The sequence below is a fragment of the Anolis sagrei genome, chromosome 2 (assembly GCF_037176765.1).
Source record: "Anolis sagrei isolate rAnoSag1 chromosome 2, rAnoSag1.mat, whole genome shotgun sequence".
Lineage (NCBI taxonomy): Eukaryota > Metazoa > Chordata > Lepidosauria > Squamata > Dactyloidae > Anolis > Anolis sagrei.
The window spans coordinates 8,353,635-8,583,127 of NC_090022.1; the positions used below are offsets into that span (position 1 = coordinate 8,353,635).

General features: G+C 45.4%; 8 protein-coding genes and 3 pseudogenes across 13 annotated transcripts; 10 read left to right on the forward strand and 1 right to left on the reverse strand.

The window, feature by feature from the left end:
• Window positions 1-1,184: 1,184 nt before the first annotated feature.
• LOC132766108 (zinc finger protein 502-like) lies at window positions 1,185-9,962 on the forward strand (annotated as a pseudogene).
• A 5,525-nt stretch (window positions 9,963-15,487) lies between these two features.
• LOC132765788 (zinc finger protein 721-like) lies at window positions 15,488-39,257 on the forward strand (annotated as a pseudogene).
• A 34-nt stretch (window positions 39,258-39,291) lies between these two features.
• On the forward strand, window positions 39,292-41,231 carry LOC137096320 (zinc finger protein ZFP2-like; annotated as a pseudogene).
• Window positions 41,232-42,661: 1,430 nt separating this feature from the next.
• On the forward strand, window positions 42,662-49,033 carry LOC132766072 (zinc finger and SCAN domain-containing protein 12-like). The gene is made up of 5 exons (XM_067465280.1): window positions 42,662-43,564; window positions 43,706-43,811; window positions 44,429-44,496; window positions 44,700-44,820; window positions 47,293-49,033. The coding sequence occupies exons 1-5, from the start codon at window positions 42,896-42,898 to the stop codon at window positions 48,315-48,317; spliced, it is 1,989 nt and encodes a 662-aa protein (XP_067321381.1). The 5' UTR covers window positions 42,662-42,895; the 3' UTR covers window positions 48,318-49,033.
• Window positions 49,034-58,544: 9,511 nt separating this feature from the next.
• Window positions 58,545-77,748, reverse strand: LOC132765996 (zinc finger protein 665-like). Its single transcript, XM_060760310.2, has 5 exons — window positions 76,101-77,748; window positions 74,736-74,814; window positions 70,637-70,719; window positions 67,573-67,693; window positions 58,545-63,726 (listed from the first exon to the last, which is right to left on the reverse strand). Exons 1-5 carry the CDS (start codon window positions 76,506-76,508, stop codon window positions 61,952-61,954), a joined length of 2,466 nt encoding a protein of 821 aa, XP_060616293.2. The 5' UTR covers window positions 76,509-77,748; the 3' UTR covers window positions 58,545-61,951.
• A 9,096-nt stretch (window positions 77,749-86,844) lies between these two features.
• Window positions 86,845-125,997, forward strand: LOC132765787 (zinc finger protein 160-like). Of its 2 annotated transcripts, XM_067465140.1 has the most exons (7): window positions 86,845-87,715; window positions 90,311-90,782; window positions 92,237-92,330; window positions 95,955-96,034; window positions 97,813-97,933; window positions 104,730-106,142; window positions 124,291-125,994. In XM_067465140.1, exons 2-7 carry the CDS (start codon window positions 90,369-90,371, stop codon window positions 125,424-125,426), a joined length of 3,258 nt encoding a protein of 1,085 aa, XP_067321241.1. In that variant the 5' UTR covers window positions 86,845-87,715; window positions 90,311-90,368; the 3' UTR covers window positions 125,427-125,994. The 2 variants fall into 2 exon arrangements, with proteins under 2 accessions (XP_067321241.1, XP_067321240.1); XM_067465139.1 differs by lacking the exons at window positions 86,845-87,715; window positions 90,311-90,782; window positions 92,237-92,330; ... (1 more) ...; window positions 97,813-97,933; window positions 104,730-106,142 and adding exons at window positions 117,687-117,716; window positions 118,797-118,862; window positions 120,028-120,154 and having other exon boundaries at window positions 123,760-125,997.
• Window positions 125,998-132,084: 6,087 nt separating this feature from the next.
• Window positions 132,085-189,196, forward strand: LOC132765972 (zinc finger protein 271-like). Its single transcript, XM_067465210.1, has 6 exons — window positions 132,085-132,245; window positions 135,593-136,091; window positions 138,635-138,728; window positions 142,305-142,384; window positions 183,640-183,760; window positions 186,952-189,196. The coding sequence occupies exons 2-6, from the start codon at window positions 135,696-135,698 to the stop codon at window positions 188,541-188,543; spliced, it is 2,283 nt and encodes a 760-aa protein (XP_067321311.1). The 5' UTR covers window positions 132,085-132,245; window positions 135,593-135,695; the 3' UTR covers window positions 188,544-189,196.
• On the forward strand, window positions 154,632-177,391 carry LOC132766003 (zinc finger protein 202-like). Of its 2 annotated transcripts, XM_067465466.1 has the most exons (6): window positions 154,677-154,775; window positions 157,328-157,844; window positions 158,982-159,075; window positions 159,530-159,609; window positions 159,720-159,840; window positions 177,348-177,391. In XM_067465466.1, exons 2-6 carry the CDS (start codon window positions 157,431-157,433, stop codon window positions 177,389-177,391), a joined length of 753 nt encoding a protein of 250 aa, XP_067321567.1. In that variant the 5' UTR covers window positions 154,677-154,775; window positions 157,328-157,430. The 2 variants fall into 2 exon arrangements, with proteins under 2 accessions (XP_067321568.1, XP_067321567.1); XM_067465467.1 differs by lacking the exons at window positions 159,720-159,840; window positions 177,348-177,391 and adding an exon at window positions 161,794-161,989 and having other exon boundaries at window positions 154,632-154,775.
• LOC132765791 (zinc finger and SCAN domain-containing protein 30-like) lies at window positions 177,437-180,190 on the forward strand. Its single transcript, XM_067465593.1, has 2 exons — window positions 177,437-177,864; window positions 180,083-180,190. Exons 1-2 carry the CDS (start codon window positions 177,451-177,453, stop codon window positions 180,188-180,190), a joined length of 522 nt encoding a protein of 173 aa, XP_067321694.1. The 5' UTR covers window positions 177,437-177,450.
• Window positions 189,197-200,673: 11,477 nt separating the features above from the next.
• On the forward strand, window positions 200,674-222,356 carry LOC132765786 (zinc finger protein 436-like). 4 transcript variants are annotated; one of them, XM_067465348.1, is made up of 6 exons: window positions 200,674-200,757; window positions 202,100-202,622; window positions 203,509-203,599; window positions 204,066-204,145; window positions 204,360-204,480; window positions 218,301-218,424. In XM_067465348.1, the coding sequence occupies exons 2-6, from the start codon at window positions 202,206-202,208 to the stop codon at window positions 218,354-218,356; spliced, it is 765 nt and encodes a 254-aa protein (XP_067321449.1). In that variant the 5' UTR covers window positions 200,674-200,757; window positions 202,100-202,205; the 3' UTR covers window positions 218,357-218,424. The 4 variants fall into 4 exon arrangements, with proteins under 4 accessions (XP_067321449.1, XP_067321448.1, XP_067321451.1 ...); XM_067465347.1 differs by lacking the exon at window positions 218,301-218,424 and adding an exon at window positions 206,277-209,089; XM_067465350.1 differs by lacking the exon at window positions 218,301-218,424 and adding an exon at window positions 208,383-209,089.
• A 229-nt stretch (window positions 222,357-222,585) lies between these two features.
• LOC137096281 (zinc finger protein 84-like) lies at window positions 222,586-225,831 on the forward strand. Its single transcript, XM_067465329.1, has one exon. It carries the CDS (start codon window positions 224,025-224,027, stop codon window positions 225,750-225,752), a length of 1,728 nt encoding a protein of 575 aa, XP_067321430.1. The 5' UTR covers window positions 222,586-224,024; the 3' UTR covers window positions 225,753-225,831.
• Window positions 225,832-229,493: the final 3,662 nt, after the last annotated feature.

Sequence of the window (229,493 nt, forward strand, 5' to 3'; positions counted from 1 at the left end):
ACAAGGACACCTCTATGCAGATAACCTTACTGACTTTGCAGACTTCATGGCTACTCAATACTAATCAAATTTACTAATTGCAACATTCACGCTTGCTTCCAACGGACAAGGGTTCTTTCTTCCACCCTGGACACTCCACACAGATGCACACATACAACACATGCCTAATTTCCAACCGACATCTGAACAAACCTCTGAGCATGACATTAGCCACAGATGCAGGCTAAACATCAGGAGAGAATGCGACTGGAACATGGCCATACAGCCAGGAAAACTCACAGCAACGCAAGATCAATGCTATTTGAGTGGGCCATTGCCCTTAGATGATATTTATCCTCACTGTGCAAAATTACAAGAAGTGAAAAGATCTCTCTCTGCTGTTCTCTTCCAAATCTGGCACCTTCTGTCTTTGCAAACTAAGGTTCTTCAAAAACAAACTCATCCACTTAGACTACCGCTTTGGTTCTACACCGGGGGGGGGGGGGGGGGGGCTCCCGAATGTCACCATGGTTTCTGTGGGGAACTTTATTTGTGGAATCCACAACCTATAATATGTCCAGAGAAAGGCTGCCAAAAAAGTCTATTCTAGTTGCCAAACTCGAATTGGTTTGCTTGTTGTTCCCTTTGGGGGCTCTAAGTACATTTAGGACTAAAGTCTAGGGGCCCAGCATAGCCCCCCAGGATGCATCTACACTGCAGAGTTAATGCAGTTTGGCAGCACTTTTAATTGCCGTGCCTAAGTATTATGCATGTAATTCTGGGAGTTGTAGTTTGGGGAAACACCAGCAATCTTTCGCAGAGAAGGCGAAAGATATTGCAAACTCCTGTGCCATAGCATTGAACCATAGCAGTAAAAGTGGGGTCAGGCTGCACTGATTCCAGTGTAGATTCACCCAAGAACTTTGGAATCACCTAGGACGCATCTAGAGGACCTCAGTTTGGGAACTGCTGCTTTGAGTTCTTTGAACCCTCTCCTGTTCCTGGGAAAATGCCTTGTAAGCAGCATCTCCCCATGTCTTTCAGAAGATTTTGCTTGTTGGATTCCAAAGGGTTAAAGCAAATGATGTGGAGTCCTAGAAGGGAAGTCAATGGCCAATCAGAAGCCTCCTGCAGGCCATGTGGAACTCTTCCTGGTGGAGGAGGAGTGACAGGGTGAGCCTTGGGAGGTTTCCTGACTTGGGGAGAGAGTGCCTTCTTTCTTTCCTTCCTTCCTTCCTTCCTTCCTTCCTTCCTTCCTTCCTTCCTTCCTTCCTTCCTTCCTTCCCAGGGGGGGCCATGGCTCTCCTGCTGCCCAGGTTGGAGCCTGGCTGCCAGGAGAGGCCGCAGGAGGGAAGCCACCCCGGTGGTGCATCTTCAGGCCCAGCAGAGCCAAGCCAGGACCCTCCGCCTGCCTTTCCTGCTGCTGCTGTTGGGAATGGAGGGCAGTGGTGGGGAGGAGGAGGAGGAGGAAGCCTTCTGGTGGGGAAGGAGGAGGGGGGGCTGCGAAGGGGAGAGCCCCCACCACCTTCAGGGGCAGAGCGCCAGAGCTTCAGGCAGTTCACCTACCAGGAGGCCTTGGGGCCCCGAGAGGCCTGCAGCCGCCTCCACTCTCTCTGCCGCCTGTGGCTGAAGCCCCAGCGACACTCCAAGGCGGAGATGCTGGACCTGGTGATCCTGGAGCAGTTCCTGGCCGTCCTTCCTGCCGAGATGGAGCGCTGGGTCAGGGAATGTGGGGCAGAGACCAGCTCCCAGGCCGTGGCCTTGGCGGAAGGCTTCCTCCTGAGTCAGGCCCAAGAGGAGAAGGAGGAGGAGACACCGGTGAGAAAGAGGAGCTCATCCCCACGCTTGCAAAGAACCAGGAACACTCATCATGAAGGGAGCCAAACTCCAGATCCCTCCCTCCCCTCTTTCCCTTGTTTTTCCTGATCATTTGTTTATGTTCCCTTTGGTGTTTTTTCAGATGGCGGACTTGTGTGCAGAAGTGGCCTCCCCCTTGGAAAGGCCTCCCTCCACCTCCAGCCGGATGCCGGATTGTGCAGGACAAAGGGAACCTCCCAGCTCCACAAGTACAGACCCAGCGACACTTGGGTGGCTTGACTCTTCTCCTTTGAAGTCTTTGTGGTTCGGTAAACATAAACATATATACGTATAAAAGGGATCCCGGTCCCTCTGGATACACAGGTTCTCCTGAATATGAGTAAACAGTACAATCAAGCAGCTTAAAAAAACAATGCATTTTTGCTTCATCTTTAGAGGAATGTAGTGTCTAGGGATGCGAGCTGCCTTGGATGGTGGCTGGCTTTACATGACGGCACCGCCTACTCACTGCAAACTGATCTTCAAGTTGTACTTAAATAGCTGTTTTTGCACATCAAAGGTGCTCAACATGCATTCAATCAGGCTTTCAAGGTAATTTCAGCTATGTGATAGTATGCAGTGAGTTTGAGGCCACAGACAGCTATTTAAGTACAACCTGAAGATCAGTTTGCAGTGAGTAGGCGGTGAGTGTGTTGTGGCTGTTCCTCCTCTCCACTGCTTTTGCCTACTCCCAGTCTGCTCCCATTACTACTACTCATATTTATTTATTTATAACTTTTATATCCCAGTCCTCTCGACCTCTGAAGAGGGACTCAGGCCGGTTCACAACAAAAGATTCATAAACAATAGTTTAAAACATCACACCCCATAATACACTAATACATAATATACAATCATATAATTACATAAGGCCAAGTTGTCAGAATGAAATCGCAATTCATCACCATCCGTCCGTGTGGTCAAGAGTTATTGATTCACTCATCAAATGCTAAATTCCAGAGCCAAGTTTTCACCAGTTTTCTAAAAGTCAGGAGAGAAGGGGGCAGTTCAAATCTCCAGTGGGAGAGAGTTCCAGAGCCGGGGGGCCACCACCGAGAAGGCCCTGTCCCCCGTCCCCACCAGACGCATTTGCGAAGGTGGTGGGACCGAGAGCAGGGCCCCTCCAGAAGATCTTAACAACCTTGATGGTTCAAAGGGGAGAATCCGTTCGGACAGGTAAACTGGGCCGGAGTCGTTTAGGGATTTATAGGTCAACACCAGCACTTTGAATTCTGCTCGGAAGCTAATTGGCAGCCAGTGGAGCTGGCGCAACAGAGTAGTAGTATGCTCCCTGTACCCTGCTCCTGTTAGTAATCTGGCTGCCGCTCGTTGGTCTAATTGCAGCTTCCGGGCAGTCTTCAGAGGCAACCCCACGTAGAGAGTGTTGCAGTAGTCTATACAGGATGTGATCAGAGCGTGGACTACCGTGGCCAAATCAGACTTCCCAAGGTACGGGCGCAGCTGGCGCACAAGTTTTAATTGTGCAAAAGCTCCCCTGACCACCGCCGAAACCTGGGGTTCCAGGCTCAGCGATGAGTCCAGGATCACTCCCAAACTGCGAACCTGCGCCTTCAGGGGGAGAGTAACTCCGTCAAGCACAGGCTGTAACCCTAGGCAGCCAGAGAAGCCAGAGAAGAAATAAGAAACTGAAATGTTCCTTATTTCTCCCAATGACTTCCTTTAAAAAACACAGTAAATAAAACAACAGCAGGGGTCTGTGGCTGAACCTGGCCAAAGGAGACCAAAATGGTCATCCACCTGGATATCATGAACCCCTACGAGGGGCAACTTAGTGAGCCGGGTATGGTCAACCTGGAGAAGAGCACGTTAAGGGGAATATGTTGAAAGGATGTCTGTCATATTGCTATACATATTGCTATGCCCCTCTCATGGTGAGAATAGCATAGCATACATATTGCTATTTTTGAGTGGTCGATGGGAGAGAAAGCACTGTCTGTTAGGAATTTGCACAGTTTACTCTCCCCAATATCTACTTAGAAAAGCAAAAGGGGGGTGGGAATAAATTCTGCAAAGAGCCCAGTGGGGGTCAGTGTATATAAAAGGGCTGAAGTCTCCATGCCAGAGGTTGTTGTTGATGTCAACTGCTCTCAACGTGCTTCGGCTACTTAATGAAAGGCCGCAAGGTACCCTTTTCTATGTATGACTGTGAAAGCTGCAGAGTGAAGAAATGTGCTGGAGGAGAGTTGTGTGAATGCCGTCAGCCAAATTCTATTGGGCAAGTGGGCTTAATAACAGAATACACTCCCCATGAATGCACAGCAGAGCAACTTAGCAGCAGCAGCAGCAGCAGGACCCAACACCAGTAGCCCGAAGTGACAAAATAATAATAATAATAATAATAATAATAATAATAATAATACTTTATTTATATTCCGCCCTTCTCACCCCGAAGGGGACTCACGGCGGATCACAGTACACATACACGGCAAACATTCAGTGCCACTTTGTATAGACAATACACAGACAGAACAGCACAGGAGGTGCCATGGAAGGTTGGGCTTGAGTCCAGGGGTTGCTGTTGCTCCGTCCTCTATGACAGTGGATCTCAACCTGTGGGTCCCCAGGTGTTTTGGCCTACAACTCCCAGAAATCCCAACCAGTTTACCAGCTGTTAGGATTTCTGGGAGTTGAAGGCCAAAAACATCTGGGGACCGCAGATTGAGAACCACTGCTCTATGACAAAAAGTCATCAGGATTTCCTCCTTCCTTTTGGTCTCCCAGCATTCTCTGATCTTCCTTTTTTATGGCATCGTAAAACACCTCCCCTAATTTCTCTAGTCACAGATAAAGCTGTTTTCGAATTGCTTAGGTAAACAATAAGCTAGGGCTGACAGTTGGCCGCTCACGCCAACCTGGGGCTTTGAACTTGCAACCTTATAATAGCTGATTTTTATTTATTTTTTTGTTGTGTCAGGAGCAACTGCTTCTGTTGTGAGAGAATTGGCCGTCTGCAAGGACGTTGCCTAGGGGATGCCTGGATGATTTTTGATGTTTTATCCTTGTGGGAGGCTTCTCTCATGTCCCCGCATGAGGAGCTGGAGCTAATAGAGGGAGCTCATCCGCCTCTCCCCGAATTCGAACCTGCAACCTGTTGGTCTTCAGTCCTGTCAGCACAGTGCTTTAACCCACTGCGCCACCGGGGGCTCCTATAATAGCTGATGATTTACCAGCTGTGCTAAACCTCCGGTCCTTGCTAAACCCCCGGCCCTATGGAAGACATAACAGACCAATGTTATCCCTTCCATAGGAGGCATTTCTTTGTAGTAAAATAATATAGTTGCACTCTTTACAATAACAAGGTTTCTATAACACCAATTAACAAATCCATGGTAGTTTTACATGCCGCAGTCTCTATACTGGAGTTCCCTCACAAGGCTTCTCTTACACTGAAGTTTACCTCACAGTGACTGAGGAGTTTCCTCACTGAGGCAAACCAACACTAACAGGCTTTGGCCTACCCACTCTCCTCAGGCGACGCTAGCTTTGACCCACTGACTGTAATAGGCTTTGGCCTACTCACTCTCCTCAGGTGATGCTAGCTTTGGCCCACTAATTTAACAGGCTTTGGCCTACTCACTCTTTCAGTGTTTGACTCACACTTTTGTAATCAAAAATAGCTAGTTAATATTTAATATTTCTGACAAATACATGGGTCCTGGAGAAAATCAAGCTTGAATTCCTCCTAGAAGCCAAGGTGACTGAACTGACATAGTTGTAATGAAGCCATATCACGATTACACAGGGCTGACTAGAAAATATAATAAGTCTTAGTAAGAGAGAAGGCAGCGGGAAAAGAGAGAGATTGAATTACAGGGGGATGGACTCCACCAAGGGAACCCTGGCTGTCCTGAATCTCCAAGGCCTGAGCAGACCTGGCTTGGAGGTCCCTCAGTCATGGAATCTCCATCAGTCAAAGTGGCCTGAAGGCACTTACCAACAACAACACCTCTTCATCCCCGGCCTTGCTCAGGTCTTGCCTTCCATGATTGAAAATATTATCATAATATAAATACAATCCTAGAGTTGGAAGAGCCCACAAGGGCCATCCTATCCCAGCTCCCTGCCATGCAGAAATACACATTGAAAGCACTCCTGATGGATGGCCATCCAGCCTCTGTTTAAAAACCTCCAGAGAAAGAGACTCTAGCACACTCTCAAGTCGCAGTGTATTGCATTGCTGAACAGTTCATTAGGAAGATGGTACCACCAGAAATGGAGACCATGGCCATTAAAATTACCCTTGCCTTTTCTCTTCCTACAGGAGGTGAATCTCAACCAACACATACTGGCTTACCTTTTCATTTTGATGTATGCAGCACACCAAATCAGGTAGGTGAGAGAATCCCTGGTGGGCCAAGAAGGGCTCAGGCTTCCGGTGTCCTCTTCGTATTGCCATTTCCCCCTCTTTCCACCCAAGATGCCTGCAGCAAAGTACCTGTGTCAAGATGGACATCTAACTTGGCCACCAGAAGCAATGGGTTTTTTGTCTGGGGTCAGCGTGTCAGCTTACCAATCATGTTTCTCTGTCCAGGTGACCTTCCAAGAGGTGGCCGTGTCCTTCAGTGAGGAGGAGTGGGCCCTGCTGAATCCGGACCAAAGGGCCTTGCATCAGGAGGTCATGGAGGAAAATCTGGATATGGTGTCCTCTTTAAGTAAGGTTCCCTTTTGTATAAGAAAGTATTAGTCACAACATGACATAGCCACATAATGCCGTTTAAAAAAAAGGGGGGGGGAGAACTCCCCAGGTTTGGCATAGGTTCACAGCAGACAAAATAACATTAAATTTACCATTCAACTATATACTTTATTTAAATTCTGCCCTATCTCCCCAAGAGGATTCAGGGCCAATCACAGAACACATACACACAAATATTCAGTGCAGTTGAAACAGGAAAAACAGATAGACAAAGGTGTGTTGTGTCCGCATCCAACTTGGGCACCCTGAAGTTGATCCGACATGATGGATGGCCATCTGTCAGGGGTGATTTGAATGCAATATTACTGCTTCTTGGCAGGGGGTTGGACTGGATGGCCCATGAGGTCTCTTCCAACTCTTTGATTCTATGATTCTATGATGTGGAGAGGGACAGAAACTCCCAGGTGTCATTTTTTGAAATAAACACAGTGTTGAAACAGGTTGAAAAACAAACTGGTTGTTTCTATCATTTTGTTTTTCCATTGTTCTTGTTGTCATAGTTGTGTACCTTGAAATCATTTCCATTTTATAGCACACCTTAGACAAACCTATCACAGAGTTTTCTGGGGCTGATATTGTGTGACTCGCCCAAGGTCACTCAATATAATTGGTAAGTTTGGTAGTTGCAAACTTGCAAATTTTGTGTTTTGTCTGTTTGTTTGTTTTGTTCTGTTAGAAATGTAATACAATTGACTGGTTGCCCTGACACGACAGCTAAATAAATAAACTCAGTATAATACTAATATTGTGCTATGCTAATAATTACAATATATTGTATGTACATATAATATTGGAACCCCTGGTGGTGCAGTGGGTTAAAACGCTGAGCTGCTGAACTAACTGACCGAATGGTCACAGGTTTGTATCCGGGGAGCAGGGTGAGCTCCCACTGTTAGCTCCAGCTTCTGCTGCTCCTAGTTAGCTCCAGCTTTGAACCTAACAGTTCGAAAACATTCAAATGGACAGGGTCTTCTCAGCAGTGCCACTCCCCCCCCCCCCGGTCTGTGGAATTCCCTCCCCAGGGACATCTGATTGGCCACCTCCCTCCTATTCTTTAGAAGGAAACTCAAGACTTGGTTGTGGGACCAAGCGTTTGATCATTGAATAGCAGCAAGGGAGAAGAAGACGTAAGCAATTCGAAGCGACAATGAACTGACCCAGACTTTGATTTTAACTGGTGTGTTTTTAACAATTGTTTATTTAATGCTTTTAATGAATTTGTTGAATGTTTTTATGATTGTGATGGCACCAAATGGTGCTTGCTGTGAGGCCGCCCTGAGTCCCCCCCTTAGAGGGGAGAAGGGTTGGGTACAAGTGTCATAAATAAATAAATAAATAAATAGATAGATCAATAGGTACCACTCCGGTGGGAAGGTAATGGCGCTCCATGCAGTCATGCCGGCCACATGACCTTGGAGGTGTCTATGAACAACGCTGGCTCTTTGGCTTAGAAATGGAGATGAGCACCAACCCCCAGAGTCGGACACTACTAGACTTAATGACAGGGGAAACCTTTACCTTACTATATATAATATTGATCATAATATTGTAATACAATATAATACTAATATTACAATATAATATAATAATTATATATTTTGTATTACATGTAATATTACTAATAATATTGCAGTATAGTGGTATAGTATAATATAGTACAATATAGTAATATATAATATTAATATAGTGCTATGCTAAAATATAATATATTGTATGTACATACAACTTGTAAGCCGCCCTGAGTCCCCTTCAGGGTGAGAAGGGCGGGATATAAATGTCATAAATAAATAAATAAATAAATAAAAGAAGTTCGGCAATGGGAATGATTGCCTAAATTGCTGATGAGCACTTTAATGATACCTATTAAGATTTCATTTTTTAAAAAATATGTGTTCTAATTTTCTTTGTTGTCAAACAGCTCACAGAGAAGGGGAATCATCTCAATACCAGGACTGTGGAGAGAGTAAGGAGCTGTGTCTCTCTAGTCAGCAAGCAGTGTCCACTAAGAGGAAGCCCTTCAAGTGCTTGGAGTGTGGAAAATGTTTCCGTGAGAAGAAAAGTATTGGTCATCATCAAGCAACTCACACCGGAGAGAAAGAGTTCAAATGCTTGGAGTGTGAAAAGGGCTTCATTCCGAAGTTACACCTGACTTATCATCAAGCAATCCATTCTGGGGAGAAGCCATTTAAATGCTTGATGTGTGGAAAGAGTTTCAAACAGAAGACAGGCCTTACCTATCACCAAGCAGTCCATTCTGGGGAGAAGCCATTTAAATGCTTGGAGTGTGGAAAGAGTTTCAAACAGAAGATAGGCCTCACCTATCACCAAGCAGTCCATTCTGGGAAGAAGCCATTTAAATGCTTAGAGTGTGGGAAGGGCTTCTTTCAGAAGATAAAACTCGCCTATCATCAAGCTATTCATACTGGGCAGAAACCATTTAAATGCTTGGAGTGTGGAAAGGGCTTCAATCAGAAGACAGGCCTTACCTATCATCAAGCTACTCATACTGGGGAGAAGCCATTTACATGCTTAGAATGTGGGAAGTCTTTTATTCTGAAGGGAACTCTCACTTCTCACCAAACAATTCACACGGAGGAGAAACTCTTTCAATGCTTCGAGTGCGAAAGCTCTTTTACAGGAAAAAGATGTCTCATTGCTCATCAAGCAACACACTCTGGGGAAAAGCCATTCAAATGCTTGGACTGCGGAAAGGGCTTCGCAAGGAAGCCACACCTCACAGAACATCAAAGAATCCACACTGGAGAAAAGCCATTTGAATGTTTGGAGTGTGGGAAGGGCTTTGCATCAAAGAGAAACCTCACACAACATCAAAGAATCCACACTGGGGGGAAACCATTCAAATGCCTGGAGTGTGGAAAGGGCTTTGCACAGAAGACAATCCTCACAGAACATCAAAGAATCCACACTGGAGAAAAAACATTTAAATGTCTGGAGTGTGGGAAAGGCTTCACATGGAAGACAAACCTCATACAACATCAAAGAATCCACACTGGGGGAAAACCATTCCAGTGTTTGGAGTGTGGGAAGGGTTTTGCACGGAAGGCACACCTCACAGAACATCAGAGAATCCACACTGGGGAAACACCATTTAAATGCTTGGAGTGTGGAAGAAGTTTCAAACAGAAGAGAACTCTCCATCTTCATCAAGTGAAACACACGGGGGGAAACAACCCTTTAAATGTCCTCCTTTTCCCTCATCCAAACCATGAGGAGACTGAACTGTCATTGAGAGGGATGACTTAAAAAAGGAGACTCAAAGCAGCTGTTCTCTTTTCTCTTCTTCAATGAGCATGGGACCATGTCTGCTGTGGGTTTGATGGATAGCTAGGCCCTGTTAACTTTCCTATCTAGTGATGTTCTTTGAATAAAGTCTTCTATAACTTGTTAAGCTTAAGCTCAATTGCTCTGTTGCTGTCACCAGAAGCTTCTCGTTTGCTGAACTGCTGTGACAGCTGTTGCTGCTGATTTACCTTTTATAAATGCTTTCTCCTTTTTGACAATTTCCCCAACCTTCTAAAGTGGGTTAAATTATATATATATCAAGCAAATTATTTAGTTTTTAATAAAAACATTTTCAGTTGGCTTTTAATATATATATATAATACAGAAATAACTAATTTAGCTTGAAGGATATATAAAGCAAATATGTTTGAATAGTTTTAACTGCAAAGTATTTAATACTGTTTACATTTAATTTTAATATTTGTATATTTTAATGGTGTGTTAATGTTTTTATGTTAAGTCACTTTGAGTCCCCCTTCTGGGAGATAAAGCAGGCTATAATTGTGGTCCAATTCTGGGCACTACAATTCAAGAGAGATATTGACAAGCTGGAATGTGTCCAGAGGAGGGCGACTAAAATGATCAAGGGTCTGGAGAACAAGCCCTATGAGGAGCGGCTTGGGAGCTGGGCATGTTTAGCCTGAAGAAGAGAAGGCTGAGAGGAGATATGATAGCCATGTATAAATATGTGAGAGGAAGCCACAGGGAGGAGGGAGCAAGCTTGTTTTCTGCTTCCCTGGAGACTAGGACGCAATGGAACAATGGCTTCAAACTACAAGAGAGGAGATTCCATCTGAACATTAGGAAGAACTTTCTGACTGTGAGAGCCGTTCAGCAGTGGAACTCTCTGCCCCGGAGTGTGGTGGAGGCTCCTTCTTTGGAAGCTTTTAAGCAGAGGCTGGATGGCCATTTGTCAGGGGTAATTTGAATGCAATATTCCTGCTTCTTGGCAGAATGGGGTTGGACTGGATGGCCCATGAGGTCTCTTCCAACTCTTTGATTCTATGATTCTATAAATAATAATAATAATATATAAATAAATAAATAAATAAATATTCCTTACTGATTGTTCCATTCCAATTTTCTCTTTTTCCCCCCTATCTGTCTTTATAGACCACACCTACCCTATTCTAACACAAACATTATACATGCCAAGAAAGGATCTGTGAGTATTCCAGCTGATCCTTCCTCAGTAGCCATTAAAATTAATACCAACCACCATTAAATAATCAGGTTGTTTGAAGAAGTAAATTTCTTTATTTATTTACAGCATTTCTATTCTGCCCTTGGAATATAAATACTGTAAATAATACAGATAGAGGTATATGTCGGCATTTTTCCCAACTTCAGCATTCTGGAGGTTGCGCTCTATTCTGACCCTTCCGCATTAGCCTTTAAAATTAATACCGACCACCATTAAATATCAGCTTCTTTGAAGAGCACGTTATTCCCATTTAATATGTAAATGTGAATTAATAATTTATCTATTAATTAATGATTAATTGATTAATCGCAATGCATCAAACCCTTGTACTTGTACCGGCTGAACAGCTGAAACCACGAGACAGGATGAGCTCCCATTTGTCAGCCTCAGCTTCCCATGCCTGGAACATGAGAAGCCTCCCAGCAGAATGGTAACACATCTGGGCATCCCCTGGGCAACATCTTTGTAGGCAGCTGATTCTCTCACACCAAAAGCGACTTGGTTTCTCAATTTGCTTCTGACACAATTCAAAAAAGGTTAAGTCACACTAGGAGAAAAGGTCACTACATTAATGATGAGAGGCAAACATATTCTTACCAAAATCTGGGTGATACTGCAATTCTTCACTATATCACTTGTTGAAATTTGGAGGGTGAGGAGGTTTGCCATTTAGGCTGATGTGCTCACTGGTTCGAAGTTAGATTTGTTTTGCTTCAAAGTAAATGCACACGGCTTTGGAGTTCTTTATCTATGTAGTTACTTTTTCCCCAGGGCATTCCTGTATCAATTAGGTTTTATGGTACTTCCATGAGGCTCTCTTCAGGCAGACATTCTTCAGGTGTAAAGAGTGATGAGATTTACTCCCCTCTCCAAATCACTTCACCAAAAGGAAAGAAATGGACACAATTCCAGCCATATGACATCCTTAGTGTGAAGTAATTGTTGGGCAAGTGGGCTTATTAACAAAAGATCCTCCCCATGAATGTACAGCAGAGTAACTTGTGAGGAGCAGTGTGACCCAGCACCAGTAGGCCAAATTGATAAAAAGAACAAAACCACACAGACTGCCCACTCTTCTCAGGACAACACTAGCTTTGGCCCGCTGACTCCAACATGCTTCGGCCTGCTCAGTCTCCTCAGGACGACACTAGCTTTGGCCCACTGACTCTAACAGGCTTCGGCCTGCTCAGTCTCCTCAGGACGACACTAGCTTTGGCCCGCTGACTCTAACAGGCTTCGGCCTGCGCACTCTCCTCAGGACGACACTAGCTTTGGCCCGCTGACTCTAACAGGCTTCGGCCTGCGCACTCTCCTCAGGACGACACTAGCTTTGGCCCGCTGACTCTAACAGGCTTCAGCCTGCGCACTCTCCTCAGGATGACACTAGCTTTGGCCCACTGACTCTAACAGGCTTCAGCCTGCTCACTCTCCTCAGGACGATACTAGCTTTGGCCCACTGACTCTAACGTGCTTCAGCCTGCTCACTCTCCTCAGGACGACACTAGCTTTGGCCCACTGACTCTAACAGGCTTTGGCCTGCTCACTCTCCTCAGGACGATACTAGCTTTGGCCCACTGACTCTAACAGGCTTCAGCCTGCTCACTCTCCTCAGGACGACACTAGCTTTGGCCCACTGACTCTAACAGGCTTCAGCCTGCTCACTCTCCTCAGGACGATACTAGCTTTGGCCCACTGACTCTAACAGGCTTCGGCCTACTCACTCTCCTCAGGACGACACTAGCTTTGGCCCACTGACTCTAACAGGCTTCAGCCTGCTCACTTAGGACGATACTAGCTTTGGCCCACTGACTCTAACGTGCTTCAGCCTGCTCACTCTCCTCAGGACGACACTAGCTTTGGCCCACTGACTCTAACAGGCTTCGGCCTGCTCACTCTCCTCAAGACGACACTAGCTTTGGCCCACTGACTCTAACAGGCTTTGGCCTGCTCACTCTCCTCAGGACGATACTAGCTTTGGCCCACTGACTCTAACAGGCTTCGGCCTACTCACTCTCCTCAGGACGACACTAGCTTTGGCCCACTGACTCTAACAGGCTTCGGCCTACTCACTCTCCTCAGGACGACACTAGCTTTGGCCCACTGACTCTAACAGGCTTCAGCCTGCTCACTCTCCTCAGGACGATACTAGCTTTGGCCCACTGACTCTAACGTGCTTCAGCCTGCTCACTCTCCTCAGGACGACACTAGCTTTGGCCCACTGACTCTAACAGGCTTCGGCCTGCTCACTCTCCTCAGGACGACACTAGCTTTGACCCACTGACTCTAACAGGCTTTGGCCTGCTCACTCTCCTCAGGACGATACTAGCTTTGGCCCACTGACTCTAACGTGCTTCAGCCTGCTCACTCTCCTCAGGACGACACTAGCTTTGGCCCACTGACTCTAACAGGCTTCGGCCTGCTCACTCTCCTCAAGACGATACTAGCTTTGGCCCACTGACTCTAACAGGCTTTGGCCTGCTCACTCTCCTCAGGACGATACTAGCTTTGGCCCACTGACTCTAACAGGCTTCGGCCCGCTCACTCTCCTCAGGACGATACTAGCTTTGGCCCACTGACTCTAACAGGCTTCAGCCTGCTCACTCTCCTCAGGACAACACTAGCTTTGGCCCACTGACTCTAACAGGCTTCAGCCTGCTCACTTAGGACGATACTAGCTTTGGCCCACTGACTCTAACGTGCTTCAGCCTGCTCACTCTCCTCAGGACGACACTAGCTTTGGCCCACTGACTCTAACAGGCTTCGGCCTGCTCACTCTCCTCAGGACGACACTAGCTTTGACCCACTGACTCTAACAGGCTTTGGCCTGCTCACTCTCCTCAGGACGACACTAGCTTTGGCCCACTGACTCTAACAGGCTTTGGCCTGCTCACTCTCCTCAGGACGATACTAGCTTTGGCCCACTGACTCTAACAGGCTTTGGCCTGCTCACTCTTCTCAGGACGATACTAGCTTTGGCCCACTGATTCTAACAGGCTTCGGCCTGCTCACTCTCCTCAGGATGACACTAGATTTGGCCCACTGACTCTTAACAGGCTTCGGCCTGCTCACTCTCCTCAGGACGATACTAGCTTTGGCCCACTGACTCTAACAGGCTTCGGCCTGCTCACTCTCCTCAGGACGATACTAGCTTTGGCCCACTGACTCTAACAGGCTTCGGCCTGCTCACTCTCCTCAGGACGATACTAGCTTTGGCCCACTGACTCTAACAGGCTTCGGCCTGCTCACTCTCCTCAGGACGACACTAGCTTTGGCCCACTGACTCTAACAGGCTTCAGCCTGCTCACTTAGGACGATACTAGCATTGGCCTAATGACTCTAACGTGCTTCATCCTGCTCACTCTCCTCAGGACGACACTAGCTTTGGCCCACTGACTCTAACAGGCTTTGGCCTGCTCACTCTCCTCAGGACGATACTAGCTTTGGCCCACTGACTCTAACAGGCTTCGGCCTGCTCACTCTCCTCAGGATGACACTAGCTTTGGCCCACTGACTCTAACAGGCTTTGGCCTGCTCACTCTTCTCAGGACGATACTAGCTTTGGCCCACTGACTCTAGAAGGCTTCGGCCTGCTCACTCTCCTCAGGATGACACTAAATTTGGCCTGCTGAATCTGACAGGCTTCGGCATACTCAATCTCAGGATGACACTAGCTTTGGCCCGTTGACTCTAACAGGCTTCGGCCTACTCACTGTCCTCAGGGCAACACTAGCTTTGGCCTACTGACTCAAATACGTTTCGGCCTACTCAATCTCCTCAGGACGACACTAGCTTTGGCCCGCTAACTCTAACAGGCTTCGGCCTATTCGCTCTCCTGAGGGTGACACTAGCTTTGGCCTATTGACTCTTAACAGGCTTCGACCTACTCACTGTCCTCAGGATGACAATAGCTTTGGCCCACTGACTCTTAACGGGTTTTGGCCTAATCACTGTCCTGAGGACCACAGTAGCTTTGGCCTACTGACTCTAACAGGCTTCGGCCTGCTCACTCTCCTCAGGACGACAATAGCTTTGGCCCACTGACACTAACAGGCTTCAGCCTTCTCGAACTCCTCAGGACAACACTAGCTTTGACCACTGACTCTTAACATGCTTCGGCCTACTCACTCTCCTCAGGACAACACTACCTTTTACCCGCTGACACTATCAAGCTTCAGCCTACTCAATCTCCTCATGACAACACTAGTTTTGACCCGCTAATTCCAACAGGCTTCGGCCTACTCACTCTCCTCAGGACAACACTAGCTTTGCCCAACTAAATCTTTCTGCCTTCAGCCTATTTACTCTTTTGGTGTTTGATTCACACTTTTATTTTGTTATATTAATTTTTAATATTTCTGGCATGATAGTCCAAACAGTTTAGGACCTCAGTTTAAGAGTAATTTAAACACTCTCCTGTCCCTGGGAAAATGCCTTGAAAGCAGCCTCTCCCCATGTCTTCCAGAGGGAAGTTTTGCTAGTTGACTTCCAAAGAGTTAAAGCAAAACATGTGGATTCCTAGAGAGTAAGTGAATGGCCAATCAGAAGCCTCCTGCAGGCCAGGCCCCTCCTCTTCTGGCCATGTGGAACTCTTCCTGGAGGAGGAGGAGGAGTGGCTGGGAGAGCCTTGGGAGAGAGAGAGAGCCTTCCTTCCTTCCTTCCTTCCTTCCTTCCTTCCTTCCTTCCTTCCTTCCTTCCTTCCTTCCTTCCTTCCCAGGGGGGTCCATGGCTCTCCTGCTGCCCAGGTTGGAGCCTGGCTGCCAGGAGAGGCCGCAGGAGGGAAGCCAGCCCGGTGGTGCATCTTCAGGCCCAGCAGAGCCAAGCCAGGACCCTCCGCCTGCCTTTCCTGCTGCTGCTGCTGCTGCTGCTGGGAATGGGGGGCAGTGGTGGGGAGGAGGAGGAGGAAGCCTTCTGGTGGGGAAGGAGGAGGAGGGGGGGCTGCGAAGGGGAGAGCCCCCACCACCTTCAGGGCCAGAGCGCCAGAGCTTCAGGCAGTTCACCTACCAGGAGGCCTTGGGACCCCGAGAGGCCTGCAGCCGCCTCCACTCTCTCTGCCGCCTGTGGCTGAAGCCCCAGCGACACTCCAAGGCGGAGATGCTGGACCTGGTCATCCTGGAGCAGTTCCTGGCCGTCCTTCCGGCCGAGATGGAGCGCTGGGTCAGGGAATGTGGGGCAGAGACCAGCTCCCAGGCCGTGGCCTTGGCGGAAGGATTCCTCCTGAGTCGGGACCAAGAGGAGAAGGAGAAGGAACAGCAGGTGACAGAGAGGAGCTCATCCCCACGCATGCAAAGGGTGCCAGGAACACTAATAACACTAATAACAGCAACAATAATAATAATTGGGCAGGGCATGGGCTTGTGCAACGCAATCTGTAGGGCCGGCCCGAAAGCAAAGTGCTGGGGAATCAAAACCATAAGCTAGAGTTGAACAGTCCTAATCAGGCGCTAAACCATTATTCAAGGCACGTAAACTAGTGGCCAGGAAAGGTGGGCATGTTCAGATTTGATAGGGCAAAGGCTTGTGCAAACACAAAAACTGTAGGGCTGGGCTAGAAGTGAAGTGCTAGGAAGTCAGCCATAATTTAGGGATTGGGCACTCTTAGACTGTTATTCAAAGGCACATTGGAACATCCAAGTTTTCAAGTCTTTCCTGAAGGTGGACAGAGTGGGGGCTCATCTGATCTCCCTGGGGAGAGAGTTCCAGAGCCGGGTGGCTACCACTGAGAAAGCCCTCTCCCTCGTCCTCACCAACCACGCTTGAAACAGAGATGGGAGCTAGAGAAGGGGCTCCCCGGCAGATCTTAGAGTCCATGCAGGTTCATAGATAAGAAGAGATACTACAACAGAAGATAAGCAAGACCCAAACTTTGAGTCTTTGTGGCTTCATTGAGCCACAAAGACTCAAAAAGAGGCTTTGTAGGTAATAACCTGCACCTTGAATTAGGACCCGAATCTTATCATGAAGGAAGCAAACTCCAGATCCCTCCCTCTCCTCTTTCACTCTTCAGTCTTCTGATAATTTCTATCTGTGTCCCTTTGGTGTTTTTTTGCAGGCGGTGGACTTGTGTGCAGAAGTAGCCACCTCATTGGAAAGGCTTCCCTCCACCTCCAGCCAGATGCCAGATTGTGCAGGACAAAGGGAATCGCCCAGCTCCAGAAGTAAATACCAAGGGACACTTAGATCACTTTCCTCCACTTCCTTTGGGTTTTTGTGGCTCAGTGAACACATACATGTTTGAAAAGGATCTAGGAGCCTTTGGATACACAGGTTCTACTGGAAGAGACCTTGTGGGCCATCCAGTCCAACCTCATTCTGCAAAGAAACAGCAAATACGCATTGAAAGCACCCCCGACAGATGGCCATTCATCCTCTGTTTAAAAGCCTCCAAAGAAGGAGCCTCCACCACGCTCTGGGGCAGAGAGAGAGTTCCACTGCTGAACAACTCTCACATTCAGGAAGTTCTTCCTCATGTTCAGGTGGAATCTCCTTTCCTGTAGTTTGAAGCCATTGTTCCATTGCATCCTAGACTCCAGAGCAGCAGAAAACAAGCTTGCTCCTTCCTCCCTATGACTTCCCCTCACATATTTTACATGGCCCTCATCATGTCTGCTTTCAGCCTTCTTTTCTGCAGTCTAAATATACCCAGCTCTTTTATCCACTCCTCATAGGGTTTGTTCTTGCCCTCCTCTGATTCCAGGTGTGGTCTGACCCAGGCAGAATAGAGGGGGAGCAAGGTACCCTTTTCTATGTATGACTGTGAAAGCTGCACAGTGAAGAAAGCTGATTTGAAATGTGCTTGGGGGGATTTTTGTGGATGCCGTTGACTCAAGAGGCAAATACGTGAATAAAAGAGAAATTAAGCTTTAATTCCTCCTAGAAGCCAAGATGTCTGAACTGACATAATTGCAGTGTGGCCATATCACAATTACACAAGGTTCACTAGAGAAGATAATAACTCTTGCCTTCCACGATTGAATCATAGAATCATAAAATAATAGAATAATAGAGTTGGAAGATGGTACCACTAGAAATGGAGACCATGGCCAATAAAATACCATTGCCTTTTCCTCTTTCTACAGGAGGTGAATCAGAACCAACACATACTGGCTTACCTTTTCCTTCTGAAGTACGCAGCACACCTTCTGTGACACCAGATCAGGTATGTGAGAGTATCCCCGATGGGCCAAGAAGAGCTCAGGCTTCCGGTGTCCTCTTCGCATTGCTATTTTCCCCTCTTTCCACCCAAGATGCCTGCAGCAAAGTCCCTGTGTAAAGATGGACATTTATATTCACCACCAGAAGCAATGGCTTTTCTGTCTAGGGTCAGCGTGGGCTGCTTACCAATCATGTTTCTCTATCTAGGTGACCTTCCAAGAGGTAGCCGTGTCTTTCAGTAAGGAGGAGTGGGCCCTGCTGAATCCAGACCAAAGGGCCATGCATCAAGAAGTCATGAAGGAAAATCTGGAGACAGTGTCCTCTTTAAGTAAGGCTCCCTCTTGTATAAGAAAGTATTATTCACAACATGATATAGCCACATAATGTAATTTAAAAGGGGGAGGGGCTCAAAGAATCCTCAGGTTTTGCATAGGTTCGCAGCAGGATAAACTAACATTAAGTTTACCATTCAACTATAGCACTTATCAGTAACTATAACATGTGCCTTTTATATTCATATCCATGATTAAACACACCTGAGCCTTGGGGAAAGTGGTATCTACATGATTTAATGGTCTTCTACCCCTGGAAGTCACCATTTAGTTTTGCTAAAGAGGGTACATCCAGGTCCAAATGTTGGAGGTTACAGAAAAGTAGATTTTCAGATAACTGAAAGAAATTCTTGAAGTGAGAGAAGTCCAGCAAAGGGATTGATTCCCTAAATTGCTGGTGAGCACTTTAATTATTAAGCTCAACAGGAACTCATTCATAGAGCACTTTAACTATACCTATTAAGATTTTGTTTTTTAAAATATGTGTTCTCATTTTTGTTGTCAAGCAACTCACAGAGAAGGGGAATCAGCTCAATACCGGGACTGTGGAGAGAATCAGGAGCTGTGTATCTCTCGTCACCAAGCAACGTCCACTAAGAGGAGGTCCTTCAAGTGCTTGGAGTGTGGAAAATGTTTCCGTCACAAGCAAAGCATGGCTTATCATCAAGCAACACACACTGGAGATAAAAAGTTCAAATGCATGAAGTGTGGAAAGAGTTTCATTCAGAAGATAAAGCTCACCTATCACCAAGCTACTCATACTGGAGAGAAGCCATTTAAATGCTTGGACTGTGGAAAGCGTTTCACTCAGAAGACAAGCCTCACCTATCATCAAGCTTCTCATACTGGGAAGAAGCCATTTAAATGCTTGGAATGTGGAAACAGTTTCACTCTTAGGAGTATCCTGACCCGTCATCAAGCTATCCATACTGGGGAAAAGCCATTGAAATGCTTGGAGTGTGGAAAGAGTTTCACTCATAAGATAAGCCTCACCTGTCATCAAGCTACTCATACTTGGGAGAATCAATTTAAATGCTTGGAGTCTATCGAGAGTTTCACTCAGAAGATACACCTGACTAAACATCAAGATATTCATACTGGGGAGAAGCCATTTAAATGTGTGGAGTGTGGGAAGAGTTTCACGCGAAAGATAGGCCTCACCAATCATCAAGCTACTCATACTGGGGAAAAGCCATTTAAATGCTTGGAGTGTGGGAAAAGTTTCATTCGGAAGACAAGCCTTAGCTCTCATCAAGCTACTCATACTGGGAAGAAGCCATTTAAATGCTTGGAGTGTGGAAAGAGTTTCATTCAGAAAACAAGTCTCGCCTATCATCAAGCTACTCATAGTGGGGAAAAGCCATTTAAATGCTTGGAGTGTGGGAAGAGTTTCATTCTGAAGACAAGCCTTAGCTCTCATCAAGCTACTCATACTGGAGAGAAGCCATTTAAATGTTTGGAGTGTGGGAAGAGTTTCACACGGAAGATAGGTCTCACCAATCATCAAGCTACTCATACTGGGGAACAGCCATTTAAATGCTTGGAGTGTGGAAAGGGCTTCATTCAGAAGAGATATCTGACTTGTCATCAATCAATTCATACTGGGGAGAAGCCATTTAAATGCTTGGATTGTGGGAAGGGCTTTGCTCGGAAGGCAGAACTCACACAACATCAAGGAATCCACACTGGGGGAAAACCCTTTAAATGCTTGGAGTGTGAAAGCTCTTTTACAGAAAAAAGATGCCTCATTGCTCATCAAGCAACACACTCTGGGGAGAAGCCATTTAAATGCTTGGATTGTGGGAAGGGCTTCGCTCAGAAGGCAGAACTCACACAACATCAAGGAATCCACATTGGGGGGAAACCCTTTCAGTGCTTGGAGTGTGGAAGAAGTTTCAAACTGAAGAGTAGCCTACAGCGTCATCAAGTGAAACACACGGGGGAGAGAACCCTTTAAATTCCTGTAGTGTGGAAAGAGCTTATACCAGTGGAGACACCTCCCTTCTTTTCCCTCATCCAAACCATGAGGAGACTGAACTTCTGCAATAGAGAGGGATGACTTTAAAATAGTTTTTCTTTGTTGTTGTTTCTTCATTCATTGCAGTAATTTTAAAAATATTTCTTTCTGAACAAACTGGCTTCTTTTGATGAGGTGTATGTGTGTGTAGTGAGAGAGAGAGATGCCGAAGATAAGACAGAAGACCAGAAGCTTCTGATTTGCTGAACTGCTACAGCTGTTGCTGCTGATTTAATGTATTGTCAAAGGCTTTCATAGCTGGAATCACTGGGTTGTTGTGTGTTTTCCAGGCTGTATGGCCATTTTCCAGAAGCATTCTCTCCTGATGTTTCACCTGCATCTATGGCAGGCATCCCCAGAGGTTGTGAGGTCTGTTGGAAACTAGGAGAATGGGGTTTGACCTACCTCCAACAGACAAGTGTTCTTTCTCCCACCCTGGAAATTCCACAGATATATAACCCCAATTTTCCTAGTTTCTTAGTTTCCTAGTGATGGACGTATTCTTACCCAAATCTGGATGATACTAGCATTATTCACCGTATGACTTGTTGAAATTTGGAGGGGGGGAGGGAGGTTTCTCATTTAGGCAAATGTGCTCATTGGGTGGAAGTTATCATTGTTCTGCTTCAAAGGAAATGCATACTGGGTTGCTGTAGGTTTTTTCAGGCTATATGGCCATGTTCTAGAGGCATTCTCTCCTAACATTTTCTCTGCATCTATGGCAAGCATCCTCAGAGGTAGTGAGGTACCTTTGGAGAAGTTTATCTGTGTATTTACATTTCCCTGTAACATCCCTGTATAAACTGTTAAGTTTTATGGCACCTCAATGAGGCTCTCTTCTTCAGGCCGTCATTCTTCAGGTGTAAAGAGCGATGACATTTGCCTCCCCCCCCCCCAGCTCACTTCCCCAAAAGGAAAGGAATTGACACAGTTCCAGCCATATGACATCCTTAGTGTGAAGTAATGTGGTCACCACTCTTTACACCTGAAGAATGACTGCCTGAAGACAAGAGCCTCATGGAAGTAGATTCCTTTTGATCAGGAGAGACCCCTCGTAACTATCAATGACTGAAGCCCTTACACGGTTTTGTGGGAAGATCAATATAGACCCACCAAGAAAATTCAACAAATTTCACGTTCAGCAAAGGATACGTTTGTTATTTATTCATTCATAGAATCATACAATCAAAGAGTTGGAAGAGACCTCCTGGGCCATCCAGTCCAACCCCATTCTGCCAAGAAGCAGGAATATTGCATTCAAATCACCCCTGACAGATGGCCATCCAGCCTCTGCTTAAAAGCTTCCAAAGAAGGAGCCTCCACCACACTCCGGAGCAGATAGTTCCACTGCTGAACAGCTCTCACAGTCAGGAAGTTCTTCCTCATGTTCAGATGGAATCTCCTCTCTTGTAGTTTGAAGCCATTGTTCCGCATCCTAATCTCCATGGAAGCAGTAAACAAGCTTGCTCCCTCCTCCCTGTGGCTTCCTCTCACATATTTATACATGGTTATCATGTCTCCTCTCAGCCATCTCTTCTTCAGACTAAACATGCCCAGCTCCTTAAACCGCTCCTCATGGGGCTTGTTTTCCAGATCCTTGATCATTTTAGTCGCCCTCCTCTGGACACATTCCAGCTTGTCAATATCTCTCTGGAATTGTGGTGCCCAGAATTGGACACAATATTCCAGGTGTGGTCTAACCAAAGCGGAATAGAGGGGTAGCATTACTTCCCTGGATCTAGACACTATGCTCCTATTGATGCAGGCCAAAATCCCATTGGCTTTTTTTGCCACCACATCACATTCCTGGCTCATGTTTAACTTGTTGTCCACGAGGACTCCAAGATCTTTTTTACACGTACTGCTCTCGAGCCAGGCCTTGTCCCCCATTCTGTATCTTTGCATTTCGTTTTTTTTCTGCCTAAGTGGAGTATCTTGTATATGTCACTGTTGAACTTCATTTTGTTAGTTTTAGTTGCTTCCAACTCTTCATGAGTCGGAAGCTCCTTTTTTGGAAGCTTTTAAACAGAGGCTGGCTGCCCATCTGCCAGGGGTGCTTTGATTGCAGTATTCCTGCTTCTTGGCATGGGGTTGGACTGGATGGCCCAGGAGGTCTCTTCCAGCTCTATGATTCTATGACCTCATGGACCAGCCCACGCCAGAGCTCCCTGTCAGCCGTGGCCACCCCCAGCCAGTCACTTCAAGGACTCTCTTCCTTTTTCCTTCCATTTTCCCCAGCATAATTGTCTTCTCCAAGCTTTCTTGTCTTCTCATGATGTGACCAAAGTAGTTCATTTTTGCCTCGAATATCCTTCCCTCCTGGCCTACAGTATCTATGATTAATTAGTATCTCCCATCCAAGCACTACCAGAGCTACTCCTTCTGAGCTTGCAAGGACAGAAAGTGTCCTGGTGCCTTTAAGGCAGTGTCCCAATGTTTTGGACTTCATCATCTCCCAGAAGCCTCATCTTCCTTGACCAAGGATTGTGTATTGTGGAGATTAAAGTCCAAACATCCAGAGGACCTCAGTTTGGGAACTGCTGCTTTAAGTTCTTCGAACCCTCTCCTGTTCCTGGGAAAATGCCTTGCAAGCAGCCTCTCCCCATGTCTTCCAGAGGGAGGTTTGGCTAGTTGGCTTCCAAAGAGTTAAATCAAAACATGTGGATTCCTAGAGAGAAAGTGAATGGCCAATCAGAATCCTCCTGCAGGCCAGGCCCCTCCTCTTCTGGCCATGTGGAACTCTTCCTGGAGGAGGAGGAGTGGCTGGGAGAGCCTTGGGAGAGAGAGAGTGCCTTCCTTCCTTCCTTCCTTCCTTCCTTCCTTCCTTCCTTCCTTCCTTCCTTCCCAGGAGGGGCCATGGCTCTTCCGCCCAGGTTGGACCCTCCGCCTGCCTCTCCTGCTGCTGCTGCTGGGAATGGGGGGCAGTGGTGGGGGGGAGGAGGAGGAGGAAGCCTTCTGGTGGGGAAGGAGGAGGAGGAGGGGGGGCTGCAAAGGGGAGAGCCCCCACCACCTTCAGGGGCAGAGCGCCAGAGCTTCAGGCAGTTCACCTACCAGGAGGCCTTGGGGCCCCGAGAGGCCTGCAGCCGCCTCCACTCTCTCTGCCGCCTGTGGCTGAAGCCCCAGCGACACTCCAAGGCGGAGATGCTGGACCTGGTCATCCTGGAGCAGTTCCTGGCCGTCCTTCCTGCCGAGATGGAGCGCTGGGTCAGGGAATGTGGGGCAGAGACCAGCTCCCAGGCCGTGGCCTTGGCTGAAGGCTTCCTCCTGAGTCGGGCCCAAGAGGAGAAGGAGGAGGAGACACCGGTGAGAAAGATAAGAATTTATCCCCACGCTTGCAAAGAGCCAGGAACGCTTATCATGAAGGGAGCCAAACTCCAGATCCCTCCCCTCCTTCCCTTATTTTCTGATCATTTGTTTATGTGTCCCTTTGGTGTTTTTTCAGGCGGCGGACTTGTGTGCAGAAGTGTCTTCCGCCTTGGAAAGGCCTCCCTCCATCTCCAGCCGGATGCCGGATTGTGCAGGACAAAGGGACCCTCCCAGCTCCACAAGTAAAGACCCAGCGACACTTGGGTGGCTCAACTCCACTCCTTTGAGGTCTTTGTGGCTCAATGAATATGTATGAAAGGGCTCCAGGTCCCTTTGGTTACACAGGTTCTCCTGAATTGGAGTAAACAGTACAATCTAGCAGCTTAAAAAGTAATGCAGTTTTGGCTGCATCATTGGAAGTGTCATGCCTAGGCGTGAGAGCTGCGTTGGATGGTGGCTGGCTTTACATGATACTAGACTCCTATTGATGTAGGCCAAAATCCCACTGGCTTTTAATGTGTCCATATTACTATGAAAAACTTACTGTAAAAGACAATAAATCTTAGGAAGAGACAGGCCCGTAGTCAGGATTTCATTTCGGGGGGGGGGGGGGGAATTTCAGGGGGAGGTTCGGGGGGGCTGAGTTTTGGGGGCGGCTGAGTCTGAGTGAAAGAGGGTCTAGCCTAGCAAACCTTTTGTATTGTTACCCCAGTACCCCCATGCATATGGGATATAGTGAATATGGTGATCAGATCATGATATGAATAAACATAACAGTTTAAATAACGCACCAGTAAGGCCTTTTCGCGAACTACCATGAAAATTTCGGGGGGGGGGGTCTGAAGCCCCTCAAGCCCCCCCCCCCTCCCGGCTACATGCCTGGGAAGGGAGAAGGCAGCAGGAAAAGAGAGAGATTGAATTGCTGGGGGATGGGCTCCACCAAGGGAGACCTGGCTGTCCTGAATCTCCAAGACCTGAGCAGATCTGGCTGGGAGGTCCCTCAGTCATGGAATCTCCATCACACACTTAGCAACAACAACAACACCTCTTCGTCCCCAGCTTTGCTCAGGTCTTGCCTTCCACAATTGAATCAAAGAATCATACAATAATAGAATCCTAGAGTTGGAAGAGCCCACAAGGGCCATCCAGTCCCAACTCCCTGCCAGGCAGGAATACACATTCAAAGCAGTCCTTATGGATGGCCATCAAGCCTCTGTTTAAAAACCTGCAGAGAAAGAGACTCCACCACACTCTTAGTTCGCAGCATACTCCATTGTTGAACAGCTCTTACCATTAGGAAGATTGTATCACCAGGAATGGAGACCATGGCCAGTAAAAACACCCTTGCCTTTTCTCTTCCTACAGGAGGTGAATCAGAACCAACACATACTGGCTTACCTTTTCATTTTGATGTACGCAGCACACCAAATCAGGTAGGTGAGAGAATCCCTGATGGGCCAAGAAGGGCTCAGGTTCCCGGCATCCTCTTTGCATTGCCATTTTCCCTCTTTCCACCCAAGATGCCTGCAGCAAAATCCCTGTGTAAAGATTGACATCTATCTTGGCCACCAGAGGCAATGGGTTTTCTGTCCTGGGGGTCAGCGTGTCCTGCTTACCAATCATGTTTCTCTGTCCAGGTGACCTTCCAAGAGGTGGCCGTGTCCTTCAGTGAGGAGGAGTGGGCCCTGCTGAGTCCAGACCAAAGGGCCTTGCATCAGGAGGTCATGAAGGAAAATCTGGAGACTGTGTCCTCTTTAAGTAAGGCCACGTCTTGTGTAAGAAAGTATATTCATATCCGTGGTTTCACCCACCTGAGCCTTGGGGAAAGTGGTCTCTTCTACATGATTTTATGACATGCTACCCTTGGAAGTTAGCATTTCGTCATACTAAAGAGGATACATCCATAATTATACCTATTAATGTTTTTTTATTATGTGTTCTCATTTTTTTTTGTTGTCAAGCAACTCACAGAGAAGTGGAATCATTTCAATGCGAGAACTGTGGAAGGAAGCAGGAGCTGTGCCTCTCTTGTCAGCAAGCAACATACACTGAGGACTTCATCACATTGAGGCAAGGAAATGTTTGGCTGAGAAGAACTCCCCTTTTCAATGAAACGGATGATTTCCCTACCTTCATCACACTGTTTAATGTATCCATGCAACTTAGTAGTACTTTGTATTGTTACTCATCATACTCCAAAGCAGTGTTTCTCAACCTGGGGTCAGGACCCATTGCTCCCTTGTGCCCTGTTCTCTAGAGCAGCAAAAAGTCAGCCCCCCCCCCCTCCTCAATGGGACACCCCTTAAATCTTGAGAAATAGTTCCCATGTTCCCTCTCTACCTTCTCTTCTCCAGGCTAAATATACATCCCTCAGGAGGAAAGGAGGAATGAAAAAGAGAAGGAAGAAAAGGATGGAAGGGAAGGGAGGGAGAGAAGGGAAGGGAAGGAGGGAGGGAAGAAAGAGAGAAGGAAGGAAGGATGAAAGAGGAAGGAAGGAAGGAAGGAAGGAAGAAGAGAGAGTGAAAGGAGGGAAGGGGAAAATAAAGAGGGAAGGGAGGAAGAGAAACATGGAAGGGAATGGAAGGTGGGAAGGGAGGGAGGAAAGAGAGAAGGAAGGAAGGACAAAAGGGAAAAGAAGAAAGGAAGGAGAAAATAAAGGGAAGAGAGGCATGGAAGGGAAGGGAGGAAGGAGGGAAAGAGAGAGGGAATGAAAGAGAAAAGGGAAGGAGGGAGGGAGGAAAGAAGTAAGGAAGAAAGGAAGGACAAAAGGGAGGGAAAAAGGAAGAAAAGAGAAGGGAGGAGGAGAAGGATGGAAGGGAAGGAGGGGGAGGGAGGAAAGAGAAGGAAGGGAAGACAAAAGGGAAGGAAGGAGAAAGGGAGGGAAGGAGGGAGGGAGGAAAAAGGGCAAAAAGGTGGAAAGGAGGAGGGAGAAAGAGGGAGTGAAGGGAGGGAAGTAGAAAGGAAAGAGAGGAGGAAGAGAAGGAGGAAGGCAAGGAAGAGGGAAGGAAGGAAAGACAAAAGGGAAGGAAGGATAAAGAGAGGGAGAGAAGGAGAGCGGGAGGAAAGAAGGAAGGACAAAAGGGTGGAAGGAGGGAGAAAGAGGGAGTGGGGGGAGGGAAGGAGGAAGGAAAGAAGGGAGGGAGGAAAGAGGGAAGGAAGGAAAGACAAAAAGGAAGGAAAGAGAAAGAAGGAGGGAAGATGGGATGGACGAAAGAAAGAAGGAAGGACAAAGGGGTGGAGGGAGGGAGAAAGGGAGAAAGGGAAGGTGGAAGGGACGAGAGGGGAGGAAGAGAAGGAGGGAGGGAGGGAGGGAGGGGAAGGAAGGAAAGGCAAAAGGGAAGGAAGGAGGGAGAAAGAGAAGGGAGGAAGAGAAGGAGGGAGGAAGGGAAGAGGGAAGGAAGGACAAAAGGGTGGAAGGAAGGAGGGAGAAAGGGAGTGGAGGGAGGGAGGGAAGGAGGAAGGAAAGAGAAGGGAGGAAGAGAAGGAGGGAGGGAGGAAAGGCAAAAGGGAAGGAAGGAGGGAGAAAGAGGGAAGGAAGGATGAAAGGAAGGAATGAGGGAGAAAGAGGGAGTGAAGACAGAAGAGAGGGAAGGAAGGAGGAAAGAAAGAGAAAAGGAAGGATAGGATGGAAAGAGAGTGGGGGGCCTGAAAAATGAGCCCAAGGGGCCGCATCCTGCCCCCAGGCTTGGGTTTACCCTTACCTGTGTTAGAGGGTGTCACATGCTTGCGTCACATTTCTTAAATACACAAAATGTCTGCTAGTTCTGGGAAATATTTAGAAGCACATTCAACGAAATCCTGCTTCTCCCCAATGCCCTGACATATGACTGGTTTCTATACCTTTTCACCTTCAGGAGATATAGAAGCCAGATCATGGTGCGTCCAATCCTCTGTTCTCTTTTCCTCCTTTTTCTTTATTTGATCTACAGGCGCTCAGACACCTCCCTCTGTAGCCATAGGGCTCCACTTCCTCACCTTCATTTGGTCACACTTGCAATCTCTCTTCTACTACAAATGGAGATAGAAAGGCTGCAAAGGAGGAATCGCTACCTGCTTCAAGTGCTGCTCTTCCTGAAAAGGATGCTTGAGAGGCCAGGCAAGAGTTTCGACCCTGTGGCCTCCCAATCGCCTGTTCTTTCCTGGTATGGCACGACTCCGGAGCCCAGGAGGTGGTGGGTGAGACCACGCACTCGCCGTCGTTGGTGGAAGGAAGAGGTTTTGTCCCTTTGGGATGAGGAGATGTGGGTGTCCAACTTCAGGATGTCCAGGGAAACCCTTTTTGAGCTTTCCAACTGCCTTCGACCGCATCTGGAGCGTCAGGTCACAACCCTGAGGCAACCCATCAGCGTGGAGGAAAGGGTCGCAATCGCGATATGGTGGCTTTCGTCACCTTTGCTCTACAGAAAGGTTGCTTCCCGTTTCGGGGTCGGAGAATCGACTGTCGCAGTTCTCGGGATAGAGGTCTGCCTTGCCATAGAAAAAGCACTTCTTGGAAAGACGGTCCAGCTCGGGGACTACAAGCAGGTATGTGATCCTTCCCTTTACTGATGCGTCCTCTTGTCTTGCTAAAGAGAGACAGCATAGAGTACTGAATACACGAAGGCTTTCATGGCTGGAATAACTGGGTTGTTGTGGGTTTTGCGGCCTGTCTGGCCATGTTCTAGAAGCATTCTCTCCTGACATTTTGTCTGCATCTATGGCAGGCATCCTCAGAGTTTGTGAGGTCTCTTGGAAACTAGGAAAATGGGGTTTATATATGTGTGGAATAATGTCCAGGGTGGGAGAAAGAACTCTTCTCTGTTGGACCTAGGTGTCAATGTTTCAATTGGCCATTTCCAACTTTGGCGCCTGGAGGTTATGCTCAATTCTGGCCACAGAGGGGTGCTGTTGCTTCATTCACTACGATGCTGAGTCATTTTGATTTTATTTCCTCCTTGTTCTTTGATCACCGGCGTTTTTCTGGTGTCGTAGAATACCTCCCTTCTTTAAAAGTCCCTAATTTCTCTACTCACAGCTCAGCTGTTTTCAAACTGCCTAAGTGAACAGTAAGCTAGGCTTAACAGTCAGGTGCTCAATTCAACTCGGGCTTCGAGTCGTAGGTGCAGGGTTTTTTGGGGGTTTTTTTTGTCGTGTCAGGAGTGACTCCTGGTGTGAGAGAATTGGTCGTCTGCAAGGACTTTGCCCAGGGGACACCCGGATGATTTGATGTTTTTATCATCCTTGTGGGAGGCTTCTCTCATGTCCCTGCATGAGGAGCTGGAGCTGATAGAGGGAGCTCATCCGCCTCTCCCCGGATTTGAACCTGCGACCTGTCGGTCTTCAGTCCTGTTGGCACAGGGGTTTAACCCACCGGGGGCTCATTGCTACTGGTGATTACCCAGCTGTGCTACAGCCCGGCCCTTTACTCCTTAGATTTGGGTTCACTTACCTCTACTCCCACAGTATAATGGCGAATCCTCCCCCAAAGCTCTCCATCACCAATGCCAAGATATGCCCCATGACTTGTCCCACAGATATTGCAAGCTTATTTATTTATTTATTTATTTTGGGTACTTCTACCCCACCCTTCTCAACTCCCTAAGGGGGACTCGGGGCGGCTTCCAACCGGCATATGTTTGATGCCTACAATAAAATACATAATAACAATAATAATAAACAGTTAAAACATTACATTAATACAATAAAAAGCCAGCCTGGTGGCCATCATTTCGCCAAGTCCGTAATTAATAAATTCATTCCGCTTATCATAGTCAGTTTCCAAAGCTTAAGTCGTCATTGTCCTTGTCAGTCTGGCAGATTACCCAAAGGCCTAGTCCCATATCCATGTTTTTAATTTCCTCCTGAAAGAGAGGAGGGATGACGATGATCTAATTTCCCCAGTGGTGGCGGGGGGCCGCCACCACCAAGAAGGCCCTGTCCCTTGTCCCTGCCAATCTCCTCTGTGACAAGGGCAGGGCCGAGAGCAGGGCCCCTCCATAGAATCATAGAATTGAAGAGTTGGAAGAGACCTCCTGGGCCATCCAGTCCAACCCCATTCTGCCAAGAAGCAGGAATATTGCATTCAAATCACCCCTGATAGATGGCCATCCAGCCTCTATTTAAAGCCTTCCAAAGAAGGAGCCTCCACCACACTCCAGGGCAGAGAGTTCCACTGCCGAACGGCTCTCACAGTCAGGAAGTTCTTCCTCATGTTCAGATGGAATCTCCTCTCTTGTAGTTTGAAGCCATTGTTCCACGTCCTAGTCTCCAAGGAAGCAGAAAACAAGCTTGCTCCCTCCTCCCTGTGGCTTCCTCTCACATATTTATACATGGCTATCATATCTCCTCTCAGCCTTCACTTCTTCAGGCTAAACATGCCCAGTTCCTTAAGCCGCTCCTCATAGGGCTTGTTCTCCAGACCCTTGATCATTTTAGTCGCCCTCTGGATACATTCCAGCTTGTCAATATCTCTCTTGAATTGTGGTGCCCAGAATTGGACACAATATTCCAGACGACCTAGGCGGGACGTAGAAGGAGATACGTCCGGACAGGTATGCTGGGCCGGTGGCTTGGAAGCTGAAACAATCTGAAACAAAGGCTGGTAATTGCTTCTGGTTTTTTTTACAAAAACATTTACCTCAACCAAACCTTTCTTCCAGATTATGGCAGGATTCGCCGACCTTGGGTTTCCCCACTGTATTGGGGCGATAGGTGGAATACACATCCCCGTCCGCCCCCCAGTGAGACGTGCTGACGACCAGAAAAACAGCGACTCCATTGTTCTCCAGGGAACGACAGACCACACGGGGAGATTCATCAACATTGAAGTTGGGTGTTCGGGAAGAAACCGTGACGCGCACCTTTTCCGTTCCTCGGCAATCTATCAAGCTATGGAGGAGGGAGCATTTGTGCCAGGGAACCCACACATGGAATGCAACGGAGTTCAAATACCACCCTTGATTTTGGGAGACGGAGTTTATCCCCTAAGGAAGTGGCTTATGAAACCCTACGGGGGAAATCTTGACAATAGAAAGCAAACATTTAATGTATCTCTGTGCAGAGCTAGAAGCGTCGTCGAAAGAGCATTTGGACGACTAAAATCTCGATGGGGGTGTTTGTCTTCCCGCTTGACCGTGGCAGAGGAAAAATATGTTCCAATTGTCTCTGCGTGTGTGGTGCTGCACAATATATGTGAAACAAAGGGACATGTTTTGTCACCTCAAGTCCTGGCACGTAGGGATCTCACTCTTCCAGTACAGGAGGAGTCTGAGTTGGGAAAATATGCTGGAGGAGCGAAGGAGGGTGAAAAAGTCCGTTCAGCAGTAGCAGGACTGCTTATGGGAGAATGTTAACTGCCGGTCTGAACAAGTGTCAGTACTTTTCCCCGACAATGACATTAAATATTAAAGTCCGTACTTTTCTACTACATTGAGTCTACTGACATACAGGAAAACCTTTTTTTTCCCTGTCTGGTCCGTTAAATAACTGCCTATGTGTCTGTTGCCTTTCTCTATAATTGAGATCTGTTTAAATGTATTGTATATGTGTGTATTGATATGCCGTTTTCCTTAGCCCTGTTGTGGGAGGGGCTGCAGACCATGTGATCTGATCTGGGACTGTTCAGGACGCAGACTCCATTTTAGAAGTCATAGAATCATAGAAGGAGCCCCCGGTGGCGCAATGGGTTAAAGCACTGAGCTGCTGAGCTTGTTGATCGAAAGGTCGCAGGTTCGATTCCGGGGAGCGGCGTGAGCTTCCGCTGTCAGCCCTGGCTTCTGCCAACCTAGCAGTTCGAAAACATGCAAATGTGAGTAGATCAATAGGTACCGCTCTGGCAGGAAGGTAACGGCGCTCCATGCAGTCATGCCGGCCACATGACCTTGGAGGTGTCTACGGACAACGCTGGCTCTTTGGCTTAGAAATGGAGATGAGCACCACACCCCAGAGTCAGACATGACTGGACTTAATGTCAGGGGACTACCTTTACCTACCTTTACTAGAATCATAGAATCAAAGAGTTGGAAGAGACCTCATGGGCCATCCAGTCCAACCCCCTGCCAGGAAGCAGGAATATTGCATTCAAATCACCCCTGACAGATGGCCATCCAGCCGCTATTTAAAAGATTCATAGAATCATAGAATCAAAGAGTTGGAAGAGACCTCATGGGCCATCCAGTCCAACCCCCTGCCAAGAAGCAGGAATATTGCATTCAAATCACCCCTGACAGATGGCCATCCAGCCGCTATTTAAAAGATTCATAGAATCATAGAATCAAAGAGTTGGAAGAGACCTCATGGGCCATCCAGTCCAACCCCATTCTGCCAAGAAGCAGGAATATTGCATTCGAATCACCCCTGACAGATGGCCACCCAGCCGCTATTTAAAAGCTTCCAAAGAAGGAGCCTCCACCACACTCCGGGGCAGAGAGTTCCACTGCCGAACGGCTCTTACAGTCAGGAAGTTCTTCCTCATGTTCAGATGGAATTTCCTTTCTTGTAGTTTGAAGCCATTGTTTCGCATCCTAGTGTCCAGGGAAGCAGAAAACAAGCTTGCTCCCTCCTCCCTGTGGCTTCCTCTCACATATTTATACATGGCTATCATATCTCCTCTCAGCCTTCTCTTCTTCAGGCTAAACATGCCCAGCTCCTTAAACCGCTCCTCATAGAGCTTGTTCTCCAGACCCTGGATCATTTTAGTCGCCCTCCTCTGGACACATTCCAGCTTGTCAATATCTCTCTTGAATTGTGGTGCCCAGAATTGGACACAATATTCCAGGTGTGGTCTAACCAAGGCAGAATAGAACATGGGGAGCATTACTTCCCTAGATCTAGACACTAGGCTCCTATTGATGCAGGCCAAAATCCCATTGGCTTTTTTTGCCGCCATATCACATTGTTGGCTCATGTTTAACTTGTTGTCCACGAGGACTCCAAGATCTTTTTCACACGTACTGCTCTGAAGCATTCTGTCAGTAGAAACAGAATGCTTCAGAGCAGTGTTTCTCAACCTTCCTAATGTTGTGACCCCTTAATACAGTTTCTCATGTTGTGGTGACCCCCAACCATAGCATTATTTTAGTTGCTACTTCATAACTGTAATTTTGCTATTATTATGAATCGTAATGTAAATATCTGATATGCGGGATGTATTTTCATTCACTGGACCAAATTTGGCACAAATACCCGATACACCCACATTTGAATACTGGCAGAGTTGCAGCGGGGGCGGGGGGATGATTTTGTCATTTAGGAGTTGTAATTGCTGGGATTTATAGTTCACCTACAATCAAAGAGCATTCTGAACTCCACCAATGATGGAATTGAACCAAACAATAATAGATCTGGACCAAACTTGGCAAATGCTCAATATGCTCAAATGTGAACACTGGTGGAGTGTGAGGAAAAAAAGACCTTGACATTTGGTAGTTGCTGGGATTTATGGTTCATCTACAATCAAAGAGCATTCTGAACTCCACAAATGTTTGAATTGAACCAAACTTGGCACACAGAACTCCCACAGCCAACATAAAATACTGGAAGGTTTTGGTGGGCATTGACCTTGAGTTTTGGAGTTGTAGTTCACCTACATCCAGAGATCACTGTGGACTCAAACAGTCATAGATCTGGACCAAACTTGGCACACATGCTCAATATGCCCAAATGTGAACACTGGTGGAGTATGAGGAAAAAAAGACCTTGACATTTGAGAGTTGTAGTTGCTGGGATTTATGGTTCATCTACAATCAGAGCATTCTGAACTTCACCAATGATGGAATTGAACCAAACTTGGCACACAGAACTCCCATGACCAACAAAAAATACTGGAAGGCTTTGGTGGGCACTGACCATAAGTTTTGGAGTTGTAGTTCACCTACATCCAGAGTTCTGTGTGCCAAGTTTGGTTCAATTCAAACATTTGTGGAGTTCAGAATGCTCTTTGATTGTAGGTGAACTATAAATCCCAGCAATTACAATTGTGGACTCAAAAAATCATAGATCTGGACCAAACTTGGCACAAATGCTCAATATGCCCAAATGTGAACATTGGTGCAGTGTGTGAGAAAAAAGACCTTGACATTTGGGATTTGTAGTTGCTGGGATTTATAGTTACCTATAATCAAAGAGCATTCTGAACCTCACCAATAGAAGTGGGCCAAAGTATCCCAGCAGAAATCACATACTCAGGATTAGTTAGAAGGTTGAAGAAAATTGCAGGAAGTGGTAGTGGCTCTTACAGACAGTACGATACCAAGCAATATATTACAATTCCAGCAGTCCATAGCAGTGGTTGATACCAGTCGAGGTTGTAGCAAACCACCATAATTGGACAATGATATTTCTGGGATTCATTGGTGTCTCCCATCCAAACACTACCAGGGTGGCTTCAGAGCAGTGTTTCTCAATCTTCCTAATGAAGAGCTTCCAAGGACAGAAAGTGTCCTGGTGCCTTTAAGGCAGTGTCCCAATTTTGAGACTTCCAGATGTTTTGGACTTCATCTCCCAGAAGCCTCATCTTCCTTGGCCAAGGATTGCAGATTGTGGGGATTAGAGTCCAAACATCCAAAAGACCTCAGATTGGGAACTGCTGCTTTAAATTCTTTGAAACCTCTCCTGTTCCTGGGGAAATGCCTTGAAAGCAGCCTCTCCCCATGTCTTCCAGAGGGAAGTTTTGCTAGTTGGCTTCCAAAGAGTTAAAGCAAAACATGTGGATTCCTAGAGAGTAAGTGAGTGGCCAATGAGAAGCCTCCTGCAGGCCAGGCCCCTCCTCTTCTGGCCATGTGGAACTCTTCCTGGAGGAGGAGCAGGAGTGACTGGGAGGGCCTTGGGAGAGAGTGCCTTCCTTCCTTCCTTCCTTCCTTCCTTCCTTCCTTCCTTCCTTCCTTCCTTCCTTCCTTCCTTCCTTCCCAGATAAGGGGCCATGGCTCTCCTGCTGCCCAGGTTGGAGCCTGGCTGCCAGGAGAGGCCGCAGGAGGGAAGCCAGCCCGGTGGTGCATCTTCAGGCCCAGCAGAGCCAAGCCAGGACCCTCCGCCTGCCTCTCCTGCTGCTGCTGCTGCTGCTGGGAATGGGGGGCAGTGGTGGGGAGGAGGAGGAGGAGGAAGCCTTCTGGTGGGGAAGGAGGAGGGGGGGCTGCGAAGGGGAGAGCCCCCACCACCTTCAGGGGCAGAGCGCCAGAGCTTCAGGCAGTTCACCTACCAGGAGGCCTTGGGGCCCCGAGAGGCCTGCAGCCGCCTCCACTCTCTCTGCCGCCTGTGGCTGAAGCCCCAGCGACACTCCAAGGCGGAGATGCTGGACCTGGTCATCCTGGAGCAGTTCCTGGCCGTCCTTCCGGCCGAGATGGAGCGCTGGGTCAGGGAATGTGGGGCAGAGACCAGCTCCCAGGCCGTGGCCCTGGCTGAAGGGTTCCTCCTGAGTGAAGCAGAAGAGAAGACAGTGGAGGAAAAGCAGGTGAGAGAGAGAAGCTCATCCCCACGCTTGCAAAGAGCCAGGAACGCTTGTCATGAAGGAAGCCAAACTCCAGATCCCTCCTTCCCCTCTTGCCCTTATTTTTCTGATCATTTCTACTTGTGTCCCTTTGGTGTTTTTTCAGGCAGCGGACTTGTGTGCAGAAGTGTCTTCCACCTTGGAAAGGCCTCCCTCCACCTCCAGCCGGATGCCGGATTGTGCAGGACAAAGGGACCCTCCCAGCTCCACAAGTAAAGACCCAGCCACACTTGGGTGCCTTGACTCCACTCCTTTGGGGTCTATGTGGCTCAATGAATGTATATATGTATGAAAAGGATCCAGGTGCCTTTGGACACACAGGTTCTCCTGAACAGGAGGAAACAGTACAATCTAGCAGCTAAAAAACCAATACAGTTTTGGGTTGTTGTAGCTTTTTTCGGGCTATATGGCCATGTTCTAGAGGCATTCTCTCCTGACATTTCGCCTGCATCTATGGCAAGCATCCTCAGAGGTAGTGAGGTCTCAATGCAGTTTTGGCTGCATCATTAGGAGTATAGTGCCTAGGGATGTGAGTTGTGTTGGATGGTGGCTGGCTTTACATGACAGCACTGTCGACTCACTGCAAACCAAACTTCAAGTTAGAATCATAGAATCAAAGAGTTGGAAGAGACCTCATGGGCCATCCAGTCCAACCCCATTCTGCCAAGAAGCAGGAAAATTGCATGCAAAGCACCCCTGACAGATGGCCATCCAGCCTCTGTTTAAAACTTTCCAAAGAAGGAGCCTCCACCACACTCCGGGGCAGAGAGTTCCACTGCTGAATGGCTCTCACAGTCAAGAAGTTCTTCCTAATGTTCAGGTGGAATCTCCTTTCTTGTAGTTTGAAGACATTGTTCCGCATCCTAGTCTCCAGGGTTTCCTCCTCCCTTAAGTTGTGCTTAAGTAGTTGTTTTTAAAAATTAGGGCTGCTCAACTTGCAGTTAGTCAATCGTCTGAAAGAATTTTAGCCATGTGATAATGTGCAGTGGCTTTGAGGTAACTGACATGTATTATGCGTGTGTTGCAACTGTTCCTCCCCTCCACTACTGTTGCCTGCTTCATAGAATCAAAGAGTTGGAAGAGACCTCATGGTCCATCCAGTCCAACCCCCTGCCAAGAAGCAGGAATATTGCATTTAAATCACCCCTGACAGATGGCCATCCAGCTTCCATTGCCACTAGTCATAGGCAGCCACAGAAGAAGTCCGGCTGCAAACCTAAACGTTCCTTATTTCTCCACAATTAACTTCCTTTAAAAATAAAATTAAAAAAAACAACAGCAGGTCTCTGTGGGTGACTCTGGCCAAAGGAGACCAAAGTGGTCATCGGTCTGGATATCATGAATCCCTACGAGGGGCAGCTTAGGGAGACGGGTATGGTCTGCCTGGAGAAAAGCAGGCTAAGAGGGGAATATGCTGAAAGGATGTCATATTGGTATACATACCACCGTGTATACATGCCATGCAGGAATACACATTCAAAGCACTCCTATAGGATGGCCATCCAGCCTCTGTGTGAAAGCCACCAGAGAAAGTGACTCCACCACACTCTCGTGTTGCTGTGTATCTCATAGTTGAAGAGCTCTTACCATTAGGAAGATGGTACCACTAGAAATGGAGACCATGACCAATAAAATACCCTTGCCTTTTCTCTTCCTGCAGGAGGTGAATCAGAACCAACACATACTGGCTTACCTCTTCCTTCTGATGAACGTAGCACACCTTCTGTGACACCAGATCAGGTAGGTGAGAGAATCCCTGATGGGCCAAGAAGGGCTCAGGCTTCCGGCATCCTCTTTGCATTGCCATTTCCCCCTCTTTCCACCCAGGGTGCTTGCAGCAAAGTCCCTGTGTAAAGATGGACATCTGTATCGGCCACCAGAAGCAATGGGTTTTCTGTCTGGGGTCAGTGTGTCCTGCTTACCAATCATGTTTCTCTGTGCAGGTGACCTTCCAAGAGGTGGCCGTGTCCTTCAGTGAGGAGGAGTGGGCCCTGCTGAGTCCGGACCAAAGGGCCTTGCATCAGGAGGTCATGAAGGAATATTTGGAGATTGTGTCCTCTTTAAGTAAGGCTCCCTCTTATATAAGGAAGTTTTAGTCACAAAATGACATAACCATGTAATGTCTTGAACAATCCTATCACAGAGTTTTCTGGAGCTGGTATTGTGTGGCTCGCCTAAGGTCACCCAGTAGGTTTCTATGACTGAGGAGGGAATCGGATATTTTTGGAAATCAAAGGCATAACCTTTTGTAAAATCAGCGTCTCCATTGCCGTTTGGAAGCGTGACCCTTTCTGGAGATTCACTGGCATTCACTCTATCTAAAATAATCATAAAGTATGACCTTCCTGGGAAGAGTTAAAAACTCACTCGAGTCACTCTTCTCTTTAGTGGTAAATATCCACTGGAAGTTAGCATTTTGTCATGCTAAAGAGGATACATCCATAATTATACCTATTAATTTTTTATATGTGTTCTCATTTTCTTTGTTGTCAAGCAACAAACAGAGAAGGGGAGTCATCTCAATACCGGGACTGTAGAGAGAATCAGGAGCTGTGTCTCCCTACTCAGCAAGCAACGTACACTAAGAGGAAACCCTTCAAGTGCTTGGAGTGCGGAAAATGTTTTAATCACAAGAAAAGCATTGCTTATCATCAAGCAGTGCACACCGGAAAGAAAGAGTTCAAATGCTTGGAGTGTGGAAAGGGCTTCATTCAGAAGATAAAGCTCACCTATCACAAAGCTATTCATACTGGGGAGAAGCCATTTAAATGCTTGGAGTGTGGAAAGAGTTTCACTCAGAAGACAGGCCTCACCTGTCATCAAGCTACTCATACTGGGGAGAAGCAATTTAAATGCTTGGAGTGTGGAAAGGGCTTCATTCACAAGATAAGCCTCACCTATCATCAAGCTACTCATACTGGGGAGAAGCCATTTAAATGCTTGGAATGTGGAAAGGGCTTCATTCAGAAGATAAACCTCACCTATCATCAAGCTACCCATACTGGGGATAAGCCATTTAAATGCTTGGAGTGTGGAAAGAGTTTCACTCAGAAGACAGGCCTCAACTATCATCAAGCTACTCATACTGGAGAGAAGCCATTTAAATGCTCGGAGTGTGGAAAGAGTTTCATTCGGAAGACAAGGCTTACCTATCATCAAGCTACTCATACTGGGGAGAAGCCATTTAAATGCTTGGAGTGTGGGAAGTCTTTTATTCAGAAGGGAAATTTCACTTCTCACCAAAGAATTCACTCAGGGGAGAAACCTTTTAAATGTTTGGAGTGTGGAAAGAACTTCCGTCAAAAGGGATGTTTTGCCTCTCACCAGACCATACACATAGCGAAGAAACCTTTTAAATGCTTGGAGTGCGAAAGCTCTTTTACAGAGAAAAGATGTCTCATTGCTCATCAAGTAGCACACTCTGGGGAAAAGCCATTCAAATGCTTGGACTGTGGAAGGGGCTTCGCACGGAAGTCAAACCTCACTCAACATCAAAGAATCCACTCTGGGGAAAAAACATTTCAATGTTTGTAGTGTAAAAGAAGTTTCAAACTGAAGACGTCCCTACATTATCAAGAGACATGTGGGGGGAAAACCCTTTAAATGTTTTGATTGAGGAAAGGCCTTCGCACAGAAGTCAAACCTTACACATCATTAAAAAAATCCACACGGGAAAAAACATTTCAATGTTTGGAGTGTGGAAGAAGTTTCAAACTGAAGAGAACCCTCCGTCTTCATCAAGCAGCGCACATGGAGAAATCACACAGGAGAGAAGCCATTTAAAGACTTGCAGTGTCCTTATTCGTCATCGGGCAACAAAAACAAGAAAGAAGGCATTTAAGTGCCCCGAGTGCAGAAAGAGCTTTTGACAGAAGAAAGTTTTAGTCATAAAATGATATAGCCACATAATGTCACTTAAAAAGCGGTGACCGGGGGGGGGGGGGGGGAGTTGAGAAACTCCCAGGTGTCATTTTCAAAACCAACACAGGGTTGAAATAGGTCGAAAAGAAAGTGGTTATTTCCATCATTTTGTACAGCAGATGTCATTTTTCCATTGTTCTTGTCATTGTTGTATACTTTGAAGTTATTTCCATTTTATGCCAAGCCTTGAACAAACTTATCACAGGGTTTTCTGGGGCTGATATTGTGTGGCTTGCCTAAGGTCACCCAGGGAGCACGGAAATATAATATTTTTGGAAATCAAAGGCATAACCTTTTGGAAATTATGACCTTATTGAGATCATAACCTTTTGTAAAACCAGAATCTCCATTGCCATTTGGAAGCGTGACCCTTTTTGGAGATTCACTGGCATTCACTATATTTAAAATAATCATAAAGTATGATCTTCCCGAGAAGAGTTAAAAACTTGCTTGAGTCAATCTTCTTTTTAGTGGAAAATATCAACTAGTAAATATCCACTGGAAGATAGCATTTCGTCTTGCTAAAGAGGATACATCCATAATTATACCTACGTACTAATTTTTTATATGTTCTCATTTTCTTTGTTGTCAAGCAACAAACAGAGAAGGGGAGTCATCTCAATACCGGGTCTGTGGAGAGAATCAAGAGCTGTGCCTCTCTAGTCAGCAAGCAACGTCCACTGAGAGGAAACCCTTCAAGTGCTTGGAGTGCGGAAAATGTTTCAGCCACAAGAAAAGCATGGCTTATCATCAAGCAGTGCACACCGGAAAGAAAGTGTTCAAATGCTTGGAGTGTGGAAAAAGCTTCATACACAAGATAAGCCTTACCTATCATCAAGCTACTCATACTGGAGAGAAGCCATTTAAATGCTTGGAGTGTGGAAAGAGTTTCATTTGGAAGACAAGGCTTACCTATCATCAAGCTACTCATACTGGGGAGAAGCCATTTAAATGTTTGGAGTGTGGGAAGACTTTCATTCAGAAGACAAGCCTCAGAAATCATCAAGCTACTCATTCTGGGGAGAAGCCATTTAAATGCTTGGAGTGTGGAAAAGGCTTCATTCAGAAGATAAACCTCACCTATCATCAAGCTACTCATACTGGAGAGAAGCCATTTAAATGCTTGGAGTGTGGAAAGGGCTTCATTCAGAAGATAAACCTCACCTATCATCAAGCAATTCATACTGGGGAGAAGCCATTTAAATGCTTGGAATGTGGAAAGGGCTTCATTCAGAAAACAAACCTCACTTATCATCAGGCCACTCATACTGGGGACAAGCCATTTAAATGCTTGGAGTGTGGGAAGAGTTTTGCACAGAAGTCAAACCTCACACAACATAAAAGAATCCACTCTGGGGAAAAATCATTTCAATGTTTGTAGTGTGGAAGAAGTTTCAAACTGAAGACATCCCTACATCTTCATCAAGCGGTACACATGGAGAATTCACACAGGAGATAAGCCATTTAAATGTTTGCAGTGTGAAAAGAGCTTCAGTCAAAAGAGAAACCTTATTAGTCCTCAGGCAACTCATACAGGAGAGAAGCCATTTAAATGCTCAGAGTGAGCTTTTGCCAGAAGAAACACCTCCCTTCTTTTCCCTCATCCAAACCATGAGGAATACTGAATTTCTGCAATAGAGAGAGATGACTTTAAAATAGTATTTCTTTGTTGTTATTTTTTCATTAATGACCAGAATAAAAAAATATTTATTTCTGTACAAACTGAAATATCAAAACAAGTGTTACTGAAAATTAGACAGAAGACAAAAAGAGTTTTCAGGCTGGACAAGAGTCATAGCCAAGAATATGAATTATTTGTTGGGACACTTTTTCTCTCCACAAAGGAGGCTCAAAGCAACTGTTCTCTTTGCTCTTCTTCGAGGAGCATGGAAAGATGTCTGCAGTGGGTTAGATGGATAGCTAGGCCCTGCTAACTTTCCTATCTAGTGATGTTCTTTGAATAAAATCTTTTTTGTAAGTTCGACTCTGCTCCAGAATTGCGTAGGCTCAGTCGCTCTATTGCTGGCACCAGAAGCTTCTGATTTGCTGAACTGCTGTGACAGCTGTTGTTGTTTATATATTAATATTTTAATATTAATATTTTAATATTATTTATTATTATTCATTTATATACCGCTTTTCACAAAGTTCACAGCAAAAAGTTCACAAAGTTCACAGCCTTACAACATATTTTAAAAAACCTAGTATAAAACAACTATAACATATAACTATTAATTAAACCATATTAAATAGAGAAGCAACAACATGTAGACATTTAAATATGGAAGTAAAACATATTAATGTAAAATATTAAGATCACATAATCCAAAAGCCAAAGTCTCAGGCCTTTCCAAAAGTCATTTACGCATAATCCAGTGCGTTTTTTGCATTGCTACTGCCCAAAGGCTTGGACCCACATCCATGTCTTTATTTTCTTTCTGAAGACCAAAAGGGAAGGTGCTGATCTAATACCAGTAGGAAGGGAGTTCTATAGGCGATGGGCACCACTGAGAAGGCCCTGTCTCTCGTCTCTTCCAGCTGCACTTGTGAAAGAGGTGGGACTGAGAGCAGGGCCTCCTCAGAAGATTGTAACCTCCATGATAGTTCATAGGTCCTCCCAAATGTCACCGTGGTTCTTCTGTGGAACTTCATTTATGAAATCCACAACCTATAATATGTCCAGAGAAAGGCTGGCCAAACGGTCAGTTCTAGTAGCCAAACTCGATTTGGTTTGCTTGTGGCTCCTTTTGAGGGTCCTAACTGCATTTGGGGGCTAAAGTCTAGGGCCCCAGCATAGCCCTCCCAGGATGTGTCTACACTGCAGAATGCAGTTTGACAGCGCTTTCAATTGCCACGGCTCAGAACTATGCAAACCTGGGAGTTGTGCTTTGTGGCAGCATCAGACCTCTTTGGCAGAGAAGGGCAAGGACATTGCAAACTCTTGTCTCCCATGATTCTATAGCATTGAACCATAGCAGTAAAAGTGGCATCAAAGAAAGGAGATTCCATCTGAACATGAGGAAGAACTTCCTGACTGTGAGAGCCGTTCAGCAGTGGAACTCTCTGCCCCGGAGTGTGATGGAGGCTCCTTCTTTGGAAGCTTTTAAACAGAGGCTGTATGGCCATCTGTCAGGGGTGATTTGAACGCAATGTTCCTGCTTCTTGGCTGAATGGGGTTGGACTGGATGGCCCATGAGGTCTCTTCCAACTCTTTGATTCTATGAGGCTGCATTGATTCCAGTGTAGATTCGCCCAAGGACTTTGGAGTCACCTAGGATGCACCTATCCCGTAAGCATGTATGCTGTCTGGTAACACTGAGAGTACCATTATTCAGTGTATGGGAGTCTGGGATGTTTTGGACTTCAACTCCCAGAAGCCTCCTCTTCCTTGGCCAAGGATTGCAGATTGTGGGGATGAAAGTACAAACATCCAGAGGACCTCAGTTTGGGAACTGCTGCATTGAGTTCTTCGAACCCTCCCCTTGTCCTGGGAAAATGCCTTGAAAGCAGCCTCTCCCCATGTCTTCCAGAGGGAGGTTTTGCTAGTTGTCTTCCAAAGAGTTAAAGCAAAACATGTGGATTCCTAGAGAGTAAGTGAGTGGCCAATCAGAATCCTCCTGCAGGCCAGGCCCCTCCTCTTCTGGCCATGTGGAACTCTTCCTGGAGGAGGAGGAGGAGGAGTGGCTGGGAGAGCCTTGGGAGAGAGAGAGTGCCTTCCTTCCTTCCTTCCTTCCTTCCTTCCTTCCTTCCTTCCTTCCTTCCTTCCTTCCTTCCTTCCTTCCCAGAGGGGGCCATGGCTCTCCTGCTGCCCAGGTTAGAGCCTGGCTGCCAGGAGAGGCCGCAGGAGGGAAGCCAGCCCGGTGGTGCATCTTCAGGCCCAGCAGAGCCAAGCCAGGACCCTCCGCCTGCCTTTCCTGCTGCTGGGAATGGAGGGCAGTGGTGGGGAGGAGGAGGAGGAAGCCTTCTGGTGGGGAAGGAGGAGGATGAGGAGGGGGGGCTGCGAAGGGGAGAGCCCCCACCACCTTCAGGGGCAGAGCGCCAGAGCTTCAGGCAGTTCACCTACCAGGAGGCCTTGGGGCCCCGAGAGGCCTGCAGCCGCCTCCACTCTCTCTGCCGCCTGTGGCTGAAGCCCCAGCGACACTCCAAGGCGGAGATGCTGGACCTGGTCATCCTGGAGCAGTTCCTGGCCCTCCTTCCGGCCGAGATGGAGCGCTGGGTCAGGGAATGTGGGGCAGAGACCAGCTCCCAGGCCGTGGCCTTGGCCGAAGGCTTCCTCCTGAGTCGGGCCCAAGAGCAGACGGAGGAGGAGACACAGGTGAGAGAGAGAAGATCATCCCCACGCTTCCAAAGAGCCAGGAACGCTTGTCTTGAAGGGAGCCAAACTCCAGATCCCTCCCTCCCCTCTTTCCCTTGTATTCTGATCATTTGTTTATGTTTCCCTTTGGTGTATTTTCAGATGCCAGACTTGTGTGCAGAAGTGGCCTCCACCTGGGAAAGGCCTCCCTCCACCTCCAGCCGGATGCCGGATTGTGCAGGACAAAGGGACCCTCCCAGCTCCACAAGTAAAGACCCAGCAAGACTTGGGTGGCCCCACTCCACCCCTTTGGGTTCTTTGTGGCTCTATGAATGTATATATGTATGAAAGGGATCCAGGAGCCTTTGGACACACAGGTTCTCCTGAACAGGAGTAAACAGTACAATCTAGCAGCTAAAAAACCAATGCATTTTTGGCTGCCTCATTAGGAGTGTCGTGCCTAGGCATGTGAGCTGTGTTGGATGGTGGCTGGCTTTACATGACCTGAGCAGACCTGGCTTGGAGGTCCCTCATTCACGGAATCTCCATCAGTCAAAGTTGGCTTGAAGGCACTTAACAACAATAACAACAACACCTCCAGCCTTGATCAGGTCTTGCTTTTCACAATTGAATCATAGAATCATAAAATAATAGAATCCTAGAGTTGGAAGAGCCCACAAGGCACATTCAGTCCCAACTCCCTTCAAAGCACTCCTAATGGATGGCCATCCAACCTGTTTAAAAGCTCCAGACAAAGAGACTACACCACACTCTCAGGTTACAGCATACTCCATTGTTGAACAGCTCTTCGCATTATTAAGATGGTACCACCAGAAATGGAGATCATGGCCAATAAAATACACTTGCCTTTTCCTCTTTCTACAGGAGGTGAATCTCAACCAACACATACTGGCTTACCTTTTCATTTTGATGTATGCAGCACACCAAATCAGGTAGGTGAGAGAATCCCTGATGGGCCAAGAAGGGCTCAGGCTCCCGGCGTCCTCTTTGCATTGCCATTTTCCCCTCTTTCCACCCAAGATGCCTGCAGCAAAGTCCCTGTGTCAAGATTGACATCTGTATCGGCCACCAGAAGCAATGGGTTTTCTGGCTGGAGTCAGCGTGTCCTGCTTACCAATCATGTTTCTCTGTCCAGGTGACCTTCCAAGAGGTGGCCGTGTCCTTCAGTGAGGAGGAGTGGGCCCTGCTGGATCCAGACCAAAGGGCGTTGCATCAGGAGGTCACGGAGGAAAATCTGGAGATGGTGTGCTCTTTAAGTAAGGCTCCCTCTTGTATATGTTAGTATTAGTCACAACATGACATAGCTGCATAATGTCACTAAAAAGGGGTGGGTAGGTTTCCATGACTGAGCAGCGAATCAAATATAGTGTCTAGATCCATAGCCCAATGTATAAATCACTCCACTTGAGAGATCGCCCCCCTTTTTTTCTAATGCCCAGCTTATCTATCTGAATGCATCTTTTCCTATGAACCCATTAGGAATTTGAGATCGTCGGAGGAGGCCCTGCTCTCGATCCCGCCTGCTTCGCAAGCACGTTTGGCGGGGACGAGAGATAGGGCCTTCTCTGTGGTGGCCCCTCGGCTGTGGAACTCCCTGCCTAGGGAGTTATATGTTGTATGGAACCACTGCTGTTTCTACTGTTTTTACTGTTTGTGAACCGCTGTGAGTCGCCTTCGGGCTTGAGATACAGCGGTATATAAGCAAAGTAAATAAATAAAGTAAATAGGGATATTAGATCAGCCCCCTCCCTCCTGACCTTTCAAAAAAGAGTAAAAACTTGGCTCTTCCAGGAAGCATTCGGAACCTCGGGATAAATAGACAAAACTTGAATCGGAAATTTGACCCAGGAACGGCCAAGACGATAGAACGGATGAGGATTTCAACAAGAGGACATAGTTTTTAAATTTTTGTTAGTTATTGTCTTTATGCTTAAATGTATTGTAATATTTCTTTTTGCTTTATCAATGTATGTATTTATGGCATCGAAATGTGCCAGCTGTGTATGCCGCCCTGAGTCGCCTTCGGGCTGATATGGGCGGGATAGAAATAATGTAAATAAATAAATAAATATTAGTAATCATCAAACAAGAAAAAAAATAATTAGCTCTTTAGGCTGCAATCTATCAGCGTTGTCACAAAATATGGGGAGAAGTCCTGTTTCTGGGTCAACAAGAACACCCTGCTTGTAATTTGGTTTATTATTAGAAATCCCTTTTTTCAAAAATGCAGAAATAGGTGCTTTCTTTTTCACAATTAAGCAGATCAATTGGTAACTATAGCATGTTCCCTGTATATTTGTGGTTTCACCCACCCGAGCCTTGGGGAAAGTGGTATTTTATACATGATTTTACGGTTTGTTACCCCTGGAAGGTAGCATTTAATCTTGCTGAAGAGGGTACATCCAGGTCTCATCGTTGGAAGCTACAAGAAAGTAGATTTTGAGATAACTGTAGAAGAAAACTCTTGAAATGAGAGAAGCTCAACAATGGGATTGATCATTGGGCGAGTGGGCTTAATATCCCTCAGCATCAGCGTGACCCAGAACCAATAGCACAAAGTGACAAAAAGAACAGACCAATGTTATATCTTCCAGAGGAGGCTTTTCTTTGTAGTAAAATAATATAGTTGCACTGTTTACAATAACAAGGTTTCCACAACACGAATAAACAAATCCATGGTAGCTTTACACGCAGCAGTCTCTATACTGGAGCTCCCTCACAAGGCTTCCCTTACACAGAAGTTTACCTCACACTGAGTGAGGAGTTCCCTCACTTGAGGCAAACAAACTCTAACAGGCTTCAGCCTACTCGCTCTCCTCAGGGCGACACTAGCTTTGGCCCACTGACTCTCTCAGGCTTTGGCTTACTTGCTCTCCTCAGGGCAGCACTATCTTTGGCCCTCTAACAGGTTTCAGCCTACTCAGTCTCCTCAGGGCAACACTAGCTTTGGCCCACTGACTCTCTCAGGCTTTGGCTTACTTGCTCTCCTCAGGGCAGCACTATCTTTGGCCCTCTAACAGGTTTCAGCCTACTCAGTCTCCTCAGGGCAACACTAGCTTTGGCCCACTGACTCTCTCAGGCTTTGGCCTACTTGCTCTCCTCAGGGCAGCACTATCTTTGGCCCTCTAACAGGTTTCAGCCTACTCAGTCTCCTCAGGGCAACACTAGCTTTAGCCCACTGACTCTAACAGGCTTTGGCTTACTCCTCAGGGCGACACTAGCTTTGGCCCACTGACTAACAGGCTTCTAACAGAGCCTACCCACTCTAACAGAGCCTATCCACTCTCCTCAGGGCAGCATTGTCTTTGGCCCTCCAACAGGTTTCAGCCTACTCAGTCTCCTCTGGCCAACACTACCTTTGGCCCACTGACTCTAACAGGTTTCAGCCTACTCACTCTCCTCAGGGCGACACTAGCTTTGGCCCACTGACTGTAACAGGCTTCGGCCTACCCACTCTCCTCAGGTCACCACTATCTTTGGCCCTCTAACTCTAACAGGCTTCGACCTACCCACTCTCCTCAGGGCGACGCTAGCTTTGGCCCACTAACTTAACAGGCTTTGGCCTACTAACTTTCAGTGCTTGATTCACACTTTTGTAATCAAAAATATCCAGTTAATTTGTAATATTTCTGACACTGATTACTTAAATTGCTGGTGAGTACTTTAATGATACCCATTCATATTTTGTTTTTTAAATATGTGTTCTCATTGTCTTTGTTGTCAAGCAGCTCACAGTGAAGTGGAGTCATCTCAATACCGGGACTATGGAGAGAATCAGGAGCTGTGCCTCTTTGGTCAGCAAGCTACGTCCAGTAAGAGGAAGCCCTTCAAGTGCTTGGAGTGCGGAAAATGTTTCAGTCAAAAGACAAGCATTGCTCATCATCAAGCAACTCACACTGGAGAGAAAGAGTTCAAATGCTTGGAGTGTGGGAAGGGCTTCATTCAGAAGATACACTTGACTTATCACCAAGCAATTCATACTGGGGAGAAGCCATTTAAATGCTTGGAGTGTGGGAAGAGTTTCACTCAGAAAATAGGCCTCACCTATCATCAAGCGACTCATACTGGGGAGAAGCCATTTAAATGCTTGGAGTGTGGGAAGTCGTTTATTCGGAAGGGAAATCTCACTTCTCACCAAACAATTCACTCAGGGGAGAAACCCTTTAAATGCTTTGAGTGTGGAAAGAGCTTCCGTCAAAAGGGATGCCTTGCCTCTCATCAAACTGTTCACACAGGAACTAAACCGTTCAAATGCTTGGATTGTGGGAGCTCTTTTACAGACAAGAGAAGTCTAACCGGCCACCAAGCAACGCACTCTGGGGAAAAGCCATTCAAATGCTTGGACTGTGGAAAGGGCTTCAGACGTAAGACCCACCTCACAGGCCACCAAAGAATCCACACAGGAGAAAAACCATTCAAATGCTTGGTGTGTGGAAGAAGTTTCACTCTGAAGAGAACCCTACATCTTCATCAAGTTACACACACAGGGGAAAAGCCATTTAAATGCTTTGAGTGTGGGAAAAGTTTCTTGCGAAGATCTGAACTCACGGCTCATCAAGCCGTTCAAGCTGGAGAGGAACCCTTTAAGTGTTTGGACTGCGGAAGAAGTTTCAGTTGCAAGCGAAGCATGGTCGGCCACCAAATAATCCATACAGGACAGAAGTCTTTTACATGCTTTGAATGTGGAAAGGGCTTCCTTCGGAAGACAGACCTCACGCGCCACCAAACAACTCACACAAGGGAAAAATACTGACACGTATGGAATGTGGGAAGAGTTTTCCCAGAAAATCCATCTCATTTCTCATCCAAAAGAGCAAGCCTTGAAGTGCTCAGTGTAGAATGAGCTGTAGTAAGAAAAGATCTCTTATGTCCCTTAGCCAAACCAGTTTTGTTATAGAGACGGATGACTTAAAATAGTTTTTCTTTGGGGTTTTCCCCCCAGAAGGTAAGGTAAAGGTTTTCCCGACATTAAATCTTGTCATATCCGACTCTTAGGGTTGGTGCTCATCTCCGTTTCTAAACCGAAGAGCCAACTTTGTCCATAGACACCTCCAAGATCATGTGGCCAGCATGACTGCATGGAGCACCCTTAACTTCCCGCCAGAGCAGTACCTATTGATCTACTCACATTTGCATGTTTCCGAACTGTTAGGTTGGCAGAAGCTGGGGCTGACAGCGGAAGCTCATACCGTTCCCCAGATTCGAACCTGTGACCTTTCGGTCAACAAGCTGAGCAGCTCAGCAGTTTAACCCACTGCGCCACCCGGGGCTCCCCCCAGGAATAATTAGATTTTTCAAAACCTTTCCTTTCTGAACATGCTGATTTGTGTTTTATATTATTTGGCTGTCATATTGTTTATTCCATTTTTTGTATTTTATTGTAGTGCACTTATTGTCTTATTAGGTGGTAAGCTGCCCTGAGTCCCCTAGGGAGAGGGGGCGGGATATAAATAAACATCATTATTATTATTATTATTATTATTATTATTATTATTATTATTTGATACATAACAAGATTAGTATATGGCAAACAAGATCATTATGCTGGCTGTTGTATTGGATCACATGTTAGACACTTCCCAAGTGTCTGAATAATGTATGCAGATCCCAGTAAGGTGGCCTTTTGCAGCTGGCAGATGGTAATTTTGTCAGCGCCGGTTGTGTTTAAGTGCAGGCCAAGGACTTTAGGCACTGCACCCAGTGTGCCGATCACCACTGGGACCACCTTGACAGGCTTGTGCCAGAATCTTTGCAGTTCAATCTTGAAATCCTCATATCGGGTCAGCTTTTCCAGTTGTTTCTCTTCAATCCTGCTGTCACCTGGAATTGCAACATCGACAATCCATACTTTGTTTATTAATAATAATAATAATAATAATAATAATAATAATAATTTATTTTTACTGACACAAAACCATAGTATGACACAGCAAACAAGCTCTCTATGCTGGATTTCATATCAAAAAATCCCAAGTTGAACAAAATTATTATTATTATACTATTATTATTATTATTATTATTATTATTATTATTATTATTATTATTTGAAACACAACAAGATGGGTCCACAGCAAACAAAATCACTCTGTTGTATTGGATCACACGTTAGACACTTCCCAAGTGTCTAGGACTGTGTGATGTATCAGTGAATAATGTGTGCAGATCCCAGTAAGGTGGTCTTTTGCAGCTGGCAGATGGTGATTTTTGTCAGCATCAATTGTGTTTAAATGCAGGCCAAGGTCTTTAGGCACTGCACCCAGTGTACCGATCACCACTGGGACCACCTTAATAAGAAGGAGGAGGAGGAGGAGGAGGAGGAGGTTGTAGTTTTTTCGGGCTATATGGCCATGTTCTAGAATCCATCTAAAACACAGACATGTGCTTTTCATCTCAAGAACAGACAAGCATCCCGAGCTCTGAGGATGACGTGGGAAGGAATCCCACTGGAGCATTGCAGCACGTCCAAATACCTGGGAGTTACCCTGGATCGTTCTCTGACCTACAAGAAGCACTGCTTGAAAATCAAGCAAAAAGTGGGTGCTAGAAACAATATCACACAAAAGCTGACTGGCACAACCTGGGGATCACAACTAGACACAGTGAAGGCACCTGCCCTTATTTATTTATTTATTTATTTATTTATTTATTTGGAGTGCTTTTACCCCACCCTTCTCAACCCCCTAGGGGGGGCTCAGGGCGGCTTACAAAAAAGGCACAATTCAATGCCCAACAATTCACAAAATACAATACAATATACAATATGCAATACACAAATTTACCATATAATATCAACAATTATAACTAATTATAATTATACTAGCAGCTTACTTACTTAGGCGATCCCTCGTTTTCCGAGTATGATGGTCCTCCAATGTTCTTGTGGGTCCGTAAGTGGCTGTGGAGCCCTATTCTTGCTCTGCACCTTCTTCCGCAGTGAGGGCATTGGTTTCCAGGTGGAAGGCGGTCCCGGTCGGGGTTGGCTTGACGCGCCTTCCTCCTAGCACGTTTCTCTCTTTCACCCTCCACTCGTGCCTCCTCGAATTCTGCAGCACTGCTGGTCACAGCTGACCTCCAGCTGGAGCGCTCAAGGGCCAGGGCTTCCCAGTTCTCAGTGTCTATGCCAGAGTTTTTAAGGTTGGCTTTGAGCCCATCTTTAAATCTCTTTTCCTGTCCACCGACATTCCGTTTTCCGTTCTTGAGTTCGGAGTAGAGCAACTGCTTTGGGAGACGGTGGTCAGGCATCCGGACAACGTGGCCAGCCCAGCGGAGTTGATGTTGGAGGACCATCGCTTCAATGCTGGTGGTCTTTGCTTCTTCCAGCACACTGACGTTTGTCCGCTTGTCTTCCCAGGAGATTTGCAGGATTTTCCGGAGGCAGCGCTGGTGGAATCGTTCCAGGAGTTGCATGTGACGTCTGTAGACAGTCCACGTCTCACAGGCGTATAGCAGGGTTGGGAGGACAATAGCTTTATAGACAAGCACCTTGGTCTCCCTACGGATGTCCCGGTCCTCAAACACTCTCTGCTTCATTCGGGAAAATGCTGCACTTGCGGAGCTCAGGCGGTGTTGTATTTCAGCGTCGATGTTGACTTTGGTGGAGAGGTGGCTGCCAAGGTAGCGGAAATGGTCAACATTTTCTAATGTTACACCATTAAGCTGTATCTCTGGCATTGGGGAGGAGTTGGCTGGTGACTGCTGGAACAGCACTTTGGTTTTCTCAATGTTCAGTGACAGGCCAAGCTTCGTGTATGCTTCTGCGAAGGTGTTTAGAGTGGCTTGTAGATCTTCTTCTGTATGCGCACAGACGACATTGTCATCAGCATACTGGAGTTCTATAACAGATGTTGTTGTAACTTTGGTTTTGGCTTTCAGTCTGCTGAGGTTGAACAGCTTGCCATCTGTCCGATAGATGATTTCCACTCCGGTGGGAAGCTTCCCATCAACAAGGTGAAGTATCATTGCGATGAAGATGGAGAATAGAGTTGGGGCAATAACACATCCCTGTTTGACGCCCGATTCCACCTTAAATGGGTCACTTTGGGAGCCATTGCTGTCCAAGACTGTTGCCATCATGTCATCGTGGAGGAGCCGCAGGATGTTCACAAATTTGTTAGGGCATCCGATTTTGTGGAGGATGGTCCAGAGAGCGCTGCGATTCACTGTGTCGAATGCCTTGGCAAGGTCGATGAATGCCATGTACAGAGGTTGGTTTTGTTCCCTGCATTTTTCTTGGAGCTGTCGTGCAGTGAAGATCATGTCCACGGTTCCTCTGGAGGGGCGGAAGCCGTTCTGGGATTCTGGGAGGGTGTCTTCTGAGAGGGGCAGGAGGCGGTTTGCAAGGATTCTTGCGAGGATTTTCCCAGCGGAGGTTAGAAGGGAGATACCTCGATAGTTTCCGCAGTCTGTTCTTTCCCCTTTTTTGAAGAGGGTGATGATGGTGGCATCCTTGAAGTCTGCTGGGATTTTCTCGGTCGCCCACATTTTTTCTATGAGCTGGTGGAGTTGGTGTGTCAGCTCAGGTCCTCCCTCTTTGAAGATTTCAGCAGGGATCCCGTCCGGTCCGCTGGCTTTGTTATTCTTCTGCTGGCTGATGGCATTGCTGACTTCTTCCAAACTAGGCGGTGCTGCAAGCTCATCCCTGGTTTGTTGTTGCGGGATTTGTGAGAGGACCTCTTCGGCCACATTGGAGCTGCGGTTCAGGAGGCTTTGGTAGTGTTCTTTCCAACGTAGTGCAATTGAGTTTTGGTCCTTCAGGAGTTTGGTTCCATCTGATGAGCGTAGAGGCTGTATGCCATGGTTTCTTGGTCCGTAGATGACCTTTGTGGCTTTGAAAAATCCCTGAGCATTATGGGTATCTGCCAGGTGTTGGATTTCTTCAGCCTTCTTTGTCCACCAGATGTTCTTGAGTTCTCTTGTCCTTCTTTGGACCTCGGCTTTTGCACTAGCGTAGATCTTTTTCTTAGCAGCACAGTTGATGTTTCTCTGCCATGTTTGGAAGGCTTTCCTTTTCTTGTCAATTAGCTGTTGGATCTCGGTGTCATTTTCATCAAACCAGTCTTGATGTTTCTTGGCTTGGTATCCAATAGTTTCTTCGCAGGCTTGGATGATGGAGGTCTTCAGTTTATTCCAATGTTCCTCAACATTTTCGGGGTGTTCTGTGGGTAGATGGTTCTTGAGTGCTGTTTGGAGATGGGCTCGTCTGGAGGGCTCCTGAAGGGCTTGGGTGTTCATTTTGCGCCTTGTCTTTCTGCCTTGGAGTCTGCGCTTGGGAGCGATCTTGATAGCCATCGAGGATCGGATTAGCCTGTGGTCAGTCCAGCAGTCGTCAGCACCTGTCATGGCTCTTGTGAGGAGCACGTCACGGCGGTCTCTGGCACGTGTGATTACATAGTCTAGGAGGTGCCAATGCTTTGACCGGGGGTGCTTCCATGATGTCTTGAACTTGTTTTCCTGGCGGAAGAGCGTGTTGGTGATGACAAGGTTGTGTTCCGCACATTTGGTGAGAAGCAGGATGCCATTCGGGTTGCTGTTTCCAACCCCGTCTTTTCCGATGGTCCCTGGCCACAGGTCGAAGTCTCGCCCAACTCTTGCATTAAAGTCCCCCAAGAGGATGATTTTGTCCTCCTTAGGTATCCCCGATAGGACGGTATCCAGCTGACAGTAGAATTTCTCCTTGATGTCTTCATCAGCATCTAGTGTTGGTGCATAGGCACTTATGATGGTTGCCCGTTGGTTTTTGGCAAGATCGATTCGGAGGGTTGAGAGTCGTTCGTTGATGCCAGTGGGTGCTTCGGACAGATATTTCACCAAATCATTCCTGATGGCAAAGCCAACTCCGTGCATTCTTTGGTCTTCTTCAGGCAGTCCCTTCCAGAAGAAGGTGTAGCCTCCTTTTTCTTCCTTCAGCTGTCCCTCCCCTGCTCTCCGGGTCTCCTGAAGGGCTGCTATGTCGATGTTGAAGCGTCCCAGTTCCCTTGCAATGATGGCAGTTCTGCGTTCGGGGCGTTCACTGCCACTGTTGTCCATCAGAGTCCGTACGTTCCACGTACCGAAGTTCATTTTCCTTTTTTGGCCGCAGGGTGGTGACCCCACTGGACGCGGCAGTCCAGTCAGGGATAAGTGAGGCGGACTATGTTTAGGGCACCTTTTCTAGCCCCCTCCCCGTGTGGGGTGAGCAGAGTGGATCCTCAAAAGGGCTGCTCAGTCGCGGATACAGCTGCCGAACTACTCAACTGCCTCGGTCCTTGAGGTAGAACGACTGAGTCCGTACCCACCGCCCATGTGCCAGTCTGTGACTAGGGGCTTCCAGATTTCACAGTCCTGCCCCCGTCGCCACTCGCTGATCGCCATGGGACTTTGGTTGCTTGGTTTTTATTTTCTTTGGAAGACGCCTGTGCGTGGGTTTTTTTAATGTGTGGAGGTCAGTGCACAGCTGAACAACACACAGTCTTCACAGATGAGGTTCCACCGGTGATGTAGTTTAACACAATGACCGTGGCTTCTCAGTCTGTTGCAGCCTTCTTCCGCCTTCGCAGCCGTTGTAACATGGGCCATGTTATCCTCCGCCTGCTCCGCCGTTGAGGTCTTTGGGTCTTCGGACTGTTCTTGGTCTGGGACCTCCCCCGCAGCCACTCCTGGGAGTGCACGACTCCAGTTGCTGTGCCTACAGGTTCATCGGAACACGCAAGCCCCCTCACCACGGCAAGGTGACAGTCCGTCGAGGGGGCATAGCAGCATAATTATAGACAATATACTAGCAGCAATAAAATCATCTTGTGGTCCGTGTTCGCCAATCCATAGTCCGTAATACATCTAGCATTGTCATTATCCTTTCCTACTCTGGTCGTCATTGGTTGTCTTTGTCCATCTGCCAGCTTACCCTAAGGCCTGGTCCCACATCCAGGTTTTTAGCTTCCTTCTGAAAGCAAGGAGGGATGTTGATGCGCTTTGCTTCTCTGCTGCTGAGTATGCATGCCCAGTGTGGAACACATCTCACCATGCTAAAACAATGGACGTGGCTCTTAATGAGACATGCCACATTATCACGGGGTGTCTGCGCCATACACCAGTGAAGGAATTACACTGTTTAGCCTGAATTGCACCACCTGACATCCGCCAGGAATTAGCAACCAATAGTGAAATGACCAAGGCAGGGACATCTCCGGCCCATCCCCTGTTTGGGTATCAGCCAGCACGCCAACAACTTCAATCAAGAAATAGTTTTCTAAGATCTACAGGGACACTCGCTGGGACACCTCAGCAAGCAAGAGTCCAAAAGTGGCAGGCTAAACCTAGAATCTCAATCCATGGCTGAGACAGAATGAGAGACTCCCTCCTGGGCACACAGAAAACTGGGCAACTTGGAAGGCACTGAACAGACTGAGCTCTGGCACCACGAGATGCAGGGCCAATGTTAAGATTCACAAAGTGGAATCCACAACATACAAGTGCGGAGAAGAGCGAACCATAGACCACCTTTTGTGAGGCCACCCTGAGTCCCCTTATGGGGAGAAGGGCGGGGTAGAAATGTACGAAATAAATAAATATTACAATGCAACCTGAGCCCTGCCACATGCACAATGGAGGACCTTCTTATAGCAACACCAGAAGCACTCCAAGCGGCCAGTTACTGGTCAAAGGACATTTAATAGAATGTCAACTTTGCAAACTTTGTGTGTTGTTTCTTTTTTTTTTTTGTTTAAATACAATATTTATTTATTTATTCATTTATTTACTATATTTGTATACCGTCTTTCTCAGCCAATCGGCAACTCAAGGCAGTTTCCAACATAAAAAAATAATACCAATGCAAACAATAAACAGTATAAAACACCACAACAGCAATAAAAACATCATTAGCGTCCCCTCATGATCAAGCATTGTCCAGTTCCATTGTCAAGTCAATTCGATTTCCTATATTAGCTACTCTGCATTTGTAAATGCTTGCTCAAACAGCCATGTTTTAACTTGCCATCGAAACGTTAACACGGAGGGAGCAGATCTAATCTCCTTAGGCAGGCTGTTCCAAAGCCGAGGGGCCACCACTGAGAAGGCCCTGTCTCTCGTCCCCACCAGATGTACTTGTGACGAAGGCAGAACCGAGAGCAGGGCCTCCCCAGACGATCTTAAGGTCCTCGATGGTTCGTAAGGGGAGATACGTTCAACTGTTTGGTTCACTCCTGACACAATAAATAAATTTATCTTTCCCTTCTTTGCCTTTCTCACATCCTCTTCACTCCCTTTATTTCCCAGTCACATTACAGAAGGCCACTTCACCAAGCCAGAGCCAATCCTTTACGTCTCTTTTCTAATTCTCTATTTTGGGCCTGAAAATGGTGCTTGTTTTGTAGTTCAAACCCCTCAATGATAATGAAGTCTGTGTGTCCCCTATATGGTCCAGATCCAGCAAGTGTCAGGAGTCAATTTCTGACAGCATGAAAACAAATTCCCTCCATGACATCCTGACTGAATCATCCTGGCTGCCTCAATTTTCTCTCTGTGACATTTTGAAGCCAGCAGAAGGCGCTTGTATTGGAACTTGTGAAACAACAAGCTCTAATAAGGAAACTGAGAAGAGGGGGGAAATGGGCAGGAAAGATGTATAAAAGGAAGTGGTGGTGGGGAAAAGTCAGTAGTGTCTTTCTTTGCTGCAGAGATACAAGCAATATATTCATTTCAAAGTAAAACCGGCTTGTGAGTGATCATTTAATATTGCTATTAAATGATCACAGCAAGCCACATAGGCCCTTTTTGAATGAAACAAATGAACAAATGAAGAAATAAACAAACTTTGCATACCAGAGCTGACTGGGGATGTCAACACCTTTGCATATGTGTATAATGTCATATTAGCAGAGCATCCTATGGGTATCGATCCATTCATTCATAGAATCATAGAGTTGGAGGAGACCTTGTGGGCCATCCAGTTCAACCCCTTTCTGCCAAGGAGGAGGAAAATCGCATTCAAAGCACCCCTGACAGATGGTCATCCAGCCTCTGCTTAAAAGCCTTCAATGAAGGGGCGTCCACTACAATCCTGGGCAGAGAGTTCCACTGCTGAACAGCTCTCACAGTCAAGAAATTCTTCCTCATGTTCAGGTGGAATCTCATTTAGTTTGAAGGCATTGTTCCACATCCTAGTCTCCAGGGCAGTAGAAAACAAGTTTGCTCCCTCCAATCCCTGGCTGCTTCTCCCGGCTCGCTGATATCACAGCCAATCACAGCAAAGTCGGCTCAGAGGGCGGGTGCGGGAAATTTGAATGGTAAAAACTATATATATTGTATAGTTCTCAGCACAGGGGTTATGCCAGCTTCTTTACAGGATTACTGCGGTCGTCATCCTTTCCAGCTGGAATAGAGAATAAACTTCAGTGGCCTTGCTTCCTCCTGGTGAGATTTATTGGGAAATAAGAAAAACTTTTATTGGTAGTTATTGTCTCACCAGGTGTAGCGGACCCACTTTTTGGGTCTTCGCTGGCCTCTGCTCAGGCAGGGGCCCCTAAATCTGTGCTCTGCTTCAGGAGGATGTGGCAGAATGAAAATCATGAGTAGTTCACGCTTTTATCAGTTCACACAGTGTCATGCCAGAGAAAAAATATGCCATGCAGATGGTCAGCAAAAAACAGGAAGTTTACTCTTTAAATTCAGAGCAACATACAGTCAGGTGAACAGTTTGCATTGATTCATGCAATGGCCTTTGGGAGAGATTCAAATGGTCTTTAGGTGTCCATGTGGAAGGCCCTCTTCCACCAGGAGCTCAGAAGCAAAACCTCTCTGCTCCCTCTGTCTGCTCCTGCACAGCTAACAGCCTAAACTAACAGTCTGACTTGGCCACGGTAGTACACACTCTGGTCACATCCCGCCTTGACTACTGCAACGCTCTCTACGTGGGGTTGCCCTTGAAGACGGCCCGGAAGCTCCAGCTAGTCCAGCGCGCGGCAGCCATGTTACTAACAGGAGCGGGACGCAGGGAGCACACAACGCCCTTGTTGTTCCAGCTCCATTGGCTGCCGATTTGCTACCGGGCCCAATTCAAGGTGCTGGTGCTGGCCTACAAAGCCCTAAACGGTTCCGGCCCAAAATACCTGTCTGACCGCATCTCAGCCTATGAGCCCACGAGGACTTTGAGATCGTCTGGGGAGGCCCTTCTCTCGATCCCGCCTGCCTCACAGGCACGCCTGGCGGGGACGAGAGATAGGGCCTTCTCAGTGGTGGCCCCTCGGCTGTGGAACACCCTGTAGACATCAGACAGGCGCCCTTCCTTATGACATTTCGCAAGAGACTAAAGACGTGGTTGTTTGAGAAGGCGTTTGATTAGTGCTACAACAATTGGCAATGATGATTGGAACGGAACATGGATAACGAGATTGGATTGTGATTCTATGATGAGACGTCGCGAATGATTTAGGGTAATTTGTATTATTGAGATTGTTGTTATTACTGTCGTTTGTGTTATTGCCTTTATTGTAAATTGTTTTTATATGTTGTACACCGCCGTGAGTCGCCCTAGGGCTGAGAACGGCGGTCTACAAGTGCCGTAAATAAATAAATAAATAAATAAACAAACATGTAACTGTTGCTAAAACTCCCAGGCTCAGCTAGTTGGACATGACCCAATCAGTCAGCTTCATGCTTTGCCTTTTCAGTTAACACACGCTCACCAACTACATTTTATATGCCCTAACAGGACTCTGGGGGAAGAAGACAGAATAATCACCAAAACCGATTCCTCTCTTGCTATTAAATCATGTCACACATTCTTTCTTGGAGTGCATCTACAGTACAGATGTGGGCCAACTTTGGCCCTCCCTCCAGGTGTTTTGGACTTCAACTCCCACAATTCCTAACACAGCTGTTAGGAATTGTGGGAGTTGAAGTCCAAAACACCTGAAGGGAGGGCAGAAGCTGGCCCATGCTTGCCCCCGAGGATCTGTGGAATTCGTAAATACAGAGAACCAATTGTGTGACAGGAAAACCAACATTCAGCTTTATACATCTTTTGTATATTTATTGTTGAACATGGTACACTTATGCAGTTACATGCTCTTTGAGGAGTTTCATCATATCACAGACATATTTCCCATCGATGTAGATGACCTTCAACAGATGGTCTAGGGATGTTCTAGATCAGTGGTTCTCAACCTTCCTAATGCCACGACCCCTTAGTACAGTTCCTCACGTTGTGGTGACCTCCAACCATAACATTTTCATTGCTACTTCGTAACTGTAATTTTGCTACTGTTATGAATCGCAATGTAAATATCTGATATGCAGGATGTATTTTCAAATCCCAAATACCCAATATGCCCAAATTTGAATACTGGTGGGGTTGGGGGAGATTGATTTTGTTATTTGGGAGCTGTAGCAGCTGGGATTTATAGTTCACCTACAATCAAAGAGCATTCTGAACACCACCAATGATGAAATTGAACCAAACTTAGCACACAGAACTCCCATGGCCAAGAGAAAATACTGGGAGAATCTGGTGGACATTGACCTTGAATTTTTGGAGTTGTAGTTCACCTACATCCAGAGAGCACTGTGGACTCAAACAATAATGGACCGGGACCAAACTTGGCATGGATACTCAATATGCTGAAATGTGAACACTGGAGGAGTTTGAGAAAAATAGACCTTGACATTTGGGAGTTGTAGTTGCTGGGATTTATAGTTCACCTACAATGAAATAACATTCTGAACCCCACCAACGATAGAATTGGACCAAACTTTCCACACAGGACCCATGACCAACAGAAAATACTATGCTTTCTGATGGTCTTTGGCGACCCCTCTGACACCCCCTTCCGATCCCCATAGGGGTCCCGACCCCCCAGGTTGAGAAACACTGTTCTAGATGGTCTAGGGATGTTTTAGAACTGCTAGTTTGGCAGAAGCTGAGGCTAATATCAGGAGCTCACACCACTCCCTGGGTACGAACCTGCAACCTTTTGTTCAGCAAGTTCAGCAGCTCAGCGGTTTAACCCACTGCACCACTGGGGGCTCCATGATAGGGAAGAGTTAATGCTTGTTTTGGTGTGTGACCCATTTATTTGTCTTTTTTGTAGTCTAGACTTTTCCTCCAGCCCCACATTGCAAATGAGTTGATTCTCTTCCTATAATATTAATAATTCAAAAGCTGTTGTTTGAACTGAAGCGTGTAACAGAGGGAGACGTAGTTTTAAAAAGGGATTTTCACAGATGCTTCCAATGATTGAAAGTCCCACGTGCAGAGGCCTTTGCTTGCAGAAAACACTGATGGTTTGGGAAAGCGTTGCTGCAGAGAGGAAGTCACTTTTAAAAGATTAAAATACATCAGGACAAAACTAGCTTGTAGTCCCTAAATTTCCAAGCCACTTGAAGGTTATTTATTTCATATAGAATCATAGAATCATAGAATCATAGAATCAAAGAGTTGGAAGAGACCTCCTGGGCCATCCAGTCCAACCCCATTCTGCCAAGAAGCAGGAATATTGCATTCAAATCACCCCTGACAGATGGCCATCCAGCCTCTGCTTAAAAGCCTCCAAAGAAGGAGCCTCCACCACACTCCGGGGCAGAGAGTTCCACTGCTGAACGGCTCTCACAGTCAGGAAGTTCTTCCTAATGTTCAGATGGAATCTCCTCTCTTGTAGTTTGAAGCCATTGTTCCGCGTCCTAGTCTCCAAGGAAGCAGAAAACAAGCTTGCTCCCTCCTCCCTGTGGCTTCCTCTCACATATTTATCAAAAGCATTGAATAAATTAGTATAAAAGCGATAAAGATAGAAGGAGCACAAGCAGCTAAATGTCTTTTGACCAAAAATGGGCAACAGCAACCGCATTGTCCGTAGCTTTAAACAATTCTTCCTCTGTATATGAGGCAGGGCATATTGTACAAGCATACAGATGCAGAGTTGTCTGTTCTGCTTCACAGTCACACAAGGTGGGGGATTCTTTTAGGTCGTGCCATTTTGCCAGGTTGTCTTTTGATCTGCCCACTCCGCTTCTGAGTCTGTTCAGGGACTTCCAAGTTGCCCATTCTTGGTTTGCCCCTGGAGGAAGACCCTCTCTTGTGGGGGGGGGGGGCATCCAATTGGGATTTCCTGGTCTAGCTGCCCAGAGGGATACCCTTGCTGTTGCTGAGGAACGTTAAGAGGATACAATTGGCCTTTCTACTTGACAACTATTGACTTGGCTCCTATTGCACAGTGATTCTTGTGACTGTCATAAGTTGTGAGAAATAACTGAAGCACTTTCCATACTCCAAGCATTTAAATGTGATGTAGTTCAGCCTGTGATTGTGTCTGATGTCAATGGGGATGAGGGATCTTCTGGGCCTGTGTCTGTTGTCAATGAGATTAAGGGTTTTGTTGGGCCTGAGTCAAGCCCAGGCAACAGGCCCAAGGTGTCTGATAAATGGAGTATTTCTCCTGCAGATGCACAAGGTCAAATTTCTGGGATCGGGTCACAGCAATCTTTCTAGACTTTTGTAAACAGAGGCATAGTTCTCAGGAGAAGAGAGATAAGAAATCCTTATCTGGTTGTAAGGGCAAGTGGAATGCTTTCCTTTCGTTTCAGGGCCAGGAAAGGCTTTATATTGATACAAAGGAAAAGTTCACGTCATAGAATCATAGAATCAAAGAGTTGGAAGAGACCTCATGGGCCATCCAGTCGAACCCCCTGCCAAGAAGCAGGAATATTGCATTCAAATCACCCCTGACAGGCGTCAGTCTCGTCAACATGATACTTCATGACAGTCTTGTTTTTCCAAGTGCATTTCTATTTTCATGTTTCAAGTTTTGCCAAGTTCCCATTCTATTCACTGGACTTTCATTCTGCCTTGTTCTATGGATTCTGTACCCTGGATCTTGCGTTTTTACTTGTTACCTGGAAGTCTATGGACTGACTTTTATCTTGGAGCAATATTGCTTTGAAATATACGGTTTTTACCATTTTTATTTATTTTTTTGTCATGTCAAGAGTGACTTGAGAAACTGCAAGTTGCTTGTGGTGTGAGAGAATTGGCCATCTGCAAGGACGTTGCCCCGGGGACGCCTGGATGTTTTGATGTGTTACCATCCTTGTGGGAGGCTTCTTTCATGTCCCTGCATGAAGAGCTGGAGCTGATAGAGGGAGCTCATCCGCACTCTCCCCAGATTCGAACCTGCGACCTGTCAGTCTTCAGTCCTGCCGGCACAGGGGTTTAACCCACTGCTCCACTGGGGCCATTTTTATTACCCTGCTTACATATATCCTTCAATTAACTGCTTGTGGGTTTTACACCAGTGTGGTATTTAAGGACAGAGGTGTTCCTGCTCTGGTATACAAAAAATGGTACCTTCTGTATATGAATTCTTCAATAATATGTAAGATCTCAGTTCTGACTGAAAGTGTAATGGTGTCAAACCAGTTCTACCATTTGACCTTTGTGTGAATTCTTTGATGACGACCAAGGTGGGTCTTCTGACTGAAGCTTTTCCCACACTCCTGGCATTTAAAGGGCTTCTCTCCAGTGTGAGTTGCTTGGTGACAACTGAGGTTTGTCTTCTGACTGAAGGTCTTCCCGCACTCCAAGCACTTGAATGGCTTCTCTCCGCTATGCGTCCTTTGATGACGAGTGAGGCCTGTCTTCCGACTGAAGCTTTTCTCACATTCAACACATTTAAACAGCTTCTCGCCAGTGTGTGTCGCTTGATGAAAAGTGAACTTGATCTCCTCGCTGAAGCTTTTCCCACACACCAGGCATTTAAACAATTTCTCATCTGCGTGCGTCGCCAGGTGACAAATGAGGTTTCTCTTCCGACTGAAGCTTTTCCCACACTCGAGGCATTTAAATGGTTTCTCCCTTGTGTGAGTCGTTTGATGTGAAGCAAGGTTTGCCTTCTGACGGAAGCTTTTCCCACACTCGAGGCATTTGAACCGCTTCTCCCCTGTGTGAATCACTTGATGAGAAGTCAGGTTTGTCTTCTGGCTGAAGCTTTTCCCACATTGCAAGCACTTAAAGGGTTTCTCTCCGGTGTGAGTCGCTTGGTGATGAATGAGGTTTGTCTTCTGGCTGAAGCTCTTCCCACACTTGAGGCACGTAAACAGTTTCTCCCCGGTGTGAGTCGCTTGATGGCGACTGAGACTTCTCTTCCAACTGAAGCTTTTCTCACACACCGAGCATTTAAACCGCTTCTCCCCTGTGTGAGTGGCTTGGTGACAAATGAGGTTTCCCTTCCGATTGAAGGTCTTTCCACACTCAAAACACCTGAAGAACTTCTCTCCTGTGTGAGTGGCTTGGTGACGAATGAGGTTCGTCTTCCGACTGAAGGCTTTCCCACACTCAGGGCATTTATAGAGTTTCTCTCCGGTGTGAGTTCTTTGATGACAGAGGAGGCTTATTTCATGATTGAAGCTTTTCCCACACTCTGGGCATTTAAATACTTTCTGCCCGGTGTGAGATGCTCGGTGACGATTGAGGCTGCCTTTGTGGCTGAAACCTTTCCCACACTCCAAGCACCGAAAACGCGGCTCCCCTGTATGACTGACTCGATGAGAAGCAAAATTCATCTTGCAACTGAAGGCCTTCCCACATTCCAAGCATTCAAATGGTTTCTCTCCCGAGTGTCTCGCTCGATGACTAGTGAAGATTATTTTCCAACTGAAGCTCTTCCCGCATTCCAAGCATTCAAATGGTTTCTCCCTTCTGTGGACTGCTTGGTGGCGATTGAGATTCATCTTCCAACTGAAGCTCTTTCCACACTCCAAACATTTAAATGGCTTGCCTTCTACGTGAGCCTCCTGGTGTGGTATTAGTTGTGACTTCCACTTGAATCTCCTTCCACATCTCAGGCACTTGAACGGTTTTTCTCCTGTGTGAGTCCTTCTATATGAAGTCAAACTGGAAGTCTTCCCACATTCACTACTTTTGGAAGAATTCTCCCTTGTGTGAACTCTCCTGTGAAGATTCAGGCTTGTTTTGCATCTAAAGCTCCTCCCACATACAAGACAAAGCTGTTTCTCCCTTCCTTTCTGTGCTATTTCTTCAAGGGAGGTTTCACAGACCTCACCACTCTGAGAAAGAATGTCCTCTCTCTTTGGAGGGTCAGATTTTATTTGATTCTCATTCTTCTGTTTACAGCGGACTCTTTGCAGAAATGCTCTGTGGGTTTCTCCTTCCTTCTCACTCAGCTGGTCACTTCCACCTGGAAAAGAGCAACACAACTGCTCTAAAATTGGGAGAGTACGTTGGAGGAGAAAGACAAAGAATTATTGGAACAACCTATTAAGAAAACAGAAATAGAGGAAGTTATTAAGAATTTAAAAGCTGGGAAAGCTCCAGGTCTGGACGGTCTGGGAACAGACTATTATAAAAGCTTTAGAGAAGTATTGATTCCAAAATTATTAGAACTGTATAATGGAATAATGAAAGGAGATAAGATGCCAGAATCATGGAGGAAGTCATTAATAATATTAATACCAAAACCTGATAAAGATTTAACAGACCCAGGGTCATATAGGCCCATATCATTAGTTAATCAGGATGCAAAGATTTTATCTGCTATAATAGCCAATAGAATGAATAAATGCATGTACAAGTATATTTAAAAAGATCAGTGTGGGTTTGTAAAAGGACGACAAATGTCAAATTTGATAGGGAGAGTATTAAATAAAATTTGTGTGCTTTAAAGCTTTTGATTGTGTGGAATGGTGGACATTAAGGGAGATTAAGAATAAATTTGGAATGGGAAGTAGAATGAAATGATTATTAGAACAATATTATTCAAGAAATTTAGCAGTAGTAACTATAAATGATGGTGTTGGGGTTCAGCCTCCGTGTGAGCCTGACCCTCAGCCTCCGTGCGAACCTGAACCTGATTCTATGATTGTATTTCCTGATGCTACTGAACATGTATTTTTCCCTGATGGTTTGGAAACTGTTGATTCTGAGGGCAGTGGCTGGGAAAGTGAAACTAAACATCCTGATGAGGATGTTTCAGAGTCAAGCGGTGATAACTCTCCAGAGGAGTTAACACCTGCCTTTTTTAATGAGGATAGAAGAAGGCAGATTTGGGAAAACAGGAGTGAATCACAGAGTCTGCGAAGGTCGATTAAAGCAGAAGGAGGCTTCCAAGCCTGGAGGTGTGTCCTGAAACAGTTTTTTTAGTTTAAAGTGTCTCCCCCCGGGCTGTCTTGTCAGATCAAGCATCGTTTAGACTGAGGCTTTACCTTGGCTGAGTTCCCGTTTCCCATGGCCTGCATTCCCAGAGGCTTCTTGTTCCAAGTACAGTTAGTGAGATACTAACAGGTTCCAGGTTTTCTATAGTGTTGCTTTTGGAATTTTGATCTAGTTCAGAGATTTGCCTGACTGCTGAGTTTTACTGTGGCTTTTTGACTTTGCATTTTTCTCTATTTTGTAACCATTTTTTCATCAATAAAAAAGAATTGTTTTTCCCACAGCCAAGTGTGGTGGATTTAATCTTATGGTCTTGTTTCCTGATCTGGGTTGCAACAGATGGAGTGACAAAAGAAATAAAGTGACAAGGGGAACAAGACAAGGTTGCCCTCTATCACCAATTTTGTTTGCCATGGTGATAGAATTATTTGCAAATGCCATTAGGAAAGATAAGAACTTAGAAGGGCTGGGAATAAAGGAAAAGCTTATTTGCCGATGGTACATTGTTATTTATTGAAAAGGGGGCCACACAATTGGCAAGCCACAACTGGCATCAAAGTGAGGAAGCTACGTGAGAGAGAGAGGTGGGACTCCATAGTTTCTCTCCATTACCTCAATTGATGAGGAATTTCCTTTCCTTGGCATTTCTGGGGAAAATTAGAAATCTGTGCAGTACTAGTGAAGCGAGGGTTCAGCTTTACTGAAAGAAATACGTTTGAATCTCACACTTAGACCAAAATCTAAAATGAGGTAGCACCCCAATTTCAGACCTCATAATATATCTTACTAAGGAAGGTGACAGATCACCTTACATTGAACATATGTTAGGCCAGGCTGTAGTACAGCTGGTTAATCACCAGCTGCAAGAGATCACTGCCGACTGACCAAGTGGAAGAGGGGGCTGTAAAATGGGGCAGCTCCTTAGGGAAGGCAGGAAAACTTTTGGCTTTGGCTCTGTTATTCATACCAGTCAAATGGAGCCACAGTACAGCTGGAGAAGGGTTCAAAGCAGACCTTCTGGAAAGATACCTCTATTAGGATACCAACAACTGTGGTGGTCAGTGTCTAGCAGACCATCTGGATATCAGCCCCACACTCACTGGAATTTGGGGCACAAGACCCTCGTGAAAGTGAAAAAAACATATATTAGAAAATGCTAAATTTTTTTAGTGGAGGGAACACCTCTCTAGGAATCTCTAGGTCCTCCAGTTTGACTCTATGTACAAGTTCAGGTACTCTTACTGCCTATTACATGGAAAACCAGCTGATTCTGAATCCATCTACAACGTGTGCTTTTCACCTTAAGAACAGACAAGCATCCTGAGCTCTGAGGATGACCTGGGAAGGAATCCCACTGGAGCATTGCAGCACACCCAAACACCTGGGGGTTGCTCTGGTCTATTCTCTGAGCTACAAGAAGCACTGCTTGACTATCAAGCAAAAGGTGGGTGCTAGAAATAATATTATACGAAAGCTGACTGGCACAACCTGGGGATCACAACCAGACACAGTGAAGACACCTGCCCTTGCACTTTTCTACTCTGCTGCTGAGTATGCATGCCCAGTGTGGAGCACATCTCACCATGTCAAAACAGTGGATGTGGCTCTTAATGAGACATGCTGCATTATCACAGGATGTCTACGCCCCACACCGTTAGAGAAATTATACTGATTAGCTCAGAGGTCCTCAAACTAAGGCCCGGGGGTCGGATACGGCCCTCCAAGGTCATTTTCCCGGCCCTCGTTCAGGGTCAATCTAAGTCTGAAACGACTTGAAAGCACACAACAACAATCCTATCTCATCAGCCAAAAGCAGGCCCACGCTTCCCATTGAATACTATATTTGTTAAAATTATTTGTTAAAATTGTTCATTTTAATTATTTTTTGAATTATTGTATTGTTTTTAAGTGTTTTTTGCACTACAAATAGGATATGTCCAGTGTGCATAGGAATTCATTCATGTTTTTTTCAAATTATAATCTGGCCCTCCAACAGTTTGAGGGACTGTGACCTGGCCCTCTGTTTAAAAAGTTGAAGACCCTTGGTTTAGCTGGTATTGCACCACCTGACATCCGTTGGGACATAGCAGCCAGTAGTGAAAGGACCAAGGCATTGACATCTCTGGCCCATCCTCTGTTCAGATATCAGCTAACACACCAATGCCTTAAACCAAGAAAAGCTTTCTAAGATCTACAGAGATACTCGCAGGAACACCTCAGCAAGCAAGAGTCCAAAAGTGGCAGGCTAAAATCCAGAACCTCAACCTATGGGTGATACCGGATGAGACTCAGTCCTGGCCACACAGAAGGCTGGGCGACTTGCTAGGCACTGAACAGGCTGCATTCTGGCACCATAAGATGCAGAGTCAACCTCAAGAAATGGGGCCTCAACATACGAGTGTGGAGAAGAGCAAATCACAGACTACGTACTACAATGCAGTCTGAGCCCTGCCATGTGCACAATGGAGGACCTTCTTACAGCAACACCAGAGGCACTCGAAGTGGCCAGCTACTAGTCAAAGGACATTTAGTATTGTGGATTTTCTATACATTATAACTGCATTCTCAATTCACTTCTGACACAATAAATAAATAAATACTGGAACCCAATTTGCACTGGAGGATCTAGAATTTGCTAGAGAGAACAATCAAGTCTGTGAAAAATCAAATCTGCAAAAGTCAAACCCACAAATGTAGTGAACCAACAATACAGTGATCTCAAACGAGCTATAACTGTGAACAACTTCCTGAGACAAGAGAGTCAAGAAACCAGCACACTTCCAGATGGGGAAACTGACAAAGAACTGAGAAGGAATTTTCTTTCTTCAGTATTTATAAATGGATTTGATCAACCAAAAGGAAGGTGAAGCCTTACCCTGGGTGGCCACGAGCTTCCAATTCTCCTCCATCACCTCTCTGTGAAGGACTCTTTGGCTGGGGTCCAGCAGGGCCAACTCCCCTTCGGTAAAATCCACAGCCACATCTTGGAAGGTCACCTAATGAAAGAGCAATCACCCACAAGCTGAACATGCAAACCCTGAGTCAGAAAAGAGAACAGTACAGTTTGGTGTGTTGTCAAGGCTGGAATCTCTGTTCCAAATGCATTCTCTCCTGACGTTTTGCCCATATCTATGGTTTTGCCCACATCTATAGACTACTGCAACACTCTCTACATGGGGTTGCTGTTGAAGACGGTCAGGAAGCTTCAACTAGTCCAACGAACAGCAGCCAGGTTGCTAACAAGGAACCGTGAGGAAGTGTTCTTGCCATACATCAAGGGAACCACTGACCGCATAGGGAAGCTGATGAGGAAACACAACATACAAACTATCTACAGACCCACCAAGAAAATGCAACTAATGCTTCGTTCAGCAAAGGACAAGAGGGATCCTCTCACCTCTGCAGGAGTCTACCGAATACCATGCAGCTGTGGACAAGAAGTTTACAGAGGGACCACCAAATGCAGCAGCATTGCCCAAACACGAATCAAGGAACAGGAAGGGCACTGCAGACTACTTCAACCAGAGAAGTCAGCCATATTTATTTATTTATTTATTTATTTATTTATTACTTGCACTTATTTACCGCCACTCTCAGCCCAGGGGGCGACTCGTGGCGGTGAACAACAACATAGAAAAGACAATTTACAGTGATCAGAACAATACATAACATGCTACTACTACTTGACATATACTTATACTAAAAATCCGCTTTGTCATATCATGGGTCATAGTCAGTCTCATAGTCGTGGTCCATTCCGGTCATCATTGCCAAGATATAGCACTCAGTTAAAGGCCAACTTGAAGAGCCATGTTTTCAGGCTCTTACGAAAGGCCATAAGGGAGGGCGCCTGTCTAACTTCAGCAGGGAGGGCGTTCCACAGCCGGGGGGCCACCACCGAGAAGGCCCGCTCTCTCGTCCCCGCCAGGCGTGCCTGTGAGGCAGACGGGATCGAGAGAAGGGCCTCCCCGGATGATCTCAAGGTCCTCGTGGGCTCGTAGGCCAAGATGCGGTCTGCAAGGTATTTTGGGCCGGAACCGTTTAGGGCTTTGTAGGATAGTACCAGCACCTTAAATTGGGCCCGGTAGCAAATCGGCAGCCAGTGGAGCTGGGACAGCAGGGGCGTTGTGTGCTCCCTACGCCCTGCTCCTGTTAACAACATGGCTGCCGCGCGCTGGACTAGCTGGAGCTTCTGATGAACCACCTGATGGTTCATCAGAGCACCTGATGAACCAACCTGGACACAGCATGTTATTTGAGAACACAGAATGCTGAACCACTCCGACAACCACCATGTCAGACTACACAGAGAAGCCACTGAAATCCACAAGCATGTGGACAGTCAACAGGAAGGAGGAAACCATGAAAATGAACAAAATCTGGCTACCAGTATTTAAAAAAAAACTCTAAAATTACAACAGCACAACAACAGAGAGGAAACAAACAAGGACACCTAATAAACTCTCAACAAAAGTTTGCTCTAGGCACTGTCAGGCCATTATTTATTTATTTATTTCCTTTACTTTACTTTACTTGTATACCACAGTTTCTTAACCCAACAGGCGACTCAACAACAAGGATAAGAATCAATCAACGATATACAATTTAAAACCATAAAAGCATAATATACAATATTGACACAACAATAGACAACACAATGCATCTCATAACTAGAGTCGTGATCCAATCCGTCGTCCAAATTTCCATTCCTGTAATCATCACATTCATTGCACTGTTTAACCGAATGCCCGTTCAAACATCCAAGTTTTTAATCTTCTTCGGAACACCATTAGCGAGGGGGCTGATCTTACCTCTTACCTATATGCTAATCAAGGTGGTCAGTTGAAACATTCACACTTGGCTCCAGCAGACAAGAGTCCTTTGTCCCACCCTGGTCATTCCACAGATATATAAACCCTTTTTCCTAGTTCCAACAGACCTCACTACCTCTGAGGATGCTTGCCATAGATGCAGGCGAAACGTCAGGAGAGAATGCCTCTAGAACATGGCCATATAGCCCGAAAAAACCTACAACAGCCCAATGCTTGAGAATAATGAGACGCTGATGATGTTGTTTTTATTGCTTTTGTGATGTTCTTATACTGTTTAATGTTTTTTATCTATATTATGTTTTATGTATACTGATTTGTTGTAAACAGCCTTGAGTCGCCAATTGGCTGAGAAAGGCGGTATACAAACACAGTAAATAAATAAATAAGCATCCTCAGGGCTTGTGAGGTCTGTTGGAAACTAGGAAAATGAGGTTTATATATCTGTGGAATAGTGTCCACACTTGTTTGAGGCAAGTGTGAATATTACAATTGAGCATCTTGATTAGCATTGAATAGCCTTGCAGTTTCATACTTGGCTGCTTCCTGCCTGGGGGAACCATTTGTTGGGAGGTGATTAGCTGGCCCTGATTGTTTCTTGTCTGGAGTTCCCCTGTTTTTGAGTGTTATTCTTTATTTACTGTAATGATTTTAGACTTTTTTTTTAATACTGGTAGCCAGATTTTGTTCATTTTCATGGTTTCTTCCTTTCTGTTGAAATTGTCCACATGCTTGTGGATTTCAATGGCTTCTCTGTGTAGTCTGACATGGTGGTTGTGAGAGTGGTCTAGCATTTTTGTGTTCTCAAATAATGTACTGTGTCCAGGTTGGTTCATCAGGTGCTCTGCTATGGCTGACTTCTCTGGTTGAATCAGTCTGCAGTGTGTGTGTGTGTGTGTGTGTGTGTGTGTTTATATATAATCTAAAAGCAGTAACTAGAAAGAAAAATAACAGAACCCCAGCTTGATCTTAAAAAATGTTCTTATGTGTTTTAACACATTTCAAATCATGCATCCAATATGGAGGGTGCAAAAGAGGAGACTTGTGGTGATTATTGCCCTTCCTTCCAACCTGCTCTTCCTTTGGCCCACCAGAGATCCTAATCCTTACCTCACCCTGTCTTGCAGAAGGTGTTCTCAAACCACACTGAAAAGATGTGCTTGGACATATAAGCTGGGTCCTCATTCCACCTCCTGCGAGAACAGACAGGGGGAAAGAGAGCATTATTTCTCATTCAAGTCTTTTCATTCACACACGTAAAATACTTTAGTAGGAAGGGGCCTCATGGGCCACCAAATCCAACTCCTTGCTCAATACAGGATCTCCAGCTAGACTCACTAGAGCAGTGGTTCTCAACCTGTGGGTCCCCAGATGTTTTGGCCTTCAACTCCCAAAAATCCTAACAGCTGGTAAACTGGCTGGGATTTCTGGGAGTTTATTTATTTATTTATTTACTTTGCTTCTATACCGCAGTATCTCAAGCCCGAAGGCAACTCACAGCGGTTCACAAACAGTAAAAACAGTAGAAACAGCAGTGGTTCCATGCAACATATAACAATTGACTTAACACATTATCCATAAATTACCAATAAGCAATTACAATGCACAATTATTACAAAAAACAACCGTACCCAACCTTCTCATCATCCAAGCGTAGTCCAGGTTCGTCGTCCATTGTTCCATTCCTATGTTCCATTACCAGATTGCACTAAATTACTCAAACGCCTGCACAAACATCCAGGTCTTCACCTTTTTGCGGAATACCATTAGAGATGGTGCTGGTCTAATGTCCGTAGGAAGGGCGTTCCACAGCCGAGGAGCCACCACCGAGAAGGCCCTATCTCTCGTCCCCGCCAGCCGAGCTTGAGAAGCAGGCGGGATCGATAGCAGGGTCTCTTCGGAAGATCTCAAAGTCCTGGTGGGTTCATAGGCAGAGAGTTGTAGGCCAAAATATCTGGAGACCCACAAGTTGAGAACCACTGCGCTAGAGCATCCATTGCAGGGAGATATCCAGTATTTTCTTCAAGAATAATAGAATCATTGAGTTGGAAGAGACCTGGTTGGCCATCCAGTCCAACCCCATTCTTCCAAGAAGCAGGAAAATCACATTCAAAGCACTCTCGACAGATGGCCATCCAGCCTGATTAAAAACCTCCAAAGAAGGAGCCTCCACCACACTCCAGGGCAGAGAGTTCCACTGCTGAACAGCTCTCATAGTCAGGAAGTTCATCCTCATGTTCAGGTGGAATCTCCTTTCCTGCAGTTGGAAGCCATTGTTCAATTCTGTCTCCAGGGCAGAGAGTTCCACTGCTGAACAGCTCTCTCTCACAGTTAGGAAGTTCTTCCTCATGTTCAGGGGGAATCTCCTTTCCTGTAGTTGGAAGCCATTGTTCCATTGTGTCTCCAGGGCAGAGAGTTCCACTGCTGAACAGCTTTCTCTCACAGTTAGGAAGTTCTTCCTCATGTTCAGGTGGAATCTCCTTTCCTGTAGTTGGAAGCCATTGTTCCATTGTGTCTCCAGGGCAGAGAGTTCCACTGCTGAACAGCTCTCTCACAGTTAGGAAGTTCTTCCTCATGTTCAGGTGGAATCTCCTTTCCTGTAGTTGGAAGTCATTGTTCCATTGTGTCTCCAGGGCAGAGAGTTCCACTGCTGAACAGCTCTCTCACAGTTAGGAAGTTCTTCCTCATGTTCAGGTGGAATCTCCTTTCCTGCAGTTGGAAGCCATTGTTCCATTGTGTCTCCAGGGCAGCAGAAGACAAGCTTGTTCCCTCCTCCCTATGACTTCCCCTCACATGTTTATACATGGCCATCCTGTCTCCTCTCAGCCTTCTCTTCTGCAGGTTAAACGTGCCCTGCTCTTTAGGCCCCTCCTCATAGGGCTTGTTTTCCAGACCCTTGATCATTTTAGTCGCCCTCCTCTGGACACATTCCAGCTTTAATTACGGTGCCAAGAATTGGACACAGTGTGATTCCAGGTGGTCTGACAAAGGCAGAATAGAGAGGTAGCATGATTTCCCGGATCTAGACACTGGAGTCCTATTTAAGACATCCAAAGAAGGAGACCCTGCCTTCTAATGTTCAATCAAAGTCTATCCTCCTGTAACTTCAAACCATTAGACCTGATCCTGTCTTCCAGAGCAGTAGAAAGCAGGTCTACAGACTCCTCTTTGGGGTATTTAAAGGGTGCAATTATGTCCTCTCCTCAGCCTTTTTTTAACCAACTCAACATGGCCAGCTTTCCTCATAAAGTTTGCTCTTCATACTTTTTCTCATTCTTGTTGCCTTTTTCTGAAATTGCTGCAACCTGCAATTTTAGCCCCCAGTGGTACAATGGGTTAAACTCTTGTTTCGGAAGGACTGCTGACTGAATAGTTGGTGGTTTGACTCCAGGGAGTGGGGTGAGCTCCCATCTCTCAGCTCCAGCTTCCCATGCGGGGACATGGCTTGAGAGCAGTACGTGTTAAAAAGATCTTGGAGTCCTCGTGGACAACAAGTTAAACATGAGCCAACAATGTGATGTGGCGGCAAAAAAAGCCAATGGGAGTTTGGCCTGCATCAATAGAAGCATAGTGTCTAGATCTAAGGAAGTAATGCTACCCCTCTATTCCACTTTGGTTAGACCACACCTGGAATATTGTGTCCAATTCGGGGCACCACAACTCAAGAGAGATATTGACAAGCTGAAATGTGTCCAGAGGAGGGCGACTAAAATGATCAAGTGTCTGGAGAACAAGCCCTATGAGGAGCGGCTTAAGGAGCTGGGCATGTTTAGCCTGAAGAAGAGAAGGCTGAGAGGAGATATGATAGCCATGGATAAATAAGTGAGAGGAAGCCACAGGGAGGAGGGAGCAAGCTTGTTTTCTGCTTCCTTGGACACTAGGATGCGGAACAATGGCTTCAAACTACAAGAAAGGAAATTCCATCTGAACATGAGGAAGACTGTGAGAGCGATTCAGCAGTGGAACTCTCTGCCCCGGAGTGTGGTGGAGGCTCCTTCTTTGGAAGCTTTTAAACAGAGGCTGAATGGCCATCTGTCAGGGGTGCTTTGAATGCAATATTCCTGCTTCTTGGCAGGACTGGATGGCCCAGGAGGTCTCTTCCAACTCTATGATTCTATGACATGAGAGAAGCCTCTCACAGGATAGCAAAACATCCAGATGTCCCCTGGGCAAAGTCCTTACAGGCGGTCATTTCTCTCACTCCAGAAGCGACTTGCAGTTTCTCAAGTTGCTCCGGACACAGAAAAAAAAACCCTATCAATATTCTGTGACAAATGCCATATTATACACACAAAAACAATTAGAACATGACAGCAGAATGAAAGTAATCCATCGTTTGGCAAGGATGCGAAAACAATTAAGAAATGCAGAGTGAGCTGGGATTGCTTTAGGTCCCTGTTAGCACCAAGGCTAAGGGTTAACAGAAATCCAGTGATATGAAATTAATAATAATAATAATAATAATAATAATAATAGCAGGATTGCAGAGAAACAACTGGAAAAGCTGACACGATATGAGGATTTAAAAATCGAACTGCAAAGACTCTGGCACAAACCAGTAAAGGTGGTCCCAGTGGTGATCGGCACACTGGGTGCAGTGCCTAAAGACCTTGGCCTGCACTTAAACACAATTGGTGCTGACAAAATTACCACCTCCTAGCTGCAAAAGGCCATCTTACTGGGATCTGCATGCATTATTCGCCGATATATCACACAGTTCTAGACACTTGGGAAGTGTCCAATGTGTGATCCAATACAACAGCCAGCAGAGTGTCTGCTGTGGGTTCATCTTGTTGTGTTTCAAATAATAATAATAACAACATTTTTCTTAACCACCTGTCCTCGTTACTCGAGGTGAGTTACAGAATAATTAAAACACATACACATTGTAAAAAAACACCACAAATTCACATATTAAAATGTATTTCTATAGAATGCAAATTAAAATATACAAAACAGGGACTAAACAAAGGACACAAGTTTAACATTCATTGAATTTGTATTATTGGCCTAGTTGATACTTTTTAAAAATTCACTTGGTAGTTTGAACCTGGGAAAAAGGTAGGAAGACTGAGGACAGACTGACTAACCAGTGAGGAAGATATGGATCACACTTGCACCAAGGGCTAGGGAGGGCACATCCACAGCGTGAAAGGACTGCAAAGCACACAACTCAACTATCTGGGGCAGACCCAGGAGGAATCCTTACCCACTGAGGTGGAGGCTCTGTCACCATCTTTCACCGCCCACTCATTCTTCACTTCAGCCGCCTCTTTCACAAAAATGTTCTGTACCAAGGTCAGGAAAGAAAATTAGGAAAAGGACAAAGTCTGGTGGACTACTTTGCATATACATTTATTTATTACTGTTGATGACTAGCACCAATCTATTTGCATGACTTCCAGAAAAAGGAAGAAAGCAGTGGGGAATTTTCACATACTAATATACCTCATTGAATGTTTCTATGCAACATGGGAAGAGCCTTGGATGTGCTCCTGGCACCACAGCCCTTCTGAGCTCAGGGCCACTCCATTTGGGACTTGAGGGGAGTGCCATGGGACTAGTGCTGAGCCAAAACCAGAGGTTTAGCACAGGGCCGGAGGTTTAGCACAGCTGGTAAATCATCAACAATTTTAAGATCTATCAACCCAAAGGTTGCAAGTTCGAAGCCCCGAGTTGGCGTGAGCTGCCAACTGTCAGCCTAGCTCATTGTTTACCTAAGCAATTCGAAAACAGTTTTAGCTGTGATTAGAGAAATTAGGTACTGCTATAAGTGGGGCAGGTGTTTTACGACATCATAAAGAAAATAACAGAAAATGCTGGGTGACCAAAAAGGAGGAAGTCCTGACAGCTCTTCGTCATAGAGGATAGAGCAGTGGTTCTCAACCTGAGGTCCCCAGATGTTTTTGGCCTTCAAACAGCTGGTTAACTGGCTGGGATTTCTGGGAGTTGTAGGCCAAAACATCTGGGGACCTACAGGTTGAGAAACACTGGGATAGAGCAACAGCACCCCCTGGACTCGAGCCCAACCTTCCATGGCACCAAAAACAGCTGGACACTGAGTCGAAACAAACCACCTCCTGTTCTATGTATTGTCGAAGGCTTTCATGGTGCCTCCCCCACTTTTAGCGGTACCTAATTTCTCTAATCACAGCTAAAGCTGTTTTTTGAATTGCTTAGGTAAACAATGAGCTAGGCTGACAGCTCATGCCAACCCGGGGCTTCAAACTTGCAACCCTTTGGTTGATAGATCTTATAATTGCTGATGATTTACCAACTGTGCTAAACCTCCGGCCTTCACTTTTAACTGAGCAAATGCACTCATGGCAACCCAGAAAACCGCTTCAGCTTTAGGGCTGAATACAGAAGTACATTGAGACTGCAAGCTGTGTCTTCAGGGGGAATTTAAAACCATTCACCAGAGACTACTTTCCTATTCCTTGATTCCTTTTTTGATTGACCAGGAGCTCCTATGTCGTATCGTAATTAAACCGCAATTTGTTCAAGCATTTTATGTATCCTTGCAAATAAGTATATCTCACCTTCTGAAATGTCTCAGAGGCAATCCACTCACCTGCTGCTCTTTGTGTTTGCTCGATTCTGCCCGACTCAGGAGGAAGCCTTCCGCCAAGGCCACGGCCTGGGAGCTGGTCTCTGCCCCACATTCCCTTACCCAGCGCTCCATCTCCGCAGGAAGGACGGCCAGGAACTGCTCCAGGATCACCAGGTCCAGCATCTCCGCCTTGGAGTGTTGCTCAGGCTTCAGCCACAGGCGGCAGAGAGAGTGGAGGCGGCTGCAGGCCTCTCGGGGCCCCAAGGCCTCCTGGTAGCTGAACAGCTTGAAACTTTGTTGTGCGCCTGAATCCCACTCCTCATCCTTTTGTTCTTTCTGTTTGGCTCCTCCAAAGAATCCCCCTCTGTGCTGAGCCAGAACAAGACCAGGCTCTTCTCCCAACTCGGGGCTCACTACGTACAAGGGCATCTTAGCCTTTCACCTGTTCCCAAAGAGGCCTTTTAGAGTTGGACAGGTTACATCACATTGAGATGATGAGGGCCCCCTCTCTTTCCACTGCTCTGCCCTTAATCATTCCCTATCTTCCTCTACAGCCTGGCCTTCGAATCACTCAGTAACACCCACAGGGCTGCACCGAGGAGGCATCAAGGTGGCACAATGAGTGCAGTGTATACAGGGATGTTCTTCCATCCGAGAGGGTGATACCTGCCTGTCTCAGGTATGCCAAGCTGCCGCTCTTAGCCTTGGTCCTGCCTCTTCCTGCTATAGTGATGCTCCTTCCTAGAGGCAGCTTCAGGGACCTCAGATGGACTGTACTGAAGAGTCTGGCGCCACCTTTCCACTGGAGGATTCGATCTGGAGTGGAGAGCAGCCCAATGAATGATATTGGTATTAATAGTGGGATCTCCCGATGGCACAGTGGGTTGACAGAGAGGAAACAAACAAGGACATCTAATCACCTCTCAACAAAAGATTGCTCCAGGCACAGCCAGGCAATCAAATGCTAATCAAGGTAGCTCCAACAGACAAGAGTCCTTTGTCCCACCCTGGTCATTTCACAGATATATAAACCCTTTTTCCTAGTTCCAACAGACCTCTCTACCTCTGAGGATGCTTGCCATAGATGCAGGCGAAACGTCAGGAGAGAATGCCTCTAGAATATGGCCATATAGCCCGAAAAAACCTACAACAACCCAGTGATTCCAGCCATGAAAGCCTTCGACAATACATCCTCCTTCACTGTCTGTTTCCAGGCCCAGTGCAGAGGGCAGTTCCAGCCCTTCTATGCCTGAGGTCCCAGCCATGGGCGAGGCCTTCTCCTCCTTTTGTCCAGGTCCAGACCTTCCTTCTCAATGGCTCCCTCTCATCTGGAACTGCCCCAGGGGAGCGTGCTCACTCCATCCATGTTCAACATTTACACAAATGACCAGCCACTGCCAGAAGGGACAGAGAGTTTCATCTATGCTGACGATCGTGCCATCACCGCCCAAGCAGGGTGCTCTGAGATGGTTGAACAGAAGCTCTCCGAAGCTCTAGGTGCTCTTCCTGCCTATTACAGGGAAAACCAGCTGATCCCTAACCCATCTAATACAGGCATGTGCTTTTCACCTTAAGAACAGACAAGCATCCCGAGCTCTGAGGATGACCTGGGGAGGAATCCCACTGGAGCATTGCAGCGCACCCAAATACCTGGGAGTCACTCTGGACCGTGCCCTGACCTACAAGAAGCACTGCCTGAATATCAAGCACAAAGTGGGTGCTAGAAACAATATCATACGAATGCTGACTAGTACAACCTGGGGATCACAACCAGACACAGTGAAGACATCTGCCCTTGCGCTATGCTACTCTGCTGCTGAGTATGCATGCCCAGTGTGGAACACATCTCACCACGCTAAAACAGTAGATGTGGCTCTTAATGAGACATGCCGCATTATCACGGGGTGCCTGCGCCCTACACCACTGGAGAAATCACACTGTTTAGCCGGTATTGCATCACCTGACATCCGCCGGGAAGTAGCAGCCAATAGTGAAAGGACCAAGGCAGTGACATCTCCAGCCCACCCCCTGTTTGGATATCAGCCAGCACATCAACGACTTAAATCAAGAAATAGTTTTCTAAGATCTACAGAGACACTCGCTGGAACACCTCAGCAAGCGAGAGTCCAAAAGTGGCAGGCTCAAACCCAGAACCTCAACCAATGGCTGATACACCCTGGGCACACAGAAGACTGGGCGACTTGGAAGGCGCTGAACAGACTGCACTCTGGCACCACGAGATGCAGAGCCAACTTCAAGAAATGGGGCTACAAAGTGGAATCCACGGCATGCGAGTGTGGAGAAGAGCAAACCACGGACCACCTGCTGCAATGCAACCTGAGCCCTGCCACATGCATAATGGAGGACCTCCTTGCGGCAACACCAGAGGCACTCCAAGTGGCCAGATACTGGTCAAAGGACATTTAATCAACTACCAAGCTTGCCAACTCTGTTTTTGTCTGTTTGTTTGTTTGTTTTGTTAAAAATGCAGTGCAACTGTTTGGTCTGCCCCTGACCTGATAAATAAAAAAAAACATAAATCAAGGGAACCACTGACCGTAGGGAAGCTGATGAAGAAACACAACCTACAAACCATCTACAGACCCACTAAGAAAATCCAACAAATGTTCCTTTCAGCAAAGGACAAGAGGGATCCTCTCACCTCTGCAGCAGTCTACCGTATACCATGCAGCTGTGGACAAGTCTATATACGGATCCCCAAACACAGTAGCAATGCCTAGGCATGCATCAAGGAACACGAAAAGCACTGCAGACTCAACCAGAGAAGTCAGCCATAGCAGAGCACCTGATGAACCAACCTGGACACAACATATTATTTGAGAACACAGAAATGCTGGACCACACTCACAACCACCATGTCAGTCTACACAGAGAGGCCACTGAAATCCACACGCATGTGGACAATTTCAACAGAAAGGAGGAAACCATGGAAATGAACAAAATCTGGATACCTGTATTAAAAAAACTCAAGCACTCAAAAACAGGGGAATTCCAGGCAAAAAACAATCAGGGCCAGCTAATCACCTCCCAACAAAGGATTCACCCAGACAAAAAGCAGCCAGGCTTTGAAGCTGCAAGGTGGACTGTTGCAACATTCATACTTGCCCCAAACAGACAAGAGTTCTTTCTTCCACCCTGGACATTCCACAGATATATAAACCCCACTTGTCTCGTTTTCAACAAACTCCAAAATCTCTGAGGATGCCTGCCATAGATGTGGGTGAAACTGTTAGAGACCCTAAATTGGGTCTTCTTAGGTCCGTGCAGTCACGGGAACACATAAGGAAGGAGACAGTCCCAAAAGAGATAAAAAAAACAAGGTTTATTTTAATTTCTTCATGAAGAAGACGGACAGCCCGGTAGCATGTGCAGATGCTACCCTTCAAGTGACTGCCGCGTCCCCTTGGCTTTTTGACCACCAATATATAACCTCAAGTAAACAAGAACATTTTTTTTTTTGTCATGGAAAGTACTCTCTTTCCAGCCCCCTCCCTTGACCTTTTGATGGAAAGTACCTTCTTGTACCTGCAGACTCTGCTCTTAACCACAACCTTTGAACTTAACCACAAAACAACTTCCGATCTCTACATGTCACATCTTGTTTCTTAAAAACATTATCTTCCGTATTGCTCTTTTTTTTTCTACAAAGGTAGAGAAATGTTTCTCTTTGGCTGTTAATTTCATTCAAAGCCCCTTGCTTAGCATTTGCAAATTTCACTCAAAGACCCTTTCAAAATGTCAGGAGAGAATGCTTCTGGGACATGGCGAGACAGCCCAGAAAACTCACAGCAACCCATTAATATTGTTGTTAAGAGTAATAAAAGTAAAAACACTCTCCCTGATGCCAAGCACCCCCCCCCCCCAAAGTATTTATAGTTCACCAAGGGCCGGACAATGGACTTTGCTACTACCCAACCCAGCTCCCCCTTCAGCTCCAGCTCCTGTTCCTAGAAGCGGCCCCGGGGAGGGGGCCAGATGGATCCCAGGTCTTGGTTGGGAGATGCAGTTCTCCAAAGGACAATGCCCCACTCACCACCAATTGCGGACTCTTTGCGGATCTTTCTGCCCTCACTGATTGACTTGATGCCCTATCATCATGGACTCTTTCTACGGACTCTGAACCAGGCCTCTTGGAGGGAATAATCCCCGCCTGTGTGTGCGCCCTTGCCAAGAAGATCATACCTCAATCTCCCAATGAGCCACTTTTATCAATTGTTGTTACTTGTAATAAACTTTGCTGGGATGGGATGGGATGGGAATCCCTTTTATGAAATCTATAGAACTTATGAGAATTTATGAAGAATGTACATGAAATGTATAATATGAAATCTATGAGCCCTTTTCCCTGCTTTTCCCCTCTGAACTTTACCCTACTAAGAAAGGCTGTGACCTGAGGCTGCAGCTGAGGAAATCCAATTTCCCCAAAAGACCCCATTCATATTGACAATTGCATGGACAGTGCTGCAAATCCCTGATCCTATCGTTCGGAGCAAGGCCAGAGGGAAAAGGAGATTTGCAGAGACTCAGGAAGAAAGGACTGATTCATTCACCCAGGTATTGTTGACCCTCCGGGTGGTCCGATATCGATCTAGCCTATTCAAATTCCCTGCCAGACTCATCAAGGACAGGAAAGCCTTTGTTTGTCAAACATCTGGAGACATTTTTCCTTTGTTTCGCTGAGCACATGGCATTCCTTTGTCTGCAGATTCCTTTCCCAGATTCCTTTGTGCTCCCTCATCCCGCCCCCATTTCTCCTGATTGGCTGTCGCCACCATGTGACAGAGGTCTCCCCATCGGACCCTACAGACCACTGGAGCTTCCTGATTGGTACAGAGGCGCCAGGGGCGGGAGGGCTGCTTCCCAGGTGTCCGCCCATCACCCAATCACAGCGGGGAACATCAGGGGAGCAGGGGCAGGAGGGTTGAACTCTGGGTTTTCAAAAATTGTATAAATATGCCTGCATCACTGTACCCCGGCATGCTTATGGAGGAAAGATCCCTGTAACGCATCCTTTTCAGCTGAATCGCAAATAAACGCCTCGATCCTGGTCTCCTTTCGCCTCTGGTGAGCTGATTGCTTTTAGATAACTTCTGCGCTCTTGGATTGGCTTCTGGAAAAATCTCACCAAGGTTTCCAGGACCCTCTTTGGTGCGGTCCTTGGGCTCTCCTTTCTGGGGGAGCCCCCCTAAAAGAGCTCGATATCATTTGGCTTTACCACGAAGGGACTCCTGCCTGAGGTCCTGACTAAATTATAGCTCAAATTTTCAGGCAGGCACCTTGGTCTGATTCTTTGGGCCAGAGCGAAGGAGGAAGCGGCTTGGGAAAAGAGGCGCCTCTTCTTGATTCGGATCTTATTTGACCAGCTGACCAAAAACTACAAATTCTCCTGTAGCCACTTCCTTCCAAGCTCTGACCTGGAGTTTCAGCACAAAGGAGCATAGGGAAGCCTTGATCCAAGGACTTCCAGAAAGGAGCACGATCGACGCGGACTGGGGAAGACGTCTGAGGGTAAGCAACCGGGGTCCCCCAAGACGACCAGGTGGAGGGGTCTCAAGTTTCTCTGGCCAGCTTCGGAGTTCGCCCACTGGAGAGGGATTTTCTTGGGACTCGGTAACAAATCCTGGGTGAGGGGGGCGAACATCTAGGCGTTTTGAGGTCCTGAACTTGGCAATCCAGCTTGCCTTTTTGCATACCTGATAGGGGCTGTGTGAGAAAGGGAGTCCTCCCCTTTCGGTCTGTCCTGGTATTCAGGTGCTGGTCGCTCATTCTTCCTGACCAGGTACCTTTCAAGGTGTAGGTTTTTGACTCTGATCCGGTTGCCAGAGGCCCTCCTTGATTAGCCACTGGACTGTGGGGCTGTTTCAGAGAAGATGGGGGCATGTCAAGCAGGAATCAAACGTCCCATTCCACCAGAGTCACCTTTGGGAAGATACTGGCAGAGTGGAATGGGGGGGGGCGACACGGTTGTTGTCGCCAGCCAGTTTGGTAAAGTATAGCATGAAGAAGTGGCCCACCAGGCCGCTTGCAGGGGGAGTTTCGTGGCCCCCTCATGGCAGCACTGACCCGGACCTCATTTTGAAGCTCCAGTCAGACTGTTGTGGGAGGGCCAAGTGGACCGAACTCGCCTCTGCCTCATGCTTTTTGCCATGTGCCGGAGGGAGGCGGAAGGGGGGTAGTTGTGGCCAACCCCTACCATGCAAGGGGAAGGTAACAAAGCCCCAACCCCCAGGAAACCCCCTCTAGACCCTTTCACCCTCTCCCTTTGGAAGAAATTGCTTGTTCCCCCACCATCCCCTTCCCATTCCCCTTTATCCAATCTCCCTGACTCCTTCCTTCCCTTCCCAACCCCTCCATTTCCCTATTCCCTATTTATGATATGTCTGCATTCATATGCCCCTCCTAATTTTTTTCCCCTGCTCCTTGAGGAAATGCGCTAGAGAAATTCTTTGCTCCCCTCCTCTCCTGCTTTCTCCTGTGCCACCTTTTTCCTTCCTTCAGGTGGGAAAAGGAGGCATTGCTCATTCCCTTCTCCACCAAGCTACTACAAAATCCCTTTCTTTCTCAAGCTGAATCTTCAGTGCCTGTTTATTTATAATAAACAGTGTTTCTCCTCGCTAGGAGAGACCCCGCCACTGATGTGACTCAGCTGCCTTGCAAAAGTCTCTCTCTCTCTCTCTCCTGGTCTCCCTGACCCAAGAGCTCTCTTTTTCTCCCCTTCTCTTCTGTGCAACTACAAAACCCATTTTTCAGGGGCAGTCACCAATGTCCCTGCCTTATCCTTTGTTCTCTCTTTGCTCCCCAACTTCCCTTTTTTCTCTCTCAAAACCCCTCCTCCCTTTCTCCTCTTGCAAAGGGAGGTGTAAGAGGGGACCTTTTCTGTTCCTGTTTCCTCTTGCCAAACAAAGTTTTCTGGCTCTCTCTCTCTCTCTCTCTCTCTCTCTCTCTCTTCCCTCCCCTCCCATCCTCTAAGAAGCCAGTATTCTGTGAATTCTTTCCTCTATCTCCCAGAGGAATCCTGCTGCTCCCTCTTACCTCCTTCTCCAAAAAAAACCTAAGGAAGGGATGTTCCAGAAGCATTCCCTCCTGACATTTCACCCACATCTGTGGTTAAATCTCTCTCTCACACACACGCAGTCCCTCTGATGCTCTTTTCTTTCCTGGCCCTTCCTCCCTCCCCTTTCCCTGAGCGCATGTATGTGTATGTCTAAATTATCCCATTAACTGCCTTAAATATGAAGGGGGCGTCGAGGTCCAGGGGTCCCCTCTGCGCAGTAAAGAGCAACTGATCGAACTGTGGGACCCATAATCCACTCCTGCCGCTGAGGACAACTACCTGGGCGAGGTGAGCAAGGGAGGTCTGTGGACTTTCCTGTGTGGAACCCAGATGGCACAGGAAGATCCCAGGAGAACAGGACCAGACCCCATGCCGCCCAGAAGAGACAGCCCCTCCTAGAGGCTGATCTGAGCCCCCACGGGGGAATGCCATCGCAGGAGGAGCAACCAGGATCCCTCAGCAACTGCCATGAAGGAAGGAGGCCCTGCCCGTTCCAGAAGCTGTGCAGAGGGGTGGCCCAAAGGAGACCACTGACGCCCCCACTAGGTATGAAAGTTTTTCCCTTTTGTTTCCCCACTAACTACCCTTGGGCTGGGAAGGGGGGGGTGGGGGGGCTGTAAACCTTCTTTCTGGCTGTCCTAGACACTATCCCAGAGTCTCTGTGATGATGGAGAGCCGGACCGGTCTGCGGTCACCAGGAGGCGCCACGCCAGAAGGAGTAGCAAGGCTGTGCCCCATCTTCTCCCTCCCCCAAGTGCCAAGGGAGGAGCCAGCGCCCCCAGGAGGCCTGAGGACCACTGCCAGATGGGAGGATTCCACCATGTGCCATCCTTCTCCATTGAGGATTCACTCGGGACCCCTGAGTGCTCCATGCTGACTGCCATCACAGACTCCATCCTCCCCTGCCTCCACCGTCTTCACCTTCCTACTTCAGTCTTTTTTTCTCCAACCCAAAGGACACTCTGCCACTGGTCCCTCCCACCCTGCTGGGTCCTGCTGTTGTTGCTTAAGCTGGGCCCCAAAGTAATCAACAGAATACAATCTAATCAGTCTAGGAAGAGGCCCTGGGTGCTTGAGAATTGTCGAGGCTTGGGAAAATGAGTGTGGCCATTTTCCAGCCTCGAAGGGAGGATTTGATGCCAAGCACCCCCCCCCAAAGTATTTATAGTTCACCAAGGGCCGGACAATGGACTTTGCTACTACCCAACCCAGCTCCCCCTTCAGCTCCAGCTCCTGTTCCTAGAAGCGGCCCCGGGGAGGGGGCCAGATGGATCCCAGGTCTTGGTTGGGAGATGCAGTTCTCCAAAGGACATTGCCCCACTCACCACCAATTGCGGACTCTTTGCGGATCTTTCTGCCCTCACTGATTGACTTGATGCCCTATCATCATGGACTCTTTCTACGGACTCTGAACCAGGCCTCTTGGAGGGAATAATCCCCGCCTGTGTGTGCGCCCTTGCCAAGAAGATCATACCTCAATCTCCCAATGAGCCACTTTTATCAATTGTTGTTACTTGTAATAAACTTTGCTGGGATGGGATGGGATGGGAATCCCTTTTATGAAATCTATAGAACTTATGAGAATTTATGAAGAATGTACATGAAATGTATAATATGAAATCTATGAGCCCTTTTCCCTGCTTTTCCCCTCTGAACTTTACCCTACTAAGAAAGGCTGTGACCTGAGGCTGCAGCTGAGGAAATCCAATTTCCCCAAAAGACCCCATTCATATTGACAATTGCATGGACAGTGCTGCAAATCCCTGATCCTATCGTTCGGAGCAAGGCCAGAGGGAAAAGGAGATTTGCAGAGACTCAGGAAGAAAGGACTGATTCATTCACCCAGGTATTGTTGACCCTCCGGGTGGTCCGATATCGATCTAGCCTATTCAAATTCCCTGCCAGACTCATCAAGGACAGGAAAGCCTTTGTTTGTCAAACATCTGGAGACATTTTTCCTTTGTTTCGCTGAGCACATGGCATTCCTTTGTCTGCAGATTCCTTTCCCAGATTCCTTTGTGCTCCCTCATCCCGCCCCCATTTCTCCTGATTGGCTGTCGCCACCATGTGACAGAGGTCTCCCCATCGGACCCTACAGACCACTGGAGCTTCCTGATTGGTACAGAGGCGCCAGGGGCGGGAGGGCTGCTTCCCAGGTGTCCGCCCATCACCCAATCACAGCGGGGAACATCAGGGGAGCAGGGGCAGGAGGGTTGAACTCTGGGTTTTCAAAAATTGTATAAATATGCCTGCATCACTGTACCCCGGCATGCTTATGGAGGAAAGATCCCTGTAACGCATCCTTTTCAGCTGAATCGCAAATAAACGCCTCGATCCTGGTCTCCTTTCGCCTCTGGTGAGCTGATTGCTTTTAGATAACTTCTGCGCTCTTGGATTGGCTTCTGGAAAAATCTCACCAAGGTTTCCAGGACCCTCTTTGGTGCGGTCCTTGGGCTCTCCTTTCTGGGGGAGCCCCCCTAAAAGAGCTCGATATCATCCCCACTCTGCTCAAAGAGTAATAACAGCAACAAGAATACTGTGTCCAATTCTGGGCACCACAATTGGAGAGAGATATTGACATGCTGGAATGTGTCCAGAGGAGGGCAACTGAAATGATCAAGGGTCTGGAGAACAAGCCCTATGAGGAGTGGCTTAAAGAGCTGGGCATGTTTAGCCTGAAGAAGAGAAGGCTGAGAGGAGATATGATAGCCATGTATAAATATGTGAGAGGAAGTCACAAAGAGGAGGGAGCAAGCTTGTTTTCTGCTGCCCTGGAGACTAGGACGCAGAGCAATGGCTTCAAACTACAAGAGAGGAGATTCCATCTGATCATTGGGAAGAACTTACTGACTGTGAGAGCTGTTCAACAGTGGAACTCTTTGAGTCACCTGAGGGCTGAGAAAAGCGGTATATAAATAAAGTAAATAAATAAATTTGCCCTGGAGTGTGGTGGAGGCTCCTTCTTTCGAAGGTTTTAAACAGGGGTGGCCATCAGTCAGGGGTGCTTTTAATGCAATATTCCTGCTTCTTGGCAGGACTAGATGGCCCAGGAGGTCTCTTCCAACCCTATGATTCTATGATTCTATGCTAGGTTGGCAGAAGCTGGGGCTAACAGCAGGAGCTCACCCTGCTCCCCGAATTCGAACCAACGACCTTTTGGTCATCGAGTTCAGCAGCTCAGTGGTTTAACCCACTGTGTCACCGGTAAAGTCAGTGAAATAATAATAATAAAGCCATGTAGGACCCTTTGTGAATGAAAAAAACTAAACAAACTTTGACTGGTATGTACCAAAACAGACTTGAGTGTCAACACCTTTGTATTTGTGTATCACGTGATATCATTACGATAGAATCATAGAATCAAAGAGTTGGAAGAGACCTCATGGGCCATCCAGTCCAACCCCCTGCCAAGAAGCAGTAATATTGCAATCAAAACACCCCTGACAGATGGCCATGCAGCCTCTGTTCAAAAGCTTCCAAAGGAGCTTCCACCACGCAGAGAGTTCCACTGCTGAATGGCTGTCACAGTCAGGAAGTTCTTCCTCATGTTCAGATGGAATCTCCTTTTTTGTAGTTTATAGCCATTGTTCCATTGCGTCCTAGCAGAAAACAAGCTTGCTCCCTCCTCCCTGTGGCTTCCTCTCACATATTTACACATGGCTATCATATCTCCTCGCAGCCTTCTCTTCTGCAGGCTAAACATGCCCAGCTCCTTAAGCCGCTCCTCATAGGGCTTGTTCTCCAGACCCTTGATCATTTTAGTTGCCCTCCTCTGGATACATTCCAGCTTGTCAATATCTCTCTTCAATTGTGGTGCCCAGAATTGGACACAATATTCCAGGTGTGGTCTAACCAAAGCGGAAGCATGACTTCCCTAGATCTAGACACTATGCTCCTCTTGATGCAGGCCAAAATCCCATTGGCTTTTTTTGCTGCCACATCACATTGTTGGCTCATGTTTAACTTGTTGTCCACGAGGACTCCAAGATCTTTTTCACACGTACTGCTCTCGAGCCAGGCATTGCCCCCCATTCTCTTTTTCAGGCTAAACATGCCCAGCTCCTTAAGCCGCTCCTCATAGGGCTTGTTCTCCAGACCCTTGATCATTTTAGTCGCCCTCTTTCTCTGGACACATTCCAGCTTGTCAGTATCTCTCTTGATTTGTGGTGCCCAGAATTGGACACCAGAGCATCCTATGGGCATCACTCCATTCATTCCCCTGTCACAAACTCCCAGTTGGTGACTTCCAGGCCTCTCTTCCCCTGAAGGCTGGGAAAGAAGGAAGGCAGCCTCTCCTCCCTCCCCTGAAGGGTTAAAGCAGAAGGAGAGGGATTCCTAGAGGGGAAGGAGGAAGTCCAGAGGTTAGCCACTTCCGGCCAGGGGTGGTGTGGGCGGGGCTTCCTTTGCAGGGCTACTCAAAGGGGGTTGGCGAGGGGCGGGGCCGGAAGTGGTCCTCCTTTTCTGGGAAGAGAGGAAGGAATGTCTCCTGGACACAGGTGTTGACGTCTGCGGGGCTTTGAAGCTGAGGCCTTGCCTTGAAGGCTCCTCTCAGGATTGGCAGGTAGTGCTAATGGGGAGGGATGCTGCTGGGGAGGGGCTGGGCCAGGAGGAAGAGGAGCAGGGCCTCCACCAGGTAGGCTCTATTCTGCTTTGGTTAGACCACACCTGGAATATTGTGTCCAATTCTGGGCACCACAATTCAAGAGAGATATTGACAAGCTGGAATGTGTCCAGAGGAAGGCGACTAAAATGATCAAGGGTCTGGAGAACAAGCCCTATGAGGAGTGGCTTAAGGAGCTGGGTATGTTTAGCCTGAAGAAGAGAAGGCTGAGAGGGGATATGATAGCGATGTATAAATATGTAAGAGGAAGCCACAGGGAGGGAGGAGCAAGCTTGTTTTCTGCTTCCCTGGAGACTAGGACGCAATGGAACAATGGCTTCAAACTACAAGAGAGGAGATTCCATCTGAACATGAGGAAGAACTTCCTGACTGTGAGAGCCGTTCAGCAGTGGAACTCTCTGCCCCGGAGTGTGGTGGAGGCTCCTTCTTTGGAAGCTTTTAAACAGAGGCTGGATGACCATCTGTCAGGGGTGATTTGAATGCAATATTCCTGCTTCTTGGCAGAATGGGGTTGGACTGGATGGCCCATGAGGTCTCTTCCAACTCTTTGATTCTATGACTCAGGCAGCAGAGAGTGGGGGGCAGCCCCAAAGAGCCCTTCTCTTGTGGAGGGAGGAGGGGGCCTTCAGTGGCTGCCCCAGAGGAAGACCCCTCTCTCTGCTGCTCCCTCTGCAGGCTCAGGATAAGGAGGCCTCCTGGGCCTTGGCTTCAGCCACCAACACATCCTGGTTGGGAGCTGTGGGGCCTGCAAGGGGGAAGCATTGCAGTAACCTCAGCCACAACAAAAAAGAGCACAGGGTTGTTATGAGTTTTCCAGGCTGTCTGGCCATGAATCATCACCTTATATATAAATTAAAATGTAATGTTCATTTGTGGTATTGACAGAACTCAAACCCCCCTCGGCGAATTGGCACCAAATTTGGCAGCAAAAGACATTCTTACCCAAGCTATGTCTTCCAAACAAAAAAAATATCTTTAAAAAGTTAGGGGAAATAACTTTAATATCCACCCCTCCCCCCCCAAAAAAAGTACCTAACCAAGCATGCGCAAAAGGCCCTCTCCCCAGCGCGCTTGAGAAGACTGAGGCACCAACCGTTGAGAGGGAAAGCGACTGCCTCACCATGGAGCCCCATCTCTTTCTTTTTGGGAGGGGAGAGATTAAGGAAAGGAACGAGGGAGGGAAGGAAATTTGGACAAAATACATATATCAGGCCAGCAACAAGTGACCATCACTCATAAAAACACTGAAAAACACAGCAGAAGAGACTAAAAAAGCAAAAAAACATTACAATGCATGCGCAAAACAACATATTTACACATATACACACAGATATACATACACACACACACAAAATACATATACACAGACTGGGCTACAGCAATGCGTGGCAGGGACAGCTAGTAGAATAATAATAATAAACTTTATTTAATACCCAGCCACCATCTACCCAATAGGAACTTGGGGCGGCTTACATGAGTTGGAAGAGACCTCATGGGCCATCCAGTCCAACGCTTTCCTACCCAAAAGCAGGAAAATTGCATTCAAAGCACCCCTGACAGATGGCCATCCAGCCTCTGTTTAAAAGCTTCCAAAGAAGGAGCCTCCACCACACCCCGGGACAGATAGTTCCACTGATGAACAGCTCTCACAGCCAGGAAGTTCTTCCTAAAGTTCAGATAGAATCTCCTTTCGTGTAGTTTGACGCCATTGTTCCGCGTCCTAGTCTCCAGGGAAGGAGAAAACAAGCTTGCTCCCTCCTCCCTGTGGCTTCCTCTCACATACTTATCCATGGCTATCATGTCTCCTCTCAGCCTTCTCTTCTTCAGGCTAAACATGCCCAGCTCTTTAAGCTGCTCCTCATAGGGCTTGTTCTCCAGACCCTTGATCATTTCAGTCACCCTTCTCTGGACACATTCCAGCTTGTAATTATCTCTCTTGAATTGTGGTGCCCAGAATTGGACACAATATTCCAGGTGTGGTCTAACCAAGGCAGAGTAGAGAGGTAGCATGACTTCCCTGGATCTAGACACTATACTCCTGTTAGCACAGGTCAAAATCCCATTGCTTTTTTGCCGCTGCATCACATTGTTGGTTCATGTTAAACTTGTTGTCCACAAGGACTCCAAGATCTTTTTCATACTCATTGCTCTCAAGCCAGGCGTTCCCATTCTGTATCTTTGCATTTTGTTTTTCCTGCCAAAGTGGAGTCTCTTGCATTTGTCCCTGTTGAACTTCATTTTTTTAGCTTCGGCCCATCTCTCTAATCTGTCAAGATCATTTTGAATTCTGCTCCTGTCCTCTGGAGTATTGGCTCTCCCTCCCAATTTGGTGTCGTCTGCAAACTTGATGATCCTTCCTTCTAACCCTTCATCTAAGTCATTAATAAAGATGTTGAACAGGACCGGGCCCAGGACGGAACCCTGCGGCACTCCACTTGTCACTTCTTTCCAGGATGAAGAGGAAGCACCCTCACCCTTGGGGAGAATCACCCTCTGGGTTCGTCTGCTTATCATCTTGTTTTGTTTTTTTTCCAGGCCCTTTTGGATACACTCTTCATCCACTTTGGAGGCACCTGAGAAGCACTGAACAAAGATGGAAAGGGAAGAGCCAGCTGGCTCCCAGTTAGAAACATTTTCTGCTGTTGAGGCAGAGAGTGGTGGAGTATTCTGGGAGGACCCTTGGAAGCAAAACCTGGAAGGCAGTCTTCTCCATTCCGAACTTCATTGCCTACTCTTCCGGCGCTTCCGCTATGAGGAGGCCTTGGGGCCCCGAGAGGCCTGCAGCCGCCTCCACTCTCTCTGCCGCCTGTGGCTGAAGCCCCAGCGACACTCCAAGGCGGAGATGCTGGACCTGGTGATCCTGGAGCAGTTCCTGGCCGTCCTTCCTGCGGAGATGGAGCGCTGGGTCAGGGAATGTGGGGCAGAGACCAGCTCCCAGGCCGTGGCCTTGGCTGAAGGATTCCTCCTGAGTCGGGCCCAAGAGGAGAGAAAGCAGGAGAAACCCCAGGTGAGGCAGATTCATCTTAGTAATTCCAAGGAGCCAAAAATGATTGTTTTGAAGCCTAATATCCACATGTTACGGACATTGTTCAACTCACCCAGGAAAATAGGTGATTGCTGTTATATTCTTCTGACAATTCTAGTGATCTGTGTTTCAGAAGAAGGAATTGACCCAATGACCTCTGAATATTCTTTGCCTAAGAACCTCTATGTAATTCATGGATAGAGATAAGTCAGCAGGGACCTGAAAGCACAATATGCAGACTTGATTTTCTCAGGCCCCTTCCACACAGCTGAATACAATCCCACATTATCTGCTTTGAACTGGGATATATGGCAGTGTGGACTCAGGTAACCCAGTTCAAAACAGATATTGTGGGATTATCTGTCTTGATATTCCGGATTGTATGGCTGTGTGGAAGGGCCCTCTACCTGAGAGCCCCTCCTGGGGTCCTTCCACAAAACCCTATATCCCAGAACATCCAGGCAGAATATCCCACAATATCTGCTTTGAACTGGGTTATCTGAGTCCACACTCAGATAAATTGGGATTTTCTGCCTTGATATTCTGGGATATAGGGCTGTGTGGAAGGGCCCTCTGACCAGCCCAAATTACAATCCCAGGATCAATAGGAGTATACTGTCTAGATCCAGGGAAGTCATGCTACCCCTCTATTCTGCCTTGGTTAGACCACCACACCTGGTATATTGTGTCCAATTCTGTGCACCACAATTGAATGGCAATGTTGACAAGTTGAAATGTGTCCAGAGGAGGATACCTAAAATGATCAAGGGTCTGGAGAACAAGCCCTATGAGGAGTGGCTTAAAGAGCTGGGCATGTTTAGCTTGCAGAAGAGAAGGCTGAGAGGAGACATGATAGCTATGGATAAATATGTGAGGGGAAGTCCCAGGGAGGAGGGAGCAAGCTTGTTTTCTGCTGCCCTGGAGACTAGGACACAATGGAACAATGGCTTCAAACTAAAAGAAAGGGGATTCCATCTAAACATCAGGAAGAACTTCCTAACTATGAGAGCCATTCAACAGTGGAACTCTCTGCCTCGGAGTGTGGTGGAGGCTCCTTCTATGGAGTATTTTAAGCAAAGGCTGGATGGCCATCTGTCAGGGTGCTTTGAATGTAATTTTCCTGCTTCTTGGCAGAATGGGGTTGGACTGGATGGCCCACGAGGTATCTTACAACTCTATGATTCTATGAAAGCCCTTCCCCTTCAGAAAGAACTAGAACCAGAGTGTAATGAACAAACACAAGCAGGATTTTACCACCAAAAGAGGGAAGTCAGAGTTGTTTATAGAATGGACAAAACCTAATTGGCCGTCCAACTACAGTCAAATAAGTTGAGTAGGATACTGAAAGAGAGCCCCCTCTCTCTCTCACACACACACACACACACTTTTTAAATCTTTGTTTTTTTTAATGATCCTTTCTTCTTGTTCACTTGCAGGACTCTGTTGCAGATGAGACCAAGGAGGTGGAAAAGTCTCTTTCGGGCACCATTTGCACAGTCCAGGTTGGAGACAGAGAACGCACCACAGTTGGTAAGGCATGGGAGAGGATGATCATCCCCTCTTGAGTAGTCCTGAAATGTTTGATGTTTGTGAGTTGCAGAGAGACAGTGCCAGATTTAGGACAAATGAATCCTTGTGCTATGAGGGTTGAATGAAAAGTAATGCCTCAACCTTCTTTACTTGGGTTTGGATGGGAATATTTTAATAAATCAAATGCAGAAGTAATCCTTAGAATGTTCTCTTTAACTACCACTATTCACTTTTCCACATAAATCACCAGACAATTGGATACATATCTGCCAACAATGAACAAGTTTTCTGAAGCCATCACAGAAGACGTCAACACTATGTTTCCGCAATCACCATCTCACAGTTCTCTCAACGTCTTCATCAGAAGCATAATGATGTCAACACATCAACACAATCACCATAAACAGCTTGCATTCTCTGATGAATCTCCTTTGGGGTGACACCACCTTCTGTCAAGAATTCAATGACTGCATGTTGCTTAAGTTGCATTGACCAACCATCTGCTCAATACTTTACACTTTAATAACACAACTGTTCAATGCTAAGTCTTTTTGCCAAAATGGAACTGTAGAGGAGAGTCTACTGAACAATCCAGTATCTGCCGCATACCAGTACTGCCATCTGTTGAGGAGTTACGAAGTGGAGGCATTACTTTTCATTCAACCCTCGTAGTTATTATGAGGCCCTTGCCTTGTGTCCTTAAGGATGTAGGCCTACACTGCCTGCTTTGTGGCACACTCCCACAGACTATTAACTCTATCATTATCATTGAATTGCTCCAAAACAGAATGCCTTCAAATTTAGAATTGCATCTCTTTAGCAAAATCCATCGTAAAATATTATTTTTGGCAGGAATATGCCACAACCTGCACCCCAGACAACTGGCCCTTGTGCTTAAGCACACCTAAGCATAATGACAAATCTAACACTGGTGAAAGCTTATATGACTTAACTGTTTGAACCCTGATGTGTGTAAGGAGAAAAGATTGGGAATGCAATATGTAAGGGGAATGCCTGTTTTTATCCCTTGGTGTCCGTGTCAGACATGGCCCAGTACTTTCTCTTCACACACCCACTACTTCCCACTAGGAGTGGGTTCAGTTAGCATTCATTGTCCATTGAACCTTGCTAGCCCTCCATAGGAACTCCTCCCTTTGTTTGTTTTGGAATTGTAGAAGGAACACTAAATGTGGCTGTTTCCACCTTGTACCATTTAAATGCTGTTCTCTGTGTGGTCAAGAAGATGACTTATCAAGACAAGGAAGTCATTTCTCAGCATTTTTTATCTCTATGGGCCTTTTCTCCAACTTTCTCATGGAAGGGAATACTTTTTAATGCTGTTTTAGTACTTGTATATTTATATGTTTTAAGTTGTACTGCAATGCTTTTAGTTGTGAGCCACTTCAAGAAAATGCAGAATATAAACATAATTATAGTAGTAGTAATAATAATGATGATGACAATGTATTGTCGAAGGCTTTCATGGCTGGAATCACTCAGTTCTTGTGGGTTTTTTCGGGCTATATGGCCATGTTCTAGAGGCATTTCTCCTGACGTTTCGCCTGCATCTATGGCAAGCATCCTCAGAGGTGAGGTCTGCTGGAGCTGGGAAAAAAAGGGGTTTATATATCTGTGGAATGACCAGGGTGAGACAAAGGGCTTTTGTAAATTGGGCTAGGTGTGAATCTTTCAACTGACCACCTTGATTAGCATACAATGGGCTGACTGTGCCTGGAGCAAACTCTTCTTGAAAGGTGATTAGATGTCCCTGCCTGTTTTTCTCTCTGCTGTTTTTGCTGTTGCAATTTTAGAATTTTTTAATACTGGTAGCCAGATTTTGTTCATTTTCATGGTTTCCTCCTTTCTGTTGAAATTGTCCACATGCTTGTGGATTTCAATGGCTTTCAACCCTACACAACCACCATGTCTGTGTAGTCTGACATGGTGGTTGTGAGAGTGGTCCAGCATTTTTGTGTTCTCAAATAAAATGCTGTGTCCAGGTTGGTTCATCAGGTGCTCTGCTATGGCTGATTTCTCTGGTTGGAGTAGTCTGCAGTGCCTTTCATGTTCCTGCCCTTTGTCTCACCCTGGTCATTCCACAGATATATAAACCCCTTTTTTTCCCCCATTTCCAGCAGACCTCACTACCTCTGAGGATGCTTGCCATAGATGCAGGCGAAACGTCAGGAGAAATGCCTCTAGAACATGGCCATATAGCCCGAAAAAACCCACAAGAACTGAATGATGATGACAGATTAGAATTTTGTCAACGCCAATAGTGTTTAAGTGCAGGCCAAGGTCTTTATAAATATAAATAAAACTTCATTTATATACCGCTCTATCTCCCCAAAGGGACTCAGGCAGTTTCCAAGTATCAACACCAGCAAGGGAATACTTGTAAGGGTTGGGGGCTGCACACCAGGGATTTTGGAGAACTTGACCCCCATCGGCCCCACAAATTATGTTGCATTTTATTTGGTTACAATGATGATGATGATGATAATGATAATAATCGCCAATACATCACACAGTCTTAGACACTTGGGAAGGGTCTGACGTGTGATCCAATACAACAGCCAGCAGTGACCAGACACAGTGAAGACATCTGCCCTTGCGCTATGCTACTCTGTTGCTGAGTATGCATGCCCAGTGTGGAACACATCTCACCACACTAAAACAGTAGATGTGGCTCTTAATGAGACATGCCGCATTATCACAGGGTGTCTGCGACCCACACCACTGGAGAAATTACACTGCTTAGCCGGTATTGCACCACCTGACATCTGCCGGGAAGTAGCAGCCAATAGTGAAAGGACCAAGGCAGAGACATCTCCAGCTCATCCCCTGTTTGGGTATCAGCCAGCACGTCAACGACTTAAATCAAGACATAGTTTTCTTAGATCTACAGAGACACTCGCTGGAACACCCCAGCAAGCGAGAGTCCAAAAGTGGCAGGCTCAAACCCAGCACCTCAATTCATGGGTGATACCAGATGAGAGACTCCCTCCTGGGCACTCAGAAGACTGGACGACTTGGAAGGCGCTGAACAGATTGCGCTCTGGCACCACGAGATGCAGAGCCAATCTTAAGAAATGGGGCTACAGGGTGGAATCCTCGGCATGCGAGTGCGGAGAAGAGCGGGGTAAAAGTGGGGCGGGGTAAAAGTGACGGAAATAAATAATAAAAATAAGAGCAAACCACTGACCACCTGCTGCAATGCACCCTGAGCCCTGCCACATGCACGATGGAGGACCTTCTTGCGGCAACACCAGAGGCACTCCAAGTGGCCAGATACTGGTCAAAGGACATTTAACCAAATACCAAATTTGCAAAATCTGTGTGGTTTTTTTTCCTTTCTTTTTTTCTTTTTCTTTTTAATCTCTGTGTTTGTTTTGCTCTGTTAGAATTGTAATACAATGGTTGCTGATGACACGATAAATAAATAGCCAGCAGTGGAGTGCTGTGGACTCATCTTGTTGTGTTTCAAATAAAAATAATAACAACAACAACAATATTATAAATAATAATAATAACATAATAATAATTAATAATAATAGGAACTGTAGGGCCAGTCTTGAAAAAGGACTGGTCTCACCTCCCTGATGTCTTTCCTCTCTTTCACAGGCAATGGAACGTGGCCAAGTGGTAGCAGCCCATCTTTTCATGATTCTTTCCTAAGAAGAAATCCTGCAGGACCAGATCAGGTAGGCAGCAGGATCCCTGGAGGGGAGGGAAATAGAGTTACCTTGTCCCTTGAATATTGCCCTGGCCCTGACTGAACCTTTCTGACTTCCTTTTCCTTCCATCCAATATGCTCTTTTAAATGTCTGTCACAAATGGTCTGGTTTTCCTTTCTGACTGGGGTTGCATTTCCTCCTCACAGATAACATTTTTTGTCTTCAGGTACGTGCATGTATGAGTCTGTGCATGTGTATGTGTATATATATGGATGGTTTTGTAAGGAAATTATAACATTGTCACAGTCACCATTACAATTTTTTTCCGTGTACAATATAGCCTCACTTATCCAACCTTGGGTCATCCAACGTTTTGTATTGTCCAACGCAGTCTGCCCAGATCCACAGCTGTTTCAATAAATTGCGATGTTTTGGTGCTAAATTCGTAAATACAGTAATTACTACATAACGTTACTGTGTATTCAACTGCTTTTTTCTGTCGATTTGTTGTAAAACATGATGTTTTGGAGCTTAATTTGTAAAATCATAACGTAATTTGATGTTTAATAGGCTTTTCATTAATCCTACCTTATCCAACATTTTTGCTTATCCAACGTTCTTGCAGCCTGTTTATGTTGGATAAGCGAGACTCTACTGTATTCTCATACTATTCTGATGATTCCTGTTTTCCTATCTTTTACATTTCTCTACTTATCTGCTAAAATAGTAAAGAGTAGAGACATCACACTGGCAACAAAGATCCGCCTAGTCAAAGCCATGGTATTCCCTGTAGTCACTTATGGATGTGAGAGCTGGACCTTAGGGAAGGAAGCGAAGGAAGATCGATGCTTTTGAGCTGTGGTGCTGGAGGAAAGTTCTGAGAGTGCCTTGGACTGCAAGAAGATCCAACCAGTCCATCCTCCAGGAAAGAAAGCCCGACTGCTCATTGGAGGGAAGGAGACTAGAGACAAAGTTGAAGTACTTTGGCCACATCATGAGGAGACAGCAAAGTCTGGAGAAGACAATTATGCTGCGGAAAGTGGAAGGCAAAAGGAAGAGGGGCTGACCAAGGGCAAGATGGATGGATGGCATCCTTGAAGTGACTGGTCTGACCTTGAAGGAGCTGGGGGTGGTGACAGCCGACAGGGAGCTCTGGCGTGGGCTGGTCCATGAGGTCACGAAGAGTCGGAGACGACTGAACGAATGAACAACAACAACTTATCTGCTACTTAGACATATCTAATTTTCCCCTTCACTCTTTCTCCTTTCCCTCTCTCTCTGGGAACAGTTGTACCTCTTCTCTTTGTATTATTTTAATTTATTTCGATCATGAAGATTGTCTGATTCAGTTCCTTACATTTTCCTTTTTCCTTTACTCTGGCTAGGAGCCCTTTCCCTTTTGACTCCCAGTTCTCCTTAGAATGTCTATTCGTGTACTTAATTGTTTTTTCAATGATGGAATCTTGAAGCACATAATCTGATAAATATTCATACCATGTTTTAAGTTCCCATTTCCTTTACTCTTTCCATCCTAAGCCTACCATTTCTTGGGTTACTGCTATCATACATTTTACTATTTTCCCCCATTCTTTATTTCCACCTTAACCTTCTATTTTTTGAGCAAATAATTGTTTTTTTGTTCAACTCTATTTCCCCCCTAATATTTCCTTCATCTTTTCTTAGCTTTTAAATAGATTTTTGTAGCCTTTTGCAGTCCCATCACATGTGGATAAAGCTTCCAATTCTACCATATTTATGGCAGCACAATTTTGATGTAGTGTTTTTTGTTTTGTTTTTGTCTCCAGGTGACTTTTGAAGATGTGTTTGTGGGTTTCACAGAGGAGGAGTGGGCCCTCTTGGATCCTGGCCAAAGAGCCTTGCACCAGCAAGTCATGGAGGAGAATTTAGGGATCATTTCCTCTCTGGGTAAAGCTCCCTTATACTTTTGGTTAACCCCAAAACCATCCATTGTTTCAGGTCTTTTCCTCAGAAACCATAGAAATCAATCTCATTCCATTTCACATGTGCAAGCCAGCCCAATAAGAGAATTGGGACTTGTGTGGGGTTGCAATATATATATATATATATATATATGTATGTATGTATGTATATGTATGTTGTTGTTCATTCGTTCAGTCGTCTCCGACTCTTCGTGACCTCATGGACCAGCCCACGCCAGAGCTCCCTGTCGGCCGTCACCACCATATATATATATATATATATATATATATATATATATATATGCTCTGTTTGTTTTGAGTGAAATCATAACTCAAAAAACCACGGGACTAATTGCCACCAAATTTGGCCCAAGACTCCTACTAACTCAAGAAGTGACCATCATTCAAAAATTGATTTTGTCATTTGGGAGTTGTAGTTGCTGGGATTTACAGTTCACCTACAATCAAAGAGCATTCTGAACTCCACCAATGATGGAATTGAACCAAACGTCCCACACAGAACCCCCATGACTAACAGAATTTACTGGGAGGGTTTGGTGGGCATTGACCTTGAGTTTTGGAGTTGTAGTTCACCTACATCCAGAGGGCACTTGGCATGAGTGCTCTATGTGCCCAAATATGAACACAAATGGAGTTTGGGGAAAATAGGCCTTGACATTTGGGAGTTGTAGTTTACTGGGATTTATAGTTCACCTACAATCAAAGAGCATTCTGAACCCCACCAATGATAGAATTGTGCCAAACTTCCCACACAGAACCCCCATGACCAACAGAAAGGCCCGCCTTTTCTGGTGGTCCTTTGCGACCCTTCTGACACCCCCTCATGACCCCCCCCCCCCCCAGTTGAGAAATGCTGTCTGAAGACCATTCAGTCCAACTCTCTTCACCAGGGCAAGAAAACATGATCAAAGCCCTCCAGAGCCATCCAGCCATAGATATAGATAGATAGATATGATTCACACACACACATATATATGTATATGACAGATTTAGTATCATAGATCTGAAAGGGACCCTTAAAGAAGGGCATTTATATGTTGCATGTTCCGGAGTAGGCAAACCAATCTCTACATCAACACAGACAAAGAAAACAAGAAATACTATTTACCTATAAGCATCAAGAAATTACATAGTTTAGAAATATACACTTTCTCAGTACTTTATTTTCCAGATCACCAGACTGGCAGGGGGTGGCTAGTATTATATGTATTTTAGACAAATTGGTCTTTGGCATCAAAACAACCAAGCTTGTTTTGGTGGTGGGACTGAGAGAATGGCTTCTACTGACGATTTAAGCCTCCAGGTAGAATCATAGAATCATAGAATCAAAGAGTTGGAAGAGACCTCATGGGCCATCCAGTCCAACCCCCAGCCAAGAAGCAGGAATATTGCATTCAAATCACCCCTGACAGATGGCCATCCAGCCTCTGCTTAAAAGCTTCCAAAGAAGGAGCCTCCACCACACTCCGGGGCAGAGAGTTCCACTGCTGAACGGCTCTCACAGTCAGGAAGTTCTTCCTAATGTTCAGATGGAATCTCCTCTCTTGTAGTTTGAAGCCATTGTTCCGCGTCCTAGTCTCCAAGGAAGCAGAAAACAAGCTTGCTCCCTCCTCCTCCCTGTGGCTTCCTCTCACATATTTATACATGGCTATCATATCTCCTCTCAGCCTTCTCTTCTTCAGGCTAAACGTGCCCAGTTCCCTAAGCCGCTCCTCGTAGGGCTTGTTCTCCAGACCCTTGATCATTTTAGTCGCCCTCCTCTGGACACATTCCAGCTTGTCAATATCTCTCTTGAATTGTGGTGCCCAGAATTGGACACAATATTCCAGGTGTGGTCTAACCAAAGCAGAATAGAGGGGTAGCATTACTTCCTTAGATCTAGACACTATGCTCCTATTGATGCAGGCCAAAATCCCATTGGCTTTTTTTGCCGCCACATCACATTGTTGGCTCATGTTTAACTTGTTGTCCACGAGGACTCCAAGATCTTTTTCACACGTACTGCTCTCGAGCCAGGCATTGTCCCCCATTCTGTATCTTTGCATTTCATTTTTTCTGCCAAAGTGGAGTATCTTGCATTTGTCACTGTTGAACTTCATTTTGTTAGTTTTGGCCCATCTCTCTAATCTGTCAAGATCGTTTTGAATTCTGCTCCTGTCCTCTGGACTATTGGCTATCCCTCCCAATTTGGTGTCGTCTGCACACTTGATGATCATGCCTTCTAGCCCTTCATCTAAGTCATTAATAAAGATGTTGAACAGGACCGGGCCCAGGACGGAACCCTGCGGCACTCCACTTGTCACTTCTTTCCAAGATGAAGAGGAAGCATTAGTGAGCACTCTCTGTGTTCGTCCACTTAACCAATTACAGATCCACCTCACCGTAGTTTTGCCTAGCCCACATTGGACTAGTTTCCTTGCCAGAAGGTCATGGGGGACCTTGTCGAAGGCTTTACTGAAATCCAGGTACGCTACATCCACGGCATTCCCCGCATCTACCCAGCTTGTAGCTCTATCGAAGAAAGAGATCAGATTAGTCTGGCATGACTTGTTTTTGATAAATCCATGTTGACTATTAGCGATGACTGCATTTGTTTCTAAGTGTTTGCAGACCGCTTCCTTAACAATCTTTTCCAGAATCTTGCCCGGTATCGACGTGAGGCTGACCGGACGGTAGTTGTTTGGGTCGTCCTTTTTTCCCTTCTTGAAGATTGGGACCACATTGGCCCTCCTCCAATCTGCTGGAACTTCTCCCGTTCTCCAAGAACTCTCAAAGATGGTTGCCAATGGTTCCGAAATGACTTCCGCTAGTTCCTTCAATACTCTGGGGTGTAGTTGATCTGGCCCTGAAAGGGGACTTGAACTCATTAAGAGCGGCCAGGTATTCCTGGACGACTTCTTTCCCAATTTGGGGTTGGATGTCCTCCAATCCCTCATCCACTCCATCTTGCTGAGGTTGAAGACTCTCTTTTTGTGAGAAGATCTAGGCAAAGAAGGCATTAAGTAGTTCTGCCTTTTCCCTATCCCCTGTCAGCATTGCCCCATCTTCTCCGCGAAGAGGTCCTATCGCCTCCTTGTTTTTCCTTTTTCTACTGACATAAGAATAGAAGCCCTTTTTATTGTTTTTAATGTCCCTGGCAAGTCTGAGCTCGTTTTTTGCTTTAGCCTTGCGGACCTTTTCCCTACAGGTGTTGGCTATTTGTTTGTGTAGGTTTGTGCAAGGAGAAATAATCAGTCATGTAGCCTGGATTTGAGCCTTATAGGGTTTTATAGGTCATCACCAGCAATGTGAATTGTGCCCAGAAATGAATTGGCACCCAGTGGAGCTGTGGCATCAAAAGACTTGTGTACTCTCTGTAGCCAGCCCTGGTTAAAATTCTGCCTGCAGTTTTTTGAACCAGCTGTGGTTTTCAAAAACTCTTTAAGGTCTACCACAAGTACAGCACATTAGTCATCCAAACAGGATGTAACTTGAGGTATGTAACACCATGGGCAGATCAGCATCTGAAGAAACTTTTGCAGTTGGTGCACAAATTTGGATCTCCAGATTCACGGCTGATTGCAAGAGTAGCCAACCCCCCTTGCCTCCAAATGCAAAACCTCTGTCTTTAGTAGTAATGTAACCCTACCTAGCACAGCTTGAATCCTTATTCTGTTGGCTGCCTTCCAACTGACCAGGAGCATTTAGTTTTGGTCTGGAATAAGTTTTCAGGGGTTTTTTTTTTTTTTTTTGCCATTCTCCAGTCCAATACTGATGAGCAACATTCATTTAGGTCAGTGGTTCTCAACCTGTGGGTCCCCAGGTGTTTTGGTCTACAACTCCCAGAAATCCTAGCCAGTTTATCAGCTGTTATGATTTCTGGGAGTTGAAGGCCAAAACACCTGGGAACCCACAAGTTGAGAACCACTGGTTTAGGAGGAAAGGGGGAATTAGAGCTGGGTGTCATCTTCATATACATGGTGAAAGGTAAAGGTTGTCCCCTGACATTAAGTCCAGTCATGTCTGACTCTGGGGTGTGGTGCTCATCTCCATTTCCAAGCCGAAGAGCCAGCGTTGTCCATAGACACCTCCAAGGTCATGTGGCCAGCATGACCACATGGAGCGCCGTTACCTTCCTGCCGGAGCAGTACCTATTGATCTACTCACATTGCATGTTTTCGAACTCCTAGGTTGGCAGAAGCTAGGGCTGACAGCGGAAGCTCACGCCGCTCCCTGGAATCGAACCTGCGACCTTTTGGTCAACAAGCTCAGCAGCTCAGTGCTTTAACTCACTGCGCCACTGGGGGCCCTATACATGGTACCCCACCCCAAAACTCTGGATTACCCCACCTAGGGGTTTCATATATAAGTTAACAGCATAGACAACAAAACAGAGCCCTGAGGGATCCCTCAGATGAGGGCAAAGGGGTTGAACAGGGGGTCAGGACCCCTGGGGAGGGATAACGAGGGAGTATCAGAGGGGGTGCTAAAGACCATCAGAAAACACAGTATTTTCTGTTGTTCATGGGTGTTCTGTGTGGGAAGTTTGGCCCAATTCTTTCGTTGGTGGGGTTCAGAATGCTCTTTGATTGTAGGTGAACTATAAATCCAGGCAATGACAACTCCCAAATGACAAAGTCAATCCCCCCCCAACCCCACCAGTATTCAAATTTGGTGCAGTGAATGAAAATACATCCTGTGTATCAGATATTTGAGGGAGCCCCCAATGGCACAGTGGGTTAAACTGCTGAACTGCTAAACTTGTTGACCAAAAGGTCACAGGTTCGAATCCGAGGAACAGCCTGAGCTTCCGCTGCCAGCCCCAGCTTCTGTCAACCTAGCAGTTCAAAAAACATGCAAATGTGAGTAGATCAATAGGTACCGCTTCTGCAGAAAGGGAGTCATGCCGGCCACATGACCTTGGAGGTGTCTACGGACAACACCAGCTCTTAATGTCAGGGGGAAACCTTTACTTTTTTACTTTACCTATCAGATATTTACATGATGATTCATAGCAGTAGCAAAATTACAGTTATGAAGTAGAAACAAAAAAAAATTATGGTTGGGGTCACCACAACATGAGGGACTGTATTAAGGGATCACGGCATTAAGATCACGGCATCAAATCATCCAGGCGTCCCCTGGGCAATGTCCTTGCAGACGGCCAATTCTCTCACACCAGAAGTGACTTGCAGTTTCTCAAGTCGCTCCTCACACGATTAAAAAATTTTTTTAGAAGGTTGAGAAACACTGATCTATTCACTTGAACAGTTAATTTTTATTATTTGATTTGCTTGCCTATTTTAGCTTTATTTATTTTGATACTGCACATGGCATTGAATATTTGCCATTTTGTTTTTGGAAGCCACCCTGAGTCCCCTTAGGGAGAGAGGGCGGGTTAGAAATATTATTATTTTTTGAAACACAACAAGATGAATCCACAGCAGACACTCTGCTGGCTGTTGCATTGGATCCCACGTCGGACACTTCCCAAGTGTCTAGGACTGTGTGATGTATCGGTGAATAATGCATGCAGATCCCAGTAAAGTGGCCTTCTGCAGCTGGCAGCTGGTAATCTTGTCAACGCCGATTGTGTTTAAGTGCAGGCCAAGGTCCTTAGGCACTGCACCCAGTGTGCCGATCACCACTTTTCCAGTTGTTTCTCTTCAATTCTGCTGTCATCCGGGATCGCAACATCAACCATCCATACTTGGTTTTTTAACACGATCGTGAGGTCAGGAGTATTGTGCTCCAAAACTCCATCTGTCTGAATCCGGAAGTCCACCTTGTCTAGTTCCCTCTGTAGGTCATCCATCAAAGGGACCAAACCAGGCCTCAAACCAAATTAAAATAGATCTAGCAACCATGGTTAGTAGAGCAAGCCACTTTAATTCAATGTATTGTCGAAGGCTTTCATGGCTGGAATCACTAGGTTCTTGTGGGTTTTTTCGGGCTATAGAGCCATGTTCTAGAGGCATTTCTCCTGACGTTTCGCCTTCATCTATGGCAAGCATCCTCAGAGGTGTGAGGTCTGTTGGAAGTAGGAAAAATGGGTTTATATATCTGTGGAATGGCTGGGGTGGGGCAAGGAGCTCTTCCCTGCTGCAGTTAGGTGTGAATGTTTAATTCACTTTAATTCAGCTTCTCTCTTTTCCTACTGCCTTTTCCAGTGAGGTGTCATATCTCACATGTGTCCCAGGCAGTTCCCATTGGCTTCTAGGGAAAGTTACGTCCTGGTTTGCTCTCAGGTCCATGTCTTTGTCTGTTTTCTATTTGAATGCACACACACAGGTGGATTTGTTCAGATGTCTGAGTTCATATGCTCTATTATTTTCATGACAAAAAGGGTTTTTGTTCAGGTTTTTTAAAAATTAATGAAATGCATCTCTATATGCTACATGCAAAGAACAGGTAATAAAATAAATGCAGGCCTATGCTTGTGAAGCTACTGATAGAAAATAGATGTCTGTACTTTACCTTTATGTTTGTACTAAATCTGAAGTCGAGAAAATCAACACTAGGAGAGTACAGGGGATTCTGGGCTAAACACTTGGGCTATATTTCCACCATCCCTGGTTTAGATATGATTTATTTTGAAACTTTCATCTTTATATAGTTTTTGAAGCAAAGACAAAACAGATGTTTTCTTTAATTAATAGAAAGGATTGTCTTGACTAAATGCATCTTGTAATTCGTATAATTTGTAATACTTCAATCAAGGAGAATTTCAATCTAATATAATCTTTTCTTTTATTTCCCTTCTTCTCAAACCATGTAAATAGAAACGACACCATTTAAATGTTTGGAAAATAGAAAGACTTTCAGTTGGAAGGAAAAGCTCCCCTGCCGTCAAGCAATTCACACAGGAGATAAACCTTTTGAATACTTGTCTGGAGGGAACTTCATTCAGAAGAAAAACCTTAGTAGTCATGAAAATCTTATTCCCCATCAGGAAGCTCATGCACGAGAAAGACCATTTCAGTGTTTGGAGTGTGGAAAGAGTTTTACTCAGAAGATAGGCCTCACCTATCATCAAGCTATTCATACAGGGGAAAAGCCATTTAAATGCTTGGAGTGTGGAAAGAGTTTCACTCAGAAGACAGTTCTTGTCTGTCACCAGGCAACTCACACAGGAGAAAGACCTTTTCAGTGCTTAGAGTGTGGAAAGAGCTTCAGTCAGAAGACAAACCTTGCTCGTCATCAGGCAGCTCACACAGGAGAGAAACCATTTCAGTGCTCAGAGTGTGGAAAGAGCTTCACTCGGAAAGAATACCTCGTTCTTCATCAGGCAGTTCATACAGGGGAGAAGCCATTTCTATGCTTGGAGTGTGGAAAGAGCTTTAGTGAGAAGAGAAACCTTTACACGCATCAAAGATGTCACACTGGGGAGAAACCATTTCAATGCTCAGAGTGTGGAAAGAGCTTCAGGCAGAAGGCAGTCCTTATTTGTCATCAGGCAACTCACACAGGAGAGAAACCATTTGAATGCTCAGACTGTGGAAAAAGCTTCAGTCAGAAGACGAACCTTGTTCGTCATCAGGCAGCTCACACAGGAGAAAAACCATTCAAATGCTCAGAGTGTGGAAAAAGCTTCAGTCGTAAGACAATCCTGACTTTTCATCAGTCAACTCACACAGGGGAGCAACCATTTAAATGCTTGGAGTGTGGGAAGAGTTTTAGACAAAAGAGGAACCTCACTAATCATCAAAACTGTCATACTGGAGAGAAGCCATTTAAATGCTTGGAATGTGGCAAGGCTTTTAGTTGGAAGAAAAGTTTAATTCATCATCAAGTAACTCACACAGGGGACAAACCATTTAAATGCTTGGAGTGTGGAAAGAGTTTTAACTGGGAGAAAAGCCTAGATTTTCATCAGGCAACTCACATGGGTAGAAAAACATTTAAGTGCCTGGAATGTGGGAAATGTTTCTCTCTTAAGAGCAGCCTCACTCGTCATCAGGTAACTCACACAGGAGAGCAACCATTTAAATGCTTGGAGTGTGGAAAGTGCTTCATTTGGAAGAATAGCTTAATTTATCATCAAGTAACTCATTCAGGGGAGAAGCCATTTAAATGCTTGGAGTGTGGGAAGAAATTCAGTTTGGAGAAAAGCCTCATTTCCCATCAGGCAATCCACACAGGTGTAAAAGCATTTAAATGCCTGGAGTGTGGGAAATGTTTCTATCTTAAGAGCAGCCTCACTCGCCATCGGTTATTCACACATGAGAGAAACTGTTAAATTGTTTACAGTGTGGAAAAAGCTCAGTTTTGCAAAATAGCTCAATTTATCTATTTATTTACACCATTTCTACCCCGCCCTTCTCACCCCCCGAGGGGGAACTCAGGGCGGCTGACACAGGCAGCAATTTGATGCCACAATATCAATAATAACAATGTAAAATCAAAATACGTAGCAGATTAAAAACAGTAACATCTATATATATAAATTTGTTAGGGGCATCCAACGAGGAAACAAAACTCAAAAACCCCCCAACGAAACTTAACCAAAATTCCCATGCCCATAACACAACCCACAAGGTACAAACATATCTACTCAAAATGAAAAACAACACAACAACACACTCACAAAACGGCAAAACAACAAAACTCAAAAATCCCCCAACAAAACTTAACCAAAATTCCCATGCCCATAACACAACCCACAAGGTACAAACATATCTACTCAAAATGAAAAACAACAGAACAACACACTCACAAAACGGCAAAACAACAAAACTCAAAAATCCCCCAACGAAACTTAACCAAAATTCCCATGCCCATAACACAACCCACAAGGTACAAACATATCTACTCAAAATGAAAAACAACACAACAACACACTCACAAAACGGCAAAACAACAAAACTCAAAAATCCCCCAACGAAACTTAACCAAAATTCCCATGCCCATAACACAACCCACAAGGTACAAACATATCTACTCAAAATGAAAAACAACACAACAACACACTCACAAAACGGCAAAAGACTAAAACTCAAAAAAACCCCAGCGAAACTTAACCAAAATTCCCATGCCCATAACACAACCCACAAGGTACAAACATATCTACTCAAAATGAAAAACAACACAACAACACACTCACAAAACGGCAAAAGACTAAAACTCAAAAAAACCCCAACGAAACTTAACCAAAATTCCCATGCCCATAACACAACCCACAAGGTACAAACATATCTACTCAAAATGAAAAACAACACAACAACACACTCACAAAACGGCAAAAGAATAAAACTCAAAAAAACCCCAGCGAAACTTAACCAAAATTCCCATGCCCATAACACAACCTACAAGGTACAAACATATCTACTCAAAATGAAAAACAACACAACAACACACTCAAAATGGCAAAAAAACAAAACTCAAAAACCCCCCAACGAAACTTAACCACAATTCCCATGCCCATAACACAACCCACAAGGTACAAACATATGAAACCAAGTAGTGAAAGAAGGAAAGAAAGAAAGAGGTAGAGAAGGAAGAAAGGAGAGAAAGGGGGAGGAAAAGGGGGAAGGAATAGGTAGGTACCTCTCTTTCATAATAGTCCAGATATCTACCTCAACTTTGATAACATTTACTATAGGCCACAGCAACGCGTGGCAGGGCACAGCTAGTTAATTATAATCACATAAACACATAATCACATAGCTGCTTCCAATTGTCGTAACAGTCGCCCTACAAGTCACACACTGGAATTATTAGTGTGGGAATGAATAATGTCAAGAGATCCATTTCACTTCTCACCATGCAGTTGATGCAGGGGAATAATTATTTAATTCTTCAGAATTCAAGTCAAGCTAGGGGATATTCACACATTTTCTGTTATGAAATATCAAATGAAACATAACTTACAATATGTTGACAGCTATCCATTCATGCATTCTGGTGATTGGAAATATTTCTGGTGGTATGGTAGAGGCTCCTTCTTTGGAAGCTTTTAAACAGACTGGATGGCCATCTGTCGGGAGTGCTTTGAATGTGATTTTCCGGCTTCTTGGCAGAATGGGGTTGGACTGGATGGCCCATGAGATCTCTTCCAACTTTATGATTCTATGATTCTATCATGTATATTCAGGGTAAGAAATACATGCTTTTTTCAAAACGTGTTTAGAACTCAGAGGTGTTTTTATGCTATATTAAAGGAATATTTTTGCTCTGGTTTTGTGTGCTTGGGTTTCAGGGAAAGATTTTATTTTGTGTGCGTGTGTCTGTGTGTCAGGAGCGACTTGAAAAAATGCAAGTCACTTCTGGTGTGAGAGAATTGGCTGTCTGCAAGGACGTTGCCCAGGGGATGCCCAGATGTTTTGATGTTTTACCATCCTCGTGGGAGGCTTCTCTCATGTCCTCGCATGGGGAGCTGGAGTCGACATAGGGAGCTCATCCGCGCTCTCCCCGGATTCGAACCTGCGACCTGTCGGTCTTCAGTCCTGCCATCACATAAGGCTTTAATCCACTGCGCCACTGGAAAAAGATGTAAATCACTAACAGTTACAGGAGCTAACTCGGGCACGGGCAAACTTTTGTTGGACTTCAACTCCCAAAATTTGTAACAACCTCAGCCCCTTTCCTTTCCCCCTCAGCCGCTTAATTTTAATTACCGTGGCTCATGGAGTCCTAGCAATTGTAGTTTGGTAATTCGCCAGCACTCTTCTGATAATATTAAAGAACTTGTAAAACTACAACTCCCATGATTTCTTTGCATTGAGCCATGGCAGTTAAAGCGGTGTCAAATTTCATCAATTCTTCAGTATAGCTCAGGCATGGGCAAAGTTCGGCCCTCAATGTGTTTTGGACTTCAACTCCCACAATTCATAACAGCCTCAGGCCCCTTCCTTTTCCCCCTCAGCCGCTTAAGCTCCATACTTCAGGAAATAAAGCCCGACTGCTCATTGGAGGGAAGGATATGAGAGGCCAAGATGAAGTACTTTGGCCACATCATGAGAAGAAAGGAAAGCTTTAGAGAAGACAATGATGCTGGGGAAAATGGAAGGAAAAAGGAAGAGGGGCCAACCAAAGGCAAGATGGATGGGATCCTTGAAGTGATTGGATTGGCCTTGAAGGAGCTGGGGGTGGTGACGGCCGACAGGGAGCTCTGGCGTGGGCTGGTCCATGAGGACACGACGAGTCGGAAACAACTGAACGAATGAACAGCAACAACAAACAAGCAATAACTAAACTAGACACATTGACTAGAAGATTGCCAGTGGGTTCATTGTTACTCACCTCCAAGTAACTAACACCTACACCAGTATACATTGTAGCTTAGAGAAGACAATATTTATTTATCGTGTCAGGAGCAAACCAAACAGCTGTATTGCATTTTTAACAAACATACAAACAAAACACAAAGTTTTCTAGCTTGATAGTTGATTAAATGTCCTTTGACCAGTATCTGGCTACTTGGAGTGCCTCTGGTGTTGCTGCAAGAAGGTCCTCAATTGTGCATGTAGCAGGGCTCAGGTTGCATTGCAGCAGGTGGTCAGTGGTTTGCTCTCCTCTGCACTCGCATGTCGAGGATTCCACTTTGTAGCCCCGTTTATGAAGGTTGGCTCTGCATCTCGTGGTGCCAGAGCACAGTCTGTTCAGCGCCTTCCAAGTCGCCCAGTCTTCTGTGTGCCCAGGGGGGGAGTCTCTCATTTGGTATCAGCCATTGGTTGAGGTTCTGGGTTTGAGCCTGCCACTTTTGGACTCTCGCTTGCTGAGGTGTTCCAGCAAGTGTCTCTGTAGATCTTAGAAAACTATTTCTTGATTTAAGTTGTTAATGTGCTGCCTGATAACCAAACGGGATGAGCTGGAGATGTCATTGCCTTGGTCCTTTCACAATTGGCGGATGTTAGGTGGTGCAATACTGGCTAGACAGTGTAGTTTCTCCAGTGGTGTAGGGCGTAGACACACTGTGATAATGCGGCATGTCTCATTAAGAGCCACATTTACTGTTTTAGCGTGGTGAGATATGTTCCACACAGGGCATGATGCTGGGGAGTAGCAGCAGAGTAGCATAGCTCAAGGGCAGATGTCTTCACTGTGTCTGGTTGTGACCCCCAGATTGTGCGAGTCAGCTTTCGTATGATATTGTTTCTAGCGCCCACTTTTTGCTTGATATTCAGGCAGTGCTTCTTGTAGGTCAGAGCACGGTCCAGAGTGACTCCCAGGTATTTGGGTGTGCTGCAATGCTCCAGTGGGATTCCTTCCCAGGTCATCCTCAGGGCTCTGGAAGACAATGATGCTTGGGAAAATGGAGGGAAAAAGGAAGAGGGGCCGACCAAGGGCAAGATGGATGGATGGTATCCTTGAATAATAATAATAATAATAATAATAATAATAATAATAATAATGTATTGTCGAAGGCTTTCATGGCTGGAATCATTTTCGGGCTATATGGCCATGTTCTAGAGCCATTTCTTCTGACGTTTCGCCTGCATCTATGGCAAGCATCCTCAGAGGTGAGGTCTGCTGGAATTGGGGAAAAAGGGGTTTATATATCTGTGGAAATATATATATGCTGGGGAAAGTGGCAAAAGGAAGAGGGGCTGACCAAGGACAAGATGGATGGATGGCATCCTTGAAGTGACTGGACTGACCTTGAAGGAGCTGGGGGTGGTGACGGCCAACAGGGAGCTCTGGCGTGGGCTGGTCCATGAAGTCATGAAGTGTTGGAGACGACTGAACGAATGAACAACAACAACATATCTGTGGACTGACCAGGGTGAGACAAAAGGCTTTTGTAAGTTGGGCTAGGTGTGAATCTTTCAACTGACCACCTTGATTAGCATACAATGGGCTGACTGTGCCTGGAGCAAACTCTTCTTGAAAGGTTATTAGATGTCCCTGCCTGTTTTTCTCTCTGCTGTTTTTGCTGTTGCAATTTTAGAATTTTTTTTTAATACTGGTAGCCAGATTTTGTTCATTTTCATGGTTTCTTCCTTTCTGTTGAAATTGTTCACATGTATGTGGATTTCAACGGCTTCTCTGTGTAGTCTGACATGGTGGTTGTGAGAGTGGTCCAGCATTTCTGTGGAGGAGAGCGACTAAAATGATAAAAGGTCTGGAGAACAAGCCCTATGAGGAGCGGCTTAAGGAACTGGGCATGTTTATCCTGAAGAAGAGAAGGCTGAGAGGGGATATGATAGCCATGTATAAATATGTGAGAGGAAGCCACAGGGAGGAGGAGGGAGCAAGCTTGTTTTCTGCTTCCTTGGAGACTAGGACGCAATGGAACAATGGCTTCAAACTAAAAGAAAGGAGATTCCATCTGAACATGAGGAAGAACTTCCTGACTGTGAGAGCCGTTCAGCAGTGGAACTCTCTGCCCCGGAGTGTGGTGGAGGCTCCTTCTTTGGAAGCTTTGAAACAGAGGCTGGATGGCCATCTGCCAGGGGTGATTTGAATGCAACATTCCTGCTTCTTGGCAGAATGGGGTTGGACTAGATGGCCCATGAGGTCTCTTCCAACTCTTTGATTCTATGATTCTATGACTGTGAGAGCCGTTCAGCAGTGGAACTCTCTGCCCCGGAGTGTGGTGGAGGCTCCTTCTTTGGAAGCTTTGAAACAGAGGCTGGATGACCATCTGTTAGGGGTGATTTGAATGCAATATTCCTGCTTCTTGGCAGAATGGGGTTGGACTAGATGGCCCATGAGGTCTCTTCCAACTCTTTGATTCTATGATTCTATGACTGTGAGAGCCGTTCAGCAGTGGAACTCTCTGCCCCGGAGTGTGGTGGAGGGTCCTTCTTTGGAAGCTTTTAAACAGAGGCTGGATGACCATCTGTTAGGGGTGATTTGAATGCAATATTCCTGCTTCTTGGCAGAATGGGGTTGGACTAGATGGCCCATGAGGTCTCTTCCAACTCTTTGATTCTATGATTCTATGACTGTGAGAGCCGTTCAGCAGTGGAACTCTCTGTCCCGGAGTGTGGTGGAGGCTCCTTCTTTGGAAGATTTGAAACAGAGGCTGGATGGCCATCTGTCAGGGGTGATTTGAATGCAATATCCCTGCTTCTTGGCAGAATGGGGTTGGACTGGATGGCCCATGAGGTCTCTTCCAACTCTTGGATTCTATGATTCTATGACTTAGTCAGCTACCAAGTTTGCAAAATTTGTGTTTTGTTTGTTTGTTTAAAATACAACACAATTGTTTGGTTGTTCCTGACAGGGTAAATAAATCACCCTCTTTCCAACTTTCCCATCCCCAAAGCCTCTGGTTGCTTCTGGATCTGGTTTTGTTCTGTTAGAATTGTAACACAATGGTATGGTTGCTGATGACATGATAACTAAATAGCCCCAAAGCAGCCTGGTGCCAGTAGAGGGGGGCCTTGTTGACCTCCTCCTCCTCCTCCTCTCTCCTGGCCTGAGGGAGCCCTAAGCCCCGCCCCCTTTCTCCTCTGCTCCTCCCACTCCTAGAACGCCCCCTCCCCGTTGCCAGGCGACCAAGAGGGCTTGCCGTGGTGGCTCAGGCGCTGGAGGCCGCGTCGCCCGGCCTTCCCACTCAGGGAGCCTCCCTTGGCCCCTTCTTCCCTGGGGCAAGCGTCCCCAGAGCAAGGCCAGAGCTGGCGGGCCTCTCTGGACTGGTTTCTGGGCGTGAGGCCTTTCCTTGCGCCTTTGGCCTTCCACCCAGGTGACCCAGAAGCAAGCCAAGAGCCCTTCCTTCTTCCCAGTTCTGTTCTCTTTCTCAAAAGGGCCCTTCCTTCCACACAGCCCTAGATCTCAGGGTCACAAGGCAGAAAACCCCACAGACTGGGTTACCTGAGTCCACACAGCCAGCCATAGATCCCAGTTCAAAGCCGAACATGGTTTATTCAGCTGTGTGGAAGGAAGGGGCCCCAGAGGGATTTCGCTCCAGAGAGACAGAGACAGAGGTCTCTCCTAACGATAGATTATATGTATTGTCGAAGGCTTTCATGGCCGGAATCACTCAGTTCTTGTGGGTTTTTTTGGGCTATATGGCCATGTTCTAGAGGCATTTCTCCTGACGTTTCGCCTGCATCTATGGCAAGCTTCCTCAGAGGTAGTGAGGTCTGTTGAAACTAGGAAAAATGGTTTATATATCTGTGGAATGACCAGGGTGGGGCAAAGGACTTTTGTAAGTTGATGTATGGGAACCAGAGGAAAAGTGTTCCTGCCATACATCAAGGGAACCACTGACCGCATAGGGAAGCTGATGAGGAAACACAACATACAAACAATCTACAAACCCACCAAGAAAATCCAACAAATGCTCCGTTCAGCAAAGGACAAGAGGGATCCTCTCACCTCTTCAGGAGTCTACCGTATACCATGCAGCTGTGGACAAGTCTACATAGGGACCACCAAACGCAGCATTGCCCAGACACGCATCAAGGAACATGAAAGGCACTGCAGACTACTCCAACCAGAGAAATCAGCCATAGCAGAGCACCTGATGAACCAACCTGGACACAGCATTTTATTTGAGAACACAAAAATGCTGGACCACTCTCACAACCACCATGTCAGACTACACAGAGAAGCCATTGAAATCCACAAACGTGGACAATTTCAACAGAAAGGAAGAAACCATGAAAATGAACAAAATCTGGCTACCAGTATTAAAAATTTCTAAAATTGCAACAGCAAAAACAGCAGAGAGAAAAACAGGCAGGGACATCTAATCACCTTTCAAGAAGAGTTTGCTCCAGGCACAGTCAGCCCATTGTATGCTAATCAAGGTGGTCAGTTGAAAGATTCACACCTAGCCCAACTTACAAAAGCCTTTTGTCTCACCCTGGTCATTCCACAGATATATAAACCCCTTTTTCCCAGCTCCAGCAGACCTCACCTCTGAGGAAGCTTGCCATAGATGCAGGCGAAACGTCAGGAGAAATGCCTCTAGAACATGGCCATATAGCCCGAAAAAGCCCACAAGAACTGATAGATTATATACTCTCGCTGACTCCTTCTGCACTGCCATATCATCCAGATTAGCAGATTGAACTGGATTATATTAGGCCCCTTCTACACTACCGTGGTGGAGCAGCAGGTTAAACCGCTTAGCTGCTGAACCTGCTGACTGAAAGGTTGGTGGTTCAGATCCGGGGATTGCAGTGAGCTCCTGTTGTTAGGCCCAGCTTCTGTTAGCCTAACAGTTCAAAAAGTGTAAATATATGTGTGTGTGTGTGTGTATATATATATATATATATATGCGCAGATGACACCACTCTGATGGCCGAAAGGAAGGAGGAGCTGAGGAGCCTTCTAATCAAGGTGAAAGAAGAAAGTGCAAAAGCCGGGTTGCAGCTAAACGTCAAAAAAACCAAGATTATGGCAACAAGAATGATTGACAACTGGAAAATAGAGGGAGAAAATGTGGAGACCATGACAGACTTTGTATTTCTAGGTGCAAAGATTACTGCAGATGCAGACTGTGGCCGGAAATCAGAAGACGCTTCCTTCTTGGGAGGAGAGCAATGTCCAGTCTCGATAAAATAGTAAAGAGTAGAGACATCAGACTGGCAACAAAGATCCATTGCCTAGTCAAAGCCATGGTCTTCCCTGTAGTCACCTACGGATGTGAGAGCTGAACCTCAGGGAAGGCTGAGCGAAGGAAAAGAGATGCTTTTGAGCTGTGGTGCTGGAGGAAAATGCTGAGAGTGCCTTTGACCAAGAGAAGATCCAACCAGTCCATCCTCCAGGAAATAAAGCCCGACTGCTCATTGGAGGGAAGGAGACTAGAGACAAAGCTGAAGTCCTTTGGCCACATCATGAGGAGACAGCAAAGCCTAGAGAAGACAATGATGCTGGGGAAAATGGAAGGCAAAAGGAAGAGGGGCCGACCAAGGGCAAGATGGATGGATGGCATCCTTGAAGTGACTGGACTGACCTTGAAGGAGCTGGGGGTGGTGACGGCCGACAGGGAGCTCTGGCGTGGACTGGTCCATGGGGGACGACTGAATGAATGAACAACTTCAGATCATTATTCCTGGAACCCCTGGTGGTGCAGTGGGTTAAGCCCTTGTGCCAGCAGGATTGAAGACTGACAGGTCATAGGTTTGAATCCAGGGAGAATGTGATAATGTGACAACTGGAAAATAGAGGGAGAAAATGTGGAGACCATGACAGACTTTGTATTTCTAGGTGCAAAGATTACTGCAGATGCAGACTGTTTTGGCCACATCATGAGGAGACAGCAAAGCCTAGAGAAGACAATTCTGCTGGGGAAAGTGGAAGGCAAAAGGAAGAGGGGCCGACCAAGGGCAAGATGGATGGATGGCATCCTTGAAGTGACTGGACTGACCTTGAAGGAGCTGGGGGTGGTGACGGCCGACAGGGAGCTCTGGCGTGGACTGGTCCATGAGGTCACGAAGAGTCAGAGACGACTGAACGAATGAACAACAACAAGACTGTGGCCAGGAAATCAGAAGACGCTTACTTCTTGGGAGGAGAGCAATGTCCAATTTCGATAAAATAGTAAAGAGTAGAGACAAAGATCCATTGCCTAGTCAAAGCCATGGTATTCCCTGTAGTCACCTATGGATGTGAGAGCTGGGCCTTAGGGAAGGCTGAGCGAAGGAAGATAGATGCTTTTGATCTGTGGTGCTGGAGGAAAGTGCTGAGAGTGCCTTGGACTGCGAGAAGATCCAACCAGTCCATCCTCCAGGAAATAAAGCCCGGCTGCTCACTGGAGGGAAGGATACTAGAGAAAAAGTTGAAGTACTTTGGCCACATCATGAGGAGACAGCAAAGCCTAGAGAAGACAATTATGCTGGGGAAGGTGGAAGGTAAAAGGAAGAGGGGCCAACCAAGGGCACGATGGATGGATGGTATCCTTGAAGTGACTGGACTGACCTTGAAGGAGCTGGGGGTGGTGACGGCCGACAGGGAGCTCTGGCGTGAACTGGTCCATGAGGTCACGAAGAGTCGGAGACGACTGAACGAATGAACAACATATATCTCAGTGATTTGTTGGGGGGGGGGGGGCAAAATACTGTTTGCTTACCATTGAAAATTACTTAGGGCCGCCTCTGGCAAGAGTCATTGCCATCTTGAAGCCAGGCAAAGACCTACAAGAAGCACGTGCCCTGACCTACAAGAAGCACATCAAGCAAAAAGTGGGTGCTAGAAACAATATCATACGAAAGCTGACTGGCACAACCTGGGGATCACAACCAGACACAGTGAAGACATCTGTCCTTGCGCTATGCTACTCTGCTGCTGAGTATGCATGCCCAGTGTGGAACACATCTCACCACGCTAAAACAGTGGCTGTGGCTCTTAAAGAGACATGTCGCATTATCACGGGGTGTCCGCGCCCTACACCACTGGAGAAATTACACTGCTTAGCCGGTATTGCACCACCTGACATCCGCCGGGAAGTAGCAGCCAATAGTGAAAGACCAAGGCAGTGACATCTCCAGCTCATCCCCTGTTTGGGTATCAGCCAGCACGTCAACGACTTAAATCTAGAAATAATTTTCTAAGATCTGCAGAGACACTCGCTGGAACACCCCAGCAAGCAAGAGTCCAAAAGTGGCAGGCTCAAACCCAGAACCTCAACCAATGGCTGATACCAAATGAGAACGCAGTCTGTTCAGCGCCTTCCAAGTAGCCCAGTTTTCTGTGTGCCCAGGGGGGACCATAAGATGCAGAGCCAATCTTAAGAAATGGGGCCACAAATCCACGACATGCGAGTGTGGAGAAGAGCAAATCACTGACCACCTGCTGCAATGCAACCTGAACCCTGCCACATGCACAAGGGGGGACCTTCTTGCGGCAACACCAGAGGCACTCCAAGTGGCCAGATTCTGGTCAAAGGACATTTAATCAATTGCCAAGATTGCAAACTTTGTGTTTTGTCTGTTTGTTTGTTTTGTTAAAAATGTAATACAATCTGTCTGGTTGCTCCTGACACGATAAATAAATAAATCTAACATGTCTGAGAATTTAGGCCAATCTGCCTTTCTGAAGTGGAATCTTCATTTAAATCGAACTTCTTGAGGCCTTATCATTGGGAACAGTTGGCATACCATTGGTCGGTGCTGTGTGTTTGGAATTGGTGGTCCCACTGATTTAGTGCAATGCTGTACAATGCTGTCGCTCACAAATAAGAGGTCTGGGTTATAACCTCGGTGCCATCTCCCGGTGTTGTAGGATGGTGGGAGCTTACTATCATGAATGAGTGATAGTTTGTGCAGTTCAGACCAGGAGAGGACAGCCTCTCCATTTTTGTCCTCATAATAATAATCATCATCATGATCATCATGATCATCATCATGATCATCATCATCACCTTTTAAAAAAAAGATGAGTAGATAGGTAGGCATTCCGTTGCAAAATGTGTAGTTTCAGTGTCATTTGCAGTTTTCTTTCTGGCAATACTTCTACATTTGCATACTGTTGCGTGGGACTGAAAAATCAGCCCTTCAATATCTTCCCAGGTAGGACCCGAAGCTCAGATGAGCCTGAAACTGAGCTGGAAGACAAACAGACAACAAAGAAGAGCTTTAGTCAATTGCAATACCAAGTCCGGGACTAGTTCCAATCCAACTTATTCACAGCACAGGTTGAGAAAAGAAGCCCTAAACTCCAAAATGTGACATATTCCTGGGCTGGAGAATGCTCCTGTGTCCATAGGGTCGTTTCCTCATAGGTTTCTTTTTAGGACTGTGGCTGTCACTCTGAGACATGTTTATGTGATCAGTTTTCCTCACCTTGTTCTCTCTCTCCCAGAGGCTGGAATGATGTTGTGGCCAAATCTCCAGTCATTTCTTCCGCTTTGTGGTGGAGTGGAAGTGAATCAGGTAAGCAGAAGGATTCCTGGGAGGGGAGGAAGGGGGTCATTTCTTCCAGGCTCAATCATCAAATATCTCTTGAAACAGAAAAGATTGACTGTGTTTTCTTAGAAGTAGTTTATTTATTTATTTATTTACTGTATTTGTATACTGCCTTTCTCAGCCAATTGGCGACTCAAGGCAGTGTCCAACAAATCAATATACATAAAACATAATATAGAAAAAAAACATTAAACAGTATAAGACATCACAAAAACAATATAAACATCACCAGCCTCTCATTATTCTCAAGCATTGTCCAATTCCATTGTCATTTCCTATCTTAGCTACTCTGTATTTGTAAACGCTTGCTCAAATAGCCACGTATTATCTTGCCTCCAAAACGCCAAGAGGGAGAGAGCAGATCTGATCTCCCCAGGGAGGGCATTCCATAGCCGAGGGGCACCACTGAGAAGGCCCTGTCTCTTGTCCCCGCCAAACGTGCTTGTGACGAAGGCGGGACCGAGAGCAGGGCCTCCCCAGATGATCTTAAAGTCCTCAGTGGTTCGTAAGGGGAGATACGTTCGGACAGGTGAGTTGGGCCAGAACTGTTTAGGGCTTTATAGGCCAAAGCCAGAACTTTGAATTGGTCCTGGTAGCAAACTGGCAGCCAGTGGAGCTGGCGCAACAAGGGGGTTGTATGCTCCCTGAGCGCCGCTCCTGTTAACAACCTGGCTGCCGTTCGTTGGACTAGTTGAAGCTTCCAGACCATCTTCAAAGGCAACCCCACATAGAGAGCATTGCAGTAGTCTATACGGGATGTAACCAGAGCGTGAACTACTGTGGCCAAGTCAGACTTCCCAAGGTACGGGTGCAGCTGGCGCACAAGTTTTAACTGTGCAAATGCTCCCCTGGTCACCGCCGAGACCTGGGGTTCCAGGCTCAGAGATGAGTCCAGGATCACACCCAAGCTGCGAACCTGTGTCTTCAGGGGGAGTATAACCCCATCCAACACAGGCTGTAACCCTATGCCCTAGTTGCAACCTCTGAGACATGTTCATGTGATTGACTTTCCACCCCTTTCTCTCTCTCTCTCTCTCTCTCTCCCAGGGGCTGGAATGAGATTGTTGGCAAACCCATAGTTGTTTCTTCCGCTTTGTGATGGAAGTGAGTCAGGTAAGCAGAAGGATTCCTGGGAGAGGAAGAAGGGAGCTACCTGGCGATCATTTCTTCCAGGCTTCATCCTCAAACATCTCTTGAAACAGAAAAGATTGAATGGAGGTTTCTTCAAAGTGAGATACTGAAGGCACGATTGCAGACAGTGGCAACGAGGAGGAAAATAAATTAGAGAAATCTTAAGAAACCAAGAATAAATGTCTAAAGACCTTCCAGCTGAGTTAAGATTTAAAAGGGATGTGTCCAAGAAATGGAAGGATGGGGGGCGGGAATCCCCAAAGGAGGATTCAAATGACTAACCAGCATAAGGTAGGAAAAGGCCTCACAAACTAAAGCAGAAAATGAGCTCAGGCTTGCCAGAGAGGTTGGGACTTCATGTGATGGTGGCGATGGTGGTGTGGAGGAGCTGGCCACAGTTCTGTTGTCATGGACCAATCACTACCTGGTCGGGTTTAGACTTGCTGGGTCTCCAAACCTCTGCAGGGGTGGGAGACTGATTAAGATGGTCCGTCCCAGGAGGCTTATGGATCCGGATGGATTCCTGACAGCTCTTGGAGACTTTCCTGTCACCTTATCAGGCAATTTGGTTGAAGCTCTGGCTGACCTCTGGAATGGGGAACTGGCCGGGGCGGTGGACAGAATCACTCCTGAAGGTCCCCTCTCATGGAGCAGAGACAAAGCAGCCCCTTGGTTTTGCAAGGCGTTGGTGGAGATGAAGCAAGTGAGATGGAGACTAGAGCGACCTTGGCAGAGAAGTCAAAAACAGATCTGACCAAGCTAACAATGTGATGCACCAGCTTAGAAACCTATGGGATTTTGGGCTGCGTCCGAAGGAATGTAGTCTCTACATTAAGGGAAGTCACTATGAGTTTCTTTCTGCTTTGGTGAGGCCCTACCTGGAATATCACTGAGTCCAGTTCTGGGCAACACAATAAAAGCTGGAACATGTCCAGACTCCATTTCTGATTCTACCCATCAATTAAGAAATGGTTCTTAATTGTGATCAACCAGATGTCTGTACAAAGCTTTCAACCGCAGCATGGAGGCCTTTGGCCTTTCCCTTTCAAACAACCAACAGGAATGTAAACCAGCTTCAGAGCGTTTCTTGTAATTCTTTTTCTTGATTTCCCTTATGTGAGAAGGATTTGTTTTCTTTTCCCACCAGGGCCCAATCACCTTTGAGGACGTGGCTGTCCGTTTCTGCCCGGAGGAGTGGGTTCTCCTGAGCCCTGATCAGAAAGTCTTGCACACGCAAGTAATGGAGGAGGTTCGTGGGATGGTGGACTCTCTTGGTAAGGCTCCCTCACTGGTGGGAATTTCTATTGCAAAAGTGCAGCATCCCAATTAGCAGCTTCCTGGTGGGAGCAGAATCCTAAATCATGCCGATCTCCGAGAGTTCTCAAGGCGGGGCGTATGTTAGAAATAGATGACATCAGAGCAATATTGACTTGGTGCCTGAGCAACAGCACTCTTAGCACCAATTCGGATTCCAGTGGGAATGTTGTCAAGCATTTTAAAATGGCTGTGGATAGTGAGATCCAAGCCACTGTGGGTTTAGCCTGGTGAGAAGAAGAAGCCAGTATTCCAGAATAAACATCACCAAGTTGAAGCAGAAGTCACCAACGTATTTATTTCCGTTCCAGCTGGAAAATGATGACGGCTGCATTAATTTTCTGAAGAAACCGCCATGTTTTTTGGGTAGAAAAATATAGAAATATATAGTTTTCCATTCAACTTTCCTTGCGCCCACCACTTCAACCCACTTCGCTGTGATTGGCTGTGATGTCAGTGGGCCAACGGAGCAACCGGGGGAGGAGGTGCCTCCTCCAACCAGAGCGCAAGCCTCGCTTTGGCCGCTCAGCCAATGAGCGAAAGGGAGGCGGGCAGAAGAGAAAACAATGAACGGATGTGTAAGGATAGAATTATGAATGGCCCTTTCCACACCCATATGATAGGTGATCAAGGCAGATAGCTTGAGCCTTCCAGTCTTGATCCTGACTATTGTCCTGAGTTTCTGAATCAACATCTTTGTCTGGCCCCGAAGAGCCAGATCTATTGTCACAAAGTCCTGCAATATTGACAGTGGTCGGGCATTTGGACAACGTGGCCGGTCCGGCGGAGCTGATGGCGGAAGACCATCACTTCAGTGCTGGTGGTCTTTGCTTCTTCCAGCATGCTGACATTTGTCCGCCTATCTTGCCAGGAGATTTTTCGGAGGCGACGCTGATGGAATCGTTCCAGGAGTTGCGTGTGACATCTGTAGACAGTCTACTTTTCACAGGCATATAGCAGGGTTGGGAGGACAATAGTTTTATAAACAAGCACCTTGGTCTTCCTATGGATGTCCCGATCCTCAAACACTCTCTGCTTCATTTGGAAAAATGCTGCACTTGCACAGCTCAGGCGGTGTTGTATTTTGGTGTCAGTGTTGACTTTTGTGAAGAGGTGACTGCCAAGGTAGCGGAAATGGTCAACATTTTTTAATGTTACACCATTAATTAGTATTTCTGGCATGGGAGAGGGATTGGCTGGTGACTGCTGGAAGAGGACTTTGGTTTTCTCGATGTTCAGTGACAGGCCAAAGTTCTCGTGTGCTTCTGCAAAGGTGTGTCGAGTGGCTTGTAGGTCTTCTTCTGATTGCGCACAGACAACGTTGTCACCAGCATACTGGTGTTCTATAACAGATGTTGTTGTAACCTTGGTTTTGGCTTTCAGTCTGCTGAGGTTAAATATCTTGCCATCTGTCCGATAGATGATGCGGAATGTCACAATGAAGGTGAAGCGGCGACAATCCCCTTTCCCTCTCAGTTGGGGAAGTGTCCTTTGTGTCAAGTATGTGATATGTCCATGGGCCCCATGCCCTACATGGTCTGGTCAAAGACCCTCTGATGTCGAGAAAAAGGGGCTATTTGCTTATTGTACATGCTAATGGGTTTCTGCCAAGCCCATGGTTAAGGGATAATTGGCCAAGGACGTCTTGCAATACTTGGGCCTTGAGTTGCTGGGCATAGTTCATGAGGAGGTCACCCTGCTCAATATTCTTATATAAACATACATGTTGTTGTTGTTCATTCGTTCAGTCACTTCTGACTCTTTGTGACCTCATGGACCATCACACGCCAGAGCTCCCTGTCGGCCGTCACCTCCCCCAGCTCCTTCAGAGTCAAGCCAGTCACTTCAAGGATGCCATCCATCCATCTTGCTCTTGGTCGGCCCCTCTTCCTTTTTCCTTTCACTTTCCTCAGCATACTTGTCTTTTCTAAGCTTTCCTTTCTTCTCATGATGTGGCCAAAGTACTTAATCTTGGCCTCCCATATCCTTCCCTCCAATGAGCAGCCGGGATTAATTTCCTAAAGGATGGTTGGATCTTCTCGCAGTCCAAGGCACTCTCAGAACTTTCCTCCAACACCACAGTTCAAAAGCATCTATCTTCCTTGGCTCAACCTTCCCTAAGGTCCAGCTCTCACATCTGATGGTTACTACGGGGAATGCCATTGCTTTAAACATACATACATATTATAAATGGGAATTAGGGGCATATACATGTGGGAAAGCGGTACATGCAGGGTTGAGGAAAGATCCATCCTAGTCACCCAGAGTTCATAAAAGCTCATAAAAGTTGACAAAAGTCCATAGAAGCAAGAGCAGCTGAAGTCCATTCATAAAACATGAGGTTCATTCATAAAATGGCAGTCCAATTCATAAAAACAACCAAATTGGCCTGATGCTGGCCTGGGTCACAGGGGTGACACATGAGGGACTTTCCGGGGTGCGGGCACCATGGGGCACCACTTTGAGGCGACACGCACAAGAAAGAAAGGGCACACAAACATAGTTGCCATGTGGGGCCACGGAAAAGCCTTAGGGGGAAGAGATGTGAAGAGACTATATGTGGGTGTATTTTGGTAGGATATGTTTTTGTCCAGTATCAGCAAAGGTGAGTCAAAGATCATACAGAAAAGCAAGGATGGGCAGAAAATATGTGATTTCAATAAGGGTAATAAGGGTAAGGTTATAAAATATTGTGCAGTTGGCAGTTCCCCTTTTGCTAGCCTCAGACAAAAGGCTTTGGGATCCCATTGTCTGAGAGTCCTTCTCCAGATTGGTCTGACTTTAACTCTTGTTATATCATTCCAGCCTGGTGTCCTTGGCAAAACTATGAATGTCTTGATTATAAGCTATCATTTTTGGGCAGGGGTGGGGGCATGTTTGGTACCAGGAAGACTTCCATAACTGGAGTCATGTCCAAGTGTATTCCTTGGCAGTAAGGGGGCTCTCTGGAAAACCTCTCAAGAGTGATCACCGCAGATCAGGCACACACACACACATACACACCAAGAGTGTGGGACATGTTTTGCAGACATGTTCAGCCTTGTTTTCCTCCCAGCCAGGCAATCTAGCCTCTGCATGTCTGAAAGCCAGGCCCTCTTTGTATGCTGCCTCTCCCAACACACAAACTGTCCTTAGCCTCAGCCATTTGCAAGATGGTGACCTGCAACATAATGTGTTCTATGTTCTGTGCTTGTGAATGGTTGAGGCTCGGGTTTTTTGTTTACAGTCACATGAGGAGAGAGAACTGGAGGTTGGGGGAGAGAAAGAAAAAGAAGGGAATGTTTGTGAAATGGGTGGTAGCAAGGTAAAGGTTTAGTTAGAGAAAAAGGCAAGGATTTGAATGTGAAGGGAAAAGGCAGAAGGAGTCAGATTAAAAAAAACCATACCTGGCTGAGCAACAGGTATACTCTGGAACATATATTACTCAGCTCACCTTTAGAGGCTCCAGGCAGTCAAACAGTGTCAATCCTTACTGCACAAGAGGTGGGGAGAGGACACAGTTTATATCTTAGACCACTTATCACTCATGCTGAGGAATGATTGTTTCTGTCCTTCTTCTTCACAGCAGATAACTGGAAGAAGAGCAATGTATACACCAAACACAGTAAGCATTTTGGGCACAATGAGGACCTTCCTAGACACCAGCAAGCCCACAGTGAAGACGGAAGTACTGCCAGAGAAAGGCCTTACAAATGCAATCTATATGGAGAGAAGCAATACCAATGCCATGAGTATAGGAAATGTTTTGGTCAGAGTTCAAACTTGGTGAGGCACAAAACACTCCACACAGGAGAGGAGCCACACCAGTGCCAAGAGTGTGGGACATGTTTTGCAGACAGTTCTGCCTTAGTGAGCCACAAAAGAGTCCATACAGGAGAGAAGCCATACAAATGCTATGCATGTGGGAAATGTTTTGCTTCCAGTTCAGCCTTGGTGACCCACAAAAGAGTCCATACAGGAGAGAAGCCATACAAATGCTATGAATGTGGGAAATGTTTTGCTTCCAGTTCAGACTTGGTGAGCCACAAAAGAGTCCACAGAGGAGAGAAGCCATACAAATGCCATGAATGTGGGAAATGTTTTGCTGTGACTTCAGCCTTGGTGAGCCACACAAGAGTCCATACAGGAGAGAAGCCATACAAATGCTATGAATGTGGGAAATGTTTTTCTATGAATTCACACTTGGTGAGCCACAAAAGAGTCCACACAGGAGAGAAGCCATACAAATGCTATGAATGTGGGAAATGTTTTGCTGTGACTTCAGCCTTGGTGAGCCACACAAGAGTCCATACAGGAGAGAAGCCATACAAATGCTATGAATGTGGGAAATGTTTTGCTGTGACTTCAGCCTTGGTGAGCCACAAAAGAGTCCACACAGGAGAGAAGCCATACAAATGCTATGAATGTGGGAAATGTTTCACTAAAAGTTCAACCTTGGTGAGCCACAAAAGAATCCACACAGAAGAGAAGCCGTACAAATGCTATGAATGTGGGAAATGTTTTGGTCAGAGTTCAGACTTGGTGAGCCATAAAAGAGTCCACACAGGAGAGAAGCCATACAAATGCCATGAATGTGGGAAATGTTTTGCTTCCAGTTCATACTTGGTGAGGCACAAAAGAGTCCATACAGGAGAGAAGCCATACAAATGCCATGAATGTGGGAAATGTTTTGCTCAGAGTTCACACTTGGTGAGCCACAAAAGAGTCCACACAAGAGAGAAGCCATACAAATGCCATGAATGTGGGAAATGTTTTGCTTCCAGTTCACACTTGGTGAGGCACAAAAGAGTCCACACAGGAGAGAAGCCATACAAATGCTATGAATGTGGGAAATATTTTGCTCAGAGTTCACACTTGGTGAGCCACAAAAGAGTCCACACAGGAGAGGAGCCATACAAATGCTATGAATGTGGGAAATGTTTTGCTTCCAGTTCACACTTGGTGAGGCACAAAAGAGTCCACACAGGAGAGAAGCCATACAAATGCTATGAATGTGGGAAATATTTTGCTCAGAGTTCACACTTGGTGAGCCACAAAAGAGTCCACACAGGAGAGGAGCCATACAAATGCTATGAATGTGGGAAATGTTTTGCTTCCAGGTCACTCTTGGTGAGCCACAATAGACTCCATACAGAAGAGAAGCCATACACATGCCATGAATGTGGGAAATGTTTTGCTCACAGTTCAAACTTGGTGAGCCACAAAAGACTCCACACAAGAGATAAGCCATAGCAATGCCAGGAGTTCATATCTGGCAAGTCACCAGAGAATTCATAGAGCAGAAAAACCATCCAAAGAGCTGGGACAAAAGTAAAAAGAAAAAGAAAAAAAAGAACAGCAACAGGAAAATTGCAGATTTGGACATTCTGGCCCTATAGACTATACATTCAATATTTTCCAATGAACATGTGTGATTCCCTTGGCTTCATGTAGCACTTGGCTTGACTTTGGGCTGATTTTTTAGACACTTCCCTTCTTGGTTTCAAACTGTGTTTGGATGTTTTGCTTTGTTTGACGTGAGACTGTTGCTCTTTTGCTTCTATGGTCACGGGCATCACCATGGGACTGGACTGGCTTTCCTCTTCTCAGCCTTTGTGGGGAAACATAAATTTTCAAACAGGACCATTTGAGAAGTTCTGCCTAAGATTTGGTAAAGTCCACTTTCTTGTCCTTTGAATTCTTATGGTGAGGTCCTCTTCTCTGGAGGCTCAGAAATCAAGCTCCCGGTGACAATCCTTCAGAGGGTGAAATATGATTGTCATGTCACTTATTTTAAAAATAAACCACATTGCTTCTGTTGAGGCCAAACCAAAGGAAAAGATGCTTGCGCGGTTATTTCCCTTGATGTGCAAATCGTATCTCTGGCTCGCATTTACTGGCTGTTTTCCCTGCTCCTGGCACACACCCTTTGAATCCACATTACATTGAAAAACACGAGTCTTGTTGTTGTCTTAGAACAGGTGAGAGCATTGCCTCTTGGTGTCACTCACCTGGGGACTGATGGAGAGATTAAAGGTACATCCTGCCTTCCTTCCAAGACGGGACTGATGTGAGGGAGAAGCCGGACTCTGCTCCCTCGGCCCCTTTCCCCACCTGCTCTGCCCCTCCAGCTCTCACCTCCATATCCACTATAACCTCAGTTGGTACTCCTGGTCAGTCGAAAGGCCGAACAGGGCATAGGGTTACAGCCTGTGTTAGACGTGGTTACACGCCCCCTGAAGACGCAGGTTCGCAGCTTGGGTGTGATCCTGGACTCATCGCTGAGTCTGGATCTCCAGGTTTCGGCGATGACCAGGGGAGCATTTGCACAATTAAAACTTGTGCACCAGCTGCGCCCGTACCTTGGGAAGTCTGACTTGGTCACGGTAGTCCACGCTCTGGTTACATCCCGTATAGATTACTGCAACGCGCTGTACGTGGGGTTGCCTTTGAAGACGGCCCGGAAGCTTCAAATGGTCCAGCGTGCGGCAGCGAGGTTGCTAACACGCTCGGGGAGCATACAACTCCTCTGTTGAATCAGCTCCACTGGCTGCCAGTCTGCTACCGGGCTCAGTTGAAAGTGCTGGCTTTAGCCTATAAAGCCCTAAACGGTTCTGGCCCAGTCTATCTATCTGAACGCATCTCTCCCTACGAACTCCTCAGGATCTTAAGATCATCTGGAGAGGCCCTGCTCTTAATCCCGCCTGCTTTGCAGGCACGTCTGGCGGGGACAAGAGACAAGGCCTTCTCTGTGGTGGCCCCCCGGCTGTGAAACTCCCTCTCTAGGGATATTAGATCAGCCCCCTCCCTCCTGACTTTCCAAAAAAGAGTCAAAACTTGGCTCTTTGAGCAAGCATTCGGAACCCTGAAGTAAACAGACAAACTAGAGTTGGAAATTGACCCAGGAATGGCCAAGACAATGTAACGGATGAAGATTTGAACGAGAGGACATAGTTTCTTTTTAAATTGTTTATTATGCACTGTCGTTTATGTTTAATTTACACTGGATGTTTTTGCTTTATTAATGGATGTATTTTGTTTTCGGCATCGAATTGTGCCGACTGTGTATACCGCCCTGAGTCGCCTTCAGGCTGAAATGGGCGGGATAGAAATAAAGTAAATAAATTAATAATAATAATCTCAGTTCCATCCTGATGATCTTAAGCTTTGTCATGGTTCATAGAAGGAGATAGGTTCAGACAGTCAGTCTGGACAGGTAATCTAAGATTTGGTAGAATCCACGTTCTTGTCCTTTGAATGTCTAAGTTGAGGCCCTCTTCTTTGGAGCAGCAGAAAGCAGTAAGTGAGACAGAATCATAGAATCCTGGAGTTGGAAGAGACCTCCTGGGCCATCCAGTCCAACCCCATTCTGCCAAGAAGCAGGAATATTGCATTCAAATCACCCCTGACAGATGGCCATCCAGCCTCTGTTTAAAAGCTTCCAAAGAAGGAGCTTTCCCCACACTCCGGGGCAGGGGGTTCCACTGCTGAACGGCTCTCACAGTCAGGAAGTTCTTCCTCATGTTCAGATGGAATCTCCTCTCTTGTAGTTTGAAGCCATTGTTCCACTGCGTCCTAGTCTCCAAGGAAGCAGAAAACAAGCTTGCTCCCTCCTCCCTGTGACATCCTCTCACATATGTATACATGGCTATCATATCTCCTCTCAGCCTTCTCTTCTTCAGGCTAAACATGCCCAGCTCCTTAAGCCGCTCCTCATAGGGCTTGTTCTCCAGACCCTTGATCATTTTAGTCGCCCTCCTCTGGACACATTCCAGCTTGTCAATATCTCTCTGGAATTGTGGTGCCCAGAATTGGACACAATATACCAGGTGTGGTCTAACCAAGGCGGAATAGAGGGGTAGCATGACTTCCCTAGATCTAGACACTAGGCTCCTATTGATGCAGGCCAAAATCCCATTGGCTTTTTTTTTTTTGTTTGCCGCCACATGATATTGTTGGTTCATGTTTAACTTATTGTCCACAAGGACTCCAAGACCTTTTTCACACGTACTGCTCTCGAGCCAGGCCTCGTCCCCCATTCTGTATCTTTGCATTTCGTTAAGTAGAGTATCTTGCATTTGTCCCCGTTGATGTCCATGTACAGTGTTCCCTCCCTTATCGTGGGGGTTACGTTCCAGGACCTCCCGCAATAAGTGAAAAACCGCAAAGTAGGGACACTCTATTTATTTTAATATTTATACCTTATTTTAGTAGGTATACACTATTTTAAATCTTTATAAACTTAAAATAAAGTGAAAGGAAGGAAGGAAGGAAGGAAGGAAGGAAGGAAAAGCCCTTCAAGGGTGGAGGGAGGGAGGCAGGGAGGACTGATAGCCATGTATAAATATGCGAGAGGAAGCCACAGGGAGGAGGGAGCAAGCTTGTTTTCTGCTTCCTTGGAGACTAGGATGCGGAACAATGGCTTCAAACTACGAGAAAGGAGATTCCATCTGAACATGAGGAAGAACTTCCTGACTGTGAGAGCCGTTCAGCAGTGGAACTCTCTGCCCCGGAGTGTGGTGGAGTGTGGTGGAGGCTCCTTCTTTGGAAGCTTTTAAACAGAGGCTGGATGGCCATCTGTCAGGGGTGATTTGAATGCAATATTCCTGCTTCTTGGCAGAATGGGGTTGGACTGGATGGCCCAAGAGGTCTCTTCCAACTCTTTGATTCTATGATTCTATGAAAGTGCACAAAACAGTGAAAATACCATGATAAATATTTTAAATTAATTTTTTTTAAATCCGCGAAACTGTGAATCCCATGTGGAGGAGGTGGGCTTCGCAGATTCTTTTTGCACGGTCTGCCAAGGCTTTAATGGTGCTTCTTTTTTGACTTGGGTGATGGTTGGAGTTTTTATGTAGATATCTATCTGTGTGTGTGGGTTTTCTGTAGACGGTGTGACCCAATTGTTGATCTGGTTTGCGGATGACTAGGACATCTAGAAAAGGCAGTCTTCCTTCATTTTCTTTTTCCATGGTGAACTGGATGTTCACCATGGAAAAAAAGTCAAAAAAGAAGCACCATTAAAGAATCTGCGAACCCCACCTCCTCCAAGATGAACTGAACCATCTCAACTGGGCTCTCCAGGCCAATGGAGACTCCACCTCAGACATCAGAAGAGCTGCAAGACCAAGAACAAGCCACGAGAGTCAAGATGAAGATCCACCCAGAGGAAAAGTGTTCCTGCCATACATCAAGGGAACCACTGACCACATAGGGAAGCTGATGAGGAAACACAACATACAAACAATCTACAAACCCACCAAGAAAATCCAACAAATGCTACGTTCAGCAAAGGACAAGAGGGATCCTCTCACCTCTGCAGGAGTCTACCGTGTACCATGCAGCTGTGGACAAGTCTACATAGGGACCACCAAACGCAGCGCCCAGACACGCATCAAGGAACATGAAAGGCACTGCAGACTACTTCAACCAGAGAAGTCAGCCATAGCAGAGCACCTGATGAACCAGCCTGGACACAGCATATTATTTGAAAACACAGAAGTGCTGGACCACTCTCACAACCACCATGTCAGACTACACAGAGAAGCCACTGAAATCCACAAGCATGTGGACAATTTCAACAGAAAGGAAGAGACCATGAAAATGAACAAAATCTGGCTACCAGTATTAAAAAACTCTAAAATTATAACAGCTAAACAACAGAGAGGAAAAAACCAGGCACAGATTAACACCTCCCAGCAACAGATTTTCCCAGGATCAGGCAGGCCTTCAAATGCTAATGAAGGTGATCAGCTAAACATTCACACCTAACTGCAGCAGGGAAGAGCTCCTTGCCCCACCCCAGCCATTCCACAGATATATAAACCCATTTTTCCTACTTCCAACAGACCTCACACCTCTGAGGATGCTTGCCATAGATGCAGGCAAAACGTCAGGAGAAATGCCTCTAGAACATGGCCATATAGCCCGAAAAAACCCGCAAGAACCTACATTCTGAATCTCCTTTGTTTACTACTCCTGTTTCCCTGAAAATAAGACACTGTCTTATATTTATTTATCCTCAAGAAGACACACTATGCCTTATTTTCAGGGGATAGAATCATAGAATTGGAAGAGACCTTGTGGGCCATCCAATCCAAACCCCATTCTGCCAAGAAGCAGGAAAATCACATTCAAAGCACCCCCAACAGATGGCCATCCAGCTTCTGTTTAAAAGCCTCCAAAGAAGGAGCCTCCACCAGAATTTGGGGCAGAGAGTTCCACTGCTGAACAGCTCTCACAGTCAGGAAGTTCTTCCTAATGTTCAGGGGAATCTCCTTTCTTGTAGTTTGAAGCCATTGTTCTGCATCCTAGTCTCCAGGGTAGCGGAAAACAAGTTCACTTCCTCCTCTCTATGACTTCCTCTCATATTTATACATGGCTATCATGTCTCCTCTCAGGCTTCTCTTCTTCAGGCTAAACATGCCCAGCTCTTTAAGCCACTCCTCATAGGGCTTGTTCTCCAGATCATTTGAGTCGCCCTCTTCTGGACACATTCCAGCATGTCAATATCTCCCTTGAATTGTGGTGCCCAGAATTGCACACAGTATGATTCCAAGTGTGGTCTAACCAAGGCAGAATAGAGAGGGAGCAAGACAGAGAGATGAAGAGAGAGAGAGAGAGAGAGAGAGAGAGAGAGAGAGAAGATGATGGATGGATGGATGGATGGATGGATAGATAGATAGATAGATAGATAGGTAATAGATATTTAGAGTGATAGAGGAAAAAATGGATAGGCAAGATAGATATTTAGAGTGAGATATGGATATATAAGATGATAGATAGATAGATAGATAGATAGATAGATAGATAGAGGTAGATAGATAGGTAGATAGATATAGGTAGATAGATATTTAGAGTGAGAGATGGATGGATAAGAGAGAGAGAGATGAGAGAGAAGAAGATGGATGGATGGATAGATAAGATAGATAGACAGATATTTAGAGTGATAGAGGAATTACCTTGCCCATCCATTTATTATATACTAGCTGTCCTCTGCCACGCGTTGCTGTGGCCCAGTCTGGTGATCTGGAAAATGAAGTAATGAGAAAGTGTTGGTTTCTAATATATGTAATTTCTTTATGCTTGTGAGTGAACAGTATTTCTTGTTGTTTCTTTGTCAGTGTTGATGTGGAGAGTGTCTGGTTTGCCCACTCTGGAATATGCAACCTATCATTGTCCTTCTTTAAGGGTCTCACTCTAAATATCTGTCTGTCTGTCTATCTATCTATCTATCTATCTATCTGTGATACTATATCTCTGTTCTTAAGGTGAAAGGCACATGTCTGTGTTTTAGATGGATTAGGGATCAGCTGGTTTTCCCTGTAATAGGCAGTAAGAGCACCTAGAGCTTCGGAGAGCTTCTGTTCAACCATCTCAAAGCTCCCTGCTTGAGCAGTAATGGCACGATCATCAGCATAGATGAAACTCTCTATCCCTTCTGGCAGTGGCTGGTCATTTGTGTAGATGTTGAACATGGATGGAGTGAGCACGCTTCCCTGAGGCAGGCCGTTCTTCTGTTTCCGCCATCTGCTTCTCTGGCCCTGGGACTCAACAAAGAAGCTCCTGTTTTGTAGCAGGTTTCCTATGAGGTGGGTGAGATGGTAGTCCTTTGTGATATTATACATTTTTCTCAGGAGGAGGTGGTGGTTAACAGTATCATAGGCTGCTGACAAGTCTATGAAGACAGTTCCTGTGATCTGCTGCCTTTCAAAGACAGATGGATAGATAAGATAGCTAGGTAGCATCCCTTTTCCCTGAGAACAGATCTGACTCTGAAGGGTTAAAGCAACCAAGAAGGCTTCCTAGAGGGGAAGACGGAAGGAAGGAAAAGCCTCCCACAGATGAAGCCCCGCCCCTTATGGCCAGTGGTGAGAGCGTCCCTTCCTAGAGGGGCACCGGAAGAGGCTTGTGCTGCAGAGGGGGAAAGGAGTTCCGCTTCCGGGAGGGAGCCAGTCCTCCTTAGGCGGGGCAGGAGGCGGGCCTGCTCTCTTTTGGGCTGCTTCTCTCCTCTCATCTGTGAGATCCGCCCCTCCATTCCTGCTCTCACCCCCACCATCTCTTTCCTGGGTAAACAATGGCATTTCCTTCATCGCTGCTTCCTGCCTTGTTCCTTCTTCCGCTTCCTTCCTTCTTTACTTCATGGCTGTCTCTTCCCTTTCTTGAGATAGAGAGGGAAGCAGGAATGGGGCCTCTGCCTGGCAGGCAAGTCCTCCATCCCAGGATCTCATCCCAGGTTTTCTGTTTATCCCAAATTATATGGCAATGTGGATTCATATAATCCAGTTCAAAGCGAAGGAGGCTTCAAGGGTCTCTGAGTGAAATTAAGCGAGGGGCTTTGAATGAAATTAACAGCAAAAGAGAAACATACCCTTTCTCTGTAGAAAAACAGCAATACGGAAGAAAACGTTTTTAAGAAACAAGATGTGACATGTAGAAGGTACTTCCTTACACAGGATGCGTTGTGGTTAACTTCAAAGGTTGTGGTAAAGTGCAGAGTATGCATGTACAAGAAGGTACATTCCATCAAAAGGTCAAGGGAGAGGGGCTGGAAAGAGAGTACTTTCCATGACAAAAAAAATGTTTTCTTTTGTTAAAGGTTAAAATTGTTGATCTCACAGTAAAAGGTTAAAATTGTTGATGTCAGTGGTATTTTCCCTTTTTGCATTGTTTGCACTGGGGTATAAAGATATGCAGATTTCAAGAGAAGAGAGCGGCAGTCACTTGAAGGGTAGCATCTACGTATGCTGTTAGGCTGTCCGTCTTCTTCATGAAGAAACTAAAATAAAACCTTGTTTTTTGATCTTTCATTGGGACTGTCTCCTTCCTTTCGTGCTAGCGATGTGGACCTAAGAAGACCCAGTTTAGGGTCTCTAACATTAACTGGCTTCAGCCTACTCATGCTCCTCAGGACGACACTAGCTTTGGTACAAGAAGGTACTTTCCATCAAAAGGTCAAGGGAGAGGGGCTGGAAAGACAGTGAAAAGAAAATGTTTTCTTTTGTTAAAGGTTAAAATTGTTGATGTCAGGTAGTGGTACTTTCCCTTTTTGTTTGCAGATTTTGTAGATTTCAAGGGAAGAGCACGGCAGTCACTTGAAGGGTAGCATCTGTGTATGTTGCCTGGCTGTCCGTCTTCTTCATGAAGAAACTAAAAATAAAACCTTGTTTTTTTATCTCTTTTGGGACTGTCTCCTTCCTTACATGTTCCCATGACTGCACGGACCTAAGAAGACCCAATTTAGGATCTCTAACAAAAGCAGAAAACCTGGGATGGTATCCTGGGATGTATCCCTGCTGCTCTGGGCCAGAGTGAAGAGAGAGGGGACCAGGAAGACAGCTCCACCTTGTCTCCTGTGCTGTGCTAATATAATATATAGGATATACATATCATATTTATAATATTACTAGCTATCCCCTGGCACGTGTTGCTGTGGCCCAATCTCGTGAGCTGGAAAATAAAGTAATGACAAAGTGTTGGTTTCTAATATATGTAATGTCTTTCTGCTTGTGGGTAAACAGTATTTCTTGTTGTTGTTTCTTTGTGGAAATTGTATGGTTTGCCTACTCTGGAACATGCAATATATAACTGTCCTTCTGTAGGGGTCCCTTTCAAATCTATGATACTATATCTCTCTGTATATCTTGAAGTGACTAGATTGACCTTGAAGGAGCTGGGGGTGGTGACGGCGAACAGGGAGCTCTGGCATAGGCTGGTCCATGAGGTCATGAAGAATCGGAAACGACTGAACGAATGAACAACAAATATCACTCTGTGTGTGAATCATATATATCTATCTATGCCTGAATGGCTCATTGTCAGGAGGGCTTTGATTACGGTTTTTTGCCCTGGTGAAGGGAGTTGGACTGGATGGTCTTAAGTATTTTCTGTTGGTCATGGGGGTTCTGTGTAGGAAGTTTGCCCCAATTTTTTCGTTCGTGCGGTTCAGAATGCTCTTTGATTGTAGGTGAACTATAAATCCCAGCAACTAAAACTCCCAAATGTCAAGGTCTATTTCCCCCAAACTCCCATGTGTATTCACATTTGGGCATATGGAGTATTCGTGCCAAGTTTGGTCCAGATCCATCATTGTTTGAGTTCACAGTGCTCTCTGGATGTAGGTGAACTACAACTCCCAAACTCAAGGTCAATGCCCACCAAACCCTTCTAGTCATGGGAATCCTGTGTGCCACCTTTAGTTCAATTCCATCATTGGTGGAGTTCGGAATGCTCTTTGATCGTTGGTTAACTATAAATCCCAGCAACTACTACTCCTAAATGACAAAATCATTTTTTTTTTAGTGATGGTCACTCCTTGGGTTAGTAGGTGTCTTGTGGCCAAATATGATGGCAATTTGGCCAGTGGTTTCTATGTTAATCTCACAAATGAACATTACATTTTTATTTATATAGATGTATATATGTATCTTGTAAACAGCTCTGAGTCTCCTTTGGGGTGAGAAGGGCGGCATATAAATGCCATAAATAAATAAATAGGACCTGCCTAGAAAGTCCCTCAGGCAGCAGAAGTTGGGAAGTGGCAAGGAGGGAGACTCAGGGCCCTTTGTTTCTTGGTGGAAGGGGCTCTGGAGGGCCCACTGAGGCCAGCTAAGGGATCCCTTCCTTCTCCTTCTCTTCCTCTTTTTCCTCCTCCTCCTCCTTTTCCTTCTCCTTCTTTGTCAGAGGAGGGTTCTTTCCTTCCCGGTCTCACCTGCAGGTCCCTCTTTCTGGGACTGGGATCACTGGGGCCTGAAGGAGTGCAGAGAAAGGTGTAGGAACAAACCCTCCAGCATCTGCTGCTAGAAAATGATTTGAAAGGATTCCCAAAGGATAGGAAAGAGATAGTGGCACTAGTATGATAGCTGGGGCCCTACGCTACGCTGCTTGCGCAACACTGCCCTGGATTAGGAGAACAAGTGCGTGAGTGAGCCCACCAAGTGAGAGATACAGCTGCGGCAGAGTCGTTGCAATGGAAGGAAGGATAAAAAGGATGGGGGAAAGACGACCCATGGAAGGAAGGATAAACGAGGGGGAGCGGGAATACTGTTACATTACCTCACCCTTATCCTGTCTCTCCTGAGTTAAATTATTTCACTAATATCCTGTCACAGCTGTGTCTTTCACTCACTCCGCTGTCTCGTGCACATGCTCTCTTCATTAATTTTGACCTACGTTGCGCAACTAGCGTAGGGTCCCAGCTATCATACTATTGCCAAGATAGCGAAGGTTCTAGAGGCTGAAGAAGGGAGAGGACTATGGGGGGCAGTGTTGCTCTGTGAGAAGGAGTGGACCCCCCCCCCCCCCCGAACCCTTTCTCTCCAGATCAGGAAGCCAGTCCTCCATTCAACATTCATGGTAAAGAATTTTCCAACCTTGACAGTATTAACATGACCTTGTTTATCTTGTTTGTTTTGTAGGCCCTGTCAGTTCTGCCAGTTCTTCCCCTTCAAATATAATCTGATGGGAGAGGAGGGAAGTTTTTCATCCTGTTTGGAGGCAACCTAGAAGCACAGAACAAAGATGCAAGAATTGGCTGTCTCCCAGTTAGAAACATTGTCTTCTGCTGTTGAGACAGAAAGCAGAAGAGCATTCAGGGAGGACCCTTGGAAGAAAGACCTGGAAAGCAGTTCAGATATTCAGAGACATTTTTTCCGGCATTTCCACTATGAGGAGACTTTGGGGCCCCGAGAGGTTTGCAGCCGCCTCCACTCTCTCTGCCGCTTGTGGCTGAAGCCCGAGCGACACTCCAAGGTGGAGATGCTGGACCTGGTGATCCTGGAGCAGTTCCTGGCTGTCCTTCCTGCCGAGATGGAGCGCTGGGTGAGGGAATGTGGGGCAGAGACCAGCTCCCAGGCCGTGGCCTTGGCTGAAGGCTTCCTTCTGAGTCGGGCAGAAGAGAAATGGGAGAAGTCCCAGGTGAGAGAGCAAGAGATTCATCTTTAGTTTCAAGGAGCGAAGAATAATTTTTTGAAAGACGATATAAAAATAGGTGATTGCAATTTTAGCCTTCTGAACTCCTCAGGCCGGGATTATCGCATTCAGTTTTATGTAACTAATTTTAAGAATAATAGAAACAAATGGGAACAAGTTCAGAGAAGCATTAGAAAAGGAGGACCTAAGTGTGCTGATCTAGGAAAAGAGACTTAGACGGCCGTGATTGCCCCCTTTGCATCCCCCAAGGGCTATGACGAAGGGGCAGTCCTCTTCTCTGTTCCCCAGGGTGTAATAACTTGAAGAATAGAATAAGTTTATTGTTATTGTACAGCAAAATTAAATGCTTTCCCCAGCACACATTACAAACAATACACCCATCTCTCCACACTCTCACCCCACCACCCAGCCTCCAGTAGCACATCAGTGTGAAGCCATGGAGTTCAATATAATTACAGCTCTAGGATAAAAGCAGTCTCTCAGTCTGTTTGTCCTTGCCTTTGTCACCCTGTACCATCTGCCAGGTGGTAATAATAAAAGAATATGCTGAATGAGATGGATCCACAAGAATGCTTTGAGCTTTCTTAAGGCTGCAGGACCTATAAAGTTCTTCCAAAGGGGGGGGGGGGGGGGGTGGAGAAAGAGGGAAACCAATGATTCTCTGTGCAGAAGTGGTTACCCTTTGGAACGCCTTCCTATCTGCACTGCAGTTACCAAATCATGCTTAGATGCACTAATAAATATAATAAACTTTCTTTATACCCGCCACCATCTCCCTAAAGGGAACTCGGGCTGGTTAACATAAGGCCAAGCCCAAAAGTGCAATACAGCAAAATAAAATATAAGATGCAGACAACAAAATTACATCAAAATAAAATATGTACAGTAGCAAAATAAAATAAATAAAGCAAATTAACACAATATAAAATCAAACAGAATGGGTGGGCCAAATGGACGGGGTAAAATGATAAAACCCTGGACGAGATAGGACAAGAAAATATGTAATTGAGGGGAGCCCAAAAAGGATGAACAGTGAGGTAGGCTTTTGGTTTAGGATGGGGAAAGTGCATCATAGGGAAAACACTATAGGTGGAGCAGATAGAAATGTGATTAATGGTCAGTAGATTAAAACACTCTCTAGCAGTGGTTCATAACCTGTGGGTTCCCAGATGTTTTGGCCTTCAACTCCCAGAAATCCTAACAGGTGGTAAACTGGGTGGGATTTCTGGGAGCTGTAGGCCAAAACACCTGAGGACCCACAGGTTGACAACCACTGCTCTATAGCACAGTGGTAGAAAGTCACCAGCAGTTTTTTATTCAGTTTTTTGGTTCCTAAGAAGTCTCAGACAGTACAGTCTCTGCTGGGCCGTCTTCACCAATGTTGCCTTATGGGCACCCCAGGTCAGGTCCTCCTTAATAGTGACACCCAGGAACTTAAAACTGGCCACCTGCTCCTCTTGGTCACCATTTATGACCAGGGGCTGGATTTCTGGTCTGTTCTTTCTATAGTCCACAATGAGCTCCTTAGTCTTATTGATGTTGATAACCAGATGATTGTATTGTCGAAGGCTTTCATGGCCAGAATCACTGGGTTGTTGTAGGTTTTTTCGGGCTATATGGCCATGTTCTAGAGGCATTCTCTCCTGACATTTCTGGCAAGCATCCTCAGAGGTAGTGAGGTCTGTTGGAACTAGGAAAATGGGCTTATATATCTGTGGAATGACAGGGTGGGACAAAGAACACCTCTGAAGATGCTTGCCATAGATGCAGGCGAAACGTCAGGAGAAAATGCCTCTAGACCATGGCCATATAGCCTGAAAAAAACCTACAACAACCCAATGCCTTCACTGTTAACCATGTTATCCAAAGTCATAGTTTGGGCCATTCCAATAGTCATTGCACATAATTCCAATTTTATCTGTTGCATAGGATCTTCAAAGGCTTGATGAACAAGCCATGTTCTTACTTTCTTATGGAAGGTCAGAGGGGAGAGAACTAATCTAATATCCTTAGGGAGGGAGTTCCACAACCGAAGGGCCACCACGGAGAAGGCCCTGTCTCTCATCCCCTCCAGTCGCATCTGTGAAGGAGGCGTAACTGAAAGCAGGGCCTCCTCAGATGATTTTACGCTCCAAGACGGTTCGGACAGGTAAGCTAGCCCTTCCACTATTGAGGCCCCTTCCAGACAGGCCCTATATCCCAGGATCTGATCCCAGGTTTTCTGCATTAAACTGGATTATATGAGTTCTTACTGCCAGACAATCTGGGATAAACAGAAAACCTGGGACCAGATCCTGGGATATAGGACCTGTCTGGAAGGTCCCTGATTCCTGAAGCAGAGTGCAGTGCCCAAACAAAGGCAGAATTCCCACACCAAAATCAAGGAACGACAGCTTCTTACGCAGAATGAAGAAATCCAGACAAGGCTCCCAACCACAATTCAAGCGGTCTAGAACAGGTTGCGGAAAGAGAGTCCTCTCTCCTTTTTTAATCTGTCTTTTTCTTTGTGATCTTTGCCACTTGTTCAGGTGCAGGACTCTTTTGCAGAGGAGACCAACCAGGTGTCTCTTTCAGACACCATGTGCATTGTCCAGACTGGAAATGGAGAATCTATCGCAGTTGGTAAGGGATGGGCAGCGGTTCTTCTTGCTTGGTCACCTGCTTCTTTTTTTCTAATTATTGAGCATTTCCAATTCTTTCTCCACAAAAAGGGTTGAGGATGGGAAAGTCAGAGATTGAAAGAAAGATAAGGTGGAGATAATTGGGTTATTGTTAGTGAATTAAGTCTTTACAACTATCTAGGGTGGCTCAGAGGGAGTGAAGGGATTGGAGAGGAGGGGGAGAATATTTAACAGTGAAAAGTGATACATCCATATCAGTTACAATTATATAGATTCCTCAAAATGTTAAAAATTCTATGTATTTTCTATTACAAAGAGAGGAGAAGTATTGTCCTCTAATGTTAAGTCCTGTCTTCGTATCTTCTCATCTTGTCCTATGTTCTTCTTGTCTTCTCTCGCAGCTAGTAATGAAGTTTATCTTTATTACTAGCTGTCCCCTGCCACGTGTTGCTGTGGCCCAGTTTGTGTATATGTGTTTTGTGTGTGTATATATGTGTATATTTGTATATATGTGCTTTTGTGCATGCATTGCAATGTATTTTTTAGGAAATGCATAAGGAGGTGGATGAACTACAATTCCCAAAATCGTGGGTCAGTCCTCCCTAAATTCCACCAGTATTCAGTTGGTCATGTTGGGTCTGTGTGCCAAATTTGGTCCAGATCCATGTTCAGCTGGGTTCAGTGGTCTCTTGATAAGGATGAACTACAACTCCCATATTCCCCGTCAGCTCCCTCCGAACCCTGTCAGTATACAAAGTTGGCCTTGTTGGGTCTATGTGCCAAGTTTGGTCCAGATTCATCATCGGCTAGGTTCAGAGGGCTCTCTGAACACATCTAAATTATAACTCCCATATTTCAGATGGCAGTACTGGTATGCGGTATGTACTGGCTTGTTCAGTAGACTCTCCTCTATAGTTCAATTTTGGCGGGAAGCCTTAGCATTGAACGGTTGTGTTGTTAAACTGCGAAGTATGGAACCCTGCGCAAACGGTCGATCAATGCGACTTAAGCAACGTGCAGTCATTGAATTCTTGACAGCAGAAGGTGTCACCCCAAAGGAGATTCCTCAGAGAATGCAAGCTGTTTATGGTCATTGTGTTGATGTGAATACTGTGCATTGTTGGGCGAGTAAGTTTAAATATGTTGAGGTGGGAACACCTGACTTGCGTGATAAACAAAGAGTTGGACGTCCTGTGACAGCAACCACCAAGTTTCACAAGCAAACGGTTGACAGATTGATTCAGGATGATTGTCGTATCACTCAGAAATTTCAAGCAAGTTAAGGAGCACATTCTAAGGCAGTGGTTCTCAACCTTCCTAACACCGTGACCCCTTAATACAGTGCCTTATGTTGTGGTGACCCCCAACCATAACATCATTTTCTTTGCTACTTCACAACTGTAATTTTGCTGCTGTTATGAATCATCTTGTAAATATCCGATATACAGGATGTATTTTCATTCATTTGGAACAAATACTTGCTACACCCAAATTTGAATACTGATGGGTTTGAGGGGAGGATTGATTTTGTCGTTTGAGAGTTGTAGTTGCTGGGATTTCTAGTTCACCTACAATATCAAAGGGGATTTTGAACTCCACCAAGGATGGAACTGAACCAAACTTGGGACACAGAGCTCCCATGACCAACAGAAAATACTAGAGAGTTGGGTGGCCATTGACCTTGTGTTTTGGAGTTGTAGTTTACGAACATGCATAGAGCACAGATGCATCTGGACCAAACTTGGCACGAATACTCAATATGCCCGAATGTGGACACTGGTGGGATTTGGCGAAGATAGACCTTGACATTTGGGAGTTGTAGTTGCTGGGATTTGTAGTTCACCTAAAATCAAAGAGCATTCTGAACTCCACCAATGATAGAATTGGGCCAAACCTCCCACACGGAACCCCCACAGCCATCAGAAAATACTGTGTTTTCTAATTGTCTTTGGCAACCCCTCTGAGACCCCCTCACTACCCCCAGGGGTCCCAACCCCCAGGTTGAGAAACACTGTTCTAACGATTATTTTTATGTTTTATTTATTAAAATATTCCCATCCAAACCTAAGTAATGAAGGTGGAGACATTACTTTTCATTCAACCCTCGTAACAGATGAGAGCATCTGCAATCCGATCATGTCTGCGGTCTCCTTCCTTCTAATGATAGAGCTTTCTCGAGAGGCTTTCACCCGCAGGAGAATCGGTGGGCCTTTTCAGCTCTTCTCGAACTTCTAACACTAATTAAGGAGTTTGCACATTGCCCTTGTCTATTTATTTAAGCCATGGCAATCTTCCTGACCCTTAAAGGGCACCCTGAAGACACAGATCATTGGTCACAGCTATATTGACACAAATACAGAAACAAATACAGGGTTAGTCAAAATGCATAGGCCAATAAGCCATTCAATTGAATGGCTTATTGGCCTATGCATTTTGACTAACCCTGTATAATCAACCCTCTACATTTGCTGGGATTAGGTCGTAAAATTGGGGAGCCTGGGAGCTTAAGAATGTTGCTGATAGGAGACATTTCTCTACAATACTTATTTGTACCACTTTCAAAATTACTTGATTCCTTTGCTTCTCTCTGGATGTTTGTGACGCCATAAAAATACTCCAGCAGCATGCAAAGAAAGAGGAAGTACATGTCACAAGTGGATGGTGAAGCCACAGCTTTCCCGGTGGCCAGAATTCAAAAACCATACCCTAATGAATTAGAGAATCCTAGAATCCTAGAGTTGGAAGAGACCTCATGGGCCATCCAGCCCAACCCTATTCTGCCAAGAAGCAGGAATACTGCATTCAGATCACCCCTGACAGATGGCCATCCAGCCTCTGTTTAAAAGCTTCCAAAGAAGGAGCCTCCACCACACTCCGGGGCAGAGAGTTCCACTGCTGAACGGCTCTCACAGTCAGGAAGTTCTTCCTCATGTTCAGATGGAATCTCCTTTCTTGTAGTTTGAAGCCATTGTTTTGTGTCCTAGTCTCCAGGGAAGCAGAAAACAAGCTTGCTCCCTCCTCCCTGTGGCTTCCTCTCACATATTTATGCATGGCTATCATATCTCCTCTCAGCCTTCTCTTCTTCAGGCTAAACATGCCCTGCTCCTTAAGCTGCTCCTCATAGGGCTTGTTCTCCAGACCCTTGATCATTTTAGTTGCCCTCCTGAAGCTGGAAAGTTCAATAGCCTCTGTCTGTCTGTCTGTCTATATATGTTGTGTGTCTATGGCATTGAATGCTTGCCATGTTTATGTGCATTGTGATCTTCCCTAAGTCCCCTGGGGGATGAGAAGGGCAGAATAGAAATACTGTAAATAAATGGTGAATATATTCTTCGTCACATTGGCACAAATACAGAAACTAATAGACAGCCCTCTACGTCTGCTAGGATTAGGTTGCAACATCCCTGCAAAATAAAATAGTTCACATTAAAGACCTGAGACCTCGAATCCAAGGAGGGAGTTTAAAAGAGAGCCATGGGGCAAGGGGAGAGTGGCAGCTTTCGAGGGAAGGAACTGTGGGGCAGCCTGGAAAAGGGACCGGGCTAACCCTCCTTGATGTCATTCCTCTCTTTCACAGGCAGTGAAACATGGCCAAGTGACAGTAGCACAACGTTTGGTGATTCTTTCCTAAGAGGAGATTCTGCAGGGCCAGATCAGGTACGGAGCAGGATCCCTGGAAGGGAGGGAAGCCGAGTCTCCTTGTCCCTTGAATATTGCCCTGATTCTATATGAACCTCTCTCTTCTGCATTCCTTCTATGCAAGATGTTTTCAGTGAATGACTTATTCAAAGATGTAAATCACAAATGGTTTCGTTTTACTTTCAGACTTGGATGGTGTTTCCTCCTCGCATGTAACATTTTTTTTTGTCTTCAGGTGACTTTTGAAGATGTGTCTGTGGATTTCTCAGAGGAGGAGTGGGCCCTCTTGGATCCAAGCCAAAAAGCCTTGCACCAGCAAATCACGGAGGAGAATTTAGGGATCGTGTCATCTCTGGGTAAAGCTCCATTATGCTTGTCGTTCACCAAATCAGTTTACAAGTTCTAGAAATTATCCAATATTTCAGATCTCTTCTTCTGAAGCCATAGAAAAAAAATCTCATTCCCTATCCCATGTGAGGGCCTGCCCAAGAAAACAATTGGCACTTGGGTGGAGTTGCCATATTTTATGGCACATAGTTATTTTCCATCCACCAATTATGCTTATGATGCTGGTGGGAGTGAGAGAAAGGCTTCTCCAGAGCATTCTACTGCTCAAGTCAGTTTGAACAAGGAGATAAAGTGAGTCAAATAGCCTTGACCTGAACCATATAGGTCATAACCAGCCATTTGAATTTTGTTTGGAAACAAGTTAGCAGCAAATGACTTGTTTGCTCTCTGTAGCCAACCCTAGTTAAAAGCCTAACTGCAGCTCTTTAGACCAGCTGAAGCTGTTTAAAATCATCAAAGGCAGCCCCAGGTACAGTGTATTATAGTAATCGAAATGGGATGTAACTAAAGCATGTATCATCATGGGCAGATCTGACTTCTGAAGGAACAGGCACAATTGGTGCAAAAATTTAAAATGTGCAATGCACTCCTGGCCTCGCATATAAGTTTGGCCCCCAGATTCCATGCCAAGTAGTAATGTAACTCCATCTAGCACAGGTTGAATCTTCATTCCGTGATCTGGCTCTCAATTAACCAGTAGCACCTCTGTCTACTTTGGATAAAGTTTCATTTTGCCTTTCTCCAGCCCATTATTGATGGTAAAGGTAAAGGTAGTCCCCTGACATTAAGTCCAGTCATGTCTGACTCTGGTGCGCATCTCCATTTCTAAGCCAAAGAGCCAACGTTGTCCGTAGACACTCCAAGGTCATGTGGCCAGCATGAGTGCATGGAGCGCCGTTACCTTCCCGCCGGAGCGGTACCTATTGATCTACTCACATTTGCATGTTTTCGAACTGCTAGGTTGGCAGAAGCTAGGGCTGACAGCGGAAGCTCACGCCGCTCCCCGGAATCGAACCTGCGACCTTTCGATCAACAAGCTCAGCAGCTCAGTGCTTTAACCCACTGAGCCACCGGGGGCTCCTTATTGATCATTATTGATGAGAGATATTGATTTAGGTGGAAAGGAGGAGTACAGCTGGGTGCCCCCTGCATATAGATGGCACGGCACTCCAAAACTCTCTCATGACCTCTCCGCTATATATCTTAATTACATAGAGGACAAAACAGATCCATGAGGATTATTCCCTGGGGAAAGGGGCTAAGGGAACAGCTCTCTTTTGCCCAACTCTGCTTGAGTTATGATTTTCTTTGAAACTTATATTGGTATAATATTTTAGAGCAAAGACAAAAGAGATATATTTATCTTAACAGCCAGTGATGGAGAGGATTGTCCTTACTAAATGCATTTTGTAATTTGTAAACTTTTAACTTTGATCTAATATAAGCTTTTCTTTTCAACACATGTTCTCAAATCATACAAACAGAGGAGACACCATTTAAATATTTGGAAAATGGAATGAATTTCAATTGGAAGGGAATGCTCACCTTTTGTCAAGAAACTCACAGAAGAAATAAACCATTTAAATTTTTGGAGTGTGAAAAGAGCTTCTGTCAGAAGGGAGACCTTGTTAGTCATCAGGCAACTCACACAGGAGAGAGACAATTTAAATGCTTTGACTGTGGAAAGAGCTTCAGTCAGAAGGCAGTACTTGTCCGTCATTGGGCAACTCACACAGGAGAGAAACCATATATATGCTTTGATTGTGGAAAGTGCTTCAGTCAGAAAGGAACCCTTTTTCGTCATCAGGCAACTCACACAGGAGACAGACCTTTTAAATGCTTGCAGTGTGAAAAGAGGTTCAGTCAGAAGAGAAACCTTATTCGTCATCAGGCAACTCACACAGGAGAGAGGCCATTTAAATGCTCAGACTGTGGAAAGAGTTTCAGTCAGAAGATAGTCCTTGTTCGTCATCAGGCAACTCACACAGGAGAGAAGTCATTTAAATGCTTGGATTGTGGAAAGAGCTTCAGTCACAAGAGAAACTTTATTCGTCACCAGTCAACTCACACAGGAGAAAAGCCATTTAAATGCTTGAAGTGTGAAAAGGGTTTCAGTCAGAAGAGAAACCTTATTCGTCACCAGGCAATTCACACAGGAGAGAAACCGTTTAAATGTTCAGAGTGTGGAAAAAGTTTCTGTCAGAAGATAGTCCTTGTTCGTCACCAGGCAATTCACACAGGAGAGAAGCCATTTAAATGCTTGGAGTGTGGAAAGAGCTTCTGTCAGAAGGGAGTCCTTGTTCGTCATCAGGCAATTCACACAGGAGAAAAACCATTTAAATGTTCAGAGTGTGGAAAGAGCTTCTGTCAAAAGACAGAACTTGTTTATCATCAGGCAACTCACACAAGAGAGAAACCATTTAAATGTTTGGAGTGTGGAAAGAGCTTCAGTCAGAAGAGAGTCCTTGTTCATCATCAGGCCACACACACAGGAGAAAAACCATTCAAATGCCTGGAGTGTGGAAAAAGTTTCTGTCATAAGTCACATCTTGTTTTTCATCAGTTAGTTCACTCAGAAGAGAGACCATTTAAATGCTCAGAGTGTGGAAAGAGCTTCTGTCAGAAGAAAGACCTTGCGTGCCATCAGAAAACTCACACAGGAGAGAAGCCATTTAAATGCCTAGAGTGTGGAAAGAGCTTCGGTCAGAAAGGAGATCTTCTTCGCCATCAGAAAACTCACACAGGAGAAAGACCATTTAAATGTTCAGAGTGTGGAAAGAGCTTCAGTCAGAAATCAAACCTTGTTCGTCATCAGGCAACTCACATCACAGAGAAACCATTTAAATGCCCAGACTGTGGAAAGAGCTTCAGTCAGAATACAGACCTTGTTCGCCACCAGAAAACTCACACAGAAGAGACACCATTCAGATGCTTAGAGTGCGGAAAGGGCTTCAAGCAGAAGAATGTCCTTGCTCGTCATCAGGCAACTCACACAGGAGATAAGCCGTTTAAATGTTTGGATTGTGGAAAGAGCTTCTGTCAGAAAGGAGTCCTTGTTCGTCATCAGGCAACTCACACAGGAGAGAAACCATTTAAATGCTCAGACTGTGGAAAGAGCTTCTTTCAGAAGATAGAGCTTGTTTACCATGAGAAAACTCACACAGGAGAGAAGCAATTTAAATGTTCAGACTGTGGAAAGAGCTTCATACAGAAATCAGTCCTTGTTCGTCATTGGGCAACTCACACAGGAGAGAAACCATTTATATGCTTTGATTGTGGAAAGAGCTTCAGTCAGAAGGGAACGCTTTTTCGTCATCAAACCACACACACAGGAGAGAGACCATTTAAATGCTCAGAGTGTGGAAAGAGCTTCAGTCAAAAAGGAATCCTTGTTCGTCATCAGGCAACTCACACAGGAGAAAAACCATTTACATTTTTTGAGTCTGGAAAGAGCTTCAGTCCAAAAACAAGCCTTTTTTACCAGTCAACCCATTCTGGAGAGAAGCCATTTAAATGCTCAGAGTGTGGAAAGAGCTTCAGTCAGAAAGGAATCCTTGTTCGTCATTGGACCACTCACACAGGAGAGAAACCATTTATATGCTTTGATTGTGGAAAGAGCTTCAGTCAGAAGGGATCCCTGTTTCGTCACCAGACAACTCACACAGGAGAAAGACCATTTAAGTGTCCAGAGTGTGGAAAGAGTTTCAGTCAGAAGGGAATCCTTGTTCGTCATCTGGCAATTCACACAGGAGAAAAACCACTTAAATATTTTGAGTCTGGATAGAGTTTAAGTCAAAATACAAGTCTTCTTTTTTTACCAGGAAACCCATACAGGAGAGAAGCCATTTAAATGCTTGGGACAAGCCACTTAAATGCTTGGAGTCTGACAAAGGTTTCAGTAGGATATACGCTTAATTCATCATGAAGTAATGCACACAGGAGATAAATCATTTATATGCTTGCAGTGTGGAAAGAGAGTCAATCTTAAGAGCAGTGTCACCTGGATGATGAGCGAGACTACTCTTAAGATAGACCCTCTTTCCACACCATGAAATTCACACACTGAATTGATTAACATAGAAAGAGCTTCCGTCAAAAGATTAATTTCACTTCACACCAAGTGTCCAGTGCAGGGGAATTATTATTTAATTCTTCAGCATGTTGGTAGAGCTGGGATAGGGCAAGTTTCTTTGTTTTACATCAGAGGAGGGCTTTTGGGGAAAATAATAACCAGACCCATTTTCTTTTATGAATTATCTCATTAAGCATAACTGATAATATTTTGAGAGCTAAAGGAAGGAGATTTCAGATTTTTTTTAAACCCATTCATGCATATTAGTTACTTCAAATATTTCCTGTCATGTATATTCAAGGTTAAAAATACATTTAATTGAGAATTTCGATGAGAAGTATGGGAGTGGGTTGTCGTAGGTTTGTCAGGCAATATGGTCATGTTCTAGAAGCATTCTCTCCTGATGTTTTGCCTGCATCTATGGCAGGCATCCTCAGAGGACCTCACACCCTCTGAGGATGCCTGCCATAGATGTGGGTGAAATGTCAGGAGAGAATGCTTCTAGAACGTGGCCATATAGCCCGAAAAACCTACAACAACCCAGTGATTATGGCCATGAAAGCCTTCGACAATACTGTGGGAATGGGTTTTAATGACTAACAGCCCTGTGTGCTATGTAATTCTGTGTATGTGATAGGAGGTTATCTTTTATGAAATATGTGTTAAAGCATAACTGATAATTTTTTTATTCATTCGTATATACTGGTTACTGTGAATATTTCTTGTCCTATCTAGAACAAATAAATAATCTATTACAGGTGTGTGTGTATGTGTGTATTCTATCTCCAAAAACACATGGTGTTTCTTAAAATATATAAGTGAGCATTGATCGAGTTTAACCTGAAGAAAAGGCGTATTTAGAATTCCGAGTCTCTTCTGTATGTTTTGATATTGATGGAATAATTTTCTACTGAGTCTGTTTGCTAAGGTTTAACTGAAAGAAGGAAGTGAATAACCATTACCAGATCTGCCTCCATTAATCCCCATGTTAAATTCCTAGCAGAATCTGAATTATGATCTGGTTGGTTGCGAGCTTGGAATGTTGTGGTTGAAAATTAATTTGGTAATTTTCATCCATTAAAACGGGGGAATAAAGTTATTCCCACTTAGCTTTAAAGCAACCTTCCTCAACCTTGATCTTTTCTCCAGACTGACTAGAAAATAATCAATAAAGATTTTCCAACGGATATTGGTAATTTAACATGCCTAGAAACTGTCATATTAAGAAACACTGTTGTAGTGAATTCCCTGCCTGTTAGGCTAGGAAAAACCTAGAAATGTGGAAAGAGTGCCAGGGGCATCCATTTTAAAATCTCATTTCCTGAAGGGGGCGAGCTTGAAGGGAAATGAGAGGAGTTAGTGATTGGCTAGGAGAGAGTGGGCAGAGCTTAACTTAGAAAAGGGAAAAAATGACTTTAAGGGGACGTTTTAAAACCCTGTCAGAGATATTGAACCTGGGTGTCAAAGAAGGTGTTAGGAGTTTGGAGTGGTGAAGAGAGTAGTGAGAGAGGCCTAAAGTGGTCAGTTAGCTAGCAGAGATAGCTAGTGGGAATTATACAGCTATTAGGGAAGATAGCTGGGAGAGTGGAGTGACAGATCTCAAGAGTAAAGGACTGTCTGTGGAGGAGTTCATCCTGTCACTAATCTCTGGAGGGAGAAGGAGTGTAACTTGCAACTAAGTTTTTGAATCGCTCATAAGAAACCACATGCTTTTAAGACAATCTTTCAAACCAACTAAGCTTATTGCCTGTTTTGTTCAAGTTCTCTTAAGTAAACATCATTGTTTTATTGTTCACAACATCTGCCTCACGTGTGCCTCTGTCGATGAAGTTTTAAAAGCAGTTTCCTGCAGCAACTCAAAGACTAATGGTGGCAGCGTATATTTTAAAAGAGTAATCTTTTCAGTGTTACCTCAGAACACAAGCCTGAGTGCGAATCCAGCGCATTCTTGTCTAAGGTTATTATTATTATTATTATTATTATTATTAACTTTATTTGTACCCTGCTAGCATCTCCCGAAGGACTCGATGCGGCTTACAAAGGCCAAGGCCTCAATAAAACAACAACATAACAATACACACAGCATTATAAAGCAAATCAAAACATTCAGCAATAACAGTAAACAATTGAAACAGTAAGCCAAGATACCTCAAGTAAGCCAAGAGCTTAAACTTGTTCTTAAGTTTGGTGGTGGCCAGAGTTCTTTCAAAAGGTTTTTCAAACAGAAGAAAGTTCCAGCTTTCATTACAGCTTTATGCTTTTGATTTTTAATTAGAGAAGCCACATACATTTCTAAGTGGTGTTCAGCCTTTGGGGATTTATACACCCCAAATAAGCCTCCATCTATTATTTTGGGTATTCAGCGTGTAGGATTTTTATTCCCAAATAAATCCTCAACCCATGTCCTAAGTATAGGATCAGTTCAACTAAGTTTTTGTGAATTATTTGTTACTTCTCCTCTGTTTTCTATTACTTTTCAACATTCTCGACATGGATACTATTTATTTGCTTATCAAACAATCCAATTATTTAACATTGGTCTGTATTAATTTTTAGAGCTACTCGGGAAGGATCAGGTGCTTTCAGATGGAATATATACAGATCCTCTCTTAGCATATATACTGTACTTTGTTAGAACAGGGTGAGTGTGTCTATAAAGACAGACAGGAAAAAAGAGAAAAAGTGGAATGGAGGAATCAGTAAGGAATACTTCCAACATACTTATCCAAATGCCTAGAAATAAGACTTGGATTAAGGTTTAGAGGACATGCTTATCAAGTTTGCAGATGGCACCAAATTGGGAAGGACAGCTAATCCTCCAGAAGACAGGATCAGAATTCAAAACATCCTTAACAGATTAGGGTTGCAATTAAGCATTAAAAAACACCAAGATTATAGCAGCAAGACTGATAACTGGCAAGTAGAGGGAGAAAACATGGAGGCAGTGACAGACTTTATATTTCTAAGTGCAAAGATTACTGCAGACGCAGACTGCAGCCAGGAAATCAGAAGATGCTTACTTGGGAGGAGAGCAATGAGCGATCTCGATAAAATAGTGAAGAGTAGAGACATCACATTGGCAACAAAGATCTGCATAGTTAAAGCAATTGTATTCCCTGTAGTAACCTACGGATGTGAGAGCTGGACCTTAGGGAAGACTGAGTGAAGGAAGATAGATGCTTTTGAACTGTGGTGTTGGAGGAAAATGCTGAGAGTGCCTTGGACTGCAAGATCCAACCAGTCCATCCTCCAGGAAATAAAGTCCAACTGCTCATTGGAGGGAAGAATATATAGAGGCAAAGATGAAGTCCTTTGGCCACATCATGAGAAGAAGGGAAAGCTTGGAGAAAACAATGATGTTGGGGAAAATGGAAGGAAAAAGGAAGAGGGGCCAACCAAGGGCAAGATGGATGGATGGCATCCTAGAAGTGACTGGCTTGACCTTGAAGGAGCTGGGGGTGGTAACGGCCAACAGAGAGCTCTGGCGTGGGCTGGTCCATGACATCACGAAGAGTCGGAAGCGACTGAACGAATAAACAACAAACACTTGGGTAGAAAAAAACAAAATGCAAAGATACAGGATGGGTGACGCCTGGTTCGACAAGAACCCATGTGAAAAAGATCTTGGAGTCTTAGTGGACAACACGATATGAGTCAGCAGTGTGATGCAGCAGCAAAAAAGCGAATGAGGTTTTGGGCTGGTTCAAACTTTTTCAGCCTCTGAGCCCTTTTTGAAGCAAATGTCCTTTGTGGCGCCCCAAGAAATGTTTATATTGTTGTTGTTTATTCGTTCAGTTGCTTCCGAGTCTTTGTGACCTCATGGACCAGCCTGTGAACCGCTGTGAGTCGCCCTCGGGCTTGAGATACAGCGGTATATAAGCATAGTAAATAAATAAATACGCCAGAGCTCCCTGTCAGCCGTGGCCACCCCCAGCTCAAGCCAGTCACTTCAAGGATATCCATCTATTTTGCCCTTGTTTATATATATATTTGTCGTGTCAGGAGCGACCTGAGAAACTGCAAGTTGCTTCTGGTGTGAGAGAATTGGCCGTGTGCAGGGATGTTGCCCAGGAGATGCCCGGATGATTTGATGTTTTATCATCCTTGTGGGAGGCTTCTCTCATGTTCCCACATGAAGAGCTGGAGCTGATAGAGGGAGCTCATCCGCCTCTCCCCGGATTCGAACCTGCGATCTATCGATCTTCAGTCCTGCCGGCACAGGGGTTTAACCCACTGCACCACCGGGGGCTCCTTGTTTATATATTATAAAAAGTATTATATTATACAGTGTTCCCTTGCTACTTCGCAGTTCGCTTTTAGCGGACTCGCTGTTTTGCGGGTTTTTGAAAAATTAATAAAATATTAAATATTTACATCCAGTGGAGGCCAGGGACCCCGGAAGTGAGGTGGTCTGAGGCACGGTGGGGAAAGCCTTCCTCCCTGGCCTCCACAGACCCCAAAAGTGCAGCAGTCTGAGGCTCGGCAGGGAAGGCTTGCCTCTCTGGCCTGCTGCTACCTGTATAGCACCGGAGGCTCTGCAGAGGCCAAGTAGGCAGGCAGGTGCCCTGGGGATGGGCCGGGAGGCAGGTAAGGAAACGCGGGTAAGAAAATAATATATAAAATATATAAAATGGTGTATAAATATTAAAATTAATATGATGTCCCTACTTCACAGGTCCTGGAATGGAACCCCCGCAATAAGTGAGGGAACCCTGTATTATATCATAACACACACACACACACACACACACACATATATATATATATCGAGCATGGGCAACCTTTTTGACCAACATAAACTTAACAGTATATCAGTGGAAGACTCCAGGGGGAATCCAGTCCAACCTCCTTCTGCCATGCAGGAAAAAACACAATCAAAGCACCCCCAACAGATGGCCACCCATCCTTTGTAATAATAATAATAATAATAATAATAAACATAAATCACAGAGGTCATCTAGTTCAACCCCCTTCTAACAATTACAAAACCACAATCAAAGCACGCACTAAGTAGTGGGAGGTAAATAGGGTTTTGGTAGGAAGCAAAGTTTGGGGAAAAGGATCTGGGAAGCCAGGAAGGTGAGGTTAAAAAGGGAGAGAAGTGAGCAAAAAAGGCATTTGGGGGTGAGGGAGGCAAGCGAGGTGGAAGAGCAGGAAGGAGGAGGAAAAGCCTGGAGGGGGAGAAGGAGGAAACTGCAGAGTCCCTCAGTATGCTTTGTGGTGCTCTGTAAAGCACACCTTGAGAGCCACTGGTTGAGATTGGGGGGAAAAATAGGGCTTCATCAATGCTAATCAAGGTGGTCTGTTGAAACATTCACACCTAGCTCCAACAGACAAGAATTCTTTGTCCCACCCTGGTCATTCCACACATATATAAACCCAATTTTCCTAGTTTCAACAAACCTCACAACCTCTGAGGATGCTTGCCATAGATGCAGGCGAAATGTCAGGAGAGAATGCCTCTAGAACATGGCCATATAGTCCAAAAAAACCTACAAGAACCCAGTGATTCTGGGTGTGAAAGCCTTCGACAATACCATTGTATTAAACTTCAATAAAAAAAAATATTTTTAAAAATGCATAGCTCAAACCGATACAACCATATTTTTTTTCCGTGTCAGGGGTTACTTGAGAAGCTGCAAGTCGCTTCTGGCGTGAGAGTATTGGCCATCTGCAAGGGCTTTGCTCAGGGTATGCCTGGATATTTTGATGTTTTACCATCCTTGTGGGAGGCCTCTCTCACATCCACGCATGGGGAGCTAGAGCTGACAGAGGGAGCTCATCCGTGCTCTCCCTTCGGATTCGAACCTGCAACCTTCTGTACTGCTGGCAAAAGGGTCTAACCCATTATGCCACCGAGGGCTCTAATAAAACCACTGAGAAGCCTGTGATCTCCATGCAATACAGCACCCTCTGGCTTGGAGCTCAAAGCCGGCCTGGATGGGAGGGTCTTGGCCTGCTTGAGGGCCCACCCTGGCTTCCTTGGGCAGGAGTTCCAGATTTATTTATTTATCATGTCAGGAGTAAATCAAACAGTTGTATTGCATTTTTAACAAACAAACAAACAAAACACAAACTTTGCAAGCATAGTAGTTGATTAAATGTCCTTTGACCAGTAGCTGGCCACTTGGAATGCCTCTAGTGCAGTGTTTCTCAAACTGGTGGTCGGGACCCCTGAATGGGTTGCGAAGGTGTGTCAGAAGGGTCGCCAAAGACCATCAGAAAACACAGTATTTCATGTTGGTCATAGGAGTTCTGTGTGGGAAGTCTGGCCCAATTCTATCATTGGTGGGATTCAGAACGCTCCTTGATTGTAGGTGAACTATAAATCCCAATATCTACAACTGCAAAATGTCAAAGTCTATTTTCCCCAAACCCCATCAGTGCTCACATTTGGACATATTGAGTATCTGTGCCAAGTTTGGTCCAGATCCATCATTGTTTGAACCCACAGTGCTCTCTGGATGTAGGCGAACTACAAATCCCAAACTCAAGATCAATGCCCACCAAACCCTTCCAGTATTTTCTGTTGGTCATGGGAGTTCTCTGTGTCAACTTTGGTTCAATTCCATTGTTGGTGGGGTTCAGAATGCTGTTTGTTTACATGTTAACTACAAATCCCAGCAACTAGAACTCCCAAATGACAAAATCAATGCCCCCGCCAACCCCACCAGTATTCAAATTTGGCCATACTGGATATTTGTGCCAAATTTGCTCCAGTGAATGAAAATACATCCTGCATGGCGATTCATAATTGTTAGGGTTATGGTTGGGGGGTCACCACAACATGAGGAACTGTATTAAGGGGTCGCAGCATTAGGAAGGTTGAGAACCACTGCTCTAGTGTTACTATAAGAAGGTCCTGCCAGGCAATCAAATGCTAATCAAGGTGGTCAGTTGAAACATTCACACCTAGCTCCAGCAGACAAGAGTCCTTTGTCCCACCCTGGATATTAATCCACAGATATATAAACCCCTTTTCCCTAGTTCCAACAGGCCTCACTACCTCTGAGGATGCTTGCCATAGATGCAGGTGAAACGTCAGGAGGGAATGCCTCTAGAACATGGCCATATAGCTCGAAAAAACCCACAAGAACTTAGTGATTCCAGCCATGAAAGGAGGAGGGCAACTAAAATGATCAAGGGTCTGGAGAACAAGCCCTATGAGGAGCGGCTTAGGGAACTGGGCATGTTTAGCCTGAAGAAGAGAAGACTGAGAGGAGATATGATAGCCATGTACAAATATGTGAGAGGAAGCCACAGGGAGGAGGGAGCAAGCTTGGTTTCTGCTTCCCTGGAGACTAGGACGCAATGGAACAATGGCTTCAAACTACAAGAAAGGAGATTCCATCTGAAGAACTTCCTGACTGTGAGAGCCGTTCAGCAGTGGAACTCTCTGCCCCGGAGTGTGGTGGAGGCTCCTTCTTTGGAAGCTTTTAAGCAGAGGCTGGATGGCCATTTGTCAGGGGTGATTTGAATGCAATATTCCTGCTTCTTGGCAGGGGGTTGGACTGGATGGCCCATGAGGTCTCTTCCAACTCTTTGATTCTATGATTCTATGGTCAGTTGAAACATTCACACCTAGCTCCAGCAGACAAGAGTCCTTTGCCCCACCCTGGACAATAATCCACAGATATATAAACCCCTTTTCCTACTTCCAACAGACCTCACAACCTCTGAGGATGCTTGCCATAGATGCAGGCGAAACGTCAGGAGAGAATGCCTCTAGAACATGGCCATAGAGCCCGAAAAAACCTACAGCAACCCAGTGAAGGAGGAGCTCCTAGAGGGGAAGGCGGAAGGCCGCCCACAGCAGAAGGCCCCGCCCCTTCCAACCAGTGTTCGGCGCGTCCCTTCCTAGGGAGGCACCGGAAATGGCTTCCTAGGGAGGCACCGGAAATGTCTTTCCTTTGCTTTGCTCCTCTGACGGGGGGGAAGAGGAGTCCCACTTCCGGAAGGGAGTCCGTCCTTCGAGGGAAGGAGCTGCAGGTGGGTCCCTTCTTCCTTTTGTCCCAGAGAGAGAGAGAGAGAGAGAGAGACGGGCTGAGGGGAGGGAGGGGGAGGTCGCAGGGAAGGCTCTGGAAGCCGGATGCAGGGCTTTCGGTGGGAAATGTAGGACCGGAAGTGGGTGGGAGAGCCTGCCCTGGCAGAGGCCCCACCGCCTGCCCCCAGAGGACCTCCCTGGGAAAGGATGGAGAGGGATTCACAAAGGAGAGAGAGAAAAAGGGAAGGGCCAAGCAATGGAGAAGAACCCGGATGACAGGGTGGTTGTAGGTTTTTTCCGGGCTATATGGCCATGTTCTGGAGGCATTCTCTCCTGACGTTTCGCCTGCATCTATGGCAAGCATCCTCAGAGGTAGTGAGGTCTGTTGGAACTAGGAAAAATGGGTTTATATATCTGTGGAAAGACCAGGGTGGGACAAAGGACTCTTGTCTGCTGGAGCTAGGTGAGAATGGGTTGTTGTAGGTTTTTCCGGGCTCTATGGCCATGTTCTGGAGGCAATTTTTCTCCTGACGTTTCGCCTGCATCTATGGCAAGCATCCTCAGAGGTAGTGAGGTCTGTAGGAACTAGGGAAAAATGGGTTTATATATCTGTGGAAAGACCAGGGTGGGACAAAGGACGCTTGTCTGCTGGAGCTAGGTGAGAATGGGTTGTTGTAGGTTTTTCCAGGCTATATGGCCATGTTCTAGAGGCGTTCTCTCCTGACGTTTCGCCTGCATCTATGGCAAGCATCCTCAGAGGTAGTGAGGTCTGTTGGAAGTAGGAAAAATGGGTTGATATATCTGTGGAAAGACCAGGGTGGGACAAAGGACTCTTGTCTGCTGGAGCTAGGTGAGAATGGGTTGCATAAGGTTGTCCCACAACCTTATGCATTGTGTACAATTTAAACATTGACTTTTTTATAAAAAAAACCTGGGCAATGTTGAGTAGTAAAAGTAAAACTATTATTATTAAATTATTAAATTACATTATTATTATTATTATTATTTGTCACCTGCCTCTCCAAGCTAGGTAAATAAATAAAAATGGGAATGACATTTGGGAAGATGATGGGATCCCAGCTGAACTGTTTAAAATCTTGGAAGATGATGCTGCCATGGCTATATGGCCATGGTCTTGAGGCATTCTCTCCTGACGTTTCGCCTGCATCTATGGCAAGCATCCTCAGAGGTAGTGAGGTCTGTTGGAAGTAGGAAAAATGGGTTTATATATCTGTGGAATGACCGGGGTATGACAAAGAACTCTTGTCTGCTGGAGCTAGGTGTGAATGTTTCAACTGACCACCTTCATTAACATTTGAAGGCCTGGCTGAGCCTGGGAAAATCTTTTGCTGAGAGGTATTAAGATGTGCCTGGTTGTTTCCCCTCTGTTGTTTTGCTGTTGTAATTTTAGAGTTTTTTTAATACTGGTAGCCAGATTTTGTTCATTTTCATGGTTTCCTCCTTTCTTTGAAATTGTCCACATGTTTCTTGTGGATTTCAATGGCTTCTCTGTGTAGTCTGACATGGTGGTTGTTGGTGTGGTCCAGCATTTCTGTGTTCTCAAATAATGTGCTGTGTTCAGGCTGGTTCATCAGGTGCTCTGCTATGGCTGATGTCTCTACACAGAGAAGCCATTGAAGTCCACAAGCATGTGGACAATTTCAGGTCATGAGTTCGAAGCCAGCCTGGGTTGGAGTAGGTTTCCAACCAATTGTGTGTAGCATGTTGTCGACCTTTGCAACCCGAAAGACAGCTGCATCTGTCAAGTAGGAAAATAAGGTACCACCTTAAAGTGTGGGAAGGCTAAATTAACTGATTTACGAGGCCATAAAGAAGACTCTAGCAAAGCATTCCAGCGGGGAAGCATGCGGGGAATGCGGAAGTGCTTCATCAGCGTCGCAGATAGACGATTACAGCGACAGCTCCCCAGCGGCCAGAAAAAGTTAAATAGCCTCTGTGTATGTCTGTATATGTTTGTATGTCAAAAATTGGCATTGAATGTTTGCCATATATGTGTACACTGTAATCCGCCTTGAGTCCCCTGCGAGGTGAGAAGGGCGGAATAGAAATACTGTAAATAAATAAATAAATAATAAATATTATTCAGGTAGAATGTAACTCCGTCCAACACAGGCTGTAACCCTCTACCCTTACAACTGAGTGCCTCTCTTGTGTCTGCAGGGGTAGCTTAAAGTAAGTATTTGCAATATAGTTGATTTTGCCTAGGGGCGTTCTTGAGGCGCTCTTGGAGGAAAATAGACTTTGACATATGCGAGTTGTAGTTACTGGGATGTATAGTTCACCTACAATCAAAGAGCATTCTGAACTCCACCAATGATGGAATTGAACCAAGCTTGGCACACAGGACTCCCATGACCAACAGAAAATATATATCAGTGATTGGTTGGGGGGGGGGGGGGGGGCAAAATACTGTTTGCTTACCGTTGAAAATTACCTAGGGCTGCCTCTGTGTGTCTGGATTCAGTTTCAATTTATTCACCCTCATCCAGACTGTCACTGTATTCACATGAGCTCATTCATCTTGTTTTGTTTGCAGGCCCCATCAGTTCTCCCGGTCCTCCCACTTTGAATGTCATTTGAGGGAAGAGGGGAACACATCTTCATCCAGGTTGGAGGCAGCCTAGAAGTGAAGAACAAAGATGGTTGGGCAAGAGCCAGCTGCTGCCCACTTAGAAGTATTTTCTTCTGCTGTTGAGGCAGAGAAAAATGGAGCACTCTGGAAGGACCCTTGGGAGAAAGCCCATGAGAGCACTCTGCTCCATTCAGACCTTCCATGCCAGCGCTTCCGGCATTTCCGCTATGAGGAGGCCTTGGGGCCCCGAGAGGCCTGCAGCCGCCTCCACTCCCTCTGCCGCCTGTGGCTGAAGCCCCAGCAACACTCCAAGGCGGAGATGCTGGACCTGGTCATCCTGGAGCAGTTCCTGGCCGTCCTTCCTGCGGAGATGGAGCGCTGGGTCAGGGAATGTGGGGCAGAGACCAGCTCCCAGGCTGTGGCCTTGGCTGAAGGATTCCTCCTGAGTCAGGAAGAGGAGAGGAAGCAGGAGACGACCCTGGTGAGAAAAGAGATACTCATCTTGTAGTTTCAAAGAACCAAGAATAATTATTTTGAAGGATTCAGTTTCTGGTAGCTAACTTTTCGAAATAATACAAACAAGATGGAACGAGTTCAGAGAAGGGTTAGAAAAGGAGGACCCAGGTGTGTTCACCCTGGAATACAGTCTTGGAGTGCCATGACTGCCCCCTTTGCACACACACACACACCCTTCGGTTCTCACGAAGTGGAGGGGGCAGTCCTCTCCATTCCCCAGGATGGAATAACCAGGTATAATGATCTGAAGTAATAGGATGGTAAACTCTGAAGATTAAAAGGAATGTATTGAGAATTCCAGTGGTGTGTATTTCAGAGCAAGCATCTGGCTGAACCCTCCCTAAGAAACTGTATGTTATTCACAGGTAGAGATAACTCAACACGGACCTGAAATCACAGATATACTGTCTTAAGTTACTCAGTCCAATCATAGAATCATAGAGTTGGAAGACACCTCTTGGGCCATCCAGTCCAACCCCATTCTGCCAAGAAGCAGGAATATTGCATTCAAAGCACCCCTGACAGATGGCCATCCAGCCTCTGTTTAAAAGCTTCCAAAGAAGGAGCCACCACCACATTCCACGGCAGAGAGTTCCACTGCTGAACGGCTCTCACAGTCTTCCTCATGTTCAGATGGAATCTCCTTTCTTGTAGTTTGAAGCCATTGCTCCATTGCGTCCTAGTTTCCAGGGAAGCAGAAAACAAGCTTGCTCCCTCCTCCCTGTGGCTTCCTCTCACATATTTATGCATGGCTATCATATATCCTCTCAGCCTTCTCTTCTTCAGGCTAAACATGCCCAGCTCCTTAAGTCCAAGATCCCCTCTAGGGTCGCCCCAAATTGCAACCCCAGAATTACATAAACTACTTCATCTCAGCCATAGCCCTTCCACTTCAGATTGAGTCCTGAAGCAGAGTGCAATGCCCAAACAAAGGCAGACTTCCCACACCAAAATCAAGGAAAGACATATTCTTCTACAGAATGAAGAAAAACAGTCTTGGGTCCCAACCATAATCCAAGAAGTCTGGAACTGGTTGCAGAAAGAGAGCGCTCCCTCCTTTACTAATCCGTCTTTTCCCTTGTGATCTGTGCTGCTTGTTTAGGTGCAGGACTCTGTTGCAGAGGAGACCAGTCAGGTGGAGGAGTCACACATTTGGGTCGTCCAGATTGGAGAAGAAGGAGAATATATCACAGTTGGTAAGTAATGGGCATTGGTCCTTCTTGCTTGGTCACTTCATCCTGATTAGACCTGAAAGGTCTGAGCTGTGTGAATTGGAAAAAAAATGGGGAGCCTGGGATCTTAAGAATAACCACTGAGAGGAGATATTTCCCTACAAGACTTTTTTGTGCCATTTTCAGAGTTACTTAATTCCTTTCCTTCTCTCTGGATGCTAACAGTGGTGAATATGCTCCTTGCAGAAATACAGAAACTAATACAGTTAACTCTTTACATTTGTTCGGATTAGGTCACAACATACCCATAAAACAAAATAGTGCACATTGAAGACCTGGGACCGAAATCCAAGGAGAGAGTTTATTAAAAGGGCCGTGGGACAAAGGGCGAATGGCAGACTTCTGAGGGAAGGAATGGTGGGGCAGCCAGAAAAAGAGACAATCTCACCCTCCCTGGTGTCTTTCCTCTCTTTCACAGGCAGTGAAACATGGCCAAGTGATAGTAGCACAAGTTTTCCTGATTCTTTCCTAAGAAGAGATTCTGCGGGACCAGATCAGGTAGGCAGCAGGATCCCGAGAGGGGAGGGGAAGTTAAATCTCCTCGTCCGTTGAATATGGCCAACTTGGGTGGCATTTTCTCCTCGTAGATAACATTTTTTCCTCTTCAGGTGACCTTTGAAGATGTGTCTGTGGATTTCTCGGAGGGGGAGTGGGCTCTCTTGGATCCAAGCCAAAAAGCCTTGCACCAGCAAGTCATGGAGGAAAACTTAGGAATTGTGTCATCTCTGGGTAAAGCTCCATTTATGCTTGTGGTTAGCCAAAGCTGTCTGCAAGTTGTAAAAATTATCCAGTGTTTCAGATCCCTTCCGCCATAGAAAAATAAGCTCATTCCACAAACATATAGGGGCCAGCACAAGAAGACAGTTGGGTGGCATTGCTACATTAGATGAATTCTAGGCAGTGGTTATTTTCCATCCACCAACCATGCTTGTGATGGTGGTGGGAGTGAGACAACGGCTTCTAGCACCCAGGTAGGTTTGCACAAGGAGATACAGTGAACCAAATAGCCTGGACCTGAGCCATTTAGGACTTTAGAGGTCATAACCAGAAATTTGAATTGTGTCTGGAAACAAATTGGCAGCCAGTGGTGCCATGGCAGCAAATAATATTTATTTATTTATTTATTTATTTTCAGTATTTATATTCCGCCCTTCTCACCCTGCAGGGGACTTACAGTGTACACATATATGGCAAATATTCAATGCCAATTTGACATACAACGTATACAGACATACACAGAGGCTATTTAACTTTTTCTGGCCGCCAGGGGAGCTGTCGCTTTCATCATCCATCTGCGACACTGATGAAGTACTTCCGCATTCCCCGCATGCTTTGCTGGAGTGCTTTGCTGGAGTCTTTTTTATGGCCCCATAAATTAGTTAATTTAGCCTCTTCACACAAGGTGGTACCTAATTTTCCTTCTTGACAGATGCAACTGTCTTTTGGGCTGCAAAGGTCGACAACAGGCTACACAATGGGTTGGAAGCCCACTCCAACCCGGTCTGGCTTCGAACTCATGACCTTTTGGTCAGAGTGATCTTAATGCAGAATAATAATGATGATAATAATTTAAAAAATCCTTTTCCTCCTCTTCTCAGAGCTCAAGACAAGTTACAACATTGCTGAAACACGTAATATAACTATTTCTCCATACAGAAAAAGTAATCAATTCAAAATGCTGGCTTTGGCCTAAAAAGCCCTAAACGGTTCTGGCCCAACTTACCTGTCCGAACGTATCTCCCCTTACGAACCACTGAGGACTTTAAGATCATCTGGGTAGGCCCTGCTCTCGGTCCCGCCTTCGTCACAAGCATGTTTGGCAGGGACGAGAGACAGGGCCTTCTCAGTGGTGGCCTCTCGGCTATGGAATGCCCTCCCTAGGGAGATCGGATCTGCTCCCTCCCTCTTGACGTTTTAGAGGCAAGTTAAAACATGGCTATTCGAGCAAGCGTTTACAGAGACAGAGTAGCTAATATAGGAAATCAAATGACCTGACAATGGAATTGGACAATGCTTGAGAATAATGAGACACTGATGATGTTGCTTTTATTGCTTTTGTGATATCTTATGCTGTTTAATGTTTTTTATCTATTATGTTTTATGTATACTGATTTGTTGGAAACCGCCTTGAGTCGCCAATTGGCCGAGAAAGGCGGTATACAAATACAGCAAATTAAATAAATAAATAATCCAATAATACCAGGCCATGTTTGTGAAGCTAACAATGTAAAATAGGTTTTGCTTCATGCCTCTATTAACTCTGAAGTAAAGAAAATGAAGTTAAAATGGTAACTTTATTCTGGTTTCTAATCTGAATTTGGATGTTTGTTCTGCTGCCTGATGCCATGAAGTTGAGTTCACCTACATACATGGCATCAGGCAAATCAAGGGTTTCTTGTGTCAGAAGTACAGGAGAGTCGAGAGAAACTTGGGCTAAGGAAACAACTCTATTTTCCCAAGCCCTGGTTGCATTATAATTTATTTTGAGACATATATCCTGGTATAATATTTCGAGCAAAAACAAAACAATTTTTTTCTTAACCGCCAGGGTTGGAAAGGGTTGTGGGAAAGAGTTGTCTTTGTGTAAATGCATTTTGTTATTTGTATCCTTTTTAACGCTAATATAACCTTTTCTTTTCCATGCATGGTCACACTTCCCTTGTTCTCAAACCATGTAAATAGAGAAGACACGATTTAAATATTTGGAAGATGGAAGGAATTTCAGTAGTAAGGAAGCACTTACCTTTTCTCAAGCAACTCACACAAGGGATAAACCATTTAAATGCTTGAACTGCGGAAAGAGCTTCAGTAAGAAGGGAGGCCTTCTTTGTCATCAGACAACTCACACAGGAGAAAAGCCATTTAAATGCTTGCAGTGCAAAAAGAGCTTCAGTCAAAAGAGAAACCTTATTAGTCATCAGGCAACTCATACAGGAGTAAAGCCATTTAAATGCTTGGAGTGTGGAAAGAGCTTCAATGAGAACTCACACCTTGTTTGCCATCAGGCAACTCACACCGGAGTAAAGCCATTTAAATGCTTGCAGTGTGAAAATAGCTTCAGTCAGAAGAGAAACCTTATTCGTCATCAGGCAACTCACACAGGAGAGAGGCCATTTAAATGCTCAGACTGTGGAAAGAGTTTCAGTCAGAAGATAGTCCTTGTTCGTCATCAGACAACTCACACAGGAGTAAAGCCATTTAAATGCTTGCAGTGCGAAAAGAGCTTCAGTCAAAAGAGAAACCTTATTAGTCATCAGGCAACTCATACAGGAGTAAAGTCATTTAAATGCCCAGAGTGTGGAAAGAGCTTCAGTCACAAGAGCAGCATTGATTACCATCAGGCAATTCACACGGGAGTAAAGCCATTTAAATGCTTGCAGTGTGAAAAAAGCTTCAGTCACAAGCATGTCCTTATTCATCATCAGGCAACTCACACAGGAGAGAAACCATTCAAATGCTTTCAGTGTGGAAAGAGCTTCAGTCACAAGCATGTCCTTATTCGTCATCAGGCAAGTCACACAGGAGAGAAGCCATTTAAATGCTTGAAGTGTGAAAAGAGCTTCAGTCATAAGCATGTCCTTATTCGTCATCAGGAAAGTCACACAGGAGAGAAGCCATTTAAATGCTTGCAGTGTGGAAAGAGCTTCAGTCGAAAGACATATCTTGCTTGTCACCAGACAACTCACACAGGAGTTAAGCCATTTAAATGCTTGCAGTGTGGAAAGAGCTTCAGTCAAAAAGGAAGCCTTGTTTACCATCAGACAACTCACACAGGAGAAAAGCCATTTAAATGCTTGCAGTGTGAAAAGAGCTTCAGTAAAAAGGTAGACCTTGTACATCACCAGACAACTCACACAGGAGAAAAGCCATTTAAATGCTTGCAGTGTGAAAAGAGCTTCAGTAAGAAGAGAAACCTCATTAGTCATCAGGCAATTCACATGGGAATAAAGCCATTTAAATGCTTGCAGTGTGAAAAAAGCTTCAGTTACAAGCATGTCCTTATTCATCATCAGGCAACTCACACAGGAGAGAAACCATTCAAATGCTTGCAGTGTGGAAAGAGCTTCAGTCAACAGAGAAGCCTTGTTTGTCATCAGAAAACTCACACAGGAGAAAGACCATTTCAATGCTCAGTGTGTGGAAAGAGCTTCGGGCATAAGCATGTCCTTATTCATCATCAGGCAACTCACACACAAGATAAGCCATTTAAATGCTTGCAGTGTGAAAAGAGCTTCAGCCAGAAGAGAAGCCTCATTAGTCATCAGGCAATTCACACGGGAGTAAAGCCATTTAAATGCTTGCAGTGTGAAAAAAGCTTCAGTCACAAGCATGTCCTTGTTCGTCATCAGGCAAGTCACACAGGAGAGAAGCCATTTAAATGCTTGCAGTGTGGAAAGAGCTTCAGTCAAAATGGAAGCCTTATTAGTCATCAAGCAACACACACAGGAGTAAAGCCATTTAAATGCCCAGAGTGTGGAAAGAGCTTCAGTCACAAGAGCAGACTTGATTACCATCAGGCAACTCACACAGGAGTAAAGCCATTTAAATGCCCAGAGTGTGGAAAGAGCTTCAGTCACAAGAGCAGCCTTGATTACCATCAGGCAACTCACACAGGAGAGAAGCCATTTAAATGCTTGCAGTGTGAAAAGAGCTTCAGTCACAAGAGAAACCTTATTAGTCATCAGGCAACTCACACGGGAGAGAAGCCATTTAAATGCCCAGAGTGTGGAAAGAGCTTCAGTCAGAAGGGAAAACTTGTCTACCATCAGGCAACTCACACAGGAGGAAAGCCAATTTAATACCTGCAGTGTGAAAAGAACTTCAGTCAGAACAGAAGCCTTGTTTATCATCAGGAAACTCACGCAAGAGAGAGACCATTTCAATCCTTGAATTGTGGAAATAGCTTCAGTCATAAGGAAGGCCTTCATTTAAATGCTCAGAGTGAAGAAAGAGCTTCAGTTATAAGAAGCACCTTGTTTATCATGAAGCTGTTCACACAGGAGAAAGGCCAAAAATAAATGCTTGCATTGTGAAAAGAACTTCAATCAAAAGAAATACCTTATTCACCATCAAGCAATTCACATAGGAGAAAAGCCATTTAAATGCTAAGAAAAAGCTTCAGTCATAAAGGAGGTCTTGTTTGTCATTAGAAAACTCACACAGGAGGAAAAACAGAGTTTGGAAAGAGCTTCAGTCGAAATACAAACTTTAATTGTCAACTCACATGAAAGAAATAGTCAATCCATGGGGTAAAGGCAAGTTCCCTTGTTTTATATCAAAGAGGGCATGAATCTGTGTCAAAGAAACACCGAGTTAAAAAACTGTGGCTTTGGGGGAAAATAATAACCTGACCAATTTTCTTTGATGAAATATCTCATTAAACACAAGTGATAATATTTTGGGAGATTAAGGAAGGATATTTCTGGTTTTTTTTATCCATTCGTGCATACTGTTAAAGCAACTCTTTCCTGTCATGTATATTCATAGTTAAAAATACATTTAATTGAGAAGTTTGATGAGAAGTGTTGGAATGGGTTTGATTAATGACTAACATCTGATATTGTTGTTTTTAAATTGTTTTTAAATTGTGTTAGATTTTAGCCTGGTCTTGTAAGCCTCTCCGAGCCCCAGGGGAGTGGTGGCATATACGTTTGATTTATAAAATAAATAAATAAATAAATAAATAGATGTATCATGTAATTCAGTGTATTTGGTATAGAGTTTTCTTTTATGAAAGAGCCAATAAAGCATCACTGATAAATTGTTTTCTATTCATTCATGCATACTGATTACTGTGAATATTTAAATGTCCTATCTATAACATGGAAATAATATATTGTCGTAGGCTTTCATGGCCGGAATCACTGGGTTGTTGTAGGTTTTTTCAGGCTATATGGCCATGTTCTAGAGGCATTTTCTCCTGACGTTTTGCCTGCATCTGTGGCAAGCATCCTCACTACCTCTAAGGATGCTTCCCATAGATGCAGGCGAAACGCCAGGAGAAAATGCCTCTAGAACATGGCCAAATAGCCCGAAAAAACCTACAACAACCCATAGAAACAATAGATAATCTATTACAATTGTGTATATGTGTGTGTGTATTCAGTCTCCAAAGACACATGGTGTTTCTTAAAATATGTAGGTGAGAATTAATCTAGTTTATCCTGGAGAAAAGGAATGTTTCGAATTCTGAGCCTCTTCTGTATGTTTTGATATCTACATAAATAAAAATGTAATGTTCGTTTGTGGGATTAACAGAACTCAAAAACCAGTGGGCCAATTGACACCACATTTGGACAGCATGCACCTAACAACCCAATGTATGTCCTTCACTCAAAAATTTTGATTATGTCATTTGGGAGTTGTAGTTGCTGGGATTTATAGTTCACCTATTATCAAAGAGCATTCTGAACTCCACCAATTATGGCATTGAACCAAATGTGGCACACAGGACTCTCATGACCAACAGAAAACACTGGAAGGGTTTGGTGGGCATTGACCTTGAGTTTGGGAGTTGTAGTTCACCTACACCCAGAGAGCGCTGTGGACTTAAACAATGATGGATCTGGACCAAACTTGGCACAAATATTCCATATGCCCAAATATGAACACAGATGGAGTTTGGGGAAATAGACCTTGACATTTGGGATTTGTAGTTACTGGGATTTATAGTTTACCTACAATCGGAGCATTCTGAATCCCACAAACGACAGAATTGGGGCAAACTTCCCACACAGAACCCCCATGACCAACAGGAAATACGTAAGGCCATCCAGTCCAACTCTCTTCACCAGGGCAAGAAAATGTAATCAGAGCCCTCCTGACAAAGAGCCATCCAGCCATAGATATAGATAGATAAATAGATAGATAGATATGATTCACACACACACACAGATATAGTGTCCTAGATGTGAAAGGGACCCCTAAAGAAGGACAATGATATGTTGCATATTCCAGAGTAGGCATACCAGACACTCTCCACATCAACACTGACAAAGAAACAACAAGAAATACTGTTTACCCACAAGCAGAAAGAAATTACATAGATTAGAAACCAACACTTTCTCATTACTTTATTTTCCAGATCAACAGACTGGGCCACAGCAATGCGTGGCAGGGGACGGCTAGTTAAAGGAATAATTTTGCACTGAGTCTATTCGCTAAGGTTTAATAATAGAATCATAGAGTTGGAAGAGACTTTGTGGGCCATCTAGTCCAAGAAGCCAGAAAATTGCATTCAAAGCACTCCTGACAGCCTCTGTTTAAACGTCTCCAGAGAAGGAGCCCTTTAATGGAAAGAAGGAAATGATGAACAACTATCTGAGCTTCCTCCATTAATCCCCATGTTAAATTCCTAGCAGAATCTGAATGATGATTTGCAGACCATCTGGTTGGTTGTAAGCTTGGAACGTTGTGGTTGAAAATTAATTTGGTGATTTTAATCCATCTAAATGGGGGAATATGGTTACTTACATAGAATCATAGAGTGGGGAGAGACCTCATGGGCCATCCAGTCCAACCCCCTGCCAAGAAGCAGGAATGTTGCATATCAATGCACCCCAACAGATGGCCATCTAGTCTCTGTTTAAAAACCCCCAAAGGAGCCTCCACCGCACTCCGGGGCAGAGAGTTCCACTGCTGAACAGCTCTCACAGTAAGGAAGTTCTTCCTAATGTTCACATGGAATCTCCTTTCTTGTAGTTTGAAGCCATTGTTCCGTGTCCAAGTCTCCAGGGCAGAAGAAAACAAGCTTGCTCCCTCCTCCCTGTGGCTTCCTCTCACATATTTATACATGGCTTTCATGTCTCCTTTCAGCCTTCTCTTCTTCAGGCTCTGCACCAGGTTTTCACGATTTCAATAAAATGCTCGTATTCCTCGGGGATTGGTGCGGCCGATGTGATCATGTCATCTAACATGTCTGAGAATTTAGTCCAATCTGCCTTTCTGAAGTTGAATCTTCATTTAAATCGAACTTCCTGAGGCCTTACAGTTGGGAACATTTGGCATACTATTGGTCGGTGCTGTGTGTTTGGGATTGGTGGTCCCACTGATTTGATGCATTGCTGCACGATGCTGTCGCTCACAAATAGGAGGTCTGGGTTGTAACCTCGGTGCCATCTCCCACTGTTGTAGGATGGTGGGAGCTTGCTATCATGGATGAGTGATAGTTTGTGCAGTTCAGACCAGAAGAGGACAGCCTCTCCATTTCTGTCCTCTTGGGCATAGCCCCATACGTGGCTATGGCTGTTGAAGTCACCAATTACTACCGCCCTTTGGTGCCTATCAAAATTCTCGGGGGAGGAGAAGCAGAACTCTTCATTTGGGGGCTTGTACACAGAGGGGATGGTGATGTTATTAAGCTCTACTGTTAGAACCTCGATATTGTTTTCTTCAGTGTTGTGGGCACTGCTGACTTGGAGGCCTGGTTTGACAAAGACGGTGCTTCTGTACTCCGCATGTGGTCTTTCCGCTACTAAGACCATTCCTGGAACTTTGGGACGTTTCTGTTGTTCATCCCTGTGTGTTTCTTGGACACACAGCACATCACATTTCCATCGCACAGTGCAGAACCAACTACCTTTAGGGCATTACTCCTGAAACAACTGCCTTGTTGGAAAACTACTACAGGCTCCACAACGAAGACCCTTTTAGTGAGCAAACCCTTCAGGCAGCGCAGAGCATTGTGTCCTCCATCTTTGAAGCCAAGAAAGAACAGTGGATCAAGTTGATCACAGAGGTCGACATGGGCAGGAGCAGCCAGAAGGCGTGGAGGCTGCTGAGACGGCTGAGCAGTGACCCCTCACAAACTAATACCCATGCCAACATAAAGGCAGATCAGATAGCACACCAACTCTTGAAGAATGGGAAACCCAACTTTGCCACCAAAGTAGGAAAGAAACCAATAGCCAGACAACCAGAGATTGAGAACAACAACCTTCATGAACCCTTTACATCTACTGAATTGGACATGGCTCTCAATAAATGTAAAAATGGCAAAGCAGCTGGCCTGGATGATTTACGGATGGAACAAATCAAGAACTTCGGTCCAAAAGCAAGGCGCTGGCTGCTGGAGATGACAAACAACTGCACTGCATCCTGTCAGATCCCCAAAATCTGGAGGAAAGCAAAAGTCATCGCCATCTTGAAGCCAGGCAAAGACCGCAATGACCCAAAAAGCTATAGACCAATCTCCCTGTTGTGCCACCTCTACAAAGTTCTGGAGAGACTTATTTTGCATAGAATTACGGGAAAAATAGACCCATGTCTGATCCCACAGCAAGCTGGCTTCAGGAAAGGCAAAAGCTGCACATTGCAAATGCTGAACCTGACTCAGCACATAGAAGATGGCTTTGAAAGGCAGCAGATCACAGGAGCTGTCTTCATAGACCTGCCAGCAGCTTATGATACTGTAAACCACCACCTCCTCCTGAGAAAAATGTATAATATCACAAAGGACTACCACCTCACCCGCCTCATAGGAAACCTGCTACAAAACAGGAGCTTTTTTGTTGAGTCCCAGGGCCAGAGAAGCAGATGGCGGAAACAGAAGAACGGCCTGCCTACACAAATGACCAGCCACTGCCAGAAGGGACAGAGAGTTTCATCTATGCTGATGATCGTGCCATTACCACTCAAGCAGGGAGCTTTGAGACGGTAGAACAGAAGCTTTCCGAAGCTCTAGGTACCCTTACTGCCTATTACAGAGAAAACCAGCTGATCCCCAACCCATCCAAAACACAGACGTGCCTTTCACCTTAAGAACAGACAAGCATCCCGAGCTCTGAGGATTACCTGGGAAGGAATCCCAGTGGAGCATTGCAGCGCACCCAAATACCTGGGAGTTACTCTGGACCGTTCTCTGACCTACAAGAAGCACTGCCTGAACATCAAACAAAAAGTGGGTGCTAGAAACAATATCATACGAAAGCTGACTGGCACAACCTGGGGATCACAACCAGATACAGTGAAGACATCTGCCCTTGCGCTATGCTACTCTTCTGCTGAGTATGCATGCCCAGTGTGGAACACATCTCACCACACTAAAACAGTGGATGTGGCTCTTAATGAGACATGCCGCATTATCACAGGGTGTCTGCACCCTACACCACTGTAGAAATTACACTGCTTAGACGGTATTGCGCCACCTGACATCCGCCGGAAAGCAGCAGCCAATAGTGAAAGGACCAAGGCAGAGACATCTCCAGCTCATCCCCTGTTTGGGTATCAGCCAGCACGTCAATGACTTAAATCTAGAAATAGTTGTCTAAGATCTACAGAGACACTCGTTGGAACACCTCAGCAAGCGAGAGTCCAAAAGTGGCAGGCTCAAACCCAGAACCTCAACCAATGGCTGATACCAAATGAGAGACTCCCCCCTGGGCACACAGAGGACTGGGCAACTTGGAAGGTGCTGAACAGACTGCGCTCTGGCACCACGAGATGCAGAGCCAACCTTCAGAAATGGGGCCACTAAGTGGAATCCACGACATGCGAGTGCGGAGAAGAGCAAACCACTGACCACCTGCTGCAATGCAACCTGAGCCCTGCCACATGCACAAGGGAGGACCTTCTTGCGGCAACACCGGAAGCACTCCAAGTGGCCAGATACTGGTCAAAGGACATTTAATCAGCTACCAAACTCACACATTTTGTATTTTGTCTGTTTGTTTGCTTTGTTCTGTTAGAAATGTAATATAATTTGAATGGTTGTGCTGACACGACAAATAAAATTCTTCAGGCTAAACATGCCCAACTCTTTAAGCCGCTCCTCATAGGGCTTGTTCTCCAGACCCTTGATCATTTTAGTTGCCAATGCAACTTATTTAGGTGATCCCCTGTTGTCAGAGTATGATGGCCTTCCAAGTGCAGCGTCTTGGCGGTGGCTACGTAAGTGACTTTAGAGCCCTATTCTTGACCCAGATGGACATTGGTTTCCAAGTGGAAAGCGGTTGGCTTGACGAGCCTTCCTCCTGGCACATTTCTCCCTTTCGTCCTCTATGCTGGAACTGCATAAGTTCCAGTTTCCCTTTGTTTGGTTTCCTCTCACATAGTTTTAGAGCAGTTACTTTTATGTTAGTTTATAAGGGCGGAATTTAGGAAAATCCTTCCTGCTTTGTGTCAGCCATTTTGTTTTGCCTGAAGAAAAGGGAGCCATTTTCTGTCAGTTAGTTGGCCACACCCCCTTTTGCCTGAAGAAAAGGGAGCCATTTTGTGTCAGTTAGTTCGCCGTGCCCCCTTTTGCCTGAGGAAAAGGGAGCCATTTTGTGTCAGTTTGTTGGCCATGCCCCCTTTTGCCTGAAGAAAAGGGAGCCATTTTGTGTCAGTTAGTTCGCCGTGCCCCCTTTTGCCTGAGGAAAAGGGAGCCATTGTGTGTCAGTTAGTGGGCTGCACCCCCTTTTGCCTGAGGAAAAGGGAGCCATTGTGTGTCAGTTAGTGGGTGCACCCCCTTTTGCCTGAGGAAAAGGGAGCCATTGTGTGTCAGTTAGTGGGCTGCACCCCCTTTTGCCTGAGGAAAAGGGAGCCATTGTGTGTCAGTTAGTGGGCTGCACCCCCTTTTGCCTGAGGAAAAGGGAGCCATTGTGTGTCAGTTAGTGGGCTGCACCCCCTTTTGCCTGAGGAAAAGGGAGCCATTGTGTGTCAGTTAGTGGGCTGCACCCCCTTTTGCCTGAGGAAAAGGGAGCTATTGTGTGTCAGTTAGTGGGCTGCACCCCCTTTTGCCTGAGGAAAAGGGAGCCATTGTGTGTCAGTTAGTGGGCTGCACCCCCTTTTGCCTGAGGAAAAGGGAGCCATTGTGTGTCAGTTAGTGGGCTGCACCCCCTTTTGCCTGAGGAAAAGGGAGCCACTGTGTGTCAGTTAGTTCGCCGTGCCCCCTTTTGCCTGAGAAAAAGGGAGCCATTGTGTGTCAGTTAGTGGGCTGCACCCCCTTTTGCCTGAGGAAAAGGGAGCCATTGTGTGTCAGTTAGTGGGCTGCACCCCCTTTTGCCTGAGGAAAAGGGAGCTATTGTGTGTCAGTTAGTGGGCTGCACCCCCTTTTGCCTGAGGAAAAGGGAGCCATTGTGTGTCAGTTAGTGGGCTGCACCCCCTTTTGCCTGAGGAAAAGGGAGCCATTGTGTGTCAGTCATTGATTGAACTATTTGTATATTCTTTTATTGGGTTGAGAAACGTTTAAAGTTCAGGGGCCAGTTTGGAGAGTTTATTTCCTCAGTGAGGCCCTTTCATGCTAGTACTGGTTGTGATGCATCAGATGAAATGCTGGTGACATGAGTGGTCTATCTAGATTGTCCAGGTTTCATTTTCACACAGCCTCATTCCTTCTCTCTGGCTGCAGTCAATTATTTAAAAGTTTACAGTAACCCAAATAGAAGCTTTTCACAGCATAATTCAAACAGTCGGACAATTTAGAAGGGAAAAATGGTAGGGGACAGGAAACTTACACAGAAGTGACTCCCCAAATCCATTCGGTGGTTTCTGGAAACGCCCTCCAAACTGCTGCGGAATAAATGGGGGTGGCAGAAAAGTAGATAGGGAACACTAGTGGGCTATGTGAGACTTGCAGACTAGATATTCCCATTTCCTTTTCTGTACATAACATATTCTCACTAAATAGACTACCATGTTGTTGTGGTGCAGAGGGAGGTGTCTGACCTGTTTAATCTGCAGGAAAACTATTAGTTTTAGTTATACAGAAATGTATATTCCACCCTTCTGGTGCTTACACAGCACTCATGGCAGCTAAATATTAAAGTTGGGCTCGGAAGCTCCAGCTAGTCCAATGCTCGGCAGCCATGATACTAACAGGAGCGGAGCGCAGGGAGCATACAACTCCTCTGCTGCACCAGCTCCACTGGCTGCCGATTTGCTACCGGGCTCAATTCAAAGTGCTGGCGTTGGCCTATAAAGCCCTAAACGGTTCTGGCCCAAGTTACCTATCCGAACGTATCTCTGCCTATCAGCCCGCCAGGACCCTAAGATCTTCTGGGGAGGCCCTGCTCTCTATCCCGCCTGCTTCACAGGTGTGGTTAGCGGGGACGAGAGACAGGGCCTTTTCTGTGGTGGCCCCCCGGCTGTGGAACACCCTTCCTATGGAGGTAAGATCAGCCCCCTCGCTAATGGTGTTCCGAAGAAGATTAAAAACTTGGATGTTTGAACGGGCATTCAGTTAAACAGTGCAATGAATGTGATGATTACAGGAATGGAAATTTGGACGACGGATTGGATCACGACTTTAGTTATGAGATGCATTGTGTTGTCTATTGTTGTGTCAATATTTTATATTATGCTTTTATGGTTTTAAATTGTATATTGTTTATTGTTTCTTATCCTTGTTGTAAACCGCGTTGAGTCGCCCGTCGGGCTGAGAAACTGCGGTATACAAGTAAAGTAAAGTAAAGTAAAGTAAAGTTAGTGGGCTGCACCCCCTTTTGCCTGAGAAAGAGGGAGCCATTTCATGTCAGTTAGTTGGCCACGCCCCCTTTTGCTTGAGGAAGAGGGAGCCATTTTGTGTCAGTTAGTTGGCCACGCCCCCTTTTGCCTGAGGTAAAAAGAGCCGTTATCAATCATAGTCCAGCAGGGAATTCTAGAAGCAGGACGTGTCTTCCGTTGGTCCCAGAGTTCCACGCTTTTAGAAGCCATTTCAAGTCTTTTACCAGTGCTTTTACAACTACTTCAACTGGTTTACTATCTATCTCCAGTTATACTTTCAACCAGTTAACGTTTCATCAACCAACATTTAAACAGCAACCGGCTAACACTTGAGGCCTAGGGGTTCCTCAGAGGCCTCTGTGCCAGAGACGGAGAGCGAGGTAACTGTCATCTATTCTCCTCGGAAACATCCACGCCTGGAAGCTTTGGAATCATTAAGTTATCTTTCAGGTTGTAAATATGAACTTTGTTGTGGGGGAACCACGTTAGTGCCTGGGTGGAGTCCTCTTATTCATTCGTTACTATAAGATATAAGGAAGAGGGAGCAGGCTTGTTTTCTGCTGTATTGGAAACGAGGACTGGGAGTTGTGAGTTCAAACTACAGGAAAGGAGATCCCACAGTTATTTGCTATCTCTTTCTCATCCTTTTAAGCCATTTAAAAACCTGTTCTCTACATAAAACACAGCACCCTCTGGCTTGGTGTGAAAAACTTTCTTCAAAAGTCTGCCTTAACTGAAGGGTTTTAGCCTGCTGCGGGAAGTCCAGCATTGAGAGAACAATTCTGGTTTCCTTGGGCAGGGAGTTCCAGAGTTTTGGGGACCTGCCGAGAAGTCCCTCATGTTTTTCCCAACTGTGCCTGCAATGGGAGCAAAATGAGAGAAGGATCTCCTGAGGATCTTGGGCCAGGATAGGTTCCTAAGGAGAGAAGGAGTGAGTTGCCAAATGGCTAGGACCAAAGTCATAAAAGGGCTTTCTTTAGCTATATAAATAAAAATGTAATGTCCGTTTGTGGGATTAACAGAACTCAAAAACCACTGGACGAATTGACACCAAATTTGGACACACGACACCTCTCAGGCCAATGAGTGACCATCATAAAAACACTGAAAAAACTCAGCAGAAGAGACTTAAATAGCCACCCCCCCCCCAAAAAAAACATTACAACACATGCGCAAAATCACACACACACACACACATATATATATATATATATATACACACAGACACACATATATACACACATGCATATACACACACAAAACATACACAGGAAGGTAGGAGAGAAAGAGGGAGAAGGAAAGAAAGAAGGGTAGACAAGGAAGGAAAGAAGGAAGGAAAGAAAGCTAGAGAAGGAAGGAGGGAGAGAAAGAAGGAAGGAGGGAAGGAAGAAAAAGGTAGAGAAGGGAAGAGAAAGAGGGAAGAAGAGAAGGAAAGGAAGAAAAAAGGTAGAGAAGGAAAGAAGGAGGGAAGGAGATAAGGAAGGAAAGAGAAGGGTAGAGAAGGAAGGAAGGAGAGAAAGAAGGAAAGAAAGTAGAGAAGGAAGGAGGGAAGGGAAAGAAGGAGGGAAGAAGGAAGAAAAAAGGGAAAAGAAGGAGAGAAGGGGAGAGAAAGAGGGAAGAAGAGAAGAAAAGGAAGAAAAAAGGTAGAGAAGGAGAGAAGGAGATAAAGAAGGAAAGAGAAGGGTAGAGAAGGAAGGAAGGAGAGAAAGAAGGAAAGAAAGGTAGAGAAGGAAGAAGGGAGAAAAGAGGGGAAAGAAGGAGAGAAGGAAGAAAAAAGAAGGGGAGAGAAGGAGAGAAGGGGAGAGAAAGAGGGAAGAAGAGAAGGAAAGGAAGAAAAAAAGGTAGAGAAGGAAAGAAGGAGGGAAGGAGATAAAGAAGGAAAGAGAAGGGTAGAGAAGGAAGGGAGAAAGAAGGAAAGAGGTAAAGAAGGAAGGAGGGAAGGGAAAGAAGGAGGGAAGAAGGAAGAAAAAAGGGAAGAGAAGGAATGAAGGAGAGAAGGGGTGAGAAAGAGGGAAGAAGAGAAGGAAAGGAAGAAAAAAGGTAGAGAAGGAGATAAAGAAGGAAAGAGAAGGGTAGAGAAGGAAGGAAGGAGAGAAAGAAGGAAAGAAAGGTAGAGAAGGAAGAAGGGAGAGAAAAAGGGAAAGAAGGAGAGAAGGAAGAAAAAAGAAGGGTAGAGAAGGAGAGAAGGGGAGAGAAAGAGGGAAGAAGAGAAGGAAAGGAAGAAAAAAGGTAGAGAAGGAAAGAAGGAGGGAAGGAGATAAAGAAGGAAAGAGAAGGGTAGAGAAGGAAGGGAGAAAGAAGGAAAGAGGTAGAGAAGGAAGGAGGGAAGGGAAAGAAGGAGGGAAGAAGGAAGAAAAAAGGGAAGAGAAGGAATGAAGGAGAGAAGGGGTGAGAAAGAGGGAGGAAGAGAAGGAAAGGAAGAAAAAAGGTAGAGAAGGAGATAAAGAAGGAAAGAGAAGGGTAGAGAAGGAAGGAAGGAGAGAAAGAAGGAAAGAAAAGTAGAGAAGGAAGGGAGAGAAGAAGGGAAAGAAGGAGGGAAGGAGAGAAGGAAGAAAAAAAGAAGGGTAGAGCAGGAAAGAAAGAGAGAAGGGGAGAGAAAGAGGGAAGAAGAGAAGGAATGGAAGAAAAAAGGCAGAGAAGGAAAGAAGGAGATAAAGAAGGAAAGGGAAGGGTAGAGAAGGAAGGAAGGAGAGAAAGGGAAAGAAGGAGGGAAGAAAGAAAGGGAGAGAAGGAAAGAAGGAGAGAAAGAGGGAAAGAAGGAGGGAAGGAGAGAAAGAAGAGTAGGGAAGGAAGGAGAGAAGGAGGGAGAGAACGAAATAAAAAAATGAAAGAGGGAAGGAAGGAAAGGAACGAAAGAGAAAGGGAAGGAAGGAAGGAAAGAGACAAGGAAGGGTGGAACCGAAGAGCAAAGGAAGCGAGAAAAGAAACAGGTAGAGAAGGAAAGAAGAAGGGAAAGAACAAGAGGGAAGGAAGGAAAGAGGGAGGGAAGGAAGGAAGGAAAGAGGGAGGGAAGGTTGGCTACAGCAATGTGTGGCGGGTACAGCTAGTATTTATTTATTATTTTGATTTATTGTTCTTATAGCCCGCTACCATCTCCCGCAGGACTCGGTGCGGCTTACAAGAGGCCAAGCCCAAAAACAACATAAAAACAACAACAGCAACACCAGTGTTCAAATTTGGGCATATTTGGTAAGGTAAGGTACAAGTTTCTCCTATTCTTTTGGGATAGGAGAAAGTGCAGACAGTTCTAAATGCCCACCCCCTGCGCCTTTTTGAGTTTGGATGGGCGGAGGGGCTTGCCATGACCGCAGCCTTTCTGTCCGCTCCCTGTGCACCCTTCCGACCTCTTTGATGGCAAGGGAGCTATGCATCCCAGTAGCTCCCAAATGCCGAGGTCTGATTTACCCAAATTCCACCAGTGATCACATTGGGGCATATTGAGTATCCGTGCCAAGTTTGGTCCAGATCCATCATTGTTTGAGTCTGCAATGCTCTCTGGATGCAGGTGAACTACAACTCCAAAACTCAAGGTCAGTGCTCACCAAACCCTTCCAGTATTTTTCGTTGGTCGTGGGAGCTCTGTGTGCCAATTTGGTCCAATTCCATCATTGGTGGAGTTCAAAATTCTCTTTGATTGTAGGTGAACTATAAATCCCAGCAACTACAACTCCCAAATGACATAATCAATTCTCCCTCCAACCCCACTAGTGTTCAAATTTGGGCATATTGGGTAAGGTAAGGTAAAAGTTTTCCCCTGACATTAAGTCTAGTCGTGTCCAACTCTGGGAGTTGGTGCTCAATTTCTAGGCCAAAGAGCCGGTGTTGTCCATAGACACCTCCAAGGTCACGTGGCTGACATGACAGCATGGAGCGCTGTTGTTGGGTATTTGTGCCAAATTTGGTCCATTGAATGAAAATACATCCTGCATTTCAGATATTTACATTATGATTCATAACAGTAACACAATTACAATCAGGAAGTAGCAATAATAATAATTTTATGGTTCTTGTGGGTTTTGTCGGGCTATATGGCCATGTTCTAGAGGCATTTCCTCCTGACGTTTCGCCTGCATCTATGGCAAGCAGCCTCAGAGGTAGTGAGGTCTGTTGGAACTAGGAAAATGGGTTTATATATCTGTGGAATGACTGGGGTGGGGCCAAGAGCTCTTGTCTGCTGGAGCGAGGTGTGAATGTTTCAACTGACCACCTTCATTAGCATTTGAAGGCCTGGCTGAGCCTGGGAGAATCTTTTGTTGAGAGGTGTTAAGCTGTGCTTGGTTGTTTCCTCTCTGCTGTTTTGCTGTTGTAATTTTAGAGTTTTTTAATACTGGTAGCCAGATTTTGTTCATTGTCATGGTCTCTAAAAAACTCTAAAATTACAACAGCAAAACAGCAGAGAGGAAACAACCCTCTGGAATCTATCAAGGGGTCCCTGCTTTCCTGCCTTTTTCTCCCCCTTCTTCAGAGGAGGATGCTGCCTTCTCAGCCTCGTCTGCCTCTGCCTGGGAATGGGATCTGTGGGGCCTGAAGGAGGGCAGAGAGAGGCTGCAAGGACAGGGTCCTCACCACCTGCCCCCAGAGAACCCGCCTGGAAAATGATATGGAGAGATTCACAAAGGATGAGAAAGAGATAGCAAAGGACCCAGCCATGGAGAAGACCCAGGGCAATGGTTTTGGTCTTTGGGAAGGAGAGGATCCCCTTGAATCTTTTCTCCCCAGATTCAGAAGCCAGTCATTAATTCAACATTCATGGCAAAACATTATCCTGTCTTGAGACTATTCCCATGAGCTCATTCATCTTGTTTTCTTTGCAGGCCCCATCAGTTCTCTCAGCCCTCCAACTTTGAATGTCATCTGAGGGAAGACGTGGACATACCTTCATCCAGTTTGGAGACAGCCTAGAAGCGCAGAACCAAGATGGAAGGGCAAGAGCCAGCTGTCACCCAGTTAGAAGTATTTTCTTCTGCTGCTGAGGCAGAGAACAATAGAACACTATGGGAGGACCCTTGGAGGAAAGACCAGGAGAGCAGTCTACTCCACTCAGACCTTCAGTGCCAGAGCTTCAGGCAGTTCACCTACCAGGAGGCCTTGGGGCCCCGAGAGGTCTGCAGCCGCCTCCACTCTCTCTGCCGCCTGTGGCTGAAGCCCCAGCGACACTCAAAGGCAGAGATGCTAGACTTATTAATCCTGGAGCAGTTCCTGGCCATCCTTCCTGTGGAGATGGAGCGCTGGGTGAGGGAATGTGGGGCAGAGACCAGCTCCCAGGCCGTGGCCTTGGCTGAAGGATTCCTCCTGAGTCAGGAAGAGGAGAGGAAGCAGGAGAAGCCCCAGGTGTGTGTGTCTGTGTGGGTGTGTGAGAGAGAATAATAATAATAATAATAATAATAATAATAATAATAATAACTTTATTTGTACCCCGCTACCATCTCCCCAAGGGACTCGGTGCAGCTTACATGAGGCCAAGCCCACAGCACATCAATAAACAAAACCAATAACAATAATCAATACAAAAAAATTAAAATAAACTCAAAACAGAAAATACACAATAAGCAATAACAATAACATATCACAACATACTGTTAAGAGACCCGACCTTTTGATGGAAAGCACCTTCTTGTACATGCTGCCTCTGCGCTTCAATAAACAACCTTTGAAGTTAACCACAACACATCCTGTGTCTGAAAAGTACCTCTATATGTCACATCTTAAAAACATTTTCTTCCGTATTGCTCTTTTTCTACAGAGAAAGGGTATGTCTCTCTTTTGCTGTTAATTTCATTCAAAGCCCCTTACTTTCTTTCACTCAGAGACTCTTGAAGCCTCCTTCAATACAGCATTTAAAAACCTATGGCTGGGCCAAATGTAATAATTCAAATGTAAAATAAAAAAAGTCCTGGGCATGAACAAGGTAAGGCAAATTAAAATAGGGTTTTCAGAGAGAGATGAGGGCACACAGACAACCCTGTCAATATTAAAGTGCATGTGAGGACATATTGCTAAGAGTTTTCCTTATTCTGGGAAGGCACACTGGAACAACCACGTTTTCAGGCTCCTCCTAAAGACTGCCAACATTGGGGCATGTCTGAGTGAATTCCAGAGTCGAGGGGCCACCACCGAGAAGGCCCTTTCCCTCGTCCCCACCAATTGCACCTGCGAAGAAGGTGGGAGCGTGAGCAGGGCCCCTCCAGATGATCGAAGAGAACGTGTGGGTTCGTACACAGAAATGCGGTCACGCAGATAGGCTGGTCCCAAACCATTCAGGGCTTTGTAGGTAAAAACCTGCACCTTGAATTGGGACCGGAAAATGAACGGCAGCCAGTGGAGCTCCTTAAACAGGAGGGTTGACCGCTCCCTGTAAGAGCCGTAGCAAACTACTGGAAGCGAGAGCGAGCTTGTGCTCGAGCGAGCTCCGAAGCCCCGCCTTTTTTCCCCGAGGCTGCTCTCTCTCTTGCTAGTGTGCCTGTTTTCTCTTGCTAGGGAAGCGATGCGAGTGTACTCTCGCAGTTGGCAGAATTCAACTGTGAGCGTACGCTCGCATCCCTGCCCTCTGCAATGGAAAACAGGCACGCTAGCAAGAGAGAGAGCAGCCTCAGGGGGAAAAAAGGCGGGGCTTCGGAGCAAGACCGAGCGCAAGCTTCCTGTAGTTTGCTGTGGCACGAGCGTATGCTCGCAACGCTGCCCTAGCAAAGTGAAATAGGCGGAGAAAGAGGCGGAGCATTGCTCGTGCTGGCTTAGTTTGGTCTCGCAAAATCCTAGTTTGCTACAGCTCTAAGAAGCACCGGTTAGTAATCTTGTAGTTTCAAAGAACCAAGAATAAGTGCTTTGAAGCATAGTGTAAAACTCTTCTGAACTCCTCAGGCCGGGGTTATCATATTCACTGCCAGGTAGCTAACTTTAAGAATAATCGAAATAAGTTGGAACGAGTTCAGAGAACCATTAGGAAAGGAGGACATTAGGAAAGGGTGATCCAGGTGTGTTCACCCTGGAAATGAGACTTGGAGTGCCACGATTGTCCCCTTTGCACCCCCCCCCCCCCCCCGGTCATCTCCATTCCCCAGGTTGGTATAACCAGGTATAATGATCTGAAGTTATAGGATGGTAAACTTGGGAGATTAAAAGGAACGTATTGAGAATTCCAATGGTGTGCATTTCAGAAGAAGCAACTGGCTGAACCACTTCTGAATATTCTTTCCTTAAGAAACTGTATGTTATTCACAGGTAGAGATAACTCAACAGGGACCTGAAAGCACAGATATACAGACTTAGGTTACTCAGCCTGAGATCCCCTCTAAGGTTGACCCAAAGTCCAAAATACTTTCTTTATCACATTAGTAGCCCTTCCACTTCAGACCTAGTCCTGAAGCAGAGTGTAATGCCCAAACGAAGGCAGAATTCGCACACCAAAATCGAGGAAAGACGGATTCTTCTACAGAATGAAGGAAACCAGTCTTGGGTCCCAACCACAATCCAAGCGGTCTGGAACAGGTTGCAGAAAGAGAGCCCTCCCTCCTTTTCTAATCTGTCTTTGTGATATGTGCTGCTTGTTCAGGTGCAGGACTCTTTTGTGAATGAGACCAACCAGGTGGAGGAGTCTCCTTCAGACACCATGTGCGTCGCCCAGACTGGAAATGGAGAACATACCACAGTTGGTAAGTAAGGGATGGGGAGTGGTGATAAAATAATAGAATCATTGAGTTGGAAGAGTCCTCATGGGCCATCCAGTCCAACCCCATTCTGCCAAGAAGCAGGAAAATCCCATTCAGAGCATCCCTGACAGAATGCCATCCAGCCTCTGTTTAAAAGCCTCCAAAGAAGGAGCCTCCTCCAAACTCTGGAGCAGAGAGTTCCACTGCTGAACAGCTCTCACAGTTAGGAAGTTCTTCCAAATTTTCAGGTGGAATCTCCTTTCCCTTCGTGTCCTAGTCTCCAGGGCAGCAGAAAACAAGCTTGCTCCCTCCTTCCTATGACTTCCCTTCACATATATATGCATGTCTCCTCTCAGCCTCTCTTCTGCAGGCAAACATACCCAGCTCTTCAAGCCACTCCTCATAGGGCCCTTCGTGCATGCTCACCTCCTCTTGAGTAGACAAGAAATGTCTGAGCTGCGAGAATTAAAAAAAAACATTGGGAAGCCAGGGAACTTGAGAACGCTGTTGACAGGAGACATTTCTCCACAATACGTATTTGCGCCACTTTCAAAACTACTACCGTATATTCCGGCATATAAGACGACTGGGCGTATAAGACGACCCCCAACTTTTCCAGTTAAAATATAGAGTTAAGACGACTCCCATGCATAAGACTACACCCGCGTATAAGACGACCCCTGACTTTTGAGAAGATTTTCTTGAGTTAAAAAGTAGTCTTATACGCCAGAATATACTGTACTTTCTTTTGCTTCTATCTGGATACTTATGGCGGTGAATGTTCTCTTGGCTACATTGGCACAAATACAGAAACGAATGCAGTCAACCCTCTACGTCAGTGCTTCTCAACCTGGGGGTCGGGACCCCTGGAGGGGTCGCGAGGGGGTGTCAGAGGGGTCATCAAAGACCATCCTGAAAACACAGTATTTTCTGTTGGACATGGAGGTTCTGTTTGGGAGGTAAAGGTAAAGGCAGTCCCCTGACATTAAGTCCAGTCATGTCTGACTCTGGGGTGTGGTGCTCATCTCCATTTCTAAGCCGAAGAGCCAGCGTTGTCCGTAGACACCTCCAAGGTCATGTGGCCGGCATGACTGCATGGAGCAAAGTTACCTTCCCACCGGAACGGTACCTATTGATCTACTCACATTTGCATGTTTTCGAACTGCTAGGTTGGCAGAAGCTAGGGCTGACAGCGGAAGCTCACGCCACTCCCCGGAATCGAACCTGCAACCTTTCGATCAACAAGCTCAGCAGCTCAGTGCTATAACCCACTGCGCCACCGGGGGCTCTGTGTGGGAAGTTTGGCCCAATTCAGTCGTTGGTAGGGTTCAGAATGCTCTTTGATTGTAGGTGAACTATAAATCCCAGAAACTACAACTCCCAAATGCCAAGGTCTGTTTTCCCCAAACTCCATCATAGAATCAAAGAGTTGGAAGAGACCTCATGGGCCATCCAGTCCAACCCCATTCTGCCAAGAAGCAGGAATATTGCATTCAAATAACTTTTGAACACAATCAGTGTTCACTTTTGGGCATATTGGGAATTCGTGCCAAGTTTGGTCCAGATCCATCATTGTTTGAATTCACAGTGCTCTCGGGACGTAGGTGAACTACAACTCCAAAACTCAAGGTTAATGTCGACCAAACCCTTCCAGTATTTTCTGATGGTCATGGGAGTTCTATGTGCTAAGTTTGACTCAATTCCGTCATTGGTGGAGTTCAGAATGCTCTTTGATTGTAGGTGAACTATAAATCCCAGCAACTAAATCTCCCACAGGCAAAATTAATACCTTCCCCCAATCCCACCAGTATCCAAATTTGGGTATATTGGGTATTTGTGCCAAATTTGGTCCAGTGAATGAAAATACATCCTGCATATCAGATATTTACATTACGATTCATAACAGCAGCAAAATTTATTTATTTATTTATTTATTTACTTTGCTTCTATACCGCTGTATCTCAAGCCCGAAGGCGACTCACGGCGGTTCACAAACAGTAAAAACAGTAGAAACAGCAGTGGTTCCATACAACATATAACAATTGACTTAACACGTTATCCATAAATTACCAATAAGCAATTACAATGCACAATTATTACAAAAAACAACCGTACCCAATCTTCTCATCATCCAAGCGTAGTCCAGGTTCGTCGTCCATTGTTCCATTCCTATGTTCCATTACCAGATTGCTCTAAATTACTCAAACGCCTGCACAAACATCCAGGTCTTCACCTTTTTGCGGAATACCATTAGAGATGGTGCTAGTCTAATGTCCGTAGGAAGGGCGTTCCACAGCCGAGGAGCCACCACCGAGAAGGCCCTATCTCTCGTCCCCGCCAGCCGAGCTTGAGAAGCAGGCGGGATCGAGAGCAGGCAGTTATGAAGTAGCAACAAATCTCATTTTATGGTTGGGGGGTCACCAAAGCATGAGGAAGTGTATTCAGTAGGGCTGGGCGGTTTCGTTTCGTTAATTCGTAATTCGTTAAAAATTTGTTATTTTTTTTGTTAACGAAGCGATAACGAACCATTCTGGAGCAGCTTAAAAACGAAACGAATTTTTCAATTTGTTTCGTAAATGCTTCGCATTTCGTTATGTATTCGTTTCGTTATTGGTTTGAGGTCGTTTCGTTATTATTTCCGCATGTCTGGGGCAAGTTTTATAGTTGTTTTTTGTTTAATTAGTGAAAAAAAATTATAATATCACACCAACAGTCAACAACAGAGGGAGAGGGAAGCTTCAGAAGTTTTTTTAGCGTATTGCGTGATCGCGGCCGCCATTAACGAATTGATTCGTTATTGTTTCGTTATTGTTTTGTAATTTTTTTACCATTTACGAAATTTCGTAAATATCAAACTTTTTTTAAGGAAATTTTCGGAATTCTTTTAAATATTGAAACGCAAAAAACCCCAAAAAACGAATCGATTTTAGAAACAATTTTTTCCGTTGTTACCCAGGCCTAGTATTCAGGGGTCGTGGCATTAGGAAGGTTCAGAACCACTGCTCTACGTTTTCTGGGAATAGGTCACAAGACCCCCATAAAACAAAACAGTCCACATTAAAGACCTGGGACCAAAATTCAAGGAGGGGCAAAGGGAGAGTGACGGGCTTCAGAGGGAAGGAACTGTGGAGCAGCCTGGGAAACGGACTGATCTTGCCCTCCCTGACGTCTTTCCTCTCTTTCACAGGAGGTGAAACACGGCCAAGTGAGAGTAGCACAACCTTTCCTGATTCTTTCCTAAGAGGAGATTCTGCGGGACCGGATCAGGTAGGCAGCAGGATCCCTGGAGGGGAGGGGAAGCCCAGTCTCTTGTCCCTTGAATATTGCCCTGACTCTCAATGAATCTTCTACATGTTTTCCATTGATTAACTTATTCAAAGACGTAAATCACAAATAGCCTGTTTTCCCCACCCACTTGGGTGGCATTTTCTCCTCGCAGATAACTTTTTTCCCCCTTCAGGTGACTTTTGAAGACGTGTCTGTGGATTTCTCGGAGGAGGAGTGGGCCCTCTTGGATCCAAGCCAGAAAGCCTTATACCAGCAAGTCTTGGAGGAGAATTTAGAGATGGTGTTATCTCTGGGTAAAGCGCCATTATGCTTGTAGTTAACCAAATCCGTTTACAAGTTCCAAATATTATCCAGTGTTTCAGATCTCTTATACAAGGAGATAGAATCAGTAGAATAGCCTGAACCTGAGCCATTTAAGTCTGTATAGGTCGTAACCACCAATTTGAATTGGTTCTACAAACAAATTGGCAACCAGAGGAGCGATGGCAGGAAATTATTATTATTATTATTATTATTATTATTATTATTATTATTATTATTTTCTCAAGAATGGGGGATGCCTGGCTCGAGAGCAGTAAGTGTGAAAAAGATCTTGGAGTCCTCGTGGACAACAAGTTAAACATGAGCCAACAATGTGATGTGGCGGCAAAAAAAGGCAATGGGATTTTGGCCTGCATCAATAGGAGCATAGTGTCCAGATCTAAGGAAGTCATGCTACCCCTCTATTCTGCTTTGGTAAGACCACATCTGGAATATTGTGTCCAATTCTGGGCACCACAATTCAAGAGAGATATTGACAAGCTGGAATGTGTCCAGAGGAGGGCGACTAAAATGATCAAGGGTCTGGAGAACAAGCCCTATGAGGAGCGGCTTAGGGAACTGGGCATGTTTAGCCTGAAGAAGAGAAGGCTGAGAGGAGATATGATAGCCATGTATAAATATGTGAGAGGAAGCCACAGGGAGGAGGGAGCAAGCTTGTTTTCTGCTTCCTTGGAGACTAGGACGCGGAACATTGGCTTCAAACTACAAGAGAGGAGATTCCATCTGAACATTAGGAAGAACTTCCTGACTGTGAGAGCCGTTCAGCAGTGGAACTCTCTGCCCCGGAGTGTGGTGGAGGCTCCTTCTTTGGAAGCTTTTAAGCAGAGGCTGGATGGCCATTTGTCAGGGGTGATTTGAATGCAATATTCCTGCTTCTTGGCAGGGGGTTGGACTGGATGGCCCATGAGGTCTCTTCCAACTCTTTGATTCTATGATTCTATGATTCTATGAATTGATTCTACAAACAAATTGGCAACCAGAGGAGCGATGGCAGCAAATTATTATTATTATTATTATTATTATTATTATTATTATTGGGTTGTTGTAGGTTTCTCCGGGCTATATGGCCATGTTCTAGAGCAGTGGTTCTCAACCTGTGGGCCCCCAGATGTTTTAGCCTTCAACTCCCAGAAATCCTAACAGCTGGTAAACTGGCTGGGATTTCTGGGAGCTGTGGGCCAAAACACCTGGGGACCCACAGGTTGAGAACCACTGTTCTAGAGGCATTTTCTCCTGACGTTTCTCCTGACATTATGTATTTATGTATATATTGATTTCTCCATACACAAAAAGTAATACCGTTCTGTCACCGCTGGGCCTGTATTTGGTTGGCTTTAAATATAGGATGTGTAACCTTTGCCCAGCGGGAAGCCAGGGGCCTAAGAAGAAGTTCTCAGAGATTTCCACTACAAAAGAATCTTTATATGGCTTGAAAAATACAACAAAGTCTTTTATTAATGAATCAAACAAACAAACAGGTACTTCAAGGCTTTCTTGATAAAGAATTAGTTTTTTCAATTTGGCCCACAGGGGACAGGCACTATCTTCAATAACTTTTCTTGAAAGGAAAACCCCCTTTTTAACTTCTCCCAAGGCTAACTAAAATCCAACCCTCACTGGTCTGGGCTCTGCTGCCAGGCCGAACTGCTTCTCGAGCGCTGAGAGGACCTACCAGCAAGGCAATGGATGTTCTCCAGCTGGAGTTCTTTAGACCTTAAGGCTGTCTTCCTGGAAACTCTTTCCCTGGAGATTCTGTTAGAGTTTCTGTGACCCTGGAATTCTTAAAGGTTGAAGCCTTTGTACAGGGGAAGTTGCACACATCCTATACATTGGTTAACCTGGCTGAAACGAAACTAACAAAATGGCTCACTTCCCTACCAAAGCCCAAAAAGGGGGGGGGGGGGAACCAGGGAACCCAAGGATAACTGGCAAGCAATTGACCCAATAAGTGCAAAGTAAGGAGAGCCATCTAACTGCAAAGGCACAGAACTTCAAAATACATGCAGCAACGAACAAATAGCAAGATAAGCTGGAACTCCTGGTGCGGCTGTACCAAAACAAATACAATATATACCAGTCCACACTTGTGAAGCTAGCTATATTAAATAGGTATTACCACATGCCTCACTAATTCCCAAATAGAGAAAATCAGTAGGGGTGCTCAAAAAACATGGACTATTCAGGGATCGTGTCATCTCTGGGTAAAGCTCCATTATGCTTGTAGTTAACCAAATACATTTACAAGTTCTAAAACTCATCCAGTGTTTTAGATATCTTCCTCTGAAGCCATAGAAAATAAGCGCATTCCATATCCCACATGGGTGGCAGCTTAAAAAAAGAACTGGCACTTTGCTGGAGTTGCCATATTGTATGAAATTTAGGCCGATATTTATTTTCCATCCACCAGCAATGCTTGTGATGGTGTGGGAGTGAGACGAGGGCTTCTCTTGAGGATTGTAAGGCCCAGGTAGGTTTGTACAAGCAGGTACATGAGTCAAATAGCCTGGACCTGAGCCATTAAGGACTTTATAGATCATAACCAGAAATTTGAATTGTGTCTGGAAACAAATTGGCAGCCAGTGGAGCGGTGGTAGCACATAATAATAATAATAATGATAATAATAATAATTCTTATCTGCCTCTCCTCAGGGGTTAAATTAGGAGAAATATAATTTAATCAGTAATCTAGGGAGTGTCAAAACAGAGAGAATGTCAAACTCCAGTTGTATGCATCTTCATTTGGTGCTTTTTAAAATGGCAACTTTATTCTGACTTTTTATCTGAATGTGGATGTTTGTTCTGTTGCCTGATGCCATGAAATTAAGGTCACATATCTTTGTCGTATGAAGAAGATCGAGGGTTTTTACCTTTCTTGTGCCAGGAGTACAGGGGATTCAAGAGAAACTAGGGCTAAAGAAAACAGTTCTATTTTCCCTAGTCCTGGTAGAGTTATGATTTAATTCGAGACTTATATCCTGGTATAATATTTAGAGCAAAAACAAAACAGATTTTTTTTTACTTAACAGCCAGTGTTGGAAAGGGTGTTGGGAAAGGACTGTCTTGACTAAATACATGTTGCAATTTGTATACATTTTAACTTTAATACAACTTTTTATTTTCAACACATGGTCACACTTCCCTTGTTCTCGAACTATGTAAATAGAGAAGACACAATTTAAATCTTTGGAAGATGGAAGGAATCTCAATAGGAAGGAAGCACCCACCTTTTCTCAAGAAACCCACTCAGGAGAGAATCCATTTAAATGCTTAAAGTGTGAAAAGAGCTTCAGTCACAAAAGAAACTTTATTAGTAACCAGGCAACTCACACAGGAGAGAAGCTCTTTATATGCTTGCACTGTGAAAAAAACTTCAGTCACAAGCACATCCTTATTAGTAATCAATCAATTCACTCAGTAGAGAAGCCATTTAAATGCTTGCAGTGTGAAAAGAGCTTCAGTCACAAGAGCAGCCTTATCCATCATCAGGCAACTCATACAGGAGAGAAGCCATTTAAGTGCTTGCAGTGTGAAAAGAGCTTCAGTCAAAAGAGCAACCTTATTCGTCATCGGGCAACTCACACAGGAGAGAAGCCATTTAAATGTTTGCAGTGTGGAAAGAACTTCAGTCACAAATGCAACCTTATTAGTCATCGGGCAACTCACACAGGAGAGAAGCCATTTAAATGTTTGCAGTGCAGAAAGAACTTCAGTCAAAAGAGCAGCCTTATCCATCATCAGGCAACTCACACAGGAGAGAAGCCATTTAAATGCTTGCGGTGTGAAAAGAGCTTCAGTCAAAAGAAAAACCTTATTAGTCATCAGGCAATTCACACAGGAGAGAAGCCATTTAAATGTTTGCAGTGTGAAAACAGCTTCAGTCACAAGGGCAGCCTTATTAGTCATCAGGCAACTCACACAGGAGAAAAGCCATTTAAATGTTTGCAGTGTGGAAAGAACTTCAGTCACAAATGCAACCTTATTAGTCATCAGGCAACTCACACAGGAGAAAAGCCATTTAAATGTTTGCAATGTGAAAAGAGCTTCAGTCAAAAGAGATACCTTATTAGTCATCAGGCAAATCATGCAGGAGAGAGGCCATTTAAATGTTTGCAGTGTGAAAAGAGCTTCAGTCACAAGAGCAAGCTTATTTGTCATCAGGCAACTCACACAGGAGAGAAGCCATTTAAATGTTTGCAGTGTGAAAAGAACTTCAGTCACAAATGCAACCTTATTAGTCATCAGGCAACTCACACAGGAGAAAAGCCATTTAAATGTTTGCAGTGTGAAAAGAGCTTCAGTCACAAGAGCAGCCTTATCCATCATCAGGCAACTCACACAGGAGAGAAGCCATTTAAATGTTTGCAGTGTGAAAAGAGCTTCAGTCGCAAGAGCAGCCTTGTTAGTCATCAGGCAACTCACACAGGAGAGAAGCCATTTAAATGTTTGCAGTGTGAAAAGATCTTCAGTCAAAAGAGCAACCTTATTAGTCATCAGGCAACTCACACAGGAGAAAGGCCATTTAAATGTTTGCAGTGTGGAAAGAGCTTCAGTCAGAAGAGCGGCCTTATCCATCATCAGGCAACTCACACAGGAGAGAAGCCAATTAAATGCTTTGATTGTGGAAAGAGCTTCAGTCAGAAGGGATCCCTGTTTCGTCACCAGACAACTCACACAGGAGAAAAGATATTTAAATGCCTGGAGTGCAGGAAGAGCTTCAGTCAAAAGGGAATTCACACAAGGAGAAAGGCCATTTAAATGCTCAGTGTGTAGAAAGAGTTTCAGATACTAGTCACATGTTGTTTGTCACCAGGTGACTTACAGCAGAGAGAAAAAACAGAGTGTGGAAAGAGCTGCAGTTGAAATACAAACTTTCTTTTTTTAATTGTCAACCCAAACGGAAGAAATGGGGTAAATGCGTGATTATTTGTCATAGAAACTCTGAGATAAAATGCTGTGGCTTTTGAGGGAAATAATAACCTGATCAAATTTCTTTTATGTAATATCTCATTAAGCATAAATGATATTTTGAGAACTAAAGAAAGGATTTTGAGGGTATTTTTATCCATTCACACATTACTGGTTACTGCAACTATTTCCTGTCATGTATATTCAGGGTGAACAATACTATTAATTGAAAAGTTTGATGAGAAGTGTGGGAATGGGTTCGATTCATGACTGACAGCCCTGTGTATCCTGCAATTCTACATATGTGAGGCTGCGTTTTCTTTTAAGTACGATCTAATAAAACATAACGGATATTTTTTTTCTATCAATCCATGTGTAATGGTTACTGTGAATATTTCTTGTCCTATCTATAACATATAATTAGAAGATTTATTACAGCTGTGTTTGTATTCAATCTCAAAATATACATGGCGTTAAAATATATAGGTGAGAATTAGTTTATCCTGAAGTTAATTCTGTATGTTTGGATATTAATTGAATAAAATTAATAAAATTAAATATTTGCTAAAGTCTAAAGTGTTTCTCAACCTGAGAGTTGGGGCCCCTGGGGGAGTTGTGAAGCGGTGTCAGAAGGGTCGCCAAATACACAGTATTTTCTGTGGTCATGGGAGTTCTGTGTGGGAAGTTTGGCCCAATTCTATCATTGGTAGCGTTCAGAATGCTCTTTGATTGTAGGTGATTGAGAGGGCAGCAGCAGAGCAGTTGCAGCAATTCTTAGACGACACAGCCGGACTAGATCCCTTCCAGTCTGGCTTCCGTGCAGGACATGGGACAGAGACTCTGCTGGTCTCCATCACGGATCGCCTTCGATGCCAGCTTGACCAGGGCGGATCGGCGCTGCTTGTGTTATTTAATCTCACAGTAGCATTTGACACAGTCGACCACAATCTTTTGACCCATCGCCTTGCTGTTGATGGAGTCAGGGGGACATCTTTAAATTGGCTGTCCTCCTTCCTTCACAACCGTGGACAGCGAGTAGAGAGGGGAGGTTTGGTCTCTGAGAGGTCCCCTCTATCTTGTGGGGTTCCTCAGGGGGGCATTCTCTCCCTTCGGTTGTTTAACATCTATATGCGACCACTTGCTCAGCTGGTTCGAGGTTTTGGGCTTGAGTGTTACCAGTACGCTGATGACACTCAGCTGGTGCTGAGGATGGAGGGCAGACCGGACTCTGTACCCGATTATTTCCATCAGTGCCTCGAGGCCGTTACTGGATGGCAGCGTGCCAGCAGGTTGAGGGTGAATCCAGCAAAGACGGAGATCCTATGGCTGGGTCGACCGAGCAGTGAGGATATCCAGCTGCCTACCCTGGATGGCGAGGCGCTACGCCCATCATCATTGGTAAAGAGTCTGGGAGTCCTTTTGGACCCTCTGCTGACAATGGAGGCCCAGGTCTCCACTGTTAGCAGAACCGCCTTTTTTCATCTGCGGCAGGCTAGACGGCTGGCCCCCTCCCTGTTCAGGGACGACCTAGCTACGGTGATCCAGGCCACGGTCATCTCAAGACTGGACTACTGTAACACCCTTTACACTGGCCTTCCTCTGTCAGTGATCCGGAAGCTCAAGTTGGTACAAAATGCAGCTACTCGTCTTCTTGTGGGAATTCCGATGAGATGCCACATCACACCAATCTTACTGCAGCTGCATTGGTTACCAATTGAGCACCGAACCACTTTCAAAGTGATGGCACTCACCTTTAAGGCCTTGCATGGTCTGGGCCCGATGTACCTGAGGGACCGCCTCACCCCCCTACCAACCCCAGAGATCCCTCCGTTCTGAGGACCAAGTTTTGTTGGAAATTCCCAGTGTCAAGACCTTGCGTCTAACAGCAACCAGACGCAGAGCCTTCACAGCAGTGGCACCATCACTCTGGAATACTCTGCCACCTGAAGTCCGTGCCTTGCGGGACTTACCAGCTTTCCGTAGGGCATGTAAGACATACCTGTTTCGACGGGCCTTTGATCTTTGATATTGTTGTTTTTAAATTGTTTTAAATTGTGTTAGATTTTAGCCTGTTCTTGTAAGCCGCTCTGAGCCCAGGGGAGTGGCGGCATATAAATTTGAATAATAAATAAATAAATAAATAAATATGATAGAAAATCTGTTACAGATTTATTTCTACTGTTTTTTGGCATTGAATGTTTGCCACCTTTTGTGGTCCATTGTCGATGGGGGTCACAATTTCTCTGGATGCAGGTAAAGTACACCTCCCAGATTCCAAGGGCAATCACCCCCAAACTCCACCTGTATTCATAGTTTTGGAGTCACAAAATCCCATTGTTTAAAAAATTATTTAAACACATGCAGCCCCCATTGTGCCTCTGTGCAGTTTCTCTGTTTACTCCAGTTCTGTCTCCTTTCTTCTTCCCTTCCCCGTTCCTCATATCGTTGAAATAAAAATTATAGAAAACAATGCATGTTAGTACAGCTAGTTAGTAGCCAGCTGCATTAAATCACAACTCACTGAGAGATCATGAGTTTGAAGCCAGCCTGGGTCGGAGTGAGCTCCTGACCATTAATAATCTAGCTTGCTGTTGACCAATGCAGCCCAAAAGACAGTTGCATCTGTTAAGTGGGAAATTTCGGTACCACTTTATGGGGGAGGGTAATTTAACTAATTTACGATACCATAAAACCTTCCAGCAGTGTGCGTAAGAATGAGGAAGCAATCCATCAAGGACTCGGTATCACAAGTGGACAGTGAAGCAGCAGCTCCTACTGTGGTCGGAATCGAAGCCGGAAAGCTGGAATGTTAAATTGCCTCTGTGTCTGTCTATATAACGTATTGTCTAAGGCAGGGTCCTTACTGCAGATGCAGACTGTAGCCAGGAAATCAGAAGACGCTTCCTTCTTGGGAGGAGAGCAATGTCCAGTCTCGATAAAATAGTGAAGAGTAGAGACATCAGACTGGCAACAAAGATCCATTGCCTAGTCAAAGCCATGGTATTCCCTGTAGTAACCTACGGATGTGAGAGCTGGACCTTAGGGAAGGCTGAGCGAAGGAAGAGAGATGCTTTTGAACTATGGTGCTGGAGGAAAGTGCTGAGAGTGCCTTGGACTGCGAGAAGATCCAACCAGTCCATCCTCCAGGAAATAAAGTCCGACTGCTCACTGGAGGGAAAGATACTAGAGACAAAGTTGAAGTACTTTGGCCACATCATGAGGAGACAGCAAAGCCTAGAGAAGACAATTATGCTGGGGAAAGTGGAAGGCAAAAGGAAGAGGGGCCGACCAAGGGCAAGATGGATGGATGGCATCCTTGAAGTGACTGGACTGACCTTGAGGGAGCTGGGGGTGGTAACGGCCGACAGGGAGCTCTGGCGTGGGCTGGTCCATGAGGTCACGAAGAGTCGGAGACGACTGAACGAATGAACAACAACAAGGATGTGTGGGCCTGCTTTTGGCTGATGAGATAGGATTGTTGTTGTTGTGTGCTTTCAAGAAGTTTCAGACTTAGGTTGACCCTGCGCAAGGGCCAGGTAAATGACCTTGGAGGGCCGCATCCGGCCCCCGGGCCTTAGTTTGAGGACCCCTGGTCTAAGGCTTCCCTGGCTGGAATCACGGGATTGTTGTAGGTTTTTTGGCCTGTATGGCCATGTTCTAGAACAGGGGTCCCCAAACTCAGGCCCGTGGGCCGGATGCGGCCCACCAAGGGCATTTATCCGGCCCGTGCAGCCTGGGCTGGGCTGGCGCAAAGCCCCTCGCTGTTTTCTACCTCTGGAGCAGCTTCAGGCGGGGTTGCGCCGGACCAGGCCTCTCCCTCTTTCCTTCCTTCCTTCCTTCCCCTTGCCCCTTTCACTCCCCTTTCCCTTCCTTCTCTTTTCCCCTCCCTCCTTCCCTCCCTTCCTTTCCTTCTTCTTTCCTTCCTTCCCTTCCCCGGCCCTCCGCTTGTTCTCCTGGCACGGCTGCGAGGGGAACAGGAGGCGCTTCATGGCCGCAGATCTTCTTCTGCTGCGCTCTCTTGTTCTCCGTGGCCATGATGCGGAGCATCTTCCCCCCCCCCCCAAGTATTTGTAGTTCGCCAAGGGCCGGACAATGGATTCTGTTGCTTCCTGACCCAGCACACATAACTGGGTTCCTGTTTCCTCTCTGTGAATTCTCTGGCTTGTGCACTGGACCCTGGCCCCTGATCAGGGAAATGTAGTTTCCCAAAGGACACTGCTTCACAGATCGCAACCCGGAAGCCCCCCTTTGAACTCTCTTGCTTGCCCTCTCTAATTGACTTTCTGCTCCACATCCCGGACTGTTTTCAGCCACACTTTTGGACACAAACCTCAGACCAGGCTAGCTTGGAGGGACAAGCAGCCTCTGCCTACATGCGCCTTCACCAAGGAGACTATGATTCCAACAAGAATGAAATACATTTATTATTGTTGTCTTTAATAAACTTTGCTGGGTTGGGGATGGGGATTCATTTATGGAATGTATGAAGGATATGAAGCATGATGAAATGTATATAATGGAAGTCTATCATGTGAAATGTACCCTGACCCTCTTCCCCACCTTTTCTCCCTCTGAACTTTGCCCCAAAAGGAATGTGACCTGAGGTTACTGCCAAGAGGAAATCCTATTTCCTCCAAAGTAAATCCATCCATATTTGCATCTGCATGGGCCGTGGTTGATCCTAATCTCGAGGCTCGTTTTCAGAGCAGACAATGAGCTGAGAGATAGGTCAACAAAAACTCCGGTAAAAGACTGATTAACTCAACTTTTGGTGTTTGTGCAGCTCCTTTGTCTACAGGGCTCCCCTGTTTACAGAGTTTTGAGATCCAAATACCATCATCAGCCCCTTTTCATATTTCCTCCAGATCTCATCAACAGACCAGGAAACTCTTTTGTTTCTTCTGTCTGTCACCCCGTTGACAAACAAAGGCTCAGGAATCAGCTGGCGGACGCCTCCTGGGCGTCCCGCCTCCCCTAAGCTGTCAAACTGAGTCCCGCCTCCTGGCTGCTGATTGGACCATCTTCGGAGGCGCTAGGAAGGCTCCGATTGGCCCCCTGGAAGCAGCAACACTCGCCGATTGGAGGAGAGGCGGGACATGCGGCCAAGCCTCCTCCCAGCTGTTCCAGGGCCAGCCAATCAGGGCGAAGCCAGCTGAGGGAGGGCGGGCGGGAGTTTCAACTGATTTTCCTTTGTTCTGAGTGTATAAAAATGCTGGAAAACCTCTGTACCGTATGCTTATGGTGGAATTATCCCTGTAACGCATCTGATCTCAGCTGAATCACAATAAACGCTTCGGTCACTGGATACCTCTTCAGCCTCTGGTGAGATTAATTCTTAATATTCCTGCGCTTTGGATTGGCTCTCGCTGGCTGCTCACCAAGGCCAAAGACCCCATTAGCGGTCTTCAAGGATCTCCCTCACTGGGAGGGCCCCACAAAAAGAGCTCGACAACAGCCACGAGGCGCCTCCTGCTTCCCTCCCAGCCACGCCAGGTGTTGGGGTTCAGCCTGAGTTTGAACTTGAACCTGATTCTCTGTTTGTTCCTCCTGATGCTAATGAAAGTATATTTACTGATGCTAGTGGAAATGTACCTTTTGATGCCAATGCTCCTGAAATTAGTGAGGAAGAATCTGCTGTAGGTTTGGAAAATGCCAATGTTCCTGAAATTAGTGAGGAAGGAACTTCTGTAGATTTGGAAAATGAAAGTACCAGTGTTAATGAGAATGTTGCAGAGGGAGACCTTGAACTTTCCCTCCCTTCTGCACCTGTTAACTGTAATGACAACAGAAGGAGCCAAATTTGGGAAGACAGAAATAAAACACTCAGTTTGCATCGATCCTCCCGAATTCAAGAATTAAAAACATTGGCTTCAAAACAGAAGGGCGGTTCACGGAACCGATTCTTGAGTTTTAATTGCACTACGCCAGGCTGATTCCCTCAGTTCAGGCATCGTTTCAGAATTGATGAAGACCTTGGCAGTTCTCCCGGTTCCATGGCCATAGTATGGAAAGATTTCTAGGATGTCAAGTACGGTTAGTGGATTGCTAACAGATTCAAGTATTTCCCAGTGAGGCTTTTGGTTTTGCTTTGTCCATTTAAATTCATGTTTGCTGATTTTGCTGTGGCTTTTGACTTGCATTTTTCCTTTATTTTGTAACCATTTTTCTTCAATAAAAAAGGATTTTTTTCACAGCCAAGTGTGGTGGATAGTTATCTTAGGCCTCGTTCTCTACTCTGGATTGCAACACCAGGAGAACAAGCGGAGGCGTCGCCTGGCCCGGTGTCCCCACGGAGAGAAGGAAGAAAGAAGGAAAGGGAGGGAAGGAGGGAGAGGAAAGGAGAAGGAAGGGGAAGGGGAGAGAAAGGGGGAAGGGGAATGAAGGAAGGAAGGAAGGAAAGAGGGGGAAGCCTGGTCCGGCCAAGTTTGGTCCAGATCCAACATTGTTTGAGTCCACAGTGATCTCTGGATGTAGGTGAACTACAACTCCCAAACCAAAGGACACTGCCCACCAAACCCAGTATTTTTTGTTGGTCATGGGAGAACTGTGTGCCAAGTTTGGTTCCATTCCATCGTTGGCGGGGGGGGGGGGGGGTTGGGGTTCAGAATGTTCTTTGATTATAAATCCCAGGAACTACAACTCCCAAATGTCGAAATCAATTTTTTTTGAGTGAAGGACATACATTGGGTAGTTAAGTGTCCAGTGGCTTTTGATTTCTGTTAATCCCACAAATGAACATTACATTTTTATTTATATAGATTTATTTCCTATACTTATACCCTGCCCTTCTCCCCCTGAAAGGGGACTCATGCTTACATATTCCAAAAAAACCACTTTCAAAACGACAGAAAATATAATTTTCCCCCTCATTTTCATCGGAACTATTTTATTTTCAGAAATGCTAAAGCTATCTTCTTCTATGTATTCCTATATTGCTTTCAGCAGCCCATGGTTGGGTGTGTGTAGAGTTCTCCTTTTATTTATGGCGGCCCCATGAATTTAATAGGGTTTTCTTTGAGAGGAAATACTCAAAAATAGTTTTGTCAGTTTCTTTCTCTGAAATAGAGCACCTGCTATTCATTTGTGGCTTCCCATCCAAATACTAACCAGAACTGGCCCTGCATAGCATTCCAGATCAGAGACATTTAATCTTTCATTGACTTTGCCAGGTATTATTCCTCTGTACAGTCGTCTCTGTGACCCCTGTGACCCAACCTGGACAGGCAGTCCCCAAGTTACAAACAAAGTATGTAGTTTTGTCCTCACTGTAGGCTGAACAGTAAACATATTCATGGATTCCCTGCTGTTATATTAGATCTAGTGTCTAGATCTAAGGAAGTAATGCTACCCCTCTATTCTGCTTTGGTTAGACCACATCTGGAATATTGTGTCCAATTCTGGGCACCACAATTCAAGAGAGATATTGACAAGCTGGAATGTGTCCAGAGGAGGATGACTAAAATGATCAAGGGTCTGGAGAACAAGCCCTATGAGGAGCGGCTTGGGGAGCTGGGCATGTTTAGCCTGAAGAAGAGAAGGCTGAGAGGGGATATGATAGCCATGTATAAATATGTGAGAGGAAGCCACAGGGAGGAGGAGGGAGCAAGCTTGTTTTCTGCTTCCTTGGAGACTAGGACGCAGAACAATGGCTTCAAACTACAAGAGAGGAAATTCCATCTGAACATTAGGAAGAACTTCCTGACTGTGAGAGCCGTTCAGCAGTGGAACTCTCTGCCCCGGAGTGTGGTGGAGGCTCCTTCTTTGGAAGCTTTGAAACAGAGGCTGGATGGCCATCTGTCAGGGGTGATTTGAATGCAATATTCCTGCTTCTTGGCAGAATGGGGTTGGACTGGATGGCCCATGAGGTCTCTTCCAACTCTTTGATTCTATGATTCTATGATTCTATGACTGTTACACATGCTGGGACATGCTTGAAATCAAAATTTCATTTATTTGTAACTGGAAATAAATATTTCACAATGTATATTACATATTGTTTTTGTGATTAATCACTATGCTTTATGTTCAGATTGTAACAATAAAAATACATCCTGCATATCAGATATTTACATTACGATTCATAACAGTAGCAAAATAGGACATGTGCAGTGTGCATAGGAATTTGGTCATTGTTTTTTTTTTAAAAAAAAAAAACAAACTATAGTTCGGCCCTCCAATGGTCAGAAGGACAGTAATCTGGCCCCCTGTTCAAAAAGTTTGGGGACCCCTGTTCTAGAAGCATTCTCCCCTGACATTTTGCCTGCATCTATGGCAAGCATCCTCAGAGGTTGTGAGGTCTATTGGAAACTAGGAAAATTAGGTTTATATATCTGTTGAAAGTCCAGGATGGGAGGAAGAACTCTTTGTCTGTTGGAGGCAGGTGTGGATGTTTCAATTGGCCACCCTTAATGGCCTGGCAGTTTTTAGGTGTACTCTGTTACTGCCTGGGGGAATTCTTTGTTGAAAGGTGATTAGCTATTCATAATTGTTTCTTCTCTGGAGTTTCCTGTGTTTGAGTTTTGTTCTTTATTTACTGTTATAATTTGGGTTTTTTTTATACTGGTAGCCAGATTTTGTTCATTTTCATGATTTCTTCCTTTCTGTTGAAATTGTCCACATGCTTGTGGATTTCAAGGGATTCTCTGTGTAGCCTGACATGGTGGTTGTGAGAGTGGTCCAGCGTTTCTGTGTTCTCAAATAATTTGCTGTGTCCAGGCTGGTTCATCAGGAGCTCTGCTGTGGCTGACTTCTCTGATTGAAGTAGTCTGCAGTGCCTTTCATGTTCCTTGATTCGTGTTTGGGCAATGCTGCTGCGTTTGGTGGTCCCTCTTATCGCGAGGGGTTACATTCCAGTCCGAAGACCCAAAGACCTCAACGGCGGAGCAGGCGGAGGATAACATGGTACATGTTACAACGGCTGCGAAGGCGGAAGAAGGCTGCAACAGACTGAGAAGCCACGGTCATTGTGTTAAACTACATCACCAGTGGAACCTCACTCTGTGAAGTCTGTGTGTTGATCAGTTGTGCACTGACCTCCACACATTAAAAAAACCCACGCACAGGCATCTTCCAAGAAAAAAACAAACCAACAACATCAACTCCGCTGGGCCGGCCACGTTGTCCGGATGCCTGACCACCGTCTCCCAAAGCAGTTGCTCTACTCCGAACTTAAGAATGGAAAACGGAATGTTGGTGGGCAGGAAAAGAGATTTAAAGATGGGCTCAAAGCCAACCTTAAAATCTCTGGCATAGACACTGAGAACTGGGAAGCCCTGGCCCTTGAGCGCTCCAACTGGAGGACAGCTGTGACCAGCAGTGCTGCAGAATTTGAGGAGGCATGAGTGGAGGGTGAAAGAGAGAAACGTGCCAGGAGGAAGGCGCGTCAAGCCAACCCCGACCATGACCGCCTTCCACCTGGAAACCAATGCCCTCACTGCGGAAGAAGATGCAGAGCAAGAATAGGGCTCCACAGCCACATACGGACCCACAAGGAAATCCATAATGGAAGACCATCTTACTCGTCCAACGAGGGCTTCTTCTGCCACCAATCGGTGGCAGGCTCCACCCCTGGATTGGCCAGGGCCGTCTTCCCCACCTCGCCCCAGCAGCCTTTATAAGGCTGCCCAGGCCTCCGCTTGGCTCCATGGCTGCTGGGGAAGGTGGGGAAGCCAGCCCTGGTCGATTCAGGGGCAGAGCCTGCCGGCTTCCCCACCTTGCCCCAACAACCACGGAGCCCTGTGGAAGCCCAGGGCAGCGCTGCAAAGGTGCTAGTGCGAGATGGGGAAGCTGGCCCTGGCCGATCCACTGGTTGGATCGGCCAGGGCCGGCTTCCTCACCTTGCCCCAGCAGCCACAGAACCAGTGATGATAGTATGATAGCTGGGTCCGGAAGCTCAGAGAGTTACAGAGATCCCGCAAAGTTGGCTGTGAATAAGGAAAGAGAGGGGACGGAGTGAGAGCAGGGAGAGCGAGGGAAGGATAGTTAGGAGAGGACGCTTAGGGTAAGGATTAGGACAAGATTTAGGGTTTGGGTTACGGTAAGGGTTAGGGGCTATGGTTAGGGTAAGGTTTAGGGTTTGGGTTACAGTAAGGGTTTAGGGGTTATGGTTTAGGGGTTATGGCAGGGGTCAGGAACCTTCGGCCCTCCAGGTGTGGTGGACTTCAACTCCCACAATTCCTTGAGGCTCGGCATTCGCCCCAAAGGCTTACCTTGGCCTCAAGGAATTGTGGGAGTTGAAGTCCACCACACCTGGAGGGCCGAAGGTTCCCCATGCCTGGGTTATGGTTTAGGGTTAGGGTAAGGTTTAGGGTTTGGGTTACAGTAAGGGTTTAGGGGTTATGGTTTAGGGTTACGGTAAGGTTTAGGGTTTGGGTTAGCGTAAGGGTTAGGGCAAGGTTTAGGGTTTGCGTTGGCGAACGATTTAGGGTTAAAATATCTATATGATATTTTAATGAGTGTATATGTTTTTATGGCTGGAAACCGGGCTGAGTCCCTCAATGAGGTTGAGAAGCTCGGTATAGAAAACTGTGAAATAAATAAATAAATAAGGGTAAGGTTAAGGGTTTGGGTTAGCGTAAGGGGTTAGGCTTAGGCTTGCGGTACAGTTCAGGTTTTGGGTAAGGGGTTAGGGTTTCACCATGAAAGAACTCTTACATTCCTTCTTAAGTCTCTCTTGATCCTGAAGGAGCGATGCGGTGTCTCCATAACGCTCGGAGCTTCCGGACCCAGCTATCATACTGTTACTGTGCCCGTGGACTCGCTGTTTCGCAGTTAGGGTTTAGAATATTAACCAGCTAGTCCGCTGAAAGTGAATTGCGAAACTGTGAAGGAACACTGTATGTCTAATGGCACTAAATGTTTACAATGTATATGTGCATTGTAATCTGCCCTGAGTCCCTTGCGCGGTGAAAGTAATATAATCATAGAGTTGGAAGAGACCTCATGGGCCATCCAGTCCAACCCCATTCAGCCAAGAAGCGGGAATATTGCATTCAAATCACCCCCATCTGTCGGGGGTGATTTGAATGCAATATTCCTGCGTCTTGGCAAGGGGTTGGACTGGATGGCCCATGAGGTCTCTTCCAACTCTATGATTCTATGAAAGCACCCCTGACAGATGGCCATCCAGCCTCTGTTTAAAAGCTTCCAAATGTATAAATATGTGAGGAAGCCACAGGGAGGAGGGAGCAAGCTTGTTTTCTGCTTCCTTGCAGACTAGGACGCGGAACAATGGCTTCAAACTACAAGAGAGGAGATTCCGTCTGAACATTAGGAAGAACTTCCTGACTGTGAGAGCCGTTCAGCAGTGGAACTCTCTGCCCCGGAGTGTGGTGGAGGCTCCTTCTTTGGAAGATTTTAAGCAGAGGCTGGATGGCTATTTGTCAGGGGTGATTTGAATGCAATATTCCTGCTTCTTGGCAGGGGGTTGGACTGGATGGCCCATGAGGTCTCTTCTAACTCTTTGATTCTATGATTCTATGAAAGAAGGAGCCTCCACTACACTCCGGGGCAGAGAGTTCCACTGCTGAACAGCTCTCACATTCAGGAAGTTCTTCCTCATGTTCAGATGGAATCTCCTCTCTTGTAGTTTGAAGCCATTGTTCCATTGCGTCCTAGTCTGCAAGGAAGCAGAAAACAAGCTTGCTCCCTCCCCCTTATGACTTCCCCCTTACATATGTATACATGGCTATCATGTCTCCTCAGCCATCTCTTCTTCAGGCTAAACATGCCCAGCTCCTTAAGCCGCTCCTCATAGGGCTTGTTCTCCAGACCCTTGATCATTTTAGTCGCCCTCCTCTGGACACATTCCAGCTTGTCCATATCTCCAACTTATCCTGGCTTCCTTGGGCAGGAGTTCCTTCCTGCTTCCTCTCTAGGATAGAGAATCATAGAATCATAGATTCTATATCCTAGAGAGGAAGCAGGAAGGAAGGAAGGAGGAGCCTCCCACAGCCAGAGTCCCGCCCCTTCCGGCCAGCGATGAGCGCGTCCCATTCCTAGAGAGGCACCGGAAAACTTCTTCTTTGTCAGAAGGGTGTCTGTCGTGCCAGGGAAGGCGCTGCAGGTGAGTCTCTTCTTCCCTCTTCAGGTGGGGCTGCTCCGAAGGCCGGCCAAGGGCCTTCCATGGCAGCTGTGGGGCTGAAAGTGGGTGGGAGAGGCTGCCCCCCCCCTCCAAGGACCTGCCTGGAAAAGGATGGGGAGGGATTCTCAAAGGAGGAGAGAGTTATATGGGTTGTGGTAGGTTTTTTCGGGCTATATGGCCAATTGTGGCAAGTCCTTGGTGGGATGGGCATCCCAAGCCCCCTTCCCTCTCTCCTGAGGAATCTGTACAAGGACCAAGTAGCCACAGTAAGAACTGACCACGGAACAACAGACTGGTTCCAGATTGGGAAAGGCGTACGGCAGGGTTGTATACTCTCCCCCAACCTTTTTAACTTGTATGCAGAACACATCATGCGAGGATGTGCGGGGCTTGAGGAATGCAAGGCTGGGGTGAAAATTGCTGGAAGAAACATTATCAACCTCAGATATGCAGATGACACCACATGTGTTAACATACAAAGAATATACAATAACAACACAATGCCACTTCATTACACGATTAATGAGTTGGGCATGTTTAGCCTGCAGAAGAGAAGGCTGAGAGGAAATATGATGAGGGCCATGGGTCAAGACCCTTGATCGGTTTAGTCACCCTCCTCTGCACACATTCCCACTTGTCAACATCTCCCTTCAATTGTGGTGCCCAGAATTGGACACAGTGTGATTCTAGGTGTGGTCTAACCAAGGCAGAATAGAGCATGGAGAGCATGACTTCCCTGGATCTAGAGACACTCGACTCCTATTGATGCAGGCCAAAATCCCATTGGCTTTTAAAGCTGCCACATGACATTGTTGGCTCATGTTGCTCTTTTCTTAGGAGCGGCTTAGGGAACTGGGCATGTTTAGCCTGAAGAAGAGAAGGCTGAAAGGAGATATGATAGCCATGTATAAATATGTGAGAGGAAGCCACAAGGAGGAGGGAGCAAGCTTGTTTTCTGCTTCCTTGGAGACTAGGACGCAATGGTACAATGGCTTCAAACTACAAGAGAGGAGATTCCATCTGAACATTAGGAAGAACTTCCTGACTGTGAGAGCCGTTCAGCAGTGGAACTCTCTGCCCCGGAGTGTGGTGGAGGCTCCTTCTTTGGAAGCTTTTAAGCAGAGGCTGGATGGCCATCTGTCAGGGGTGATTTGAATGCAATATTCCTGCTTCTTGGCAGGGGGTTGGACTGGATGGCCCATGAGGTCTCTTCCAACTCTTTGATTCTATGATTCTATGATTCTCTGCAGATCAAGATGTCAGTCAGCAGTCATTCATGAGAAAATGTTATCCTTCCTTGAGAGTATTAATGTTTTGTTTACAGACCAGTTCTCCCAGTCCTTCTGCTTTGAATGTCATTTGAGGGAAGAGGTGGACACATCTTCCTCCAGTTTGGAGGCAGCCTAGAAGCCTAGAAGCGCAGAACCAAGATGGAAGGGCAAGAGCCAGCTGCCACCGAAATAGAAGTATTTTCTTTTGCTGTTGAGGAAGAGAAGAATAGAGCACTCTGGGAGGACCCTTGGAGGAAAGACCAGGAGAGCAATCTGCTCCATTCAGACCTTCCATGCCAGCGCTTCCAGGATGTCCGCTATGAGGAGGCCTTGGGGCCCCGAGAGCTTTGCAGCCGCCTCCACTCTCTCTGCCGCCTGTGGCTGAAGCCCGAGCGACACTCCAAGGCGGAGATGCTGGACCTGGTGATCCTGGAGCAGTTCCTGGCCATCCTTCCTGCAGAGATGGAGCGCTGGGTGAAGGAATGTGGGGCAGAGAGCAGTTCCCAGGCCGTGGCCTTGGCTGAAGGCTTCCTCCTGAGTCGAGCGGAAGAGGAGAGGAAGCGGGAGAAGCCCGAGGTGAGAATGAGAGAGAGATTTTTCTTGTAGTTGCAAAGAACCAAGAATAGTTGTTTTGAAGGATAATGTAAACTTCTTCAGGCTGGGATAATCATCCACAGTTTCAGGGAGCTAATTGTCAGAATAATAGAAACAAATTATTTTGAAGAATGATATTAAACTACTATCCATGTGTTGTAGACATTTTCCAGCTATGGGTGGTTTAGCCAGAAAAACAGGCGACTGCAATTTTAGCCTTCTGTACTCTTCAGGCCAGGATTATCGCTTTCAGTATCAGGTAGCTAATTTTAAGAATAATAGAAACAAGTTGAAATGAGTTCAGAGAATGTGTGTTGACCTTGAAGTGCCACAATTGTCCTCTTTGTATCCCCCAAGGGCTTTCATGGAGAGGACGGGCAGTCCTCTTCTCTGTTTTCTTGGGTGGTATAACCCAGTAGTTATAGAATGGTAATTTTTGAAGATTAATAGAAACAAGTTGAGGAATTTCAGAGGAAGCAGCTGGCTGAACCACTTCTGAATATTCTTTCCCTAAGAAACTGTATGTTATTAACAGGTAGAGATAACTCCACGGGGACCTGAAAGCACAGATATACAGACTTAGGTTACTCAGCCCGAGAACCCCTCTAGGGTAGCCCCAAATGACAACCCCCTGATTACGTAAAGTACTTCCTGCATCTCAACAGTAGCCCTCCCACATCCGATCGAGTCCTGAAGCAGAGTGCAAGGCCCAAACGAAGGCAGAATTCCCACACCATAATCAAGGAAAGGCAGTTTCTTCCTCAGAATGAAGAAAACCAGTCTAGGGTTTGCAACAGGTTGCAGAAAGAGAGCCATCCCTCCTTTTTCAAATATTTTTTCCCCCTTGTGATCTGTGCTGCTTGTTCAGGTGGAGGACTCTTTTGCGGATGAGACCAATCAGGTGGAGGAGTCACACATTTGGGCCGTCCATATTGGAGAAGGAGAATATATCCTAGTTGGTAAGTAATGGGCAGTGGTCCTTCTTGTTTGCTCACCTCCTCTTGAGTAGAACTGAAATGTCTGAGCTGTGAATGGAAAAAATAGGGAGTAAATTGAAAAACATTGGGGAGCATGAGAGCTTAAGAACGCTGTTGACAGGAGGCATTTCTCCACAATACTTATTTGCGCCACTTTCAGACTTGATTCCTTTGCTTCTCTCTGGATGTTCATAGTGGTGAATGTGCTCTTTGCTACATTGGCACAAATACAGAAACTACTACAGTCAACCCTCTACGTTTTCTGAGAATAAGTCGCAACACCCCTATAAAACAAAACAGCCCGCATTAAAGATCTGGGATCAAAATCCAAGGAGGGAGGGCCATGGGGCAAGGGGAGGGTGGCAGGCTTCTGAGGCAAGGAATCATGATACTAGTATGAAAAAGGAACCAGTCTCACCTTCCCTGATGTCTTTCCTCTCTTTCACAGGCGGTGAAACATGGCCAAGTAACAGTAGCACCACTTTTCCTGATTCTTTCCTAAGAGGAGATTCTGCGGGACCAGATCAGGTAGGCTGCAGGATCCCTGGAGGGAAGGGGATAGTCAAGTCTCCCTGTCCCCTGAATGTTGCCCTGACTCTAAATTAAAGTCTGTCTTCTGCACTCCTTCCATACAAGATGTTTTCAATGCATGACTTATTCAAAGACATATATCGCAAAAGGCCAGGTTTTTTTCCTACTTGGATGGCATTTTCTCCTCGCAGATAACATTTTTTCCCTTTAGGTGACTTTTGAAGATGTGTCTGTGGATTTCTCAGAGGAGGAGTGGGCCCTCTTGGATTCAGGCCAAAAAGCCTTGCACCAGAAAATCATGGAGGAGAATTTAGGGATCGTGTCATCTCTAGGTAAAGCTCCATTCTGCTTGTAGTTAACCAAATCAGTTTACAAGTTCTAAAAATTATCCAGTGTTTCAGATCTCTTCCTTTGAAGCCATAGAAAACAAGCTCATTCCATATCTCACATGGGGGCCAGCCCAAGAAGACAATTGGCACTTGGGTGGAGTTGCCACATGAGATATCTAGACAATTGTTATTTTCCATCCACCAATCATGCTTGTGATGGTGTGGGAGGGAGACAAGGGCTTCTCTTGAGGATTCTAGCACCCAGGTAGGTTTGCACAAGGAGATATAATGAATCAAATAGCCTGGACCTGAGCCATTCAGGACTTTTGTTGAGATTAACTTCACAATTCAGCAGCAGATCAGTTGCACAACTTCAGCGTTTTCCAGTAGCTTCTTCCTGCACAGTATTTTCAGTCAACTGCTCCCACAGCCTGCAGTCATTCTGGAACCTTTTACAGACACTTGAGCACATACCCGTCCATTGTCAGTTTTACCATTGTCTTTCCCCCAGTCTAGATGATATTACATACTTACCACAGCATACAGTTATATCTTGTCTTAGCAGACAGGTTCTTTTAATTATATATAGCCTTCGACGATGGATGGATGGGATCCTTGAAGTGACTGGATTGACCTTGAAGGAGCTGGGGGTGGTGACGGCCAACAGGGAGCTCTGGCATGGGCTGGTCCATGACTTCCTTATATACAATTCTATACAATTACACATAGCAATCTCTGATTGGTTCAACAACCCATTAACTTAACTCAGACCCAGGATTACATCATTCACAATCACCTGGACTAGGCCAGAACACATTTCCCAAATGATTCCCTATATACAGTTAATGCATGACTTCCAATAGAAGCCCATTAGCAGTGCATGACTCAGCTATATTACATTACAATACATTGTAAAACCTGACAACTTTATAGGTCATAACCAGAAATTTGAATTGTGTCTGGAAACAAATTGGCAGCCAGTGGAGCCGTGGCAGCAAATTATTATTGTTATTGTTGGTGGTATTATTATTATTATTATTATTATATTTCTTATCCGCCTCTCCTCAGGGTTTAAAATGGGAGAAGTAACATTTAATCAATAATTTAAGGAGTGACAAAACAGAAAGAATGTCAAACATCAGTTCTGTGCATCTTCATTCAGTCCTTTTTAAACTGGCAATTTTATTCTGGCTTCTAATCTTAATTTGGATGTTTGTTCTGCTGCGTGACGCCATGGGGTTAAGTTCACCTACCTTTGTGGCATCAGGCAGATCAAGGGTTTTTACCTTTCTTGTGCCAGAAGTACGGGGGATTCCAGAGAAACTTGGGCTAAGGAAACAGGTCTGTTTTCCTCAGCCCTGATTGCATTATAATTTATTTTGAGACTTATATCCTGGTATAATATTTAGAGCAAAGGCATAATATGTTTTTCTCTTAACAGCCAGTGTTGGAAATGGCTGTGGGAAAGGGCTGTCTCTAAACTTATCTATTATAAGCTTGTTAACTTTAATATAAGCTTTTCTTTTCAATCCATTGTCTGATATAATATTTAGAGCAAAAACCGTCCTGAGTCCCTCTTCAGAGGTCGAGAAGGATGGGACACAAATGCCCCAAATAAATAAATAAATAAATAAATAAATACAAGATTTTTTTTCTTAACAGTCAGTGTTGGAAAGGGTGGTGGAAAAGGACTGTCTCGGTTAAATGTATTTTGCAATTTGTATACTTTTTAACTGTAATATAACCTTTTCTTTCCAACACATGGTCACACTTCCCTTGTTCTCAAACCATGTAAATAGAGAAGACACAATTTAAATATTTGGAAGATGGAATTAATTTCAGTAGGAAGGAAGCACTTACCTTTTCTCAAGCAACTCACACAAGTGATAAACCATTTAAATGCTTGGACTGTGGAAAGAGCTTCAGTCAAAAGGGAAGCCTTGTTTGTCATCAGGCAATTCACACAACAGTAAAGCCATTTAAATGCTTGCTGTGTGAAAAGAGCTTCAGTCAGAAGTCACATCTTGTTTGCCATCAGGCAACTCACACAGGAGAGAAGCCATTTAAATGTCCAGAGTGTGGAAAGAGCTTCCGTCAGAAGGGAGGCCTTGTTTACCATCAGGCAACTCACACAGGAGTAAAGCCATTTCAGTGCTCAGAATGTGGAAAGAGCTTCAGTCAAAAGATAGACCTTGTACGTCACCAGGCAACTCACACAGGAGAGAAGCCATTTAAATGCTTGCAGTGTGAAAAGAGCTTCAGTCTAAAGGGAAACCTTATTAGTCATCAAGCAACGCACACAGGAGAGAAGCCATTTAAATGCTTGCAGTGTGAAAAAAGCTTCAGTTACAAGCATGCCCTTATTTATCATCAGACAACTCACACAGGAGAGGAACCATTCAAATGCTTGCAGTGTGGAAAGAGCTTCAGTCAAAAGAGAAGCCTTGATTATCATCAGGAAACGCACATAGGAGAAAGACCATTTACTTGCTTAGAGTGTGGGAAAAGCTTCAGACACAAGCATGTCCTTATTCGTCATCAGGCAACTCACACACGAGATAAGCCATTTAAATGCTTGCAGTGTGAAAAGAGCTTCAGTCAAAAGGGAAGCCTTATTAGTCATCAAGCAACACACACAGGAGTAAAGCCATTTAAATGCCCAGAGTGTGGAAAGAGCTTCAGTCAGAAGGGAGGCCTTGTCTACCATCAGGCAACTCACACAGGGGGAAAGCCAATTTAATGTCTGCAGTGTGAAAAGAGCTTCAGTCAAAAGAGAAGCCTTTCAGGAAACTCACACAGGAGAGAGATCATTCAAGTGCTTGGAGTGTTGAAAGAGTGTCAGTCATAAGGAAGGTCTTGTTCTTCATCATGCAACTCACAAAAGAGAAAAGCCATTTAAATGCTCAGAGTGAAGAATGAGTTTCAGTTATAAGAAACGCCTTGTTTGTCATGAGGCAGTTCACAGGGGGAAAGGCCATTTAAATGCTTGCAGTATGAAAAGAGCTTCAATCAAAAGAAACGCCTTATTTATCAAGCAATTCACCTCAGAGAAAGGCCATTTAAATGCTTGGAGTGTGGAAAGAGCTTCACTCATAAGGGAGGCCTTGTTTGTCATCAGGCAACTCACATAGGAGGAAAAACAGAGTTTGGAAAGAGCTTTAGATGAAATACAAGCTTTAACTGTCAATGCTCATGAAAGAAATAGTCAACCCATGGGGTAAAGGCAAGTTCACTTGTTTTACATCAGAGAGGGCATGAATCAATGTCAAAGAAACACCGAGTATAAAAAGCCGTGGCTTTTGGGGAAAATAATAACCTGACCAATTTTCTTTATTAAACACAAGTTATAATATTTGGAGAGGTAAAGAAATGCTACAAGGATTTTTTTATCCATTCATCCATACTGGTTACTGCAACTCCTGTCATGTATATTCAGGGTTAAAAATGCTTTTAATTGAAAAGTTTGACAAGTGTGGGAATGGGTATGGGGATTTCTTTTATGAAATAGCCAATAAAGCATCACTAATAAATTGTTTTCCTATCCATTCATGTATACTAGTTATGGTGAATATTTAATTGTACTATCTATAACATATCTATTACTTTTGTGTGTGTATGTATTCAATCTCTGAAGACACCTGGTGTTTCTTCAAATATGTATCATGAAAATACCATTGCAGATTTGATAAATGTGAATTTAACATGATGTGTGGGAATAAATGGAAGGATGTATGGATGGAGTTAATAGTTTTGGAAACACCAGTAACATATTAAGGCCTGCACTGATTAACCCGCTTGTTGGACTGTAATTAAAAGTTGATAATATGAACTGAAAAGTAAACTCTCATAAGAACTGTGACAACAGAAATGATAACAGAAATGTTTACAACTTTCCTTATGTTAAGAAAGAAGTCAACACAAGCCTTGCATCTGGCCAGGAAACTGAGATGAAGCCAGGATGGAAGATGTCTGTCATTAATTTACAACTTTGGAACTACATCAGCAGAATACTCCTATAAAAGACTCAATCTAATAATTCTCAAATATGGCAGACCTGAGGAATGTGGTTCACCTGCCTCTCTGGTCCACGGGAAGGACAGAGATGGTGTATTTGGAGAGTGTCAGATATGCTATGGGAAAGCATGATTCTGGTCACTTTGGGCTTCTTTCTCAAGGGAAGAGGAAGAAGTGTGCTTTTCGAGTCCTGGATTTTGTGCAGGTTCTGCTGTATGGAAAACAGAGATCTCGTCCTTGGCATTGTGCTTAGGGAAAGGATGCATTTTGAAATTACGGGGTTATAGAAGTTTTGGGACTATACATTGGCAGGCTGCAGGAAAGCTGGGTCTGGCTTAGCGTGTGTCTCCAAGGAGGGAGAAAAGGATATGGTAATATTTGGATGCATGAGGATGAATGTGTGAATGCTGATTGAAAATGTATTTCTCCTTTGTTTGTTTGTTAAATAATGTAATTGTAAATCCAGTGTAGTTGCACAGAATCTCTATGTCTGCATGTCTAATGTCATTTTTTGTGTAAAAGTTCTGTAATCTGATGTATCCCCTTCACACTGGAAATTGCAATAAAAATAAACCCTATATGGCTCCGGTCCAGCGTACCTGTCTGAACATATCTCCTTCTACGTCCCGCCTAGGAATTTAAGATCTTCTGGAGAGGCCCTGCTCTCAGCCCCACCCTTGTCACAAACGAGACTGGCGGGGATGAGGGACAGGGCCTTCTCAGTGGTGGCCCCCTGCCTGTGGAATTCACTCCCCGGGGAAATTAGGTCATCGTCATCCCTCCTCTCTTTTAGAAGGAAATTAAAAACATGGATATGGGACCAGGCCTTTGGGTAAATCTGGCAGACTGACGAGGACAATGACAACTAGAGCTTTGGAAACGGATTATGATAAGCTGAATGGAATCACTAATCTCAGAACTCGGCCAAACGATGGCCACCAGGCTAGCTTCTTTTCTAGTAGATTTTATTGTATTAAGTCAATGTTTCAATTATTTATAATTACTGTTTGTTGTGTATTTTGTTGTGTTTAATTGTAGGCATCAAATATGTGCCGGGTGGAAGCCGCCCTGAGTCCCCACTACGAGGTTGAAAAGAGCGGGGTAAAAATACCCAAAATTAATAGAAAATAAATAAATCTATGCTTTAAAGCAGGGATCCTCAAACTAAGGCCTGGGGGCCAGATGCAGCCCTCCAAGGTAATTTACCCGGCCCTCGCTCAGGGTCAACCTAAGTCTGAAACGACTTGAAAGCACACAACAACGACAACAATCCTATCTCATGAGCCCAAAGCAGGTCCACACTTCCCATTGAGATACTAATATGTTTATATTTGTTAAATTGTTCTTCATTTTAATTATTGTATTGTTTCAAGTTATTTTTGCACTACAAATAAGATATGTGACATGCATAGGAATTCATTCATGTTTTTTTCAAATTATAATCTGGCCCTCCAACAGTTTGAAAGACTGTGACCTGGCCCTCTGTTTAAAAAGTTTGTGGACCCCTGCTTTAAAGTTATTGAAATGATATTCATGACATATGTAGGAGAGAATTAATCTAGTTTATCCTAGTGAAAAAGTGTGTTTAGAATTCTGAGTCTCTTCTGTATATTTTGATATTAAGGGAATAATTTTGCGCTGAGTCTATTTGCTAAGGTCGAATGGAAAGAAGGAAGTGATTAACAATTACCAGAGCTCCTTCCATTAATCCCCATGTTAAATTCATCACAGAATCTGAATGATGATTTGCAGACCATCTGGTTGGTTTTGAGCTTGGAATGTTGTGGTTGAATATTAATTTGGCAAATATAATCCATCTAAATGGGGGAATGTAGTACGGTAATGCTCAAGATCTTGCAAGGAAGACTCCAGCAAGACATGGAGCGAGAGTTGCCAGATGTACAAGCTGAGTTCAGAAAAGGTAGAGGAACGAGAGACCACATTGCCAACATCCGCTGGATAATGGAGAAAGGCAGGGAGTTTCAGAAAAAAACATCTCTTTCTGTTGTATTGATTATTCGAAAGCCTTTGACTGTGTGGATCATAATAAATTGTGGCAAGTTCTTGGTGGTCTGGGCAAAGCAAGCCATCTTGTCTCTCTCCTGAGGAATCTGTACAAGGACCATGTAGCAACGTTAAGAACTGACCATGGAACAACAGACTGGTTCAAGATTGGGAAAGGCGCACAGCAAGGCTGCATACTCTCACCCAACCTATTCAACTTGTATGCAGAACACATCATGCAATGTGCGGGGCTTGAGGAATGCAAGGCTGGGGTGAAAATTGCGGGAAGAAACATTAACAACCCTTCTTCGTTCCTCATATTTTTGCAATTAAAATTATATGAAAAAATGAATAGCTCAAACTAATACAACCACTTAAAAACCTGTGTGTCTACATAAAACACAGCACCTTCAGTCTTGGAAGCCATTTGTCAGGGGTGATTTGAATGCAATATTCCTGCTTCTTGGCAGGGGGTTGGACTGGATGGCCCATGAGGTCTCTTCCAACTCTTTGATTCTATGATTCTATGGTGTGAAAAACTTTCTTCAAAAGCCTGCCGAAATAGAAGGGTTTTAGTCAGACCTCACAACATCTGAGGATGCTTGACAGAGATACAGGCGAAACTTCAGGAGAGAATGCCTCTAAAACATGGCCATATAGCCCAAAAAAAACAAAACCTATAACAACCCAGTGATTCCAGCCATGAAAGTCTTTATTTATTTCCAGTATTTGTATCCTTCCCATCTCAATCCCCAAGGGGGGAATCATGGCAGCTTACAACCCGGCCACAATTTGAAGCCCCAATATAATACAAATATAAACACAAATAGCAACAGTTTAAAACAGTAAGTAAAACATTAAGTTAAAAAAACATTAAAAATATCATCAACCATATAGCCAATTTCAGGAAGGTAAGGAGGGCGACTTTCTTTTTTTAAAAAAAACCCACGAAACAGCGAGTCTGCGATAAGTGGACAAAAACCCACGAAACTGTGAGTCTGCGATAAGTGGACAGCGAAGGAGCGAGGAACCACTGCCAATCACGTAGGGGATCAAACACTCCAGAGAGGTGGGCCTCTCAGTTCAAGGCTGAATGCAGGGCTTCTCCCCCCCCCCCCCCCCCAAGTATGGGCCTGTCAGAGAAGTGTGGAGCTCCCCCCCCACCCCGGTCAATCGCAGACTGGATCCCTGTTCCCTGACCCGCCTTCTCACCAACCAGGAGCACCACTGCTTTGACTGAGTTCAGCTCCAAGCTGAGTTCCCCCATCCAGCCCATTCCTGATGAGTGACACTGGTGGAGGGCCAGAATCATAGAATCACAGTTGGAAGAGACCTCACGGGCCATCCAGTCCAACCCCCTGCCAAGAAGCAGGAAAATTGCATTCAAATCACCCCTGACAGATGGCCATCTAGCCTCTGCTTAAAAGCTTCCAAAGAAGAAGGCTCCACAGCACTCTGGGGCTGTGGGTGAGGAGGGGGAAGGGCTGGGTGTCCCTGCACAGGGGTGAGTGGCCCCTCCAATCCCTCCCTCATCCTGGGTGCCTCTCTTTCTGTGTCTCCCAGTGGGGGGGGGGGGGGGAGCAGGAGGCCTGGAAGCGAAGTGGAAGAGAAGGAAGGAGGCTCCCAAGGAGGCCAGGGCTGCCCCTGAAGGGAAGTGGGTGAGGAGGAGCCCAGGGCTTCTCCTTCTCTCTCCCAGAAGGTCCTCCACATTTATTTATCGTGTCAGGGGCAACCAGACCATTGTATTACATTTCTAACAGAACAAAACAAACAAACAGATATTTTTTTTAAAAAAACACAAAGTTTGCAAGCTTGGTAGTTGATTAAATGTCCTTTGACCAGTATTTGGCCACTTGGAGTGCCTCTGGTGTTGCCGCAAGGAGGTCCTCCATGGTGCATGTGCTCAGGTTGCATTGCAGCAGGTGGTCAGTGATTTGCTCTTCTTGCATGTCGTGGACTCCTCTTTGTGGCTCCATTTCTTAAGATTGGCTCTGCATCTTGTGGTGCCAGAGCACAGTCTGTTCAGCGCCTTCCAAGTTGCCCAGTCTTCTGTGTGCCCAGGGGGAAGTTTCTCATTTGGTATTTTATTTATTTATTTATTTGACTTGTATACCGCCACTCCCAATTTGGCTCGGATCGGTTTACAGCAGTAGATTAAAACAATACAACCAACTTTAAAATGCAATAAAAATGAGAACAGACATAGATCCGAGTTATTCACCCATCGAAAGCTTGTCAGAAAAGAAAGGTTTTACAGGCTTTCCGAAAATGAAGTAGCTCTCGGATGGTCCGGGTTTCAACTGGCAAGGCATTCCATAAATAACGGGCCACAATCCAGAAGGTCATTTATTTATTTACTTATTTATTTACCTTACTTATATACCGCTGTTCTCAGCCCGAAGGCAACTCACAGCTGTTCACAACAAATACGAACAGCAAAAATTCAGTGCAACAGTACAGAAACAGTTAACAACCTAACACATTACACAATTAATAAACAGTTACTACAATACCCATTCACTGTCGTCTCGTCATCAAAAACATGTTCCAGATTCGTCATCCATTGTTCCATTCCAGTGTTCATTAACCAATCATTGCACTAATTAATTATTTCTAATCATCGGTTTTTTTAATCATCGGTTTAATCATTTTTAATTAATCGGTTTTTAATCATTGGTGGAGGTGCTGGGTTTGAGCCTGCCACTTTTGGACTCTCGCTTGCTGAGGTGTTCCAGCGAGTGTCTCTGTAGATCTTAGAAAGCTATTTCTTGATTTAAGTCGTTGACGTGCTGGCTGATACCCAAACGGGATGAGCTGGAGATGTCTCTGCCTTGGTCCTTTCACTATTGGCTGCTACTTCCCAGCGGATGTCAGGTGGTGCGATACCGGCTAAGCAGTGTAATTTCTCCAGTGGTGTAGGGTGCAGACACCCCGTGATAATGCGGCATGTCTCATTATTTATTTATTTATTTACTTTGCTTATATACCGCTGTATCTCAAGCACGAAGGCGACTCACAGCGGTTCACAAACAGTAAAAACAGTAGAAACAGCAGTGGTTCCATACAACATATAACAATTGACTTAACACATTATCCATAAATTACCAATAAGCAATTACAGTGCACAATTATTACAAAAAACAACCGTACCCAATCTTCTCATCATCCAAGCGTAGTCCAGGTTCGTCGTCCATTGTTCCATTCCTATGTTCCATTACCAGATTGCACTAAATTACTCAAACGCCTGCAGAAACAGCCAGATCTTCACCTTTTTGCGGAATACCATTAGAAATGGTGCTAGTCTAATGTCCGTAGGAAGGGCGTTCCACAGCCGAGGAGCCACCACCGAGAAGGCCCTATCTCTCGTCCCCGCCAGCCGAGCTTGAGAAGCAGGCGGGATCGAGAGCAGGGTCTCCCCGGAAGATCTCAAAGTCCTGGTGGATTCATAGGCAGAGATGCGGTCAGATAGGTAGCTTGGGCCGGAACCGTTAAGAGCCACATCCACTGTTTTAGTGTGGTGAGATGTGTTCCACACTGGGCATGCGTACTCAGCAGCAGAGTAGCATAGCGCAAGGGCAGATGTCTTCACTATGTCTGGTTGTGATCCCCAGGTTGTGCCAGTCAGCTTTCGTAGGATATTGTTTCTAGCACCCACTTTGTGCTTGATGTTCAGGCAGTGCTTCTTGTAGGTAAGAGCACGGTCCAGAGTGACTCCCAGGTATTTGGGTGCGCTGCAATGCTCCAGTGGGATTCCTTCCCAGGTAATAATCCTCAGAGCTGGGGATGCTTGTCTGTTCTTGAGATGAAAGGCACATGTCTGTGTTTTAGATGGATTAGGGATCAGCTGGTTTTCCCTGTTTGTGGCCCTCCACACAAACAAAAGGCTTCCTGGGGAGCAGAGGCCAGACTTCCAAAGGGGAAGGAAGGAGACAGGAAGGAAGCAAGGAAGGAAGGAAGCCCCGCCCCTTCCGGCCAGTGGTGAGCACGTCATTTCCTGTCTTCAGGGAGAGGCGCTCAATCTCATCCATTCCTGCTCCCACTCTTGAAGCTGTGACATGGAAATGGACTCCAGGCAAGCTTGAGGGAGTCTCTAACTGCAGAATTATGGCGTTAAACGGTTTTTAATTGAATGTGACTTATTGGTTTCAAATGTATGTAATTATTTTTATGTATTTAATTATGTATACATTGGAGAGGCATAGAATTGTTCCCTGCTGGATGCCGCCTTGAGTCCCCCCCCCCCCCCAATTATGATTTTGTCATTTGGGAGTTGTAGTCTATGGGATTTATAGTTCACCTACAATCAAAGAGCATTCTGGACTCCATCAACAATGGATTTGAACCAAACTTAGCACACAGGACTCCCTTGACCAAAAGAAAACACTAGAAGGGTTTGGTGGGCATTGACCTTGAGTTTGGGAGTTGTAGTTCACCTGCATCCAGAGAGCACTATGGACTCAAACAAGGATGGATCTGGACCAAACTTGGCACAAGCACTCAATACACGCCCAAATATGAACACAGATGGAGTTTGGGGGAAATACAGCTTGAAATTTGGGAGTTGTAGTCACTGGGATTTATAGTTCACCTACAATCAAAGAGTATTCTGAACTCCATCAGCGATGGAATTGAACCAAACTTAGCACACAGGACTCCCTTGACCAAAAGAAAACACTAGAAGGGTTTGGTGGGCATTGACCTTGAGTTTGGGAGTTGTAGTTCACCTACATCCAGAGAGGACTATGGACTCAAACAAGGATGGATCTGGACCAAACTTGGCACAAGCACTCAATACACGCCCAAATATGAACACAGATGGAGTTTGGGGGAAATACAGCTTGAAATTTGGGAGTTGTAGTCACTGGGATTTATAGTTCACCTACAATCAAAGAGTATTCTGAACTCCATCAAGGATGGAATTGAACCAAACTTGGCACACAGAATTCCCATGACCAACAGAAAATACTGGAAGGGTTTGGTGGGCATTGACCTTGAGTTTGGGAGTTGTAGTTCACCTACATCTAGAGAGCACTGTCGACTCAAAGAATGATGGATCTGGACCAAACTTGGCACAAGCACTCAGTACATGCCCAAATATGAACACAGCTGGAGTTTGGGGGAAATAGAGCTTGAAATTTGGGAGTTGTAGTCACTGGGATTTATAGTTCACCTACAATCAAAGAGCTTTCTGGACTCCATCAAGGATGGAATTGAACCAAACTTGGCACACACAGAATTCCCATGACCAACAGAAAATACTGGAAGGGTTTGCTGAGCATTGACCTTGAGTTTGGGAGTTGTAGTTCACCTACATCCAGAGAGCACTGTGGAATCAAACAAGGATGGATCTGGACCAAACTTGGCACAAGCACTCAATACATGCCCAAATATGAACACAGCTGGAGTTTGGGGGAAATAGACCTTGATATTTGGGAGTTGTAGTTACTGGGATTTATAGTTCACCTACAATCTAAGAGCATTCTGAACTCCATCAAGGATGGAATTGAACCAAACTTGGCACACAGAATTCCCATGACCAACAGATAATACTGGAAGGGTTTGGTGAGCATTGACCTTGAGTTTGGGAGTTGTAGTTCACCTACATCTAGAAAGCACTGTGGACTCAAACAATTGTGGATCTGGACCAAACTTGGCACGAATATTCCACATGCCCAAATATGAACACAAATGGAGTTTGGTGGAAATAGACCTTGACATTTGAGAGTTGTAGTCACTGGAATTCACAGTTCACCTACAATCAAAGAGCATTCTGAACCCCACGAATGACAGAATTGGGGCAAACTTCCCACACAAAACCCCCATGAACAACAGAAAATACTCAAGGCCATCTAGTCCAACTCCCTTCATCAGGGCAAGAAAACGTAATCAAAGTCCTCCTGACAAAGAGCCATCCAGCCATAGATATAGATAGATAGATAGATAGATAGATAGGGAGTTGTAATTGCTGCAATTATGGTTCACCTGCAATCAAATAGCATGATAGAATTGAACCAACCGAGGCATACAGGGCTCCCATTACCAATAGAAAACATTCAAGGCCATCCAGTCCAACTTCCTTCATCAGGGCAAGAAAACGTAATCAAAGTCCTCCTGACAAAGAGCCATAGAGATAGATAGATAGATAGATAGGGAATTGTAATTACTGCGATTATAGTTCACCTACAATCAAATAGCATGATAGAATTGAACCAACCGAGGCATACAAGGCTCCCATTACCAACAGAAAACACTCCAGGCCATCCAGTCCAACTCCCTTCATCAGGGCAAGAAAACGTAATCAAAGTCCTCCTGACAAAGAGCCATAGAGATAGATAGATAGATAGATAGGGAATTGTAATTACTGCGATTATAGTTCACCTACAATCAAATAGCATGATAGAATTGAACCAACCGAGGCATACAAGGCTCCCATTACCAACAGAAAACACTCCAGGCCATCCAGTCCAACTCCCTTCATCAGGGCAAGAAAACGTAATCAAAGTCCTCCTGACAAAGAGCCATAGAGATAGATAGATAGATAGATAGATAGATAGATAGATAGATAGGGAATTGTAATTGCTGCGATTATAGTTCACCTACAATCAAATAGCATGATAGAATTGAACCAACCGAGGCATACAAGGCTCCCATTACCAACAGAAAACACTAGAAGGGTTTGGTGAGCATTGACCTTGAGTATGGGAGTTGTAGTTCACCTACATCCAGAGAGCACTGTGGACTCAAACAATGATGGATCTGGACCAAACTTGGCATGAATACTCCATATTCCCAAATATGAACACAGATGGAGTCTTGTGGGTTTTTTCGGGCTATATTGCCATGTTCTAGAGGCATTTCTCCTGACGTTTCGCCTGCATCTATGGCAAGCATCCTCAGAGGTAGTGACGTCTGTTTGGAAATAGGAAAATGGGTTTATATATCTGTGGAATGACTGGGGTGGGGCAAAGAGCTCTTCTCTGCTGAAGCTAGGTGTGAATGTTTCAGCTGACCACCTTCATTAGCAATTGAAGGCCTGGCTGAGCCTGGGAAAATGTTTAGTTGAGAGGTGTTAAGATGTGCCTGGTTGTTTCCTCTCTGCTGTTTTGCTGTTGTAATTTTAGAGTTTTTTAATACTGGTAGCCAGATTTTGTTCATGTTCATGGTCTCTTCCTTTCTGTTGAAATTGTCCACATGCTTGTCGATTTCAATGGCTTCTCTGTGTAGTCTGACATGGTGGTTGTGAGAGTGGTCCAGCATTTCTGTGTTCTCAAATAATATGCTGTGTCCAGGCTGGTTCATCAGGTGCTCTGCTATGGCTGACTTCTCTGGTTGAAGTAGTCTGCTGTGCCTTTCATGTTCCTTGATTCGTGTTTGGGCAATGCTGCGTTTGGTGGTCCCTATGCAGACTTGTCCACAGCTGCATGGTACACGGGAGACTCCTGCAGAGGTGAGAGGATCCCTCTTGTCCTTTGCTGAACGGAGCATTTGTTGGATTTTCTTGGTGGGTCTGTTTGGGCCTTGCTGTGTTTGGTGGTCCCTATGTAGACTTGTCCACAGCTGCATGGTATACGGTAGACTCCTGCAGAAGTGAGAAAGCCTTCGACAATACAGAGAAGCAGGTTATTTGCGGAGGAGGGCTCATTATAGCGGAGGTTGTGGAATCAACATTCACGACAAAATGTTATTCCGCCTTGAGAGTATTGGCTCATTATAGCGGAGGTTGTGGAATCAACATTCACGACAAAATGTTATTCCGCCTTGAGAGTATTCACATTTTGACCTCATTCATTTTGTTTTGTTTGCAGGCCCCACCAGTCCTCCCAGTCCTTCCTCTTTGAATGTCACTGGAGGGAAGAGGTGAACACATTTTGATCCAGTTTGAAGGCAGCCTAGAAGCGCAGAATCAAGATGGAAGGGCAAGAGCCAGCTCCTGCCCAGATAGAAGTATTTTCTTCTGCTGTTGAGGCAGAGGACAATAGCGCACTCTGGGAGGACCCTTGGAGGAAAGACTGGGAGAGCACTCTGCTCCATTCACACCTTCAGCGCCAGAGCTTCAGGCACTTCCGTTATAAGGAAGCCTTGGGTCCGCGAGAGGTGTGCAGCCACCTCCACTCTCTGTGCCGCCTGTGGCTGAAGCCCGAGCGACACTCCAAGGCGGAGATGCTGGACCTGGTGATCCTGGAGCAGTTCCTGGCCGTCCTTCCTGCGGAGATGGAGCGCTGGGTCAGGGAATGTGGGGCAGAGACCAGCTCCCAGGCCGTGGCCTTGGCTGAAGGCTTCCTCCTGAGTCAGGAAGAGGAGAGGAAGCGGGAGAAGCCACAGGTGAGAGAGAGAGAGGTTCATCTTGTAGTTTCAAGGAACCAGGAATAATTGATTTGAAGGTTAATATAAAACTCTTCTGAACTCCTCAGCCTGGGATTATCGCATTCACTTTCATGTGGCTAACTTTAAGAATAATAGAAACAAGATGGAACGAGTTCAGGGAAGGATTAGGAAAGGCGGACCCATGTGTGTTCATCCTGGAAAAGAGACTTGGGGTGCCACAATTTCCCACTTTTCACCCCCAAGGGCTCTCACGGAGAGGAGGGGGCAGTCCTCTCCATTCCTCAGGGTGGTATAACCAGGTGTAATGATCTGTAGTTATAGAGTGGTAAACTTAAAAACAGTTAAAGCAATATTAAACAACAAGCAATAAACAATACACCAGGACACAATAAAACTGGGCCGGGCCAGAGTAATGGGTACAGATTAAAAGTGCTGATGTGACAGATGATATGTAAGGATTATAGGGTAAGTGCAGTGTGCCAGCAATCTTAATTTCTAATAAAGTGCTTCTGGGACTTGTTGTTGGGAGTTTTCCTATTCTGGAAAGGCACATCGGAACAGCCAAGTCTTCAAGTTCTTTCTAAAGACTGCCAACGTAGGGGCCTGTCTAAGATCTTTGGGGAGGGTATTCCAGAGTCGGGGGGCCACCACAGAAAAGGCCCTGTCTCGCGTCCCCACCAAACGAGCCTGCAATGCAGGCGGAATTACGAGCAGGGCCTCTCCGGATGAACTAAGTGAGCGCATGGGTTAATAAACGGAGATGCGGTCACGCAGGTAGGATGGTCCCAAACCGTTCAGGGCTTTGTAGGTAATCACCTGCACCTTCAATTGAGCTCAGAAAATAAACGGCAGCCAGTGGAGCTCCTTGAACAGGAGGGTTGACCTCTCTCTGTAAGGAGCACCAGTTAACATCCTGGCAGCTGCCCGTTGGACCAGTTGAAATTTCCGAGCTGTTTTCAAGGGCAGCCCCATGTAGAGCGCATTACAGTAGTCCAATCTAGAGGTGACCAAGGCATGGATCACCCCGGCCAGATCAGCCCTGTATATTATTCACAGGTAGAGATAATTCAACAGGGACCTGAAAGCACAGATATACAGACTTAGGTTACTCAGCCCGAGAGGCCCTGTAGGGTTGCCCTAAATGTCAACCCCCAGATTAAATAAAGTACTTCCTTCATCTCAGCAGTAGCCCTTCCATTTCAGCTCGAGTCCTGAAGCAGAGTGCAAGGCCCAAATGAAGGCAGCATTCCCACACCAAAACCAAGGAAAGGCAGATTCTTGTACAGGATGAAGAAAACAAATCATATTCCAAGTGTTCTGGAACAGGTTGCAGAAAGAGATCCCTCCCTCATTTTAATATCTTTCTTTTTCTTTGTGATCCTTGCCACTTGTTCAGGTGCAGGACTCTTTTGTGAATGAGACCAACCAGGTGGAGGAGTCTCCTTCAGACACCATGTGTGTTGCCCAGACTGGAAATGGAGAACATACCACAGTTGGTAAGGGATGGGCAGTGGTCATGGAATAATAGAATCGTAGAGTTGGAAGAGACCTCATGGGCCATCCAGTCCAACCCGATTTGGCCAAGAAGCAGGAAAATCGTATACAGAGCATCCCCAACAGATGGCCATCTAGCCTCCAAAGAATACTGTGTCCAATTCTGGGCACCACAATTTAAGGGAGATGTTGACAAGCTGGAATGTGTCCAGAGGAGGGCGACTAAAATGAACAAGGGTCTGGAGGACAAGCCCTACGAGGAGCAACTTAAAGAGCTGGCCATGTTTTCTGCAGGCTAAGCATTCCCAGCTCTTTAAGCCACTCCTCATAGGGTCCTTCTTGCTTTCTCACATCGTCTTGAATAGACAAGAAATGTCTGAACTGTGTGAATTAAAAAAAACCCCAAAACATTGGGGAGCCTGGGAGCTTAAGAATGCTGTTGACAGGAGACATTTACCTTAAATATGTATTTCCGCCACTTTCAAAATTACTTCATTCCTTTGCTTCTCTCTGGATACTTACAGTGGTGAATATGCTCTTTGCTACATTGGCACAAATACAGAAACTAATATGGTCAACCCTCTACATTAATATGATTTATGTTTAAAGTATGGTTTTAATATTGTAGTTGTAAGGCATTGAATTTTTGCCATTATCTACGTGAAAACTGCTTTGAGTCCCCCTAGGGGTGAGAAAAGTGGTATATAAATGCTGTAAATAAATAATAATAATAAATACATTTCCTGGGATTATATCGCAACATCTCCATAAAACAAAATAGTCCACATTGAAGACCAAAGACCTGAGATCAAAATCCAAAGAGGGTCCATGGGGCAAGGGGAGGGCAGCACGCTTCCAAGGGAAGGAACTGTAGGGCAGCCTGGAAAAGGGACCGATCTCACCCTCCCTGGTGTCTTTCCTCTCTTTCACAGGCAGTGAAACACAGCCAAGTGACAGTAACACAACTTTCCATGATTCTTTTGTAAGAGGAGATTCCGTGGTACCAAATCAGGTAGGCAGCAGGATCCCTGGCACACGGGGGTGGGGGAGCCTCTCTTCTCCTTTCCTTCAATCCAAGATGTTTTCAATGAATGACTTATGCAAAGACACAAATCACAAATGGCCTGTTTTCCTTTGTGATTTGGATGGCATTTTCTCCTTGCAAACAACATTTCTTTCCCTTTCAGGTGACGTTTGAAGATGTGTCTGTGGATTTCTCGGAGGAGGAGTGGGCTCTCTTGGATCCAAGCCAAAAAGCCTTGTACCAGCAAGTCATGGAGGAGAATTTAGGGATCGTGTCATCTCTGGGTAAAGCGTCATTATGCTTGTACTTAACCAAATCTGTTTACAATATCTAAAAATCATCCAGTGTTTTAGATCTCTTCCTCCAGAGCCATAGAAAACAAGCTCATTCCATAACCCATATGGATGGTAGCCCAAGAAAGGAATTGGCACTTTGCTGGAGTTGCCATATTGTATGAAATTTAGGCATATGATTATTTTCCATCCACCAGCCATGCTTGGGATGGTGGTGGAGTGAGAGAAGGGCTTCTGAGGATGCTAGTACCCAGGTAGGTTAGAGGATGCTTGCCATAGATGCAGGCGAAACGTCAGGAGAAATGCTTCTAGAACATGGCTCTATAGCCCGAAAAAACCCACAAGAACCTAAGGAGATTTTATTTATCGTGTCAGGAGCAACCAAACAGTTGTATTGCATTTTTAACAAATAGACAAAACACAAAGTTTGCAAGCTTGGTAGTTGATTAAATGTCCTTTGACCAGTATCTGGCCCCTTGGAGTGCCTCTGGTGTTGCCGCAAGAAGGTCCTCCATTGTGAACGTGGCAGGGCTCAGGTTGCATTGCAGTGGTTTGCTCTTCTCCACACTCGCATGTTGTGGACTCCACTTTGTGGCCCCATTTCTTAAGATTGGCTCTGCATCTCGTGGTGCCAGAACGCAGTCTGTTCAGCGCCTTCCAAGTCGCCCAGTCCTCTTGTGTGCCCAGGGGGGAGTCTCTCATTTGGTATCAGCCATTGGTTGAGGTGCTGGGTTTGAGCCTGCCACTTTTGGACTCTCTCTTGCTGGGGTGTTCCAGCGAGTGTCTCTGTAGATCTTAGAAAATGATTTTTTTATTGAAGTCGTTGACGTGCTGGCTGATACCCAAACAGGGGATGAGCTGGAGATGTCACTGCCTTGGTCCTTTTACTATTGGCTGCTACTTCCCGGCGGATGTCAGGTGGTGCAATACCAGCTAAACAGTGTGATTTCTCCAGTGGTGTAGGGCACAGCCACCCCGTGATAATGCGGCATGTCTCATTAAGAGCCACATCCACTGTTTTAGCGTGGTGAGATATGTTCCACTCTGGGCATGCATACTCAGCAGCAGAGTAGCATAGCGCAAGGGCAGATGTCTTCACTGTGTCACCAAGGAGATACAATCACTCGAATAGCCTGGAACTGAGCCATATAGCCAAATTGACAGCCAGTGGAGCCATGGTAACAAATGACTTGTGTACTCTCTGTAACCAGCCTTAGTTAACAGTCTGACTGTCGCTCTTTGGATCGGCCAAAGCTTTTAAAAACCTTCCAAGGCTGCTCCAAGTAGAGTGATTATAGTAATCCAAATGGGATGTAACTCACACCAAGGACAGATCTGAGTTTTCAAGGAACAGGTGTAGTTGGTGCTTTGTGTCTTCTGAATATAGATGGCGCTGCACTCCAAAGCTTTGAACAACCTCTCTCATATATATGTTAATTGCATAGGGGACAAAACAGATGTCCAAGGAGTACCACCGTTAATGATATTGAGAACTGCTGAAATGTTCAGTGGAATCAATAGGGACGCATTTTCCACTTCTGTCCAGGTCCCTCTATAAGTCATCAACCAGGGTTACCAAAGCAGCCTGTCCCATAAGCAAGTTTCTTTGAGTGTATCGAACCACTGTAATTCAGCCTTTCTTTTCCTGCTGCCTTCCACTTTGCAGAACATTATTATATTTTCCAGTGAGGTGCAGTAGCTCATGTTTATGTCCAAAGTAGGATGGCCTTTGTTTGGCCCCTTCAACTCTTTAGTGAGAATTTAGACAGTAGTCAAATTCACTCCCGTTCATGCTCTGTGCAGCCACCAGGAGAGAGAGGGGTTGAAAGTGAAGAGAAGTGAATCAATGTGCACACACCACTTTTCTCCATCTATATAGTCACCTATTTTCATCTTTGGAGCCAAAGCCGCTAGAGGAGTGGCCTTTTATTTTAAATCTAGCCAGTATTTTAAGTTGGTTCATGAAGAGTTTGAATTAGGTCTAGCAAGCTATTTTAGAGACTTTTCAGTCCATGCATACACACTTTGACTTGTGTATATATAGATTTCTAAATACACAAAAATTAATATAATATATACCAGTCCATGATGTTAAGTTCACCTACCTTTGTGGCATCAGGCAGATCAAGGATTCTTACCTTTCTTGAGCCAGAAGTACAGGGGATTCCAGAAAAACTTAGCCCAACAGCTCTATTTTCCCTAGCCCTGGTTTTCAGTTATGATTTCCTTTGTTACTTATATCTTGTTATAATATTTAGAGCAAAGACAAAATATATTTTCCCTTAACACCCAGTGTTGGAAAAGACAATGGGAAAGAGCTGTCTCGACTAAATGTATTTTATAATTTGTATACTTTTAAACTTTAATCTAATCTAAGCTTTTCTTTTCAACACATGATCACACTTCCCTTGTTCTCAACCATGCAAATAGAGGAGACACCATTTAAATATTTGGAATTTGGAATGAATTTTAATTGGAAGGAAGTACCCACCTTTTGTCAAGAAACTCACACGAGGGATAAACCATTTAAATGCTTGCAGTGTGAAAAGAGCTTCAATCAGAAATCAAAGCTTGTTAGTCATCAGACAACGCACACAGGAGAGAGACCTTTTAAATGCTTGGAGTGTGGAAAGAGCTTCCGTCATAAGGCAAACCTTGTTATGCATCAGAGAAACCACACAGGAGAAAAGCCATTTAAATGTTTCGACTGTGAAAAGAGCTTCAGTCAGAAAATAGACCTTGCTCGTCATCAGGCAACTCACACAGGAGAGAGACCATTTAAATGCTTGGTATGTGGAAATAACTTCCGTCAGAAGGCACACCTTGTTCGTCACCAGGCAGTTCACACAGGAGACAAGTCGTTTAAATGTTTGGAATGTGGAAAAGGTTTCTCTCTGAAGTTAGGCCATGTTTATCATCAGGCAGTTTGCACAGGAGAAAATCCATTTAAATGCTTGCAGTCTGAAAAGAGCTTCAGTCACAAGTACGTCCTTATTCATAATCAGGCAACTCATACAAGAGAGAAACCATTTAAATGCTCAGAGTGTGGAAAGAGCTTCATTCAGAAGGGGGGCCTTGTTAATCATCAGGCAACTCACACAGGAGAGAGACCATTTAAATGCTTGGAGTGTGGAAAGAGCTTCAGTCAGAAGGGGAGCCTTATTAATCATCAGAAAATTCACACAGGAGTGAAGCCATTTAAATGCTCAGAGTGTGGAAAGAGCTTCGGTCGAAAGGCGCATCTTGCTTCTCACCAGGCAACTCACACAGGAGAAAAACCATTTAAATGCTCAGAGTGTGAAAAGAGCTATAGTCGAAAGAGAACCCTTATTTGTCATCAGGCAACTCACACAGGAGAAAAGCCATTTAATTGCTCAGAATGTGGAAAGAGCTTCAGTCAGAAATCATACCTTGTTTGTCATCAGGCAACTCACAGAGGAGAAAAACCAGAGTGTGGAAAGAGCTTAAGTCAAAAGGCACATCTTGCTTCTCACCAGGCAACTCACACAGGAAAAAAGCCATTTAAATGCTCAGAGTGTGAAAAGAGCTATAGTCGAAAGACATATCTTGCTTGTCACCAGGCAACTCACACAGGAGTAAAGCCATTTAAATGCTTGCAGTGTGAAAAGAGCTTCAGTCAAAAGAGAAACCTTATTTGTCATCAGGCAACTCACACAGGAGAAAAGCCATTTAATTGCTCAGAATGTGGAAAGAGCTTCAGTCAGAAATCATACCTTGTTTGTCATCAGGCAACTCACAGAGGAGAAAAACCAGAGTGTGGAAAGAGCTTCAGTCAAAAGGCACATCTTGCTTCTCACCAGGCAACTCACACAGGAAAAAAGCCATTTAAATGCTCAGAGTGTGAAAAGAGCTATAGTCGAAAGACATATCTTGCTTGTCACCAGGCAACTCACACAGGAGTAAAGCCATTTAAATGCTTGCAGTGTGAAAAGAGCTTCAGTCAAAAGAGAAACCTTATCAGTCATCAGGCAACTCACACAGGAGAAAAGCCATTTAAATGCTCAGAATGTGAAACTAGCTTCAGTCGGAAATCTTACCTTGTTTGTCATCAGGCAACTCACAGAGGAGAAAAACCAGAGTGTGGAAAGAGCTGCAGGTGAAATACAAACTTTCTTTTTTAATTGTCAACCCACATGGAGTAAATGGGGTGAAATCAAATTCCCTCATTTTACATCAAAGAAGGCATGAATCTTTGTCATAGAAACACTGAGTTTAAAAGCCATGGCTTTTGGGGAAAATAATAACCTGATCAATTTTCAACCTGATGAAAGATCTCATTAAATATAAGTGATAATATTTTGAGAGCTAAAGGAAGGATGTTTCAGGGTTTTGTTTTTTTTTTAATCCATTTGTGCATACTGCTTACTGCAAATGTTTCCTGTCATGTATTTTCAGGGTTAATTGAGAAGTTTGGGAATAGGTTTGACTAATGACTAACATCCCTGTGTATCATTCAATTGTATGTATGTGATGGGGGGTTTTCTTTTATGAAATATCTAATAAAGCATAACTGATTATTTGTTTTCTATTCAATCCATGCAGACTGGTTGCTATTAATATTTCTTGTCCTTTCTATAACATATAAATAATAAAAAAATATTAGAGGTTTTTGTGTATGTATTCAATCTCAAAAAATACATGGTGTTTCTTAAAATATATTGTTACTTATTCGTTCAGCCATTTCCAATTCTTCATGACCTCATGGACCAGCCCATGCCAGAGCTCCCTGTCGACTGTCGCCATCCCCAGCTTCTTCAAGGTCAAGCCAGTCACTTCAAGGATAACATCCATCCATCTTGCCTTTGGTCATCCCCTCTTCCTTTTTCCTTCCATGTTCCCCAGCAAAGTGGCCAAAGTACTTCATCTTTGCCTCTAATATCCTTCCCTCCAGTGAGCAGTTGGGCTTTATTTCCTGGAGTATGGACTGGTTGGATCTTCTCGCAGTCTAAGGCACTCTCAGGATTTTCTTCTAGTTGTTGTTGTTGTTGTTCATTTGTTCAGTCGTCTCCGACTCTTCGTGACCTCATGGACCAGCCCACGCCAGAGCTCCCTGTTGGCTGTCACCACCCCCAGCTCCTTCAAGGTCAGTCCAGTCACTTCAAGGATGCCATCCATCCATCGTGCCCTTGTCGGCCCCTCTTCCTTTTGCCTTCCACCTTCCCCAGCATAATTGTCTTCTCCAGGCTTTGCTGTCTCCTCATGATGTGGCCAAAGCATCTATCTTCCTTCACTCAGCCTTCCTTATGGTCCGGTTCTTGCACCCATAGGTCATTATGGGGAATACCATTGCTTTGACTATGCAGATCTTCGTTGCCAGTGTGATGTCTCTACTCTTCACTATTTTATTAAAATTGGTCATTGCTCTCCTCCCAAGAAGTAAACATCATCTGATTTTCTGGCTGCAGTCTGTGTCTGCATTAATCTTTGTGCCTAGAAATACACAATCTGTCAGTGCCTCCACATTTTCTCCCTCTATTTGCCAGTTATAAATCAGTCTGGTTGCCATTATCTTGGTTTTTTAAAATGTTTACCTGCAACCCAGCTTTCTTCTTTCACCTTGCTTATGAGACTCCGCAGCTCCTCGCTTTCAGCCATCAGTGTTATCATCTGGATTGTGGCGCAGCTGGCTGAGTGTCAGCTGCATTAAGATCACTCTGACCAAAAGGTCATGAGTTCGAAGCCAGCCCGGGCTGGAGTGGGTGTCCAGCCATTGTGTAGCCCGTTGTCGACCTTTGCAACCCGAAAGACAGTTGCATCTGTCAAGTAGGAAAATAAGGTACCACCTTGTGTGGGAGGCTAAATTTAACTAATTTATGAGGCCATAAAGAAAGAGGACTCCGGGGAATGTGGAATGCGGAAGAACTTCATCGGTGTCGTTGATGGACGATGAAAAGCAGCAGATCCCCTGGCGGACAGAAAAAAAAAAGTTAAATAGCCTCGGTGTATTTGTCTGTTAAACGTTATTTGTCAAACTGGCATTGAATGTTTGCCATATATGTGTTTACTGTAATCCGCCCTGAGTCCCCTGCGGGGTGAGAAGGGCGGAATATAAGAACTGTAAATAATAAATAAATAAATAAATAAATCTGCATATCTAAAATTGTTAATGTTTCTTCCAGCAATTTTAACCATCCTTGGATTTATCAAGCCCTGCACATCGCATGATGTGGTCTGGGTGCAAGTTGAATAGGTTGGTTTTTTGTTTTGTTTTTTGTTGTGTCAGGAGTGACTGCAAGTCGCTTCTGGTGCGAGAGAATTGGCCGTCTGCAAGGACATTGTCCAGGGGACGCCCGGATGTTTTGATGTTTTTATCATCCTTGTGGGAGGCTTCTCTCATGTCCCCGCATGTGGAGCTGGAGCGGATAGAGGGAGCTCATCCGCCTCTCCCCAGATTCGAACCTGCAACCTGTCGGTCTTCAGTCCTGCCGGCACAGGGGTTTAACCCACTGTGCTACCGGGGGCTAAATAGGTTGGGTGAGAGGATACAACCCTGCCGTAGTCCTTTCCCAATCTTGAACCAGTCTGTTGTTCCGTGGTCTGTTCTTACTGTTGCTACTTGGTCCTTCTCCAGATTCCTCAGGAGACAGACAAAGTGACTTGGGTCTCCCCATACCAACAAGAACTTGCCACAATTTATTATGATCTGCACAATGGAAAGCTTTAAATCTTATATAAATAAAAATGTAATGTTCGTTTGTGGGATTAACATATCTTAAAAATCACTGGACCAACTGACACCAAATTTGGACACTATATCCCTAACAACCCAATGAGTGACCATCACTCATAAAAGCACTGAAAAATACAGTGGAAGAGACTTAAAAAGCCAGAAAAAATACATTACAATGCATGTGCAAAACCACATATACACAAATATATACACACATATATACACACACAAAACATATACACAGACTGGGCCACAGCATGGCAGGGGACAGCTAGTAGTCAATAAAACAAACAGATTTTTTCTGAAACTCCCTGCCTTTCTCCGTTATCCAGTGGATATTGGCAATTTGGTCTCTCGTTCCTCTGCTTTTTCTAAAGCCAGCTTGTACATCTGGCAACTCTTGCTCCTTGTATTGATGGAGTTTACCTTTCAGGATCCTGAGCATTACCTTACTGGCATGTGAAATAAGTGCCACTGTACGAAAGTTTGAGCATTCTTTAGAGTTTGATATTGGAATATAAGTGGATTTTTTTCCCAATCTGATGGCCATTCTTGTGTTTTCCATATTTTCTGGCATCACTTTGACAGCATCCTCTTTCAAGATTTTAAACAGTTCAGCTGGGTTCCCTTTGTCTCCTGCTGCTTTTTTATTAGCAATGCTTCTGAAGGCCCATTCAACCTCACTCCTCAGGATGTCTGGGTCTAATTCACTCACCACACCGTGAGAGCTATCCTCGATATTATTATCCTCTTCTATATAGTCTCGCCACTTTCTCCTGATCTCTTCAGCTTCTGTCAAGTTCTTGCCATCTTTGTTTTTGATCATGCCAATTTTTGCCTGAAATTTACCTCCAATGTTTCTACTTTTTTGGAAGAGGTAACTTGTCTTTCCTATTCTATGGTCTTCTTCCACTTCCATGCAATTCAAAGTGCTGGTTTTGACCTATATCAAGCCCTATACATTTCTAGCCCAGTTTACTTGTCTGAATGTATCTCACTCTATGACCCACCACGGAGTTTACGATTGTCAGGGGAGGCCCTGCTCTCAATCCCGCCACCCTTGCAAGTGTGATTGGTGAGGATGAGAGACAGGGCCTTCTTGGTGGTGGACCCCCATCTATGGAATGCACTCCCCAGTGAAATCAGGACTACTCCCTCTCTTTGAACTGTG

Coding starts and splice junctions, on each gene's coding strand:
- LOC137096281 (XM_067465329.1), top strand. CDS start 224,025: ATGATCACACTTCCCTTGTTCTCAACCATGCAAATAGAGGAGACACCA.
- LOC132765791 (XM_067465593.1), top strand. CDS start 177,451: ATGGAAGGGCAAGAGCCAGCTGTCACCCAGTTAGAAGTATTTTCTTCT. Junction 177,865..180,082: donor GGAAGCAGGAGAAGCCCCAG/GTGTGTGTGTCT, acceptor CTGCTTGTTCAG/GTGCAGGACTCTTTTGTGAA.
- LOC132765786 (XM_067465347.1), top strand. CDS start 202,206: ATGGAAGGGCAAGAGCCAGCTGCCACCGAAATAGAAGTATTTTCTTTT. Junction 203,600..204,065: donor AGGAGAATATATCCTAGTTG/GTAAGTAATGGG, acceptor TCTCTTTCACAG/GCGGTGAAACATGGCCAAGT. Junction 204,481..206,276: donor AGGGATCGTGTCATCTCTAG/GTAAAGCTCCAT, acceptor CCATGTAAATAG/AGAAGACACAATTTAAATAT.
- LOC132765972 (XM_067465210.1), top strand. CDS start 135,696: ATGCAAGAATTGGCTGTCTCCCAGTTAGAAACATTGTCTTCTGCTGTT. Junction 138,729..142,304: donor TGGAGAATCTATCGCAGTTG/GTAAGGGATGGG, acceptor TCTCTTTCACAG/GCAGTGAAACATGGCCAAGT. Junction 142,385..183,639: donor ATTCTGCAGGGCCAGATCAG/GTACGGAGCAGG, acceptor TTCCCCCTTCAG/GTGACTTTTGAAGACGTGTC.
- LOC132766072 (XM_067465280.1), top strand. CDS start 42,896: ATGTGGAACTCTTCCTGGAGGAGGAGGAGGAGGAGTGGCTGGGAGAGC. Junction 43,812..44,428: donor GGACCCTCCCAGCTCCACAA/GTAAAGACCCAG, acceptor CTCTTTCTACAG/GAGGTGAATCTCAACCAACA. Junction 44,497..44,699: donor TATGCAGCACACCAAATCAG/GTAGGTGAGAGA, acceptor TTCTCTGTCCAG/GTGACCTTCCAAGAGGTGGC.
- LOC132766003 (XM_067465466.1), top strand. CDS start 157,431: ATGGTTGGGCAAGAGCCAGCTGCTGCCCACTTAGAAGTATTTTCTTCT. Junction 157,845..158,981: donor GGAAGCAGGAGACGACCCTG/GTGAGAAAAGAG, acceptor CTGCTTGTTTAG/GTGCAGGACTCTGTTGCAGA. Junction 159,841..177,347: donor AGGAATTGTGTCATCTCTGG/GTAAAGCTCCAT, acceptor TTTTCTTTGCAG/GCCCCATCAGTTCTCTCAGC.
- LOC132765996 (XM_060760310.2), bottom strand. CDS start 76,508: ATGCCCTTGTACGTAGTGAGCCCCGAGTTGGGAGAAGAGCCTGGTCTT. Junction 70,720..74,735: donor CAGAGCCTCCACCTCAGTGG/GTAAGGATTCCT, acceptor CTGTTCTCGCAG/GAGGTGGAATGAGGACCCAG. Junction 67,694..70,636: donor CTTCTGCAAGACAGGGTGAG/GTAAGGATTAGG, acceptor CTCTTTCATTAG/GTGACCTTCCAAGATGTGGC.
- LOC132765787 (XM_067465140.1), top strand. CDS start 90,369: ATGGAAAGGGAAGAGCCAGCTGGCTCCCAGTTAGAAACATTTTCTGCT. Junction 92,331..95,954: donor CAGAGAACGCACCACAGTTG/GTAAGGCATGGG, acceptor TCTCTTTCACAG/GCAATGGAACGTGGCCAAGT. Junction 97,934..104,729: donor AGGGATCATTTCCTCTCTGG/GTAAAGCTCCCT, acceptor CCATGTAAATAG/AAACGACACCATTTAAATGT.